At 39.7% G+C, this 279580-nt stretch overlaps 2 protein-coding genes across 2 annotated transcripts; one reads left to right on the top strand and one right to left on the bottom strand.

The window, feature by feature from the left end:
* Positions 1 to 45143: 45143 nt before the first annotated feature.
* On the bottom strand, positions 45144 to 165777 carry LOC124595227 (RAD50-interacting protein 1). Its single transcript, XM_047133882.1, has 12 exons — positions 165415 to 165777; positions 126437 to 126678; positions 111980 to 112153; positions 110020 to 110151; positions 103425 to 103686; positions 92248 to 92473; positions 85909 to 86074; positions 77111 to 77279; positions 68122 to 68315; positions 51546 to 51711; positions 51321 to 51454; positions 45144 to 45490 (listed from the first exon to the last, which is right to left on the bottom strand). Exons 1-12 carry the CDS (start codon positions 165559 to 165561, stop codon positions 45280 to 45282), a joined length of 2223 nt encoding a protein of 740 aa, XP_046989838.1. The 5' UTR covers positions 165562 to 165777; the 3' UTR covers positions 45144 to 45279.
* Positions 165778 to 201597: 35820 nt separating this feature from the next.
* LOC124596174 (probable NADH dehydrogenase [ubiquinone] 1 alpha subcomplex subunit 12) lies at positions 201598 to 210310 on the top strand. Its single transcript, XM_047135212.1, has 4 exons — positions 201598 to 201758; positions 201847 to 201929; positions 203399 to 203514; positions 210103 to 210310. The coding sequence occupies exons 1-4, from the start codon at positions 201664 to 201666 to the stop codon at positions 210235 to 210237; spliced, it is 429 nt and encodes a 142-aa protein (XP_046991168.1). The 5' UTR covers positions 201598 to 201663; the 3' UTR covers positions 210238 to 210310.
* Positions 210311 to 279580: the final 69270 nt, after the last annotated feature.

Below are 279580 nucleotides of genomic sequence, written 5' to 3'. Positions count from 1 at the left end.
CAGCCTTATGAAGAAGTGGCTTTACTAATCATGTTTATTATGATACCTCAGAGTTGAGTAACTCACTGCCCAGTATTCAAAGAATTTACAGTAAATTATGAGCATGAATGTGACTGGTAATCTGAGGGAATCGGAAACTGGCAGTCTGAAACTGTCGTCATACTTTGAACTGCGCCCCTCAACTACCTGTAGAAGTATTTTGAAATCTTAGGTATTCATCCCATAGAAATTTATGAATTCTATTAACAAAGATCACGCCCATGTCTCTATGATGTTTAAAAGGTCTAAATGTCTTTCCCACTAGTGGAGATTCATCTACCAGTCGTCTGTATAATTTGAAAGTGTCTAAACAGATACTATTTTTTGCACTACCAGACAGAGATTCTGTTTGCATCTACACTAACAGGAAGAAAAATTTAACACCATGCAAAATCTGTGAGATGTAAACAAAAGTTCGCAGGCATATTTAAGCACCTGAAAGAAGTTGCCAATTCCAATTTCATGCCAGTCGTGTAAGAGTGGCGATAGTAGTGCTACTGGGAGAATGCAAATCAGGTTTTCTTTAAATACACACTATAATGGTCATGAGCATTAGCTACCTTTGAGCTTGGATGTGGAGAATTGATGATAGAAAAGATTGTCTATAAGGTGACAAAGGCACAATAATCAGCACCTCACTAAGTTTTGATGATAATGTGTAATTGGGCTATGAGACACTGGAAATTCTTTCTGTGATATCACAGAGAGACTTGGCAGGAACACAACCACTGTACATGATTACTGGTAACAGTAGTCACAAGAATGTACAATCGCAAGAAGACTAGGTTCCAGATGGCCACATGGCATTATGAAGAGGGAAGACCATCTTGTTTGGCATATGACTCTGGTGCATCATGCATCTGCAGCAGCAATGTAAGCAGCAGTTGGCACCACAGTGACACATCAAACTATTACAAATTGATTAATCAAGAACAGCTCCAACCCAGATGTCCCATAGCATGCATTCACGCATTCCACTAATCCCAAACCACCGCCATTTGTGACTCTAGTGGTGTCAAGTGATAGCTCATTGGAGGGTAAGGTGAATGTGTTTTTTAATAAAAGCAATCAGTAACAAGTTGTAGCATGTGTTCTAAGATGTTTGAGGGAAGACATCAGAAGAAAATGTCCACAGAAGAGGTGTATGAATGACTAGGTACTACAGTATGACAATGCATGACTGCATATATACTACTACATTATTTCAAAACGTTTTAGTGATAGCAAGATGACAGTTCTTCCCCACACCCATACTCGCCAAACATAGCTCCACGCAACTTCTTCCTCTTTCTGAAGGTGAAACTCAAGTTGAAGGGATGACAATTTCAATTCAGTTCAGTTTCTTATCATCCATTTTATTACATACCTGAGAGAGAGAGAGAGAGAGAGAGAGAGAGAGAGAGAGAGAGAGAGAGAGAGAGAGAGAGAGAGAGAGAGCAGGAGGGGGGGGGGGCGGGGGGCTAGCAATTCATATATCTGACAATTTTCGAGAAAATAACATTATTTTTTAAATACACATCACATATTTGCACTGATTTCTTGTCTTTCATATACATGCAGGTTAAATAACAATAGTTCATAGGAATAAATCAAATGATAAGACTTATCTGTTTTGATGACAGAGAAATTCATCAGCACTATAGTAATTTTTACCTAACAATAATTTGTTTAACTCTTTTTTCAATTTATGTACGTTTTGGAGTTTTTTGATTTCCTTAGGCAAGGAACTGAACATTATTTTTGGAAGATGTGTCACATTATTTTGTTACGGGGCTTTTGAACGAATGTCTCTGTGAAATAATGCCTGTTTCTGGTTTCATAGTTATGTACTTCATTGTTTAGAGTAGAGAATTCTGGGTTTGACTAAACAAAATATACATATTTATAAATGAATAAACCAGGTAGAGTCAAAATTTTTAATTCCTTTAAGAATTCTCTACATGGCTGCCTGTGGGGAAGACTCCTGAGAATTCGATGGCTCTGTTTTGGTGCTTAAAACAGTTTTCTGTAAATGCTGTATTCTCCCAGAATATAATACCATACCTTATAAGGCTATGTATATAATAGCAGTAGGCACACAATTCTGTTTCAAAATTGCAGTATTCTTTAAATTTTTTAATATATAACAGCATTTACTAAGCTTTTTATTCAATAATGCAACATGTTTTTCTCATCTTAAACTGCCATCCGACCATACACCAAAAACTTTGTGAAAGATGTTTGTTCTATTATACAGTTCTCTTTCTCTGCTCATATTTATTTTTTACTTTATTCCTTATATTCCTAAAATTAATCCATGTGTTTTTTTTTATTATTTATAACTAAACAGTTTTTCCTGAACCATTCTGCTGCCTCACTTGCTGTTGCAATTATTTTTTCTTGTATGTCAGCTTCGCTCTGTTCTTTGATAAAAAGGATTGTATCATCTGCATTGAATACTGGTTCAGGTCTTGTTAGATGGTTTGGAAAGTCATTAAAAAAAAGAAAAAAAAAACAAGAAGAAAAGGGGGCCTAAAACAGAACCTTGGAGTACACCACAGTTAACTTTCTAGTACTTTGAATGAAATTTTCTGCCATTATTTCAAAACCTGGTACCTTTCACACAGATATGATTTAAACTAACTGTATGCTTTTCCATGACACCATCGCAGTACACATTCTCTATCAATATGTTATGGTTAATGAGGTCAAATGCATTGGACAGACCTAAAAATATTCCACAGTTTAATTCATCATTATCTACTGCAATTGAAACCTGTTATAGGAAGTGAAAAATGGCTGTATTAGTAGACCTGATTTTGCTGAAACCATTCTGTGCATTGGTAAGAATTTTACATTTTTTCAGGAAACTCAACAGTCTCTCATACGTTATCCTCTCTGTAAATTTAGCAAAACCTGATAGTTGTGACAACTATCAAGTAATTATCAAACAATGGAAAATCCATATAGCGGAGATGCTGAGTTGCAGATAGGTACAATAAAAAGACTGTCACAAATATTGCTTTCGGCCAGTAAGGCCTTTGTCAAAATTAGATGACAGGCACACACATACGCACTCACGCAAATGCAACTCACAACTGAGGCCTCAGTTGTTTGAGACTGCAGTCATGTGTGTGTGAGTTGCATTTATGTTAGTGTGTATGTGTGTGTCTGTTGTCTAATTTTAATGAAGGCCTTACTGGCCAAAAATATATTTGTGACAGTCTTTTTATTGTGCCTATCTGTGACTCATCATCTCCGCTACATGGTGCGTAGCAACTTTTCTTTTCGTAATATTGTGTGTGTCTAATTTTGTTTGTTATATGTACAGCCTTTTTTTATAAAGTGACTTTATTACTGATTTTTTAAAGTGCAGAACGGAATTCACCAGTTTTAAAGGATATATTAATAATATCAGTTAGTTCAGTTATTTTTTTATATGAACTATGATTTGTGACCCTATTGGGAATGCTATCATGTCCACAAAACATTTTATTTTTCAACTTATTAATTGCATTTCTTACTTCTGAACATGTAACTGGGAGCAAAATGGTTGGTCTTTCATTTATGGAAAGTTTTATGTTTGTAACTTTCAAATTTCCCAAGTTCTTGGTGAGATTTTGAGTAATGTTAATATAGGAGTCATGAAAAATATTAGCAACATTTTGAGAGTCTTCAGCAACTTTTCCTTCCTTTTTTATAATGGGATATTTGTTTGTCACTTTGGATTTACCCATGTTATAGTTTATGATCTTCCAAATGGATTTGGTTTTATAGCTGCCTTTTCTGATAATTTTATCATTATTCAGATTTTTTGCTGCATGTATAACCTTTCTGTAGACTTTTCTGTAGCACCTAAGATGTGACTTTAGTGCTGCATTATGGATTGTAAGCCTGCTGAGATTTCTTAATTCCTGCAGTTAGTCATGAATTTGAGTTGATTTTTATTTTTCTAAGGGCAAGGCAATGTCAAAGCAGTATTTATATTCTGTGAAAAATCAATCATATTAAGTATTTACAGTTTTGTTTCAGTCTATGTCCCATTTAACACTTTACAACAGGTTCTGAAAAATCATACAGTTACTTTCTTTAGTACATCTTGTTTTTATGTATTTTACATTGGCACATTTTTTCTAATTATGTTTTTCATTTAAAACTTAATTGCCATGTGGTCTGAGAAGCCAGTATCTGTTGCTTCAGCATCATAACTATAGGTATGTTTGTTAATAAACACCTGAGCAATAGTTGTCTCACACCCGTCTCCATACCTAGTGATACTGGCTACTGTAGCTTCAAGATTATATGAGGTAAAGAGATTTAGCGCAGTGGAGCAGTTTCAAGTTGATTCACAGAGGAGGATCAATACCCTAACAAAGCAAGACTTCCAGAATACATTTTAAAAGTGGCAGAATTATTGGAATTGATGTTTCCAGGACTAATTTGAAGGTGATGATGCAGAATAAACTCTAGGTAAGATACAATGATTTTAACGAATATACTCAGAAATCATTTGGCTACCCTCACATTTATCAGTCATTTTTGTCAATATGTGTAATTTTGGCATTTGTGCAATGATTTAAGGTGAGAACAGTATTCAGTCTTCCACAGCGAAACAATTTTGGATGATGGTAGTAAGTATTTCAACTATCCCTTTGTCATAGGCAATATATCAAAGTCATACGTGGGACTAACAATGTTTATTATTCTAAGGGCACCACTAAAAATGACTGACAAATACAGCTGATGAGAATTTATACTGCTCTCAAAAGCAACAGCTGGAAGTGTTAATACTAAAAATTTGTACTCTTCCTTCTATATGCTTATTATATTACATTGTAAGAACATTTGTTCAGTCACATGATCCCATCATGTCCACCCCTTCTGGACAAGACTGCCAGTTAACATCTGCCCTTCACCTATCAAGTGGGTTGCTGCTACTGTCTGACAGCCAGTATCACAGAAAGTCAAAAGACATTTTTGTCTTCAATATTGTGGTGTGAACAGCATTATCCAAAGGTTAAACATAATCACAAAAATAAGAGAAAGAGGAGTTTAGCAATCACTACATGAACCATCAAGATTTCTGTCCTAAGTGTGTGTGAATCAAGCATTCATTGTTTGGAATAGGAAAAGATAATTGAAATTATTCCATTAGCAACAAGATGTCTCAATTGTGTTTGAACTAAAGTTGTGCACAGAATGTAGTGTCTTGGTGAAGTTTACTGTGTAGTCACAAGACAGAATTCTCAGAGCAGTCAATCAAATTAGTCACAGATTGCCATAATGACAGAACTATATATTCCACAAAGTTTAATTTTAATGCTTTAGTGACAGTTTTTATAGTCCAGTACAAGGCCTAACAGAAGTAAGTGCCCATGCCATGACTGATGTCTAGCTTTAATTGCATGACAAAACCTAACAATGTCTGCAAAATAGGATTTGCAGCTATGTCAGAAGATATAGTTTTCCAACAAATTGTTTGTTAGAGGCTCTGAGCATTGGTGTGTGCATGAGGTGTGCTTTCTTGTGTGACTGAATGTGTGTGTGTGTTTCCTTTGCTGACAAAGTCTGTGGCCAAAAGCTAATGTGTAAGTGACTTTTAATTATGCCTGTCTGCAACTTAACATACCATCTTTTATCCCCTACAGTGTGTTCTCCCCTATCTATATACTGCTACATATGGGCCTCCATTATTCAAAGCAATGCTGTAGCTCATCAGCTGGCACAACACAGCAGTTTTTGTTTTTGCTTTTACCTTTTCTACAGACACACAATGTGTTCCCTTTAAAGTATTCTTCATTTTTTGGGAAAGTTATAAGATACTTGGAGCAAGCTCTGGCAAATATGGAGGATGTTGGAGTGTGATAATGCACTTGCCCACTATAAACTTTGTCACATATAGGGCACTGTGAGTGGATGTGTTGTCCTGGTGGAGCATCCAAAAAATTTTGCCATATATACGGTCAAATCTTCCTTATTTTTTCCCTCTGCTTGATGAGAACTTCTTTGTAGTATTTTAGTATTTCTGATTAATAGTTTCAACCATCAATACCCATTCAAGAAAACACTCTTGGGGATTAGGGGAAGGATGTAATTAGCATTGCCTTCAGTTTTCAATTGCTCATTTGCACTCTTTTCATTCTTGGTGATACGGATGTTTTCCAAGGCATCAACGGATATTTGTTTTCAGTGCCATATTGAATAATCAACTGTGATGACAATTGTGTTTAAGTTTTGTTGATCTGTGAGTGTTTGGTTATGTCAGAGAAAATGTTCTTCCAGTCATCCTTCTGTTGCAAGTGATGATTTTTTTTTGGGACCATTTCTTTTGTATCCACCTGGATGGCGGCACGTGGGTCTGCTCCTGTGATCTGCAAAATAGGCCGAATGAAGGAAGCGAGTAGGAGCAGGTGAGGTAAACCACTTCAGTACTGCATGTAAAGTAAAAGCACATTTAATATAGGCAAAAACAAGTTAATAAGTAGTTACATAACTTTGTGATGATGAGCACGAAGGTGCGAAGCCGTATTCCCATCGTACATAGTACAGAGTCTCAATAGCGAGCCAACACCCTCTAAAGTTGAAGTGATGTATCCAGGCTGTCTGCTCTTGATGAAATGGGCAGAAAGCAGAGTGGTGCTCATTGATCTCCCCAGCATCAGCTGTCGTTGGCGTAGTTCGTCCACTCTTGTAGTGAGTGTGCACCTATGCTGTGGCATCGGAACTATTGATACCACAATTTCTTCCACAAACTTTTGTCATGTTTAATTCATCATGTAAAACTTGACCTACTGGCTCTTTGGTAGTGTTGATTTTGTGGTTACTATCTGAATTTTCAGACATGAATCTTTTTGTTCAGTTTCACTAATTTTCTTAATGCTTCCTTCAGTACTTGCAGTCAAACTTCAACCAAGATGTTTAGAATCTTTTACCTCTTCCCAAGAATCACAAAGCTGTTTATGCCCTTGAAAAACTTATTCATGTGATACAGCTTTATGATCAACCACCTTCTTTAACATTTAACCCATTCCATTGGCAATATTTTCCGTTTCACAAGGGGTTTGAGTTTAATGTGCATCTACACTTTTAAGTCAACCAAGATTGTGGTACTACCATGCAACAATATCCTTCTCAATCAAGACACAAAGGCAAGCTAAAGCAGACAAAAAGATGAAATGAAAGTTGGTAGCTCTGGAAGTACTAAGTGCCATTACATTCCACTACTAACTGGTCCTACTTGGTTGCACAGTAGAAGGTACATAGTCTGCTTATTAAACTGCTACTCTCTATATGTATACAGGTAGAACTTCATAAATGGATATTAAATGGCTGCTGATAATTCTAGCATTTCTGAAACTGTGCTTCAGCATCTGCTTAACTGGATTTACAATATGTGGAGGTCCATCATCTTGTATAAAAATGATCCCATCCACACTGTTGGAGAGCTGGAATGATGTTGTTGCACAAAAGACACTCATAGTACTTACCGGTGATGGTAAGCACCTGTCTATTCGAAAAAATATGGCCCTATGATAAATGATGCCATAAACATGCACCACACAATGACCTTTTTAGGATGAAATGGAATTGGTTGATTTGCGTGTGGATTTTCCATTGCCCACATTTGACAATTCTGTGTATTGACATATCCTGTCAGATGGCAGCTTCATCTGTCCACAAAAATCTTCCAAGGCCAATAACTGTCCACTTCCATGTGAGCAAGAAATTCTAAAGCAAAGGTTTCTCTTGCTGGCAGGTCAACGGTAAGCAGCTCATGCACATGGGTAATTTTGAATGGTTAGTAAAGAAGGATGTTTCGTAGGATTTTAAGCACCATGCTCACGGGTGTGTCCAATGTTTGGGCAATTCTCTGTGCACTACACTTTTACACACCACTACTCATCTCCTCCTGCATTGCTGTGGCCACTGCTTCCACTGACGTCGAATCAATTTGTTTCCTCCCGCTACCAGGTTGCACACCAAAAGAAACCGTCTTTTCAAATTTCTGAATCATTTTCTCCAGGCCTACGGCAGTCATCGGATCAACACCTTTTTTCAGACCCTTCAGTGTCTGGAACTTCTACAGAGCAACGTGTGCCCAGTCATCATTCTTGTAATACAGCTTTACAAGCAGAGTGCGATCCTGCATTGAGGCAGTCATGGTGAACAATGCAGACGTGAAAGGAGGAAAAGCCGTGTACCCAGCGTGTTTATAGCAACTTCAATGGGTCATGCACATGACAGGTATTTTTGTTTACATATTCTGAGACGTACAGTGCCATCTATTGATCAATTTTCACTATTTTTTTTTCTTATGCCATGTGCTTCCCCCTTTCTCCGATAATTTTCTGTTGCAATTTTACATCTTTTTGACCAATGGTGTTATTTCTACAGCATTTTGAAAGTTTAACTTTAATTATAACCACCCTGTATATAAAGCTCTTGCTTTATGCTTACATTTCCTTACCTATCCAGCAAAGTGTATCCTTTCACTTTCTTCTAGGACTTCTTTAGCAGCTCGCATATGTGGCTTTTTCTTTTGGGGGTCCAGTTTGAACTGTACTGGCTCCCTTTCCTTTTACAAATTGTGCACCTCATCTGGATGAGGTCACAGCCACAGTATAGAGTGCACTGTTCATTTAGGGATTGTAGTGGTGGAGCTGGGACCGGTAGTGCTTGGGCAGCGACATCTCCTCTCTCTCCATGTCAAGGGGGGGGGGGGGGGGGTGTCATGTGGATCGAATTTATGGCGAGGCATACTGACTTTGGGTGTTGGTAAGTTTGTATGTTTGTACAACAGCTTTCTGGGGTCAGGCAATTTCCTAGTGTAGAGGTCATTCAAGTCTTCCTGAACTGATTAATTTGCTGTGTGGCAAACTATTTGCGCATGATAGCTGATTCATTGCCACAGAAATCAAATTCCCTCGTTGCTTGTTTGCCTAGTGTGAATTTTGGCTCTGAGAAACCCACTTCTTATTTGAAAGTGTAGATGAAATTTTTGCAAGTGAACGTGATTGTTCTGGCCTTATAAGAGTCTCAGTGCCCCACCTGTCTCATTCCTAGTACCTTTGTAAATTGGAAAGGAGCTAACTTGAGTTGCAAATTTCTATCTGTTTAGGTTTCTTAGTCAATGCTTGGCAGACTTCTGGAATTATGTTTTATTCTACCATCTTGTTTTGTGATATACACAGTGCATATGTACTATAACATGTTTACTCAGCTTTAGCCATCTCGCTTTGGAGTGTAACTATAGCAGTGTTGCTCATGCAGTGATGGTGGCCCAAACTTCGATGTGCCTTTAGTCTGTTCCAGCATCACAGACAGTGTGGTATGCCAGCTTATAGGACTCTTGGATCACAGTGCCTTTGCAGCTGTGCTTCTACACGCCCTGCTAGCCAGCACCATCTTCACCGAGGAGGTTGCCGCTCGCGAAGTTATGTAATTGTAATCTATTAACTGTTTCATGTAACTACTGTTTCTGTCATCCTAAGGGCCTAAGTGGCCAGTTATTCTATGACAGTTTAGTACCCCTTGTTTTAACAGTGTAATATGTTTTTAAACTTGGCCAAGTTTTTTAATTAGTATGGGAAGCCACTCTCACTGTAAACTGCTCATTTTCTTGCTTTAGTAGCTTGTTTAATGTATCAATCCCCCCTCCCCTGCATTTTAATGCTGAGTGCTGTAATAGCACTGGCCATGGGCACCTTGTGCTTGGTTTTGCCACAGTTGACGGTAGTTTGTTGGTACAGTGCCCAGATGCAAACAGATTGTTCTTAGTTATTCCTTATTTTGTCAGGTCATCGCCCTGTTAGGTTCTGTTTGCTGTGTTTGGTGTTAACAATTAAATCTTGTAAGAGGAAAAGCATATAATTTGCATTGCATGCCATAAATCTTTTGCTTAAGGGATTTATGTCTGCCGAACATTCTGGCTGTTATTGTTCTGGTCTTCAGTCCTGAGACTGGCTTGATGCAGCTCTCCATGCCACTCTATCCTGTGCAAGCTTCATCATCTCCCAGTACCTACTGCAACCTACATCCTTCTGAATTTGCTTAGTGTATTCATCTCTTGGTCTCCCTCTAAAATTTTTACCCTCCACACTGCCCTCCAATACTATAAGGGTGATCCCTTGATGCCTCAGAACATGCCCTACCAACCGATCCCTTCTTCCATTCAAGTCGTGCCACAAACTCCTCCCCAATCCTATTCAATACCTCCTCATTAGTTATGTGATCTACCCATCTAATCTTCAGCATTCTTCTGAAGCACCACATTTCAAAAGCTTCTATTCTCTCCTTGTCCAAACTACTTATCGTCTATGTTTCACTCCCATACATGGCTACACTCCATACAAATACTTTCAGAAACGACTTCCTGACATTTAAATCTATACTCTATGTTAACAAATTCCTCTTCTTCAGAAACGCTTTCCTTGCCATTGCCAGTCTACATTTTATATCCTCTCTACTTCGACCATCATCACTTATTTTGCTCCCCAAATAGCAAAACTCCTTTACTACTTTCAGTGTCTCATTTCCTAATCTAATTCCCTCAGCATCACCCGACTTAATTCGACTACATTCCATTATCCTCATTTTGCTTTTGTTGATGTTCATCTTATATCCTCATTTCAGGACACTGTCCATTCTGTTCAACTGCTCTTCCAAGTCCTTTGCTGTCTCTGACAGAATTACAATGTCATCGGTGAACCTCAAAGTTTTTATTTCTTCTCCATGGATTTTAATATCTACACCAAATTTTTCTTTTGTTTCCTTTACTGCTTGCTCAATATACAGATTGAATAACATCGGGGAGAGGCTGAAACCCTGTCTCACTCCCTTGCCAACCACTGCTTCCCTTTCATGTCCCTCAACTCTTATAACTGCCATCTGGTTTCTGTACAAATCGTAAATAGCCTTTCGCTCCCTGTATTTTACCCCTGCCACCTTTAGAATTTGAAAGAGAATATTCCAGTCAACATTGTCCAAAGCTTTCTCTAAGTCTACAAATGCTAGAAACTCCTTAAATTCCCACCTTTTTGCAGTGTCTTCAGTTTTAGTCTACAGTTCATAACCACTAGATTGTGGTGAGAGTCCACATCTGCCCCTGGAATGTCTTACAATTTAAAACCTGGTTCCTAAATCTCTGTCTTACCATTATGTAATCTATCTGATACCTTCTAGTATCTCCAGGATTCTTCCATGTACACAAACTTCTTTCATGATTCTTGAACCACGTGTTAGCTATGATTAAGTTATGCTCTGTGCAAAATTCTACCAGACGGCTTCCTCTTTCATTTCTTACACCCAATCCATATTCACCTACTATGTTTCCTTCTCTCCCTTTTCCTACTCTCGAATTCCAGTCACCCATGACTATTATATTTTCGTCTCCCTTCCCTACCTGAATAATTTCTTTTATCTCATCATACATTTCATCAATTTCTTCGTCATCTGCAGAGCTAGTTGGCATATAAACTTGTACTACTGTAGTAGGTGTGGGCTTCGTATCTATCTTGGCCACAATAATGCGTTCACTATGCTGTTTGTAGTAGCTTACCCGTACACCTATTTTTTCTTATTCATTATTAAACCTACTCCTGCATTACCCCTATTTGATTTTGTATTTATAACCCTGTACTCACCTGACCAGAAGTCCTGTTCCTCCTGCCACGGAACTTCACTAATTCCCACTATATCTAACTTTAACCTATGCATTTCCCTTTTTAAATTTTCTAACCTACCTGCCCAATTAAGGGATCTGACATTCCACGCTCTGATCCGTAGAACGCCAGTTTTCTTTCTCCTGATAACAACATCCTCCTGAGTAGTCCCCTCCCGGAGATCCGAATGGGAGACTATTTTACCTCCAGAATATTTTACCCAAGAGGATGCCATCATCATTTAACCATACAGTAAAGCTGCATGCCCTCAGGAAAAATTACGGCTGTAGTTTCCCCTGGCTTTCAGCCATTGGCAGTACCAGCACAGCAAGGCCGTTTTGGTTAGTGTTACAAGGCCAGATCAGTCAATCATCCAGACTGTTGCCCCTGCAACTACTGAAAAAGCTGCTGCCCCTCTTCAGGAACCATACGTTTGTCTGGCCACTCAACAGATACCCCTCCGTTGTGGTTGCACCTATGGTCCGGCCATCTGTATCACTGAGGCACGCAAGCCTCCCCAACGGCAAGGTCCGTGGTTCATGGGGGGGGAGGACATTCTGGCCGTGCATTGTTAATTGTTACTAGTCTTGTATGGGGTAGAATTCCTTGATACTGAACTTTATTGATTCTAAAATTCAGGCCATTCTGCCTTAGTTTTATTATTGTTTAAATGTTGAGTCTCACTGCCCCACTTGTCTTGTTCCTGGTACCTTCATAAATTGGAGAACAGCCCAGTTGAGTTGCAAATTTCTGCCTGTTTGGGTTTCTTAGTCCATGCTTGGGAGTACTTCTGGAATTTTTTTTCTGTTCTACCACCTTACTTTGTGATACCTGCATGTGTACAATAACACATTTACTCAGCTTCAGCCATCTTGCTTAGCAGTGTAACTGCAGCATTGTTGAACATGCTGTAAAGGTCTTGTCTTGGCACACCTTTAATCTGGGCCTGCACCATCTTCACCAAAGAAGTCACTGGTCACTAAGTTATGTAATTTTAATATAGTAACTGTTTCATGTAACTGCTGTTTTCCTCATTCTAAAGGCCTAAGTGGTCAGCGGAGGTCGCCATTTGCTAACCTACATAATTGTAATCTAGTAACTCTTTCACTTAACTGCTGTTTATCTCATTTTAAAGGCCTAAGCCACCAGTTATTCTACACCAGTTTGGTATGTTTTTAAACGTGGGCTTTTTTTTTTTTTTTTTTTTTTTTTTTTTTTTTTTTTTTTTTTTTTTTTTTTTTTTTTTTTTTTTATTATTAGCACGGGAAGCTACTCTTGTTGTAAACCACTCATTGCTTGGGTGTAGTAGTTTATTTAATGTGGCAGTTCCCTCTTTTCTTTTAAGGTCGGGGGCTGTAATGGCATTGGCTTTGGGCTCTTCATGCTTGGTTCAGCCACAGTTGACTGTATTTCATAGGTGCCTGGATGCAAACAGGTTGTCTTTAGTTATTCCTTATTTTGTCAGGTCATTGCCCTGTTAGGTTCTATTTATTGTGTTTGATGTTACCCGTCAAATCTTGTAAGAGGAAAAGCATATAATCTGCATCACATGTCCTGAACTTGTGCTTCAGGGATTTACCTGTGCCGAACATTCTGGCCACACATTGTCAGCTGTGACCAGTCTTTTGTGTGGGGCAGAATTCCTTGATAATTGAACTTCTTTGATTCTAAAATTCAGACCATTATGCATTTGTTTCATGGTTATTTAAACGTTGAGTCAGTCTTGTGGGGCAAGTTTGTAACATTATTGTCAAAAGTTATGGAAAACTGTATTTGACTTACTCACATTCATTATTGTTCTCTCATGCTGTGCCATTTGTTAAACTAGATAAAGTCTGTGGTTTAAATGATAATAACATTTGGTTGTAATTTTACATTGGAGATTTCATTTTATGGACTTGTCTATAAAGAGTTATAATTTGATAAAAGGCTCTGTTTCTGTTGCTGTTGCTGGTATTCAAACTGATGTTTCCTCCCTTATTTTTACTTGCTGCTTAATGTATTTGTTGCTGATCTCGGAAATTGTTTCTCTTAGTACATATAGTGTTTTTTTAATGCTTATAAAGTTTGTCAAATGGAAATTGAGGGTAGATTGAAGTTTCCACCAATTATAACAGTATGAGTGGGGTACTTATTTGTAATGAGATTCAAGTTTTCTTTGAACCATTCAGCTATTATATCATCTGAGTCAGGGGTTGGTAGAAGGAGCCAATTATTATTTTGGTACGGCTGTTGAGTACAACCTCTATCCACAGTAATTTGCAGGAACTATCTATTTCAACTTCACTACAAGATAAACTACTACCAACAGATACAAACACACCACCACCCACTTTATTTAATCTATCCTACTTTATTTAATGCACCTCTGTAGAAATTTTGGCAGAATTTATCTCCGGCTTTAGCCAGCTTTCTGTTCCTATAACTATTTCAGCTTCAGTGCTTTCTATCAGCGGTTGAAGCTCTGGTACTTTTCCAACACAGCTACGACAATTTACAATTATGATATTGACTGTTGCTTGCTCGATTCTTGTCGTTTCTTTGCCCTGTACCCTTTGAGACTGGAGCCCTATTTGATCTTTCCCAAGATTGTCTAACCTAAAAAACTGCCCCGTCCATGCCACACAGCCCTTGCTACCCATGTAGCAGCCTCCTGTGTGTAGTGGACACCTGACCTATTTAGCAGAACCCAAAACCCCACCACCCTATGGCGCAAGTCAAGGAATCTGCAGCCTACACGGTTGCAGAACCATCTGAGCCTCTGATTCAGACCCACCACTCTGTACCAAAGGTCCACAATCGGTCCTGTTAACGATGCTGCAGATGGTGAGCTCTGCCTTCAGCTTGCTACCAACAATGGCAGTCTTCACCAACTCAGATAGCCGCCAGAAACCAGAGAGAATCTCCTCCGATCCATAGGGACACATGTCATTAGTGCCAACATGAGCCACCGCCTGCAGTTGGCTGCGCCCTGTACCCTCCATGGCATCCGGAAGGCCCCTTCCCACATCTTGGATGACTCCCCCCGGTTTGCACATGGAGTGCACATTGGCTTTCTTCCCATCCTTAGCTTCAATATCCCTCAGGGGCTCCATTACCATCCTAACATTAGAGCTCCCAATGACAAGCAATCCCACCCTTTGCGCTCTCTGGACCTCTCAGGAAGAGTGGCCACTTCCGCAACAGGCAAGGCCGCCCTTGCTGTCTCAGAAGTTCTGTCAACAGTGGGCAGTACCACAAACCTGTTACAGAGGCATAAGCCTTGCGGGCAGCACCAACTTTCGCCTTCCACCCAGGGATTTGCGTACCCGCCACAGTTCGCCAATCACCGTCAAGCAAGTTTTGACCAGCAGGGATGTCGGAATCCGAGGGTGCAGTGGCATCAGAGATCCCAGGCAATGCTACAGGTTCCAGTGGCACAAAAGCACTCGCCTCAGGTGTGCCAATGTCACTGCGGTCCCGGGCAACAGCCTGGAGCCTATTGACCACTGCCAACACACCTTCCAGCTGTTTACGGATGGTGGCCAATTCCTCTGAATCCATACACAACAGGCGCAGTCCCTGTCTGTCCCTAACAATTTTTTTTCTCTCTTCTTATCTCACATGCCGTTCAAAACAAACGGATGACTGATGACTATGCGAATTTACACTATATGCGTACTAAAATGTGATGCTATGACTCTCAAATACTATAATACGCACAAAATTTGTGAATTAAACTATTCAAGTACCCAAAAACACGCAAAGAAATTAAGAATTACATATATTAGTGTTGGTACTGTAAACCTTAGTCAAAGTTGTGGGTAAGGGGAGCACATATTTTATTTCTAATGGTGCCAGTTTGAGTTTTTTATAATTATGTGAATGCTTTTCAGTTGCAGTTTTATCTCTGCACTTACCAACACAACAAATGCCTATTATTCCACAAGAGAAATGCCATACATCATCTTCTGTTATGGCGAGGCAAATGGGAGCAACTGTCAGGCCCGTGTCCTGTATGCTGGAAAGCTTAGGACCTCTGCTGTCTCATATTTACAAAATAATGTGTTCTTTTCTGTTTACTGCATTCTGTAGTCTATTTGTAATAGCAAAGAGCTTGCAGTAGAAGAGATGTTTTTCACATTAGTGAAGATGAACAAGTGCTCTTAGCTCTTAGGATATAAATTTTTAGAGCCCATTTTTAATGGACCTTTTTTGTTGCTTTTTGTCCATACTACGACCTCTCAAAACATGGAATACTTTTCTTAACATCATGTACATCATTACCATCTGCCATTGTACATCCATTGCTGTACAACAGGCTTTCAGATATGGTTGTGTGTGTGGATGGCAGTTCTCTGCCAAAAATGGATGCTGAAGCAGCAGGAGAAGGTAGTTCATAGTAGGTACAAGTACATCTTTATTACTGTTTCTTTACAATCACTGAACTATGAAGTCACTAGTGTTGATGATGAGGGAGGCTAATACATGCCACAACTTCATCAACCCTGTGTCAGTGTCAAGGGAAGGATCAGATTTCCTGGGCATGATGTACTGGCTCAGTGTAACTGCTCCACTGCCAATAAGTCTGGTCTACTGTGCCCAGGGTTGCAGGGCATTGAAGTCCTCAGTTGATATCTTGGGAAGGGTGGGGATGGCTGGAACCTTGTGTCATAGTTCTGTGAAGGTGGCGAATTGCTGAGCTGTCCGTTCACCTTGATGCTCTGACATCGGACAGAGGTTTGAAACTGGTGATGGCAGAGATTGCCACATCATCGATACAGCTTTGAACAACATGGGCTAGACATCACATAGCTGCCCAGCTGTTTGATGATGACTTTGTGGAAGTATCTGCATTTGTATGTTATGTGTAAATGTTCTGGAACAGAGACAAAAGACTGAGATGGCTGTCATCACATGGAATTCGGTCAAGCTGGAGTGGCTTACATGATGCTAGCCCCAGGAAACCTGTCATGTGGAAGTCTGACAACATGCGACTGGTAACTTCTGCTGGGATACCTCGATGAATAGATGTCTTCAATGTCTGTTTCCTGGTGTGCTGTTCTTGGCTTCAAACTCTACTACAGTCCATTGTGTTACAAATCCTGTCTCCAGATTCCCACTGAAAAACAACTGTAACATAAGCACTGATTTATTTACCAGTATTTACACTTTATGTTCTCTAATTCAATATTACACTTCTTTTCCGACCTCACAAGCAACTGGTTCACATATGGAGTTTTTGTTGACAACTGAGCCTATACTTTGCCAACTATTTCTTGTTGGTGCTGTTACTATTACTTTCAATCAAGGGGTTGAAGATAAGCAGGGATGGATTTTGGGAAATTTTCAACTTGAACTGGTAGTAACAATGCAACTTGAACTGGTAGTAAGCAATGACTGCTGTGGGCAAAATTATGCAGGCAGCACTGGTTGAGGTGCCTAGAATTATGAGCTGACACTGATGTTTGGAACGATATGTTTTTATGTGGTCTAAAAGGTGCTCAACTGATATGTGGCCATTTTGCACAATTAACATCTGATCTTGGGAGGTGAGCAGGTTCAGGTCTACTGTGTTGTTAAAGTAAGCCATGTTTTCAGCAGGTAGGACTTCTATGGGCAAGTCAGCCAGACTAACATGTGGGTGGTATTTAGGGTGGTAATTCCTATGACGATGACGGGAAATCAACAAGTTGGTTTGGAAAAATCACATTGGGTGACACTGATTAATAATGCATGAGCCACTGAGTTTGCCACAGAGTACAACCAATGCAGACCTACTCTTCGGAAGAAATCTCTTTTGCTTTTTTATGTGTGATTATCTCTTTAGGAAACTCCATTGCAGATTTCTGGGAATGGAACATGGTGAACTCACATGACCTGAGGATCGTGTGTACCCATTGCGTAGGGTAGATGGTGACTGGTCCAGCTCGGCAGTGCAGTAATCCCTACCTGGAGAACAGTGCATGTGACTGTCTGTTCAGGGTCACTGGCAGTATTTCATGTACAGTCTTAGACAATAAAACTGACCGCCGGCCGGCCGCCACAGAGACTAAGTCCGAGTCATTCACTTAAGGTGGCCAATAAAACTGACCGCCCCTGACAACTCTAAGTCCGGCCATATGCACAATCAGGCAACACTGTAAGATGTGGAAGTGTTAGGAGGAAGTGTTGTCTACTTCCGAGACGTTGTCGGACTACGTAAGCCCGTGGTCTAGTGGCAAGCGTCGTGCGTTCTAAGCTTATAGTCGCATGTTCGCGTCCAACTGCATTTTTTTTTTTTTTTTTTTTTTTCCTTTTTTTTTTTTTTTACCACAGTCGGTCTAAAGTTATGAGTCTGACTGAACATCGAAGATAATTCGCCTAACATTTTACCCACCAGCAATAACAAGTATTCCAGAAACAATTCCGCAGGACAGCTCGTGGCTGCGTCGCAACAGCTTACGCTCGAGCGTTTCCTCGCGCTGAAGCGGCTACCGGCCACCGGCCAGACGCCACCCGCCGCCTGAAATCCGGCGCTGCCCAGGTGAACGCGGCGCGACGCTGTCAGTGTGTGTATCAACTGTCATTTTCGAATTTGAAGTTCTAGTTATCATCTTGCAGTTAAGCACTGGATTTTGCATACTTGAAAATCATGAACTACAGTTAAGCATTGTAAAATTGAGTCGCAAGTGGAAATAGGTGTAACATCTGCAACACAACGTTTACTTTTGGTATAACAGAGGGGTGAATGCAGAGGAGGCAGCTAGGAAGATTTGAATTGTGTATGGAGCGAGTGCTTTTGGGAAAAATACGCCAGAAAAAGATATTCTTGTTTCAACAAAGATTGTTCTGGCATGAATGATTTTCCACATTAAGGAAGTCTCGACTACTGATATATGTGATAGATTACCATTTTACCATCATGCGACATTTGCATTCAACAGGCAAAGTTCAGAAGTCTGGTGTAGGAGTACTGCATGCTCTAATTCGAAACAACAAAAATCAACGGAGTGACTATTATTGAACGTCATCAGGTCGCTCATTGAGCATTCGTATGCAGTACTGTTACTGGTAACGTGTTATGATGCCTTTATCGTTAACTTCCTAAGAAGAAATGAAAGTCTGAGCCCCTCCAAAAGACATAAACTCGAGCAAAGAGTAGTGTGAACATAATATTTTATCGGGAGGACGACGGTTCAATCCCGTCTCCAACCATCCTGATTTAGGTTTTCCGTGGTTTCCCTAAATCGTTTCAGGCAAATGCCGGGATGGTTCCTTCGAAAGGGCATGGCCTCTTTCCTTCCCAATCCTTCCGTAAACCGGGCTTGCGCTCCGTCTCTAATGGCCTCGTTGTCGACGGGACGTTAAACATTAACCACCACCACCACCACCACCACCACCACCATGATATTTTACATCTGATAGCTCAAAAAGTGTGTTTTGAGCTACGAATTCTGCCCCAAGGGCAGTATGCAACACAGCTGGAAATTGTTGCCATCAACTGAGACACCTTTCGGTCTCAGCGTAAGAAAATCGAGCAACACAACTACATCACATGTGCTACTGCATGATAACGCACTTCTTGATTTGAGAAACAAAACTATCCAGGAGATTGTAATTAAAGTCGTCTCTCAGGCACTTGTAATGATAGAGAAGTCCTCTCTCAAGCACTTGTCCCTCTCGTCATATATTCGTAAAGATTTACCTTTCCCGCTCTTGATCGATCATTTCTAGACGAAAATACTCTTAAAACTACTCTGGTATAATGATATCGTTGGAACCAGTAGGTGTCTACTGGCGTAGAATTTGTAAACAACTTTAGCACTGTCAGATCGTTTTAGATATCGTGAAAGAAAGTTCTTTTGCTGATTAATTTCTCTTTGATGATTACTGTTGCGTTTAGTAAACTAATGGAAAATTCAATTAAAATATTCACTGTACTAATACAAATTAAATTCAGCTTACTACAGAAACATCACGATGGTAGACTATCTTAATAAAGCATTAAGTATCTGTAAGACGATTGAGACTATTTTAATACGAATTAGTAGGACATTACCGACTTTTGACTTCGAAAAGATCCGTATTTACTTCATTTCCTGTATCATCCGCAATTATTACGAAAAGTGGCATTTCATAGATATAATTATGTATTCACAACAACAAAAAATATGTCGTCATTATGAATTTGGCAGTACCGTAAGGTTTTCGCTCTGACACTAAGGGTTACTGAAAGTAGCAAGGCGCGTTGTCCTACGATTCCCTTATTGCGTTTGTATCTGCCTGCTTGTAGCTCTGCTACAAAAGAAATAAAAATCTGGCTTTCAGCGAGTCTCGAAAGGCGAACGAAAGCAGCTTGCTCCTGGTAGCCAACCATGTTTCTTGGGAACAGGCTACTTCCGAAAGTGTGAAGACATTCTTTTGTGGTTGAATTGTTGGCAAATGTCAGTCAGACGTGTGCCGTTGGTCTAAGCGTTTCGGTGTGTTGAATTTGCACCAATGATTTTTCTACAGGTTTTTTCTGTCCCAAATAGAGAGTTGAAGTCTCCCATTAGTATTTTCACGTCATCTCGGTGAATTTTGCTCATAGTATTTTCGAGTGTGTTCCACAATTTTTCGACATTTTCGGTGCTTTCCTTATTTTCGATGTTGGTGGGGCATGTGCATTTATGAGTGTATATTTCTTATAGGGGCTCTGAATGAGCATAGTCATTACTCGATTGTTGATGGGTGTGATTTCTTCGACAGAGTTGTTGATAGATCTGTGTTCGAGAAATGCAATGCCGAAGATTGGTGCGAGTTTCCCTACCTTTTGTTGTATTTTGAAGATGCCGTGGTTTCCGTAATGAAAGTTTTAATTGCCAATTAATCGTGGTTCTTGAAGAGCAAGGATGAGAACTTTTTGGCGGACGATTTCTTTTGTGAGATTATTTAGGTTTCTTGTTTAGATCAATGTATCGATGTTTAGTTTTCAAATGAATGTTTTCTGCTTGTAGGGAAATTTGCCAGAGATCTTCGATATTCTCTGCCGTGCTAACCTGGACTGCCCAGAGTGCGAAAATCCAACTGCCGCCTATCGGTTGCCAAGTTGTGTACCACCTGGGGTAAAGTTAGCTTTGCTTGCATAGTTCATGTTTTCTTGTGTTTCATTGGTTTGGCCTGGGTGATACCAGGACCGGACAGGACCAGAGGGTGTTGAAGCCTTTGGAAGCAAATATTTTCAGCCAAGCTCATTGAGCTAACAGACGGTGACCAGAGTAGCGGTGATTTTCACTCAGATGTGTCTGGATTTTGGGTTCAACGGATTGAGTAGCCGTTCAGGACTGTGTTAGTATTTGGTTCACCACAAGTATTTGATTTCCTCAGTACCACCCATATGGGGGAGGGTTTCCCCTATCGGCCGTATGGGATTTTTATTATTATTATTATTGTCATTATGTCATCAGCAAATCCGATATGGTGTATCTTCCCTCCACTGAAATAGATGTGTATTGTTCGATTCAGTATTTCCATCACATAAATATGGGTTATAATCACGTTACATTGCTGCTAGTAGACATATTTCTCACTTTTTCTTAGACAGTTGCTAGCTGTTACTCCCTCATAGGAATTTATGTGCGTGGCATTGTTGCAATACAGACGTTCAAATTATCCGATTTCTGTAATTTCATTTCGACACAAGATCGTCCTAATCGGATTCAGCCAGTCAGTCTTAATGTGGCTATCCGACTACGACTCTCATCATATGATGGACTGGGTAAAGCACATTCTTAATCGGACTGTTGAATCCAGATCACTTATCTATGACAGGGAATAAATTCTTAAACACTGTGGAAAATAATAATCCAATGTGCTTATTACAAATACGTTATTTAAATATAAATATATGAACTAACGACATAAAATTGTATTTATAGGAGCGGAGACCCATCCATCATAGTAGAGCAGTGCGAGATTGGTTTCAGGGCCAAGAGAGGATAAAGCTGTTGCCGTTTGTTCCACGATCACCGAACATCGACCAGATAGAGAATATGTGGGCAGAGGTAACAAGGTCATTGCCATGTGTCCCTACAAATGCAAACGACCTTTGGACGAATATAGAATACGTATGGTGGGAAGTAAACCATCACACTACACTGTCGACGACTTAATGAAATCAATTCCCCTACGCCCTCGAGAAATCTTACGTAATAATCGTGGGTGGGTTGGTTACTGAAAGTATACTCGTCCACAAAGCCCCTGTGGACAATTATCTGATAATCGGTCAACCATTGCTTTGCCGCAGCTCTTTACCACACATCAAGTCCATTTACTTTCAGTCCCCTCCTTACAATTCTTGCAGTGCAAAGTAATTGAAAAATCTCATCCACTCGACGCCAACTGAAGAACTGACTGGTGCATGTGTTGTTCAACACACAGTAGTTGTCACCCTCACTGGAATCAATGACTGTTTGTGTGTGAGTGTGTGTGTTTTCGTGTTAACGCACGATGTGAATCAATACTATTAACATTAGAGAGACAACGAACAATAAATATTGCATCAAATATGACTGTAAAGTATTTTAATGCGATGGGAAGCTACAAACTGAATTTTTACCCATCCCACGTCCTGCGTATTACGTTAAGTAAGATGTATTAACTCCATAGTATCGTTAGCAGAGACAGTGCGCTCTTGTTGTCGAGGCTCGCGACAAGTGCAGCGATTAGCAGTGCCCAATGCCGCCGCGATTTGTTTATGTTGGCTGAGCGTGGACACTGCAGCAGACGCTTCGCCCTAAACAGAAAGAAATCACCTTGGCTCTGACTGCAGTGAGCGGATATCACTGCCTGCGTGTTCATATAGTAACTAACGTGAGACTCTACTCACAGGTGCCATGGAGCAATTGCAACGGTATCATGTCATTAGTCATCAGAATATTAACCAGTGATGAAACGTCTACTCTATTTGAATCCCAAGACAATAGGAACCTTCTCACAAAGGAATGTGAGGTGATATCAAAATTTATCCAACATACAAAAATTAACTGCAGGGCTTTCATGTATGCAGTAATAGCACACAAGGAAATATTATGTCTTGGAAGCGTATAATTCATTTCCTCTTCTCATATTAACGCCCTTGTTTTAATATGAAGTGAGAAAATAAACACGAAAAACTAAAGTTCCTGAGAAGCATATAAGTCATTTCCTCTTCTCATATCACAACTTTTGTTTTAGTATGAAGTAAAAAAATAAACAGTTTAGAGTTCTGAAGCATAATATGACACCAGATTCTTATCGTAGGCGCTATCGGAAACGCCAAAAGCAGGGAGCTGTCCGTTCTTTTGTCCAAAAGTCTGTTTCCTTTCATGTATTTATTACTCCCGCTAGGAGATTCTTATTTAAGGACTTGTGGGCATCAAGTTCTTCAGCAGAACAAGCCTTATGTTATTGTGCTAATTACGGTATGGAAAAAATGCAACAAAGACGAGTTCCGCTAGAGCAGTGAGGATATTTGCTCATGTGTGTATTCAGCAATGACTGCCAGCTGCCACAACACTTCACAGAATCCTTGCGGCAGGCAACACAACTGTGCGTGCACTTCAGACTTCATTCAGTGAGACGTCAGGAGATGGATGAAAACGTCAAATTAACGTCGCTTTCCGAGTCGTATTCAATCCAGAGTGAGGTGTTATTAAGGTAGTTGAGCGTTCTAGCAATTCCACTTTTATGATTCCCATATGAGTATTTCGATAGCCAAAAGAACCTGTTAGTGTGAAACTATCGGGAACTGCATTATATCAAACTGCAAGAACTTGAGACAATACGTGGACTCTTCTCTTCGCTGGGTGACCTATTACTGTTATTTAGCATTCTCTCCGTCCTAGTTGTAATGCAAATGGAACTTCAGAGGCGCTTTCCGCTATTCTTGACAAACATCAGTAACCTGTAATCACTGAGAGTCACAACTGCGTGATGATAATGGTTCAGGTTGTCAGTAGTTGTGGTGGTGTTATGCTGTCAAACTGCTTATAGTAACGTTAATGGTGGCGCACATAATTTAGCGCTGACTACCTACTTATGTGAAGATAGTGTTGTGGCGTCATCGCTTGTCTTTATTTGGCCTCAGCTTGAGTAATCCGATTCAACGAACATAGTACTCCAATCGCATGCTTCTAATACAGTATGACTGCAGAGATTATCGTGCGGGTATTACATTAATTCTGCAATGAAATGCGTAACAAATCTTACCCTCAGCTATGCAACTGGAATGACTCATACACAGGTACTCCATGTTGCGCTGGTTAAGTGATCAGTTTGCTGCAATCCTGCTTGTACTGTGCGTAAATACTCGTATACTTCAGAAATGGTTCAAATGGCTCTGAGCGCTATGGGACTTAACTTCTGAGGTTATCAGTCCCATAGACTTAGAACTTCTTAAACCTAACTAACCTAAGGACACCAGACACATCCATGCCCGAGACAGGATTCGAACCTGCGACCGTAGCGGTCCCGCGGTTCCAGACTGTAGCGCCTGGAACCGCTCGGTCACCCCGGCCTGCATACTTGTATACTGATCATTCGTTATTTGACTAAATATGAACTACAATCTAATTCGCATGTATATGTCATGGGTTAACGCCGGCACAAAGGTATGACTAAGGGTTGGATGCCGTTGAAGTCCTGTTACATTAATGGCAAGAGAATTGCCTCAAAAAACAATTGCATCTTAAATATCGAAGGACCGACGACTGCACTGTCACAGCGCGTTGAAATACAGCAACGACGGCAGATGAAAATTTGTGATCGACTGGGCTTCGAACCCAGACCTCCTGCTTTCTAGACAGACGTTCTGATCACTGGACTATTTTTTTTTTTTTAAATGTTTGAGAAGACTTTCAGCACCAGGTAGGCGGAGGCAAAGAGGGCAGGGGTCGAAGATCCGGTCCTGTCATGGTCCTTCAACAAGGTTCGTATGACATTCCGCTCCCAGTTGTTAGTGGCCATGCGCTTGGGATTCGCCCTTAACCTCAGTCGGAGTTGGAGACTCTCTTCAGTTACATCTAACTAGTGCGCACCTATTGCACTATTGTAAGAACCGAGATGCAGTATTTTGGTATTAAAATTTTGTAAATTTGTGGTAAGAACTTATGAGACCAAGCTGCTTAAGTCATCGGTCCCTAAGCTTACACATTACTTAATCTAACTTAAACTAACTTACGCTATGGACAACACACACACGCATGCCGGAGGGAGGATTCGAACCTCCGACGGTGGACACTATGATGAGACAGCAGTCAACGTCTCTGCAGCACCTATCTACACACGCTCCTCGTCAGACGCGAATTTCCATTTTTGTCGCATACCACATTCGCGGTAACCCCCGGTCATTGTTCCACTAGCTTGCGTCCACACTGTATTCCCGCGAAGGTCGGACGATGTCGTACGTCTAGCACTGAAAACTTTCGATGACCCGTGGAGACCCAAATAATTATACAGGATGTTGCAGGAGGAATAGTAAATATTCTAGGAGATGGTAGTGTAGACAAATTGTTGAAATAATGACATATAACATGCGTCCAATTTATATTGAACATACAGATAGCTGGGTTCAATGCATTTTCGTTTCGTATGTTGGCCCTTACAGGACCCAGTTGTCTACACTTCCTTGAAAATGAGCTTCCAGCGTCACTGGAAGAGGTTCATTTGGCTACAAGAATGCGTATGTTCCTCCAGCATGATGGGGCTCCTGCACATTCCAGTCGTCAGGTGACACATTATCCAAACCTAACATTTCCTGCAAGATGGATCAGTAGATATGGGCACTTTTCTTGGCCTTCATGGTCCCCAGACCTTCTCTCTTTCGATTTTTGCCTGCGGGGATGGTTAAAGGCGAAGTATACAAAGACAAAGTAAACCCAAGAACCAATCTGATCGTTCAGATTATGAATAGTGCAGCCCTGATAAAAGAACGCAAAGACGACCTACACGTGGTGTTATCAAGAGAAGTCAAATGTGCATTGAAGTTGGTGAGGGAATTTTTGAAAATCAACTTTGAATGTCCTCGTTGCCTTTGCTTTGAGTTTGTTAGGGTTACGTACTAACAGCTGTATCTCTGTACACAATAAAAAGTGGACGCATTTATATGGAATTTTTTTATGCAATTCGTCTGTACTCCCACCTGCTAAAATATCTAATATTCCTCCTGAAACACTCTGTATATGGATATATGTGTGGTGTCTGTTCTTTCGGCCATGTCCGAAAGAAAATGCTTCATGGCATTCTGCAACGACCTTCGGCCGCAGGGGCTGATAGATTTCAGAGCTGCTTTGCTGTCTGAATAAAAGTAGATGCTACGATTTTTGTAGGGTCTACTCTAATTCTCCTCCGTGCACATGCTGATAAAAGATGTCATGTAATACTGTGGCCATCTTCCCTAAAGAGATTCTAGGTAGTACACCAGACCCGGTACTTTCATCTGTTTTCGACCTGTCAGTAAACCACTATATTATGTCTCCTGAACGGTGTAGTGTTTCGTTCTTTCACTGCTCCCTGCTTCCAACTGTTACATGGCAAGGTTTATTGAAACAGCTAGAGGTTATTGTATAGTTAGTCGGCATTTTCCCAGCCATCGCCATACTGATTTGGGATTCCGTATATTCTAACTATATCCAGTTATTTACAATTTTTAGCCTTTATGTCCCTGCTGCAGCCTCCATTTTAAGCCACAGGTGTAAGGCGGGCATGTCTAGCCTAATATCCATCCCAAGAGTGGATGTCCTGATAATTCCGTCTGTTTGTGAAAGCAGGCCAGTCTCTGCACATTGCCAGACTTCCTAGCAGCCACCTTCTGTTCGACTTGGTTCATATTATATGACAATAAATTATCATTGGTATTTTTGCAGTACGTACTGGGTTTAGACCCCAGTTTACCCTACAGCAGCTTCTAGTGCTTATAAGATTATCTTTCGTAGTGGAATATATTCTTTATGTGAGGTGTTCATAATAGTTTTCCATCCAGTGCTACCTCTAGATACACTACAGCCATCTCTAAAGTTTCATCGAGAAACATAATTTTTCAGTATATGTGCTGGACATGCTTCCCCATAAATAATACTACACCAATTTTCGTGCGGCTTGTCTTTAAATACTTTTTCACAATGTTCAGTGCACATAGATTTAACAATACTATCAAATTTTCTAAGTCTTACTGTGAATAAATCGTCTACTTATTCTTTTCAAGAGTAGTCTCTCGCATTCAGCTCATCTATGAGTTCATTCACCACTAGGTTCTTCATCTCTAACCATTTACTCGAAGGTCGTATTACTAGAACCCCCTCGACATCCAGGAAGATACAGACAGCATCCAGAAAGGGTATTGCTTTTTCCACCTTCCCAAGTTGGTGAAGTGTTACCTCACATGATTTGCTTCGTAAGTATTATGAAAATGTGGCAGTTCATAGATAAAATTACGTATTCACAACAACAAAAAAGTAAGTCGGCAGAAAATAAAAGTGGCATTATGGATTTGGCAGTACCGTAAGGTTTTTCGCTTTGACCCTAAGGGTTACTAAAAGTAGCAAGACGAATTTTGCTAGAGCGTTGTCTTACCATTCCCTCATTGAATTTGTATCTGCCTGCTTGTAGTTCTGCTACAAAAGAATTAAAAATCTTGCATTCAGCGAGTCTCGAAAGGCGAACAAAGACAGCGTGCACCTGACAGGCAAGCACGTTACCTACGAGCTAGCGAACAGGTTGGGGGTCTTTGACGTACTTACTGGCTCAGAAGACGCTATGGCAAATAAATCGCAACATAAGAGATGAGAGTAGTTGTATTTCCCGTGAGGAACCACTTTCGTTGACTCAAAAGCATTACTGATATCCTTATGTCACGTCTCAAGAGAAAATCACTTACGGTATTCAATTGAAATGACACGATAATATCATGTGAATTTAGCAGGATAGTTCTGTGCCATCAAGGTAGTAACTCATCGGTCACAGAGTTGCCAAACATATTCTGCGCTGTTGCCAAGTTTCAATTATAGTGCCAGGAAGGATACCAGCTGATATGTTCTGTGAGTGACTTCGGAAGTGACTATAGCTTCATCTCAAAGTTGCGGGTGGCAAGGGCCGCAAGATCCTCATTATATACCCATGAGTCTTATTCGCATTTCTGTAACCAGGTTTAGAGGCTAGAGTGCAATTACTTGTAATACATCGGTGCAATGAATGCAAACTAAATGTCATATATTAATAACTGCGACAATTATTTGTGTTTTACTGTCTTAATCGGATCGAAACCTCGAAAGCATATTCACCAGACGCGGTTCACACTAGGACAGAGAGAATGCTAGATAACAGTAATAGGTCACCCAGCGAAGAGAAGAGTCCACGTATTGTCTCAAGTTCTTGCAGTTTGATATAATGCAGTTCCCGATAGTTTCACACTAACGGGTTCTTTTGGCTATCAAAATACTCATATGGGAATCATAAAAGTGGAATTGCTAGAACGCTCAACTACCTTAATAACATCTCATTCTGGATTGAATACGACTCGAAAAGCGACGTTAATTTGACGTTTTCATCCATCTCCTGACGTCTCACTGAATGAAGTCTGAAGTGCACGCACAGTTGTGTTGCCTGCCGCAAGGATTCTGTGAAGTGTTGTGGCAGCTGGCAGTCATTGCTGAATACACACATGAGCAAATATCCTCACTGCTCTAGCGGAACTCGTCTTTGTTGCATTTTTTCCATACCATAATTAGCACAATAACATAAGGCTTGTTCTGCTGAAGAACTTGATGCCCACAAGTCCTTAAATAAGAATCTCCTAGCGGGAGTAATAAATACATGAAAGGAAACAGACTTTTGGACAAAAGAACGGACAGCTCCCTGCTTTTGGCGTTTCCGATAGCGCCTACGATAAGAATCTGGTGTCATATTATGCTTCAGAACTCTAAACTGTTTATTTTTTTACTTCATACTAAAACAAAAGTTGTGATATGAGAAGAGGAAATGACTTATATGCTTCTCAGGAACTTTAGTTTTTCGTGTTTATTTTCTCACTTCATATTAAAACAAGGGCGTTAATATGAGAAGAGGAAATGAATTATACGCTTCCAAGACATAATATTTCCTTGTGTGCTATTACTGCATACATGAAAGCCCTGCAGTTAATTTTTGTATGTTGGATAAATTTTGATATCACCTCACATTCCTTTGTGAGAAGGTTCCTATTGTCTTGGGATTCAAATAGAGTAGACGTTTCATCACTGGTTAATATTCTGATGACTAATGACATGATACCGTTGCAATTGCTCCATGGCACCTGTGAGTAGAGTCTCACGTTAGTTACTATATGAACACGCAGGCAGTGATATCCGCTCACTGCAGTCAGAGCCAAGGTGATTTCTTTCTGTTTAGGGCGAAGCGTCTGCTGCAGTGTCCACGCTCAGCCAACATAAACAAATCGCGGCGGCATTGGGCACTGCTAATCGCTGCACTTGTCGCGAGCCTCGACAACAAGAGCGCACTGTCTCTGCTAACGATACTATGGAGTTAATACATCTTACTTAACGTAATACGCAGGACGTGGGATGGGTAAAAATTCAGTTTGTAGCTTCCCATCGCATTAAAATACTTTACAGTCATATTTGATGCAATATTTATTGTTCGTTGTCTCTCTAATGTTAATAGTATTGATTCACATCGTGCATTAACACGAAAACACACACACTCACACACAAACAGTCATTGATTCCAGTGAGGGTGACAACTACTGTGTGTTGAACAACACATGCACCAGTCAGTTCTTCAGTTGGCGTCGAGTGGATGAGATTTTTCAATTACCTTGCACTGCAAGAATTGTAAGGAGGGGACTGAAAGTAAATGGAGTTAATGTATGCTAAAGAGCTGCGGCAAAGCAAAGCTTGACCGATTATCAGATAATTGTCCACAGGGGCTTTGTGGACGAGTATACTTTCAGTAACCAACCCACCCACGATTATTACGCAAGATTTCTCGAGGGCGTAGGGGAATTGATTTCATTAAGTCGTCGACAGTGTAGTGTGATGGTTTACTTCCCACCATACGTATTCTATATTCGTCCAAAGGTCGTTTGCATTTGTAGGGACACATGGCAATGACCTTGTTACCTCTGCCCACATATTCTCTATCTGGTCGATGTTCGGTGATCGTGGAACAAACGGCAACAGCTTTATCCTCTCTTGGCCCTGAAACCAATCTTGCACTGCTCTACTATGATGGATGGGTCTCCGCTCCTGTAAATACATTTTTATGTCGTTAGTTCATATATTTATATTTAAATAACGTATTTGTAATACGCACATTGGATTATTATTTTCCACAGTGTTTAAGAATTCATTCCCTGTCATAGATAAGTGATCTGGATTCAACAGTCCGATTAAGAATGTGCTTTACCCAGTCCATCATATGATGAGAGTCGTAGTCGGATAGCCACATTAAGACTGACTGGCTGAATCCGATTAGGACGATCTTGTGTCGAAATGAAATTACAGAAATCGGATAATTTGAACGTCTGTATTGCAACAATGCCACGCACATAAATTCCTATGAGGGAGTAACAGCTAGCAACTGTCTAAGAAAAAGTGAGAAATATGTCTACTAGCAGCAATGTAACGTGATTATAACCCATATTTATGTGATGGAAATACTGAATCGAACAATACACATCTATTTCAGTGGAGGGAAGATACACCATATTGGATTTGCTGATGACATAATGACAATAATAATAATAATAAAAATCCCATACGGCCGATAGGGGAAACCCTCCCCCATATGGGTGGTACTGAGGAAATCAAATACTTGTGGTGAACCAAATACTAACACAGTCCTGAACGGCTACTCAATCCGTTGAACCCAAAATCCAGACACATCTGAGTGAAAATCACCGCTACTCTGGTCACCGTCTGTTAGCTCAATGAGCTTGGCTGAAAATATTTGCTTCCAAAGGCTTCAACACCCTCTGGTCCTGTCCGGTCCTGGTATCACCCAGGCCAAACCAATGAAACACAAGAAAACATGAACTATGCAAGCAAAGCTAACTTTACCCCAGGTGGTACACAACTTGGCAACCGATAGGCGGCAGTTGGATTTTCGCACTCTGGGCAGTCCAGGTTAGCACGGCAGAGAATATCGAAGATCTCTGGCAAATTTCCCTACAAGCAGAAAACATTCATTTGAAAACTAAACATCGATACATTGATCTAAACAAGAAACCTAAATAATCTCACAAAAGAAATCGTCCGCCAAAAAGTTCTCATCCTTGCTCTTCAAGAACCACGATTAATTGGCAATTAAAACTTTCATTACAGAAACCACGGCATCTTCAAAATACAACAAAAGGTAGGGAAACTCGCACCAATCTTCGGCATTGCATTTCTCGAACACAGATCTATCAACAACTCTGTCGAAGAAATCACACCCATCAACAATCGAGTAATGACTATGCTCATTCAGAGCCCCTATAAGAAATATACACTCATAAATGCACATGCCCCACCAACATCGAAAATAAGGAAAGCACCGAAAATGTCGAAAAATTGTGGAACACACTCGAAAATACTATGAGCAAAATTCACCGAGATGACGTGAAAATACTAATGGGAGACTTCACTCTCTATTTGGGACAGAAAAAACCTGTAGAAAAATCATTGGTACAAATTCAACACACCGAAACACTTAGACCAACGGCACACGTCTGACTGACATTTGCCAACAATTCAACCACAAAAGAATGTCTTCACACTTTAGGAAGTAGCCTGTTCCCAAGAAACATGGTTGGCTACCAGGAGCAAGCTGCTTTCGTTCGCCTTTCAAGACTCGCTGAAAGCCAGATTTTTATTTCTTTTGTAGCAGAGCTACAAGCAGGCAGATACAAACGCAATAAGGGAATCGTAGGACAACGCGCCTTGCTACTTTCAGTAACCCTTAGTGTCAGAGCGAAAACCTTACGGTACTGCCAAATTCATAATGACGACATATTTTTTGTTGTTGTGAATACATAATTATATCTATGAAATGCCACTTTTCATAATAATTGCGGATGATACAGGAAATGAAGTAAATACGGATCTTTTCGAAGTCAAAAGTCGGTAATGTCCTACTAATTCGTATTAAAATAGTCTCAATCGTCTTACAGATACTTAATGCTTTATTAAGATAGTCTACCATCGTGATGTTTCTGTAGTAAGCTGAATTTAATTTGTATTAGTACAGTGAATATTTTAATTGAATTTTCCATTAGTTTACTAAACGCAACAGTAATCATCAAAGAGAAATTAATCAGCAAAAGAATTTTCTTTCACGATATCTAAAACGATCTGACAGTGCTAAAGTTGTTTACAAATTCTACGCCAGTAGACACCTACTGGTTCCAACGATATCATTATACCAGAGTAGTTTTAAGAGTATTTTCGTCTAGAAATGATCGATCAAGAGCGGGAAAGGTAAATCTTTACGAATATATGACGAGAGGGACAAGTGCTTGAGAGAGGACTTCTCTATCATTACAAGTGCCTGAGAGACGACTTTAATTACAATCTCCTGGATAGTTTTGTTTCTCAAATCAAGAAGTGCGTTATCATGCAGTAGCACATGTGATGTAGTTGTGTTGCTCGATTTTCTTACGCTGAGACCGAAAGGTGTCTCAGTTGATGGCAACAATTTCCAGCTGTGTTGCATACTGCCCTTGGGGCAGAATTCGTAGCTCAAAACACACTTTTTGAGCTATCAGATGTAAAATATTATGGTGGTGGTGGTGGTGGTGGTGGTTAATGTTTAACGTCCCGTCGACAACGAGGCCATTAGAGACGGAGCGCAAGCCCGGTTTACGGAAGGATTGGGAAGGAAAGAGGCCATGCCCTTTCGAAGGAACCATCCCGGCATTTGCCTGAAACGATTTAGGGAAACCACGGAAAACCTAAATCAGGATGGTTGGAGACGGGATTGAACCGTCGTCCTCCCGATAAAATATTATGTTCATACTACTCTTTGCTCGAGTTTATGTCTTTTGGAGGGGCTCAGACTTTCATTTCTTCTTAGGAAGTTAACGATAAAGGCATCATAACACGTTACCAGTAACAGTACTGCATACGAATGCTCAATGAGCGACCTGATGACGTTCAATAATAGTCACTCCGTTGATTTTTGTTGTTTCGAATTAGAGCATGCAGTACTCCTACACCAGACTTCTGAACTTTGCCTGTTGAATGCAAATGTCGCATGATGGTAAAATGGTAATCTATCACATATATCAGTAGTCGAGACTTCCTTAATGTGGAAAATCATTCATGCCAGAACAATCTTTGTTGAAACAAGAATATCTTTTTCTGGCGTATTTTTCCCAAAAGCACTCGCTCCATACACAATTCAAATCTTCCTAGCTGCCTCCTCTGCATTCACCCCTCTGTTATACCAAAAGTAAACGTTGTCAGGGGCGGTCAGTTTTATTGGCCACCTTAAGTGAATGACTCGGACGTAGTCTCTGTGGCGGCCAGCCGGCGGTCAGTTTTATTGTCTAAGACTGTACTTTTAGATGCACAAACTTTTGTACACTTCCCCAGGCAACTGGGTAAGTATGATGCATGTAACACTCAAATCTGCAGTATCTGCAAGTTAATGATATTCATATATGAATTTTCACCTGCATACTCATGACAGTAAACTTGAGGTGGTACACCGATAAAAATTATTCCCACACTGCTGTTAGTAACTCAAATGATGCAGGTAATTATGACTGAATGTTATGTAACCCTTCCAGGAATTGGTCCTGAGGTAGTAGTATCAGTGTTAAACCAATGGAAACAGTGTGTAATAGAGCTTCCTGTAGATTGATGGTTTCAACATATGGGTTCAGTAATACTATCAGCAAGAGTGTGGAATAGCTTTGCAATTATTACTTGGGTATCTACATTACCCAAACATTCCCTAAGTATGTCCAAGCCACAATTACTGGTGCCTGCTGATGCCCAAATGTGGGACATTAGCATTGCAGCCAAGGAGTGTAGCTGTCCATTATTGTTTACTATGTCCTTTTCTAGACCGGTGAGTTGCATAATGTCTAGCTACACTGTTCCCTAGTAGTCTTCTACATTTGCCTGTACTTGTTGTAAGGCCTTACTGATCTTTTCTAGGTCCATGGCATTGACAGTACCAAAACCAATTTTCAGGATTCAACTGCCCCAGTGTAGCCACCTCCTTGTATGTCGGACTTGCAGAACTAACTCTGTAGTTTGGGATAGTTGCCTCTTTAATCATGTAATAGCAGTCTATAACAAATTATATTCTCCCTGTGTATTGTTGAATCCTGTCTGCTTTTCCGTCATGAGTTGTAATATGCTGAAAGTGTCCTGTACCGTTCGTAACCTCAAGGTCCATTGATGATGTGACATTGTTACGGCCAGTTGTTGGGTAAGCAATATGCTACTTGTTAGAGGATGTACCTGGAGTGTTTTGGTCACCCTGCTTCAGCATAGTAGACCTATTACAGCAAGTCCTTGCGATTTCTTTTTCCAGTGCCTGGTACTGGAACTGCCCTCTTCTGTCCTGAAGAAGAATCACATAGTGTGAATCACATAGTGCCCTAAAGGTACAGGAAACCCTGTTGTTGGTTTATTATTGCTGTTCATGGCCTAACTGCATATTGATGTGTCAGAATAACTGCAGATAATCCTGCTTTTCTAGCCTAAATTTATTCTTTCCATCTTTCCCACGCACTAGCATGTTTCACACCCAGGAGGATTCCCTCTTTTATGAAATGAATAATTAATCTAATCTAATCTACCCTCCTTCCATATGAAGGTGCTGCCAGAAGTAGAGGCAGGTCCTCTGGGCTTCCTTTAAAAGGGTGGACATGACTTACATGAACTATTTTGGTGTGAGTTGGAAGTTGTCACTTAACAATAAGAACTAATGTCATTTATGCTACTTGATAGCATCCTTGCTAATGTGTAACAAATCATCTAGTCTTTTCCTTTGGTGTACAGGTGTTGGTTAGCATCACTCACTGTCCAGCACGGTGCTTTGGTGCTACTGCTTTTTATTATGAGTACTTTCCTGTTATTCCTAGACCTTTGTGTTCATCTTTTTAACCTGGCACCAAATATATTTTAATCTTTTTGAGAAATTTTTTACTGATAAAATATCTTTTCCTGGAGGAGTCCTGTATAGTTCAAAAGGAGATGGCATCCTCTGACAGAAAACAACCTCACAGGAGGATAACCCCATATTCACATTGATTTTTGAATTGTGTGACTGTGACTACATATGGGAGTGAGGTGTCCCAATCATAGTGACAACTGTTAATGTGTTAATTCAACGTTTTCTCTGCCATATGATGTACCCTCTCAATACATTCGTTTGCCTGGGGGTGAAATGCACTAGTTCTAAATTTCTTAATGTGTAATAACTGGCACAATTGCTTCATTAAACTGGACATAAATTTGTTCCTTGGACCGTTACCACTAGAGCTCCAATTTTAATGATGTCATATTTTTTTTCTGACCTTTAGGGTGAATTTTACAAACAATTTACGCACAAATCCAAGTATTGTAGGTTAGAAAAATCAACTTTTATTCTGCATATAAAGTGATATTTATGTAATTTTTAGTAAAATGCCATATTTCAGCCAATTTATGTCAATAATACAAATAATTGTCATTATCTTTAAGGACAAAAGAAAAAAAAAAAACATGAAAAAATTTCGCATACTACGATGTTTGAAGGCATATTGTCAAAAATAAACACAATTCCGACAAAGATTTATTTATCACAACTATAGTAAACAAGCAATGTAACACACTAATCGGTTCACTGATGTAAGACATTGTCGCACAGTGTTGATAAAGTGCTCTCAAAGACAACAATGGCAGCTTCTGACATAATAAAGTTCACACACTAGACACACTATTCCGTTTGAATACAAACTCAGTTTGGTTCAACATGCCAAAAGTAAAGTGCTCCAACAGCATGAAGTTGCATGTTTTATTTGCAGTTCTGGAGAGAAATTTATCAGCACTGATGGGGAAATATTACTTTGCAATATTTGTAATGTGGAGTTTAGGTTAGTGCTGAAATTCATTTTAATGTTCAACAACACTGTAATACAGCCAAACACAGTAACTGTGTGAAGAGAAGTGTTGAAAATGACAGGAGACAAATGCTGTTATTTGAGCAGGCAGATCTCTCTTCAACTGTGCAATCATTCTTCAAGGACTTGTACGAGATCATGATGTCTTGCAAAATCCGATTGGTGAAACTGAAGAATCCATGCTTCAGACAGTTTTTAGGGGAGAATGCAACATGTTTAGTTCAAGATGAATCTGCACTGTAAAAGAACTAATTATCCATTTGCTATGAGGAGGGGCTCAACAAAATGTGAGTTAGTATCACTAACCAAAATGTCTGGGTGTCCATAGATGAAACCACGGATGTGGGTAGGCATTATTTTCCAAATGTTATTGTTAGTGTTCAAAGAGTTTACAGGCCTGGAGAAATGTTCCTCGTGTGGGTAGTCATTATGTTGCAAATGTTATTGTTAGCATTCTAAGAGATGACAGGGCGGGAGAAATGTTCCTCCTAACACGTGAAGCTCTTGAAAGAGGAAACAACTTGACAACTGTCATTTTATTTGACAACTCTATGAAGCTATTGTGGCTAGATGGTGTGAACAAAGACAATGCTTTGATGCTAATAATAGATGGCACTTCATACATGGCTAAAGCAGCAAAAGGGCTTCAGATTCTCTACCCCAGTATTGTATATGTCACTTGCTGTGCACATGTGTTACAGAGTTGCAGAAGAGGTGCTACTCCCAGATGAAGACAAATGTAATTTCCTGTGACAAGAAAATGTGAAAGCTCCACTACAGGTATAGAAATTCGAGGAACACACCTTCACTGCTCCTTCACCCTCAGCCTGTTCTTATGCAATGGGGTTCTTGGCTTAATGCTGGTGCATATTACTCACTAACAACACCACAATGAAGATAATCTATAGTCAGCTCGATAGTGATAAATCGAGTGCTGTCAAAACTGTAAAAGAGGTCTTTGTGGATGCCTCGTCTGGAAACTTTGCACACAATCAATGCCAACTTTTCAGTGGTAACCAAAGGCATCACACGACTGGAAGCTGCTGGTACTTAACTGTATGACACCCTGGATATTGTACAAGATGATCATAGTGTGTTGGATCAAGGTCATGATCATGTGGCTGACAAAGTGAACAACAGACTGCAAAGTGTTATCCAGCAGAGTCTTGGATAGTCTCCAGTGTACAAAATTAGTGACAGTCTTGCTGAGAATGCCACAACATACAAAGACAATGAACCAAAGCTGGCCCACAGTGACCTCACCAACTTCAGATATGCTCCTGCGGAATCCTATGATGCGGAGAGGAGCTTTTATAGGTACAAAACTATCCTCAGTAACAATAGCAGATTTTTGAAAATTGAAAACCTGAAAATGCACATTCTGCTGAAACTGACAGGATGTGTTAACTAATTTGGAACACTTTAAATGAGTTGTGTGCAATAGTAAAAACATTGTTATATTGTTTGGATCAGTGTTATTGTTTGCACTGTACTTCATGTTTTTTCCGACACATGCAGACATTTCAAAAATAAGTGCTAGTTAGATTCAAGCACTGCAAAATGTAAGCATCACACTCACAGTTTGTTCAGAAGTGAATTTTATATTACATGGTATACAACAAATCAACAAGAATGTTTTTAAAAAAACTTATACTAAGTCATATTTTATTTTTTTGTCGTAAATTTTTGCATACTTTGCTGTTTTTTTAGGTCATTACCATTGTCTCAGGTGTTTCAAATTTCAGTATCCATTAGTTAAGCATTGTTTGTGGCACTATTTCTGCCTAGTGGTTAGATACTGCTATCATGGACAGGAAATGTGAAAAATGATCAATTAGCATTAGCACATAATGGTTTCCTGCTTGTGTTTGAGCAAATGATCTGAGTATATCCATGCAAATCTAATGAAATAGTTTATCATGACTGAGTTCTGTCCTTTATAGGTCAAGGGACAAAATATTTCATGTAACGACCAACATCTCCCCCCCCCCCCCCCAATCTCTCTCTCTCTCTCTCTCTCTCTCTCTCTCTCTCTCTCTCTCTCTCTCTCTCTCTGTGTGTGTGTGTGTGTGTGTGTGTGTGTGTGTAATCCACCAATAATCAGTAATTTTGCCCAGTTCTGCATTCTGTGGCTCTATGACCACTGTGTCTGTATGGAATTGAATCATGAGTCAGCCTCAACACCTCGTTTCAAAATTTTGCTGGTACCACAATGTGTAACACACATTTTGTCTTCCTTTACAGCACTCCACCTTCTATGTTGAACTGGGGCTGCCTAGCAAGCTGCTGACAGTCCGGGTCAGTGCTTTGTGTTTTTCTCCATTCTTCCATGTCTACCCTGATACATTCCGAGGTACACTGTCGGCTTTCTGTGTGATTTGCGTGGTTGATGTACTACTGCAAAATCGAATGCACTCAGTTGTAATGCCCATCTAGTTAAAGAACTCATTGAATATTTAAGTCTTAATAACCATTTCAATGTCACATGATCAGTTATTACTTTGAAGTGTTGCCCACACAAATAAGTTATTCCATATATTGGTGTTAGCAGTTCTTTCTCAGTAGTCAAATAATTTGTTTCTGCTTTACTACGTTGTCTCGATGCACATGCTATTGAATGTTCTTGTCTGTCTACTTGCTGGCTTAAAATGCACCCAAAGGCAACGCTGCTAGCATCACATGACAGTATAAATTGCTTCTGTTGACAACTGGACTAGAGATCAATAAATCTTTTAGTTTTACAAATGCTGTTTTGAATTCTTGAAACAATTGGAACTTTATCCTTTTTCCAGTAATTGAGTGAGGGTTCTTGCTATTTCAGCAAATTTTGGAATGCTTTTTCTATAAAAATTAGCTAGGTTTATATGACTGCAATTCCTTTTCTATTGTGGGTGTTGGAAAATTTTTGATGGCATCACAAGTCAGTGCATACACTGTTCTGGCTGATAATATGGCCTAATTAACAGACTTCTTGCAAAATGAAATGACATTTTTCCAGCTGAGTGTTAGCCGTGTTGCACATAAATGGACAAGACTTCACATAAGTGCATTATATGTTCCTACATATCCTTGGAGAACACAATAACATGCATAGGCCATAAATTGTTTTGGTTTTAATCATGCCAATACGCAATCAAACAGGCATTTGCAAGCTTCTGGCAGATTTATGAGTCCAAAAGGCACATGATGATATTGATATTGACCACACAGAGGTGAGAATGCTGTTTTCGGACAATCTTTAGGTGCAGTCTCTAACTGATGGTACCCCCTTCATAGATACACAGTAATAACAGTTCTAGCCTAGATTATCTAATGCCTCTGTTAATAGGTAGAGGGCAAGCATCTGTGATAGATTTCTGGTTTAAATAATGATAGAACAAAAACTAAATGTTTTACTGCCATCTGATGATGTCTTTCGTACCATGACAATGACTGCAGACCAGAGCTATTACTCTTTTCTTGAATTTGTTGATCTATAAACTCACCAGGAGGATCAAATAACTCAGCATCATCTTCTAATAGTCTCTCCATGTTCTTCTTATCCTGTAACTTTAGATGTGATACTTTCCTCCTCAGTGCAGTTAAACTTACAGACTGCCTGGGCATTGCGGAGATGGGCATGAAATGCCTATGTAATTCATCTTCATCCAGTAGTTCTAAGCTGGCTACCACAGTACCTTATGATAGCTTCACCTCTTCAGAACTAAAGTTATCAGTGCTGACAGGCAAAACCCAGCTACCATCAATTTCCCATACTTAGGACAAACTACACCGTATAAAACATTGTGCTTTATCTAATTCTCCATTCCCAAGTAAAAGCTACTTAATTCTCCATTCCCAAGCAAAAGCTCAACCATACACAAAGAGTTAACTGGCAGATCAGCTCCTGCATCAACTCAGATTAATTTTCCAGTACAATACCCTCAAGTTGACTTTAAGGGAACTTGGACGCAGTTTAGGTGGCAAGCAGTGGCCAAGGGTCGATCCTTGTAACATTAATGGTTTTCTGATTGTAAAACAGTTCTACTATATGCTTTTCCAAGTCACCTGTTGCATAATGTGCAAACAGGAAATCTAAAGGGTATATGACATTTTAGCCACTGCCAACTATAGGGAGAACTTTTCCATTATCTCAGAAGTTACTTTAACCCATTCGGAATTGTATCAGCAACAGTTTCTTTAATGACGATACTTGTTGGCCATATGCTTACAATGCAGCCAAATTGCCTTCTTCTGACATCAATTTTCTACAGAAAATATTCATGGGACAAAATTTGTTACAGATATTTTGTAATGTTAAAGTGTAGGGAATTGTGCTGCGGTGTCTAAGTGCATGAATTCTGGTTAATCACAGGCACTGTCAGATGCTTTGGAACACCTCTTTCTTTCATTACACACCATAGCTTTTTGCTGTCCATTGAGTCAAAAGCCTTTCAGACTAAATAAAAGCTAAACAAGTCTCCAAGTTGAGCTCCCTCTGTCTTTTTAGAGTATGTTTCAGTTTAATGTTTTCTGCAAAGGATTGCCAATTTGAACAACCATTATTTTGTCTGATAAAATTATGTAAGCTATTAACTTAAGTTTCTTATCAACATTCTTGACGTAAAATTTATACACTTCATTAATTAGGTTTGTTCCTCTTCGCTTTTCACACTAACTTTGATCTTCCTTTTTGAGCAAATATATTGCTTAGACAGTTTCTCATTCTTCTGGGATTATATCTTTAGTAACATTCATTATAGAGTTGCAGAAGTCACAAGTGGTAGCTTTTCTGCACTTCAGATGGTTTAAAATTTGTGACAGTTCTTCCATAATTATTGAACATACACATTTAAATCAATGGCACATTGTAATAAACAATATATCAAATAGACCCACGAATAATACCAGCTATAATCATATCACTACAAATGTTTTTCACTTACCTTCTACAATTATTTTCTCAACTTTATCACTGTGGCATACAAGCAGAAAAGTTGATTTCCTGGACTGATAGCTAGCAACCACAGTGAATAAACTGAAATTGCTGTTTCCAGTGTAGAAAAAATCATGAAATACACTTTTCTCCACATCCATTGTTTTCCTGTGTGGGGTTGATGGTCTCCCATCAGGCACCTCCCCAAGTGGCAGAGGGGGAACGTTATCCAGTATGGGGGGTCCAGGGAAATAAAATACCAGGGACAGACCAAAACCAGCAAGTATGAGAGCCAATGGCATGGGAGAAAGGCAGAGGAGCCCCCATCCATCAACTGCTGCCTTGCAGTCAGTAGAGGGCTCTACAGAGGCTAAGAATGTTCCCCTGAAAATGGAGCCAGCTACCTGGCAAGTTGTAAGGGGCAACCCTTCAAATGGTTGAGCAGAAGATTAACAATCTGCCCCTGTAAAAATCACTTGTTGTAACAAAGGAATAAGCTCAACAGATATTTTGATGATGATCCCAGCAAACAAAAAACAGATAAAAGGTATGTACATAGAAACATGGAATGTGCGGAGCCTATACCAAGCTGGAGCCCTACGCCAGCTGCTAATGCAAGTAAACAGCTATGGTATTGGCTCTTGGCTCTCCAGGAAATTACATGGAAGGGAAGTGATATAGTGGACTAAGGAAATTTCACTATCTTCTATAGTGGCAGGAGGGCAAATACATTCGGTAAAGCTTTTGTGGTCGCTAAAAGACTGAAACATGCTATGATGCGCTTCGAACCAATCAATGAACGGATGTCCACATTAAGATTCAGAGGAAAAATTTTCAACCAAACAATTATAAATGTACATGCACTCACAGAGTAGGCAGATGAACAACAGAAGGATGAGTTTTATAGCAAGGTAGAGCAGTTGTATGAACAAGCTCCCAAACATGACATTAAGATCTTAACAGGAGACTTGAATGCAAAAATATGAAAAGAGGAGGCTTATCAGTCAACAATAGGAAAACACAGTTTCCATGAAACATCAAATCATCTGACATGTTCTACATCCTGGAGGACCTCCTCACTATGGATCAATTTGAATGAAAGTAAATCTAATCTAAACAAATGACAGTGAAATTTTGCTATAAGTAAAAACGTGACTGTCGACAGTACACATTTTCCAAGCAAAAAGGATACACACAGAAACATGGCTGTCATCAGATGGGCAAACTAGAAATCAGATAAACCATATATTGATTGATTGGAGGCATGGATTGGATATAATGGATGTTAGGAGCCAACGTAGAGCTGACTGCAATTCAGACCATCATCTAGTGAGAATTAAGGACAGGCAAAGGATCTCACTATTGAGTAAACAAAAAGGCCACAAACAGCAGAATTTTGACATTAAGAAAATTAAGTTAGAAGAAGTACGGAGAGAATATGAGATGAAAATAGAAGAAGGGATTAAGAACGATACTGAAATATCAAATGAACATATAGAAATAATATGGAAACAATGCAAAATTGCAATACTCAAGGCAGCTGCAGAGGTTTTGGGACATGTATGGGCTCAAAGGAAGGCAGATTGGTTTCATGAAGAATGTATGAGAAGAACTGAGAAGTGTAACATAGCATGAATGAAATTATTTCAGAGAGCAACTAGAGCAAATCTGAATGAATATAATGAGAAGCACCGTGTAGCTAAGAGGGTTTGCAGACAGAAGAAGAGAGCACTAGAAAAGGAAAAAAAATGTAAGAAATTGAACAGCTAGGAGAAGAGAAGCAAGTAAGTGAAATGTCCCAAAAGATTAAAGAAGGAAAAGGCCGGGTTTCAGGCCAGAACAAATATATGTAAAAGTAAACAAGGGGATTTGATGGTGTTGAGTAATAAAATACATGACAGATGGGCAGAATACTTCCAGGTTTTACTGAAACCTGAAGTAGAAGGATTAGAATTAGAAGAACTGGTGGAAATAGCTTGTTATGGACCAGAGGTCTTAACACCAGAACCCACACTGGAGGAAGTGATACAAGCCATTAAGACTTTAAGAAATAATAAGGCACCTGGAGAAGTTCAGGTTCAGGCAGAACTTCTCAAAAGTGGTGGAGAAGCACTATGGACTGCAATACATAATGTAATACTGACCATCTGGCTGGAGGAGAGCATGCCAAGGGAGTGGAAACTAGCTATTATGTGCTCCATACATAAAAAAAGGAGATAACTTAAACTGCCAGAATTACTTGGGAATCTACCTGCTAAATACTACATATAAAGTGTTCCCCAAGATCCTAACTATGAGGCTTACAGATGTGGAAGAGAGATTTGGACGCTATCAGAGTGGCTTTAGAAGAAATAGGTCAACAACTGACCAAATATTCACATTACACATACTACTTGAAAAATGTTGTGAACATCAAATAAACATATTGATTTTAAACAAGCCTATGATAGCATCTCAAGAGTGGGATTGCGAAATGTGATGGAAGAGGCTGTAATACCTAAGAAGCTTGTTAAACTTACTATGAAGACCATTAGTGAAACCAACTGTAAAGTAAAAATACAGGGTGAAATCTCCAGAGAAGTGGAAGTGAAGAAAGGACTGAGACAGAGTGTCAATATCCCCTCACTGCTATTCAACCTCTGTCTAGAAAAAGTCATAAGTCAGATAGAGGAGGAACCATTTTTAATTGTTCACTGCAGTAGCTGGGCTATGCAGACAATGTGGCATTACTTGCATGAAACACTGCTGTGCTGTCTGATGCCCATCAATAACTGGAGAGAGGTACAAGGCAACTTGGCCTGGTAGTCAATGTCAAACAGATCAAGTATATGGCAATGACTAACCACTGAAACCATCAAATCTCAGGATAGCCAACAAGGAGTTTGAAAGGGTGAGAGACTTCAAGTACATCAGATCAACTATCACAGAGACATCAGCAGCGAGGTGAAAGCTAGAATAGCAGCAGGCAATGGATGCTACTTAGCCACAATACCCACGCTTAGGAGTACACCTCTGTTACAAAAATCTAAAATCCTCATTTACAAAACAATTATAAGAGCAGTTATTATGTATGGTGCCAAGACATGGACCATGAGTGTAAATGAGGAAAGGATCCTTAGCATTTGGGAGAGAGAGGTTTTGCGTAAGACGTACAGCCCAATATAAGATCAAGAAGGTTGGCGCATCTGTGCGAATGCAGAATTATAACAACTTTTTGAAGTATCTGACATTGTCTTTACCATTAAAATAAGAAGACTGCAGTGGGCAGGACATGTAGTCAGAATGGAGGAAGATAAAACATGTATGACGAATTTTGATGGCAAGGCTGGAGGCAGACGACGGAAGGGACATCCCACAAAGAGATGGGTGGACGGAAATGAAAAAGACATGACAAAGCATTGAAGAAGACTTAACAAAGCTGGGTGTCAGAGGATGGAGATGGAAAGCTATGGACCAGATAGAATGGCAAGATATTGTGATATGCAGGGCAAGGCTCCTCAAGAGCTGTAGAGCCGAGGAATAAGTAAATAAGTAAAATTCATTATAAAGGTGCAGAAGTCACATGTGGTAAATTTTCTGCACTTTATATGCTTTAAAACTTGTGACAGTTCTTCCATAATTATTGAATATACACTTTGTAATAGACAATATATCAAATAGATCCACATATAATACCAGTTATAATCATAACACTACGAATGTTTTTCACTTGCTTTCCATAATTATTTTCTCAACTTTCTCCCTGTGGCATACAATTAGAAAAGTCAGTTTCCTGGGCTGATAGGAACCACAGTGACTAAACGGTAATAGCTCTTTCCAGTGTAGAATGGAATGAAATGAAATGAAACAAGTGTATGGCATCATTGTTCGGGAGACCCCATCCGAGGAAGTTCAGCCGCAAAGTGCAAGTCTTATTTCAGTTGATGCCACATTGGGCAACATGTATGCTGGTGATGAGGATGAAATGATGATGAAGACAGCACAACACCCAGTCCCTGAGCAGAGAAAATCTCCAACTTGGCTAGGAATCGAACATGGACCCTCTTGCATGGGAGGTGAGCACATTACCACCCAGCTAAGTAGGCGGTCAGTGTAGAAAAATATCATGAAATACACTTTTCTCCATATGCATTTTTTCTTCTCATGTATAATCATTTTTTAAAAATTTATTACTGATATCTGAGAAACTGTTGATCATGTATAACACTTTATATGGTATCTGCTTGTGACAGAAAAAAAAACCTTTTTTCAGTTTCAATTTGTGGTGTTCACTCTAAAAGTTTGGTTGTAAAGCTGATGATGTCAAATTCAAAAATTATTGCCTAGTCACTAAAAGAGACTCTACTCTTAAGTTTGTAGATATAAGTAAGGACAATAAATGACAAAGGGATAGAAATGGAGGAATCGAGGCAGGGGGGAGGGGGTGGGGGGAAGAGAAAGGGATACCAAATTGTTCTTCGCAGATAATGACAAGATAATATTATGATTTTTCTTTCCTTTTTTTCAGCAAAATTATTAGCAGACATTATAAATACATGGTACCACTGTTATTGTCTTAAGACTACAAGTGGCAGAAGGGTACCATTTTCATATTTGTTTAAAGTGAGAGTCTCACATTAAGGCAGTTGGCGGACATCAATGCGTAAACTCAAAACCTGTAAAGCTCTTTCAGGTGTTAAGTGCTGGATACCAGCCTCCAGCAGTGATTGTGATCGTCCACCTACAAAGTCTTCATGATCAACATCCTCACACACCTTTGCCAATATGCTATGGAGCTGATGTGCAGATGCTCTGGGTAGATTCAGCAGAAGGCACGCTTCCTTTACTCTATAACAATAGTAATTATGTTAAAGTTGAATTACTGATGAAGAGATACAATACATTCTAACATAATTTCATTTTAAAGAACAACTATTCAGAATGCATATACATCAATCCACAGATCTTCAGTCAATATGAGACACTGTAAGATTCTAATGAAAAGAGAGACTCCTTAAATTTAGCTTTTGACAATAACACAGGATGAAGTTGAAAAAAATGAGAAGGACATGATATTATAATTTTTGTTAAAAACGAGATTTTCTCAAATGCTTTTACTTAATTCACAATTTATCTCTAAAAACTCAAATTCTCAATAAAAGCAATAAGTCAAATCTTGTTTTTATGTGGTAATGAAATGAAAATTCTCTCTTTCACATAAAAACTCTGTACTGCCACCATGCTTCATTTAGTCATTCTGTAACTCTTTTGTGCAATCACTTTTTGAAAGTGAGAGAATACATATTTGCACAAGTTAATTTTTGGCACTTATTCCAAATAGATGTCACCACACAATACAGTAATAATGGAAGTAAACTGTTTCTAAAATGATTATTTCTGAGCTCTGTATTCTTTTACAACATGTATCTCCTACTTTTTTAATTTGATATAAATTTTGTATAGGAAAAGTTATATAACACATCAAGGCTCCGTTTTGAGTCCACTGCTTTTCCTCATCTTTATTAATGATCTTCCTCTTTGTTCTGAGACAAACAGCAAATTTACCCTGTTTGCTGATGATACCACAATTCAATTGACGATTTGATAGATCATGATCTTGAACAAACTACAAGTACTGTTTTTAATGACATCTTAAATTGGTTCTCCTCAAATGGTCTCTCACTCAATGCAGATAAAACTCATTATACGAGGTTCCATACACCACAAAGTAATCTCGATGAAATTAACATAAAATGCATAAAATGTAGAGATCAACCAATACAGAAAGTTGAAGATACAAAATTCCTGGGTGCTTACATAGACAGCAAATGTAATTGGTCAGTTCACCTTCTTCATCTATGTAAAAAACTTAGCTCGGCAACATTTGCATTATGGGTAATTTCTTCAGTGGCTGAAGTTGACACCATTAAGGTTGCCTACTTTGACTACTTCCACTCATTGATGTCATATGCTATCATATTCTGGGGGAACCAACCACTTGCAAAAAAAATTTTCACCATCCAAAAACAAAGCAATCAGAATAATGTGTGGGATCCATCAAAGACATTCTTGCAGGCACTTGTTTCGGATGATAGGTATCCTAACAACTGCCTCACAGTATATTTTTTCCTTGCTGACCTTTGTGTGCAAAAATTATTCTATCTATCACGACAACAGTAAATTCCATGGCTGTAACACCAGAAACAAAAACAATCTACATTTCGAAATGAAACGTCTCACTCTGGTACAAAAAGGAGTTTAATACTTCAGCATTAAGCTGTTCAATGCTCTACCACTACATATCAAATGTGTTCATACAGAACTGCCAAAATTTAAGCAAGTTCTCAAAGATTACCTGACAGAGAAATCTTTTTATACTGTGGATGAATATCTGAAAGAAAATGTATACCATCACTAAACTTAATGTGTCTAGAAGTAGTTCAATTGATTTTATTGTGCATTTGAGCATTAGCATACTTTTTGTAACAGCAAATTGGCTGTACCTGTATTTACTCTTGTAGGTCTAATATCTGATTTAACTTTGTGCTCTTATCTTTAACCTTTATTTGTTTTCTGTTAAATGCTTGTTATGTTATCTAGCTGACATTGTATCTATTACTGTATTTATAGTATGTCTTATGTAAACTATGTACAATTTGACATTGAATTGCCCTTGTATTTATTGTAAGTTTAAATTGAAACCAGTACAATTTGACACGTTCCATATCTTTGTGATTGAGTCACAAACTGGATCTACGGAACATGAAATAAATAAATAAATAAAATAAATAGATGGATCCTGGACTGGATTTCCCAAATCAAGTCTTCTCCTTGTGAATGCCATCAACTAATTGTCTTTGACTACATTATTTCTATATAACATCAATGGAAATTTTTGGAAGGGAAAATATGTAAAATAAGGGAAAGGAAACAAATCATCTGTAGTGGACTGATGCATGGTGCACAGAAACATGTAATAGAAAAGTGAACACATACTAGCTTTCGAGCTTTTGCTCTTTTTCTAGTAGAAGTACACACATTCACGCACACAATCGCACAGACAACAAATATACACTCCTGTGGGATGGCGAGATTGATTATTTAAAGCACTTGCATGGGAGGATGGAGATGGGGAGGGGTATGGAAGGAGGCACGACACAATTAGAAGGTTGTGGGGGTAATGGTAGGCAGGTCTTTTGACAGATGACTCAGCTGCTACCCAATATGAAAGGAGTTCACAGTGTAGAGCATATGAGAGAGACGAGGAGGGGAGGGGAGAAAGGAGAGGAATGTGGTGATACTGAAGGAGACAGGGAGGGAAGAGAGAAAGGGAGAGGAGTGGAAAAATAGGAAGGGAGGAGGAAAAAGGGAGGAGGAAAAAGAGAGAGAGAGGAGGGAAAAGAGGGACAGAGCAGGAAAAAGGGGGGAGGGAGGGGGAAGGGGATAGAAAGGAGGAAAAGGGAGAGAGAGGGGGGAGGATGCCCACATGAGGACAAAGGAGGGAGGAAGATTGATGGGAGAAGGCTGCACAGGACCTGAATGCAGGAGTGGTATAGACAGAAGAGAGAAGGAAAAAGATAATGTGAGGCAGTGGGGAACAGGTTAGCAGAGGTTTAGGTCAGGGGAATTGCGAGAGTGCAGCACATGCTCTAGAGACAATTCCCACTTGTGTTGTTCAGAGGAAGTAGTGCTGGAAGGTACACTGAAGAGCCAAAGAAACTGGTACACCTGTCTAATATTGTGTATGGCCCCTGCGAGCATGCGGAAGTGCCGCAACATGATGTGGCATGGACTCGACTAATGTCTGAAGTAGTGCTGGAGGTAACTGACACCATGAATCCTGCAGGTCTGTCCATAAATCCATGAGAGTACAAGGATGTTGATACCTCTTGTGAACAGCATGTTGCAAGGCATCCCAGATATGCTCAATAATGTTCATGTTGGTGGCCAGCGGAAGTGTTTAAACTCAGAAGAGTGTTCCTGGAGCCACTCTGTAGCAATTCTGGACATGTAGGGTGTTGCATTGTCATGCTCGAATGTCCCAAGTCCATTGGAATGTACAATGGACATGAATGGATGCAGGTGATCAGACAGGTTGCTTAGTGTCCCCTGTCAGAGTCACATCTAGACGTATCAGGGGTCCCTTATCACTCCAACTGCACATGGCCCACACTATTACAGAGCAACTACCAGCTTGAGCATACCCTGCTGACATGCAGGGTCAGTGGATTCATGAGGCTGTCTCCATACCCGTACACATCCATCCGCTTGATACAACATGAAACAAGATTCATCTGACAGGACAACACAGTTCCAGTCATCAGCAGTTGAATGTCAGTGTTGACGGACCCAGGCAAGGCATAAAGCTTTGTGTCGTGCAGTAATCAAGAGTACACAACTGGGCCTTCAGATCCAAAGTCCCATATCAATGATGTTTCGTTGATTGGTTCACATGCTGACACTCGTTGGTGGCCCTGCATTGAAATCTGCAGCAGTTTGCGGAAGAGTTGCACTTATGTCATGTCGAATGTTTCTCTTCAGTTGTCATTGGTCCTGTTCTTGCAGGATCTTTTTCCGGCTGCAGTGATGCCAGAGCGTCAGAGAGTTGATGTTTTATCAGATTCCTGATATTCATGGTACACTCGTGAAACGGTCATATGAGAAAATCCCCACTTCATCCCTACCTCAGAGGTGCTGTGTCCCATCGCTCATGTGCAGACTATAACAATACATTCGAACTCTCTTAAATCCAACAACTGTGCCAGACACTTCTTATCTTATGTAGGCATTGCCGACCACAGTGCTGTATTCTGCATGTTTACATGTCTCTGTATTTGCATATGCATGCCTATACCAGTTTCTCTGGCACTTCAGTGTAGTATCTAAATGGCCCATGTACAGAAGCAGCTGTTGAAGTCATTAGTTCAGCAACTGGATGGTCAAGATTGCAGTTTGCCACAGTTTTGCAGTGGCCATTTTATTTACCTGTATGTATGTTATGTGCACTGCTGAGAGAGAAAGTATATGAAGTGTTTGCTCACTATAATCAGGGATAATTTCATTTCTGGTGCTTAACAGTTTTCACTTAACTGTTTAAAGTAATTTCTCAATATTTTACACATTACCTTGTCATCACCTTATTACATGTCCCTTTATTTTGACTAAATACAACGTGGCAGAGGATTGTTCACTTTGCTTCAGTGCCATGAGGCTGTAACCTCTCTATTGTACTCCATATTTTTGGACACGCTGGAGCTCAGTGTGAAGGCAAGGGGAAAATGAATATTCTTTTCATAATGTAAATACAAGAATATGTGATTAAAAAAATACATAAATTAAAGAAAAATGTTGTGGCCAATGAATCTGAAACAAGTTACTGTTTTTCAATAGCAAATTACATCTATACACTGACTGGTTCATTCATCATTATTTATCTGTACTTCATTTATTCTTTGTTACTCACTCTACTGCATTGCTCTCAATGGGTTCACATGACACTTATTACACTCTTTAAGGGCTACAGGTTTTGTAAATTCACAATCAGTATGAAGAGGTAGTCTGTGTGAGGGTGGGGGGAAGGGATTTTGAGTCTGAGATTATATGCCCTTACAAGAAATGTATAAGTTATGTGAGCTGAAGGATAAAATGTTTCTTGTGTTTTTGACTGTTTGTGATATTACTGCAGTTATTCTGAAACATTCACTGGGGCATTGTGTACAGCTGGCTGCTGGGAGATAGACGGCCCAGGAAACAAGGAACTAAAATGATGACTACAGTGTTGAGAAACTTTGAGGGAACACACTATATTAGTTCTTAACATGAATTATTTTAATTTTTGTTTGGTTGGGCACAAAAATTAGACGAGTTGGTAATAAGTTCTTTAATTTCACATGTGTGTTTATAAATGGTTCTGACAACTGAAAGGGCACTGGTCCTAAACAGACAGAAAAATTTGATTTAATATGAAATTAGAGAATACTTAAGGAAGAAAATACAATTTTCTTTGAAATTTTCTGCAGGTTGTTTGGAGTTTCCTAGTTACATGAGATACATTAACTAGAAAAAGAAGACATCCAGCTAAATCATAGAGAAAAGCCACCACAGTTTAAGAAGTACAGGCACCAGTCATCATCATAAAGAAAATTGTAACTAACTAAATAGTAGTTTGTTAGTTTTATTATGAAACAGTTAGGAATACAAAACTATCAACCTTTACTTAGTACGAGCGACACATCAACCTCTTGAGTACTCATTATTTGTGCCTGGAGCACTAAAACTGCCTGTTCTCACTTCTTACACAATACATTTCATTAATTGTATATGCAATGAAATGAATAAGGTGAGAAATGAGGTAAATCAAATAAAAATTGTTGTTATTTTTTAGTGCTTTCAGTAGGGCCATTCCAATATGCTAATCAAGGTTTGTATGTCTCTTTAGTCTGTGTGTTGTGGGTAACTCTTCTAATTCATTATTTAAACGTATCAATTTTAAGTTAATTTCACATTTCAGCCACGTTTTAAACCATTTACGTTATCATTATTTCTTTTCAAATCCACATGAAAGTGTTTATGGTTCTGCATGAAAAATGCCAAGTACATCTGTTCAGAACAGCTTTTACATTCTTAAACTCCATGCATTCTTTGAAACCAGATACTTTATAGAGACTTAGATACTCACATTGCAAAATGTGCCTCTGGTTTACTAGTATATTGTGCAAACAGTGGGAAAAGGTTTTGAGTCATGTCAAACTGCAACTGGATTGCACCACCCTCATTAAACCTGTTCATCAGAATTACTTCTTCATATATGAACTGCAAAATATAATGCAAAATATAAGCATAAGCAGGACAGAAATAAGTCACTGATAACAATACTAATATACCATTAAGTGAATTGAGGAACCTGATTTAATTCTGAAGCTATAGCCTCCCAGGTCTCGGTGAACAGTGGCACTGACAGTAAGTTCTGCAACTGGTGCAGTCTTGTGGCAAGCACTTGGAACATTGGGCAGGCACTTGGTGTAACAGATGGTGACACAAGTTCTCGTGGTGACGGCATGGCATACCACCTAAATAAATGATGGAATACATAATTACATAGTAAAGATGGTAGGAATCAGGAAAAGTGTGTAAGTTATAAAAATGGGTGTTAACTAATGGAGAAAATAAATCAATGAATGACATTCAAAAATGATTTATAAATTATGTTAGCCAAATGATTAAATGTAGATGTATGTGTTATATACGGTACACATCTGAGTAATGGTAATAGAGAAGTTTATAACTGAATCAAATCTTTGTTTTACGTTATTGCTAACTCACTCGCTCTTCACAGTTCAGAATGAAATTGGAAATTTTTTTATAGGAGGTCAAGGAGGGATGTTTAAAATTAGCCAAAGCTAGAACACACAGCCAGAATACCAAGAAGGAAAGGGAAAGTTCTCCTTCTACATGACTATTCTGCAGTTCACTACTAAGTGCCTGGCAGAGGGTTCATCAAACCATCTTCCAGCTATTTTGCTACTGTTCTCTTCTCAAACAGTTGTGGGAAAAACAAACATTTAAATCTTTCTGTGCAAGCTCTGATTTCTCTAGTTTTCTTACAGTGATCATTTCTTCCTTTGTAAGTGGACAGCAACAAAGTATTTTGGCATTTGGAGGACAAAGTTGGTAATTGAAATTTCATGAGAAGATCCTGCCCCCAACAAAAAAAGGCCTTTGTTTGAAAGATTGAGATTGCCACTCCAATTCACATATAATATCTGTGGTTCTCTCTCACCTTTTACAAGATAATACAAAAGAAGCTGCCCTTCTTTGAACTTTTCTGATGTCCTCTGTCAATCCTATTTGATGTGGATCCCACACTGTGCAGCAATACTACAGAAGAGGACAGACAAGTGTAGTGTTGCTGCTCTCTTTAGTACACTTGTTACATCTTCTGAGTGCTCTGCCAGTAAATCACAGTCTTCGGTTCACTTTTTCCACAACAATATCTGTGTGACTTTTCCAATCTACAATGAAGAACCAAAGAAATTTGTGGACCTGTCCCTGTGAGTACACAGAAGGGCAGAAACACGACATGGCATGGACTTGACTAATGTCTGAAGTAGTGCTGGAGGGAATTGACACTGTGACTCCTGCAGGGCTGTCCATAAATACATAAGAGTATGAGTGGGTGGAGATCTCTTGTGAACAGCACATTGCAAGGCATCCCAGATATGCTCAATAATGTTCATGTCTTGGTAATTTGGTGGCCAGTGGAAGTGTTTAAGCACAGAAGAGTGTTCCTGGAGCAACTCTGTAGGAATTATGGATATGTGCAGTGTCACATTGCCCTGATGGAATTTCCCAAGACCGCTGGAATGCACAATGGACATGAATGGATGCAGGTGATCAAACAGGATGCTTATGTATGTGTCACCTGTTCAAATCATATCTAGACATATCAGGAGTCTAGTATCACTCCAACTGCACATGATCCACATCATTACAAAGACTCCACCAGCTTGAACAGTCCCCTGCTGACATGCAGGATCATGGATTCATGATGTTATCTCCATACCCGTACACATCCATCACTTGATACAATCTGAAATGGGACTTATCCAATCAGGCAACATGTTTCCAGTCATCAACAGTCCAATGTCAGCGTCAACGGGCCCAGGCAAGGCATAAAGCTTTGTGTTGTGCACTCATCAGTGGTACATGAGTGGGCCTTTGGCTCGAAAAGCCCATATCACTGATGCTTCATTGAATGGTCTACATGCTGACACTTGTTGATGGCTCAGCAATGAAATTTGCGGCAATTTACAGAAGGGTTGAATTATGTCATGTTGAATGATTCTATTCTGTCACCATAGGTCCCATTCTTTCAGAATATTTTTCTGGCCATAGGCAATGTTGAGATCTGACGTTTTACCTGATTCCTGATATTCACGATACACTCGTGAAATGGTCGTATGGGAAAATCCCCAATTCATTGCTACCTCAGAGATGCTGTGTCCCATCACTCATGTGCCAGCTCTAACACCACATTCAGACTCACTTAAATCTTGATAACCTGCCATTGTAGCAGCAGTAACTAACAGCTGCACCAGACACTTGTCGTCTTATATATGGGCTGCCGACTGCAGCGCCATATTCTGCCTCTTAACATATCTCTGTATTTGAATATGCATACCGATACCAGTTTCTTTGGCACTTGAGTGTAAGTTATTTGTAACTGTAGTCCCTAAACATTTAGTTAAATCCACAGTCTTTAGATTTGTGTGATTTATCATGTAAGCAAAATTTAGCAGACTCTTTTTAGTGCGCATGTAGATGACTTCAAGCTTTTCGTTATTTGGATTGTCTGCCCCAATAGCTGAGTGGTCAGTGTGACGGACTGCCATCCTACAGGGCCAGGTTCAATTCCTGGCTGGGTCGGAGATTTTCTCCGCTCAGGGACTGGGTGTTGTGTTGTCTTCATCATCATTTCATCCCCCATCTGGCGCACAGGTCGCTCAGACCTGCACCAAGGTGGCCGGACCGGCCCCGCAAGGGGCCTCCCAGCCAACGATGCCAAATGCTCATTTCCATTTTCCATTATTTGGATTCAGTTGTCACTTTTTACACCATGCTGATATCTTGTCAAAATCATTTTTCAACCAGTTTTGATCATCTGATTACCTTAGAAAATGGTAAATGACAGCTTACCTTAGAAAATGGTAAATGGGAGCATCATCTGTAAACAATCTTAGAGGGGTGCTCACGCTGTCTCCTAAATTGTTTTTATACATCACGAATAGAAAAGGGCCTATAACACTTCTTTGGGGAATGTCAGATACCACTTCTGCTTTACTTTATGATTTTATGTCAGTTACTATGAACTGTGACCTTTCTGACAGGAAATCATGAGTCCAGTCGCACAACTGAGCCAATACTCCATAGCTTCACAATTTGATTAGAAATAGTTTGTGAGGAATGGTGTCAGAAGCCTTCTGGAAATCTAAAACTGAAATCCATTTGACATCCGTTGTTAATAGCACTCACTACTTTGTGTGAATAAAGAGCTAGTTGTGTTTGACAGGAATGACATTTTCTGAATCTGTGTTGACTATTTGTTAATAAATCTTTATCTTCAAGATAATTCATAATGTTTCAACACAGTATATGATCCAAAATCCTACTGCAAATCAATGTTAGTGGTGTGGGACTGTAATTGAGCGGATTACTCCTGCTTCCTTTCTTTAGTATTGGTGTGTCCTCTACAACATTCCAGTCTTTAAGTATGGATCTTTTGACAAGGGAATGGTTGTGTATGATTGGTAAGTATGGAGCTATTGCTTCAGCATACTCTGAAAGGAACCTAACTGGTATATAATCTGGACTGCAGGCCTTGCCTTTATTAAGTGATTTAAGCTGTTTCACTACTCTAGGGCTACCTGATCTAAGTTATTAAGTATGGATGTTGGCAGTTGTTCTTATTAAAATTCTGGAATATTAACTTCGTCTTCTTTGGTGAAGGAAATTGGGGAAAGCATGTTCAGTAATTCTGCTTTAGTGGCACTGTCATCAGAAACATTACCATTGCTACAGTGCAGTGGAAATATTGATTGTGTCTTGCCACTGGTGTACTTTCCATATGACTAGAACCTCTTTTGATTTTCTGCTAGATTTTGAGACAGAGTTTTATTGTGGAAACCATTAAAAGCATCTCACACTGAATCCATGCTAAGTTTTGAGCTTCAGTAAAACATCACCAATCTTGGAGATTCTGCATTCTTTTAATTTTGCATGTTTTTTTCATCACTTCCACAACTGTGTTCTGACTTGTTTTGTGTACCATGGGAGATCAGAATAATTTCTTGTTAATTTATTTGGTGTATACCTCTCAATTGCTGTCAATACTGTGTCTTTTAATTAAAACATAATCTGGTCTACACTTACATAGTCAGAATGGAACAAGATGAAATCCTCTTTTAGGGAGGCATCATGTGAATTTTTCTCTTTCAAATGGACACACTTTGCATTTATTTTTGGTGGCTTTGGATGTTATGGCAATCACACACACTACAATGATCCTATGATCACTAATCCCTCTATCCATCATAATGCTCCATATTCGCTCAGGATTATTTGTTGTTAGGAGGTCAAGTATGTTTTCACAATCAACTGCACTATGAGTGGGCTCCTGCACTAAGTGCTCTAACAATTTTTTGGAAAAAGCATACAGTATGATTTTGGACAATGCTTTATGCCTACCATCAACTTTACACATGTATTTTTTCCAACATATCAAGGGTATTCTAGAATGAACTTTCACTCTACAGCAGAGTATGCGCTGATATGAAACTTCCTGGCAGATTAAAACTGTGTGCTGGACCGAGACTCGAACTCGGGACCTTTGCCTTTCGTGGGCAAGTGCTCTACCAACTGAGCTACCCAAGCACGACTCATGTCCCATCCTCACAGCTTTAATTCCGCCTGTACCTCGTCTCCTACCTTCTAAACTTCACAGAAGCTCTCCTGCGAACCTTGCAGAACTAGCATTCCTGGAAGAAAGGATATTGCGGAGACATGGCTTAGCCACAGCCTGGGGGATGTTTCTAGAATGAAATTTCCACTCTACAGCAGAGTGTGCGCTGATATGAAACTTCCTGGCAGATTAAAACTGTGTTCCGGACCGAGACATCATTCTAGAAACATCCCCCAGGCTGTGGCTAAGCCTTGTCTCCGCAATATCCTTTCTTCCAGGAATGCTAGTTCTTCAAGGTTTGCAGGAGAGCTTCTGTGAAGTTTGGAAGGTAGGAGACGAGGTACTGGCAGAATTAAAGCTGTGAGGATGGGGCATGAGTCGTGCTTGGGTAGCTCAGTTGGTAGAGCACTTGCCCGCGAAAGGCAAAGGTCCCGAGTTCGAGTCTCAGTCCGGCACACAGTTTTAATCTGCCAGGAAGTTTCATATCAAGGGTAGACTGAAGTCACCACCAACTGTATGAGTCTTTACCTATTCAAAATGAGACTCAAGTTTTCTTTGAACTGTTCAGCAAGTATATCATCTGAGTGAGGGAGGGAGGGAGGGGGAGGGGGTGGTCAATAAAAGGAATCAATTATTAATTTACTCTGGTTGTTAAGTATAATCTGTACCCATACTAAAATATTTAATTACATTGTACCACTCCAACACAGCTAAATACAAGAATAACATATGAAGTGCTTGGTCTCAGAGAGCAAGCTCATATATATAAGATTATGAAGCAGATGAAGGTTTTTTTCCTTTCTCAATATTAATATAGAGGGGGAGGAAATTAGAAAAGAGGGGGAAGACATGAGAAAATAAATGCTTTGTGACAACGGTTATAATGACAGTAATTAAGCAATCATAAAAATAAAGATTGCTGAGGGAGATCACATCCAGCCAAGCCTGTGTTGTATGTTGCAGTCTCCCTCACTTATTAACTAAATAACAGCCATGGAGCTCAGAAAGATTCAGCATGTATAAATTAACAATCACAAATATACTGTCATTTACGCAGACCAGAAAATGGTTAAAAATAAATAAATAAATAGCAACTAAACAAGTGCACATAGGATTTACACTCTGAGGGAACTGTGCAAACTTAATTACGTCATTGTCGTGTTCGTTTCTCCTTTATCTCCAGCATCAGGCCAAATTGAGCAATTTATGGTACTTCTCCACTTTCCCCTGTCTTTGAGTATTCTTCTTCTATAACTGTTTTGTTCCAGTCCTGATTCTGTGTTCTTAAACTTGTATTTATTGAATAAATCCATACTGCTCTAGATATCCCTCTTGTCCTCAAACTTGGCCTCCATCATTCATTTTAGCATTCTTCCATTCTCTTCACATGTCCAAACCATTTTAATCTGTTATTCTCAATTCTGTCATTCAGATTTTCTGCTCTAATTTCATTCCTAACATCTTCATTTCTCATTCTCTCTCTCTCTTTAATCAAGACAGTCAGTGGTTTTGAAAGCAGAAAAGAATACTAAAGTCTCAATAGTAGAAAAAGTGGAGGAACTTTAATATTATATAACCTGTAGTGTATGTATTCCACAGGAGCAGCAACAAAAGGCATCTTTTCTCTGCATTAGCTGTGGCTTAAGCCTATGCTGGTGGTAGCTCTAAAATGTCTTTGGGAGTCTCATCATAATAATAGCCTGTATATGGAATGGTAATTAAAAACCAGCTTCGGATAAAGTTGGGGCATAGCTTGCAAGCAGCACACAGTTCATTGGGTGGTGGGGAAACTGTGAGAAGTGGACAACTAGTCACAGACTCATTGAATGTGGGCATCATTAATGTGATGACCCTGACTGGGAAGGCAGAAGAGCTGATAAACTTCATGGAGACAGAAAATGTAGAAATGCTGGAGGTTACTGAAGCTAGGTGGAAGGAAAGAGGAAGGAGGAAAATGAGGAAAGGATATGCACTTTACTGGAGCAACAGACAAGGGGCCAAAAATGGAGTGGGTATAATAGTAAAACCAACCCTACAAGAATAGGTGGAAGCAGTAGAATACACAAGTGACGGGATGATGAAGTTTTGGCTGAGGACAAATAATGGAGTGAAGGATTTTATTCAAGCATATGCACCACAGACAGGAGATATAAAGAGGAGAACATTGATGAATACCAAGAAAAATATGGGAATGAAATTACAAATATGGAAGTGATAGTGATGAGTGACTTGAGTGCACGTGTGGGAGGGAAAGGCTAGGGATGGAAGGATTAATTGGTCCATATGGATATGAGGACAAAATGAGGAAGGAGAGAAACTGATTGATTTTTGTACAAGAAATGGTTGATTGTGGGCAACATGTGGTGCAAGGAGAAAAAAAGCCAAAAAATAAATCCTAGGAGAAGCTTAAGATGGAGACCATCGAAGAGTTGTGACAAAGATGAGGATGGGTAATATGGACAGAATAAAGGCAGATAGGGAGAAGAAAATAGAAGTGGGGAAACTTAGGGAGTTACTTAAGCTTAATATCCCAAGCACTGATTGTGGACATGTGGAAGAGGAACTGGGTTAAGTTCAAAGATGTGTTTGTAAGCTCCGCAGAAAACACCTATGGCAGAATGCGTGGAAGTGCAAAGGATAAGGAGACACCATGGTGGAATCAGAAGGTGAAGGAAGCAGTAAAAAGAAAGAAGAAAGCATGCACAAATAGAACACAGGTAAAAAAGGAAGAAAGTAAAAAGCAAATACCAGAAGAGTAAAAAGAATTGTAAGACTGTGATAGCGCAGAAGACAAGAGGAAAAGCTGGAAGGAATTCACACGCAAGTTGGAAAATGATGTTACTGGGGGTTAAATGATGCTGCATGAAATTACAAGGAGTAATAGGAAGAAAAACAGTTATACAAAGCTGGTGAAAGGGGAAAATGGAGAGTTAATAACAAAACCAGAGGAAATACAGAAATATGGAGGAAGTACTCTGACAATCTACTAAATGTGACAAACAGTTCTGAAATGGGTACAGAAGTATGGCATGGGGGCCTGAGCCTGGAAGAAGAGAAAGACATTACAATGTTAGAAGCAGAACTAGCACTGAGAAGAATTAAAACAGGAAAGTCACTGGGGATAGATGAAATGGTGGTGGTGGTGGTGATAAAGGCAGCTGTACCTATTGGGATACATAGGTTTTATAGATTGCTAAGATGCACATGGACTCAGAAATGTGTGCCTAAAGAATAGGAAAACGGAATACTAATTCTAGTGTTCAATACTAGAGACAGAAAAGTATGTGATAGCACCAAGGGATCACTCTGATAACACAAGCAGCAAAAATAATGGAGAAGATACTGGCAAGAAGATTGTGAGAAAAAGAGGGATGTCAGTTAGGAGAGCAGCAGTATGGGTTTCAATATGGTAGCTCAACAGTGGATCCAGTCTTTAGTATGAGACAGTTGATGGGAAGGTGTTGAGAGTACTAGAAAGATCTGGTGATGACATCTCTTGACTTAGTAAATGCTCATATATATGGAAAACAAACAATTGAAAATTTTCAAGCAATGTACGACAAAAGCTTCAGCTGTGCCCAGGTACAAATAGGAAGAATTGATTGGTTCAGCAATGCTACATTGTTGAACAATGAAGTGTGGTGTCACTATTATTATTTATACTGGTGATGTTTGAAATTGTGAAAGAGTCAAAAGAAGCTCATAGAGAAAGAAACATGGAGTTATTGCTGTTGGTTGAAGATATTTTGATGTGGGGGAACCAACAGTTAAGGAGGTACTCTTATGAGAACAAATAGAGATATTAAAAAACTGAGAGATATGGAATGAAACGCACTAATGCACCATGAAGGAAAGCAAGACTATTACGGTGCACTTAATTATGTATGTGGATAATAATAATAATAATAATAATAATAATAAAGAATAGGCCTCCGGTATGTTCTGCCAGTCGTAAAAGGCGACGAAAAGAACAAACCACTAATAGGGCTCACCCCCCTTTTAGTGTGATTAGTTGGTTCAGGACAGAACTAAAGAAGCCTCGGACAAGCGCCGTCATGGTCGGGGACGACGCTTGAACCCTATGCCCGCCCACAATGGTAACGACACTGCTAGCCAACTGGAAAATGATTTAAATCGAAATAGAGGTGTTCTGCAGGATATGCTTCCTGCAACCACCCTAGAAGGAAAACAAAGACAGAGGATGAGATGGTCAGATGAAGTTAATCGACACCTCATGTTCTGTTATTACCAAGCAACAAACCTAGGATCCAACACAACTGGATACAGATCACAAGTATACACAACATTTATTACCAGATACCCAGAATTAAAATTTTTAACAGAACAACGACTAGCTGATCAGATCCGTGTAATAATAAAAAATAACAGGATACCCCAGTCAGAATTAGAAAACATCAAACAACAAGTACAACAAATACTGGAACAAAATAATGTGCAATCAGAAGAAGAAGAAAATACAGTAATGGACTCAAACATCCCAGAGCAAACAAACAAAGAACAACACGCACCAATTAAACAATCAGAGGAAAACGAAATCTTAAGACAGCCACCAGAACAAGCGCAAATAGAACACGAAGTGACACAGATGTTAGATATAGAAGAAAAATTTCAGCTAACATATATAGAATACAAAGACACAAATACAGACATTAGACCATTCTTGCATAGACCACCAAATAACCCACAAGTCGAAACAACAATAAAAACTATCAACACAATCATACACAACAAAATAAATGAAAACACGACTATGGAAGAGTTACAACTACTGGTTTATATAGGAGCACTCACTACACTAAATATACATGCTAGGCAGAGATCGGAACCAACCAACACACAGAAGAAACCCACAAAACCAGCATGGCAACACAGGCTACAGATCAAAATAGAAAAACTGAGAAAAGACATCGGACAGCTAACACAATTTATAAGAAATGAAATCTCGGAAAAAAAACGAAAAAGGTTAGGTAAAATCTCACAACAAGAAGCGACAGAGCAATTAGTGAGTTTATGAGCACAAAAGCATATGACATAAATGGCAAATTCTTCTGATTGCACTGAATGCGAAGCTCAAACTTTTCACGTGGCCAAAGGATCATAGACTTTAGTATGTGACTTAAATTTTACCTTCAATCCTCCACCTGTTCCTGAGAAAAAGGGGTCTTAACAGTCGGACAGACAGATGGATGGACAATAAAGTGATTCCGTAAGGCTTCTATTTTTACTGATTGCGATACAGTATCCTAAAAGGTAAACAATCACAAAGAATATGCCAGAGGAAGAAGCTCATTGTGTTTTCCCCCCTTCACTTATAATTGTTTTTCTTTTTTCTTAAAATTTCCTTCACTTACATTTAGTCTTTTTTCCAAGGGGCAACTCACTTCAGAAAAAACAGCATGTGCAGTACTAACAAGTTTAAAATTAGTTAGAAGTTATACTGATAAATTACTTTACTACTTCCCACCCTGACACTCTGGGCATAAGGGTTCCAGTTAAGGTGTGGCTTGTAATCATTAGATTTTGTCGAAAGCCACAGAAGGTGGACATGTGCAGTTCACGAGTAATGTGCTCTACTCTGAAATGGGTATCCTGCTTAAACACTGAGTTACAGCTGAAGACATCGTGTCACTTGAGTGTGGGGCTTAAAGGCCTTCCTGTTACAAACAAAGAGACCTGGCGTTAAGCCTTCACAGACCTTTCTCAAGAAAATCTGGTGTGCACACCATGAGGGAAAACTTACTGTGGTGAGTGACAGGCACTGAGACTTGAGGCATTCTAAACAGATCTGTCGAGAAAGATGGTCATTTGAAGGGAGACTTTGTCAGGAGATTTTCATGCAAGGTCATTTAACCTTCAAGTGGGCGCACTGCATTTCATAACATGAGTGGGCACGCGGTATACTTTATACGCACGTAAAGGATAGTTGACTTTATGTTACCAAGGAAAACATGTATGAGCAAAATCACAGTTTGATTAGTTTAATTAAACAGTGATATAATAAACTTATATTATATGAACTAAATCACAGTTTAATTGAACAATAATAAAATAAACTTTCAAGTGTTACTGCTCAGTAATGACCCACTCAGAGCATTAAACAGCACAGTTGCATCAGATCCCTATCAAACACTTATTACCTCATAGGCAACTGCCTCATTAGGGGGTTGTGCTCCTAACTTGGAATATGAGTCATTTTCTTGCATGGATCGTAATTTTTGTTCTCACCTGGCTTGCTGCTTATTTTATATTACTGCTGTTCACTTGGGCATACAACAACACAGATTATCACTGTGTTAGCTGAAGCAATAATGAAGGAATAGATGTGGGCTCACATCTGTAAAACAACAATGGAACAGTACAAAACAATGTTATTTGTGGTTACCACAATTTATACATAGGCAAACCCCCTTGAGGGTTAAATGATTCACATGATGTTTCATATAAAGGGTTCTGACTTTGCAGTTTAGAGGCATGTCAGCCAGTTTTCCACTTAGTTTTCAGAGTGTGAACCTGATATCTGCATTCACACTGATGATTACTGTCACCTTGTGACACCTCTGCTTTCATTTCATGTTGTGTTGTATTTCTTTTGGTCTGATGTTTGATGTAGTCACTTTGAGAAAATAACTTTACTGGTCCTCCAGATTCGAGTTCGGGCACTGGCTAACAATTTGTCCCATCAAAAGGAACTTGTTATGAAACATCAAGAATGTGGTGTGGATGAAAATGGAAACAAGAAATATCAAAAACAGTTTATGAAGAAGGACTTACAATGTGGAGTATAGAACTTTAGAACTTTGCATCACTTGAGGTACTCCATATTCTGTCAGAAGAAATTGGTAGATATGAAATGGATTTAACACTGCTACAAGAAATTAGATGCCCAGAAAAAGGGAAGCTGGAAACATACCAACACATATATACTACAGAGGATCCCGGGAGATGGAAATTTAAACAACGATGTAGGCTTCACATTTGGTAAAAGAATAGCAGTGGCAGTAATTGATTTTCACCCAGTTGATAACAGAATAGTTGTTAGGAAACTAAGTAGTAGATTCACAAATATAATAACACTTATGCTACACGCTCCAACTGAGGTAGCAAAGGATGAAAAGAAAGAATGTTTCTATGATAAACATGAAGAGGGAATTAATAAGACAACAGGATATGATATGAAGCTCACTGTTGGAGACGCCAGTGCTAAAGTCATAAGGGAGATCATTTGGAAAGGAACAGCAGGGATAGAAAGCTTACAAACTGGAGGTAATAATGTAACCCATGGATAAATGGCATTAAAGACATAAAAAATTAAAATACAGTTTCAGAAAGAGCAACAGATATGGAAATTTTGATGGAATATTTTGAGAACTTTTTAAATGTTGAATATGGAAGTATAGAAATGGAGGTACAACACAAATATCAGAATGAAGATAACTCAGCTGCACCACCAACACTGACAGAGACAGTAGTCGCAATCCAAAACAAACAAAAACACCAACAACAAAGCTGCAGGGAGAGAGAGAATAGAAGTTGAACTACTTAAAAAGAGAGAAGATACAACTGTGAAACAAATACACTGACGCATGGCCAACATTTGGAATGAAGAAAGAGTGCCAGCTGATTAGGCAGATGTGATCATAGAACTGACCCATAAAAAGCACTTTACAGAGACAAAAAGGGTGGTCAGAAATTACCTTAAGGTGGCAAATTTCTGATGCCACTCAAAGTCACTTTTAAAAGTGCAGACAACTATTCCTGGAATTAGAAAGTGCTAGTTTCTTCCTCAAGGAGGAAGGAGGAACAGTGTAGGGAATATTACAAAGATGGAGCAAGACGAGGAGCACTCACATGTTGTGAAGGGGGAGGGAGGGAGAGAGAGAGAGAGAGAGAGAGAGAGAGAGAGAGAGAGAGAGAGGGGGGGGGGGGGGAGGGGGGTTCAAAGACAGTTCAGTGTAAATATAAAATAAATAATGTATCAGAGTAGCACAAGAGAATTTCTTGGAGTACATTTATTGAAACTGATAAAAAATAAGTCTCCTGATTAATTCATGTACTATAGTTGTTAGTGTGGCCAGGTGACTTAGAGGGTAAGTGCCAGAGTACAAAGCTAAATGTCCAGGGTCTAATCTCCAATCGATTCTAAGATTTTTCCTGACACTTTTTGCTTCTTTCATAGTCTGACAGTTACCTGTTAGCGTGAAAAATGCCAGGATTCACCTTGATTTGGAGTCCATATTAAACTGTAGTTTCTCTATGGGCAGCTGGGTAAGTCAGAGGAATGCTTCCTCACACTAGCAGGCAGGCAATGATGAAATGAAATTGTCAATTCCCTTTTGTCAGTACACTGTATGTGATTGCATACTATCAGACAATGACTCTTCCTGTGGCAATGGAGGTATGGATTTCACATATTTTTAAAACTAAACAATTGCACCACTGTGGTAGAGTAGATTATCAATCTTTACAATTCACTGTCTAAGAAATAGTGAGAACATTTATTTTCTGGGCCAAGAACCATGTACCAGAAAATATTTTATGAATGCCTGAGTTTGCAGAGATAAAATTGCCTCAAGCTTCTAGCCGTGTCAAGTGGTTTAAAATTCATAAGCTTTCAGCTCAGTACTCTTCATCCATTGTCAAGTGGTGGCTATTTTTTGGTTGCTGATACTGTCCTTATACAGCTGTGCTGTCTTTTGTGACATTACACTGCTTGCTCCAAAGGTAATGTTTCCATTGTGTGCCCATTTCGACCTTCTGATAGAGATCCCAAGTCGTGCTTAGCTGCAGGCCACTGTCTTTATTTGGGGGTGTTGTCACAAATTTTTATTTCAATCACTTCTTTTATGATGGTATCCCAGCATCTGTTAGTCCCTGTAGTAACAGATGTCTTGTCAAATGCAATACAATATCTGTTTTCTAGATCATGCTCAGGGTACTGAAGATGAAAACAACTACTGTGTTCTACACATCGCTGTTCAATGGTACACAAAGTCTGTCCGACATAAAACTGTACACATCCACAAGGCATTTTACATACTCGTGGCATTCTGAGGCATATCTTGTCTTTCACAGGCCTCATGAGTTGTCAGATCTTTTCTGGAGTCCTGATGACTGAATCAATTTTATGCCTCTTTAGGAGTTAGCTAATCTTTACTGTTACTGTGCCACACAACAGCAAAAATGCAAGCTTCCTCAGGGTCCTTCAGTTTATGTGTTTTCAGAAAGATGGCTTGCGAAATCTGGCAGTAGGTGTAGCTGTTTTTCTTGAATACATTCTGTGGTGCAGCTGAAAACATTTAGGGAAGCTGTGTCTTATGGAGGCTAATTTATTAAGCTCTCTAGCCTTCCTCTGCCATGCCATGAAGAGAAGACAATTCTACTTTTGCTTTTGTAAGCCACCATGTCAACATTGCTGCGGCCAATAGAACATTTTGTCTTGCCATTTTTGCCCTGCTGCAAGACCACTAAACAGTTGGATACAAACGGCCATGAGCTAATGACTATCTACCTGTGGCTGACAGAGTCACTCTCAGCTTTGGATTGGGAATTGATTGATGCAGCCACAGTAGTATGACAAATGTCATCAGGGAGGACAACCATGGAAATGCAGAAAGGGAAATTGAGCAGGCTTTCACAGCAATGGCATGGGGCAGGATGGACAACAATAGAATGCACTGTAAACAATATGATGATGACGAGAAACATTGACGCAAGTGCCAAGTTGACTGTTAAGAAGGGACTTAGTTTTGCACCATCACCTTTTGCTGACATATTGTGGAACAAGTTGTTCGCAAGATGCCCAGTGAAACTGTAGAAGAAATTCATCGACAAATGGGCTCCATTCTCTCAAAATCCAAGCTGCCAACCTCAAACATCACAAAAGCGTACAGCACTCAGGAAAAATCCTCTCCTCGTAGTCCTGCCACATGAGAAGGTTCGGTTGATGCTGCAGGAGGAGACATGTCAAAAATTATCAAGAGATGTATCATCCGGAATAATGACGAAGACATCGTAGCTTGTCAAGAGGTTTTCACTGGAAGAGAAAGTCATTAAAAATCTCCTCCCTTGGGCACCACGACCACCTACATTGTATAGCCTACTGAAGGTTCACTAGAAGAATGTGCCTCTATGTCCCACTGTGAGCACCATGGGATCACTGACTTACAGACTGCCAGCCGGGGCGGCCGAGCGGTTTCTAGGTGCTACAGTCTGGAACCACGTGGCCGCTACGGTCGCAGGTTCGAATCCTGCCTCGGGCATGGATGTGTGTGATGTCCTTAGGTTATTTAGGTTTAAGTAGTTCTAAGTTTTAGGGGACTGATGACCTCAGAATTTAAGTCCCATAGTGCTCAGAGCCATTTGACTTACAGACTCATGAAACATTTGGCCTGACTCTGCACATTGGTCATTTTGTGCACCACATCAAGAATAAGACCAACTTCATGAATCAAATTAAATGCTTGTGTCTTAGAGACGGAGATGTTATGATCAGCTTTGATGTGCTGTCATTTTTCACACGTGTTCCCAATTATTTGATGATGCCATAGAGGACTTATTTAAGAACACTCTAATCTCATTGAATTTTTGGTATGCTGGAGAATATTTTAATGAGGTTGCCTGTTCTGATGAACATGAAAAGCTGGGAGAATTTTTGGGCCACATCAACAATGTCCATGACAACATCAACTTCATGATGGTGGAAGAGAATGGTGCCTTGCTGTTCCTTGACATCCTTCTCCACTGTAAAGCAAATGTGTTTATCAGCCACAGTGTTGACTGAGAACCCAACCACACAGATCAATATCTGCACACTAGCAATTATCACCATCTGATGCAGAATTGTTGTTCTAAGGACCTGGTGCGTAACGCAAAAGCTGTCTCAGATGCTAAAAACCCGCTGAGGGAACTGAGCCACTTACAGAAAGTATTCAAGGAAAATCACTGCAATACCTGCTAGATTTCACAAGCCATCTTTCTGAAAATATTTAAGTGAGAGAGCATGAGGAAGTTTGCATTTTTATCATTCCGTGGTTCAGTAACAGGGAAGATTAGCCACTCCTTAAAGAGGCATAAAATCAATTTGGTCTTTGAGGCTCAAACGAAAATTTGATAACTCAAGAAGTCTGTGAAAGAAAATGTACACCTCACAACTCTAGGAGTATATGAAATAATGTGTGGACAGCCACACAGACTGTGTGTTCTGCTGAACAGTGCTGTGTGGAACACTAGAGGCGTTTTTGTCTTTGGCATCCTGAGGAATCAGCAGTGGAAGATTTTGCTCTAGAACACGGACATCATATTGAATTTGATGAGACATTTATTATTACATGGACTAATAGTTTCTGGGATAACATCATAAAAGAAGTGACTGAAATAAAAATTTGTGACAACACAGTCAATAAAAATGGCGGTCTACAACTGAGCACTGCCTAGGACCTAGCCATCAGAAGGCTAAAGCACGAAGCATAATGAAAATAGCATCTTATACAATGTTGGAACGAGCACCAGTGACATCACAGAAGGCAGCATGGCTATGTACGGGTGATATCAGCAACCAAAAGACAGTCTCCACTTGACAATGGCAAAGCAGTACTCAGCCAAAAGCTTGTGGATTTTGAACTGTTTGACATGGATGGAAGCTTGAGAGAATTTTATCAAGAAAATATTTTAACTGAAATTCAGCCACTCATCTGCAACTGCCAATTTTCTACATGCTTAAATAGCCATTTCTGGACAATTTTGAAAACTTTCCCGGGTTGGCACCTGTTTCTGACGCAGAAATTTATCGGCAATTGTTTTTCTGACTTTTCACTTAACTATCTAAGATACTATTATACTTACAAGAAACCCTTCTTATGAAATCATTTATGGGAGAAGTACTGTACCAATACATTGCATTTTTGCTAATCGATGTGTACTATTATCCAACATTACTCCAACTTTAGTACATATAAGACAAATATTCACAAGTTGTGTATTTACACTGCTAAATCAAACTGACCTGTCTTTACGATACTCCCGGCTTCGAGCTTTGATATCCATTATTACAGCATAACACAAGGCAGTCACAAGTTCTGTCTTTGTACGCAGTAGCAGTTCTACAGGTTCATCAAACACAGTGCCTTCTAAGCTTTCTATACTGTTCTCATTGCTGCCTTGAAGTTGAGATTTATAAAAATATAACTGTAAAAAATGCTGAAATACACAAAAAAACCACTTTAAGTTTGCAACAAATAAATATGGACACACATATACAATAGGGGATCCAAAATGGTTTCTCTAAAGGTGATAACTTGAAATGCAGTATCCCATGATAAATTACAAACCACTAGCAATTAAGCAAACCAAAGTTCCCACTCAGACAAACACTGTCATGACATGTTAGCATACAACACTGCAATATGGGGACTGCACATTTATTCAACACTGGTTTGAACCCTGCAGCTCCTTACAACTTGAAGCAAGTTTACATGACATAGTATGTGGCAGTATGCAATAAGTAATGGAAAAGGTAAGGATCATAGTAAACATCTTTGGGCATCCACAGAAATTTAACCAGGAAAGGGTATGATGCTAAAAGCCATTTTTTATACAAATGCTTAAGTGCTAAAGAAACTGGTATAGGCATGCATATTCAAATACAGAGATATGTAAACAGGCAAAATACAGCACTGTAGTCGGCAGCACCTATGTACGACAACAACTGTCTCGTGCAGTTGTATATTGGTTACTGCTGCTACAATGGCAGGTTATCAAGATTTAAGTGAGTTTGAAAGTGGTGCTACAGGCAGAGTACGAGCAATGAGATACGGAATCTCCGAGGTAGGGATGAAGTGGGGATTTTCCCTTATGATAATTTCATGGGTGTACCGTGAATATCAGGAATCCAGTACAACATCAAATCTCCAACCTTGCTGTAGCCAGAAAAAGATCCTGCAAGAACAAGACCAATGACAGCTGACGAGAATTGTTCAACATGACAGAAGTGCAACACTTCCATACACTGCTGCAGATTCCAATACTGGGCCATCAACAGGTGTCAGTTGCGAACCATTCAATGAAACATTATCAACAAGGGCTTTCGGAGCCAAAGACCCACTCGTATACCCTTGATGACTGCATGACACAAAGCTTTATGCCTTGCCTGGGACCATCAACAAAGACATTGAACTGTTGATGACTGGAAACATGTTGCCTGGTCGGAAGAGTCTCATTTCAAATCACATTGAGTGGATGGACGTGTATGGGTATGGAGAAAACCTCATGAATCCATGGACCCTGCATGTCATCAGGGGACTGTTCAAGCTGGCTCTGTAATGGTGTGGGGCATGTGCAGTTGGAGTGATACATCTAGAAACGACTCTAACAGGTGACACATACGTAAGCATCCTATCTGATCACCTGCATCAATTCATGTCCATTGTGCATTGTGGCAGACTTGGGCAATTCCAGCAGGACAAAGTGACACCTCACACATCCAGAACTGCTACAGAGTGGCTCCAGGAACACTTTTCTGAGTTTAAACACTTCCGCTGGCCACCTAATTTGCCATACATTATTGAGCACATCTGGGATGCCTTGCAATGAGCTGCTGAGAAGAGACCTCCACCCCCTTGTCCTCTTACAGACTTATGGACAGCTCTGGAGGATTCATGGTGTCAATTCCCTCCAGCGCTACTCCAAATATTAGTTGAGTCCATGCCATGTCATGTTGTGGCACTTCTGTGTGCTCGTGTGGGCCCTACACAATATTAGGCAGGTGTACCAGTTGCTTTGGCTCTGCAGTGTAAGTTGGTCAGTTTTGAGATGTGTCATGCCACAAGACCTAAACATTATAGGAAACACAAAAAATTTATTACTGTATGTTAAATACTTATTATATTAATTCATAGTTATCCAAGATGTATGATATTTCTGTAACGAATAAAATTTCTGTACCCCAGATTTCAGGAGGGGTGGGGGAGGGTGAGTTTGGGAGGGGGGGAGGAAGCAAGTATTCCCTCCTTGTAATTGCCTATGGTAAGCACTCATCCTTAATATTAACACAGAAACAACATTTATTAGGTGGGAAGTAAAAGGCAGTTGCCTGAAAGTTAGGCAACCCACAGTATACTCACATATTTCAAGTGAACCAATATCCTAAGGCAAACCATACCATCATTGAGCTGAATACAACCTGGTTCAGTTTTGGTCCAAATAGCTCATAGTGAAAACATGATCTGACACTTCCAGTTTGTTACATTACCTGTTCAATTTCCACCTAAACACATGATTACTGTATTAATGCTGATAATTACTGATTACTAAGACTATGTCCTTCTTTATTTCTGTCTCTCAAACTCTCATAGTACACTGTGTTAACTTGCTTCCAGTCTAGTTCTACAAAGCTCCAAGCAATTTCAGTGTTGTACTCCTGTTCAATGCATGAAGGGATGCATTCTCTGCAAAGCCATGATGTGTGGTAACTGTCAAGCCAAAGTTTGCATATATATTCCACAGCAAGTAGTTTCCAGTTTATGCTAATGAAACTACAAGTGCTGCCAATGACAGAGATGCTTTAATCCACAAGGGCAAAACTCCATCTGCAGCAGCAGTAGGGAAGAAATTTTGAGTGAAACACAGAATCCTGTTCAGATGTCAAATGGCTCCAATGAGTCCTCCTTAAATGTAACAAGACCTGATGTAAATATGGCAGCCTATCAAGACAAATCAAATTTCACAAGCCTGGAAAACAACCAGAACACATCTTTTAAACAGTTTAGAAAGTCGCCTAAATGATTGTAGAAAACCAAATAGTGTCTTTTAAAAACAAAACCTCATTTGGGTGGGATGAAATACCCACTTCTATAATCAAGACTGCATGTAATATAATTTCACTACCACTGCGAGTTATTATAAACCAATTTTTTGAGCAGGAATGCACTGAAATGTGCTGAGATAAAATAATTATTCAAAAATGGATCAGTGGGTACATGGGAGAACTAATGACCTATCTCTCTTCTGCTGGTTTTCTCTAGTGTTTAAAAAGATTGCAGCAAAACAAATTCAAAAATTTCTTACTATAGATAACATAATTTTTAAAACCAATTGCAGTACCAACAGGGATAAAGGACTGTAAATGCCATCAATGAGTTTACTCAAAAAATATGCTCGATGTAAGCTAAGGGTAAAAACGTCACAGGAATATTTTGTGATCTGACAAAAGCATTTGATTCAGTGTACCACTCCTTACTTCTCCACAAACTACAGATATAAGGAAATAGGGACACTGCTTTACAATGGTTCAACTCTTACTTAAAAGACAAGAAACAAAGAGTAATTGTAACTTCAAATTCATGCAATTACTTCAACTGGAAAAAAATTTCCCAAGGAGTCCCAAAAGGTTTGATATTGAGTCCCCAGCTGTTCCTTTTCTATATAAACAGCCTACCACTTGCTATTGATATTCATTCAGTTTTGTTGTATCCTGCTACTAGTGCATGTGAGTGTGTCGAGTATTGGTTGCCGTGTGTGCGCACTCAAATCACCCCCCAACTGTATCAGCACAGGCCGGCCACTGGAGGTGTCCAGTAGGAAGTGTGCACATGGCACGGCCTCTGCTGTGCCATCCACCAGTAGCCCATGCTCAAATATGGACAATGCAGTGCTGACTGAGTCTCTTGTGTGTCCTGCCAGGGTACTGTTTACATCAGTGTACTGTATCTTGTTACGTGGGGATCCATGAGAGTCTGTTTTCCGTTACTGTTCAGTGCTTCATGAATACAGCCATATTTGTGTTACTTGGACTGGTCTCATGTATTACTTGGTTACTACAGTTTTATTTGCTGATGATACATCAGTTATAATTGAAAATGAGATGCCTGAAAGAATTCTAGAAAGTGTCAGAAATACCTTAGAAAAACTTGAATCTTTGTTCCATTCACTTGGACCACTCTCCCATGAGCAGTTCCCAAATCAACAGTTAATTTGAACTTGCAAATCATGTTCTTCAATTCTTGCGCAGATAGATGACCTCTCTGTGTTCCTTTAATGCATTGATACTCCCAAAGAGCAGCAGCACTATTGCTGTTGTTTAGCTACAACAGCTTTATGAGTAAAGCCCTGCTCACTTTGTGCACACCCCATGTTGACAGTCTGCAAACTGTAATGCACACTGATGTTTGTGTTTCATCCCTACAAAGCCTTACCAGTACTGGATCCTAATGGATGGCAAGTTATGACACTAACACTACTAAAAATGCAAATCCTACATTGCACAGTCTGAACCCACAGGATAAATAGTTTTCTGTCTACACTGACTAAAGTACAGAAAATTTAATTATAACCACCCACTACATTAGGTGGTATTATTCTTACATAAAAATCAGCATATACTAACCTCTTTCTGGTTTAGTCATAACTGCAAAGTTTTTAATTCCCGACACACCATTTAAGATTCTATGCCCAAACACCAGGGCATATGGAGTTAAATATTTACTATAAAATAAGTGGCAATAATATATTTAGCATGGAGCTATATCACTGAAAAGATTACTCTTTACTCTTCTGATGGAAATGTATTATTATTCTATTGAAGAATTCATTGAGGACAGCTTCACAGTTTGAACAAGGTAGTTATACACCTTATTTCCATATACTGGAAAGTGTAGTATGTGTTTTTGGAGCAGTATCTCAGAAACATATACAAAATAATATAAATAACTGCATTTCACTTAATTTTTTTTTGACATGTCTCCTAGACATCAAATCAAACTAACTGAAAATTCTAAAAACAAAGATGATGTGACTTACCAAATGAAAGTGCTGGCAGGTCGACAGACACACAAACAAACACAAACATACACACAAAATTCAAGCTTTCGCAACAAACTGTTGCCTCATCAGGAGAGAGGGAAGGAGAGGGAAAGACGAAAGGATGTGGGTTTTAAGGGAGAGGGTAAGGAGTCATTCCAATCCCGGGAGTGGAAAGACTTACCTTAGGGGGTAAAAAGGACGGGTATACACTCGCACACACACACATATCCATCCACTAGTGTCTGTATATGTGTGGATGGATATGTGTGTGTGTGCGAGTGTATACCCGTCCTTTTTACCCCCTAAGGTAAGTCTTTCCGCTCCCAGGATTGGAATGACTCCTTACCCTCTCCCTTAAAACCCACATCCTTTCGTCTTTCCCTCTCCTTCCCTCTTTCCTGATGAGGCAACAGTTTGTTGCGAAAGCTTGAATTTTGTGTGTATGTTTGTGTTTGTTTGTGTGTCTGTCGACCTACCAGCACTTTCATTTGGTAAGTCACATCATCTTTGTTTTTAGATATATATTTCCTACGTGGAATGTTTCCCTCTATTATAACTGAAAATTCTATGTTACAAGATGAATAAACCACATTTCAAATTCCACTCATCAGTATAACTCAAGTTGCCAATTTTAGATGTGGTTAGGTCCCTCAACAATTGTTTTACACCCCACATTGTAGATGTGTTTCCTATTTACTCATTCTCAGAAATCTGTTCATGGCAAGTTGGCATATAATAAAGAAACATTCATTAGAACGACAACATAACAGCAATGATGGGAGCTATGTATGAGAATAAGGGTCTCAGTAACTGAATATAGTATTTTGGACACTTAATGAATTTCAGATATGACATTCCACCATGTCATTCTATGGCTTCCCATTGTCCCACTTAATTCAACCTGAAGTTTAATTCAGCTGTCGCAGAGATGTGTACTGAGTTTTCTATATTCTTGCAACAAACTCGCTGAACAGGCTGGCACCGATGCTTTTAACTCTCGCTCTAACCATAAGAGCGGTGGTGGTAGTCTAGTGGGTAGAGTATTAGATTCGAGTCCTGAAGGTCCTAGGTTCAATCCCAGTGTCGGTATTTTTCCTCATTTCAGTCTGTCCAGGATGGACACATGTCTACTCAGCCTATCACAAAAGAGAATACCGGGCACCTTTCATGTGGGTAAAAGGCAGCCGGGACAATGTGCTTACCACCCTTCCTATCCTAGTGTCATGATGAATGAAAGACTGCAGCAAGCCTGGAAACCCATTCCTGAGTTGAGTGACATAGACTGTACTTGACTTTTACTAACCATAAGTTGAGATGGTTCATTGCTCAGGGGTATTTTCAAACAACTGAAATTGAGTCTGCAACAAAAGCTTACACTGACATTTATATAAACTTACTCTGTTAGTAAACTTCCCTTAATTTATTTCATGTAAAACACTAAACATACACTATGTGATCAAAAATATCGAGACCCCCCCCCCCCCCCCCCAAAAAAAAAAAAAAAAAAAAAAAAAAAACACGTTTTTCATGTTAGGTGCATTGTGCAGCCACCTACTGCCAGGTACTCCATATCAGGAACCTCATTAGTCATCAGACGTTGTGAGAGAGCAAAACGGTGTGCTCCGTGGAACTCACGAACTTCAAACGTTGTCAGGTAATTGGGTGTCACTTGTGTCATACGTCTGTTCGCGAGATTTCCACACTCCTGAACATCCCTAGGTCCACTTTTTTCGATGTGATATTGAAATGGAAATGTGAAGGGACACGTACAGCACAAAAGCAGACAGGCTGACCTTGTCTGTTGACTGACAGAGACCCCCGACAGTTGAAGAGGGTCGCAATGTGTAATAGGCAGACATCTATCCAGGCCATCAGAAAAGAACTCCAAACTGCATCAGGATCCCCTGCAAGTACTATGACAGTTAGGCGGCAAGTGAGAAAACTTGGATTTCATGGTCGAGCGACTGCTCATAAGCCACACATCACATCGGTAAATGACACAGGACACCTCGCTTGGTGTAAGGAGCATAAACATTGGATGATTGAACAGTGGAAAAACATGGTGTGGAGTGACGAATCACAGTACACAATGTGTCAATCTGAGCAGGGTGTGGGTATGGCAAATACCTGGTGAATGTCACCTGCCAGCGTGTGTAGTGCCAACAGTAAAATTCGGAGGCGTTGGTGTTATGGTGTGGTCATGTTTTTCATCGAGGGGGGCTTGCACCCCTTGTTATTTTGCATGGAACTATCACAGCATGGGCTTACACTGATATTATTCCTTCCCACTGTTGAAGAGCAATGGGCTGGCCTGATTGCTGTAGAACACCTTTGAGATGTTTTGGAACGCTGTCTTCGTGCCAGGCCTCACCGACTGACTTTGATACCTCTCCTCAGTGCAGCACTCTGTGAAGAATGGGCTGCCATTCCCCAAGAAACCTTCCAGCACCTGATTGAACGTAAGCCTGTGAGAGTGGAAGCTGTCATCAAGGCTAAGGGTGGGACAACACCCTATCGAATTCCAGTATTACCAATGGAGGGCGCCATGAACTTGTACGTCATTTTCAGCCAGGTGTCCGGATACTTTTGATCACATAGTGTACCTGCTGAAACATTTTTACTATTTTCACTGCTATTTGTTGGCTGTTCGATACACACCACAAAGATGATTATTTCTGTGCAATGTTCGATCTTCCTCCAGAATGAATATATTATTCTGTGGCAAACCATAAAACTGGTTGACACAGTAAAATTGGGTGTATCAAAAAGGGACCTGACCCTGTTAAAGACTCACAGACTGTGGCTAAGGTGTTTCCCGTGTTATCCTCACTTCTTGGGGCCCTACCTTGACAAGATAGGCTGGAGAGCTTCTGAGTAGTCTGGAAAGTAGAAGTGAAACTGAATGACATCAAAACTGGCCACCTTGAAGAATTGTACTGATTCCTTCAGCACATTCATAGCCATTTTTCTTTATCTTATTGCTTTTATATTTTTTTCAGCTGAACAAAAACAGCAGTTTTGGTTGACTATGTGATTTAAATTTAAATTATTTATTAAAAGCAGTTAATTATGGGCATGAGCTGTTTCACTCCTTGCATGAAGTGTATGTGACTGATATGACATAAAATCAGTGTCGTAAAAGTGTACCAGCTTCTCAAGATCTTGATAATAATCACACCAGAAGTAACTAAATCAAAAAAATCTTATACTTCCCTAAAAATGCTGAATGCGAGTTTCTGTGATGTAAAATACAGTTTTCATTTAGTTACATAACTTATACTGAAGTTGATTTTTTTAATGCCTAAAGTAACTTTTATTAATGAAATGGAAGAAAGACAAGACACAAAGGAGCGAGCCGTATTTTAAATATTGAAAACTGTTGGTAGTTGCAGTAAGGATCATTCCCATTTTACAGCTGTGTGGGAATTAGTTAATTAATTTTCACAACATTAAGTCTCCATTTGTACTTACAACATGAATGTAATATCAAAAAGGAAAATTGCATAACGCATCAATTAACTTTCCGGCTGTGGGGGACAAGCACATGGGTGTTCAGCTCTTTTCTTATGATTCCATGGGGCACACTCTTATCTCATCGGATGTATTTTCTGGTGTATTTGTATTGAGAATCACATCTTATTTGTTCTCAAGTCCTGCCCACACACTTACACATACTTTCTCATGCCAGCAATTCTGTAATCATTGTCAGAGGTTCTGGTTCAAGCCTCTGTTGAGCTCACAACTTCAACCATTACGAAGTCCTATAACACTGCACACTCCACCACAGAGTGATACACTCATTCCAAAAGTTAACTATTTACTCCATATACTGCTCTAGGTGAATTGTACTATGCAGAATAAGTACATACTTCAGCAAAATAACCCCATAACATCAGCAGAGAGAGTGAAACCTCTACTGCAATGCAAAAATGCTAGTGACAGGCTAATTTATGGCAGTCCACCTATCTTTTTAATGTTGTGCTGTATGCTGACCAATCTAATCAATAAACAACAAATCTTTTAAATATTTTCAATGAGGATGTTGTAAGAAAAGGTACTCCACACAGAGTGGAATTCAAACTTTCTAAGAAGAGAGTTTGTGGGAATCCTTGAAACCATAAATCACACAGCATTATTACAAAAATACTATTCTCAGTATATTTAGTATCATGTCTAGCATAATAATATATACAAACTGTTAGCTGAGACCATTCCTGAAGTACAGAACAAATGTAGGCAATAGTATTCAGAATAGTAGGTAAACGAGAGGTGAGTGGATCTTCAAGTCGTTCTTCATTAAGTAACTGAAGCAATCTGACACGGAAGTCATCCAGCAACTCCAACTGCAGCTCCAGAAATTGTAACCTGAAATGTGTGAACAAAACATAATTCATAAAATGTACCCTTTCATTTAGCCTTCACCAATATTAATAATTATAAAGGGTGACAATACAATAACATTATTTCTACAACATACTAACATTTTTTAGTTTGGCATAGCTGAAGAGGTAGGTACAATTATTTCAGTGTATTGGACAGTGTGCTGTCTATGAAATTACTAGTGAACTTAATCTAGCCCAACTGACTGGATTGTCCTAATTCCACTGGAGTAATTTGTTTGCACTTTAGCAGCTGCAGCTACAGAAAATACTTTTGCTTTCTACGAGGTATGTCCACAAAGTAAGTTCCATTTGGTTATACAAAACAAACATGTACAGATACAGAAAAAATATTTATTGTACAAAAATCTAGAACTGTTAAACTACTTTTCTACATAGCTTCCAGAATTTTGTAGGCATTTGTCATAACGTGGCATAAGTTTTTGTATGCCTTCTTCATAGAAGGTTGCCACCTGTGTATTCAATCATGTGGTAACATGTTCTTTCAGCTCATCATCATTGTAGCATATGAATTAAAACTTTACGACACACATAGTTACATATGTACAGTACACTGTACGCATGTACAACACTTTAAAATTAACATGAAAATGGTGGGTTCACTACAGTATGGATGTTACTACACAACCAACTACAGTACATAATAGTTTTACCTGTATTGTACATAGAAAATCAAAAGAATGTTCAAAATGTAACACATTCAAAAGTATGTAAAATGGCAAAGCAGAAAATGCATGGAAACAGGTTTTCACTCTAGATTACTTAAAACCAGCTCAAATTACATGCCCGAAATGCAGGGGCTCGAATTACCAGGGCTGTACTATATTGCATTTTGGATACATTGTTACTTGTTAAAAAGTATAAAACAGAAAAATACATGACAAAGGGTCAAGCGGACTATATGAGTCACAATCATGACAAACAGAGGGAGAAGAAAACTGGAAGTCAGTGAAAGAAGTTGCCAATGTCGTGCCTACACAATATGCCATCCCAGGCCTTCCACCTATAGATGTGTCAGCACAGCAAACTGCTGGAGCCTGTTGCAGCTACAGACTTCACCATTACCCAGCAAAAAACTGCTTTTGCACTCATATTTCATACTGATCATACTTCCCGTAATTTCTCGATAGTCTAGGACTGAGAGCCAGAAGTGCATGCAGATGCACTCCACCTTAGGCTATAATTCCCGTGATTTTATTTTTTCATGGAATTATCTGAATCCACATGGCAGTGAATCAATAAGATTCATTCTCTTCTTTTTTACCAGCGGTGGCATGACCTCTCATTTCAGTAATCTTTGTACCAGACTTGACTGCCTGTAACTCATTGTGATGATCTCTGTTAGGCTGATACAGAGCCACAACTGAACAGATAATGAAAAAAACATGGATAATAGACATTTTCTACCTCAAACTGCTATTTATTGTGTTTACAAAACAAGCTTCATGTCACATTTAACAGCCCAAGCGTTACTTACAATTTACTTGTCAGAACTTACCATTTATTTACAAAAGTACATTACTTGCTTTCAGTTAACTTTTGGGAAATGATCACCTGACTTCCCCCTTCTGTTTTCCATTAACTTTTTTTTCTGATCCAGTTCTCATTTGAAAGACAGACAAAACACCAGTACAGTCAAACAAAATTTGTGACACATTTTGTTCACTACATCTGCATAATTTAGTTGTTCAAATCCCAGTTCATTAGCATCACTATTTAAATATTTGCAGATATTTTGGTCAGCTATGTCTTCACAACAAAAAATGGGTATTCTAAATGTAAATATTCCTTCTAACTATAAAATAATATTTGAGGCTTCATTTTTTAAATTTGTTTTTCAAAAACTGCCGAACTATGCACAAATAATCCCCAAGTGGGTAACCTGCACCCTAACAGTAAGAAGGTTACTGTATCTACAAGGTGATTATAGTTCCAATTAGAAACACTCTAAAATGAACCACTGCATAAAGACATCAAATTTGGATGGAATTTTATCAGAGGATGGGGGTACATTATGGAACCAAAAAAACTTAACAAAAATTTTACCACTAGATGGTGCTGTGAGTGGCCGAATATGCAAAATAGAAGATTGAGTACACAGCTGTTCTTCAGTTTGCATGTGACACACTCGGCATGACTGCCTCAATGCAGGCTCGTGTACTGCTGTTAACACTCTTTCACATGAATGGTGACTGTGAACCAGTAGCTCTGCAGAAGTTCCAGACAATCAAGCACCTGAAAAAGGGTGTAGGTCCAACATCTGCCAAGGGCCTGGAGAAAGAGTTATCAAATTCAAAAAGGCTGGTTCTTTTGAAGTGCAGCATGGCAGAGGGAGGAAAACAACTGATCCTATGCCAGTGGAAGAACCACAACATTGTAGGAGGAGCAAGCGATGGCGTGCAAACATGCACTGCAATGATGGCATGCAAACATGCACTGCACTGGGAATTGACCAAACTTTGGGCACACCTGTATGCACAGTGCATAAACTTCTATGAAACATCCTGCATTGATATCTGTACAAAATTACCTGTGTTCAGGAGTTGCTTCATGCTTGCTGGCTAGTAAAACAAACATTTCCTCTAGAATTTCCTGCTTGCACAGAAGTGGACAGGAATGACCATGGAACATTTTCTGGTGAGGTGAATCCTTTTTCTATTTCTTCCTGCTTGCACAGAAGTGGACAGGAATGACCATGGAACATTTTATGGTGAGGTGAATCCTTTTTCTATTTCCAAGGGCATGTCAACATACAGAATTGGAGGACCAGTCTCATATCAACTGGTGTCACTTCATTCTGCAGTCTGCCCTTATAGCAGAGTGGTTAGTGTGACGAACTGCCGTCCTATGGGCCCGGGTTCGATTCCCGGCTGGGTCGGGGATTTTCTCCGTTCAGGGATTGGGTGTTGTGCTGTCTTCATCATCATTTCATCCCCACCTGGGGTGCAGGTCACCCAATGTGGCGTTGAATGTAATAAGACCTGCACCGAGGTGGCTGGACCTACCCCCAGATGCCAAATGCTCATTTCCATTTTAGCTTCATTCTGCAAAGGTAACTGTGTGATGTGGGTTGCCAGCATCATTTATTGCAGGGCCATATTTTTTCGAGGAGATGAGTCCTGTGGGGTCTGTTACCTGTACTGTCACTGGTAAACACTGTTAGTCTCACTTACACAGCAACCAAATCATTCCAACCCTTCAGCAGTGTGGATGTGTGGGTAGGATCACTTTCATGCAAGATGGCAGTCCTCTTCACAATGCACAGCCAGTGAAGAACTGCTGCAGAGGCATTTTGGAAATGCTAGAATTATCGGTGGTCACTTCCCTACATCCTGGTCACCCAGACAACCTGATCTTAATCCCTGTGGCCTCCAGCTGTGCATTTATCTGAGAGATGCTGTGTCCAGTGCTCCGATTATAAACATAGCTGGACTGAAGGCATGCATTGCACAATGCATTCGGAATGTGACCCCCCAGACACTCCGATATTTTGTGGGTTATGCTGTTTCTCGATTCAACTTGTGGCAGAAAATGGTGGGCAGCATATTGAAAGGCTTACACCAGTGTCATGACAATTAAAAACTGATTTCACTGTTGCTTTTTATGTGGTTTTTTGGACTCTGGACAATTAAAAACCGATTTTTTCCACCTGGTGTGATACGACCTAGCCATAGTGGATGGGCTTACCTAACTAACAGTGCCACAAATGTTGAATGCCAGACTTGTGCAGTAATGCAAATTGCACAATATGGTCGGTTTAATATGTAACTCATGCCATAGCTGTCACATTTTGATTCATCTGTCATTTGTAGCTGAATCCATCTAGCAGGAAAACTTTCTTTAAATTTTTTTATTTCAATAACATTTTCCACCTCCTTTGATAATATTCCATTCAAATTTGATGTTGTTCTGAGCAGCAGTTCTACTTTTACAGCATTTTGAAACTCAAACTTTAATTATAGCCACCCTGTACTTTGGCTAATTTTAAGTACTAGGACATGCAACCACAGCTACTATATTCTTCTGGTGCATGGTAAGTCCAGAACAGTAAGACAGGAGCAGTGTCAATAGGCAGTAAAATGTAACACTGCATTTCTTCCAGCTACTGATAATAGAACCAGCCTTACAACCAGGGTTGGTAACCAGTCAAATACTTTCTTCCTTGTTTTGTGGCTTATCATTCAGTAGTAACTTTGGTGTTCTAATTTCTTGCATTATTGTTATAGATGCTTTCTGGTAGATCCTGTACTTCACTACAACTCCAATTAGTTTAAATATGTTTAATTCTGTCTTGAAATCTTTATTTCTCTACCTCTTAGATAACTGTGACTATCTACTGCATTCAGAGATCTCATCTCTACACTTTATACCCTTCTGATGTGGTGTTTAGTAAGTGTCCAACTTTCACATCCATGTAACAATGTTGGTACTGATATGACTTTGTACAGTTACAATGCATCTCTTTTGCTACTTTTAATATACCATCCGATTGTTCCACATACATACTGTACTGTCTGTAGTTTTCTACTCACTTTATCATTTGATAGATAAGTAATATCACATTCAAGATAAACTATTTTGTAAGCCTGCTCTATTGCTTTATTATTAATGACTATTTTAGTCCTAACTGGTTTATATTCCCTAATCAGTACTTACTTAGTATACAGTTGTACAGTATACTTTTCTACCTACAGCACATTGTATGAACCATATTGTATACTCTATTTTTATCCTTTTCTGAATAGCGGACACTTCTTAAAAGTGAACATTTTTATTTTCCCCAGGGATATCTGTTATTTCAATGTTTTACTGTATTTGCCAAATGTTATATAAGTCTTCTTTTCTCAAGTATTCACAGTCTTTATTATTGATTTTGAACAGTGATGGATTATTTGCATTAAATTTCATAAGAAACAGGTGCATTGTGAACAAGTAGCAAAAATATCTAATTCTTTCAAGAGGTGCTGACAATATGATTATAAACAAACACCATGTATTATACAGGGTGAATCACCTAAAACTTAACACTGCAAATATTGCAAAAATGAAAAGTGCTATTGATGTGCGGTTTTCACAGACTGGATTGGTAGTCAAGAGCTCGTATTGTTAGACAATAAACAGATTGTAATAATAGTTAGAAAGTGTATCTTTCATGCAGACATACACTTCTTCATGTGGAGAATGCCTATTGACATTAACAAATTAAAAGTAGGGAAAATTAGAATGTCAGTGGTGTTTGTTTCAGGTATCTAGTGTGAGGCATTTACGAGATATCATATTTTGAAAATTTCCCATTTCAACACTAGTGCGATACCTGGAGACTGCAGGAAGAATGCAGTTCATTCATGTATGGTGTATGCGTCACGATATTCCAATAGATGTCAACCATCTCAGCAGTAATTTATTAACCTGTTCAACTAGTTACATGAAAGCAGTAGCGTAACACCTTGACAACGTAACAGAAGGAAACAAGAGATGACAGAATAGGATGAAATTAATGTTTTTGCTATTGTTGAAGTTGATCCGTAGCTTAGCTTCCACGAGAAAGGGGCACGAGTCAGGCAAAATACTGAACACTGAACATGCACAAGTATCCAGCCTCCTGACAGGCCATCTTCTATGGATGCTGTAAGATGTAACTCTGCAGACCAGGGGGAACTCGTGGTACCAACATGATGGCTGTCCAGTCTATAGTGCACAAAATACTACAGCATGTCTCCACAAATTGTTTACAAATTGTTGCACTGGGCACAAAGAACCTGTACCTTGGCCAGCTTGTTCCCTGGATTTGATGCTTTCAGACTTTTTCTGTAGGGAAAGCCAGAAAGCTGAAAGACGCTGTCTACCAGGACATACAAACTATGCCTGATGAACATATCAACTTTTTTTGCATTGGTAAATTCCATCGTCCACTCAAGAACTAATGCTTGAACTGTCACACACTAACTGACTAGCAAGTCGCAATGCACTTAAGGAACATGTAAGCACACTGTAAGCAAACATAACAACATCATACCTAGCAATTACACAAACAAGTGTTGGTGTGGAAAGTTTTCAAAATACAATATCCCATAAACAACTCAGACTAGAATCCTGCAACAAAAACTACTGACATTCTAATTTATCTTACTTTTAGTTTGTTAATGCCAATAGCCATTGTTCCATTTTAAAAAAGTGTATGTTTGCACAAAAAACACACTTTCTAAGTATTATTACAATCCATTTATTGGCAAACAATATGAGTCCTTGACCTCTGATCCAGTCTGCAAAAACGGCATATCAATAGCACTTTCCATTTCTGCAATATCTGTGGTGCGAGTTTTTGGTATACCTGTTGGCTTATATTTTATGGTTTATACCCTGTTTAAACACTTAAACTGCATCAACTGTATCAAAATCAAAGGCAAACTCTTTTCAAGGAACACCATCTGTATCCTGATGAGCTGGACATCAGGTGCCAACCCACAACTACTGTCAATGTTAGACATGACATTGCTTGTAACTGTTTACAACTACTTTGCTCTAGATAGCAGTGCTGCTACACTTGGAAAGAAGGCTGAAACTAGAGAAATGTGTCACTGTGTGTTGTGATGAGATGCTTGGAGCTACCTCCAGTGCAGAACTTCTAAGCTCTCTGTGGCACTGTATTATCTCACTAGAGACACAGCATTGTGTCAGACATGGAGAGGATGAAGATGGAGCCCTGCACAAAATACGTGGAATATGGTTTGCAGGAAAAGTCTATGATCTAGGAAAAGTTTCTTGCAAAGGACACAGTTGCTAGTGGATGCCCTCCAGAGGCATTGCCTGAAGAGATGGAAGAGAAAAATGGAATCTGCCAAAAATAAGAGCTTGTTTTTGGTAGTGACTCCCCCTGCGGTATGTGATGCATACTAAAGAGGGAAACAGGGACTGAGCAAGATGGCACAGAGGTTAACACACTGGACTTGCATTCAGGAGAACGACAGTTCAAACCTGGATCCAACTATTCTGATTTAGGTTTTCCGTGATTTCCCTAAATCACTTCAAGCAAATGCTGGGATGGTTCCTTTGAAAGGAACTTCCTTCCCTAATCTGATGACCTTGCTGTTTGGTCCCCTCCCCCAAATCAATCAACCAACTGAACAGGGTGCGAGTGTGAGTGCAGCACTGAAAGGTCAATATGCTGAAGTGTGACCTTCCCCTGACCACAATGCATATTATCTACATCTGCAGCCAACTGCAAGACCCTGGTCATATGCTGCAAGGCTGGTGGATGAAATTTATGTTCAAGCTCATCTTTCTACAGTTAACAACAGGCCACTTCAGCTTCAAACTTTTGGAAACAGCTTGTTTGTATGTACAGGGAAAATAAATAAAGACTAAATATTATTTATAAATAGCAGCCGCCAGTCCTATGGATATTTGGTACATAGTCTACTACACCAAAATAAATATGATTCACTTAAAACTTCCGGGCCGTGGTCGATGTATAAAACTCTCCCCTGATGTTTCGTCTCCAAGTGCTGGAGACATCCTCCGAGGTAAAGCGGCGAATATTACCCCACATAACATTAGTAAACGAAAACAGTCAAAATATGCTAATTTATTGATAAGTTTGTCTTTGACTTCTTCTAATGATTCAGAATGTAAATACTGCTGAATCTGAAAGTGTAGAAAGTGTTGCATCTGGTTAAGATGATTCTCCCCTCCCACTTCCTAGCTCATGACTGTATATTGCATTTTTTTTTTTCAAAGGTAAGAAAGAGACTATTTGCAGAAAAGGACTTAATAATTACTTGAAAGGCATTGGTTGTAATTTACTGTTTTGTTAATCATCATGCAAACCAATTATTTACCAAATCATTAATTCAATTAAAACTATCCAAGCATGAGTCACCCACCCTCTCCTCCTCCTACGGCCATTCGGCTATTGCTAAGCCATTCCCTGTCACAGCCTTTTTCTCAGGAGTTTTAATCCAGTAATGACTGCGGGGAAGTCTCTGTGGAGTCTGGAGGGCAGAAGAGAAACAGTGGAAGACTGAAGTTCCAAGCCAATACACAACCCACACCAGATTAGCTCAATCAATACAGTGCATTCACTGTCTGCTAATAACAAGAGTTCATGTTTGACTCCTGGTCCACCACACAGATTTAAAATTTCATTATGGTATACACTCCACTGTCGAGTCAAGGTTTTTCCCCCCTGAAAACTTAAGAGAATGTACACGCAAAAGTACAGTATTCACATATCACATTATGCTCTTAATACCTCTTCCTCTTCTTCTACTACTACTACTACTACTACTACTACTACAGTGGTTAGCACTGGAGATTGATACCAATTACTTAGTTGGTTCAAAATGTAATAAATACTGGAATCACGCAAAGTTATTCTTATGCGTATAGCACAGAAGCATTACCTCCTCAAACATGAGTCATTGTTTAAAATATTATCTCCCCAGTGCTCTCCATAAATCCTATGAGACTACGAGGAATTCAGAAACATGCTGACATTTATTTCTACACTCAACATAAAAGACAGGTGACTGCTTTCAAGAAACAGAGAGAATTATGCAGTACAGAAAAATTAGTATACAGTTTATGCAACATACCTGTGTCCAGGCTGGGGAAGACAGCTATATCGTTCTGTAATGGTGAGTAGCAGTGTCAAGAAGCTTTCACCAACTTCAGTAATACGCAATTCATCAACATCTGCTGTTGTTAACGGCTGCCAAGCAGTTTCCGAGCTCAGCATAGCATCCATCTTTTCTACTGCATCTGTTAAATTTTTCATAATATCTGTGTTATTAAAACAAACAACTCTTCACAGAGCCAAAGTAAACTGTAAAATACAAGCATGTCTATCAAAATGAAATGCATAATTTAATGCTCAAGGCATAATGCAGTGGTTCACAATCTCAATAAATTTTTTTAAAAAAGAAACTGATTCTATCTATAGATCATAAATTTCTTGGGACTGAAAACTGAATAAGATTGGACAAAAACTGCTGAAATTGAAAGTTAGAATATGCCACAATAGCACCATACACCCCCCCCCCCTCCCCCATGAACCATGGACCTTGCCGTTGGTGGGGAGGCTTGCGTGCCTCAGCGATACAGATAGCCGTACCGTAGGTGCAACCACAACGGAGGGGTATCTGTTGAGAGGCCAGACAAACGTGTGGTTCCTGAAGAGGGGCAGCAGCCTTTTCAGTAGTTGCAAGGGCAACAGTCTGGATGATAGACTGATCTGGCCTTGTAACACTAACCAAAAGGGCCTTGCTGTGCTGGTACTGCGAACGGCTGAAAGCAAGGGGAAACTACAGCCGTAATTTTTCCCAAGGGCACGCAGCTTTACTGTATGGTTAAATGATGATGGTGTCCTCTTGGGTAAAATATTCCAGAGATAAAATAGTCCCCCATTTGAATCTCCGGGCGGGGACTACTCAAGAGAATGTCGTTATCAGGAGAAAGAAAACTGGCCTTCTACAGATTGGAGCATGGAATGTCAGATCCCTTAATTGGGCAGGTAGGATAGAAAATTTAAAAAGGGAAATGGATAGGTTAAGGTTAGATATAGTGGGAATTAGTGAAGTTCGGTGGAAGGAGGAACAAGACTTCTGGTCAGGTGACTACAGGGTTATAAACACAAAATCAAATAGGGGTAATGCAGGAGTAGGTTTAATAATGAATTAAAAAAAAATAGGAGTGCGGGTAAGCTACTACAAACAGCTTAGTGAATGCATTATTGTGGACAAGATAGACACGAAGCCCATGCCTACTACAGTAAAAGTTTATATGCCAACTAGCTCTGCAGATGATGATGAAATTGATGAAATGTATGATGAGATAAAAGAAATTATTCAGGTAGGGAAGGGAGACGAATAATAGTCATGGGTGACTGGAATTCGAGAGTAGGAAAAGGGAGAGAAGGAAACATAGTAGGTGAGTATGGATTGGGTGTAAGAAATAAAAGAGGAAGCCGTCTGGTAGAATATTGCACAGAGCATAACTTAATCATAGCTAACACTTGGTTCAAGAATCATGAAAGAAGGTTGTATACATAGAAGAATCCTGGAGATATTAGAAGGTTTCAGATAGATTATATAATGGTAAGACAGAGATTTAGGAACCAGGTTTTAAATTGTAAGACATTTCCAGGGGCAGATGTGGACTCTGACCACACACTATTAGTTATGACCTGTAGATTAAAACTGAAGAAACTGCAAAAAGGTGGGAATTTAAGGAGATGGGACCTGGATAAACTGACTAAACCAGAGGTTATACAGAGTTTCAGGGAGAGCATAAGGGAACAATTGACAGGAATGGGGGAAAGAAATACAGTAGAAGAAGAATGGGTAGCTTTGAGGGATGAAGTAGTGAAGGCAGCTGATGATCAAGTAGGTAAAAAGACGAGGGCTAGTAGAAATCCTTGGGTGACAGAAGAAATACTGAATTTAATTGATGGAACGAGAAAATATAAAAATGCAGTAAATGAAGCAGGCAAAAAGGAATACAAATGTCTCAAAAATGAGATCGACAGGAAGTGCAAAATGGCTAAGCAGGGATGGCTAGAGGACAAATGTAAGGATGTAGAGGCTTATTTCACTAGGGGTAAGATAGATACAGCCTACAGGAAAATTAAAGAGACCTTCAGAGAAAAGAGAACCACTTGTATGAATATCAAAAGCTCAGACGGAAATCCAGTTCTAAGCAAAGAAGGGAAACCAGAAAGGTGGAAGGAGTATATAGAGGGTCTATACAAGGGTGATGTACCTGAGGACAATATTATGGAAATGGAAGAGGATGTTGATGAAGATGAAATGGGAGACATAATACTGTGTGAAGAGTTTGACAGAGCACTGAAAGACCTGAGTCGAAACAAGGCCCCGGGAGTAGACAACATTCCATTAGAACTACTGACAGCCTTGGGAGACCAGTCCTGACGAAACTCTACCATCTGGTGAGCAAGATGTATGAAACAGGCGAAATACCCTCAGACTTCAAGAAGAGTATAATAATTCCAATCCCAAAGAAAGCAGGTGTTGACAAATGTGAAAATTACCGAACTATCAGTTTAATAAGTCACGGCTGCAAAATACTAATGCGGATTCTTTACGGACGAATGGAAAAACCAGTAGAAGCCGACCACGGGGAAGATCAGTTCGGATTCCGTAGAAATATTGGAACACGTGAGGCAATACTGACCCTACGACTTATCTTAGAAGCTAGATTAAGAAAAGACAAACCTACGTTTCTAGCATTTGTAGACTTAGAGACAGCTTTTGACAATGTTGACTGGAATACGCTCTTTCAAATTCTGAAGGTGGCAGGGGTAAAGTACAGGGAGCGAAAGGCTATTTACAATTTGTACAGAAACCAGATGGTAGTAATAAGAGTTGAGGGACATGAAAGGGAAGCAGTGGTTGGCAAGGGAGTGAGACAGGGTTGTAGCCTCTTCCCGATGTTATTCAATCTGTATCTTGAGCAAGCAGTGAAGGAAACAAAAGAAAAATTCGGAGTAGGTATTAAAATCCATGGCGAAGAAATAAAAACTTTGAGGTTCGCCGATGACAATGTCATTTTGTCAGAGACAGCAAATGACTTGGAAGAGCAGTTGAATAGAATGGATAGTGTCTTGAAAGGAGGGTATAAGATGAACATCAAGAAAAGCAAAACGAAGATAATGGAATGTAGTCTAATTAAGTCGGATGATGCTGAGGGAATTACATTAGGAAATGAAACACTTAAAGTAGTAAAGGAGTTTTGCTATTTGGGGAGCAAAATAACTGATGATGGTCGAAGTAAAGAGGATATAAAATGTGGACTGGCAATGGCAAGGAAAGCGTTTCTGAAGAAGAGAAATTTGTTGACATCGAGTATAGATTTAAGTGTCAGGAAGTCATTTCTGAAAGTATTTGTATGGAGTGTAGCCACGTATGGAAGTGAAACATGGACGACAAATAGTTTGGACAAGAAGAGAATAGAAGCTTTTGAAATGTGGTGTTACAGAAGAATGCTGAAGATTCGATGGGTGGATCATGTAACTAATGAGGAGGTATTGAATAGTATTGGGGAGAAGAGAAGTTTGTGGCACAACTTGACTAGAAGAAGGGATCGGTTGGTAGGACATGTGTTGAGGCATCAAGGGATCACAAATTAAGTATTGGAGGGCAGCGTGGAGGGTAAAAATCGTAGAGGGAGACCAAGAGATGAATACACTAAGCAGATTCAGAAGGATGTAGGTTGCAGTAGGTACTGGGAGATGAGGAAGCTTGCACAGGATAGAGTAGCTTGGAGAGCAGCATCAAACCAGTCTCAGGACTGAAGACCACAACAACAACAACAACAACAACAGCACCATACGGATATTGCATCATAAATAAAAAGGAGATATTTTTTTATTACAACAGGGCTTCACTTATATGTACTTTTTGTCACTATAGTTACCAATTATACAGTACTCAAAAAAACTAAACATATCCTGTATGTTGGCTAAGATAAACTGAAGACTGTCTATAAAGAAACAAAAATTTTATGAGTGTTGCTTTTGGGTATTTGCTTTTGATGATAACTCTGGTAGGAGATTCTGTTAAACTAGGGACAAACTAATAGTATGTTGCTAGACCCATGATTACCCTATATGCTCCACAAGATCTGTTGGTGTACAAAGTCAAGTCACAGATATTTTCTAGTCTTGACACATTCTTGGCTATATGTTTGATTGCATTATTTTATTATTTCATATGTAGTGTACTGTTTGCCTGACTAATACCAGTAAAGTTTTATTCTGAGGAAAAGGTTAGGAGCCATGGTGGCACTTGAAAAAGAAAAGAAAGGTGACAAAATATTTGAAAAAGGTGATTAAAAAGTGACAAATTACTTCGATAAACAGAAATGTTACTAAGTTTTCATGTTTGATAATGCCCAACCAAAAAGATTGGCTAAGACCATATTAAATTTCTCTGTTACTATTCTGGATAGGGTATGGCAATTTTTTCCTTCATACAGATTTATTAATACAGGGTGTACCATAATTAACGGCATAAATGCACACAGTTGAAAGTACATGACAATAGAAGCAAAAATTTAAGTAAACATGGGCTCTAAAATGCATGCCTGAAGAGCTATGGGGACTACTACATCTTTGATACTGTGAAACAAATCTCTTCTACTGCAAGCTCTTTTATTCCATATTTTGCAAGGTAGTAGTATGGATCAAAACACGAACAGATAGTGTAGTAAAAGTGGGCTTTAAAATGTCTATCTTACGAGCTATGCACACTTATTCAGTAGGAGAGATGTGTTTCACAATCGAAGATTTACATTATCTGATCAAAAGTATCTGGACACCTATTAGTGGATATCAATACAGAGTGTATCCACCTTTCAGCTTCATGATGGCTTGAACTCTGCTGGGTACATTTCCAGTGAAGTCTCCGAATGTCTGTGGAGGAATAGCGGAAACAAGAGAGAGCAGTGATTGTTGGATGCTGGGGTCAGGAGTGAAGTTGATATTCTAACTCGTCTTAAACATGTTCCACTGGGTTCAGGTCAAGAGATCAATCCATTTCAAGAATGTTATTGCCCATAAACCATTGCCTCACATATGCTGCTTTATGACAGGGTGAATTGTCTTGCTGATATAAATAATCACAAACTCCAAACTGTTCTTGAACTGTGTGCAGTACATGATACTGTAAAATGTGCTCATCTAATGTATTTGTTTAGCAACAAATTTTTTGAACACTTTTGAAAATACTGAAGAAGAATCAAAATTAAGTTACATAGCTGATGAAATGTTGGTTGGCACCACAGTTTGGCTAATGAACTTAAGTTGTCTGAAGGCACTGTCTTGTTATTTTAATTGGGAATCAAGTGTAAGTTTAAAGGCTCTAATTATCTTATCTGATGAGAAGGAAAGTTTGCTACAGGAGCTACATCAGTTGTCTAGTTACTGAAAGTCAGAAGTCTGCTGGCCTTAATCAAGCACACAAGTCAAAGGTTTGCAGAAGAGAGATTTATCTGAACATACACAGTAGTTGCTATCTCACAGCCTCGTCATTTCCTCATATTTTTAATACATTTCCGTTAGCTGTTTGCTACCTCTTCTAATTGTTAACAGTGATCTAATCTCGAACTACATTACCACATAGTTACATTATCTGAAACAAAAAATGTGGAAGATTTTCCGATGCAAAAATACACAAAACTACTATCCAATAAATATACTTGACACCATTTTTTGGAAAATCTTAGAACATATTCCAAGCTCAAAACATTGAAAGATTCTCAAACAGAATGACATCCTCCATGCTAATCAGCATGGATTCCTAAAACATAGTATCGTATGACTATAGTATCAACAAGTTACAGTTGGAATTAGTTAACTCACAAATACTTGGATGTGATGCTTTCAAGGGATATGAAATGGAACAATAGCATAGGTTCAGTCATAATGTAAAGCGTGGAGCAGATTTCGGTTTATTGGCAGGACACTAGGGAAATGTAATCAGTCTGCAAAGGAGATTGCTTACTTATCACTTGTATAACCTATCATAGAATACTGTTCAAGTGCGTGGGACCCATACCAAATAGGACTACGGATACAGAATGTATACAGAGAAGGGCAGCATAAGAGGTCACAGGTTTGTCTGGCCTATGGGAGAGTGCCACAGAGATGTTGAAGAAACTGAACTAGTGGACGCTTGAAGATAGATACAAACTAACCCAAGAAATATTACTTACAAAGTTTCAAGAACTGGCTTCAAATCATTGCTAGCAATATACAACACCCTATCTATCACTGCTGTTGGGATCACGAGCACAAGATTAGAATTAAGTTTTAAAACATTAATTATCTATAAATGTAGGCTTAGTGTACAAATGAAAACTGATATTTTCCTGAAAATTACTTATTTAAACAGTAGATATGTGAGACAATGTCTTACATTTCTTTTCCATGTTAATCCAATTAACAAACACTTGGGCTTGTGTCAGAACACGTATGACACCAGGCTGCTTTGGTGGGTAATTGAAACTATCCCGTAGTTCTCTATCAAAACCTAGTGCTTCATCTACCAAGTGAGAGAAAAGAGCATCATCTTGTTGGAGAGAAGGCAGCTCATTGTGCAGTTTCTCAACAGCCAGCTGTACTAGACCCCGAATCAGTTCAGTCTGAAATTTAAACAGGCCTAAAAAGAATGTTTTTGGATGAATTTCTAGGAAATAAATACATAAATTACTTATAGAGTAGGAACCACTGTGCATCCCTAAAGCTCTCTCTTTTCTCTCTCTCTCTCTCTCTCTCTCTCTCTCTCTCTCTCTCTCTCTCTCACACACACACACACACACACACACACACACACACACACACACACACACACAGATTAAATGTTGATAATTTCACCAGGTGTATTTGATGCTTTGTATAGAATTTAAAGATACTCCTCTTTGTACTATTGTAAATTTGTGTATAACACACAAGACGAAACATTAAAGAACTATCTTTGGTACATGTCACGCATTGCATAAACACAGTATTCACATATTTATAAGCTCAACCATAGCAAAAATTGACAGAAGCATAGCTTATGACAAAGTGAAGGTGATGACAGTATGATGCTGGAAGTAGACAGAGGTTACTGTAGCTATGGTGGAATCGAATACATTAGTTAGTTTCATCAGATTAAAAGTGCTGGAAGTGACACTGGAGCATAAGTGGCACATGCGAGGGTAAGTCAATTATAATCTGCAATTTAGTTATATTTTTGTTTATTTTGGTAGTACTGTTGTTCAACGTTGATGACGCATGCTTTGTTTATTTGTTATTATATCTTTGCAATTTTCAAGTTGCTAGGTTAGTTTCGTTATCGCTGCCATGCTGTTAATCATGGCTGCTCCACTGTCTATTTGCACCAAAAAAGAGCAACGTTCAGTGATCCATTTTTTGCGGGCGGAAAGTGTATCAGGGGCCAAAATTCATCGAAGACTTTCGGTACAGTACGGGAACAGTGTTTTTCCACAACAGAGTGTCTATGAATGTATTGAAAAATTCCGAAATGGTTCCACAAGTGTTATGCATGGTGAAGGAGCCGGACGACCGTTTGCCGCCACAAATGAAGAAACCATTGACCGTTCACATGAAATGATTCTCTTAGCCAGACGATTAACTATTGACGAAGTGGCACATTGTCTGCAAATTAGTCATGGTTCTGCCTACGAAATCATCCGCAACAGACTTGGTTTCATAAAGTTTGTGCAAGATGGGTCCTAAAACAACTCACACAGCTGCATAAACAAATGCACTTGGACATCTGCAAAAAACATTTGAATCACTATGGTAATGAAGGGGACGACTTCTTAGACAGGATCATTACTGGTGATGAAACATGGATCCATCATTACGATCTGGAGAGTAAACGACAGGGTATGAAATGGAAACATCCAAATTCACCATGCAAGAAAAAGTTCAAGACCCAGCTGTCTGCAGCAAAACTGATGCTTACAGTTTTTTGGGACGCACAAGGTCCAGTACTGGAACATTATGGGTAAAGGGGCACAACAATAAACAGTCATGTTACAGTGAGATGCTTTCTGCCAGGCTAAAGCCTGCAATTTGAAGCAAATGCTAAGGATTGCTGTCAAAAGGTGTTGTGTTGTTGCACGACAATGCCTGTCCGCATACTGCTGCCCACGCTGCTGAAACACTCCAGAATATCAAATTTGAAGTACAGGATCATCCTCCATATAGTCCCAATCTTGCCCCTTCTGACTATCACTTATTTGGTCCACTCAAACGGGCATTAAGGTGCTGCTGATTTGCCTCAAATGAAGCAGTGAAAGAAGTGGTGCATTTCTGGCTCACAGCTCAACCAAGAATCTTCTTTTATGAGGGCATCAGGAAGCTTGTACAATGATGGACCAAGTGCGGTGAAACGCAAGGAGACTATGTTGAAAAATTATGTTCTTGTAAGTTTCCTATTTGATAACAATAAAATTTTATAACTACTTTGCAGATAATAATTGACTTACCCTCACACAGTTAGACAAGAATCACTTTGTATGTTGTAAAAAGTATAACACTTCTTTGTAAACATTGTTCTTTCCAATTTTAGAGGGTGGCATCAAAATAGCCAGACTGTGTGATGAGGATATACAAATCTACTCCGGTGAATGTGAATGTTCATTTGATTGTGAAGTACACTTTGAAACGAAACTATGGTCCATTGAAATTAAATGGGAGATCACTGGAGATCAACAGAACACTGTTCACCCTTGAGCAGATCCTGTTAAAATAGTAGTCTGGACTATATTGCAATGTAAAACTAGAACTCGCTCCCAAGTGCCATTACAGGGTGTTCATGGGTTTAATGTTCCCATTTTTCATCAACATCACAGTAGTGCCCACCCAAAGTATTAGCTTCAAATTATGATCCTATGATGTGAGAAGCCCAGTGGCTTTGGTGTTGTGACATCTTCTAAAGACAATTTTAAGTTCCAGCATGGATCACGATCCAATGTGCATAGCAAATGACACTCTAAAATCCTAATTGGATAGGTGATGTCCCACATTTGTGCATTTAGAGAAAAATTCTTAATTGGTGCTTACACTATATCCGGAAAGTACACCGTAAATTTCGTGTTTCTAGGGCCAATGGTTTAGCCTGGGCATGTCTATATCAAAAAGTCCTTTTGTTTATATACATTTTTGGAAATATTTTAGGACAGTTTATTTATTATCAATCTTCATTCTTTGTGTAGTTTCCTTGTACTGATGGTGCCCTTTCACATTGTCACATAAAGTAAACTCTCAAAAGAAGCCTATGCTAATTGAATAAGATGGTGTAGTTATGTGCACTACATTCATAATCATAAAAAGATGGGCCTAAATACCAGTCTGCAACAATGAACTAATATTTCCACAGGTTTTCTGTCTAACACACTAAACTCTTAGATGATTTACACAAGAAAACTACACCCACGTTCTTGCTCCATTTGTTGTCTAAATGAGTTAGTGCTCCTAGTCCAATAACCCATTTCCCTCCACTGAGGAAATATGAAAGGTTAACCTTTTTTCTATGAATGACAAAAATAATCATTTAAATAAGTAAGAGCACAATAAATTTAAATTGGCTACATTTTAATGGTGATAACTTTGACAAGTTATTTCTCTTTCCTCTATTTCTCTCACACCAGATTCGCTCTAAATGTTGCACAGAACATTATGAAATACAAACACAACTGCTGATTAGTGCTGACTTTAGAAGACAAATAAATGTATGTGTTCTTACACTAAAGGGACATGTTGTACAACTCACTGACAGTTCATTGATTACCTTCTTCCTCCTTTTCCTTCCCGAATTATTTAAAGTACCAATTTTGATTTATTTCCCACATCAATTTTCATTTCTTCAAGTTACAAGAAGTCATTGTTCATTTTTAGTAAAAGAAATAAACCCACTTCAAATTGCACCCTTGTATACATCATATATCATACTGAGAGAACATAAACAAAAGTCATTTAAGATGGACGCCATACTGAATCACTGGTGATTAGAGACAAGAAAGAGGGGGTTGTGGGAAGGGGGAGGGGGGGGGGCACACAACACGGAAGGAGCCAAATAAAAGAACAGCACTTGGACATCCAATCTTTCCACTTCGGAAGCACAAATGAAAAATTTTGTTTACTTCTGAATTGATAAATAAAAATCAATTATGAATATAGAATCAACTAATAACTTCAATTCATTTGCTCAGTCTGTCAATCCCCAGTGATATTATATTCATATCATAAATTCTGATTGTAAAAGAATGGAAAAAGAGGGATGGGGCTGCTGAGAATAAATTATAATTCAATTATGAGTGGGTGTGATCTAATAAATCCAGAGCTATAATGCTGGCCTATCTTTTCTTGCTCATCACTCTGTGTAGTTGTAGTTAGTAATTCTTACTGTATTATCCCCTGACAAAAATTTTGTTTTTGTTTGTTGGTTTCCATATACCTTCAGCTGGTGCATATCTATGTCTGCAGTTTTTAGGTAGACGTACATGAAATTTGCAAAGGTTCTGGAGAAACACAAAGAGGTACAAATGGCTACAGAAGTTTTAAAACATCATCATACTACTTGTGGACGTTTCTGATGAAAAAATTGCATTGCAGAATTGCAAGCAGATTTCCTCTGTTCAATTGCACTCAATGAAAAAAATGTGGTTCATTGTTTTCACAAAACTTTTATGAAAAATGATTTCAAGTTGTTTGCAGTTCCTCCTATTGGGCAAGATTCATCAACAGCTCTTCTAAATGACATTCTGCAAGTCCAGTTGTCAGATGGACACTAAATGGGTCCCAATCTATGGAACTGGAAGCTGTCAATGCACAGGCTATTCCCCATCACAACAGCCAAACAACCTATGCAGAAACTTTTCAACACAAACTCTATTGTTTCAAAGATTGTAATGCTGTGTGTGCTTGTAGGAAACAGAGAATTAAGAATTGCTCATAGTGCTCCATCTGCAAGGTTGCATCAAATATCAACATCCTAATACATGATATTAGTTGAAGAAGGCCTTAATTGAAGTATGACATGATTGTTGATAGAAGAGATGACAAAGAAACTGATGATGGTAGAGAAATGGTGGCATTCTTGCCACAAGGCTCATCATGGAGGCAAGCTAGATAACAATAATATGATAATCATTATTCTACTAATGCATAACCTGAATGGTCATGCAGTGCCAGCAGAGAGGGAACCTCCAGTACGCAACAGAACAGACAGTAAAGGCAAACCAAACCATGAAGAACCACTGCTTTGTGCAGGATAGCAACCCCCCTCCCCCCCCTTTGCAGAAAAGATCAGTACTTCATACTGCAGATACACCTGAAAAACTAGAGACAGTCAATCAGATGGATAAATGCTTAATGAAAAAAGGCAGTAGGAAAAGGAAATATGTTTATTAAGAGTTTGGAACCTAAAATCTACAAGGAATTATAATAAACAGAAGAGTTAGAATATGAACCGGAAAAGTACCAATTACACCTGACAGTTATTTCAGAGACAGCCAGAATAAACAGTGCACAGGTGAGATTTTTGCACCCCCTAAACAGTACAGACAAAGTGAAGAGTGAAACTATAACAAAAGAAAGGCGTTAGATGAAAAGTATATGATGTACAGACATACCAATCTGTATGGCATGGTACAAGCTTGTTATCTGGATGCTGCAGAAGACAGAGCCACATAAAGCGTTCCAATGTAAATTCAATGGAAAGAGAAATTTAGCAAGATCATATCACCAATGGACCGATCTGTAGGTGTAGTAACAGAATGAGAGCATACTCCTAATGTTAATAAATGGCAATGAAGATGTTTTATTCAGATCATCCAACCTATCTAGCACAATATAACTTCTAAAACAATCAATTATTGATACAATTATTTAATAGGACAGATAAAAAAATCTGCTCACCAAGTGACAGCAGAACACACACATAAAAGAGTGTTATGATTGGCAAGCTTTTGGAGTCAGTGGCACCTTCTTCAGGCAGAAGTGTTGATGGAGAAGGAAGAAGGGTGAAGGAAAATGACTGGAGAGGTCTAGGAAAAAGGGTAGATTTTGGGAAAGTCACCCAGAACCACGGGTCAAGGGAGACTTACCATAGGGGATGAGAAGGAAATTCTGATTGTTGGGGACTGCATCAGACAAGATTTGAAAACCTGAGAGCTTAAAGGTGGAAGACAGGGTAATATACAAGACAGAGATTACTACTAAAACATCGCGCACTAGTTAATAAAAGTGAGAAGCTACGTGCATTGTACATAAATGGCTCTGAGCACTATGCGACTCAACTTCTGAGGTCATCAGTCGCCTAGAACTTAGAAATAATTAAACCTAAGGGCATCACACACATCCATGCCCGAGGCAGGATTTGAACCTGCGACCGTAGCGGTCGCGCGGTTCCAGACTGAAGCGCCTTTAACCGCACGGCCACACCGACCGGCGCATTGTACATAACAGAGGTGTGATGAGGCAGTGAAAACTCGATGGAAAAGACACTGAAAGATGTAGGAAATTAAAACAGAGTGAAGCTAAGAGTAGTTACAGTGAAGAAAAGCTGAGACGGAAGAAATTAACGTAAATTAAGGCCAGGTGGGTGGCGAGAACCAAGGACATGTTGTAGTGCTAGTTCCCACCTGTGGAGTTCTGAGAAACTGGTGTCTGGGAGAGGAATCCAGATGGTGCGCGTAGTGAAACAGGTGCCAAGGTCATGAATGTCATGTTGTAGAGCATGCTCTGCAACAGGACATTGCGAGTTGCCAGCATATACCCTGTGCCTCTGCCCATTCATCGTAATTGATAATTACGAACAGCATTTACATAATAGCTGGTATATGATATGTGTCATTTCCTTTGATAGTATATGTTTTGCCACTTACAGGGCTATTTTAGGTAATGGTAGGAAGGTACATAGGGCAAGTCTTACAGCGGGGAAAGTCACAGGGGTAGGAGCTATATGGTTCGTCCACATTAAACCTACCAACAAACAGCAGTACTCACATTTTGACAGTTGTCATCCTTTTCATGTCAAATGTTCCCTCCCATACAGCCTTGGCATCTGAGGCAAACATATTTGTTTGGATGCAGACTCTTTACAGCAATACATCACCATTCTCACCTCAGCCTTCACTGCAGGTAATCACCCCACCAGTCTAGTTCAAAAGCAGATTTCCCAGGCTATCACATCCAATCCTGGTACTGCTGATCCCTCCACAAAACAGCTTTGGAGCACACCATTGGTAACCCAGTATTATCCTGGTCTGGAATGTGTTAATCAGCTACTTCAACAGGGCCATGGTTTCCTAAAATCATGCCCTGAAATGAGATCCATTCTGCCTGAGATTTTGCTCACCACATCTACAATAGCCTTCTGTTGCCCTCTCAATCCCTGCAATATTCTTGTCAGACCCTATGCTCCCTCTGCACCCATCTCCCTACACTATGGCTCCTACTCCTGTGACCATCCCAACTACAAGACTTGCCCCATGCACCCTCCTACCACCACTTGTAATAGCCCTGTAATTGGCAAAACATATACTGTCAAAGGGAAATGATACATGTCATATACCAGCTATTAAGGAAACACTGGTCAGCCTTCTACATTGGCATGACTATTACCAAATTATCCATTAGGCAGAATTGGCATAGGCAGAGGGTATACACTGGCAACTCACAATATCCGGTTCAGAGCATGCTCTACAACATGACATTCGTGACCTCGGTGCCTGTTTCCCCACATGTGCCATCTGGATTCTTTCACCAGACACCAGTTTTTCAGAACTCTGCAGGTGGAACCAGCACTACAACATGTCCTTGGTTCTCGCCACCCATCTGGCCTTAATTTACATTAATTTCTTCTGTCTCAGCTTTTCTTCATTGTAATTATGCTTTGCCTCACTCTGTTTTAATTTCCTACATCTTTAATTGTCTTTTCCATCTATTTTTCACTGCCCCCTCCCACCTCTGTTACATACAATGCACTTAGCTTCTCATTCTTATTACCTCCTGCACAATGCTTTAGTAGTAATCTCTGTCTTGCGTATCACCCTGTCTTCACCTTTAAGCCCTCAGGTTTTCAAATTTTGTCCAATGCAGTCCGCAAAAAACAGTATTTCCTTCTCAAATGGTTCAAATGGCTCTAAGAACTATGGGACTTAACATCTCAGGTCATCAGTCCCCTAGGCTTAGAACTGGCTCCAAAAGCTTGCCAATCACAACAGTCTTTAATGTGTGTGTTCTGCCACTGCTTGGTCAGTAGATTTTTTTATCTGTCCAGTTAAATAACAATGTAATTTCTGTAGCACCTTCTTCCACTGAGTAAAATATTATTCATGACTGGTTTACACTGACTAAACTCCTATTCCAACTTTGTAAGACTTCAGACTTCATTAACAAGTAGTTATTTTCTGCTCAAAGGAAGAAAAAATGAATGAATAAAAGAAAAAGAGAAACAAAGGCAGAGAGAGGGAGGGAGGGAGGGAGGGAGGGGGGAGGGGGGAGGGGGGGAGGGGGGGAGGGAGGGAGGGAGGGAGGAGAGAGAGAGAGAGAGAGAGAGAGAGAGAGAGAGAGAGAGAGAAGAGAGAGAGAGATTTAATTGATTGTGGAGCTTAACTGTACTCATGATTTCCACATGAACTGAGTGACCAAATGTACTTTAACATGTGAAACTCCTCTTCTGTGAATTTTCATAATATTTATGAGGTGGTGGTTCCTTCTACATGACATCTACAGGGTGACACAGAATAACGGGAATGTTTGACATGAGTAGTGGCAGCCTTGGGCAGGTGGCAGTGCTGCGGGTTCATGACAGTTAGCGAGTAAACAGTCTGCCATTTCAGCAGGACAACAGCGTGTGTTAGCCACAAAAATGTTTTATAAAAACAATGATAGTTTGGTAGAGGTGCAGAGGGAGTTTCGATGCTTTTAGAATTTAGGACATCATGATGCCATTCTGTCGAAACAAGTGATAAAATGTTGGATTAATACCTTTGAAGAGACTGAATCTGCCCTCAAGGAGAAACCAACAGGACGACCAAGAAGTGTGCATTCTCGAGTAAACATTGATGATGTACACAAATCTGTCTTACAGAGCCCACGGCATTCACTTCGTAAGCAAGCAGCAGTGGTTGGAATGTCTCTGGAGAGTGTTCGCAAAATTTTTCATCTCGTTTTAAAATTTCATCCGTACAAACTACAGATGGTGCAACAATTGAAGGACAACAATTACTGGTTACGATTAGGATTCTGTCAACAAATGATAACAAAAATAAATAATGATGATTAATTTCTAAACCAGTTGTGGATGTCAGATGAGGCACATTTTCATCTCACAGGTTATGAGAATAAACAGAACTACTGTTACTGGGCAAACACAAATACTAATGACATTCATGAGTGCCCTTTGCAAGCTAGCAAAGTGACAGTATGATGTGGTGTTTCATCACATGGGATTATCGGATCATATTTTTTTGCAAATGAACAGGGAAACACAATAATTGTAAATATCAATCGTTACGTGGAGATGTTACGAACTTTTGTTACATCTGCATTGAACAACTTTCCATATGTTCAAGAAGCCTGAGGAACGACATTGCACACTGCATGGCAATCATTGGCATATGTGTGAGAATTGTTTGGCAACCGTGTGATCTCACGATTTGGTAACAGTCCCTGGCCCCCTAGATTGCCAGATTTATCCGTTTGTGATTTTTCCTTGTAGGGCTACATCAAGAGCGAAGTCTACATGACTCAACCAAGAAACCTGGATGAGTTAAAACAGTATCCCAGCTGGAACGCTGCAGTGGTCAACGAGGAATCACAACAGCGGATTTCACGAATGTATTCATACAGGAGGATGCCATCTAAACGACATAATTTAAAAAAAAAAAAAGATAAATGCCATCAATGTTTCATAAGTGGCAAAGTTGTAACGTTTCAATTACTATGAATGCAATTTCTTCCCTTCATTGCTTCTAGTTTTATTGGACTGTGGAAATGATCCTGTTTTTCTGTGTCACCCTGCATATGTCCAAACCCAACTTTCAAAGGTGATTTTATTACTGTACTACTGTTTCCAAGTTTTCTCAATTCATTAACAGAACATGGAAGGAAAAGACTGTGTACATTTTTCGAAGTGTGATAATGGCTTATTTTTGTGAACAGTCTGTGGTCAAACATATAGTTTTTGTTTGCATTTAGTAACTGGTTCCTAACTTCTTAAAAGCAGTCATGCACTACATGCATGTTTAGAGCAAGATGACTGTTGGAACATATTTTACAACCACTCAGATGTGGGTACAAATGCATGTAATTTATGTTTATGAGAGTTTAGGCTGTGCCATTAAATTCTATAATGTCTTTCCTCACATTTGCAGCTTCTTCTGCAAGATTTTTCCCTAAAAAGGCAATGACTGTGTCAAAAAATCCATGAAGTTTGTTGAATATTAAGGATGCAGTGAATAGTTGGAATGCCTGATTCTCATCATCCTGTTTTCATATTCCAAAATATGAATGTTAACACTACTCACAGCTGGCTTTCTCTGCCCATTTTATGCTCATAAACTTGAGGTCTTATAACACTATAGATTATTGTTCCAAAGGAAATCACATTGTACAGCAATGTCAAGCAAATATGAGCACCCACAGATATTGTTATGACTGGATGCTGTCTTCTAATAAATCCTCGGACAGTTCTGTTATTTCTAACTAATCTCATTCTCCACGCTGTTGCTTAACAGGGTGCACCACATGGTAGTAAAAAATAAGACCAATTTCAATGAATATTTTTTGTATCTGCTAATTTGACTTAATAATTAACAAATATTTTGTATAAATAGAAAGAATAAGCAACTAACAATGTAGTCCTGTAATATTAATGAAAAGAACCACAGTTGTCAACACAAATTTATTGTGTAACAACTGGATTTGTTCCTTTAGAACATCATCAGGTTGCGGAGTTGTGCCAATGTCATGATATACAAGGTCTGATTGTTGTAGACAATATCACAAACAAAATCCAGAAATGATGTTCGCATAAACATTCTGCCAACTGCCTTGCAGAAATATGGTGAGCAATAAGTGCATGTGACTGTCTGGACAGGCTACAGTGCACAGCATGCCACGTAGCATCCACTTACTATTCACCATGCTTCCACCAGACAGTAGGCAGAGTATTTATGTTATCAATGTTTCTGAATTTTGTCTTTTTACATTCAGGTATTGGCACAACTCAGCAACCTGATACTGTTCTAAAGGAACGAAACCGGTCATGATACAATAAATGTGGGTTAATACAACTGTGGTGGTTTTCAGTAATCATAAATGTAAGTGTCAATCAGCAGTGGAGCTTGGCATGATTGAGATTATTTCAATGTAGTTCATCTTTGTATCTTTTCTCATTATGGGCCAGCCAATGAAGCAATGAAATATGGTTTTTCAGTTAAATGTGAAGCACATTGCCAAACGATTGAATCAGTTTCCTCAAAATTAAATGCAGCATGGAATAAATGTTATTAAAAGTGTATGGTTACTGGCGAGTCAAATTTCTAACAGTTGGAAGTTCTCAATACTCACCTTTGCTGAAATGTGAGATAATCCATTACTGTTGTACACTGGTTGTACCCACTGATTTACAAACTTCTCATGGTCTCGAATCCATGTCAATATTTGGGAGAAAAACCACTCAGGTTTATCAGGTCTATTGGTTTGCCTTGTGCCATAGAAATGAAACATGAATCGTTTTCTCAGAGGTCGTAACAAAAGGGAGAGAGGGAGTGAGAGAGGTTCAAAGTCAATAGCAACTGAAGATGTGACTTTGTGTGTTTTCATATTTGTTCTGGACAGACATTAAGGAAAAACAAATTATTCAGGCATTATACTAATGCTATGTGAAACATTGTTTGTTATCCACAATACTAAAGCTGGAGCTGATTATACCACAAGTAATGAAAACTGAATACTGTTTACAGTCCATTGAGAAGTTTTAACTGCCACTAAACATAAATGAGTAGCATCACATAATTTAAATTTAGCTTCAAGTGCAGTATATACATAAAAAGAATGTAATGTGCAAATGAGTCAAACTATACTTAAGAAGGGAATAGAAGAAAAGGTATGGGCAAAGGGGAAAATAATAACACTTCACACATAAAGAACAAAAGGAGAGGAAAAAATAATGATTAAATTAAAGCAACTTTGTTTGGTTCTGTTATGAAAAAAATTGCAATCAAATGCAGTAAAATATGCCAAAACTGAAAGTAACAAACAGTTACAGATAAATTCAAAGGAAGGATGTTTGTATACAATGCAAAAGATTCCATAGCTTTAACAAGACGTGAGTGACCACAAATACTACACATGTATTCACAAACATCTTTGAAACATATGAGGAAGTAATTAAAACTGTGATATGGGTGCATAAATTGGTGTTATAATGTTGTTGATCATCGACAGAATATTTAAGGGTTTTCTGTCATCTCTTGGAAGAAGTCTGGACACAAATACAGATCCACGTTCTTCATGTACCTAAGTGTGTCATCTCCAGGATGTATCACAGGCTCAAATCAACAGTCAGTCATAACTCATACTGTGTAATACAAGTGTCACAACCCCTCAGAGGGGCCACTGTCCCCCTCTAAAACCAAGATGTGATTGTCAATACATTTTCCCAGCAACTTGCACTGAACACTGCAACAGCATCAATCACCATGATTCAAGGCAAATTGCCTACTGAGAGCTGCAGACAACTAACATACATGTCATGCAACCAAAAAGTACACCATGATCCCCACACATTATAACCACTACCCACTGCACAACTGAATACCTGATGACACAGTGAAATGCTGATGTAGGCACAGGTGTTTCAGAGCATAAAGTTCAGCACGCACTATTGAACATGGGATTCCACAGCAGATGATCCCTACATGTTCCCACTTTGACCCAACAACACAGTCAGTTGCAACTACAGTGGGCATGGGATCAAAGATATTGGATCCTGGATCAATAGAAATACACTGCTGAAGAAAAAAAAATTGTACACCTTAAAAGATGAGATTGATTTTGATCCAATGGTGGCATTTGCCACTTGGAGGAAAGTAGAAGTACTGATACTGATTTCAACATCGTCCGACAACAGATAGCATATTGACGTAGCTATGGGAGTGCCATTTGTGTCTATCCTTTAATAGGGAATGCTCACAGCTAGAAGGCTCAGTGCAGTACAAATGTGTGAAGCAAGCAGGCAACCATGAGCTGGAAATGCACTCTTGCTTCCTCCAGCCAATTCAGCAAGTTTTAAAGGGGTGAAATTGTGGCCTTCCCAGTGGCAGGAAGATCATTTCAGAGAATGGCCACACAAGTTGGGCATACTGCATTAGTTACGCAACAGCCCTGGTATCAGTGGTCACGTGAACATTCTCACGCAGTAGATGAAGTTCTGGACGTCCATGCAGCACATACGCCCACCATGATTGTTGTATTGTAAGTGTAGCAGTGGCAAGCTGTACAGCTACTACAGCACAGATAAGAGAGATTCTGAGCCTAGACATGTTGCAAGCCAGTTATTAGCAGTGGGACAGTGCTGTCTCGTAGAGGGCATTTGTCCAAGACACACTGACATGCCCCCCCCCCCCTCCTCCACAGGCCCTGTTATCTGGAGTGCAATAAGCTACAACTCTCGTTCACCTTCACCTTTGATGTTTCTGGAGGAGATGCTAACAACCATTTTCTACATGCAGAAGGCTATGAGACCATTTTTTGCTGTTCTTGCAACAGGAAAGAGATGTGTTGTCCTAACAGGGCAATGCTCATCCACACACTGCCTCTGAAACTCAATGTGATTTGCACGATGTGCAGCAACTACCTGGCCAGCAAAATCTGTGGACCTGTCTCCAATCGAGCAAGTGTGGGATATGAAGGGACGAGGAGTGACTCTTGCAACTCATCAACCAACAACTCTTATAGAACTATGTGAGCAGTTTGAGTTGGCATACCATAATATATTCCAGTCAGTATTCGCCATCTGTAAGATTGACTGGATGCCGGAGTCAGCGTCTGCATTGCTGCATAGGGACTACACCACATACTAATATGGGTGTTTCAGCACGGTACCTCAGAACTGCCTGTGCTATTCATCTGTAAATGTAATGGTTTCATGTACTCCATATGCACTGTTGCAACAATGAATCTTGAGCAAATGGAAACCTCTAAAAGGGTGAACTATTTTTTTCTGGCAGTTTGTGTTGCCTGGACAAATGAGTCATCTTTCTTGTTACAACAGGTTAGTGGTCAAGTCCAGATGTGCTGCCATCCAGGTGAATGATTACTCAAAACAAGCACTGTGCCATGACCACAGGCCAGTGGGAGCAGTATTATGCTACTGGTGACATTCATCTGGACTTCCATGGAACCTATGGTAGTAATCGAAGCCACCATGACAGTTGTGGACTATGTGAACATTATTGCAGACCACCTGCACCCCTTCATGCTTGATTTATTCCCCAACATGAGTGCATCTTGCAGGTGGATAGCTGTTCAACAAACCACCAAACTATAATTTACAGGAATCACGTGATCGTGTTGTGATGTCAAACACAGTACTAAAACAAAATCATGTCGACAGAATGTACATGATCTAAGAGTTAGCTAACATGAGCTAAATGTGCCAAGTGAAAAGCCAGAGGGAATCAAATCAGATGTGCACAGATACCTGGTGCTACATACCTCCACAAAAAAACTAAGGACTTGTTGAATCCATGCCATGCAGGATGACTGCTGTATTGTTCAAAAGGATGACCCACATACTATTAAGCAGGCAGTCATAATGTGTTGGCTCATCAGTGTATGTAATGAACAATGACACACCTTTTTAAGGTGCCATGAATCACTGATGTAATGCACCCATTTCCAAGCCACAATCAGATTACAGACTGATCTGAAAGTACACTGGCCACAAGGAACTCACTACATTCTGTACATACTTTTAACTGCTGAAATATAGAAGGTGGTGGTGGAGTAATGGTGTGGGAACATCACTATACAACTTGTGAAGCTGTGAGAGATAACAATATGCAATATTGATGATGGACTCTCCTTGTACGCATAAGCAGTTCTCACTGAGAGAGGCATTTTACATTAAGCTCTCCGCCCTTACCCTATAGTAATATTCCCTTCCCCCTTTATCTTTTACAGGGTGACCAGTGAAGCAGTCCCTGATTTCAAAATTAAATATCTAGAAAATTAAGATAGACGAGTGCAACAAAAGGTGTATATATCGTGAAAGCTGTAAGAATTTTATACAGCAGTTTCAAAATAGTTTGAAAAGTTGCTAACTGATGGTTTTGTGTGCTGTGCAGCTTGTACAGTATCAACACACATAATTAAACTGATCTCTGCAAGCAGTCTTTGCAATCAAACAATATTTTCAAAATGTCCACCACTTGCAGTACAGATATGTGCAAATGAACAAAGAAACTTGCCATTACGTCCTGTAGTGTCTCAATGAAAATGGATTCAGATACCACCTGGACTGGAACTTCAAGCTCGTTCAGCATGGTGGGATGGTTCCGGCAGACAGTATCTTTCAATGTGCCCCACAAAAAGTAGTCATACAGAAGCTAATTGGGTGAATATGGAGGCCAATCCATCCCTGCACCAGTAAATTTGCAATAATTCAACACAATGACTCTATTCCCTCTGTGTTCATAAAAGCAAAACACCTTTTCACTGTGATGAGGTGTGTCCCCATCTTGCACAAACTACTTGGTCCCTGGCCGATTGTCCAATGTGTGGTGACAGATTATTCAAAAATTGCAATGAAACAGCCCTAGTGATTGTTTCTCGCATGATAAAAATAATGATAATGCCTCTACTGCATATCACAGCCCAAACAGAAACTCTGGGAGTATTCACTGGTTTCACTTCACACAAACAGAGATTTATGGAACACCAAAATAGCTAGTTTTGTTCATTCATGACTCCGTTCAAGTGGAAGTGTACTTCATCTGTGAACCGGATTCAGCCAACATCAAATTCTTCATTATCAATCATTATGAGAGTCTGTTTCGCAAAGTTAGCCCTCTGACATGCAGCTGGTACAGATATAGCTTAATGCCTTTGGATTTTGAATGGAAACAGTTATAGGATCTGTCTGTATTTTCTGGCTCAATTGCTTCAAACCTGTCTCTGCTGCAATTCTTTGGATGGATTTCCTTGGATTTTTCTGAATAATTGCAGAAACTGTGGTGGCATTTTCAGGAGTAACTACAGTTTAGCTGGAGCCAACATTCCCTGGCAGATCACTAACCATGCTGCCTGTCTGTCGCAATTTTGCAAAGACCTTGTGAATAGTTTTCCTTTTTGGAACACTAAATCATGTATGAAAACTGCACCTTGTTGCTGCAAGACTTTGTTCTAACACGTGGTATTCCTGTACCAGAAAAACATGTTGTTGAATTAAATACATGATTTCAATCTCTTCCTTTGGTATGTTAGCCTGATTTCACATTTCAGTGGTGAACTGATCACTCTGGGCAGTGAAGCATTATTTATAGGCCCTACACATTGCGATTACAATGCCATCTATTAACAACTTTTTGAACTATTTCGAAATTTCTGTGTGGCATCTTTGATTGTGCCATACTAACATCAGATCAGGGTGATCTTAGGTTCTGTTGTTTATTATATTATTATTATTATTATTATTATTATCATTATAATAGAAGGAAACATTCCACGTGGGAAAAATTATATATAAAAACAAAGATGATGTGACTTACCAAATGAAAGTGCTGGCAGGTTGACAGACACACAAACAAACACAAACATACACACAAAATTCAAGCTTTCGCAACAAACTGTTGCCTCATCAGGAAAGAGGGAAGGAGAGGGAAAGACGAAAGGAAGTGGGTTTTAAGGGAGAGGGTAAGGAGTCATTCCAATCCCGGGAGCGGAAAGACTTACCTTATGGGGAAAAAAGGACAGGTATACACTCACACACACACACATATCCATCCACACATACAGATACAAGCAGACGTCTCCCCCCCCCCCCCCCCCGGCCGAGGCAACAGTTTGTTGCGAAAGCCCGAACCCCGTGTGCATGTTTGTGCGTCCATCGACCCGCCAGCGCCCCCGCTCGGCAAGTCACCCCATCCCTGTTCCCACACATAATCCTTCCCACGTGGAATGTTTCCCCCCATCTCATATATATACCTTTCGCAACAAACCGCCGCCCCACCAGAATGTATATGATCTACGAGTGAGATAACATGAACTAAATGTGCCAAGTGAAAAGTCAGAGGGAATCAAATCAGATTTACTCAATTATTACCTTGGCCCTGAATGAATGACACACACAGTCCTCCCCTCGAACACGTCCTGATGCAAACATAACTGCTGGTGCAACAATCATTCCAGGAGTTTCCTAACAAGTCTTTTGAAATAAACTGTCAACCACCTTATTTAATCTCTTAAATAACTGAAAGTGAGGTGACAACTACACAAAAACTTGAGAGTACTTCTTCAGTTCCTCTGAAGCTTATGATATGGCTAGTTGAATTCTGATCATTCAATTGCAACCAAATTAGCCTATCAGTTTATATGGATTATTAACTAAGCACCAAATCACAATTTTAGTACAAGTGATGTGCTCTGCATTCATTCCTCAGTCACTCCTTTCAAACGTTAATTTCTATTCATGTTTAGTTTTCAACATTTCTCAGAGAAACGGGCTGTACAAACTTAATGCTAATGGGGCACAGCAGATGCCCAAGAAGCTGCTCATTGATGACTATCATCACAGTAACCAAATATGATGATCATTTAGGAATGGTGGGGTTTTCATGCATGTTCCCGGTTTCTGCAATCTATTCCCAGTATTATTGCTATTTATCTATCAGGACAAGCTGCAGAATATTTATCTAATCATATACATACAGGTCCATGGGTAATTAATGTAATTACTAATTTTTTGCAAATAAAAGCTTGTTCCTTTTTTTAAGCCACCAAAGAGCTCCAACAGCAATATGTATTTATTTATTTCAAAAATTTTGAGTATTTAGTGAAAATCATTGAACATCTTCCAATTCCTACTGTTTTCATACTTACATTTTAGTGACAGTTCACATTTAAATTACAGAACTAGCACTGTTGAATTCCTGAAGGATACGGTAACTGCAAATGCAACAGGTACTCAGTCAACTGCTGGAACTTCTGTGTTACTTCTGGAGGTGGAGTTGCAACTAGCAAACTGGTGTTTATAAAGGGCCATTTTAGTGACTGCAACACCTCATCGAATTCACTGAAAAATTACAAGGCATGAGCATGGTACATTTAAAAATATCAGTAACGATGATTACAATAAAATGAATAAAGATATCAAATAAAGGTTAAGTGGACATGGGGCTCAAAAGCTACTGACATGTTGTCTGCCTCACCTACTGTATTTTACTTAGATTCCCCTTTTCTTTTAAGTATATCACTTTCCAAGTATCTGCAATAATATTAATTATAACCCCTCTGACATACTACTGCCACGGGCATTATCTCAACAATTTTATTCTTGAGCAGTAACTGTTCACTCCTCTTTAATGTTATTTACATACAACAATTTGTTTACATCAGATGAAAAAAGCTATTTTTTTCTGTTCTTGGATTTTTGGACTGTGTGCTCATCATGTTGTGTACAAAGCTGGGCTGGGGCAAAATGAGTGTGTTTATGAGAACTCAATGTGTCAAGATGCTATGTGTAAAACTATTCAACAGGTGGATTTGAATTGGTTTCAGCATCTCTCTGAGAGTCCAGATAGCAAGAGTTCCAGCTGCATGTACCAAGGGAATACAATGATCTTTTTTTTTTTTTTCAGTTTTCAACATTTTGTTGACAGGGAACCAGCAACTTCATTAAATTTCTTACAGTGTTTGTTAATGATTCTGTCAACAGTTCCAGTATTTATATTAGTTTCAAACCTTACAGATTCATTTTCAACCCCTGTGCACTGAGGCTGCATTGACAGTGCCTGATCTTAATAATAAACATCAAAGTGGTTCTTTACAAATTTTTACAGAAGAGTGTCACAAGCCACATGTGCCTCTTACCATGTCAAAATCTTTTAGCCTGCAGAAACTGGTTTGCATAAAACACTCATATTAACAATCTGAATTACATTTCATATCATTTTTCATCAGAACATTGGAAAGTATTAGGGCATTTTCTCTAACAATTTCTGTTGATCTTGTTGAAAACTAAGTAAATGTTTGACTTCAGTTAGTTAGGCAGCAATGGAACACGTAACACAAACATACTTATTTTTTACACTATTTTGCTACATGAGATACAATATGAGCTTCTGTCCACAGAGATTCAATAGGATTTATGGATTCCATAGGGATAGCTTGCTGCACTCCAAGTCACTGGTTCAATGGTGACAACTGCTGCAGGAGACTTTAATATCGATCACTGAATGTTCATATACCATAAGCATATTCAACTAACAGCACGTCTTATACATGGGAAGGCTGAAAAAAGCAAGTACTATGAAGAAACTTTAAACATCCTGATCAATAAGTTATTGAGGCCTGTAATTCTAGGCACTTGAAGGGCTCTACATTGTTTCTGAGAAGCAACTACTGTTGAGAGTATTATCTACATCTACTGCCCATGACAGATGATGGTAACTGAAGGCATCTTATATTATTATACATGCTACTAGCCCAGTACTAATTTTCAGATATGTGGAATGGCATCACAGGCTGAACACGAATGTTATGAAGAATGGGGAGGGGCTGGAGAAAACACTGAAGCCTGGTGTAGGGTAGCTCTTTCAGTACAAATCAATTTAAAACATCCCAATTAAGTACACAATGGCATCAATATTTGTAAAAAGTTAGCATCACCATTCATTACTGTGCTGCCTGTCCACCTCTAATGGGGCTACCTGAATTGCTTGTTTTCCTTTCTTTTTTGACAACCTCTCTGCTCATATTAATGACAAAAAAGTTCACCTTCATTTAATTATATGTATTATGACTAGTCATGCAAACAACTTAATTACATTCCTTTGCATTACTTACACTGTACAAAAACTCACAGCATAATTTCTGACATTCACATGTTCAAGTATACTCACACAGAAAACTTGTCTTTCAATAAATTGTGCCAAAAGTTGATTGTCTCATGCAGATATGACAGTAGGTGACTGCATTTTGATGAATTAATTTGGTCACTAAGCTCACAGAGTGAACGGAAGAGCTGTATGCTTCTATGGTCATCCTTCTCTGTCACAGAACTTTCTAGATTGCAACTGTAACAAAAATATTTATTACTCGTTATTATACATGTATCATCAAAACTGCATTTTGTACATTGAGAAAACTATGTTGATTGTTAAAGTATCAATACATCTTCAAAAATACTATTTACAAACTTCTGAATGTTATCATTTAGGAAATCAGAGGTGGCTGTGAACACTGTTCCAACTAAAATATGCTGCTTTCATGCATAAGAAGTGCTCCACATTACACTGAAAAGAGACTGTTATCAGGCGGCACAGTGCAATCACAACTTAGGACAAGAAAATATTACTCACTGCTGCTGTTAATCATGTAAGGGTATTGAGCAACCAATATGATCCTTCAAGTATCAAACAATGCCCAGCCAAATGCGTACATATGTTCATTAGGATCTCTGATTTTGCTAAAGCCCCTTCCTTATTGTAACAAACACAAATACGTTTTCAAAGCTTGGAGCTTTTAGCTTCTAACTCTCCAAAGCAGTTTTACTGTTACCAGTACTGTGAAAGATAACATTGTTTCTTTCCACTCTTCGTTTGGTATTCTGTTTACGAACACCAGTGTCATGTCCATACATATGACACTACTGTTGTTGTTGTGGTCTTCAGTCCTGAGACTGGTTTGATGCAGCTCTCCATGCTACTCTATCCTGTGCAAGCTTCTTCATCTCCCAGTACCTACTGCAACCTACATCCTTCTGAATCTGCTTAGTGTATTCATCTCTTGGTCTCCCTCTACGATTTTTACCCTCCACGGTGCCCTCCAATGCAAAATTTGTGATCCCTCGATGCCTCAAAACATGTCCTACCAACCGATCCCTTCTTCTAGTCAAGTTGTGCCACAAACTTCTCTTCTCCCCAACCCTATTCAATACCTCCTCATTAGTTACATGATCTACCCACCTTATCTTCAGCATTCTTCTGTAGCACCACATTTCGAAAGCTTCTATTCTCTTCTTGTCCAAACTAGTTATCGTCCCTGTTTCACTTCCATACATGGCTACACTCCATACAAATACTTTCAGAAACGACTTCCTGACACTTAAATCTATACTCGATTTTAACAAATTCCTCTTCTTCAGAAACGCTTTCCTTGCCATTGCCAGTCTACATTTTATATCCTCTCTACTTCGACCATCATCAGTTATTTTACTCCCTAAATAGCAAAACTCCTTTACTACTTTAAGTGTCTCATTTCCTAATCTAATTCCCTCAGCATCACCCGACTTAATTTGACTACATTCCATTATCCTCGTTTTGCTTTTGTTGATGTTCATCTTATATCCTCCTTTCAAGACACTGTCCATTCCGTTCAACTGCTCTTCCAAGTTCTTTGCTGTCTCTGACAGAATTACAATGTCATCGGCGAACCTCAAAGTTTTTATTTCTTCTCCATGAATTTTAATACCTACTCCGAATTTTTCTTTTGTTTCCTTTACTGCTTGCTCAATATACAGATTGAATAACATCGGGGAGAGGCTACAACCCTGTCTCACTCCTTTCCCAACCACTGCTTCCCTTTCATGCCCCTCGACTCTTATAACTGCCATCTGGTTTCTGTACAAATTGTAAATAGCCTTTCGCTCCCTGTATTTTACCCCTGCCACCTTCAGAATTTGAAAGAGAGTATTCCAGTCAACATTGTCAAAAGCTTTCTCTAAGTCTACAAATGCTAGAAACGTAGGTTTGCCTTTTCTTAATCTTTCTTCTAAGATAAGTCGTAAGGTCAGTATTGCCTCACGTGTTCCAACATTTCTACGGAATCCAAACTGATCTTCCCCGAGGTCAGCTTCTACCAGTTTTTCCATTCGTCTGTAAAGAATTCACGTTAGTATTTTGCAGCTGTGACTTATTAAACTAATAGTTCGGTAATTTTCACATCTGTCAACACCTGCTTTCTTTGGGATTGGAATTATTATATTCTTCTTGAAGTCTGAGGGTATTTCGCCTGTCTCACATATCGTGCTCACCAGATGGTAGAGTTTTGTCATGACTGGCTCTCCCGAGGCCATCAGTAGTTCTAATGGAATGTTGTCTACTCCAGGGGCCTTGTTTCGACTCAGGTCTTTCAGTGCTCTGTCAAACTCTTCACGCAGTATCTTATCTCCCATTTCGTCTTCATCTACATCCTCTTCCATTTCCATAATATTGTCCTCAACATGACACTACTAACACATCTATAAGCTCTTTATTGAAATTTCTGAGGGTAACATAAACTGAACTGGGCACCTCATGAAGAAAGAAAACACGTCACTCACACATAATAACAATTTTCCCTTATTTGTAAAGTCATTATGAAATAAATGGGGCATTCTCTTATCCTAACATTGTTCATATCACACATAGTGATATATTTTTGTGTACAACATTCCCTCTATGTTGTTTCAACACTGATAATGACAGATCCATGGTGATGACAATCCAGCTCCAACAAATATCCTCAGTTGTACATAATTATTCAGTACTATGATGCCTCTGCCAAGAAACCAAATCTTGAAAATTTTCTTAGAGACAATATCAAACTTCCAACACACATAAGACCTAAAAACTACAAGAAACATACACACTTCAAAAAAAGTTTTGCATCACCTTGATTCTGAGAGTTCCAGAACCTGCACAGAAAATTGGAATAGAGATCAACATAAACATCATTTCCGCCCTTTTTATTGCTAATGAAAACCACACATTGCATGTTGTATGACCATACAGCGAGACCTTCAGAGATGGTGATCCAGATTGCTGTACACACCAGTACCTCTTAATATCCAGTAGCACGTCTTCTTGCAATGATGCATGCCTGTATTCATCGTGGCATCCTATCCACAAGTTCATCAAGGCACTGTTGGTCCAGATTGTCCCACTCCTCAACGGCGATTCGGCATAGATCCCTCAGAGTGGTTGGTGGGTCAGATCATCCATAAACTGCCCTTTTCAATCCATCCCAGGCATGTACGAAAGGGTTCATGCCTGGAGAACATGCTGACCATTCTAGTTGAGCGATGCCGTTATCCAGAAGGAAGTCATTCACAAGATGTGCATGATGGGGAGCGCAAATTGTTGTCCATGAAGATGAATGCCTCGCCAATATGCTGCCAATATGGCTGCACTACCAGTTGGAGGATGGCATTCACGTGTTGTACAGTCGTTACGGAGTCTTCCATGATCACCAGTGGTGTACGTCGGCCCCACATAATGCCACCCCAAAACAGCAGGGACTCTCCACCTTGCTGCACTCACTGGACACTGTGTCTAAGGCATTCAACCTGACCGTGTTGTCTCCAAACACGTCTCCGACGATTGTCTGGTTGAAGGCATATGCGACACTCATCAGTGAAGAGAACTTGATACCAATCCTGAGCAGTCCATTCAGCATGTTGCTGGGCCCATCTGTACCACACTGCATGGTGTCATGGTTGCAAAGACGACCTTTCCATGGATGTCGGGGGTGAAGTTGTGCATCATGCAGCCTATGCACAGTTTGAGTCGTAACATGACATCCTGTGGCTGCATGAAAAGCATTATTCAACATAGTGGTGTTGCTGTCAGGGTTCCTCCGAGCCATAATCCATAGGTAGCGGTCATCTACTGCAGTAATAGCCCTTGAGCACCCTGAGCAAGGCATGTCATCGACAGTTCCTGTCTCTCTCTGTATCTCCTACATGTCTGAACAACATCGCTTTGGTTCATTCTGAGATGCCTGGACACTTCCCTTGTCGAGAGCCCTTCCTGACACAAAGTAACAATGCGGACGCAATCGAACTGTGGTATTTACCATCTAGGCATGGTTGAAATACAGACAACATGAGCTGTGAACCTCCTTCCCGGTGGAATGACTGGAACTGATCAGCTGCCAGTCCCCCTTTGTCTAACAGGCACTGCTCATTCATGGTTGTTTACATCTTTGGGCAGGTTTAGTGACATCTCTGAACAGTCAACGGGACTGTGTCTGTGATACAATATCCACAGTCAACATCTGTCTTCAAGAGTTCTCGGAACCGGGGTGATGCAAAACTTCTTTTTTTATGTGTGTATTTATCCACAAATTTCTACTTGACACAGATCACAAAAGAAATCATACTCTACACTTTGCAGCAGTAAATTGCGTGTTTAACTCCCTGGTCCATCACACTTGCACAATTAATCAGCACTGCATACACTTCGTAAGGGCAGAAAAAAATAATGTAATCTCTGTATAGTGATGGGGATACTGAGAATCCACAGCACCCAATATAATGATTCTCCCAATATTGCTGGTCCTGTAGTGTCATTGAAAAGCCTTTGTTATGTTGTAAAATAATGTTATTAAGCCTGTGGGGAGTTAAAGATTTGAGGTGGACTATGACATGTGCAGTTGTTAGTGTATTGCCTCAAAAGCAGGTATCTGAATTCATATCCTGGTACAGCAAGTAACTTTAGATAACTACATATAACCAATGCATTGAAAATTCTACAAATGAGTAAAATAACATCACATCCATAAGGCGGGTCTATGAGATGCTCACACAATGTTCAAATATCATACTACCTTGCCACAAGATTAAAAAGGGTAAACTACCATATGATTCAAATTTCTAAATTGGACTGCATTTCTGGCATGATGAATATTACCAGCATAAGTCTGAGCATTGTATTGTATTGTATTTTAACCAAGCTCCTTGTCTACAAAAGCAGCTTATTATGCATAAGACACTGGACAAATCAGTTTGTATGTGCATAGTTGAAAGTGATTTCTGCACAAATGTGTATGAAATTACACGCAATACACTTCATACTTTTAAATATTTACCTAATGGACTTCATATATTCAAATATTGTTCAATGGAGTAAAAGCAGTGATGCTGTAAATATGAAAATAAAAATTTTCTAAGAATTTTGACCTCAGTATTTGTTTTCATGCTTTTAAAAAGTTTATTATAAAGTTTAACCCCCATGTTGCCACTTTAGCACATGGATATGATGCCAGGACTACATGTAAGTTTTTGTTTTGTCCTGTAAAATGATTATGAATATTAAACAATATAATGTCCTTACATATTACATTTATTTTAAAGAATATAAGGGTTTACATACTGTAGATACACAGTAAAGTAGGAATGCCACAGATCTCAAATGGAGCTTTACATGCGTCTCAAGGTTCACATAAAAAATAATTATAATGGCTCTTCTTTTACAGTTGGAATGTGCTGGCAGCTGTTTTAGAGTTTCCTCAAAATGTGATCCTATATTTAAGATGTGAATGAAAGTAGGCATGATGTGCATTCTTTGCTGTTTTCTCTCTACAGCAGGATTTTAGTGAGCGAAGAAGGTAGAATGTCTTGTTCAGTTTTGCATTATGATATTCTATATGCTTATTCCACTTTACATTGATTTGCAGCCATAATTCCAAGAATTTGGCTTCTGTACTGTTACCAACTGGTTCATCATTCATAAAGAAAAATAGGATGTACATATTCTTACTCAGAGCATTGTGAAATTTTTGTATGACAGTAAAAAAATTAATTATTAAAAGTTGATTATTCTGTGCCCCGTTACTAAATAATTTTGTGATGTTGTTTACTGATTGTTGTAATTCTTCCTTACTTTCCCCTTTCAATAGATCTGATCCCATTACTTATCCTTCAGATACACCATATTTAAATAGATTATACTCTGATAAGTGTTCAGAAATAGTATGAAGGTTGACATTAGTGTGGCTGACGCTCACTGTTTTCTTATGATTGCTCAGGAAGAAAATGATCCAATTGTTGGACAGACCTCAAATATCATCCTTTTCAAGATTTGACAGAATAACATGTCTTGACATTTACTGTGGATGAAACATGGCACAATCAGTGACACTATTCTCAAATATTTGTATAAGTTCATTAACAATGTTGGTGTCAATGTGGAACTTTAATCTTTTATACAAACTATCTCATCATGATAACGGTGTACTTTATTAATGTATATAACTTAAAAGTTAACATATAATTTATTGCAGAAAGTGATTTTCTGTTAGTGCCGTTACTTGCATAAAATGTGGATAATGTTAGAAACAGAGCTTTACTGTAAGAACATAACATATAATAGTAGCAAGTAAAATGAGTCTCAAAAAGATCACTCACCATTTTTATTTCTATGGGACTACACCAAATTCAAAAGCCAATTATTATTTACATAAAAAAGGTTAAAGCAGGTAAAATGGTAATTAAACAATGTAATACAATATAAAGAACAATAGAAATAATACCCTACACTCCCAAAATATTCAGATAGCTAAATCATGCATAATTCCTGCTAAATTTTATCATGCTCACAGTATGAAACATTTTTAAGAGTCTATGAGTATTCTATAATGAAGAGCATACTCATCTGATGCAAAATAACACCATGCAAAATACTGGGTGATCAAAAAGTCAGTACAAATTTGAAAACTGAATAAATCATGGAATAATGTAGATAGAGAGGTACAAATTGACATACATGCTTGGAATGACATGGGGTTTTATTAGAACCAAAAAAATACAAAAGTTCAAAAAATGTCAGACAGATGGCACTTCATCTGATCAGAAGAGGAATAATTAGCATAACAAAGTAAGAAAAGGCAAAGATGATGTTCTTTACAGGAAATGCTCAATATGTCCACCATCATTCCTCAACAATTGCTATAGTCGAGCAATAATGTTGTGAAAAGCATTGTAAAGCATGTCCGGAGTTATGGTGAGGCATTGGCGTCGGATGTTGTCTTTTGGCATCCCTAGAGATGTCGGTCGATCACGATACACTTGCGACTTCAGGTAACCCCAAAGCCAATAATCGCACGGACTGAGGTAAACCCCACGTCATTCCAAGTACGTGTGTCAATTCTTACCTCTCTATCTACATTATTCCGTGGTTTATTAAGTTTTCAAATTTATACTGACTTTTTGATCACCCAGTACAACTGTAACCACACATTCTCTGATTATCAAGCACATCAAGTCAATAAACATATATGTAAATGACAACTATACCAAAACAACAATCTTCGGCCATTGTGCATACAAAGAACTTGTCCATAAGACTTCTGATGTCTGTCACACAAAGCCCATAAACCATTCTGAATTTCAGAAGTATGAACATCAAGTCACATGTAAACCTACATAAGTATGATGTGGTTGTTGTGGTTTTCAGTCCAGAGACTGGTTTGTTGCAGCTCTCCATGCTACTCTATCCTGTACGAGCTTCTTCACTTCTGTGTAACTACTGCAGCCTACTTCCTTCTGTATCTACTTAGTGTATGCATCTCTTGGTCTCACTCGACGATTTTTACCCTGCGCGCTTCCCTCCATTACAAAATTGGTGATCCCTTGATGCCTCAGAATGTGTCCTACCAACCAATCCCTTCTTCTAGTCAAGTTGTGCCACAAATTCCTCTTATCCCCAATTCTGCTCAGTACCTCCTCATTAGTTATGTGATCTACCCGTCTAATCTTCAGCATTCTTCTGTAGCACCACATTTCAAAAGCTTCTATTCTCTTCTTGTCTAAAACATTTGTCATCCATGTTTCACTCCTGTACAAATACCATCACAACAGTCTTCGTGACAATTAAATCTATACTCGATGTTAAATTTCTCTTTTTCAGAAATGCCTTCCTTGCCATAGCCAGTCTACATTTTACATCCTCTCTTCTTCGACCATCATCAGTTATTTTGTTCCCCAAATAGCAAAACTTATCCACTACTCTAAGTGTCTCATTTCTTAATCTAATTCCCTCAGGATCGTCTGAGATTCTGATTTAATTCAACTACATTCCATTATCCTCATTTTAATTTTGTTGATGTTCATCTTACATCCTGCTTTCAAGACACTGTCCATTCCATTCACTGCTCTTCCAAGCCCTTTGCTGTCTTTGATAGAATTACAATGTCATCGGCGAAACTCAAAGTTTTTATTTCTTCTCCGTGGATTTTTATTCCTACTCCAAATCTTTCTTTTGTTTCCTTTACTGCTTGCTCAATATACAGATTGAATAACATTGGAGATAGGCTACAACCCTGTTTCACTCCCTTCCCAACCACTGCTTCCCTTTCATGCCCCTCGACTCTCACAACTGCCATCTGGTTTCTGTACAAATTGTAAATAGCCTTTCACTCCCTATATTTTACTGCTCCCACCTTCAGAATTTGAAAGAGAGTATTCCAGTCAACATTGTCAAAAGTTTTCTCTAAATCTACAAATGCTAGAAATGTAGGTTTGCCTTTCCTTAAAAGATAAGCCGTAGGATCACTATTGCCTCACATGTACCAACATTTCTACAGAATCCAAACTGATCTTCCCCAAGGTCAGCATCTACCAGTTGTTTCATTCATCTGTAAAGAAGTCATGTTAATATTTTGCAGCTGTGACTTATTAAACAGTTAGTTCGGTAATTTTCAGACCTGTCAACACCTGCTTTCTTTGGGATTGGAATTATTATATTTTTCTTGGAGTCTGATGGTATTTTGCCTGTCTCATACATCTTGATCACCAGATGGTAGAGTTTTGTTATGGCTGGCTCTCCCAAGGCTATCAGTAGTTCTAGCGGAATGTTGTCTTCTCCCTGGGACTTGTTTCGACTTTCAGTGCTCTGTCAAATTCTTCATGCAGTATCATATCTGCCATTTCATTTTCATCTACATCCTCTTCAATTTCCATGATATTGCCCTCAGGTACATTGCCCTTGTATAGATCCTCTATATACTCCTACCACCTTTCTGCTTTCCCTTCTTTGCTCGGGACTGGTTTTTCATCTGAGCTCTTGATATTCATACAAGTGGTTCTCTTTTCTCCAAAGATCTCTTCAAGTTTCCTACAGGTAGTACCTATCTTACTCCTAGTGATATATGCCTCTACATCCTTGCATTTGTCCTCTAGCCATCCCTGATTAGCCATTTTGCACTTCCTGTCAATCTCAGTTTTGAGATGTTTGTATCACTTCTCACCTGCTTCATTTACTGCATTTTTATATTTTCTCCTCTCATTAAGTAAATTTAATTTCTCTTCTGTTATCCAAGGATTTCTACTAGCTCTCATCTTTTTACCTACTATTTCATTTTTCAAAGCTACCCATTCTTCTTCTACTGTATTTCTTTCCCCTGTTGTTGTAATTCGTTACCTAATGCTCTCTCTGAAACTCTCTACAACCTCTGGTTCTTTCAATTTATTCAGATCCCATCTCCTTAAATTGTCACCGGCCTTGCCACAGTGGTAACACCAGTTCCTGTCATATCACTGAAATTAAGTGCCATCGGGCTGGGCTATCACTTTGACGGGTGACCATCCGGTCTGCCAAGTGCTATTGGGAAGCAGGGTGCACTCAGCCCTTGTGAGGCAAACTAAGGAGCTACCTGACTGAGAAGTAGCGGCTCCAGTCTCATAAACTGACATACCGCCGGGAGAGCAGTGTGCTGACCACATGCCCCTCCATATCTGCATCCAGTGATGCCTGTGGGCTGAGGATGACACAGTGGCTGGTCAGTACCACTGGGCCTTCCAATGCCAGTTTGGCCGGAGTTAAGCTATCTCCTTAAATTACTACCTTTTTACAGTATCTTCAGTTTTAATCTACAGTTCATAATCAATAAATTGTGGTCAGAGTCCACATCTGCCCCTGGAAATGTCTTACAATTTAAAACCTGATTCCTAAATCTCTGTCTTACTATTATGTAATCTATCTGAAAACTTCCAGTGTCTCCAGACCTCTTCCATGTATACAACATCCTTTCATGATTCTTAAACCAAGTGTTAGCTATGGTTAGGTTGTGCTCTGTGCAAAATTCTACCATGCAGCTTCCTCTTTCATTCCTTACCCCTGGTCCATATTCACCTACTACTTATCCTTCTCTTCCTTTTCCTACTATCAAATTCCAGTCCCCCACGACTATCAAAATTTTGTCTCCCTTAACTATCTGAATAATTTCTTTTATCGCATCATACATTTCTTCATTCTCTTCATCATCTGCGGAGCTAGTTGGCATATAAACTTGTACTACTGTGGTAGGCATGGGCTTCATGTCTGTCTTGGTTACAATAATGTGTTCACTATGCTGTTCGTAGTAGCTTATCCACGCTCCTATTTTTTTATTCATTATCAAACCAACTTCTGTGTCACCCTTAATTGATTTTTTATTTATAACCCTGTATTCACCTGACCAGAAGTCTTGTTCCTCCTTCCACCGAACTTCACTAATTCTCACTATATCTAACTTTAACCTATCCATTTCCCTTTTTAAATTTTCTAACCTACCTGCCCAATTAAGGGATCTGACATTCCACGCTCCGATCTGTAGAAGGCCAGTTTTCATTCTCCTGATAACGACATTCTCTTGAGTAGTCCCCGCCCGGAGATCCGAACGGGGGACTATTTTACCTCCGGAATATTTTACCCAAGAGGACACCATCATCATTTAACCATACAGTAAAGCTGCATGCCCTTGGGAAAAATTACAACTCTAGTACGTATGTACGTATGATATTCAATTTCCCGACAATGGTAGCAGTAAGACAAATGATATGAAATTCAAATGCTTGGCTAGTAAATTCAATAAATCCTTCCTAACAGTAGCTGAAAACATGGTTCACTAAAAGCAGTTCTGTCAAACTAACTTAAGACTAGAAATGCATACTCCACAACTAGATATAAATTTTGCCAAATAGTCTGGTAGAGACATCACAAAAATCATTAGGTCACTAAAAGCAGTAATTCTCCTGGCTATGATGGAATCTCAATCACAAAAACTAAAATATTGAGCTTTGAAATACCCTTGTAACTAGTGAATGAGTCAAGGTTTATTTCCTGAAAGACCAATGTAGGTAATAGCAACACCTATTTATAATGGTAGTTATAAGCAAGTGACTTCTAATTACTGACCCAGCTCCCTCTTTCCATTGTTCTCAAAATTTTCTAAGAGGGTAGTTTTAAGAGATTATTTTGGATTCCATAAAGGCTTCTCTACTGAGAAAGCAATGTATGATTTCATATGTAGAACTAAGCAATAAAAATTGTGCAGGCATTTACAGTGATCTTGTCAACAAATCATCTTGTGTAAAACAAAATTCTGCAAGGGAAAATAAACTGGTACAGCATTAGTTGCTTTCCCTTGCATGAATAGTGTCTTGCCAATACAAAACAGAGGGTCACATTAGCAAATGATATGATGGGAATAAGACTAGATTTAAAGGGTAAAACATTAAATATGGTGTGCCACAAGGTTCAGTGCTTGGCTCACTTGTTTTCATGGCCCACATAAAAGATTTACTTGGGACATCTGAGGATTCTTCTTGCTGATAACAAGTAAACTGACAAAGGGCCCAAACACATCCATTCCAGACACAGCCAACATAACCATAATAAGTAAACTGATAAGGGCCCAAATATATCCATTCCAGACACGGCCAAGAGAAACATGGAACAGGATTACAACTGGTTCACAGCCAACAGCTTAATCCTAAATCTTAAAATACTCATATTATGCATTTCTAAACAAATCAAAGTGACTTACAGGAACCAGAAGTAGAGATCAGTGTGCACACACTTGATGATATTCCATGTATGAAGTTCCTAAGCATAACTGGGAAGGCACAAAACTGTGGATAAGTTAATCAAAAAGTTCTATTTTGCCTGCTTTGCACTTAGAAATTGCTCTCACTGTGTTGACTTGTAGAGAGGATTGTGAAAATACCTTCACTAAATATTGCCCTATGTCACGGTCTGCCATGTCAATGTAGCTAAGGTGAAAAAAGTATATGTTCTGCAAAAGCCTGCAATAAAAATATTGTGTGAAGCTGATCACCAAACTTCTGGAAGCTTCTTTGGGAATCTAAGTGTTCTTAAATTTACAGGCCGATACACATACCAGTACTTCCTGATGGTTTTTATGGTTAATAACTAAAGTGAATTTAGTACAAACTCCAAAATCCATGACTACAATACTGGTACTAGAAGTAAAAATAATTGTCATGTAGACTATGCCATCTTCTCTGCAATTCACAATGGAGTTAAATATTCTGATGCAAAAGTCTATACAAGTGGCCCTCAGATAGGGAACATAAAATTCCAAAACATTCAAAAACAAAGTAAAATAATAACTCACTAGCCAATCCTACAATGTACCAGAATGTTCCACATAATGGATGAATGAATGTGCAAGACAGGCCATGGGCATAAAAAAAAAAAAAAAGGAATTGTGCATTCCTTACATTTAATGAGCCAGCTATAGGTGAAACAAATTGACTCCCAAAGATAAAAGTAAACTCTACTGTCAAAAAAGTAGCAACTTTAGCAGTACAGCACACAGTGTTCCAGCACATATGTATTCTAAATAGTGAATGTGAACGGTGTTACCCTGGAAAGATAGCATGCACTGCAGGACAGAAGAGTATAGATAAAAGAGGTAAGATATGATGATGAACTTTGGTAACACTATGGAGAAGCTGCCATTTTGTGTGTGTCCCATGCAAAAGTTACTATTTTGCATATAGCAATGGTCCCCTGCCATGAGGAGTGTTTCAAAAACACAAAAAGAAGGAATATTTGTCCCATTGATGACGGCATCATGTGAAATGCCACACAAATAAGGATACGAATAGGGTGAGGAAGAAAATTCACTATGTCCTTTCCAAAGGAATCATCACAGCATTAGTGCTTAAATAACATAGGGAAGCCATGAAAAATCTAAACATGGAAGGCTGGATAGATATTTCATTCTGAATGCAAATTCCATGACTTAATCACAGTGCCACCTCACTCAGTGTTTTAAAAATACAAATACTTATCAAGAATAATGGTCGAAGACATGTATTTACATAAGCAACAAACACAACTGTTATTATTATTGTGAGGATTTTCTCTGTCCCTTTCCTCTTCCCCTCCCTTCCCAAAATCCTGCATTTTTCTCTTTATCGTGCATTTGCACTTAATTTTCTGGACGATTCCCACAAGTTTCCATTGATGTTATGATTATGCCAACAAGTTTCCATTGGTGCATAGTGTCCATGTTTTTACAATCTGTTTCAAGATCTATGTGTAACCTGGGATAATACCACCAATATTGCTATTAGATTCAAATCTGTTAACAATACACTTTTGGGTGGAATACATATTAGCAATAAATGGGACATTTCCTTGGTTCCTCTACATATGCTTGTACATGCAGCTGTACTCAGTGCCAAGTGATCTAATAATCAGAGAAAGATATCTATACACTCGTGGTGAAAGACGTAATATGGTTTTTACTTGGAGCAAAGACGTGAACTTCTGGGAGCCACGATATAGCAACTGATGCAACAGAAACAAAGCAACCCATCTACCATCTAGAGGGGCTAGATGAAAGTGGGGGGGGGGGGGGGGGGCAAAGAAAATATGGAAATAGACTCCTCAACGAAATATGACACCCACTCAAAAACATGTCTCTGAGGTGGCAATGATGACCAAAGGCCACCAGAAAGAAAACTAGATGAAGAAAAAAAAGAGGTGAATGATGGATCTGACAGTCATGACAGATGTACACAATAGTTATTATATGATGATAATGGTGAAGGCAGCTTAGGATTCTGTGGAAAAAATTATGGCTACATAATGACTTGATCAAACTATTAACCTGAGAAAGTTTCCTCACTGTCACGCATCACCCACATTTTATTCTATGAAATGTTATTGGTGGCAAAACAGAGTAGAAAATTCAACAATATTATGAAAAGGAAAGCGCTATTCATCGTATAGCAGAGATGATCATTCGCAGATAGGCACAACAAACACATTGTCGCAAATAATCTTTCAGCCAATGAAGCCTTTGTCTAAAATAGACGACACATACAGACACGCAGTCATGCAAATGCAACTCTCACACACACATATGACTGCAGTCTCTGCCAGCTGAAGCCACACACTGGCTTTAGCTGCCAGAGACTGCAGTCATGTGTACGTGAGTTGCATTTGTGTGTGTGTGTGTGTGTGTGTGTGTGTGTGTGTGTGAGAGAGAGAGAGAGAGAGAGAGAGAGAGAGAGAGAGAGAGAGAGAGCATGCGCATGTGTACATGTTGTCTATTTTTGATAAAAGCCTCATTGGCCGAAAGCGTATTCATGACAGTCTTTTTGTTGTGCCTACCTGTGACTCAACATCTCTACTATATGGTGAGTGGCAACTTTCCTTTTCATAATACTGTTATGTTCCATACTGGATTTTCCAGAGAAGAAATTTCCATGCATATGATCTTTAATGTTATTAATCTTAAAAAATCAGTACATGACTAGTTTTGATAACAATATATACATATATACCAAACATATTGGTTACCTAATATTTTCTATCTCTCTTACACATATTAGATATGCTTTGCACCTCTCCAGGTAATCAATTTTTTCGATATATTCCTTCAACTCCTTATTTACTGGTTCACTTTTTGATAACTGAACTGAAACAGTTTTTTTCCAACTTTTGTATTCTGATGTAAGTTCACCGATCTCTCTAGATGCCCCCTCTGCTTCTTTCACAGCAGCACTGACTTTGGTTGGAACTTCACTGCTTGCAAGAGAAAGCTGAGGGCACAGAAAGTAAATTATGTTTAAATACATCTGTATGAAAACTATACAATTTTTCAGCTATAATGACACACATATTATAGTCAAAAACATCGGTCATTATTTTCAAGCCTAATAAGAAATGCAGTCTATAATTTTGCCACATGTTTTAACTTTGTTTTACATTGGAAATGAAATAACAGTGGGACTGGTCACATTGCATAGCAAATTAGGTACACTGAATGAAAATTTGACCACTTTATGTATGTTTTTAGAATAACCATTTGTTCAACTGTTTTTATAAGGATAAATGTATACCTGATTGCATGGAACATATGCCTTACCATCTCACAAAACAACTCTTCAATGTATGTGGTCTCCTTTAGAAGTAAAGTAATAGTGGTTGTAATTTCCTCATTAAACGACAATGATTATTCAAATCATACAAGCAGACAGAATGACCATCCTCTACATAAATTTGCTACTCAACATAGTCTTCAGGGAAACTAATCCACTTGCACCACTATTGAACCCAGCTCTCAAACTCTGTTACATTGAAAATAAATCCATAAATACATAAACAAATGAAAATAAAAACAGTCTATCATTGAATGAAAAAAGTAGAATCAGATTCAGGCAGTATGATAAATAGGGGACCCCGGATTTTGGATTTGCAGGTCTAAAGAGACCAAACTGCAACTTTTCAGCAGTTTTAAAGTGGTGGGAAAAGTACAATTATTAAAGTAGATATATTTATAAATTACAATGAAATGAACACCCTTAGCTGCTTACAGGTGTTGAAAATGTGTGCTCTGACCGGGACTCGAACCTGGGATCTCCTGCTTACATGGCAGACGCTCTATCCATCTGAGCCACCGAGGACACAGAGGATAGCGTGACTGCAGGGATTTATCTCTGGCACGCCTCCCGTGAAACCCACATTTTCATCTGTCCCCGTTGATGTATGTCAACGCATGTAAGCAGCTAAGGGTGTTCATTTAATTGCAATTTCATTCTAATGAGCTGCATTGGTCACAGATGGTGACCATCTTAGTATATAATATACAGATATATTTATCTTGCAGCAGAAGAAAAAAGAAAGAGGGAGAGGGGAAGATGGAAATGGACCCATATGCAGCCTCTCTCTAGTGGGATGCCCATATTCCACATCAGACCAACAGTTATCTCAGTAACCATAAATCACTTGCAGTATGCTCATAACAACTGAATGGACATAAAAGGCGAAAAGCATACAATTATTAAACTCTATGGGAACTATGAAAACACAAAATGTTTGGGAAAAGACAAGTGCCTGTAAAGCTGGTTAAGAGGTTGGGGACAACTGTAGGTCATCTGTGGCTGAACACACAACAGGCGACATGGAGGTGGGCATCCCTTCCACCCCTGCCCAGCTGTTGATAAGATAGCAGTAACAACTTCAAATAAGGGTATACAAACCTCTCTCTCTCAAACAAAATGTGAGATCAGATCTGCTGTTTGGGCATCATTAACCAATACCAGCCAGTGTCCACCACAAGGCAGTGAAATTGAGGCACTCTAACAAGATATGGGCCACTGACAGAGATGGGTCCTTTCAGTTGTTGCTGTAGCTGTGACTCAGCCAGGTGTGGCCAACAGAAAGTCAACAAAGGGTGGCAAATGGTCTTCCATAGGTTGTAGACAACTTTATTGTCTGTAGTTTATTGAAACAAGCCTCAGCATGCCATTCCTTGTTCCAGGCCTCCAAAATTGTAAAACAAAGTGTCACCTATACACCTAGTACTGATATCCTCATCTCCAACGTTTCCCTCTTGGCAGTCTCCTTAGTTAAACAAAACCTGGATACAACTATGCATCTGGAGGAACACCCAGGGACATGGAGATCAGAAGGAAGGTCATGGAGACTTGAAAACAACAGCTACAGAGAACAGCACTGGTCTATGGTTCACTCAAAGAATCACTACATGATAAGAAATTCTTATATGCAGAGGATTTAGATGGTCAATTATGCCATAAAAATACTGCAACTGCTTGGTAATGAGTGTTGTTACTGACACTCAGCATGTGCGAAGACTGAGCCGCTTTGATCTGATCCGGTTTGATCATCTACTTTGGGACATGAAAAGCCTCATTTATACAGTGTGGCAAAAAATGTGTGAATGCAGTACATCATGAGCCTTTTTTAAATAAAAAGGGCAGCAAGAATGTACTGATGTCAGGCAGAAGCCATCAGTATAGAGGACACTAGACAAATTAAATGGTATGTTGTAGACTGGTCCCATCAAAAGCCACAATGGGAGTTAGGCAAAAGAGTCCTCACTTTGAAAGACCAGTAAAAACAACTATTCACGATTACTCAAGTAACTGATGAAGTGCCTGTATGCTTGCTGAAGGACCATATAGACAATATCAAAGACCCTTTAGTGCACATCATAAATAAATAATTCACCACAGGATTATTCCCAGAGAAACTAAGACATGCGAAGATCCTGCCTCTATATAAGAAAGGCGACCCCGAATATACAAAAAATTATAGGTGTATCTCTTTTTGTCATCATTTTTAAAATTAATAGAAAACATAATGAGAATTAGACTCATGAGATACCTAACAAAGTACAATCTTCTGTATAAATAGCAATTTGGTTTCAGGGCTTGTAAAAACACACAGTCAGCTATAGCTCAATTTACAAATATTGTTCTGGTAGCACTAGACAAAGCAGGTCACATAACAGGCATCTTCCTTCACTTTAACAAAGCCTTTGATACAGTGGACCACACAATTCCATTAAATAAGATGGATGCTCCAAGGTATAAGGGGGGTTGCAAATAATTCAGTTCATTCATAACTGACAACCAGTGTGCAATGGGTACAGGCCTCTCAACGAACTCCATTAATATCACAAAACTCCTTTCTCACCTAGAGTACATTAATATTGGAGTCCCACAAGTAAGTGTGCTTGGCCCAATACTATTCTTGATGTACATCAAGATTTTCCCTAGAGCGTTGAGCACAGTGAAACAGTACTGCTTGCTGATGACAGTAACATTCCAATCAGTGATGCATCACCAAGAGTACTAAATGACAAAGCTGAAGAAACACATGTGCAGATGAGTAGACAACAACAAATTAACCATATATGTAAAAAAACAAAGCCAACAGCATTGGTTTCCACAGAAAAAAAGAAAAAAAATAGTCCTTTATTAGTGAAAGATGAGCATACAGAATGTATACTGAAAACAAAACTTCTAGGGATGCATGATTACACACAACTATATTGGACTGAATGTATTACTGCCCGTGGCAAGAGAATAGCTTCAGCACACTTTGCACTTAGAATAATAAGTCCTGTGTTTAGCAGGTCAATCACCAGAACAACTGCTTCTAGGGCACAAATACACTGTATAACAAGCAATTTTTAAGCTAGAAAAAGGGCTGTGTGTCTACAACAAAAAGTAGAAAAAGAACTCCCTGCACTGAGTTGTTTAAATCTATGCGAATCTTGACTGTCCTATATGAATACATTTTGTAAACAGTGATCCACATGAAAAAAGACATTCTTTGGTACCCAATGAACAGCTCTCTACACAAATTGTATCCAGCCACAACCTACATCTCAGTAGGAAAAACAAAACAAAAACCCAAAACAGTGTGTTTTATAATGCAACTAAACTGTACAATAAACTTCCACAAGAGATCAAAGACAAAAGTGAAATACATTCCTTCAGGAATACCCTAAAAATTATCTGTTAAAAAAAGTGTTTTTATTCTTTAAAAGATTACATATAATAATATGTAAATTATGTTGACAATTATGCTAATGATTAATTACTGCAATTAAGAGGCATTTTACATGTTCAATAGAATAAGAAAATGTTATGTACAACACGTAAAACAGTAACACAAAAATGTATGTATTTATTTGTGTGTTAAATTGTAAATGTTTATTTATCTTTGAGTCTGTATTGTATACATTTATGTGTTAATAGCATCAACACAATTTGTAATGTCTGTGGATGAATGTATTAATAAGTAAAACTCACACGGTTTTGTCTGCCTTACATGGATTTTTGTTTTCACAATATGTGCCTGTTGTGCTATCCCAACACTGAGCTGGGTATTTACCCTCACACCCGATACAGTTAAATACTGTAAGAATGTGGCATGGGGAGGCCATGGATAAATGCTGTAGCAATTTCCTGTGGACTAGATTGGTTCGCAGTGCCATGCTGCAGTACACAGCTGCCACTAATGAGTTCCCACTCACTGAAAGGAGCATTATATAGTTCCAGACCATTTGTGGTGAAGGACAGGTTGTAATTCTCCCATGCTGATTGTACAGTCAGAAGATGGGAGCATAACTGTCCAACACAGATTCTAGAATGAAGTGCACCATAAAAGGTAATGAGGTTAGACATTTACAGGCAAAGTTGGAACACCCACCTGCAATCTTTAACAACTTCAGTTATTTCCTGTGTTTGACAGCAAGCCCCAAGAAAAGAGAAGTCACAATTTTGTTGCATCGCAGTCATGTCAGGCAGGATGTCAACTTCGTTGTTCGGCAGGAATAAATGTTGAGAGTGGCATTGACAATGATTCCGTCACCTCTCTTGAGAACCCATCAGGGTTGATACTCTGTTGGGTATTACAGTGGGAGTGACTCAACAAAGAGAAAGTGATCACGACCACAGAGATCAACATCTCCCCTACATTGGACTGAAGGGGCTACAAACTAGAGATCAATTGTTGAATATGTTCCCTGCACTACATGATTAAAGTGTGTGGGGATCACCATGATTCAGTAAACATAGATAAAAAAAACTGAGATCACTTCTCAAGTTGCCTTGTCTGGATGTCTTAATATGGGCCAACTTAGGAGTTATGACTACTGAAATTATCCAGTATGAGTAGCTGCCAGACCAAGGTAACTGTCTCATGGTATTTTGTCTCCCAATCTGGAGGAAAATAGATGTTGCAGAGGCTAAACTCCAAAATCAACCACCGTTCACTGAAGACATCACCAAGTAACAACAAACAGACTCTCTGGGGTAAATATGATTTTTAAAACAAGCATAATAATTGCAGAGTGTATGGGGTATGAGTTTCAGGGAAGCAATTTTCCTGAACAACAATAAATACTATTGACTGAGAGCTGGTATTGCAATGCAAATGAGGTACATTCTGTTATACACATGACTGCTGACAAAAGAACAAAAACTATGGCAAAGGTGAGTGCAACAGATTAAGGAAACTGGATGGCTAAATGCTAAACTTGGAGACGAGGCTCTTGAAATGCTGGCTAAGTTTTGTTAAATCAGAAACAGAATAGATAAAGGAGTAAGATGCAAGAAAGACACAGTATCAAGATTTGCACAAGACAAATAAACTGCTGCTAACATCCAAAAATATAACCTTGAGACCATAATGAAAAGCTGCATTTGGAGTCAGCCTGGGACCTTTGATTACTACATACCTCAAGAGATATTCCTTTTGCCTGTAGGTATGCTGTGGGTCTTCCTCAATTCTTCATATTGTTGTGTTTAGTTTGTAAAATGGATCATGTTGTTGTTTTGGTCCTCAAACCTAAGGTTAATTTGAAGCAGTTCTCCATTCCTTTACATGAAATAAGGGAAAGACAATCACTCAATCACAGCAAATCATTGTTTGGAGCACAGTAATACATACCAGAAAACATGGAAGAATATGTTTGGGTGTCTGTGTTCTTGTGTGGGTGAATGTGTGTACCACTGTTGCAAAAATAGCAGTGTTCGAAAGCTAGTGTGAATGCTGTAGTGTGTTGCTATGCGCCACACATCGATCCACTACAGGTGTATGGTTGCCTGCCCCTTATCTTACGCATTGCTCCATACAGGAATTTCCAGTGATTTAGCTTGCTAACTACTATCTTCAATTCAGAGCAGTTGCTGCACTGCAAATTATCAGTGATCCACCTTACACGCTCATACCTACACCTGTCCCTGCAATTCTTTCCTTTTATTATCCTAAAATTTTCAGCAAGTGCCAAACCATTCTGCCTCTGACTCATTACATTCTTAATTACAAATTTTTTTCTTGTTCATTTGTTGAGTGAAATTTTTATTCATATTTAGTCAATAAATCTGATCTCCAACAGTCTCCTGTAACAAGACCTTCAATTAATTATTTTCTGTCTCATTATCCACATTTAAAAACTCACACACTGCTATTCTCCAAAGCCAGTTTTTCACCATTGTCTCAAGATTATATTTCTGGATATTAACAGCAGTTTATTTTTCCTTGTGCAATCCTTGCTATTGCTTCTTTCTTGCGTCTTACTTCTTTATCTATTCTATTTCTGAACTAACTAAACTTTGCCAGTTCTTCATGAGCCTCATCTCCAAGTTTAGAATTTAGCCATTCATATGTTTCATCTGCTGTACTCAACTTTGCCATTGTTTTTTTTAGTTTGTTTATGTGCTTGTTAAAGTCATAATCATCAAGCACCTGACTCATTTCTTGTTCACTTTCACTGGCCCCTACTACATCACCAGTGAACCGCATCACACTGCTTTTCTGTTTGTTGCTCATAGTCTCTTCTACATCAAAATTAAATATCTGCAGTGAAAATGAGGAACCCTACCTTAAACCCATGGTGATTTTGGACTCTTTTTTTTATTATTCCATCAAGGCTGAATACTCCAATGTATACTGCATACGGACAATGGATTGGCCTACTCCAAATCCACTTTCAATTTCTTTGCCTTCCCTTCCTTGAATAATGCACACTTGTTTGTTTTTCCACTAATGGAACTTCTCCAGTTTCAGAAATTTTATTCTCAAGCTTCTGTAATTTTCCCTCTGCTGATCATCTGATGTTCATAAGAGTTCCACTGGTTTTGCAACAATATTCGGCCATTTGTTGCTTCTGGGTTTGAGCAGAGCGGTTTGAAACTGAACTCCCCTATCACCCTGCATTACACTCTCATTTTCAAGTGGTGAAATTTAATCTGAACAATTATAAAGCTTTGATATGCATTGTTTCAAAATATCATTTTATTTTCTACTTCCACTACCCAATGATGTTTTTCAATTCAAGAACCTATGCTCCCTACCCAAAATGATTGATTATTAGTCTATGTGCAACACCTATGTTACCTTGTTCCAATTTGTTTCCTGTCTTATGACATACACCCATTCTTCTCTAGCTCTTCTACACTTCCAATTTATTAAAGTGAAGTATATTGTTTAATTGTCAACATTTTTTTCATTTTCATTGTTTATTAATTTCAATATCTCATCTGTTATCCATGACTGCCAGTTTTCTGTCATGATCGAACCGAAATCTTTTACTGCTGCACGAACTACTTTTCCGCACCAGTAACAGATTCAGTCAACATCACTGCTTTTGCCATATGGAATTCCAGAGCAGTCTGTGATTCTGGTTTCCACATCATATCTATTAACCATTTCATAATGATTGACCTCTGACTTTCAGCTAATCTTCTGGTCACATCGTATGACGAATATCGATGTGTATTCCTTTCTGGAATCGTGGAAACGCCTACTTTTATTTGGTGTATGAATATTACATTTTAGTTGAAAAGGGGGCGGCATACGCGGTAATATTTAAGAGAGAGGGTGTTTTTGGACCATTTTTGGCGAGTGTCAAATTTGAGGAGTCAAAGAAGTGAGATTAGGAGAAAAATTTCCTTTCCACCGTAGGAAGATACAACCACACTCAACTTACAGACGAACTGCAGTTGCTTTCCAATTAGTCTTGTGTCCTAATAACGGCGGGCGTACATTGCTAGAATGGTGATACATAATAACAAGACGAAAAGTGTAAATGCAAGCTCTGTTGTTGCCTTTCACAACTATTATGTTTTTATGCACGTAAATCTATATAAAACGCTAATATCGCATCTTTAATTTATTTGCTTTTGTCCTATGCGCCGAGCGCTCGCGTGTTCATGTTGCCGGACCTCTGAACATTATTTCCACTTCATTGTTGCAGTGTTTACTTCTCGGGTTCAAGTCAGTTAAGAAACAATAGTGCTCCCTTTCGTTGTTGTATATTTGTGTGAGACAGTGCTCGAATCATAATTTGTTGCTTTGTACTTGTGTGAAACCTTGCATCATTTACGCAGTTGTGAAAAGTCTATGGTGATCAGGGCGCCTGCTTAAAGGCTGAAAAAGAACAGGGCGCGAGCAGTTCCGTACCACAGCCAGTAAAGAGAACATCTGAATGTCTCTGTATTACTGTAAGTACAGTTAAGCGAATTTCCAGAGAATATAGAGAAACTTCATGTCTTGTATCACCAAATATGAGTTCTGGCAGGCCACAGACGTTTGTATTGGACGAGTTCACGCAGGGGTCATAAGAAGAAAAATCCACTTCTCTGTGGAAAAGCAATTTGCAACAGTGGCAGCCGTTTTAAGTAGCAGGAAAGAGAAACGAGTTCTTGCGGGAAATTAGACACTGACGCAGCACTGTGTGGACTATTTGTTACACTGATGAGAATTGGCGAGGTGCTCCGCTCTGGAAAGTGTTCCCCAAAGTGTCTGGAGGGATTCAGTAAGTCATGTAGGCCTACACAAACTTGAAAACAGTTATGCTCAAAGAGCCCACTGTTTTGACACAGCAATAGAACCGTTACTGATCTAAGTAGACCACTGCAATAGACAGCAAGAAAACAAGGGTAGGTTTTATTTCAGTCATCATTATTTACTGCAAAATTTATTCGAGCTAATCGATTTTTCCATTTTCTGTTTAAATGTGCTACAGTATAGAAATGATCATTTTTTTGTGAGCTGCTTGCACATCGATCACTGTACTGGAATGCGATTACGAAGTTGTTGTTCTTTGCCGATGAACAGGCGCTGATGGCGCATTACAACAGTGGCGTCGAGCTGGTATGACAACCACGCTCTACTACAGCCTCGCTTGTGTTACAGCTACTACACAATTGCTTTAGAAACTCTTTGCTGACTAACACGAAGAGTATTCAATAGTATAGATATATGATGTAACCACCAAAAGTTCAAGCTTAATAGCAGTGCCTTCTTCGCAGTAGCTACAACGGTCAGCTCAGTCGCAGCGTGTTGCGTTTGACGTTATAGCGATGAAATGAGTGATCAGAAAATAGGGCAATGCAAATGAAGTGGTCCGATAAAAATTGAGTTGGTTGCTTGAACATTCTTAAATATTTTAATTTTTGTAAATGTGATTACCCTATAATTGAGAAGTTCAAAACAATTTTTTTTTTAATTTGCCTTTCACCGTTACTGAATGGCGGCAATTTTCGTTTGTAAGCGCGCAAAGATGTTTCAGTTTAGAGACGTTAGCAAAAATATGAATATCTCTTCACTGGGTTAAGTTACATCATCTTAGTAGACATTATTGTTTTTAGAAAAGTGCCCTCTACAACATTGTCTATTACACAAAATACCCTAAATTCAAAAATAACCAGGCAAAATGGCCTCCAAAGTTCGGTATCCAATTTTTAAAAATCCCCTTTTTAGGCCCAAAAATAACAAACAGGAGTGATTTATGAGAGTCAATTTTTTCCTTTAGTTAGATATCATACACTACCAACCACACTTCGAGTAGGTACACTTACAAATGATTCCTTAATTTTTTTATGAATTTTTGAAATTTGAAAATTTGCATTCTTGGTAAAGTTTTTTGGGGTTAGTTATCCCAGGTGAGACTCAATATAAAAATATGATTTTTGCACAGTTTATACACCTGTATGATAGCAACGTACTGTAAAAATTTCAACATAGATATCTGACTGTGACCAATGATATGAATTTTTGCAAAAGAGGAGATAATTGACATTACTCTACAACTGATCTTATGGCTGTTGCCTATTCATGTGTGATATTGGCGGGATATAATCAATTATTATTGAAGTAAGGTACTGAATTATAGACAAAAAGTGGAAATATCAGTGAAATTAACATTTATATTATTTTGACATACTGAAAATAAATATTTTCAATTAACATCCGTTGAGATGCAACTGTACCCAAACCTGGTGGTGAATGTTAAGCATACTTGTTTCTTCAGACAGCTTCTGTGATATAGAATAAGACCTCCCAGTTGCTGTGGTGAGTTCAAACACTGAAAGTTTCCTTAAAACATTTTTCATTGGTATCCAAACTTTGTGACTAGTAGATTTCTTGAATGATGTTCTTGGGCCAGCAGGGGGGTAATAATGTACAAAAACATCATTGTTTGCCAAACTTATTCTTTCAACCTCTGCAAGCCCCCACTGTCCAACATACACACATGCCACTATGTCATTCAACGTTAAAGACAGATGTAATTTTACTGACACAATGATCCTTATACATTTCGGTTTCTGATGTTACATAGCAATGAACTAAGTTTTCTGCAATGCCAAGGAATTTGTGGAAATGCCTTGTTCCTTTTATTGTTATACAATTTTCAAATCTGGTCTGGAGTGCTGTTTTCATATGCAGAACCACTTCTTCTTTCTTGATCAGAAAATAGGTAATGCCTTTAATATTATCATTGCAAAAGACATATGTCCTGTACTGTGAGAATTGGTCTGTGGTTGGTCTTTGTAGTCTGGCTTTACTTACTTTACGTTTTGTTGTACCTCCTACTCCATCACATGCATTTTTACCATGGCAAGAAGCAAATAAAGTGCCATTCAGTCTCCAACCCAAAGTCTACTTTGTGGCTGCACAGATTTGAAAAATTCTTTTTGGTCTTAATACTGACTACCACTTCCATCTGAAAAGTATATAAGCTTCTCAACCTTTGGAAAATTCTCTTTTATGTAATTTATTACATACTTTTGAAACACATCTACAGCCAAAGTGTTGTGCTCCAAGTAGTCGCTTAGAATGCAAATTGAAGAACTGCAGACTTCTTCTTTCTCATTTTTAAAGTAGAGAATAAATGGGTGGACTGTTGCCTGGTCATTGACCCTGTGGTAACCTTGTATTGCATCCTGAATCACAAATGTAAAATTTTCTGCAAAATCAGCTAGCACTATGCATTCAGTTTCATGAAGTTGTGCTTTTTTTCCCTTCAAAAACTTACATGGATTTTAGAAACATAGTGGTGACTTTTGAGTTTTTGTAAGTTATCAATTAAAGATTCCAAGTACTCTTCCTGAGATTTAACCATTGTTTTCATTTCTGCCCTGTCAGTTGTGACCCACTTTTTGAAGGTAATACTGTCTGGCATTTACTCATCATATTCGTGAAACAATTCAATAATGGTTTCCTTACCAGGGCACTTATTACACAAACTCATCATGCAGTCATAACTGTTAGTGTGGCAGACCATTAAATCTAGTAACTCTTTGTAGTTAAGATCACTGAGTTTTGGAAATGCAGTCATCAGTTTGACATTTTGATGATATAAACAAACACATACAGAGTGTGTCCTTGAGGTTCCAGCCAAAATACACCACTTAGGGTGGAGGTCACAAAATTTTGACCTTCCCATTTTGCATTCAGGATGAGAATTTTTGAAAGCTACATAAAGTTCATTTAATTTTGACAGCACTTGTCATTTCTGCTTTGTTACTTTAACTCCAGTTATAACAACCCTTTTGCTATCTTTGCAACCTCGGCACATTCTACTGTTTTCATCATTATAAAAAAACTACTGGATCTTTTTATTTGTTTCTTTACTTATACGTACTCCTTTCTTCTTTTGTAAAACTGGAAGAATGCCGTGCTCTTTCACTAGTTTTCGAGTTAGTTTAACCAAATGATGAGAAATGTTGAAATCATGAACTATTTTTTTCTCCTCTTTTTCCTCTTTAGATGTCACTGAGCATTTAGTTTTTAATTTCTCTATTAAGCTAAAATATTCAGTGTCAGATGATGTTGATGGTAGGTTTCCTCCTTCTTTAGAAATAATGTTTGTATCTGTACTATTAAAGCACAATTCCAAGTCTTTTCTAATTTTATCTGAAATTTGTTGTACCTTATTTTCAATAGCTGCTTTTCTTTTTCTGCTACTTAATTTTATTATTTTCGAAGCAGGAGATACATCTGACTTAGAACAAGCAAAATCTTATATGCTAACAGCTTTCTCATTAGGAATATAAATTTCATTAACAAGGTTACATGATTCTGGTTCTGGATTCACAGCAAATATTTTTGAGTAACAATTTGGGCACAGGGAATTTCCAGGGATCACATTATGTTTCATTTGGGAAGCTGTTTCACACTCACATAAAAATGACAAATGTTCAAGTTTTATTTCCCTCAAACCTTTAGTAATTGGTTTTTTATTAACTTTAAGTGGATCGCACAACTTTCTTCCAAAAATGTGGTTGTACTTCAGAATATATCTCTTCTCATCACACACTGGTGTTACAGAAGAACTTACTCAAATTTTAAACAGAGTTTGTCTAACTTCAGCAAGTTTTTTGAAACTGAACCATAAACTGTCTTGTGACACACTTCACTTGCTATCTGTCCAACAGAGCACTGTTCATCCATGTTATTACATTCCAGTTAATCCCTCAAAATTAATTACAAATTACACATAGAACAAAGAACATAACACATTCTACACTCTCGATGAAGTATGTACATACACTCTAACAGAGGTTTCAGAACAGACTGACTACAATAATGCCACACTCAGCAATAATGTACTTCTACAATTCCACACCCAGCAATAATGTACTTCTTTATTGACAATAAACCTAAACGTAGATGAGCATTTTTATTACCATAGAACAAAAGCGAAAGCTCCTATTGTTTAATATTGCGTTATTAAAAATAAATAAACTAAATGAATATTGGGTGATAGTGTTAACTAAATATATGTCACAATTAAATTTTATCACACTGAAACAATAAACCATCTAAATAGGCAACAGCCATAAGATCAGTTGTAGAGTAATGTGAATTATTTCCTCATTTTCAAAAATTCATATCTTTGTTCACAGTCAGATTTCAATGTTGAAATTTTTTAGTGCATTGCTATCATATAGGTGTACAACTGTGCGAAAATCATATTTTTATATTCAATCCCACCTGAGATAACTAACACCAATCTTCACAAAAAATGAAAATTTTCAAATTTCAAAAATTCATAAAAAATTAAGGAAACTTTTGTAAGTGTTCTCACTCTATATGAGGCTAGTAGTGTATGATATCCAACTATAGGAAAAAAATATACTCTCATAAATCACTCCTTGTTTGTTATTTTTAGGTCTAAAAAGTTGATCTTTGAAAATTTCGATACCAAACTTTGGAGGTCATTTTGCCTGGTTATTTTTGTATTTAGGGTATTCTGTGTAATAGACAATTTGCAGAGGACACTTTTCTAAAAACAATCACATCAATTGCAATGTTGTAACTTAACCCAGTGCAGAGATATTCAAATTTTTGATAATGTCTCCAGATTGAAAAATCGTCGCGTGCCTACAAATAAAAATGGCTGCCATCCAGTAAAGATGTAAGATAAATTATTTAAAAAAAAATGGATTGAACTTCTCAAATATAAGGCAATCACATATAAAAGAATTAAAACAGTTAAAAATGGTCAAGCAACCATCACTGGACCACTGCATGTGGATTGACCCAATAACAAAAATCCGCCAGCAAATAGAACAACGTTGAGTCTTTCAACTGTGGAAAAAGAATTTTTCTCCTAGTTACAGTCTGATTTTTAATTTCAACTGATATTTCATTAGTACAAAGTTGCAGTCGCTATCAATTCTTTACTGCAGTTTCTGCTGTCTCCTGCAACAGAAGAACGATTAGGAGTCAGTAGAAATGGTATCAGACCCCATGGTCTAGGGGTAGCATCTCTGATTAGTAATCATAATGTCCTCAGTCCCTGAACGTGCCACCGCTTAGATTTTGAAGAAGAAAAAAAAAATCAGCATTGGCCTAATAAATCAACCTTATTCTACCAATGTCCTTGTCAAAGAGGGCAGAGGTTCAGGGCACTCTCTTGCCCTTGGGCTTGTAAACTGACCCTAAAGACAGAAGAATCAGCAATGATCAACGGCATGAGGATGGGGGGAGGTGACCATGAGAAAAGTAATGAATAACCAATGAAAGGATAATGTTCTGCAAGTCAGAAGTTTGAAGTGGTACAGAAGCTAAAAAATCTGAAAAGGGAAACGCAAATGCTCAATCTAGATTTAGTGGGGGTCAGAGGAGTGAAATTGAAAGAAGAGAAGGATTTCTGGTCAAATGAGTATAGCGTGATAGCAGCAGCAGCAGAAAATGGTATAATGGAAGTGGGACTCATAATGACTACACATTATGAATAGGAAGGTAGAGCAGAGGGTGAGTTACCATGAACAGTTCAGTGAATGGGTTGTTCTCATCAGAATCGACAGCAAACCAACACTTGACAATGATAGTTCAGGTAAACGTGCAAACATCGCAAATTGAAGATGAAGAGACGAGAAAGTACATGACAATATTGAAATGGTTATTCAGTATGTAAATGGAGATGAAAATATAATTGTCATGGGGGTCTGGAAAGCGGTTGAAGGGGAAGGAGTAGGGGAAAGGATTACGGGGCAGTATGGGCTTAGTACTAGGAATGAAAGATGAGAAAGACTAATTGAGTTCTGCAATAAATTTCAACTAGTAATAGTGAATATTGTGCACGAGAATCGCAAGGGGAGGAGGTATACTTCGAAAAGGCTGAGAGATATGCGAAGGTGTCGCTTAGATTACATCATGGTCAGACATAGAATCCAAAATCAGATACTGGATTGTAAGGCATATTCAGGAACAGATTTAGACTCACATCACAATTTAATAGTGATGAAGAGTAGGTTGAAATTTAAGAGATTAGTCAGGAAGAATCAAAACGGAAAGAAGTGGGGTACAGAATGAAGAGATATGATTTAAGTTCTCTAAGGCTGTAGACACTGCAATAAGCAATAGCTCAGTAGGCAATTCAATTGAAAAAGAATGGACAATTCTAAAATGGGTCAAAGTTGTAAAGCAAAACATAGGTACAAATAAAGTAACTGTGAAGAAACCATGGGTAACACAAGAAATACTTCAGCTGATTGATGAAAAAAGGAAGTACAAAAAGTTTCAGGAAAATTCAGGAATACAGAAATACAAGTTGCTGAGGAATGAAATAAAAGGAAGTTTAGGAAAGTTAGGATGAAGTGGCTGCATGAAACATATGAAGAAGTCAAAAAAGACTGTTGTAAGGACTGATTCAGCATACAGAAAAGTCAAAACAATCTTTGGTGAAATTAAAAGCATAGGCAGTAACATCAGAGTGCAATGGGAATTCCATTGTTAAACGCAGAGGAAATAGCAGGTAGGTGGAAAGAGTACACTGAAGGCCTCCATGAGGGAGAAGATTTGTCTGGTGTGATAGAAGAAGAAACAGGAGTTGATAAAGAAGAGAGAGGGGATCCAGTATTAGAATCAGAATTTAAAAGAGCTTTGGAAGACTTAAGATCAGATAAGGCAGAAGAGATGGATAATATTCCATCAAAATTTATAAAATAACAGGGGAAGTGGCAACAAAATGACTATTCATGTTGGTGTGTAAAGTGTATGAGACCGCCAATATACCATCTGACTTTCAGAAAAACAACATCCACACAATTCCGAACACTGCAAGAGCTGACAAGTGCGAGAATTATCGCCACAATCAGCTTAACATTTCACGCATTCAAATCACTGACAAGAATAATATATTTACATCTACAGCCATACTCCGCAAGCCACCTGATGGTGTGTGCGGAGGGATATACATAAGAATGGAAAAGAAAATTGAGAATGTGTTGGATGGCGGTCAGTTTGGCTCTAGGAAAGATAAAGGCACCATGGAGGCAGTCTGATGTTGCAGTTGAAAATGGAAGCATTGAAGACATGTTCATAGGATCTGTCACCCTGGAAAAAGTGTTTGACAATCTAAAATGGTGCAAGATGCTCAAAATTCTGAGGAAAATAGGGGTAAGCTATAGGGAGAGATGGGTAATATACAAATTGTACAAAAGCCAAGATGGGATAATAAGATTGGAAGATCAAGAACGAAGAGCTCAGATTAAGAGGATGTAAGACAGGGATGTAGTCTTTCACCCCTTCTGTTCAATCTATACATTGAAAAACAGTGATGGATTGAGAAAGCAGTGATGGAAACAAAAGAAGGGTTCGAGACTGGAGTTAATGTTGTTGTTGTTATTGTTGTGGTCTTCAGACCTGAGACTGGTTTGATGCAGCTCTCCATGCTACTCTATCCTGTGCAAGCTTCCTCATCTCCCAGTACCTACTGCAACCTACATCCTTCTGAATCTGCTTCGTGTATTCATCTCTTGGTCTCCCTCTTCGATTTTTACCCTCCACGCTGCCCTCTAATACTAAATTGGCAATCCCTTGATGCCTCAGAACATGTCCTACCAACCGATCCCTTCTTCTAGTCAAGTTGTGCCACAAACGTCTCTTCTCCTCAATCCTATTCAATACCTCCTCATTAGTTATTTGATCTACCCATCTAATCTTCAGCATTCTTCTGCAAGCTTCTATTCTCTTCTTGTTTAAACTATTTATCGTCCATGTTTCACTTCCATACATGGCTACACTCCATACAAATACTTTCAGAAACAACTTCCTGACACTCAAATCTATACTCGATGTTAACAAATTTCTCTTCTTCAGAAACACTTTCCTTGCCATTGCCAGTCTACATTTTATATCCTCTCTACTTCGACCATCATCAGCTATTTTGCTCCCCAAATAACAAAACTCCTTTACTACTTTAAGTGTTTCATTTCCTAATGTAATTGTCTCGGCATCACCCGATTTAATTCAACTACATTCCATTATCCTCGTTTTGCTTTTGTTGATGTTCATCTTATATCCTCCTTTCAAGACACTATCCATTCCATTCAACTGTTCTTCCATGTCCTTGAGAAACAGTGATGGATTGAGGAAGCAGTGATGGAAACAAAAGAAAGGTTCGAGACTGGAGTTAATATTCAAGGTGAAAGGATATCAAGATCTGCTGATGACATTGCTATCCTCAGTAAAGTGAAGAAGAATTACAGGTTCTGTTGAAAGGAACGAACAGTATAATGAGTATGGAATCGGGATTGAGAGTAAATCGAAGAAAGACGAAAGTAATGATAAGTAGCAGAAATAAGAACAGTGAGAAACTTAACACCCTAACTGGGACCACAAAATAGATGAAGCAATTCTGCTATCTAGGCAGCAAAATAACCCATGACAGATGGAGCAGGAGGGCATCAAAAGCAGACTAGCAGTGGCAAAAATGGCAATGCTGGCCAAGAGAAATCTACTAGTGTCAATCATGGACCGTAATTTAAAATTAGGTGGACTGATAAGGAATGAGGAGATCCTCTGGAGAATCATCAAGGCAAGGAATATGTGGAAAACACTGACAAGAAGAAGGGGACAGGATGGTAGGACATCTATTAAGACGTCAGGGAATAACTTCTGTGGTACTAGAGAGAGCTGTAGAGGGTAAAATGGGGGGGGGGGGGGGGGGGGGGGGGGGGGGGGGGGGGGGGAAGAGAGGGTGGTGAAACAGGATGAAAGATCTTTTGTGTTGAGCTTAAATTTTGTTTGGACCAGTCCATTGCAACAGTGCATCAAGGCTCCTGAGTGCTCCGAAGACTAAATTCACAGTGAGTCTTCCACACAAAAACATCAGTATCTGAAACAGGACAATTTTTGGAGTGAAAACTTGAATCTGGTAAAGGTAGACAGAAGGTATACCTGCTAATGTGGCAGCATCTCCAATTAACAAAGAAATGGGTAATAACTTTTATGAATAAGATATTTCTGAGTTTGCAGCTTTGTCGAGCAGTGGTACATCAGTGAGCTTTCAGCCGAATGCACATTGACCATTGTTAGGTGGTAATTTACTCCAATGTAGTTGCTGGCCACGTTCTAATACAGCCGTGGAACAGGCACTGATGTCGCTGGTGCTAAGTTCATTGCCGTGTAAGGCAATGTTTGTATCCCACTACTGCTGCACCAATTTCACACACTGCTCAATTGCAAGTCACTGTCTTTATCAGCAGTGTTATTAGGTATTTTAGTCTCTGCGGCTTCTTTCATTATGCTATCCCATAAATCATTAGTTCTCACATGATGACATAAATGTCATCTAATGCAATTTTATGCCAGTTTCCCAAACTTGTGAGGTGTAACTGTTGCTTCAAATGTGGGTTGCTGCCAGATGTGTGTAACAGTAGTTTGGTCATGTACTTCCCACACTGATCTTCTGGACTCCTCACCAGAGCTGTAATCACTACTTATATACTATTTTTTCTACACTACATTTCAGGGATGAACTTTCCACACCAATTGTAAGTTAAAATGCAATATGTTTTCGTATCCTTCAAATACATAACAACTTATACTCCAATGGTATGTTAATGCCACAGATTACTAGACCATATTTTTCCTCAAAAGTTCATCTAGCTTCCTTTACAACATTTCAGTATTCTTAAAATAAAACTTATTCTGTAGTCTGTCCACCTCCTGAGCTGGACAGCGATCTCTCGCTAAGCCACCACTACAGTCGTCCCATGCTGAAGATGTGTCTCATCCTTCACTAATTCTTTCCATATGTACAATAAAATAAAATCAATACACAATATCTGGATATTTATATTTTATATAATATTTTACGCTATTATTTTCTTACAATATAAATTACTTTTGTTGCATCTATTGTTGGTAAGAAAATGTAGAGATATGCCTCATTATCCTGGAGTGATATGTGTCACTACATGTGTTCAGATATTGCTGATTTTTCTGGGTAGTACATTTGCAGAAACCTCTCATGTTCAATCCAATGACAATCTATCGTGCACCCATTCTGCCTCACAAAATACTGTCTGCATTCACATGGTATTTGGTTAACACTGGAAATTCTAAGGCCTACATTATGTTTCACAGCCCTCATGAGTTGGCATATGTTAGCTAATGACCTGAGGACTAAGTTAATGTTATACCTCTCCAGGAGCTGGTTAATCTTCTGTAATTGGACCACATCATGGCAAAAAACGCAACATTTTTACTCTTCTCCTTTATGGTGGCACGCTTGCATGTACCACCTGCAGTTGCATGTAATATTTGTTGTAACCAGTTACACTGAAGTCTTTCCAGCATCAGAGACACCTTCTTCTTCATAATCCAAGATCTTAAAAGAAATGTGCCAATTTGGTCCAGGGTGCAGATACCGTTTCTATATGATCAAGATTTCCATATGCTGTAGCTCTGACACCCACTGGGTTTTTGGCAAACTAGGATGGCAAGGAAGGGCAGGGCACTGACTTACCCTAAACTATGGAGCTGTTTTCAAGAACTCTCCTCATTTTTCATGTCTGTGTCGTCTGACAACAAATTTATCATTGACATAATGGTAAAATTATCATGCTTGATGGTTGGTTAGCGATATTGGGAGCTAAAAAGATTCCTGTCACAACATTGTTCATCTGATCAAAATACTCTCTGCCATAGAATAAATAAGATGACATGGATGTGCTTGAACAGTCTGCCACAGTGCTATCAAAGAATTCCTAAATTTCATGCTTTCAGTAATTGGGGGTACCTATGAAGGAAAAGTGAACACAGTTAAGTGGGAAAGTCACTCAGAATCCCACATCAAAAAAAATCATAAAGTGATAGTTTGAAGATAGTTGGCAAAGAAATACAGAACATAATATTTTTTTAAAAAATCCTGGTTATTGGGGTCGAGTGACTAGGTGCCAATAAAACTCAGAATTCTGAGTCCAGCCATCTGCATGATCTGGCAATGCGCAAGATGTGGAAGTTTCTAGGAGGGAGGGTTGTCTTTTGCTCAGGCTGTTATGGTACTGTATGTGCTCATGGTCTAGTGGTAAACATTTCGCACTTTATGCAGAGTTGTGAATTTGAGTCTTCTCTTTCCTTTATTTTTTTTTAAGTGTATTTTGGGTGTCTGCTAAATTATCAATACATGCAACCTCAAAGATAGTTTGCTACACTTTCTAACCAATTAGTAACAGCAGATCCTTCCAGATACCACCTGACATCTGCACATCTATCCAGTTGATTTAGACATGGCACACCTTGTGCACATTTCTGCACTTGCATTGGCAAGCATGAAATTATTTCTTGTTTCAGTCTGATTTTCTGCACCAAATAATTTTGATAAACCAAGTGAAAAAGTGCCAAAACATAAACATGTAGTTGCTATGAGTGTAATTTATTGAGTTCTGATATTTGACTTCTGCATCTATATCTACATCAACACTCTGCAATCCACCTTATGGTTGGTTGGTTGGTTTTTGGGGGAAGAGACCAAACAGCGAGGTCATCGGTCTCATCGGATTAGGGAAGGAAGTCGGCTGTGCCCTTTCAGAGGAACCATACCGGCAAATTCACCTTATGGCATATGGCATAGAGTACCCCGTACCATTACTAGCCATTTCCTTTCCTGATCCACTTGCAAATAACACAAGAGAAAAACGACTATCTATATGTCTCTGTATGACTCCTAATTTCTCGTATCTTATCTTTATGGGCCTTACATTCATTGTGTGTTGGAGGCAGTAGAATCAATTTGCAGTCAGTTCACAACGCCAGTTCTCTAAATTTTCTCAATAGTGTTACTCGAAAAGAATGTTGCCTACCCTCCAGCATTTCCCATTTGAGTTCCTGAAGCATCTCTGTAACACTTGTATGTTGTTCAAACCTACTAGTAACAAATCTAACAACCTGCCTCAGAATTGTTTCAGTGTCTTCTTTTAATCTGACCCGGTACAGATCGTGAACACTCGAGCAGTACTCAAAAATAAGTTGCACTAGTGTCCTATATGCAGCCTCCTTTACAGGTGAACCACACTTTCCTAGAATTCCCCCAATAAACTGAAGTGACCATTCGCTTTTCCTACCATAATGTCCACATGCTCATTCCATGTCATACTGCTCTGTAATATTACACCCAGATATTTAAATGATGTGACTGGTTAAGCAGGACATTACTAATGCTGTATCCGGGTATTAAGGGTTTGTTTTTCCTGCTCATCCAGATTAACTTAATTTTTTCTACATTTAGAGTGAGCTGACATTCGTCACACCAACTAGAAATTTTGTCTAACATATCTTGTATCCTCCTGTAGTCACTTAACTTTGACAGTTTACTGTACACAACAGCACCATCAGCAAACAGCCACAGATTTCTGCCCACACTGTCCGCCAAATCATTTATATATGTAGAGAATAATAGCAATCCTAGTTGTTAGCCGCATTATAGCCAAGATTTAATTTCCACCTGTGAAAGAGATTCTCAACACTGTGTGAACAGCACCAGACTCCTGAACCCCGCACACAGTACAGACTCATTATACGCCAATTAACTGCAGCAAAGTATCCTGTGTTTGCGGCTTTCTACTGACAATTTCCATTGATTCCACACCAGACTGCCAAATTGTTGTGGACCCAATAAACATGTGTTACATTCTCATACATCATTATGCCCTCCCCTCCCCGCGCCCTCCCCTGGTGGAAAGCAGCACGTGCTGAAGGCTACTTAGGGATGTGAATTGGGAGGGAGTGACAGGATGGAGGAAGGAAAAACACACTGAGTGTGGGGTGCGGGGACAGTGGGTTAGGTGATATTGAGGCCAAGACAATTGCAGGAGTGGAGGATGTGTTTTAAAGATAACTTCCACCCACGTAGTTTGGAGAAGTTGCTGGTGGAGGGGTGGTTTCAGATGGCTTGGGTTGTGAAGCAGCCATTGAAATTCAGCACGTTTTGCTCAGCTGCTTATTGTGCCACCAGGTAGTCAACTTTGTTCTTGACAACAGTTTGGCAGTGGCTATTCATCCTGGTGGACAGCTGGTCGGTAGTCATACCAACATAAAAGGCTGTGCAGTGTTTGCAGCGAGTTGGTATATGATATGGCTACTTTTATAGGATCCCCGGTATCTAATAGTATTGGAAAAGTGTGTGACAGGACTAAAGTACATGATGCTGGTTGGGTGGATTTGGCAGGTCTTGCATCTTTGTTGTGTGATCTCTGTGGCAAGGGGCTGGTACAGGTATCTTATCCCTGTGGCAGACTAAGGTGCCCAATCCACCCACCCGCCACCTCCTACTCCAGTCCTGATAAAGGTTTATCCTACCCTATCAGAGGCCAGGCCACTTGTGAAAGCAGCCACGTTATACACCAACTCTGCTGAAACCACTGCACAGCCTTTTATTTTGGTATGACTGCCAACCAGCTGTCCAACAGGATGAATGGCGCTGCCAGACTGTTGTCAAGAGCAAAGTTGACTATAAGTTCAATTTCTATGGCTGCTTCACTACCCAAGCCATCTGGATCCTTCCTTCCACCATCAGCTTCTTCAAACTATGAAGATGGGAGTTAACCTTACACCACATCCTCCGCTCTCATAATTGTTCTGGCCTGTCTCAAGTAACCCACTGTCCCTGCAACCTCCACCAAAAGGTTTCCCCTTCCTTCGTTTTGTCACCCCCTCCCAATGATGCTTCCCACCAGCCTCTACAATTATACCTGCTGCCCCTCCCTTCCACATTCCTAGCCAGCACACTAACATCCCTCTGAGCCACTAGCCACCCTCTCCATTCCCTCTTCTTACCTCTCCCTCTAATCACCCCACCCAACACTACTCCCACCCCAACCAGCCCACCTGCCACACCACAAAATAGCACTGGCACTATCAGTCTAGCCATCACCCTGGAGGGGCCTCTCTCTCTCTCTCTCTCTCTCTCTCTCTCTCTCTCTCTCTGTCTGTCTGTGTCTGTGTGTGTGTGTGTGTGTGTGTGTGTGTGTGTGTGTGTGTGTGTGTGTACTCTGCTTGAAAGCTCCAAAAGTTAGCAAGTATTCTTTCTTTTGTGTGTGCCTATCAATGACTCAATGCTTATGGTTTTCAGAAGTGGTCTCCTTTAATCCTAAAGTATTTACATTCTACAAGACCTTTTCTGCAACATTTATATGTTTATCTGCATAATTCTGTAATCTACAGCTATATTATATAAAGAAGCATAGTTGATTCAAAAAATCTCAAAAAGTTATTGAGCGATTTACTTCAAATTTTTATATGATTCTCTAATAAACATTTGGACAGACTGAGGCTGTATACTTTTTTTGAACATTATATAAATTTTCTTTTAAAACTGTCTGTGAGAAAAAAAAATACTGTGCTGTCCTATGAAAATGTGTGGTTTTATTTTATTTCTCATACTTGGTTTTAATTATGATAACAAGGCAGTTAACCATTAGACAAATTGTTTCTCCCATATGTATTGTTTATCCATTTATATAATTTATAAAAAATTGTGGACACTACAATGTTTTATTTTGTTTTCTTCCTCACAGTTGGGTTTAACAGAAAACTTGTATATTGTCAAAGTTGTATTTATGGCTTATCAGATGATGATAACATTACCAAGCAATCTGAATCATCCAAAACTTTGTAATGCTGCCCATTTGCAGATTAAAACTGTGAAAAATAATCTAGCAGCTGGAGAGACCCCACTCATACCTAACCAACAGATAGGACATTCAACTACAATGGAATTGATTTACTATCAGTATGTGTTTACCATGGTCAAGTGTATCTGCCCTTTTGCTAACACTTACCATACAATGTACCAGGATCTAAAACTATACTCGATACTAATAGGGGATAGGCTATATATGTTTTAAGCAATAATTATATAAACAAATGTGCTGTTTTGTTTTCTTCCTTAGAGCTGGTTTTAGCTGTGATAGAAGAAGCCAACGGCATTGCGAAGCTCTGTTGGGCTTGGCTAGCACTTGGATAGGTGGCCATCCAGTATGCTGAGTGCTGTTGGCAAGCAGGGTGAACTCAGCCCTTGTGAGGCAAAGGGAGGAACTACTTGATTGAGAAGTGGCGGCCCCACTGGCCAGGAGAGTGGTGTGCTGAGCACACGCCCCTCCATACCCGCATCCAGTGACGTCTGTAGGCTGTGGATAACATGGCAGTTGGTCAGTACCGTTAGAGTTTTCCGACACCTGTTCAGACAGAGTTCGGCTCAGAAGGCCTTTAAAAAATTAGACAAATTTTTCGCATGGTCAGTTGTACGGTATCCTTTAACAAACTGGTAGTTCAGAAGATCTGTCCATACCCTTACCATATGGTATCCAAAAAATGAAAAGTTTGTATCTTCTGATGATGTTTCATAATTGTATTGTGTACAAATAATTTAATGAAAAACCTTAAAAACAATAAAAATAAAAATGGAAACAAAGGAGTCTTTTTCATTCATATTCTTTATGCTTTGTTGTAATTTCAAGTTCCATACCTTCAAAGTGGGCAGTCACAATGAGAAGCCAAAATTTTGAGCCCTGACACAATTCCCAGGGTTTCCCAGATTAGAACGTATATCCAATTCCCACACATATTTGTTAATTGTGAGGCATTGCTGGATTCCATAGTGAAGGTGTAATTGTGTCATGAAGTTTGTCGAAGATGGAAGCTCTTATCCAAATGTTTTATAGAAATAAATTTACTGAAAGTGAATTGTCAGCTATATTAGGTACAGATGTTCTTTGTGTTGGTGACACGTGAAAATTTGTGCTGGACTGGGACTCGAACCTGGATTTCCAGCTTACTGTGAATGGTTGCCTTACCATTAGGTTGTCTGTGCAGCCTTATTCTCACTAATATGGGAATACTGAGCATTCAGTGATGAAAGTAAGAAACTGTAGCATAGGGATGTAGACCGTGCAATATATGGGGTCTGGGTGAGCGGGAAATCTGGGTTTGAGTCCCAATCCGGCACAAATTTTCACATGTCACCAACAGGCAAGACATCCACACTTAATACAGCTGACAAAAAGTTATTCACATTAAGTGAATTTACTTCAGTTTAATTTTGAACATCTGTCAGTTATAGTCAATGCAAATAAAATTTTTATAAAGAACCATTCAGGTACTAATGAGAGTTTAGGCGCTTGTTTAGTATTATCAGACACCGCTGATGGTCAAAATCTCTGCTTTCAGTAGTTGTTATAAGGTTTTGCTAAGAGGTTGGTTGGTTGGTTGGGGGATTAAAGGGACCAGACTTTGCTAAGAGGCTTTGTGTGAAGAAAAGCTAGTGGTTCACAAGTAAGCCACAGGGCGGAACAAGTCTGCAAAATTGTATTATATTGTTAGAGAAGTTCATGGAGTGTCAGCTACAATATTTCATATGATAAGTTTAATTACTAGTTGGCTAAGCTTTATAACTTTGCACTGAAGTTTACACAAACAAAGTTTTAATTCTACACCAACCCTCCTGTTATCTTACAATAACCTGCACCCATTTTTTTTGAATATACGTTACCTTGAACTTTTTGTGTCATCTTCCTCAGATTTACTCACACTCGAACATTTTGCATTCTTTTAGCAAAATTGCTGTTTTTACCTAAGGTAGAGATTAGCTTTTAAGAAGTTTTTGTTGACATCAGTGATTCTTAAGCTATTGCTGCATCAGTTCTTTGGACTTTAGCGACTATGAAGTTACCATCATACAATAAATGATTATTTTATTAATCTTCTTATGCATTTTTCCTGTTGTCTCATGTGTTGCTCACGAGGCATGCAAACAAACCTAAATCTACATAATGATTGAGAAGTTCAATTTTTATATTGTTTTTGTATTTTGCACTGCATCTCTGAACCATTCACATTTTGTTTTTCTCCTTTGGTCTCCCTTTCGAAAGCCACATTCACGGGTCTCACTGGGTGAATAGATTGTTTTTTCAGTGCTTGACTTAGGAGGGGGAGGGGGGGAGTCCCATTAGGGAATTTTAAAATGTAATCAATTCCTCTGAATAAATATTGTGATTTGGGGAAGTAGTTAGTTGTTACTTCTTAATTTTCACGTTTTATGTCTTCAGGCCATTAACCATTGTTGAATGCCCCATCATAGCTGCGGTTTCCTCAGGTTAATGGCAACAGTTTGCCTAAATCACTACTCATTCTTCTTGTGTCTAGCTAGAGAAGTACTGATGGACTGGTGAGAATTTCTTATACCGAAAGTTATCTGATCACAGGACTCCTATCTACAATGAAATGCTTAAATTATGAAGGGTATGATTCACACCTGAATAAGGCATTTCCAACCCTCAGCAACAAGACACATATTGTGCACTGAGGTTAACAAAGCACAATTAGTATCAATAGAAGAGTGTTCCTTATGAGAAAATGAAACAAAAACAAACTGAGAAGCAACAAATTTAGTGATTGAATCATTCAGTTTCATGAATTTCAAACTCTTCTTATGTAACTGCTGTCACCTCTTTTCCTTTTATAAAGTGCACTGAACCAATCTCTCATAAAATCAATTAATTGTTATTTTATCACTATAAAGTTATTATGGGCAATAACGATTAATAAGAAAATGAAGCTATGTACCCACAGCACACTATGCAGTTGTAAACATAACCAAAACAAACTGATGTAGCCGAGTGGGGTAGCGTAGTGGCTAGCACATTGGACTTTGGGAGGATGAGGGTATAAATCCATGTCTGGCCATCCTGACTTAGGTTTTCCGTAAGCAAACACCAGGATGGTTCCTTTGAGAGGGAACATCCAATTTCATTCTCCATCCTTCCCTAATACAATGACCACATTGTCGACAGAGCGTTAAACACCAATCTCATCCTCCTCCTCCTTCTCCTCAAATTAACATGAAACTATGTGATTCCCATGGCACATAGGTTGGAAGTCACTTTTGTATCAGCAGAACAGCACTTGCCATTTATTCTGGTAGCCAATATGCAGTTACTGGTGGTGAGTGCTGTACTGCTGGCCACGGGACAGTTTTTTCACCAGTGCAGTCAAACATTTCAAACAAACAGTCTCTTTGGTCTCAGAGTAGAGTCACTTCTTTTAATGACACATATAGGGAGAGAAATATTTTTCACTTTTGATACTCTTTGACATTCCAAAAATATTGACAGCATATTTTCCCTTTGGCAAATAGTCACCATAGCTTCATAAAATAATAAACAGTGTGTTATTGTAACCCATATTTATTATTCACATATGGGCCTAGTACGGCCACGCAAGGTACAATCAATCAATATCACTTTTGGTGGTTGGCGTTCCTTTGTGTCCACATTCATTTCATCCATTCAGAATGAAGTCTCTTTCTTTCATCAGGCCACAGTGTTCCAGTCCATTTTCTAATTTCCCTCTGACCAACTTTCCAATCAAATATCTTTTGTCTGAACATTTTTCCATCTGTAACGTCTGCCTGAGTTATACCAGCTACTTTAAGATCCTCCTTAAGCACAGTGATCCATTTAATTGGCTCAGTTTTGGCCTTACTTCTGTTTTCATGGCATTCGGCTTATTGTTTTGCCTTGAAACATAATGGGTGCCATTCTTTTAATATGCCCATAAAATGCATGCCTTCGTTTTCTCATGTCACCATGTATGTCTAAGTTGTATTCTTCTATTTCCTTATTATTTCTCAGCTTATAAGTTTCTCCATCAGTAATTTTGGGGCCTAATCTTTTCCCAACGTTTCTGTGCCATAAAGACATTCAAGTTTGACTACAGTGCTGTAATGCCTAAGTTCACTGAATTAAGAAAGTGATTTTTATTATAAATATTTTGTGTTAATCTGAATGCAGTTGCCATTTTTTGACAGTGAACTTCATTTACAGCTTTCTTGTATGATTTCCCCCGAGTATTTAAATTGAGAAAGTTTTTATTTTTCCAATATTATGAGAAGGAAAGTTGGTACTCACGATTCAGCAGAGATGCTGAGTCGCAGATAGGCACAACAAAAAGATTTTCACACTTAAAGCTTTCGGCCAATGGCCTTTTGTCAATAGACACACATATATGTGCACACACACACACACACACACACACACACACACACTCATGCACTCATGCAAACACAACTCACACACACGACAGCATTCTCAGGCAACTGAAACCACACTGCCTCAGTTGCCTAAGACTGCAGTCGTGTGTGTGTGAGTTGCGTTTGTGTGAGTGTGCGTATGTGTCTATTATTGACAAAAGGCCATTGGCCGAAAGCTTTAAGTGTGAAAATCTTTTTGTTGTGCCTATCTGCGACTCAGTGTCTCCACTATATGGTGAGTAGCAACTTTCCTTCTCATAATATTGTTACATTCCATCCTGGATTTTACATTGTTTTTCATTTTTCCATATTTCGTGTTCAAAAACTTTGGTGCTTGCTTGTTGTGTGGCATATATTCAGTTTCTTTGAATTATATTTGTTGTCCCACTTTTTCCTCAACTTATTTAAGGATTTCAATTTGTTTCCGAACTGTGGTAATATCCTTAGATAAAACTGCCAGATCATCTGCAGAGACGAGGCAATCTACTCTAATATTACTTCTACCTAACTTGATTCACTGATCTATACTTTGACTCGACTTTTGTTCTTGCCATTCTGTAATTACCTTTTCCAAAACATAGTTAAACAGTAATGGGGGCAAGACTATATCCCTGTCTACACCAGTCTTTAAATCAAATGGCTCAGAAATTTCTCCCATGAATTTAATTTTAGAGCTGGTGTCAGTTAACATTTGTGTAATCAGTGTTAAAGAGTTTTATTATCTAGCTCTTTTTCCTTTAAAATTTGGAAAAGAGATTCACGGTCAACTGAGTCATTGGACTTCTTAATGTCCACAAATGTACATACAATATTGTTACTAGAAATCCTTTGGTGCCTAAGGATTAGTTTTAAATTAAGAATTTGTTCCAGACAGGTTCTGTTTGGTCCACCTTATTTATTGTAACCTTATTCACTACTGAGACACAGGAATCAAAATAATTTTCTTCAAATGAAACTATGTGCTTTCTTGTTTAAGTAACAGTATTTCAGGAGGATGTGTTCTGCTGTTTATACATTCTCCATAATTTAGTACATTGTCAGCTATTTCTTTATTGTGACTTTTCACTTTCCCAATGGATCTGTTGCAAATACACTTCTCAGGTTTGCCACCAGAAAATATTGTGAAAATCCCACAATATTACAGTGATACACTGAGAAACAAGAACCTCTAATTCATGACGGGCACAGTGCGAATTACGGGATGCAGTGCATTGCGGAGATTCAATACGGCTTTCAGCAGCACAGCCATTGCCCCCAGCACGCATGCAGAAGGCCTCTCATTGGCTCCTGGCAGGGGCACTATGAGTGCAGCTTTCATCCAACTGTGGGCTCATCCCCACACATACGTATTTTCTGCTCCTGGTTTGATAGATTTTAATGCCACCACATGACTATCATCAATCATATTTTGCAGCAGTGCCAGCAACTACCATCATCTGATGTACTGAGAAACTGTATGGATGAAATATTGTGGGATTTGCACATTAATATCTGGTGGCAAACCCAAGAAGAATATTTACAATTCCTCATTACTAAAAATCATTGTAGACTTACAAAACATTTGCATATTAATAAAATTACAACACTACATATTGTATGAGCAGCATGAATTAAATGAACTGCGGCATATATCAGAATATGCCTGATCTAAGCAAATTTACTTTTACTTCATTCACGTCTTCAGAAAGGAAATACGCAGTCATTTAAGTTTCTCTCATCTAGGTGAAGCATTTTATTATCCAGATAGGCATGAAATTCCCCACATGAATATCAAGACAACCCTATTTTAAAATCATTTGTACTACATGTCTACAAATATGACCATTTCTCAGTTTGGCTTTCATTAAGGTTTTTACAGACAAAGCAATACAAGACTTCACAAACAATGTGCTAGCAGAAATAAACAAAATTAATTGTTCTGTTTGTTTATGTTGTAACCTTGCCAAGGCATCCGATTGTAGGGATCACAAAATCCTACTTGGCAAACTAAAATGTTATGACATTAATTACATTCCTCTTCCATGGACGGAGTCTTACATTCATAGCAGAAAGCAGAAGGGTGTTATTGACATAGTGTGCCATAGAAAGGGGGAATACAACGTGGGGCCCCACCAGGCTTGGTACTGGGCTCATTCTTGTTCTTAACCTACATAAATTATCTTCCAATGACTTAAAGTGTTTTCAAAAATTGTAATGTTGGTTCACTACACAAAGACACTAATTGACAGTCTAAACTTAACATTAGGAGACACAGTTCAGATCATAGGTGACCAGGCCTACAAGTGATTCAGTTCAAGTGTCAATCTCACAAAGACTCATATTATGAGGTTTAAAACAAACAGCACTGACCTGAAGCTACAGAAGTAGATATTAACATTCACACACTAAATGAAACACAGTGTGTAAAATTCTATTCCATGATGCCCAGACAGATAAAAAGTTAAAATGGAATCGACACACAAACTACTTAAGCAGCTCTGTTCAGCAAGTTTTACCCTCAGAAGCCCCTCTCACTGTGTTGATCAATTTTTAGTGGCTTCAGCATAAATAACACTAAGCAATGTAGTCATAGCTTATTGTTGCCCAGATGAAGTTTCTATCATTTCATGGTCTTTTATTAACGTATATCTTGACTCAATGCACATTGAAGATTCTCCTATCTAAAATGTATATTTCTTTTCTGTTTAAAAATATAATAATATTCTCAGATAAAGCACTTTTGCATGAAGAATCCTTGAATTTGTATGAAATTCAACATGCCTACTTACCCATAGGACACATAATGTAGGCCTACGTTAGATTTCGCAGTGTCAAAGTCTGTATGCTGTCTTTCATCAAAGAAATGCCTCATCTGTTTCCTCCTGTGCCAGCACTGTAGATAACCCAAGGAAGTGCACTAGACAGAAGCTTTGATTTGCATGCCCTTTAATTGGATCCAGTAACTAACTATACTTTGGTCAAATTATTGTGCCCTCATTTGTTCCAGCCAGGCTCCAATTGCTTGTTGGATCCTATGGGAATACTGGAGGGGACACGCAGTTAAGAACTCTGAGTGACTTGTTGCTTGACCGGATCAGCTGACCAGCTCTAACAAATAGTGCATCAGTATGATTTTCTATTGATATAGCTACATGCAAGACCAGATTTCCCTAATGCTCTTGTCACAATCATTTCATGGCCTGTGATACAAATAGTAACGTTTTACTTATTTTGGAGGGTACACTTTTTGAATTTAAGTAATAAGTATTTTATATCACCAGGAATTTTCTCTCTTTTCCATCAATCAAACTTTTTACTAGTCTCACAATGGTATACAACATTCAAAATTGGACTGACCAGAACTCTGTGTAGAATCCCTATGTGGATGAATCACACTTTCCTGGAGTGTTATTAACTTGGTGAACCATGTATTAATCTGTATGGTTATCCCTAGATATTACACAGTTCATAATGTTTTCAGTGATTGGTTTGTGACTAAATGATATTTGCTTATACTGATAGTAAACTGCCATTTTCTGTAACCTTCTTAGACATACATAGTCATGCATATATTAAGCAGAACTGTGAACTATACTGAAAGCTTTCTAAAAATCAGGAAATATTCCATCAACTTTGAACCCATTATTTTGTGCTTTTTGAGTCTAATGATGATAAAGAACACACATCATTTCTCATAACAGATGTTTGTAGGATCCATATTGACATTTAAAGAGTAATAGAATGTTTCATGGGATCTACACTGTGCAGGGTTTGAAACAACAACTCAGGCTGAGCATGATATGCTCAGAGGCATGCACTGCCATGTGGTGACTCATCAAGATGGAAGATGGTTGGCACACAGAAAAGACTTGTCATAGCTGATGTGGGCTGCATATATGACGTGGCTGTTTCCACTAGTAACTCTAACGCTGATAGTGTTGGATATTTCAGCAACATGAATGGAAAATAATGTGCTGAGTGATATGTGAGAAGTCTCACCCTTGTGTCTTTCACATGCATATGACCCAAGGGACAAGGCTTTGGAGCAGAAAAGGCACGAAGACAGATCAGGCTGTTTCATAAATAGGGTAGACAGTGGAAAACAACTTTGGGTGAGATAAGGTGGAATTTAGACAGAATATTTGTCATTTCATGGGATGAAAATAGGTACTTGCAGTTCTGCGGACGTCATGTTTCAGCTGTTCTAATCGACAGTGATATTAACAAATAGAGATGTTGACATTTTCTGCTCTAACAGAAAATGGAATGAAAATCCAAGAATATTTATAACAAATTACAATTGATTGCCCAGCAAGGACTCAAACTCAGCGTACAAGACATCTCGGCAGTTTGGATTATCAGGAGTAATTCGTTAATAATTTATTGTCAATCTAACATCATCTTTCACACACTTGGTAGCTGCTGGTGATCTCTGGGACCAATTCCCTTCGCACTGATCATTGTAACTTGTCTTACTGTTTGCTTAAATATTTGCATTACTATTTGGATTATTTGCTGTGGTTGTTCCATGCATGCATATATAACTGTTCCCTTACAAATACAGATGGTTGGAGAATGGATGCAAGTCCAAAACTAATCACCATCAATAAATCTAGGTGACTTCTTTATGCAACTTACGATGGCACTCCGACCATTTATTTCATTTCTTCACATCTGAAGCTGTGACCCACATCCAGCATAAGCTCCTTCAGAGCATGGCATCAGCATCGCACCACCACCTCCTGTTTTCTGTTGAATAAATCAATTATAAACATGTCTGTAGGTGGCCAATAGGAGGCTCGAGAAAGGGATGATGTGATGTTGCTGGCCACATCTTGGAAAGCAGAGTGCAGTTGAGTTTCTCTCTTGGTTTCCAGCTTTCACATACAGCAGCTGGCTCTGCACTGCATGACCAGCCGCCAGTGAAACTTGATGTGAACCACGTTCACTCCATCGTCCTACTGCTTATCTCACATCTGACATCAATTTATACAGTGTAGTGGATTATGGTCAGGATGATACAGGATGGCTATCAGAAGGCAGTTGTTTCAAAATGAAAGGCCACAAAGATTTATTAACTCATCAACTATTTATCATCATTTGTTTTATAGTATGACAATGATGAACAAATGACTGGATGGATGAATTTGAGCTGATGACTTGCTCGACAAAGAAAAAATTAAGAGAACTTTTATGATGAAAAAATACAGAATTAGAGGTACAATTCAGTTACTAATAAAACATTCAGTCATTTAGAAGGAATCTCGCACTCTGAAGTGCATTGTGTACAGATTTGTAGCTTCCTGACAGATTAAAACCATGTGCCATACCTGGCCTTGAATTGGAACTTGTCTTTGGTTGGCAATGGTCCTACTAGCTGGCCCATCTGTGCATGATTTGTGACCCTCTCCTCCCTCGCAGCTTCATTTCTGTCAGTACCTCTCTCCTGCTTCCCAAACTTCACAATTGCTTTCTCACATAATTCCCTGAATTAGTACTCCTTTCTTCCAGGAATGCCTTTGTGAAGTCTGGAAAGTAGGACAGAGGTACTGACAGAAATGAAGCTGAGAGGACAGATCACAACTCATGCTCTGATAGGGCATACAGTAAGAGTATTAACACCTCCAAAATATAAATTTTGTAGGTCTTAAGTCAAAATGTGAGTACAAGTCATCACCTGTAAACCTAACAACACAAATAAAACGTCTAACAGGGAACAGAGCTATATTTCAAATTCAAATTAAAGTTATTTCTCCATAACAAATAACCCTATACCACACTGTAATTCATAGTCATAAATTAGAAAGGTTTGTATCACCAGGATACAGTCATAGTCGTATTCACGGTCCTCACATTTAGTGTGCCCACTGCCTATGTTGGGTGTTAATGTGTAATAACCACTCACAGACAGCAGATGGCAGCACTAGCAACGGATGATGTTTAAAGCATGTTGGGGAACACAGAAAACAGTGCAGTCATTGATTTAATGTGGAAACAGAGTGATTTATCTGACATCCATAGAGGCATGATTATTGGCTTTTGGGCCAAGGGTGGAAGCATTTCCAAAATGGCTAAGTTTGTAAACTGTTCTAACGCCGCCATGATTAAAGTATACCATGCAAGGCAAAATGGTGCAATCCAAAACCGGCACTGAGGCATCATCAGTCACATATGGCAGAGGTGAACAACAACTGCAAAGATATGTACGGGCAAACAGGAGTGCTACTGTTGAGAGCAACTGACCACCCAGATGAACCAAGGGGCTACCAGCGGTGTCTCCTCAATGATTATTTAGTCCCTTTACCCTACACAGCAACCAATGAATTCTCAATGACCATTCAGTGAACATTGCTGCATGTGTGCATCTGCAGCAGGCACCTGGTTCATGCCCCCATGCTAAGTGCTGTTCATTGGTGATAAGGCTGGAATTTGCTCGCCTGCTTTTCAACTGGTCATCCACTGAGTGGCGACAGTGGCCTTTTCAGACGAATCAAATTTTATGCTCCATCAGACATATGGCCGTTGGCATGTAAGACCCTATAACATCGGCGGACAGATCCAGGCTGGAGGAGAGAGCATTATGTTCTGGGAAATGTTTTGTGGCGTTCCCTGGATGATCTCATCATTCTGGAAGGCACTGTTCATCAACACAAGTATGCACATCTATCCTTGGGGACGATGTTCACTCCACATACAGTTTGTTTTTTCCTTGACATGATGACATCTACCAACAGGAGATTGCAATCTGTCAGACAGTTCACAGCATACATATGTGGTTCAAAGAACACCAGGATGAGCTTACTGTACTCGCTTCACCACAAATTTCCCCAGATTTAAAAACAATCGAGTCCCAAACAAGAAAAGAAATTCTAGTAAACAAGGGCTCTATATTGCATACCTTAAGAGTTATGACCACTTGTTCATTATTGCTACAGTAAAACACATCTCTTCTTCCGAAGGTCATTGCATTTCAGAGCCCATGTTTCCTGAAAACTTTTTCTTGTTTTGGACAGCACTCCCTCCTCCAAAAATAAGGAAAGCAAAGAACTTGCAGCAGAAGAAATTTGTTTCACAGTCCTGCTGTTGAGGTTTGCAATTTAGAGCCCATGTTTATCAGACTATTTTGCTTTGAATGATCATTCCTATCACATCTCTCAATATTGGCCATTCTTCCTTGGACACCTTGCATAAACATGGCAAAGAAATATTTTAGTTAGGTTTTTTTCCTGGTAAATAAGTTAATACAGAAGTTTTGACACTACTTTGCACCTTATAGCAAATTTACAAGTATATATCAACAAGATAATAGATTTCTTCTGAAGTAATTTTTATGTCAGACTAACTGGCAATGAGCATACATACCAACAGATTTTAAAAATGAAAATATGAGAGATTAGAACAATTTTTAATGTGCATTTCTTCATTGTTTATATAGACAATCTGGGAAACAACTTTGTTTCATAAATATTCAACTTATTATGAAAATAAAAAAAGACAGATTCCTAACAAGGAACACAAAACCAGGATGAGAACTTTAAACAGAAGTTTGCTACCTTTTGGGGATCATTTGGATTGGCTGTCAAAACCTTTAAAAAGAAAACCAAGAATCATAAATTCATAAGTAACAGCGGGTAAATGAAGAGGAAGAAAGATTGGGTTTAAGGTCCCATTGACATCAACTGAGCACAAGCTCAGACCATTTCAAGGATGAGGAAGAAATTTGGCAGTGTCCTTTCATAGAAACCATCCCAGCTGTTGTCTGGAGGAATTAAGGGAAATCACAGAAAACCTAAATCTGTATGGCCCGATGCACATTTGAACTGTCATCCTCCTGAATGAGAGTGCAGTTGGTTAAATGAAGAGACTGCACCTTTTTATTAAAATAAATAAATAAATAAATAAAGACTACAGAAGGTGCTTTTCTAAGAAAGAAATTACAAGAATAAGCTTACATTAATGACGTATATTAGTGAATATGAAACAAAAATATTAGAATGTTATACTGAAATAGAAACAACTAATCAGACAGAATAAAATCAGCAAGTGAAGTGTTGCTAAATATACAATTCCAGAAATTGGTTAGTGATTCGAAACCAAAAACAAGTATTGAACTAGAATACATTACAAGGACCTTGCAACATACCAGTATTTACTTGTACAGCTTTCAGGGGCACGTAGCTAACTGTTGCTAGCTAACTGTTGAAGGTGATATATCCATTGCAATTTTGTAACTGGGTCTTTCAGTAGCACTACATATGTTTTATATTGGAATGGTGGTGCCCATGATTTTATCATAAGCAAAAACTAACAACTGTATTGAAAAGGAACAACAGAAAGATATGAAACCAAACATAAGAGCAGCCCCAAAGCAGTTCTTTGTGAGAATAGGAGTCACTCAAATACGGTATTTAATCTAGGAGCTAGAATCGCTATGTGTAAGACAAATAGTAAACAAGTTGTTCTAGTCTTACCTGGAAAACAGTATGCAAAACTTAGAGATAATTCACACATAAGATGATGATAAATTTTTATTAGAACAATTGTCAGGCGAGGACATAAACATAGGAGTTCTTCAGGGTAATATATTGCGTCCAATTCTGTTCTTCATATTAATGACGTCCCAGACATTATGAGACATAAAGGGAAAGTGCTCTTTGCTAATAACTGTGACATCATAGTCACTGACAAACACTAGAGCTATTAAAGACAGCAAATGAAACCCTCAGGGATGTTTACGATTAAGCATTATGTAATAAGAACATAAAGAAAAAGCAAAGTATGCACTTGAGAATAATTAAGAAAAACAACTCTTTCGCATTAAGTGTAGATGATATTCTATAGATTGTCAGTTAACATGGAATGAACACACAAAGATATTTCCAAAAGAATGTCATCAGCATGTCATGCTCTAAGTAGTGTTTGATAATCGATTTGTAGCAACCAAGGTCTTGCGCTGGCATACTATTTCTAGATATACTCAGTTCTTCGCTATGGTATTCTTTTCTAGGGATTGAAAGTGAAACAAGGACACAGTTTTCAAACTGTAGAAGAGAGCCACAAAAATAATAACAAGGGGCGGTAGTTGTGCGCATTGTAAAGAGCTATTTAAAAAAAACCTGGGCACTATTATTGAAACGTGTGAGTAGGTACATCAACCAATCTATGGTGCATATCAGGAAATTTTGTGTTTTGTTCATATTCAGCAACTGTATTTAATGGTTTGAAATAATCAGCAACCATTTGCACAAAATAAATTTTATTTCCCTGACTGGTTTCAGGCACCTACTGCCCTACTGAAGGTTATAACTATTACATGATTTTCTTACAGCACTATGAACCACATGACCACAGCAATATGCTGCATGCATCTTATTTTTGACACTCACAGGTAATGTGATTTGTTACAACCTTCTAAAGAAGAGCAGCAGATGCCTAAAACCACTTAAGGAAGTAAAATTCCTTTTGTGCAACTAGTAGCTAATTATTTCAATAAACAGAATGGAAAACTTTACTATGGATTGCACTGACAGTTCTATCCATGATCAAGGAACATGGACCAGTTTGGACTTACATTTACCAAGAGAAAACAAATAAAATCTCAAAACAGTTTTTTCTATTAGAGAATAAAGTTGTATACTGTAACCAAGGGCATGAAAGGCTACTAAAATACCTCTGTTCAAAATGGCAGCTAAAACATTCTTCAGCTAATTAATGTATACTACACAGTTAAAGATATTTAAGAGAGCTCAGAGTGGTGGCTAATTATGAAAGGGGGTCACTACGACACCATCTCACATTATGCCATCACAGTATAACGTTTTTACGAGAAAATCGTGTGTCAAGATCTAAAGCGCATGATAATGTCTTGACATTCTCCTGGGCTCAACATCTCACTAGCGATGGGGGGATTCTGACTCAGGTTTTCGCGTTGACAGATGGAAGTTAAGGAAGAATTACATGAAGCATAATTGAATGTTAAGCAGGCTGGAGTTGGTTTTCCAAACAGACTGCAGTTAGTGCAAGAGGCACAGAGGTGTCTATAGGGACTTCACTCTAGCAGGACATGATTGAATGACTGCATCAATATACATGATGTATAATCCCAGAACAAAGAACAGTAATGTTCACTATATCTTTAGTGTTTAAGCAGTCTGCTACTTGACTGTTGTGTACAGAGATGTGTTTGTGTCGTTTCACTTAAGAGCAATAAAGTAGTATTCACAGTGTATACCCCATTAGCACTTTATTCTGCACGACTCCTACTACGTATTACCTACACCTCTTTATGGTCCAGAAGTCAGCAGCAGATGTCCTCAGTGTGTGCTGCAAAGAGGAGCAAAACTATATTTTCTGTTATAAGGTATCCGAATCAAAATGTGCGTAAATCAAAGAGTGTTGTACAGTATGGACAAACCGAATAAGATGGTGTAGCCGTTGTGACACTGACTTAATATTCGGGAGGATGGAGTTCACTCTGTACAGCCACCCCGACTTAGGTTTTCCATGATATTCCTAAATCACTTCAGCCAACTTTCCTACCATCATAAACCTTACTTAGCTTTTTTGTGTGTCAATGTTTTAAGCAACAGATTTTCATTATATTACCATGTCAACTCCCAAATCATGGTGAGACAATCCTTGAATGTATAAAAATAGGTAACTAAATCTGACATGTGACTAGAGCATAAAATATTCTTATGTACGCAATTCCTGCAAAACGCGCAAACGATCCAGAATTATGATGGGTATCTCTGCAGTCACATTTTAGATTGGACGCACAGATAAAGGTCACTGGTGTTGTTATATTTCAGCTTTATGGCGAAGCAGTCAACACTTCAAAAACATGATAAATAAGCTATTTTGCCGTACAATGCACCGCATCTGTTATAATGACTTGCAGAAAGGACTGAATATCAGTATATTTTAGGCTTACCGAATTCTCTATAGCTTCTTTTTCTTCCATTAATTTATTCCGTAATTCGTGACATTTATAGAGATTATTTGTATCGCTTCCGAATTCAAGATTAAGTTTAGAAATAACTTTTTGACGCAAATCTGTTTCCATTCTTCCAATATACATCCACGTATCGGCACTTCGCTCTTAGAACACAAATCGATCTTCTTGCAAGAAGGTTCGGAAATCGTACATTACCGTTTTGAAGGAGAGGGAGGCTAATTGATTTAAAAACAAAATCACGAGGAATAATTACTTTCCTTATACCATATGCCAGAATGCCACGTTTATTTGTTTTGATACTTCACTAGTAGTATACAATTCGAAACTATATACTTTGAAGATTGACAAGTTGTCCTCAAGTCAGAGAGATCGTTTATTTCCCTTCGCTTAAAGGCCAACTCAGACTGGCCGGCACTTTTCGTCAAAGCAGACACGGGGGTGAAACATTACAGGGATTTGGGGTAACATGCTCTTTGTTAGCTTCGAGCGCTTCAAGTTTATCAATCCATCGACTGGCATTCTTATTATTTATGGTCTCCCCAATTTTGTAATAAAAAGAATAGCAGATGTAATAGTGCATCCACTCTGTTCTCTTATGAACCGTATGTTTGTCAGTGGCTATTTCCCTTCATCCTTAAAAATGGCAGTCGTTACTCCACTGCACAAGAAAGGTGACAAGTCTTGTCCTAATAATTACCGTCCAATCTCCCTTGTAGCCATCATATCAAAAGTAGTGAAATATTGCATACAGCTCCAAATTAGTCAACATCTGTCTGTCAATAATATTCTTAGTGACTCTCAGTATGGTTTCAGGTCCGGCCTGTCAACGGCAAAAGCAGTTGAAGATGTTGTTTCATATATATTGTCATCATTCGAATCAGTTAATGCCACTCTTGTGGACCTCCTGTCAGTCACAGGATACTACTAGAAAAACTGCACTGCTATGGTATTAGAGGCTCAGACCTATCTCTGACCAGATCCTATCTGTGCGACAGAAAATAAATTGTGCATTATAACAATATGAGGTCAAATGCCTTGGATATCATGCATGGTGTACCACAAGGCTCTGTGTTTGGACCTTTACTTTTTATAATATATGTAAATGACTTGCCCAGCACCATACTTTGTAAATCCACACTCTGTGCAAATGATACAACTTTTGTTACAGCAGGGAAAGATTTAGGAAAATTAAACGAGAAAAGTGAGGCTCATCTCAGAGCAGCCATCAAGTGGTTCTAGTTCAATGACTGCATATAAATCATGATAAAACTGTAATAGTCTCTTTAGCTTGTGTGTTAAGAGTGATAAGATTGATTGTGTCTCAGCTGAACTACTTGGGATCCATCTTGACTCAAAATTAACGTGGAAGAGTCATACCGATTATATTTGTACTAAGTTAGCACGTGTGACATATTTGTTAGGTAAACTATGGTCATGTGTTAGTGGTAAGTTATTACTCAATGCATACTATGCCTTTTTCCACACCCATTTAACATATGCCACTTTGTTGTGGGGAAACTCACCCGGAGCAAAACAAGTTTTCATTTGGCAAAAGAAGGCAGTCAGGTGCGTCCATGGAGCCAGAAATAACGAGTCTTGTAGACCATATTTCAAATATCTAAAAATACTAACAGTTGCAGCCCTCTTTATACTAAGTTGTCTGATATGCACAAAAGAAAACCAACACAGTCACAAACTATGACAATCTATCCATCACCATGACACATGTATAAAACAGCAAATTGACATCCCAGTTGCTAGACTAAAGAAAACTCAAGATAGTTACAGGTACATGGGAGTAAAACTATTTAACATGTTGCCAATAGAGGCACATAATGTGTCACTGAATGAGTTAAAAGTATCACAAAGAAATGTCTTAGAGAAAAAGCTTTTTATGCAATAGAAGAGTTTATAATGTGCACTAAAGATGATCTTAAGTACCGGTACTAATATAGTTTCACTTAGATTAAACTTATAGATGCAAATATAATGCAAATACCTTGTGGGGCATCAAGGACAAATTTTTGTGTCTTATTAGACAATAATGATCTACAAAATATTACACCATTTCTGTTAGTCATGTAAACTGTGTATGTACACAAATGACGACATCAATTGCATTTTAATGCCTAAAGATGGATAATAAAAATAAATAAATTATTGCCTGATTTTTAGTCTTCCACATTTGTTTTCGTTTCGTAGTTAACACGACTCCAACAGCTTGCATCACAGTTCGGGAAATCTCGTGTTCTGTTCTATCTTTTGATCAGCCTGCGGTCTATTGACTTTTATTGGGACTAGGATTTTTAACCCTTTAACTGCTCTGGGCGTGTTAATGCGCGCGCCTTTGTACCTGTCTCTGTGTGCTCTGAACGTGTGTTCAGAGTATAAGGTAGAAGGACTGGTGGGGCGCGTAAACACGTCCAGAGCACACAGGGACAGGTAGAAAGGCGCGTGCGTTAATACTTCCAGAACAGTTAAAGGATTAATACATTATGGATTTTAACGGTAAAAATAGCTGTGAAACACGCACTGAAATATCTTCTAGGATGCAGGTCGCGCGTAACAACGGAAACTAATAAACAAATAAAAGGTTGTAATCATGATTCTGTGTAGTTCCCGAGATCGCGATCGTCCCGGGATGTGGTCAGTTCTGATGGCATTACCTCAAAAACGAGTCATTCCGTTGTCTTTTACCCTCACGACAAAAGTTATAGTACTTTATTGTGACGCAATTCGTTATTTAATTCTTGATTAGTTTCTTGATTCTTTCATCTGAAATTTTCCGTCTTGTTCTCAAACTGATTAAAATCACGTAACGTTTTTATCCGTTTCTCAAATATGTGAACAGGGATTGAATTGCCCATTTGTAACTTACTTTGTAAACCATTACCTCCTCTCTTAATCAAGCATTATACTGGGTTCAGACAAAATTTTTTGGAGGACAACATTTTTCGTCTTTGTCTGTTACTTTTTCTTAAAAATTAATATATACGTTTCTTATATCCATACATATATGCATACATATTCTATGAGACCGCGTATTTTAAATTTGTTCAAACGCAGCATCAGTTTGTGCAGCGTAGGATTTTGCACTGCCGTAGCTTATTGTTGTGGCTAGTTCGTAGTTTCGTGCACATCCCTTGCAATCGCGCTGCACGTGATTGTTCGATCATGCTCTATATTGTTTCGAACGCTGCGAAGAATCGGGAAATCTCAACCCGTTCGAACACGAATATCGTTTGCCCAGCTCTAGTTAACAGAATTTGATTTCATCACAGTGTACTGGTGATTACTACTTCCCGTGTGAATTGAACTATTCGAGTATCATTGTAAATATGTTACTCCTATCTTGATTGCGTTCTTCTCGCATCCGTAATATTGGGCGGGGTTTCCAAATTAGTTTTTGTTTCACATAAAAACAAGAGCTGCTTGGTAGCCTGCGGATTGTTATTGCATACGAATCTGCTCGATTTAAATCAATTATAAGTATACTGCTAGTATTCTACGTTATTTTTGTTTGCATCCGTTTTCCGTACTTTTTCGCATTTAATGGAAAACTAAATCACTCATTTACATTAACATCACACTTCGTAAGGCACCTAATGGTGTGTGGCGGAGGGTGTTTTCGCTACCACTATCTGATCCCTCCAGTCCTGTTCCATTCGCGAATAGTGTGTGGGAAGAATGATTGTCAGTAAGCCCTTGTATTGGCTCTCTAATTTCTCGAATTTTCTCCACGTGGTCAATATGTGAGATGTATTTGAGGGGAAGTAATATATAGTCTGACTCCTGAAAAGTGCTGTTCCAAAATTTCAATAGGAAATCTTTCCGTTATGCATAACGCCTCTCTTGTAACGTCAGCCAGTGGAGTTTGTTTAGTGTCTCCGTAACGCCCTCTCGCCAGCTAAGCGATCCCGTGATGGCACGCCTCCCTTCGTTGGATCTTCTCTATCTCCTCTATCAATCCTAACTGATAGGGATCCCAGATAAGGCCACTTCTTTCGTGGATGAGTTACATTTCTTTAAGATTCTTCCGATGAATCTGAGCGTGGTGTCTGCTTTTCCCACTATCTGTTTTATATGGTGATTCCACTTAAGCTAGCTCTGAATAGTTACGCCTATATATGTTATGGCAGATGCTGTCTCCAGCTGTTTATCATCAATAGAGTAACTGTACAGTACTGGATATCTTTTCCTATGTATGCTCAATATGTTACATTTATTTACTTTTAGGGTCAACTGCCAGAGACTGCACCATTCATCAATTCTCTGCAGGTCGTTCTGCAAATTCTTACTATCTTCTGGCATTGCTACTTTCGTATAAACAACTGCATCATCTGGGAATAGCCTTAAATAGTATCCAACACTTTCTACTAGATCATTTATTTATATATTGTAAACAGCAACGGTTCTGTCACACTTCCCTATGCCACTCCGAATATTACCTTTACATTTGTCGATTTTGTTCCGTTAAGAGCGACGTGTTGAGTTCTGTCTGCAAGAAAATCTTGAAGCCAACCGCAATTCTGCTCTGTATTTTTTTTTCATTAAACGCAAATGCTGGACAGTGTCAAATGCCTTACTGAAATCAAGGAACAGGGCACCAACCTGAGCGCCGTTGTCCACTGTGCTGTGGATCTCATGGAGGAACAGAACGAGCTGAGTTTCGCAGGATCTCAGTTTGCGAAATCCATGTTGATTTTTTTTTTAGAGGAGATTTTCATTTCCCAGAAAGTCGTAATTCTTGTGCATAAAACATGTTCCACAATTCTACAACAGATTGACGGCAACATGTAGGCCTTTCTTGAAAACGGGAATGATTTGCACTTTTTTCCAGTCGTTAGGTACCTTTCGTTGGTCAAGCGATCTACAATAAATTGCTCCTAGAAGGGGAGCAAGCTTTTCTCATAATCTTTACAGAATCTTATAGGTATCTCATCTGGTCCTGAAGCCTTTCCACTAATAAGCTAGGGTGATGTCCTTAGGTTAGTTAGGTTTAAGTAGTTCTAAGTTCTAGGGGACTGATGACCGTAGATGTTAAGTCCCATAGTGCTCAGAGCCATTTGAACCGTTTTTGAACTAATAAGCTATAATAGCTGCTTTTCAATTCCGCGGTCGGTTATCTCAATATCTGCCATTTCGACGTTCGTATGACGATTGAAAGGAGGGACAGTGTTACCATCTTCCACAGTGATACAACTTCGGAAGACTGAATTCAGTATTTCGGCCTTCTCTCTGTTATCTTCCTTTTCGGTGCTGGTGTGATCGCTGAGAGAATGAATAGATGTTTTTGACCCACCTACTGATTTTACATATGACCAAAACCTCTTAGGGTTTTTACTCAGGTCGGTTGGCAAAGTCTTACTTTCAAAATCATTGAATGCTTCTCTCATTGCTCTCCTTACACTCATTTTGTTTCGTTCAGCTTTTGTTTGTCAGCTGTGTTTTTACTTCTCTTGACTCTCAGATGAAGTGCTCTTTGTTTACGTAGCATTTTTCTAACATGGCTAAAATGGCTCTAGGCACTATGGGAATTAACATTTGAGGTCATCAGTCCCCTAGACTTAGAACTACTTAAGCCTAACTAACCTAAGGACATCACACACATCCATGCCCGAGGCAGGATTCGAACCTGCGCCCAGAACCGCTCGGTCACAGCGGCCTGCATAGCAGAGCTATTAAACCATGGTGGGTTTTTCCCATCGCTTAAAACCTTACTCGGGACCTACTTGTCTAGGGCATATTGAACAATGCCTTTGATTTTTTTCCATTTGCTCTCCACATTTTCGTCCTCATCACCTAATATTTGATGCTGACCGCTGAGATATTCTGAAATTTGTATCCCGTCACCCTTGCTGAGTAGATATAGCTTCCTACCTTTCTGAACATTCCTTGTAGCACCCATCGTCATAGATGCTGTCGCAGCCTTATGATCACTGATACCTTCTTCTGCATTAACTGATTCAATAAGTTCAGGTCTGTTTGTTGCCAGGAGGTCTAAGACGTTACCCTCACGAGTTGGTTCTCTAACTATCTGCTTACGGTAATTTTCGGACAAGACATCCAGAACCATGCCACATGTTTCCTTGCCTCTGACACCAGTTTTGATGGCATAACACTCCCAATCTATACCTGGCAATTTTAAGTCAACCCCTATTACAACGGCATGATCAGGAAAATTACTAATGATATTCTTCACGTTCTGTCTTAAGCGCTCTACAACTACATATCCTGGCCCAGATGGTCTATAAAAGCATCCGATCACCATTTTTGACCGTTCTGTGATGTTCAGTTTCACCCAGTCTAAATCACATTCAGTATCCGTGATAACCTCACTTGATTTTGTCGGATTTTCAACTGCAATAAACATGCCACCACCACTGGCGACTAACCTATCCTTACGATAAACATTCCAATCTGAACTTAGAATTTCGTTTTCATTGACGTCTGGTTTCAGTCAGCTTTCTGTTCCCAATACTATCTGTGCATTATAGCCTTCAGTAAGCGATACTAATTCTGGGACCTTTCCTTGGATGCTCCTGCAGTTTACTAAAATCGTATTAATCTTTTCTATCTCTGCAAGGACCGAGATTCTCTGAGGTCACTGTGGCTGATTTAACAGGAAAATCCTCATTGGTCACAAGGGAGGGGTTCTCTGACCTAAAAAGCCCCATGTGCAGGCCACACATACTCCGCTACCCTAGTAGCCACTTCCTACGTGTAGTGCACACATTGCCTATTAAGGGGAACCCTACAATTCTGCACCCAAAAGCAGAGGCCTGAGCCACTTCCTGCGCGTAGTGCACAACTGGCCTATTGAGGGGAACCCTACTACACCCAAAAGCAGATGTCTGAGCCACTTCCTGTGTGTAGTGCACACCTGGCCTATTAAGGGGAACCCTACAATTCTGCACCCAAAAGCTGAGGTCTGAGCCTCTGTTTTAGACCTTCCACTCTGCTCCAAACCAGAGAACCGTGATCGACCCTGGATATAATGCTACAAATAGACAGCTTAGCCTGCACCCCACGTGCGTTACTAGTTGCCTTCACCAAATCAGCCAGCTGGCAAAAGGAGCCGAGGATGGCCTCAGAACACAAGTGGCAGGTGTAATTCGCGCCAACATGTGCCACTACATGCAGCCGGTTGCACCCAGTGTGTTCGATATCCACTGGCAGGGCCTCCTCCACATCCTGGGTGAGACCTCCAGGCAGACATGGCTAATGCACACTGGAATTCTTTGCTGCCTTGAATGCTATCTCTGTGAGGGGCTCCATCACCCGCCTAACGTTGGAGCTCCCACTGACAATCATACCCACCCTCTGTACTTGTCCGGACTGGGCAGGAAAATCGATTGCTGGCTTAACAGGATACCTATCCCATGCTGGCTCGGAGTTATCATCAACACTGTGTAGCATCTCGAACCTGTTGCTGAGGCCTAGGGAGCCAGCTGCACAGCCTGACCCCTCTCTTGCCTTCCGCCCAGTGACATGTGAACCCACAGTGTCTGCCACCCACTCTGGAGTGAGGACGGAGCGGTCAGATGTTGCGTATCAGAAGCCACAGTGATGTCTGGCTCACCAGGGATCACAGTAGCACCAAAGGCATTGCAGCTCTCGTCACTGGCGCCCCGACATCACTACAACTTTGAGCATTAGCTAGAAGCCAATGCAGCTTCCAGCTGTTTACAGACAGCAGCCAACTTTCCTTGTGTCTGCACACAGCAAACACAGTCCCTAACTACATCATACTGTGTATAAGATAAATATAAGGTCTGAAATTGTGCTACTGAGTTTGAAATGTATACAAAATATATCAAAGGAGATAGTAACACTACAAATTGCTGTGCAGATTTATCGCTGTACTTTGAGACCGCAAGCTATTACACAGAAATAAATTTCTCTACTGAAGTTGATGTATTTACAGACATCTGTTATTAGATACCCTGTTTACCAAATAGTTACTGCACGTGATTAATATTCAAAATAGACTGCACTTATCAAAACTGTACTAACACAAAATTAAAACTTCGTGGCGTGACGGAGTTTCTGGCGATGGGAAAATTTGCACTAGGAAACTGCCCCACACAAGGATATCGCCAAGACTTACGTAAGAACAAAAACTATGATTAATTTTCTAACCACTAGTCTACGCAGTAAAATACACATGTATAGTTCACTTCTTTGCAGAAGCACATGAAAAGAACAAAGACTAAAATAATTTACTTTTTTCAGACAACTGCTGATGCTTCCGTCAGCGCTGCTGCGCGTCCTCTCGGCTCGGCAGCTGCAGCTACTCTGAGAATGGAGCCTGTCGTCAATGGCCACTTATTCAACTGACTCACGCGATAGGTGATGTGGCTGTCTCGCAGTGGTAAAATTTACACCATTTACATGGGACTCGCAAAACCAGATTTCTTTAAACGTTAAATGAAACTTGAAGCCAGTATTGCTCCTGAATTATTGAAGCCCCAAGAGGTAGGGCAAACTAAACCCAGGACTGACTCCCTAGCCCACGCCTTCCCTGAACACCAGTCAGTGGGCAGTCATTTGTTCAAAGAGGCCAAGACCCACATGTTTCTAGTTAACACCCTTGTTGGGACGACGCTCAGCTCGAGAGTCACCGTCAAGAACTCGATGCTGTGAGCTGGCGGCCAGAAAGCACCTATCGCGCACCTGGGCGACAGGACGTCGTATTTTGCTGCCTTCTGTCGGCGATCTCAGTCGGTGTCGTGGTGGTCGCCGACGATCTGCGCGTTCATGTTGTGCACCATTCTGTCCTTCGCCCCCATAATGTCAGGTTTGCGGACTCCCTCTGGTGTGCAGAGGTGGGGCTCGACGGAGACGTCAAACCCCCATTGAGTCAGCCTGTGTATGGTGTGCTTCACGACAGCGTCATGACGCGGCATACTGGCTCTGCTGGTAAGCCCCCAACCCTGGACAAAGTGGTTCGCAGTCTCGATGGCGTAACACATTGCTTGGCACTTCCTCTCCCTGTCACAGGTGGGACTCCTATGGGCTCTCAATGGCAATGCATTGAGCACGCAGATGCACGCCATGTAGTCAAGGCCCAACAGGAAGCGACTGGTGTCCACGATCCAGCGGTCTCAGACTGGTGTCTTGGCCAACGACAGCAAGGCAGCCCTGTTGAAGGTGTATGCAAGTGCGTGGCCCACATCTCCGTGACCTGTTCAGACATTTTCAGCAGTTGGCCCTCCCACATTAGATGCCATTTCAGAGCTGTCACCTCATGCTGCCCCTCCCCCAGGGCTGCATCGGTGGCAAGGGCCCAAGCTGCAGCAAGACAAGAAATCTGTTCCACCTCAGAGTTAGCTCCACCCAGCGGGCAGACAAGATGCTGAGCCCCCCTAAGCTATAGGAGCATGGAAAAAACACAGTGGAGTGTCCACTGGGGTTAGAACCATCTCTCACTGCAGCCCAAACACAGATGTCCTTGTCCTTGAGGGCTCCGATACTGGTGCGACTCAAGGCGAGGCCATGGCACAGGCCCAGGAGAAGTATGTCCCAAAGTGCATAGAGCTGCTGAGGCTTCAGCAGTGCTCACGTGATGACACCCAGTTCCTTCGCAATGTGGCGCCTCGGATGGAAGAGAACTGTAATCCCATGTAGCAGAAGGTCTCATCCACAGGCAGTGCCAGCATGGTGATGTCGCTGGCAGTGAATGTGATGTCAGAATCAGCCTTCACCTTCTTGTCATGGCCAGACACCATTAGTGCGAGAGTGAAACACTTCCACGGTTTCACACCCAGCCCCAGTTAGCTGAGGGCTACTACTGCAGTGTGAATCAGGGACTGCACACTCTCTTCATCATGGTGAAGAGTGGAAGTGCTGAAGGGCGCTCTGGTCATGTGTCGGGCCAGCGTATGCATGGGGGCAGTTGCCTCATGACCGGTGGCTGTGGTGGATGACCGAAAAACCTTGCAGGAAATATTTAGTGCTGTAAGGACTGTATATGGTGCATGTGCTTATTTTTATTTATTTTTGGGATCTGTGTGTTTTCACAGTATATATACAAGTGCCTGGTGTCGAAAGCTATATGCAGGGGGTAGAAGTGATGAATTTGTATGGTGCAGGATACAAATTGTGTTTACTACATTGGTATTGTATGTGCTGATATAGCCAAGTTGGAGATCAGTTTCACACTGAAAAATTCAAGCTTTCCTTGACAGTAACAGAGCAGTGTGATTGAGGAAGTGTCCTCCTGTATTTCATGATCTGCAGACCACTTATGTAAGGTTTAACTGTCATTGCAACATGGCGATCTGTACAAAATAGTTTTGTCGCTGAAAGTCTCGTCTGCAGAAAATGGTGGACAGTGCTCCCACACCAGCAGCAACGGTCTTTTGGCTGGTAAATTCAGTAGGAGATAATCAGAATGCTCCATTTATGTACAAGATATCTTTTGTGCAGGGCGTAGGTGCCTCTACAGAGTGGTTTGAACAAGATGAGGGCAAGGTATCCATGGAAAGTTTTGATAGCAACAGGATATCTTCTCTGTTCGAGTGTTCAAAGACAAGTTCAAGCAGACCATCCATCTCTGGTGGGATGCTGTCGCTCATCCGCCATTGTGGCTTTAGAGCATCTCCAGACCAGCAACTGTAGGACACCAAAAATTCCAGCAGTTTTTCTCGTCTGTTGGACAGTGCTTCGAATTCTGTTTGTGTAATTGTTCTGATTTTCCCGTATGTTCTTAGACAGTGCTTCGAGAAGTCAGGTCTCCAGCAGCAGCAAATATAATCTAAGGCCACACACCGTTTCAGAAAACCGATGAACGGCACAGCAACTGTAGAAATCAGGAAGTTTTCTCTCTCTCTCTCTCTCTGTCAGTGCCTTCAAACAAGTAGCTAAAATTCGAAAAGTGGCGAGCGTCCTCTTTTTAGAGTTATAGAGATATTTATTTCGACTTTCCATTATCGTCATTTTGATGTGTAAAATGAGATATTGCAGCTGATATAAGTTTCGGTATCTGTTTACCACAAAAGCGTGTGAAGTGTCTACAGGTAATTCCACAAGTGTGCCGCGATCTTTTAGAGTCCATATTCGAGTGTGCCAGTGTACATCGCAAAACTGAAGCAAACTACTGTGCAGTGATCTTTTGGAAAGTGTGTTTAGATACATATTCAGTTGGATTTAGTAACTCCTGAAGCAAGTCCTGCTCAAAGACAAGTGTATTTCCCACAAAAGCGCGAAAAGCATCTCTGGTTTGGTTTCACAAGTGTGCCGCTATCCATGTTCCAAGTGTGACGGCGGCGGTATTCCTCGTAATAAAATGTGTAATTATTTAAATATTCTCGGGTCATCTGCAAGGCTCTCTCTCTCTTTCTTTGTGCAGTGGTACGTTTAGTTCCTGTGATATCTTCAAGTTATGTATGTGAGAATATTCCGCAACACCAGATGTAATAATTTCTGAAGCAGTTCGTGTTCAACATCAAAGGGTACCCATACACCTTTGATAGGAAGGGGGCAGGCTGCGGATATTTCCAACATGACAGAAAGTGCTTAGCTGCTACCACGTGACTGTCCGTAAGCCAGGGCGGAGACTTGGGGCAGGTAGCCCAGAGCATTGCCTGCCTGAGTCTCTGGGCCTGGCAACTCAAACTGTTTAAATAAGCAGTGCATACAAAATAAAGACTTGCATCTGCCCCATACAGCAGCCGAGCACAGATTAAGTCTTTTCCCACCAATTTCCTGATGGGGGAGGGGAAGGGAGCAGTGCATACAAAATAAAGACTTAGATCCATCCTATACAGCAGGTCAGCACAGACTGAGTCCTTTTGCCACCCGTTTCCAGATGGGGGAGGGGAGGACCCAACTGATCTATTTCCCACCAAAATTTGAACTTCTCACCATGACGTCACTGCAACGTTGCCACATCTATGGCCGCTATCTTGGATCAGCCATCTCGAATAAATCTTACAATGATGCAACGTGGGGTGATGTGCACTTTATGCTATTACTGGTGGTGGAGAGTGGTTCCATCATAAAGAGGTCATGTCAGAAGCTCAACAGCCCAAGGGATGTTCAATGGTGGCTGCAGCAGGGTGAATCTAGGAGGCCATGCATGCAATGCACATGGTTCCTCGTAAAGGCATCCTAGCAAATTGTGTATTCCAACTGGCAGCAGTTCCGCCTCGAAAGCAAAGGACCACCACCTAGCAGCCGCTCAGCTGGTGGGCGTGGCGCCTTTGTCTTCTTCTGCCTTCTCTCCGCAGAGCCGACGGTGAGGATGGCCACAGGAAGCCTGAATGCCACCACTGACGATGGCGTCCAAGGCCGAGAACCACGCTGCGGAGCGCGGTAGCCCACTGAGGTGTCTCCAGATCGCCTCATCGACTGCAGGTATTGGCAGTGGATGCTCCAGCCCTGGCAGAGATTGGGGCTCATCTGGCAGAAACTTAATGGTGCGTGGGCAACGCTGCTCGCAGTGTGTCGATTGCTCATGCACGAGGGCTGCCACATACTCCTGCACCATAGCCCTGTGTGCTGTCGTCCTCCTTCCCCACTTGATGGCGTCCAGGATATGATGTGGGAATAGAGGCAACAGTTCTTGGTTGGTAAATAAGAGCTTTGAGTCGCTGGCACAGAGGAACTTGCCTCCACCAGAACAAACTCCAGAGGCTCCTCCTCTGCCCACCATGCTCTCTTCCTCTCGATGATGATTTCCATGTTCGCTGCCTCCGGGTGCGCCTTGCAACTATGTTGACCATTGCCATTCTTGTCCGGAAGAGATGCCTGGCAGAAAAGAGGCCATAACAGGGTTAATGGCGATAAATAAGAGGGCAACGTGGAGGACAGAACATTGAGACACATCATTTTCCTCGATAAAGTTGTCTGACAAAGCAGAACCTACTCAGTCTTACAAAAATTCCTGAAGGAAATGGGGCATTTGGCCACGGAAGCACCACATGTAGAAGTATGGGGGATACCACATCTCCAGCAGGTGTTGTAGGCTTTTTCAAATCGAAAACACTGTCACAGTCTGGTATTTCCACAGAAAACCATTCATGACGTGAGTTGACGAAGTGACGAGATGGTCAATTGTGAAACAGCGTGCTCTAAATTCACTGTGCAGGGTTAGTAAATTGCGAGACATGAGCCACCATACCAGCTAGGCATGAATCGTATGTTCCATCACCTTACAAACATGGGTGGTGAGAGAAATGTGGCGATAACTAGAAGGAAGGTGTTTGTCCTTATTGGGCTTAAGTATGGGTATGATAGTGGCTTCACACAAGTGTTTGGGAAACATGGCCTCTGCTCAGATGCGATTGTATGTATGAAGGAGCCAGTGCTTGCCCACAAGAGAATGGTTCTGCAACATCTGAATGTGAACGTAGCACGGCCCTGAGGCGGAGGATTGGGATGTAGTGTGAGTATGATCTGGCTCCCTCATAGTACAGCAGCTTTGTAGCACTCACGATTCTGAGATGAGAAAGGGATCACCTGACCATCCTCCACTCGTTTCCGATGGAGAAAAACAAAGTGATGGTGGGTGGAGCTCGAAATCTCCGCAAAATGGCGGCCCAAGGTATTGGAGATAGCAGTAGGGTCCACTACGACGTCATCTGTTACTGTCAGGCTGGAAATTGCGGAACTGACCTCGGTCCTAGAAAGCTGTCAGAGGTCGGCCAATGCGACAGAAGGATTGAACTGTTACAAGAACTATTTATTTATTTATTTCAATAACAGTACAGGGTAACCCACCACCTTGAAATGCATGGTGGATCGGATGCTTCTGAATCTAACAGCAAAGACTTCTCATTGTTACAATCTTCTTAGTATACCGTTGTTAATGCTTTTTTAAAGAAATAATAATAATATAAAGAACATAATATATGAAGACTTCTCTGAGGTTACAGAGAAATGAATGCTTAACAATTGTTAAAATGATTCCATATAATTTGTTACTGTATAATTGATGAGAATATAATTTATATAATGCAAATGTCAAAGAAAAATTAAAAAGCAACAAAATGGAAATGTAATACAAGTGTGGTGAAAATAATTTGCAGTATGTAGAGGGAGGTGATATGCTGTATTTGGATGTATAATATAGTCTAAGTAGCATATTGGTTGATAATGGCCTATTTCTACCTATTTCAGATGAGAAGGTCTCGGTACAACCTCGAGCTACTCTCATCTGAAATGGTTTGTGCTAATGTACGTTTACACAGATTACACAGGTTAAATACTGATTGAGCACTTCATACATGGAATACATGAATTTAGCTATACATGAGAAATACACTTATGTTTGTAATTTGTTAGTAGAAATAGGGTATAGTTCATTGCTACTGGAATGCATTATTCCTTAAGTAACTTAATACATTACTGATATATAAAATTCATTGACTGTAGCTTTGAATAGAGATGAGCAATACATTACTGCTTGTGTGCAGTATACTTTAAACACTATGCAGTATGTGATTGGGGAGGAGGAGTCTCAGAATAAAAGCTCTTTGAGCCTTCTCCTCCCAAGTGACATTACCTCATTACTACAGTCTTAGTATGTGGTGCTGGTGTTTATTCGTTTTTATGATTGTTGTGTTGTTTGTGACTGTTGTGGTATGCAGTGTCATGCATTGTTGGTTTTGGTCCTTCTGAGTCATGTTCATTTAGTGTTCCTTCCTTGGTTTCGGAATCTGGTCGTGTTTGTGTCCCCACATGTGGTTTGTTGTGTTGTTTGTGCTTGTCTACACCTCCTTCCATGTGAGTTTTGGCGCTTGTATTCTTCATGCAAGGTGTTTGATACAATATCGGCTATGCTATTTATTGTGTTCCAGTCATCGGGATTACGTATTATCATGGTGATGTCATTGTCGTTCTGTATAGGTCTCACTTGTGCTAGTGTGTTGCAGAGCAGTGTGACATGTTCTGGTGTCCCAGTTTCTCTGCATACACATACTTCATCGTTAGTTAGTCCCATACAGTTTAAATGTACCAGATATGGCCCATGGCCTATCAGGAAATTGACCATCCCCTGGCTTAGGTCGACATGTTTCAGTTGTAGTCTTTCGCAAAAATCAGGAAAGAAAGAGTGTACTCAGTGACCCTTGTTGGATGCATCTCACCCTCTCTGCCATGTTTCAATCCACTATTGTTTCATTTGTGTTTTGTTCATAATGTTGGTTCCTGTAATTTAGGTGATTTTATCGAGCCTATCCCTCTTAAGCCAGTAAAGTGCAGCTCTATAACGTATTGTTATGTCTATAGGGCAGGTCCCCATCACAACGCAAAGGGCCTCTAGTAATGTGGTGTTGAAAGCTCCACTCATTCTCAGGAGTACACTATGTTGACCTCATCTTGCTATTGTCTTGTTAGTCTTTATGTTCAGTCTGTGAGCCCAAGCACTTGCAGTAAAGCAAGTGATAGATTCAAATATCGCAATGTGATAGGCCCTTATCGTCTTAGTAGGTAATTTGTACTGAATTGTGTTTATTCTTGCTAGTTTGTGCATAATTTTGGAGGCTTTGTCAGTTATCTATTTTATATGATGGTTGAAAGTCCGTTTTTCGTCAAGATGCAGTCCTAGATAACGTGTGGTTTGCTTCCGCTGAATGCTTGTATTGCCTAATTTTAGAATTGGATTCCTCTGTAGTGTCCCTCTGAGTAATAAGTATACAGTTTTGTTGGGAACTTTTTTTAATTTATTTTCTTTGCACCATCCGTTAATTTTCTGAAGCAGTTGCGTGCCTTTTGTCTCTAGTGCTGCTCTGGAGTTGACTGACACCACTACAAGTAGGTCATCTGTGTAAGCCACCACACCTTGTACCCTGTCGTCACTGTCCAGGGTGGTCAGCAAGGGATCGATTGCGATATCCCAGAATATTGGTCCGCAGATCGAGCCCTGTGGACATCTCTTTGTTATTCTCTTGACAACCTTCTGTGTACCAGCCCTCCACTTTGCCTGTGCAGCAGTCGAGGAGGCTATTGTAGAGGGAAGCTGATAGCCTCATTTCCCTTAACCTGGTGAAGAGGGATGGCCACAACAAGTTGTCAAAAGCTCCGGCTATGTCGATTAATATGGCGTTGTTGCTGATGCTATTTGTAACTGCCAGTGCTTGGTTGACCGCGTCTTCTATTGATCTACCTTCCCTGAAGCCGAATTGATGGGGCGTTAGGCCGAGAAGGCGTCTGTGCGATTGTAAACGGTCACACAGGAGCCTTTCCTGTACCTTGCCGAGAGTATTTAAGAGACAGATCGGTCGGTACGTTTTGGGGTCTGTTGGCTCCTTGTCTTGTGATTTCCTGATTATTACTACATTATCAGTTTTCCAGAGGTTTGGAATTCTGCCTGTTAGTAGTGCATCATTGAACATATTAATAAGAAAAGGTGTGATTTGTGTTACTGTTTGTTTTATTGTTTCTGAAAGTATTTTGTCTGGGCCGGGTGCTTTTCGGTTTTTAAGCCTGCTGATTCCCGTCACGACTTCTTCTTGCACAAATGGCATGGTTACACTGTCACTGATGTATGATTTCCTCATGCTCTCTCTTAGGTCAGTGTGGTGTCGCTCGTCTTGAGTGGGTTCGTCATCTGGGAGGAGCATTTTCAGAAGATAGTCTGCTGTGCTTCTCCATCTTCAGCTACATTACTCTTTTGTTTTTCGTAGTGACTGTGTGTGCTACCCCCGTAGACAAAACGAACTGGTGTAATATAGGGTCTACATTTGGTTGTATCATACTCTACTTGTTGTGCGGGTACTGTGCAATTGTCTTTGTTTGTGTTTGCCAGTGGTGTTGGATTTCTTGTGAGCTCAGTGACATCCTCATTCTCAGGATGTTCAAGGATTTCGTTATATTTCTCTGTACTATCTCGCAGTATTTCGTCTTCCAGTTCGTCAACTCGTAAAAGGAGACCAGCCTGGAAGATGGCCCAATCAAACGTGTGATATTTTAGGTGCCTGGCACCGTCATATTCAGTTGCACCCTGCATGCACATATCGTCTATACTGTCGGTAATGCTGAAGTACCTACACTGTACTGTCTCCCAGAACTGAGGCATTACATTAGTATTGGTATCTGCATTTGGGGGGTTGCAATATCGCCATGTGTTGCAGCCAGGCAATGGCTCGCCGCCAGCCTCTCATCCTAGTCGACGGCGATTTGTACCTTGGCTTGTTTGTGTTATTTGTTATTTCTGTTCCTGCGTGTGTTAGAGAGGTGAGTTTCTGACAGTTATGGTAGCACTCCTTATTAATGGACGTTGTCCAGAACATAGTATTCGGTGCGCTCTATTTGTCTTTTGTAGAGCTGTTTATATGTAGGACAGTCTGGCCGTCCCTGCCTTATCGCATGTTTTGTTTCTGTGTTTACATGGTATACAGCCTACAGGATTGTCCTGCCTGCACTCTGACCTTTTGTGTCCTGGTTTTGCACATCTCCCGGTACTGGGTCTTTGTCGCAACGCTTCTATGGGTGACTGAAGCCCCAACAGTTAAAACATTTTTGTACAGCAACAAAGTCGTTGATATACAAAGATTCAAATTGAATAAAAACCCTTTCTTTTTGAAACAGCATTAATCGTACTCTTGACGAGACTTCTAGAATATTGTTTACTGCCCTTTTATCCTTTGGTCCTGTTTTAAATTTTATTTTAATCTCGTTACCGAACTCGTTTTTAGTCATGTGTTCGCTCAGGTTTATTTCGTAGAGCTCTTCTAAGAATTCCTGGTCGGTTAAATATGTTGAGACCTGGTGCACTGCCAGCAGGGGTCTGAACTTCTTGGGCTCTTCACACGTAATGTCCTTAAGCTGTGCTGTTTTTTCTATTATCTTTTTCTTGTATACTTGTTATTCTGCTTCAATTATTACTGTGTTTGCTGTTGACCTGATTGATTTTATTTTTAATTTGTCTTGCTTGGGGTTAATTGTTTTAGTGATGGTTCCTCTAATGGTTCAAACATCTTGGTTGGCTTCTGATTTAAAGAAAAGTGTGCTGGACTGTTTAGCTTTTCTTTGTTGAATGCGTTCCTGTACTTTACTTTTAGGTTTTGCAATCGGACTGGCAGTCGCAACCGCTGCAAATGAGAGTGAGAGGGGTTTATTTTGTGACTTTAGTCTCTGATTTTCGGATTTGAGTTCCGCTATTTCTTGTTCCAGGCGCTGAAAGCATTACTGGGCATCTGGTTCGTTTGCAACCGCTAGTTTTTTTTTTTTCTGAGTCTGGCGTTTTCAGTTCTCAGTTCTTCATTTTGTCCATAACGCCTTGCTTGACCTAGTGAGAGTGCCCAAATTTTATCTTTAATTGCAATGTAATTGTGGTTGACGCCCTTTTTTGTTTTAGTTCATTCTGGAACTCCGCTAAGATCTCAGCTATAGCACTTATCATTTTGGTTTCCATTTTTTTTCTTTTGGGAATTAACTATTCACTGGATATCACTCATCTTATTGCCCCCGTGCTCCTGCCCATCGGAGTCGCGTCACAGTTTCGTCGTCCTGCAACTGATGTGTAGCTCACATTGATTCTGGGAGCACATTCAGCATTTTCGAAAGTAGCAGCGGCTGCCGCCAGCGTGGAACAGGTTGTATGCTCCAGTGTCTGCATATACTCGCGGACGTGGAGCTTAACTTAGTCTAAAGGCGATGCACACGTCCCAAATGCTTCACAGAGTGAGGCAAAGAGAGTGTGCACCGGACGAAATTTCCTGTATGGCAGCCGATTCCCAAATTCAGCATCTGTTACGCATGTAGTTCGTCTCTGAACCGAGAGCAGCCAGTTCCGTTAAGCGCAGTACGCTCTGTGATTTGTTCCACAGTTTGCCGCGCTGTTACTCAGTAACACCATAAAATAAGAGCCACACGCCAGTTAACAGCACCAACAGCCAGCTTTCCGCAGACGGCGTCCGCTGAGTCGGCCACTGCTGTCTGGGACGCCTGATACAACGAACGGCTGTGGCTCGCGCAGTCAGCCCGCCGCAGTCTGAGCTGTCAGCAACTTCAGTGTCCGACCGTTCCGCCGACGAAATTTGCCACACGGCACGCAAGAATACATTCACTATCACGGAAAAAAGACCTCTCATGGTCAAACTACGGTCTCCAAACTAGTCTTAAATGCGTAACGTGACAGATTAAGCCTTTAGCTATCCACGCTGAAACTTTCACTGCACTCTGACTACTTTTTCCCACCACAAACGTGAAAACAAGCGGAGCGCTCGCCGATCACGTCCGCACGCCACGCCACTCGCTGTTAAAAGAACTAGTAAAGGAAGTCCAGCTAGTTTTTTTGCTATCCTGAAGAACGCAACAACACTGTGCATGCAACTGTTTATAACGAATGCAGTTTGCCATCGCAAGATGGTGGTTAAAATGCGGAGAGCACGTCTCCGCACGTGAATTGCGTCGCAGCACGCCTCAGTCCACCAAGGGACCGGGACAAGGCGCGGTAAAGAGGAAGTGCAAGGAATGGAATGTTGTGTGGCTGTAAGGATAACGTTTGTAACATATTCTACCTGGTCATCACAACTGGGAAAATCTTGTGCCATTTGTGTGTGCACATGGATGGGGTAGGCGTCAGCAAATGGACAGCACATGGGAAATGGTCGCTTGAGTACATGTCAGAGAGAACGGACCACTCCAGGTAGTGGGGAAGCTGGGCAGTGCAGAAGGAGAGGTGAAATGGGAATAGGTGTGGGTGGTGTCTGAAAGGAACGTGCGTCTTCCTGTGTTAAGGCAGATGAGGTTAGGTTGACTTAGAAGGTCAGCCAAGAGGGAACCTCTCTGGCATCTGGCAGAGCCGCAAAGAGGATGGTGCGTATTAAAGTCACTGAGCAGCAGAAAGGGGTGAGGGAGTTGCCCAATAAGCTGGAGGAAGTCTGCAATGGTGACACGAAATGGTGGAGGGATGTAAACAGTACAAAGGGAAAAGGTATTGTGTGGAAGGAAAAGGTGGACTGCAACAGTTTGAAGCTGGGTATTCAGGGAGATGGGTTGACAATGTACATCATCCCGGAAGAGCAGCATGACTTCCCCATGAGATGGAATACTGTCCTCAAGGGGAACATCAAAGCAGACTGGGAAGAAATGCGAGAGCTCAAAACGGTCGTGAGGACGCAATTTTGTTTCCTGGAGGCAGATAACAAGTGGAAACTGTGATTCCAAGAGCAGCTGTAAGTATTCTTTGTTGGATCAAAGGCCACAAACATTCCATTGGAGGAGAGTCATGAAGAAAAAAGGGGTGGAGAGAAGAAATGAAGGGTACCACCTTGGTGGCTGGCGAGTGTCAGCCTTCGAATACTCACTGCTATGGGGCACAGAGGCTGGAGGATCATGCTCCATGAGATCTACAGAGGCATCGGCATTTTCCTTCTGTCGGTCTGTGGAGTCCAAGCAGAAGAACGGGTGCCAGTGCTCGATGGCGACATGGAGGTTGGCTGGATGAGGGTATCATGTTGCGACACGGTTGAAGAGGATCTCTGAGTCAGTGATGGAGAAGGCCATTTGTCTTTGTCTGATTTCTTGGAGCCTCTCTGGCTGGCAGAGGAAAGCTCAGATGTTTGTTGGCTGGAGGGACATAAGAAGTCTTTGCAGGAGTGTTCCTTCTGTCCTGACTTTGCCTTGTGAAGCGAAAATTTGGTGGATTGTTGCACAGCTGGAGGAGGAGACAGAGAATGCTACCATGACACTGGGCGATTTTACAACTCTGGTGCTGAATTTGAGGTCGCATGCCTACATAGCCATGTCCTTGTTGAGTGAGGTGTAGCATGAACAGTACTGCAAGTCCTGGATGGTAGAACACAGGATTTCCAATAGCCAACAACTTGCAAACGACCAGGTAAGGCACTTTTTCCTTCACCTGATCTCCCGGACAGCCACCTCATCGAGATACATAGAACAATCTCGGGAGGAGGCAGCATGGTCGCAATTGTGGTTGATACAGTGGAGAGGAGGAGACAGACAATTGTCTTTGTAAACACTCCTACCACAGGTTACAAATTTGGCTGGGTGTCGACCGGTCATTTGAGTGTAATTTTAATGATGACACTGGTAGCAGCACATCAGGTTTGGAATGTATGGTCGGACTGTGATAACTTCATAGCCTGATTTGATCTTTGACAGAAGCACCACTCTATCAAAAGTGAGAAAAAGAGTGCATGTGGGTGCTAAGGATGCATCTATCTTTTTCATCACCCAATGGACTGCAATAACACCCTGATGAGAGAGGTAAGTTTGGATTTCTGCCTCAGTCAGACCATCGAGCAGCTTAGTGTAAATAACACCATGGGAAGAAATCAGCATTCAGTGGGCCTTGACATTAACAGAATAGCTATGCAGTAGCGAAGTTGTAAGCAGTTGTGCTTGAGAATCAGTAGTAGTCTCCAAAAGCAAAGTGCCATTGCGTAAAATAGAGCAGGACTTCATAGGGCTAGCAATTGCTTCAAAACCTTTCTGAATAATAAACGTATTTACCATAGCAAAGCACTGACCATCTTCAGTATGTGAAGCCATGACGAACTGTCGTGCAGCTGAGAGGGTCTTTGAACCATTGGTCTCATTCTGTTTACGTTTAGTAGACGTTGACTGTGAAGAAGATGATTGCGAGAAGATCCCCCAAGATTGCCAGCATCTCCAATGGCATGCTCCTTAGAACTCTGACAGGGCAGGGGGGGGGGGGGGGGGGGGAGGGGGACACCCACCTTAGGTGATTGTTCACACCTCAGGTCACACCTCCTGAACGCCTGACAGAGGAACCAGCCGGTAATTTGGAAAGGTAGCAGCCCAGTCACCCCACCCCCCACCCCACCCCCTGGACTTGGCCTGTACCAGGGGCAGTGGCGGATTTAAAAAAATTTTGCGCTTCTAGCCACACCATATTATATGCGCCTCCCCCCCCCCCCCCCCAGAAAAAAGCATGTTTAAATAATAACTATTACCCGATCACTTCACAATTGACGTTTTGAATGAGAGCGCTGAGAGCAGTTCCCGTACTCTGCTGTTCATTGTTCTGAAGGACGTGTCAGCAGTCTAGTCACGCTCAATCAAAATGAAATATGGTTCCTGAACTGTACTTGGCGTATGGGAGCGGATAAAACAGGCTTAAAACTGCATTGTGTTAACACATTCTTCTGTCAAAAGACAACAGAACCGAACACAAGAAAATGGCCTAAAATTCCAGCAGAGTGTGTAGGAGACAATGTGTTTTTGTTATAAATTCACTTTTAATATGTGCCATTGCAAGTCTACATTTTATATCCTCTCTACTTCGACCATCGTCAGTTATTTTGCTCCCCAAATAGCAAAACTCCTTTACTACTTTAAGTGTCTCATTTCCTAATCTAATTCCCTCAGTGTCACCCGATTTAATTTGGCTACACTCCATTATCCGCATTTTGCTTTTGTTGATGTTCATCTTATATCCTCCTTTCAAGACACTTTCCATTCCGTTCAACTGCTCTTCCAAGGCTTTTGCTGTCTCTGACAGAATTACATTATAATCTTAAATTTTTAAAACTAATACGAATAAATAAACAAACTCACCAGTCAGCAAAGTTTGCGTCTGGCTTTGACGGCAACTCGTTTATCATATCTTCATAGTTCAGATGGTTATCAGTTAGGAGGTCGGCTTCGATGTGAAGAATGGACAAGGCATTAATCTCTCGTCGGACAACATAGAACACAGATACGATTTCAGTCTCTTAAGAGCCGAAAACGGGCGTTCTACTGAACAATTTGTAAGCGCCATACATAGAAATATTCAAAGAGCAATGTTAACATTCGGAAACGCGGACTGTAACCTCTCTTTTCGTAAAAATTTACTCATTTAGACTGGTATATCACTAATCTCAGAAGATTTCAAAAGTTCTGAGAAATTTATACATTCACTTAGGAAGGAAGGCTCTAAATCTGCGTCATATGACGCTTGCAGTTCTGCTGCACGTTCAGCTATATCGTCAGGCGAACTGTTCTTAAGGTTGCGGAAACCTGTGACGGAATTCAACAGTGTTCTCACTAATTCGCTGTACAAGTTGTTGAGTACTGGGAGCACGGTGTATACGACCTGGGAGATCCGGCACAAACCCGGGAATTGTTTCGTCCGGGAGAAAACCGGGAAAAACCCGGGAATTTTTTTGAATTGCGTGAATTTTTCATTGTTTTAGTTACCAGTTAAATTTTTGTGATTTTGACTGGTAAGAACCAATACTCTAACGAAGGATATTACTGTATCCCGCTTCTGCAGAATAATACTGCAGCAACAAAACATGAACGAGAGAAAAAAAAACGAGAAATAAAACTTAAATCGCAAAGGAGATGCGCCATATACAACAACAAAACACAGTACTCATACAAGCGTCTGCCAACCAAGGTGCGTCAAAGGCTTTAGGAAGAATATGCAGTGCTTCCTAACAACAAATTGCCTCCGATGAGCGTGACGTGATAACTGTTTACATTAGATTCAATTGACCAATTGCAGGCGGGCTCTTGTGCATGCGCAGTTGAGTTGTGTATAAGTAGTACCTTCTCCCGCTTCTGGCTGCAGATGTGTGGCTGGGCGCCACTATCTAATATTGCCCTGGTTCGGAAATATCGCAGATCCGGGGCTGATGCACAGAGCAGTCTGAGATGTAGTGGGGAGGTGGGTAGTCTCCACGTGACTTGTGTTTCCGTTTAGTGACTTTGCTGTTTCCTCTTCGATTATTGCTCTCACATTAAATGAAAACAAAACGGATTCCTGTGGCTGGGAGCTATCAAATGAATTAAAATACGTTCGAATAATTACGGAAGGCTAAAATATGTTCTTAGTTTCAGGTTTTATTTCCACCTTTCTGGCAGTCAAGCATTAACCGCCTTGCAGGACGATGAAGTTATTTTTGTCGGTTTGCTAAAGAGATTTGGTTTTTATTTACCTTTAGCGCTGAGCCAGTCAATTTATTTGAAACGAAGTGTTTAATTTCACACTGTTGGCTAGTTTCAACTGTTCGCTGCATTTCAAGTGTACCTTTTCCATCTTCTAGTTCGTATGGCATTATGCCATAATAAAGAATCAAATATGAAATACAGTACCGGTACTCAAGAAAATTTACATACGGATCTGGACATAGGATTGTGCACTTTAAGCCAAATTATGCATTTTAGTATGGTTAACGATATTCCGATGCTCCTGAAGTATCCTTTAATGTCTTGTCTCTTTTATGACATAATACAAGATCTTTTAATGTTTTACATGTACGAACTTGCTGACTGCCTGCGACATCATAGCTGCGCAGGTGCAGTGACGCCTGTTATCTGGCGGTCTCTGGCAACTGCTGCAACGATCCAATTTCTAACAGGTCACGGGAAAATATTGCGAATGTGGTTTGAAAAATCGTACTTTCAAAGTAAATTTCCATTGACACAAGATGAACCACATGTGAGAATTTATGATGAATTTCTTAAACCACAGAGCGTTTGACTCTCATTTAAAAATCAACTCTTTGAAGACGACCATCTAGAAGAATTTCGAGCCCAGAAGATCAGACATTTACGTCGTTATTAAACATTTTACTGGCACATTTGTGTGACGTATCTTAAAGTGTAACACGCGCAAAAAGATCAGCATTATATGTGGAAGCTTAGCTTCTCTTGCAGCTTATTAATCTTCGAGACCAATATTATTTGTGAAAGCTTTCTTGTAGAAACACTATGTATATTAATTTAAACCATTAACTTTTATTTTTTGTACATTCGCGCTACTTAAGAGTAATATTGCTATTGGTTGATGACACCACGTGTCCTATGCTGTCATCAACTGGCGAGATCACGTGATATGAGCTATGACTGGCTTACAAAAGTATGTCGCAATCTCGACTTCATTGCTTCGGAAAGTAACATGCGGTGTTTGGTGAAATTCGAATTTATACCTCCGTAACACGAAAAAATGCAGCGTACATGTTGCTGCACAATCTGTTCCTCCCCCCTCCCCTCCCCCCCCCCCCCGCCCCCCGGGTTTCGTTTCTTAAGTGTCAGCAAATTCTACGTCTGTGTAGAAAACCATAATACTAAGGACTGATAAGTTTCACAGCGCCGAAGAAAAAGTGTATTTTCACCCGGGAGAAAGTGTATTTTCAAACGGGAATTCCGGGAATTTGTTTTCCTTGTCTATGTATATACCTTGTGGGAGAAATATTTCGACTCTAAATTTTTCCCTTCCAGTCACAAAAACTTCTTCAGAGTCCGCTTCTTCATCATCATGAAGTTTTCGTTTTCGTAATATTTTATAGATGGATTCATAAACTATATCACTCACAATCTCCTTGGATTTATTTTCATAATAGTCGAACATGCCATGAATAGATGAAAGTGATCCATTAAATTCATGCACTATTTTAGTATCAATATTTACACTTTGTAATTTCAGATTTACACTAGTAAATCATGAATACTGTTTCTTGTCTGCTGAATTGACTCAATAAAGCTGAAGCCTCATTTTGCACAAGTGGTTTTTCAAACGTATTATTGGCAATATGTATGAGGGCATTGATAATGCCCTCCCAGTTTTCATATAGACATATACAAACTTCCTCTCTTGCTGACCAATGTGTTTTTGATAAACTTTTATTTCTTGGTTTCATGAAAGAAAAGACGTTCATTCTAGCGCTGTGTAGAACCAGAGAAAAAATTATAAAGGTTCTGCACTACAATGAAAAACGTACATGATCCCGGCAAAAGCTTGCAGCACTAGTGCCGACTAAATTCAAAGAATGTGCTGCACAAGGCACATCATGCGCTTTCGAATTTCGTTCTTTAATGTGTGCCTGCAAACCAGTGTAGTAGGTTCCTGACATATTGCTTGCGTTGTCTTATGACTGACCTCTACAGTCAGAAATATCAATGGAATTTGCAGACAGGACTTTTAATACAACCTCAGCTAAATTTCCAGCTTGTGTCCTGGATTTGGTAAAAACAGAAGGAAAATTTCATCAGGTTCACCATTCTCAATCACATATCTTAATAAAAAAGACAACTGATCAATATGTGAAATGTCCACAGTAGAATCTATTATTATAGAAGAGTGTTAGACCCGTTTCATTTCACTTCTGATAATTCTTTTAATCGTTCAGAAAGTAATTCTATTATTTCATTACAGATTGTTGAAGAGAGATAAATTGTATGTCCCTGACCTGGATTTCATACTGTTCAAAGTGGTCTTCGAGAAAAGGATCAAATTCGGCTGTAAGTTCAAGAGACACCATAATTCGACCACTATGGAATGAATGTAATCTTTCAACATATCCACGTAGGGGAAGTCCACGACTTGTTAGATTCTTCACTACTGCAAACATCCTTTTCAACACACTGAGCCAGTACATTTTTTTGTTTCTCAACATATGACTCAAAATGGTTATGCATTGTTCCAAGTGACTTTTTCCTTGTTAAGAGGGATAACCCAGAATTTTTGTGTTCAAGTGAATTCTCATGATGAGGTAAAATATTAGAAACATTTTTCCAGTCTGCAATACCATTAGTAGCAATTATGCCTTCACCTCTGAACAATTTACATGGTGCACAAAGAACAGCACTGTTGCTACAGAAGTATACTAGAAAATCACGAAAATTTGATTCACCACTTAAAAGTTTACAGTAAAATACATTTTTGTTCAAATATCTGGATTTATGGACTATTGATCTTCTTGAATTAGAAAAATCACTGTTACAATTTTGAGTAACGCCATGTTGTAAGAGAATGTTGATTGTTGATTCATTGACACATCATTCTACGTGATCATCACTAGCAAGGTTATTTCTTTTTGTAATGTCTGACTCCACACTTAGTTTTTCGTGAAACTCGAAATCAGTAACAATTTGCTTTTCTCCATTTTTAACTTTTGTTTCGTCTGTACTTGCTTCTTTTACATCAGCTGCAGGGCCAGAAATGTCATCCATACTACTAGAACTCGACGTCGAACCAGCAACATTTTTTGCGAAATATTTATCTACTCTGCCAAGCGTTTTTAGGACACTGGATTCTCGTTCTCGTCTTTCCTTCTATAATTTTCAAAATGCCATAGCACTTAATTTTGAATGTTTGCTTTTTTCACTGTTATTCATGTTAAGGCACTTGCCAATTAACAGTTAAAACAAAAGAAAGAAAATTGTAAAAGGAAAGAAAGAGAGACTGTATCCAGTACCAATCATAATACGCTGCACTTGAGCACAAAGCCTTTTCCTTTAAACATGGCACACAAGCACAAAGATTTTTCCTTTAAACATGGAATGTTGAACTGACCAACTCAGATTACTCAATGTAACTGTGCTATGAAAGAACGACAATGCAGAATAATTTAATTTCATTGTCGCCTGTTTCTCTGTTGTAAGTGAACAGTAGAAGCACACCTGCCAGCTGGAATTCGTCTTGTAAAGAAAACAGTACAGTCCCTTTTTTGGCTTCTATTTCCTGCATTGCTACAATTTTAGCTGGGACGCAAATATGTTCTGAATATTCTTGACACTGTCTTTCTAATTTAAAAAGTAATTTTTTTTGCAGTTTCTTGAAGTGAGGTGTGCTGGATCAACCCTTATCCCACTTATTCTTATTATATTTTAGCGGTTTCTGTGGGCAGAGAAGACAGACTACATAGTTTAAGTAGTCTTGTTGGCCGTTGGTGTGGTGTGTAGTAATTTGTGTGAAAACTGCTCTTATGTCTACATGCAAATGCAGTTTGCTCCAACATAAAAGAAAAATAACCTTTCCTCGAAGCAAAAAAGCTTGATTAAGAAGTTTAATATAAAATTTGCAATGCCACGTACTATTCGGTTGCACAGAGTGGGAACTTTGATATCGTGCAGCACAATAAATAAGACAAAGGAAAATTAGTTTCTTCTTCTTTTTTTCGCCAAAAAAGGTAACTATGTGAATAAATAAATAAAATTTTTAAACTGTTTTGAAGTGTATTTCACATATTATTAGATATTCTGTTTATGTTCTTTTTGTTTAAACATGTGTTTAAAAATGTAAAACATTCCCAGTATGAACATGTTTTGTTAAATGGGTTTCATTAAATCAAAGCTCAGATATTGAAGACCACAGAGGTTTCACATTAATTACAGTAATGGAGGGTTGACTTGATACTTCCCCTTAATTTCTACAAGAAATTTAAGTAGAGTTGGGTTTTACATACTGACGTCCACACGTCACAGCATTTAAGGAACTAATGATTAGTTTATCACAGCTTTTCAGGGGTCCCGATATTTTAATGGGTAAAGTATGGTAGGGTTAAGTAGACGCTGACAACATTCTCAGAATAATGTTTCAAACACTGTATCTTAGATTGCCATCCTGACAGCTTACTTCAAAATATTTTGAACAATCAGGAAGATGATACCAGACAGAAATCCAGTGTTCAATTCCCATTCAGTCACCAAGTAAACTTTGGATATTTCCAAGCTTGTATTGTCGAATTTCGTTCTTAAGGCTTATTTAAACTAACAAGTTGTTTAACAACATTAAAAACTTTTGTCGTTTGTAAGCACAGTTATTTTAATGCGTAAAAGTTTAAAATTAGTACAGAGCAGAAAATTGCGCTCCCCCTTCAGGTGCCACCCATAGGCCTGGGACTAGTGGGCCTATATGTAAATCCGCCACTGCTTCCAAGTAGCATTAAGTGTTTACAAGGTAATAATGTACTATTTAAAAGTAAGATAAAGGAGTTCTTGCTTGAAAAAAGATTCTATTCTCTAGAAGAATTCTATAGCAGAGGTAGCTGAGGGTATTTACCATGTATTATTGTGTATTCCTGATCCAGTATATCTTTCTGCTTTAGTTAGGGTAATTGGTGATCTGTAATGGTTACTTTTGCTCTGTAAAAAATTGTTTAGTTAAGTTCTGAAAATTGTATCTTAACATCTGTGGGTGTAATTAGAACTTACTAATTGTATTACTTTATTATTATTTTCAATTTGTAGTCTTAATCTTTGTTTATTGTCTGGACAGAAGCAAATGCAATAATGAATTCAATATTTTGACTCATTCCACATCGATGCATTACCACGGAAAAAAATGAATCTGGGGAATATATGTTGCAATAACTAAATAAACTAAATGTAGAATTGAAGTGTACCTACCATTTTCAGATGTTCTGTGAACATATCTTCACCAAGAATGAGCTTTAGCAGATATGTTAGTGGCATTATGACTGCAAACGCTAAGTATTTAATAATACTGTTACTAACTCCATAGTAATCATCCATTTTTCAGCTTTTAAGTTTCTTTATAGCTTTAGTGATATTACTTGAGATGATTTTTGGCCAAGATAATTTTTTGTTTGCTAGTTTTGTTGCATAAGCAGAGACACTGCCACTGAATAGTTAATAGAATTATTTGTAGTAAATGAAGAATGGGAGCTGGCACAGTTTCTAATTATTCATTATGGGTATTGCAATCGTTTGGGTCTGTGGTTTGCCCTTTGCCCACATTGATCTCACTCTTCATAATATTCCAAGCTGCTTGACAATTTTTTTTAGAGACTGTGATATATTCATCGTTAACTTTACATTTAACTGATTTTTTTTCATATTTTTACAACATCTTAAGGGTCAGTTGTGTTGCCTGGCTTCCTCACTTTACCACTCTTATTTTTGTGCATAATTGGCATTATCTTTATTTGGTCAAGTTTTGGAGCCACGTGTTAGAGTGCTAAGGTTTCTGTCTTTTGCTGGGGGGGAGAGAGCATTTTTTTGTGAAAAGCGAGCAGTGCCTATCTATTGCATTTTTAATAATACACAAAAACGTAGAGAAACATTCATCAAGATTTTTTTATATTATGCAGTATATTAGGCCAGTCTTCTACCTTTAGTTCATGTTTCAATTGCTCACTATTGCTCTCAATTAATATTCTGTCTGTGACTAACTGTTTAGTACTTTCAGACTTCATACTGGTTGTTCTGACCTATATCCAATAGTGATCAGATAAGTCCAACTTAATCACACCATACCCCAGTGCTTTTAGACAGTTAAACATGTTACTTACATTTTTTAGACTTTCTCTTATGTCTGTGCAAAAAAATTTTTTGCATTTTTGTGTTTAGTGAAATGTTTGATTAATGCATTCAGTTTATATATAAGAATTTCCTCATCCCATGCTGGTGTACAGTGAAAAGAAGCAATAATAATTTGCTGTGTGCCTTGCTCCTCACTTTGCACAAAATTTTGTAACTCCTATGCATTTCAGTAAATTTGGTAATGAAATCTTTAGAGCATGTATGAGTATCAGCCATTTTAGAATCCAGTGTGCACACAAATTCAAGAAACACTAGACTTGAAATAACAGGTGACTAAAGCATATTCCACACACCATATCTTAGGCAATTTGGAACCCACACACTACACTTTGTCTGCATAAAGTTTATTTGCCGCCATAGTTTGACAAACTTGCAGTTTCCTGGTTTGCACACAACTTACCCCTGTACAGTTTTTCTGGTCCACACATTACGATTGAGGCCAATTTACACTGGTCATCACAGCACTGACACGGCACTATCACCTCAAGCTGTATTCACACTGTCACATCAAATCACGTGATCTCAAGTCACATGGTTGTCCTCAGCTATTTTTTTCCGAGGATATTGCGATCTTCAGAAGATGACTTTCAACTCTTTTTTATATGTAAAATACACATACACAATGCGATATCTTATATATATGGATGCTGGAGTCAACATTTGTACGAAAATGACATCTGTTGGACTCAAGTTGTTTGCAGGTTGCTGGGATGTTTTGTGTATTAGAGAAGGAAGAGAGAAGTGCAAAACAATGAGAAAAATGTGGTGTGGGTCAGAAAAATGTCATTGCGTGATACAGAAGAGAAAATTCACACACTATACAATAATCTTCAGGAAGAGGAATCTGCATTTTTTAATCAAATTGAAGCACCAGTTATTCACTTGTTGCATAAAACCACATGCAGGATTACTAAAAGAAACACTGTATTATAATCAGCATTCACATCCCATGAAAAATATATTTGTTTAAGATTGAATCTAGCTGCCAGTCCAGTGCAACCTTTTGTGCAATAGTCATATCTCCCTCAACACCTTTCTCTTCAAGATTTATAGGTTTTCATCACAACTTGTCTTTGGCTTTTAATAGTTCAGGTGCCTTTTTTGTACTGGGGTTAGCTACTGAAACAACATAAATATTGACCACTGATGCTTGCAAAATGTTTCACATGCAATCCAGAGAGCTGCCAGTATATATCTTTCACACACATATATTTAAGTAGACAATCTAATACATTACCTGATGTATACTTCACAAAAAAAAGAAAACACATTTTGCCACTGTTGCAGTGTCTGAAGGTTTCAACCCATTTCTTTATGAAACGTTACAAATGTCTGACAAATTAAATAATTAAGACTGCACCAGTTAGTGATAAATCATGAATGACTGAGTTACAGGCTTTCCTGAAACATCGAATATAATGGACAAAATTAAATTGCACTTACTAATCAATCTGATTCTACCCACAGCACTTTTTCACTTCAAGTTGTACCCATATTGCAGTCCATTCAATAATTGTAAGATATTGAATGTTGTACAGGTATGTATAAAAATTCACTTTATAAATAGAGTAGATGGCAAGTTACTTAGTATACCCATGTCATACAATTCAGACTGTTACCTCACCACTTCAATTAATCTTTTGTCTTTTAGTATAAAATCATAGATTTTAGCAATATAAATAAAGAAACATAACACTTTATAACAAATAACAAAAATAATGAACAACAAACAAAGCGATCAGCAACGAAAACCATCATGAAACGAAATAAGGAGATTTGTGCCTGGCCATGTATCAGGAGGAAATGAGTAGGGCTGGGCAAATGTTTCTCACATTCAAACAGGTTCATGATTTCCTGATATGCTGCATATTCAATACAGTATCTGGCTTGTTTGAACAATCATGTGATGTTTCACTTACGTGGTGCAAGTGAAAGGGATATGTGAGAATCTATGATCTAGCCATAACAGTAAGTAATGTCTTTGCTTGTTGTTGTTGTGGTCTTCAGTCTTGAGACTGGTTTGATGCAGCTCTCCATGCTAGTCTATCCTGTGCAAGCTTCTTCATCTCCCAGTACCTACTGCAACCTTGCTTAAAATTTAAAATTTCACAATTTTGTAATCACTGGAGGAAATAGTATCAATTCCTACAACTGTACAGACTCCTATTGTGTTTGAACAAATACACAATACCATTTCTCATGTAGTCGCGGTTTGTGTTACTATATAAACGTTTATGGTGATTTTATATACAAAGGCGACAAATAAAGACGAAAATGGCCTCCAAAAATATTACCTTTCTGAACCCAGTACAATATTTTGTTTGTTTATGAGAGACTGCAATCATTTACCAACTAGGCTACAAATGAACAACTGAGTCTCAGGATAACAGGTAAAAACGTTATTAAATTTTAATCAGTTTGAAAACAAGACCGTAAACATGAAACATATCATAATAAAGTGACTAATTGCCTTATAGTAGCAAGACTCGTCTGGGAAATAATACTATCAGACTTCACTAGAGCACGGCCCAGTGGGATTACTGAAGAATGGGATACAACCCATTGGCAATTTCCAGTGACATCAGAAGTTATCAGAGATGATGTATTACACAGATTTAGTAGCAAAGACGAGTGTTGAGAGACAAAGGTTGTAGGACAGAGAATACTGATGGTAGACAATATCACATACATGCATTCATATTTCGAACATAATGTTAAGTATATCTTTCAGTCCTAGTATCCTATTCTTCAATTGATCTATATAGCTCAATTGATGACTGGGATACTAGAGCAAAAAAGAAACAAAAAAGGAACAGAAGTAACATTAGCGTAGAATACATCAGTTGACATAAATGAGTTGTGTCTCGAACTTCGGTTGGTCTATAAAAAAAAATCACGCATGTAATGTTGGAATTTTGTACCTTAGTTGAACTATGCTAAGGCGAAAAAAAGCTACATACATAAAATTTGTATCCCATACTGCCTATATAGGTCAATTGAAGTATTGGATACAAATTTTTTGTTCATCTTCGATACTAATTGTATCAACTGAAAATTACCATAGTAGTACTAGCGGCGGCGAAAAACCTAAAACAGCAAAATTTGTGTCCCTTACTTCAGCTGACCTGTGTAGATCAGCTGAAGAATACGATATTAGTGTTCGCGGAGGCGAAAAACCCAACATAGAAAAAATTTGTATCCCGCACTTCAGTTGACCTGCATAGGTTCAGAAGCACGGGATACAAATTTTTCCATGTCTGTGTTGTCGCCTTCGACAGTGCTAGTATCGACTGAAAAATATTGTAGTATACTAGTGCAAGAGAAGGAGAAAAAGAATGACATCTTTAAAATTTCTATAGTGTGGTTGATGAATCCTGCTTGAAATTTTCCATATTCATAGGAATAGATAAATCCATACCTACAAACGAAAATCAAAAAGTAAAAATTTCCAGAATAAAGAAACAATTCTTCCAAAATATCTCAAACTAACTAAGAATGAAAATAAGTACCAAATGTGTTGGAACGAATAAATGACTTAAATTAATACAAGCAACAAAAATCGTACTCAATGTCTAGCTCTGTCTTTTAACAACACAGTCATTTATTTCAATTTACAACGATGACGCCTCGCCATAGAAGGTAAGAGATTTATTATCTATGGCTCGAAAATAAAGACATTAATATCTATGAGTTAGCTGTGACGTCATTGGTAAAAGCATACTGGTTGTATTCCGTTCTTCAGTTGAACTGGGCTTTCTGATAGCACCAACAAAAACCACTGGGTTGCAGGCTAATCAAAAGATCAAACAGAACTCAAGATTCCCCGAACGATGATCTGAACTGTTTGAACAGTTCGAGTCGTGTTCAAACACAGCACTAGAAATGAGCTGTGAGATCATGTGATCAACAATGGAAGGATGGCGTCAGCTGTCAAAACTTTCTCTAATTCCTTCTGTTTGAACAGTTCGAGTCGTGTTCAAACACAGCACTAGAAATGAGCTGTGAGATCATGTGATCAACAATGGAAGGATGGCGTCAGCCGTCAAAACTTTCTACCCTACAAATCTTGAAGGTGCAGTGACGTGACTTAACGGAAAGGGACGACGAGTGTGGATGCCGCCATTTGAATTTCACTGCAGAATGTTTTGAAGGGACATGACGGCAGTCTGAATTGGTCGTTACACTGAGCTGATTCTTAGCAGGATCTATATCTGCAGGCCAGTAATCTCTGGATTTGCGCATAGTCACAGACCAATATTACCGCGTTCTCTTAGAGTAAATATCTATGCGGGTTCTCATAGAGTAAATATGTGTGGAGTGAGCATTCACATGCACAGAACAAATTTTGTGCTGTCAACATACATTGCCGGCCTGCTCACGTGTTCTCGGGACGGCGTGTGTTTGTCCTTATAGCGCCCTGTATATTTCGAATGTCACTAAATCCCTAGTACAGACCGATTCTTTTCCTACGTGTCGTGGGGGACTGATGACCTTAGCTGTTTAGTCCCCCTTAAACATCCCAACAACCACCACCACCACCACCACTGTACGTGTCGTGGATTATTTATATATGTTGCGCAGACATTTTAACAGTATTCATTTGACACCGGGAATAAACCAGCTATGTAACTTTTAAGAGCAAGTGATATTGCATTCTGCTTCTTTGCGATAGGTGTTACAGATCAGATGCACTTAGTTTTTGGCAGTTTTCGGTATGATACGGCACTTTATAGTATTACAGAGCCTGACGTACATTTTTACAGTGGTAGTCTTGCAAAACGACTTGACAGTGCGCTAGTACTTTTGCAAGTGTCCGAAAAACACTGAATTTGCCACACATTAGCGATTATATCCCTGCTAATTCGTCCTTTTTTTATGCTATCTCTGCCAATTTATTTTCTCGTTTTTGCGACCTAAAGCACAATTTTTCTTACTGGTGACACTTTGAAGTGTTTATTTAACGCATTTTACGTACTTGCTCCCAGTTTATTAAATAAATTGTAGACTGAGTAAGAAGGGGGAAAAAAGGCGATCGGAGAATAAATGTACTGTAAAGCAAATACAGTTTGTCATGTAACAGTCAACCCATCTCACCATTAAGGGAAGTGGAAAGTGACACAAATGAAAGAGTTTGGGGACATGTTTACGAATATTTTGCGCTTCTTAATCAAATGGTGAAGAAAATAAACTGAAGGCAAAATACACCAAAGAAGATGAATGTGTACTTTGATTAGCTACACTATTGTGTTTTTTTATTTGATTTGTCCAGAAAATATATTTAGGCTGAATGCAGAAATTGGTAATAAGTGCTGTGGAAAATTAAAAATAGATGGTATAGCATCTACCTTCAGCCACACATATCCAAATTTTTCTCTGTCTAAACATTCCTCTTCAAAGTGTTTTGAACATACTTCGGAATATTTTGTGGGGACAAAATTACTCCTCCTTATTTTCTGGAGTCACATCTTTTCTCGTTATTCATCCTTCGTGAAACTAAAATATAAATCACACATAATCATTCTCCATGTCCTAGACACACTTAACATGGTCTCCAACTGTAACTTTATAGTAAACAAAATGGTTTGGACACACATATTATACGAAGACAATTACAGACTCCCATTCTATTGAATTTAACTGTCTCTCGTCTTTCAAATCTATATACATAATCGACAAGTCACTGAAAAATGCATGAGGGATAGTATTTGCTGAAACAACTAACCATTCCCTTTCCAGATCCACTAGCAAATTTACGAGAGGAAGCGATTGTTTGTGAGCTTTTGTACTAGCCATAATATCTATTATATAGTCATAAAATCGTAGAAAAATAGGTCTACAGAATCAAGCGTTAATTATAATGCGTCTCGAAATTTTTAAAAATAGTACCCGTGAAAAGTTACTATTCCCCCTTTCACATATTTTTCTTTGCATCCATAGCAACAACAATAATTCACCATGGCTATTACACTATCAACAAACGGTGAAAACACTCTTGATATTATAAACTTCAAACTCTGCAGAAAGCACACACGCACAGCGAAGTCCCGAAAACACGTGACTATCCTGGTTTAATGTTAAGAACATGCGCAGAATGCAATGCTCACTCCAGAGAAATTTACTCTAAGCGGGTTCTCAGCGATGTTGGCGTGTACTGACCCTTGTAGTTATTCAGCTATTTGAAGATCTTTGGTCGTAAATCACTAATGTTTTTGTGAGGAGAGAGGAGGTGCGAAAATGCAGAAGTATTTGGCACTTGATAAAATTGCGAGACTTTTTGAAATAATAAAAGTAAATGGGGGAATACGAGGCACTTTATACAAACTATATAGGTGAGAGGGCATAGAGACATAAATTGTATTGAACAACCACTGATAATTATGAAAATTTTCTTAAATTTACGTCAATATTATGTTCTAGGATGGATGATGCGAAAGTTGGCACTTTGATAGGAGAAGACAAGTATGGTAACAAATATTATGAGAACAAGATGTACTTCTATGGTTAGTATTTTTCACTTTGGACCTTATTTTCTTATGTTGTAGTTCAACTGTAGCTCGTCACCGGGTAGTAACAATATATAACCGTTTGTTGTTAAAGTAGCTTGATGGGACACCGCTAAGAATACCACAGGAATCAGGAAAAACGAAAGCAAGAATCAACGTTAAACAACAGTGTAAAAGTATACAGTTCCATTGTTTCATTAGGGGTAAGAAAAGTATGTCAATTAAGGTTAATATTGAAGTTGATTTGTTGCCAGTTTTTAAAAAGGTGAATAATTCCGATTTAGGTTGGATAACTGTAATCATTTTTTCCGAGTCTGTTAAACAACCTTCTCTGAGCTGTGATGTGCGAATGAGTAATGGTATGACATAATTTTACAAAAATTACACGAATTTTACGGTGGAATGACACACTTTTACAAAAATTCCTTGAATTTTACATTAGAGTGCGTTGAAGACTCAAGAGTACGTAAAGAAGAACCCATGTGATTTCATGGCACCACTCAGTAATTATACTAAAGTGAAGAAATAGCATTAGTGGAGAAAAAGCTGCTTGTACCAAGGTGATCATTTGCAAGTGTTACTGCTAATGGAACGTATCCCATCTGTTTATGTTTAACATGTTCAATGTACTCCTTGCATTAGACTGTACACTACCTTCTATGTCAGTGACTAGAGTAATTAGAATGTAAATTTTCATACTGGAAAAACTTACGTCAGTCACGTGTTCTCTGCATATGTTTTTAAGTTACTCCTAACCATGGACAATGCCTTCATCTGTAGGAAAACAAACGCGTGTTACTAAATCTGTATCACACTGGACGTTTATTTTGTACATTTCACTTGTTATTGTTCCATGCTTTTTGTTGGTGATTGCTTCTGCCGTCTCCCTCCAGAACCTCCTTCCCTTCCCCTTTTGAATTCACCCCATGAATTGTCAACAACTTAAGTCAGCAGTCATATTTTATCAAAGTCTGTAACCTATACTGTTTTCCACAATACTTGTCTGCAAACCCAAAAATCTGTAAATTTTATTTTGTATCAAGCCAAGAACAAGGCAGATCATTTCGTTGTTTCAAATTATGCAAAGTGCTTGCTAAAGACAGCTGTCTACTCTGCTGTTCTTGTCCTTGCACAGAAAAGTAAATTGGATATTTAGTGAATAGTTTTGTAAATCAAAGGAATGAGCTTGCTACTCCTGTATCTCAGTTGAAGCTCTCTGTTGTTAAACTGATTCTGCAGTTTTTGCTTGTTTTAATTTTCTTTATTTCTTTGTATTCTTTGTACATGATACATATGAATATTTTTCTCTAACAACCCAACAGAATATTACTCACCAGTAAACTATTGTGTGACACTTACTAAATTGATTTGATATTTTGTGTATGTGTGAAATAAAATATGCATCACTTACTGCTTTTATGTTTGGTGTTTTTGTTTGAATCAATATGAAGAATGTTTGTTTGTAGGTCGGAATAGGTGGGTTGAATATGCTGATAATGTGGGTGTAGATTATGATGGAAGTCAAGTTCCAGCTGAATGGTTTGGATGGTTGCACTACAAAACTGACTTCCCTCCTTCAAGAGTAAGTATATACTTTTTAATGTTACAGTGGAGTTTAAGGAATAAATGTTTTGTTCATTCAGTCACTCATTGTACCCCTCTGATTCCATCATGATTTTGCCTGTAATTTAATTCTGTTTCATAGTCTGTATTTACAGTTCGTTGTTGTAAGCGCCATATTCTATGTCTGGTTACACATTCAAAATATTAAATTGTCAAAATAGCAGCAACATAATAGGGGGGGGAAAAAAACCAGGGGTTACTCCTGCCTTAGTTGTATTCGGTAACTCTTGTGTTTCTTATTCTTTCTTAATATTTACTGGACTACAAGGATAATATTTAAAGAATAATAGTTACCTGCATGCTGTCAGTAGAGGCTCACCTCCTGTGGACATTATTCTTTGTTACACAGTTAGCAGGTATCTTCAAATCCATTAATCTGGGTAAGCAGATGCTTTGTAGAAAAAATAGCTAAGAAGATAAGTTGATATAATTTTCTTTTTAATGTCAACAGATTTTGTGTTTATTACATTGTGTGTGTGTGTGTGTGTGTGTGTGTGTGTGTGTGTGTGTGTGCCAACTGCATGCATGCACTAGAATTCCAAACACTAATCAAGAGAGGGATCTTATCATGCTTCCACCAGACATAAGGCATGAAATTGGGGGATCACTGGAAATACAAAAGAAAAAAAAAACAATATTTAAACACTCTTTGTGCAAAAGGAGGCATTATCTTCAGTGGGAGTGACTAAGTTTTGAAAACGGCCACTAGTCACAATTTGTATATTTTATTTAACGGTTTTGCTCTTCAAATGAACAAGAGTGTCAACAGAGTATACAGTTCAAACTTGGTTGACAGCTCTGTACATTAACCCTTTAACTGCTCTGGGTGCATTAATGTGCACACCTTTGTACCTGTCCCTGTGTGCTCTGAACATGTTTAGGCACGCCACCTATCCTTCTACCTGGTACTCTGAATGTGTCATGTCGGTCTGAACACAGATTATCTAAGAATTTAAATGTTGAACAGACCTGTTCAGAGTACTAGGTAGAAGGACTGGTGGCGCGTGTTAACACATCCTGAGCACACATGGACAGGTACAAAGGCGCGCTCATTAACACGTTCAGAACAGTTAAAGGGTTAAACTGTCTGTACTGTAGTACTTTAATTAATAGTACTGTAGTACAGCTAGTTTTATGTATAGAGCTGTCAGCCAACTTTAAACACAATCTTTAATGCTGTCAGCCAACTGTAAATTGTATGTTCCAATGATGCTCTTGTTCATTTGAAGAGCGAAACCAGTAAATAAGGAAATACAAGGTACAACTTGTGGCTATTTTCAAAAACTTAATCTTTCTGCAGATTATCTGATTATCTAGTTTAGAAGATTTGAAAATCTCTGCTAGTTGGACAATTAGTAACAGTATCAATTATAAAGCCTTTTAATTAAAAAAAGCCTCAATGCATAAGCATGTAGACACTTGCTATCGTAGCCATTACCAGTGTAGACAATTAAATACACTGTCCGATGAAAAAATTCTGAGACTGATTTCATTTATGGAGGATAAAAGTTGTGTGCACAGTAACTACGTTGGCAGCTTGAACTGACAAATGTAAACAACAGATGTGCATTCGATCAGTGAGTTGTGAGCAGGCAGTGCAAAGTTGTGGGTGTGTCCATTCTGTGTCAACATTGTGTTGCAAATTGCAATGGAGCAACATCTTTACAGTAAAGTGTTAAAGACATTGTCCATAATGTTTTGAAGAAGAGAAAAGTACTCATACGTGCAAAGTTTGACCTGTACACATTGACTCCCGAACAAAAGCAAAGATGCATGGACACCTGCTATGATTTGATTGAAATTCAAGATGCGGACAATTCTTTTGTCAAAAAAATCATCATGGATCATGAGACTTAACATTATCATTATGAACCTTCCACAAAAAGTACATGAAGGGTCAATGCTATGATGACATAACCGACATTCAAGCCAATGTAAAATCAAGGATGGAATAATGACTTATGAAAAGGACAATAGCTCCCATCATATGGTGGAGATGCTGAGTCAGAGATTGGTGAAGCACACTGTATTTACCATCTTGGCCATGCACAACATATGGCTACTAGACACAACTGATTGTTGGTGCAGCATCTCATGTCCCACATTACTCCTGCCGGTATCATTAATCTTAGACGTTCAAATTAAACTTGGCTGACAGTCTTTTTGTTGTGCCTATCTGCGACTCAGCATCTCCGCTATATGGTGAGTAGCAACTATCCTTCTCATAATTCCATGCAACATGATGTGCAAGTTGAACAACATCACAAAGAAGGGCTTTCTGACTGTTCTACATGGTTGTATGAATGTTCTTTGCATTGTACTGAAATGGAGGAGACTACACAAAACACGTAAGGCATTAAAACTACAATCCTGGTTTTTCTCTGTTTTTTATTAATTCAGTCGCAAAGCTTTTTGGTCTGATGGGGTGTGACGCAATGATAGATAAACATCCAGAATAAGGCATAAGCAGGAAACCAACAGGCTTCTTTTAAAGTGAGATGCACTTTGTTAACTGTACTATGTTACTTTATAAGAGTGTTGCAGATTAATGATGAGTAACGTCTAACTTTCCTCACTCTGTTAATCTTTATTTTGGCTTGTTTCATATCCACTAAAGGGATCTACAGAATATGTTGAATGCTGCCTTTGATGTTTTTTATTTTGTATTGAAACTTTTATTCTGCTGCTAATTTGTTCTATCACAATAACATGATGGTGCTTGTTGCTGACTAATGTCTGTAAGTAGTAGAACTAATTTGCTCTCCAAAGTTCTTATTGATTCTCTTATAACAATTTCATCAGGTATATTCAAGTTTTTAATTTTTATATTATTTGCTGAAGAATAACCCTTTATTTGGAGGTACCTAATTATCTGACATTAGAATAATGGAAATCTCAGGATGGAAACAACAACTAAAACTGAGGAAAACCAACCAATAACTTGCATATTGTTTAGCAGCATCAGTACCACCTCCTCCTCTCCTGTCCCCACCTCTGAAAGAGCCCCAGGTGGCTCGCCACTCTTTGGCTGGTTCGTGCTTGGGCTTTGCAGCATTTTTCCCTTCCGTGCTGCATGTCTATCCTCTTGCTATTCTTTTTCCCCTTCCTTGGGGAACATTTCTGGGGATTTATTGGGAATGTTCTGCATTCTGTCACTGATGCACGAATAGTCTCACCTTTATTTTTGGCTCACTTTTCCTTTCTTTGTTTCCCTTCTCCTCTCATTCCTCCACTTCGGTGTTGGAGGATCCTCTTTTTTTTCTTCTTCCACCCTGTGTGCTCCTGGAGGTCGGCCCATGCATCTCACGAGTAACGCATAATTCCCAGCCCTGGGTCGCCAGGTAAGGTCCGCATGTACCCCCTGGTACAGGCCAGGCCCAGGGAGGGGTGATTGCCTGAGCTGCAACTTTCCCAAATTGCCAATTGGTCCCTCTGTCAGATGTTTGGGAGGTGTGAACAATCACCTAAGATGGGTGTGCTCCATTGTGAAGGAAGCCCCCAGTTGGAAGGAGCACGCCATCGGAGACGTTGGCAATCATGGAGGATTTTCTTGCAATGAGTCACTCATCTTCCCAATTGACTTCTACAAAATGTAAACATAATGATGCCTGTCGCTGCGCCACGGTTCCTTGTGGTCTCACATACTGAAGATAAGTCCTTTGCCACAGTCAGTCCATATATTATTCAGAAAGGTGTTGATGCAGTTGCTATTCCTATGAAATTCTGCACTTGTTTACGGAATGGCACTTTGATTTTGGAGATGGCTTCTGATTCTCAAACACAACACCTGCTTGCTGCCCCACTTTTCCATGGCTACCCTGTTCATTTCGAGGCCCACAGAACATTGAATTCTTCCCATGGTGTAATTTACACCAAGCTGCTTGATGATCTAACCAAGGCTGAAAAATAACCTTACCTCTCTTATCAGAGTGCCATTGCCGTTCATCATGTAATGAAAAAGGTAGATTCCTCCTTAGTGCCCACCCGCACTCTTTTCCTCACCTTTGATAGGGTGGTGCTGCCGTCCAAGCTCAAAGCAGGCTTTGAAATTATCACAGTCCGGCCGTACATTCCAAACCTGATGCGCTGCTACAAATGTCATAGTTTTAACCACACTAGAACATCTTGTCGACACCCAGCCAAATGTGTAACCTGTGGCAAGGATGCACATGAGGGCGATTGTCTGCCTCCTCATCCCCACTGTGTCAATTGCAACGACGGCCATGCCGCCTCCTCTCGGGATTGTCCCATGTATCTAGATGAGCGGGCTGTCCGAGAGATTCGGGTAAAGGAAAAAGTGCCTTACCCAGTAGCTCGCAAGTTACTGGCTAGTTGCAAACCCTCTGTTCTCTCGTCTGGCACCTATAGTTCTTTTTTTGTTACCCCTGGCTCCATGAAGGATATGGTCATGCAGACATGTGACTTCAAATTTGGCTTGGAGGTTGTGAAATTGCCCAGTGTCAAGGTAGCATCGCCATCCCCCCTCCCGTCATGCAACAAGCCATCAAACTCTCACCTCAAGAGGTGAAGCCACTGACTACAGAACCAGTTGGCAGGAAAGGACAGAAGGAGTACTCCCATGAAGACTTCCTCCGTCCCTCCAGCCAAACAACACCCGAGTCTTCCTGCGTGGAGCCAGTGTCCTGTTTCTGTGGGTCCCTGGTCATGTCGGTCTGCCAGAAACTGAGGCTGCTGACACAGCTGCCAAGGCTGCAGTCCTCGTACCTCAGCCCACAAGTACCTATATTCCCTCCGATGATCTCTGCGGTGCTGTCTGTCAAGAGGTGGTCCCCCTTTGACATTGCCAATGGTCCTCTCTTCACGGGAATAAGCTTCGCCTCATAAAGCTTCTCCTGGTGCCTTGGACGGCCTCCTCTTGGCCCTCCAGCTGGGGGGAGATTATTTTAACTCGGCTGCGTATTAGGCACTGCCTTTTTAACCATTTAGTCATTTGCTAAGTGATGCTACTGCACATTGTGCCCAAATTTTAACTTTCTGCCACTTCTTGCTGGAATGTCCTTTTTTTAACAATTTACATTCCAGCTTCGGTTTGCCGTCTGATTTATAAGCCGTTTTAGCAAATGACACATGGGCTGTCAACCACGTTTTACTTTTTATCTGCCAAAGCAATATGACAAGGCCATTTAATTTTTAGTTTTGGACCTCCATTTCTGCATGTTTTTTTTAGCCCTTTTTCCACGTGCATGTTTTTAGCTATCTCCTATTCTGTCCATTGGGACTGACGTATAGTCGCTTAACTCCTCTCTGTGTTCGTGTTCTATAGTTTTGACTTGGGCTCGGGCTCGTATGACCCCAGTTGTTTTTTGCGCCCTAAAGCAAAACAAAACAATTGGATATATTCCAGCACATGTCTTGTCTGTCAGTTATTACTCACCTCAGCTCCCGCTAGCACAGTGGAAGCTTTTCTCTGATGTCTTAGCATATGTCATTTTGTCCCTCTTTTCAGTGTTTTTGACGTTCCTTTTCTTGCTGTGTCTGTGTAGAACCACCTCATTTCGTACCAGTTCACCAAATTTTAAATATCCTTATACAGCACATCATCTTCATAGGTTTTATTCCTTTCTTTTGTAGCCCCCCCCCCCCCCACCCTCCTCCTGCAGTCCATGATTCAGCTTCGTACAATACCATGTACATGCTCAGAAGTGTCTTTCTGAAATTAAGGCCAATGGTGTGTACTAGTGGAAGTCTTTTAGTGAGGAATACCCTCATTGCCTGTGACAGTGTCCTGCTTATATAATCTTTGCTTTGTCAGCCAAGAACTATTTTGCTTCCAAGGTAGTATTCTGTGCTCTGTAGACTGCTCATTCCAGTCCATTTAAAAGGCTCTGTAATTTTACCCCACTTTCTCTGAAGATGCATCAGCAGCACATCTTATTGTGAATATTTTTTCACCCTGAATTTTAGCCCCACTCCTGAAGTTATCTTTCTTTTCTGTCATTGCTTCTTTGATATCCAGATTTAACAGTAGGGGAGAAAGACTGCATCCGTGTCTTACACCCATTTCTATCTGAGCGCTTTGTTTTTGGTGTTACATTCTTATTGTAGCTTCGTGCTTCAAATGTCATTCCTAGTGCCAAACTGATTCTCTTAAACTGACCATTTATATTCATAGACAGCTAGTTACTTGTAATACTCACATAGACTGCTGCACAGTAATTGCAGGACTGATGGCATATGCCTCAACAGCTTTCACATATGACCCTATCGTTAAATAGGAAATGCCTGTTGCTGTATTAAAGAATGATATGTTGAGTCAGTGATGATTAGTTTTGTATGTGTTTGCTACACTCGTCAGTCGTAAGCTAGTGAATGTTTGTCTTTCATCACTTTTATTTCTACATGCATAAAAGTACTTTACATGGTACTGATAGTGTCGCTTCAGTCTGATATTAAATTTTTGAGTGAGTGTAGCTGAAATCAAGTAACTAGTTATTTGTTGTATATGACACCACCATACAGAAAAACTTCCAGCCTTTTGATATCATTTTTAAGTAAGTAGTTATGTAATTATTTGCTTTTGTTTCAGGATCCTCACAGGCCCAAGTATCCTTGGATGCTTGACCATACAGAAAATAAATCTGGCACTGAAGGTGCATATATGCCTTACAGCACAACAGTACCAAAAATTCAGGCATGGGTTCCACCGAAGCCTAGTCGCTAACTACTGTGTGCACTCAGAGACGATAATTAGTGTAAATATTTTTATGTTAATTAAATCAAATTTGAAAACATAATTTAAATTATTGTTTGCCTCTACATGTACAGAATTTGTTAGTTTGTGGTTAGCAACTATAAAGTCGAGCACAGAAAAAATTGCTATTGGAATAGTGATATTTATATTCATATCAGTTTTACAGGATGAGATTTTCTGGGCTATAATCCATGGCAGCATCAGGAATGTACTTGACAGTGTTTCAATACTGCTGCCACTGCCATAGGAAGGTACCGTACTACTCACATTGATGAGAGACAAGTGTTTTCTCCTCCATATTGGGAGAAAACAGCTTATTTCCATTGTGGACTGCTGTCATTAGTATACAAATTCTTCCTATTGGGTTCTTAATGATGATTGCAAGTTTTTTGTTGAGGCAGTTGTAGCCAACTTGTGGCAAATTTTAAACATCTGGTCACTGGAGCTTCTTTTTCACTTCCTCCAAAGTGCGTAAATCTTTGTCTCAAAAACTCTGACTCTCTCCAGGAACCTGATTCTGTTAAAAGATATCACGCATACTACAAAATCACCCCAAAAGGCAGAAAAGTGGAAAATAGCCAACTGTATACAGCAGCAAATTCAAAGCCATCAGCAATGAAATAAAGAAAAAAAAAAAACAAGAGACCCATGAAAAATAGTCCAAAGCCACCTGACAACATAACTAGTATTTTCGTGTGATGCTGAAGATTCCAAGGAAACTAGGAAGTATAACGCCTGCCTGAAAGAACTAGCAAGATCTACTAGTCACTTACTGCACTTCACAGGTTCTTAATGAAAAAAAGAAGACACTGATGTCCCTGTGCTATGTAGTGTGTAAGTATCGTGGTTCAAATCATAAAACATTTTGTACATGGCTGGAGCAGCATCTGAAGGACGAAATCTTTTAGAAATAATAATCAGCCAATCAGTTGCAAAATTGAACATTTATTAAACCCCTTTCAACATTTATAAAAACACCTTCTTCAGAAGGAAACATTGACAACTGGGTCACATGTTGTGGCTATATTTTAAAGTACAACAAATAACCCATTCGTCATATTTCCTTCTGAAGAAGATGGTTTTATGTGTTGAAACCGTGGCTAAGGGATTTTTGATAAGCCTTGCATTTTAGGAAGCTGCTGGCCTTGGTGCAAGCATGTCACAAGGCACACCACTTTAGATATCTGACACAAGCTGGAGACGCGCTTGTGATATTGGATGTGTGCTGAAGTGATTGCTGTGATAGAACCTGATAATTGATGGAGGTCAACCAGTGTGTTAGGTCCACAATTCATACAGTAGTGTTAAAAGACAGAGAGAAATACATTGTGAGTGTAAAATTAAATAGGGCATGGAGGAGAAGAAGAAAGAGTACATCTGGTCATATACACACATCAAAAAAAGTTTTCCATTACCTCAGTTCCGAGAGTTCCAGAACCTGTACAAAAAATTGAAATAGAGAGCAACATAAACATCATTTCCACCTTTTTTATTGCTCATGAAAACCACACATTGCATGTTGTACCACCATTTAGCGAGACCTTCAGAGGCGGTGGTCCAGATTGCTGTACACACCGGTACCTCTAATACCCAGTAGCACGTCCTCTTGCAGTGATGCATGCCTGTATTTGTCGTGGAATACTATCCACAACTTCATCAAGGCACCGTTGCTCCACATTGTCCCACTCCTTAACGGCGATTTGATGTAGATCCCTCAGACTGGTTGGCGGGTCACGTTGTCCGTAAACAGCCCTTTCCAATCTACTCCCAGACATGTTCGATAGGGTTCATGTCTGGAGAACATGCTGGCTACTCTAGTCAAGCGATGTAATTATCCTGAAGGAAGTCATTCATGAGATGTGCGTGGTGGGGGTGCGAATTGTCATCCATGAAGATGAATGCCTCGCCAATATGCTGCCGATAATGGTTGCACTGTTGGTCAGAGGTTGGTCACGTATCATACAGCCGTTACGGCGCCTTCCGTGACCAACAGCAGCGTACGTCAGCCCCACATAATACCACCCCAAAACAGCAGGAAACCTCCATCTTGCTGCACTTGCTGGTGGACAGTATGTCTAAGGCGTTCAGCCTGACCGGGCTGCTTCCAAACATGTGTCCGACAATTGTTTGGCTGAAGGCATACGCGACACTCGGCGGTGAAGAGAATGTGATGCCAATCCTGAGCGGTCTATTTGGCATGTTGTTGGACACATCTTTACTGCGCTGCATGTTGTCGTGGTTGCAAAGATGGACCTCGCCATGAACGTCGGGAGTGAAGTTGCCCTTCATGCAGCCTATTGTGCACAGTTTGAGTCATAATACAACATCCTGTGGCTGCACGAAAAGCATTATTCAAGATGGTGGCTTTGCTGTCAGTGTTCCTCCAAGCCATGATCCATAGGTAGGTGATGCAAAACTTTTTTTGATGGATATATTAAAGGATTGGAATGTTTCTATGTACATAGAGGCTCACATATGTCCCTGGCCACCGGAAGCAATAGAAGATTTACCGCTTTCAGTATCGTATAGAAGAGGCGTCAAAAATTATAACTCCAACCCACAACAAACTGCATAGGCTGTGTGAGATGAGTACTTATCTGAATAAAAAACTTCTTTAAGGAATAAAGAAGAAGCTGAATAAATAAATACAGTTTTAAAAGACAGTATGATTTCTCAATTTAAAAATATTTGTACATTGTCTGAAGCACAGTTATTGTTATCATCAACACACACTTGCTTGAGTTTTTGAATTGATGGGCAGCTGTATCCTTAGAGATTTCAGATTGATGCACCCTTGAATATGTCGTGCAACCACAACACATCTCATGTCCTTTTACATAAACTATACTGTCTGTATTATCATGGTTTTGGTGTGATGCTGCCATATTTTCATATGGTGTTCCCTCCTCGTTCCAGCATTTTCCATGATGAAAGCAAGTTAGCCATGCAGCATTTCTATGAGACTTTGCTCACTGTACTGTACTAAACAGTTTGGGGGAAGCAGCAATTATGGATGACCCCATTAATACTTGTCCAGTATTTGAGCATATAATAAGTACAACATTCTGAAACAAAAATTGTGCACTCTTGTGAAAAGCACCTATTCCGCGTGATGTTTGCACTTTGAGGTGTCATTGTGAAATATCTTTCATGTAATGCAATTTATCTACATTTATTCTAAATGTATGATATCTGTGAGAGGTGAATAGTGTTAAAGATGGTCATGTAGCAATAATGTGTGTGTTCCATTGCTTGGAGGTAGGCTTTGTGATGATTCAAATTCAGTGTGTATGTCAACAGTCCCAGATTTCATGGCCTCATTTTGCTGTGAACCACCTGTCACCACTATGGGTGCTACTTGCTTAAACTTCTGTAGACTGAATGTGCACCTGAATATATCAGTCTCATGGTAAGCCTATGGGCTACACACATTTTTACCCCAGTCAGGCTGCAAGCTGTCGTATGGAAAAGAACTCAGGAGTTGGGTAAATTTTAACATGGATTAGTTTACAAGTCTCAAATATGCTTGAATCCTTTTTCAGATTTCTCTTCGTGTCAGTCCACAGTGCTAGTATTAAGAATTGAACTGATGTCTTGATCACCCACATCTGCCCGATTGCCCTCAGTAGAACTGGATATTCAAACAGCTTCCATGAATGAAAAGTTAATGACAATTGAACTCTGGAATTCACGCTCTTCATATGATACAGATATACGAGACACTTTCCACATTGATTGATCCAACACAATTATGTATGTAATGAGATTGGCTAGATATAGTTTTTATCACATGAAATTACATCAGATATGCGATACAAACAACAATTTTGCAGTTTTGTTAATTGCATAATAAATAAGTTAGGTACTGCATTCCTATCATGTTTTCAACATTTAATTAAGCAGACATTTTATCAAGTTTAACAGAAGTTCTGACATTTAAATAGAAATTAAATTTTAACCACTTGTTTATGGTTTTTGATTGACAATAATTCACAAAATTTCATTGCAATTCAGAAAAATTGTGAATATCAGCAGATACATAGATCACACGGATGAATAGTAGCTGTACACAAGATAAATTAAACCTTTCTGAAGTATTTTGACAGCACACTGAAACCCGATTTCACTACCTGTTAATTTCAACAGAATTTGACAATTTTTAGGTGTTCCTGCCAATTAATATTTCTTGATTTTCTGTTTCAAGATAACATACATCACATAACGTTGACAAGGTAGGAATTACTGGTCCAAACATAGTATTTACATTATAATTATACTGTTAATTGGAATGTGGGTAATAACATGTCCTAAATGATGTAAGAGTTGTTGTATTGACCAGTGCAATAAATCACCTAAAATGGGTCTGTTACATATCAATATCCACTGGTTGAGCCCACTCATAAATTTTCTCAGTATTATTTTCCAAAACTGGGCTCCTGGAGGTATCTAATATTGATCCTGTTACTGCCTTTTCTGCTGTTTTTATCTCTGTTTTAAATGTATCTATGTTCACAAACAACTCAAAGCCCTGTACAGATTGCTTTATATGTGTATTTATATGATCAATATCATATGAGTTGAGGATATTTCCACAAGTTAGTTATAGTGTACAACATATATAAACTTAAAGTGGTGCAGTAATGTGCAAGCTGGTTGTTTTTATGCAATCTTCAGTAGAAACTTACACAGAAATGCCCACAGAGATGTGAATCGAAGTCTTTGTAGTATTGAAAATTGTGGAATACCTGTTGCTTGTTGGTAAAGTAATGACACAGTTCTTGTGGCTGGCATAAATCCCTGTACAAGTCAAAATAGAACATGTTACACTGTCTTCTTCCTCTTTCTTTTTCTCCAAAAGCAGTTCAGTGGGTTCCAGATCCTCCTGCAACACCTAAATTCACAATCCCACATTCTTTGAATTTCCACATTGTCTTTGGTAATTTACTGCACATAAACACTCCATAAAATTGTGGGATTTTTAGTTTCCCCCTCCTTACTCGTTCCTCCTCCAAGGCACTTTTATTCAGTGCCACTTCCGATTGGATGCAATTTTTTTAAATGTCCTACACCCATTTTTCTTCTGCTTCTTTAGTTTATGAAAAATTGTGTTTATAATTTGTCAGAAGCTTATTCTGGTTCACATTGCTTTATCAACTACGAATGCTGCAGAATGTTGCCCTATGCCTATATCCTTTATCTGCTGTATTTGCTTGGCTTTATGAGCTAAAATTCGATCTGCAACGTCATGTTCTGCCAAACCAGGATTTGCAGTGTACATTAAATCGTGCTCCTTGCACACATCATCTAGCAGTTCAGTCTCCCTAGCACTATGAGGTAGATGCTTTTTCAGCTTTGTTCCAGATCCACAGCAGTAGTATCCAGGGATATGCAATTCATTGTTTAGCTTACTGAGAACACAACCAGCACCTCTGACGTGCTCTCTAGCATTCATGCCGCACTACTATACACAGTTAGAGGTTTTTGTGCCCTGTTTGATACCAAAGTGCAAGTGTTAACCCAATTGTTTTGTTATAATGGAAAGCTGAACCACTTAAGCCTTGTTCCCTCAACACCTTATGACATTATCTATGAGAAACTTGTCTGGTTCAGAGTTTTCCTGTAATTCCTCTTGTTTAAAACTTCCAGCAATTTGTTGATCTTTGTTTTCCTTTAAGATGTAAGTTCTCAGATTTATATGCTTTCCGGTTTGTGCAGGTACTTCTCAAATGCACTTTTCCATTTCAACCAAATCACACACTGAATTTCTGCATGCATGGATTCACCATGTTAATATGATTGTAAACTGTATTGAGAAGCTCATTATCACAAACATCAGTTGGCCTCAATTTTAAGCTTATGATACTTAGTTCAATTATACTCCCCAATAATTTGTGGTAGAAAGTCTAGCCATTTGCATGATCCTCAAAGATTAATTCTCATATACATCTAGTTTTTATCGTCTTTTTAAATTGTTCCACGATACTTGCTTTCCTGTCACAGAAGGTCAAGCAGTGGTTTATTCTGTATGATTATATTATATTAATAGCAACCCGTGCACTTTCAAATCCATAGAAAATGTGGGAAATACACCAAGATAACATGGTGGGAGATATAGTGCACAGATTTAAAGCTGCTACTGCTACAGACAATAATTTTATCCCCCCGAAACCTCTCGTGAAGGTGGAAAACCACGTAAGAATGATAACTGGAAAATATTGGTGACGTTGAAGTGAGTAGACCAGTTAGATCTGAGGAGTGATCTACTATGAGGTAATTAAAAGTAAGCAAACTATCGCAGGAGGGATGGTCGTATTATTGGCTGGCGATTTTAGACAGATTCTGCATGTAAAACCTAAAGGCACACTGGCAGGTGAAGTAAATAAACGTTTAAAGGTGTCAGTCTTATGGAAACATGTCAAAAAATTTGGTTTAACAACAAATATGTATGTACCACTGCACAATGATGCAAAATCAGTACAATATGTGGATGCTTTTATGAAAATAGGCAGAGATTGTACAGATACAGATGCTAATGGCATGATTACAGTTCATCATGAATCCTGTAATTTTGTAGGAGAGATAAATGGAAAAAAAATTGACAAATAGGAGATAGTACTGACACTAAAAGAGTACCAAGCAAGGTGGCGCAGTGGTTAGCACACTGGACTTGCATTCGGGAGGCTGACGATTCAAACCAGTGTCCGGCTATCCGGATTTAGGCTTTCCGCAATTTTCCTAAATCACTTTAGGCAAATGCCGGGATGGTTCCTTTGACAGGGCATGGCCGACTTCCGTTTCTAGTTCGATGGGACTGATGAGCTTGCTGTGTGGTCCCCTCCTCCAAATCAACCAACTAAACAAGTAACCTCATACCGTACAGTGTTTCTTAACTCTTTGGAAATGGTATGAGTGCCTTTTCATAAACTACGGTTAATGGTTGGTGTTCTGGTCCTTTTAATGCAAAATCTTGATGTGGCTAAAAAGTATAACGGTACAAGCCTACGAATTACACATTTGGGCCAAAATATTACTAGCGCACTTTATAATTAGTGGCTCAGCTAAATAAGAAAGTGTTTTGATATTCCATGAGTCCTAATTATACTGATGGACTTGATTTTCTGTTTAAAACATTGCAATTCCATCTAATAGTTGCTTTTGGAATGACCATAAATAAAGCCCAATGGCAAATGCTCAAAGCTGCTGGTATAAATTCAGTGAAAATGTGTTTTTCTCTGGCCAACTCTATTTGGTATGCTCACGTATATCCAACTGACAAAATCTGTGTCCTTGCAAATGAAGGAAAGACCAAAGACGTTCATAAAAACTGTGAGTGTCGTTAAGTTCTTGCAATAAATAACTGATAAGAAAACAAAATTTTAATCTCAGCCACTTGAAATGTAATCAGCCAACCATTCTACTTTTAAACTGTAAATTCCAGAGTTTCTGTTGATGCTCTTGTTAAAGATCAAAACTGGTCAATAAAACTGAGTGCGACTTGTGGTTGCCCTGAAAAAGTTACTTCGTAGTTTTTAATATTTTTAAATAAGAGTCAACATATGACAAAAGAGATGGACACATTCGTGATGTACGAGGGCTATGCCGAAAGTTTTTAGCAGAATTTGTGAAAAAAAAATATTTGCAAAAAAACGTTTACAACTTTTCAAAATACTCTCCATTAGCAGGTAAACATTTTTCCACTCTCTGAAACCACTTAGAAAATGTCAGTCCAAGCTGCTTTTCGGATGTCACTTAGTGCTGCACTCTCGTATGCTGCACTGGCCTCTTCATCTGATGAAAACCGCTGCCCTCTAATTTTTTTCCTTAGTCTTAGGGAACAGAAAGAAGTAACAGGGGGCCAGGTCAGGTGAATAGGGGAATGGGGTAACACTCGCACTTTTTCCTTCTCCAGAAAGTCCATCGCTCTGGCAGCCCTGTGTGCAGATGCATTGTCGTGATGCAGCAGAAGGTGCCCACTCTTGGACTTTGGATGCTGTGACTTCCATGTGGCGATGACTTTTGGAAGACAATCTTTCACGTACCATTCAGCATTGACTGTACGACGTGTCCAAGGTCACAGAGGTGAGATGCCCGATCTTTGTGAAAAAAGTTGCGACCATCTTTTTTCCAGAGCTCCGACTTCGTCGAACTTTTGTGGGTGGTGGTTCCTCCCCTGGAAAGCACCACACTGAAGACTATCTCTTCGTTTCAGGGTCAGAATGGTAGACCCACGTTTCATCACCTGTGACGATATTGCAGGTGTCTTGGGACGTCCCTCCACTGACTTTTTCGAGCATGAAACTACACCAGTCCACTCTCGCCTCCTTTTGGCTTTCTGTCAGGGAATGTGGCATCCAACGGGCACATCTCTTAGTAAGGCCTAAGTGACTATGAACGATGGTCTGTGCTGCTGTTGATCCAATATTTAGGGTCCCTTCAATGTCGCAAAATGTAAGATTTGGATTTTCTTTGATCATTTTCCTCACAGCATTAATGTTTGCAGGAGTCACAGCTGTTGCTGGCCGATCGGGACGAGGTTCATCTTCAATTGACTGCCGACCCCTCGAAAACTCGAGAAACCAATTTCCAACTGTGGCCCTAGAACGGGAAGCGCGCTAAAGTCGCGGCGCGACAGCTCCATCCTACACCGTCTCTGACTCAGCACTGCCTGACGCCTGTGCTTTCTTACAGCGCTGTGGGCGAATCACCGCGAGCCAGGGGCTGCGCGCGCACGTCCCAAGGTCGAAAAACATCGCTCTTTCGAATGAAAACAACCCCATTGTCCTCCGCCTTACGGTTTACGGGCTGCTAAAAACTTTCGGCATAGCCCTCGTATCTATATACCAGCTCCACAAATATTTCATCATACACTCACAAGTATATACACAACTATATACCTAGATCAGTAAAAACTACAAACTTACTTCACCATCACTCATCTAGAAAACATATGTGAGCGCAATCATGGGTAGCAGCTATTACATATAATAATTACCTCCAACTGTTCTACTCGCACTCCAGAGCACATGCTCTATGCAGAGAAGTTGCCTATTATGTTGTGTACCTGCTCATGTTGCTGTGCATCACTGCCAACATGTCTAGTTTCGTGATCAACAGTTTACTATCTTTCAGATAGCTTTGGCATTAGGTTCTAAAGAAGCTAGCCAGTCTGAGTTCCCTGCACATTAAATATGTTGTGAACATCCTCCTTTGAATATTTTTGGCTTGCATAGTTAAAACTGAATTTTTATCTCTCCATGGCTTATCCATTGCCACATCGCTCATTGTTGTTTGATTTCTGGAATTAATTAAAGAGCAACGAGAACATGGGCATTCAGGAGTCTTTCTACTGTAGTGAACAATCTTTGTACATCGGTACTGAGTGCTGCAACCAGTAAAACACTGAATCATATAGATCAGATGTTGATTCGGAGACATGCACAACAAAAAGACTGCTGTACATTTGAGCTTTCTTCTAAAGTTGGACTCTCTCTCTCTCTCTCTCTCTCTCTCTTTCTCTCCCCTTTTCGTAATATTGTCGTTAAACTATCCTGGATTTTCCATTGTTTGAAAACACTGACTCACTCACAATGCTTGTGACATTCTTTAATAAAATGTGGTAATGATCAACGACCTACTTATTGCTTCCAGGGTATGTAGGAAAGGGCGTGGCCAAGGTTCAAATATCAAGCTGTTGTATCGTTATAAAGGAAGACGGTTTTACCACACTAAGAACATGCACTTTATGAGGAACACGGAATTGGAAAAACTTCTGCACGTCTTTAGATGGAACACGTCGCACAAACTCCCTAATTTTATTGCTTTTTCGAACCGGGCACCTGTAGACTATTTGCCGATATAGGGTTGCCAACTTTAACTGGAGCCAAAACCTGACAACAAAAATGTATTTATTATTATTATTACTATTGTTATTATATTTATGTTGAAATAATCTGTTTCATTATGTTCATTTTAGGGAACTCATGAAGATTTTACTGAGAGCTAAGCATGTAAAATAAATATTCACTGAATTCAAACAACCGTTCTAGATATTCCAGAATATAGTATAGTAAGATAGTATAGACTTGCTGAGCTTCTCAGACAAATTTTGCGTGCTCATATTGCGGACATTTTTTTCAGCTCTTGAAATACTTTGGCTCCGAAGAAATTATTTCTTTGCCTATTTATTTCTGTACGCAACTTCAGGAATACAGAATATATTTCAGCTATCTGGATATATTCACATTCCACATGTTTTATGGTTGTATTAAATAAATGCTAACATTGTGGTGAATATAAATGTAAATCTCTGGGAGTGTTACTTCATCGTCCACTTCATGGGCTACGAACGTTCAAATGAGTTTGGCAGTATTATCTTCACCCTGGCTTATAAAACAGTATTTCAACAATGGCCAGTTTTGGAGCTGCCGGACTATACAGTGTGGTGTACTCTGACTGTAGGAACTCAGCTCTTCAGCTCACTCACCTTCTTTGCGCTTGAAGAAAACCTTAACCAATAACAATTCAACATTGTATGACAGTAGTTTTAGTCCATACATCGCAGTATCGTGCAATAGACGCATGTGACAATGTCCTGCAATAATATGTGGTACTTCAAACATTTTTTTCAACTCCACGAAGACAGGTTGATTTTTCCTGTAATTGACGGAACCCTTCACCATAAGCAACTAGTTGCGATCCTGAAAGACCAGTTTAATGATGCACCTTTTAAGCATCTTGGCTATAGATGATGATGATGATGATGATTCGTCTGCGTCTTTGTAAAAATCAATAACAACTAAAGTAGTTCCCATTTCTTGGTCGAAGTACCGGATAGCAACTGGAAATAATTTCATAATTTCCTTTACTTGAAGCATCACATGCAGCCGAGAATGGAGTTGTAGCAACATTTTGCAGAATTTGTTGCAGAGAACGTGGAGCCATATATTCCCTACTATAGCTTCAGCTTTAGTCCGTCTACAGTGAATTTTGGATGATACTTCGAATCTGGAAACAACAAGTGAGCTAGGAGAGCATTTTCAGTCTTGTGAAAGGTGTCGGTGATGATGTTTTACTCCATTATATGTTAGTTCCGCTGTTGACACTTCATCTTTCTGACTAGTTCCCACTGGCACTAAATACATTTGAACAGTGGAGTTTTTTTAGCACATTCTGCACCTTATCAATATGATACTTGATACTGGCATGATGATTTACCGCCTTCACTGGGTCGTATTTCACTGTAAAACTTACACGACATGTTTTACAGTACCCGGTACATCATCTTGTTTCGAAAGCCACCGCGAGAAGTCTGTTTCTTGTAGCCATTTGTCATTGAAATGACACTCACGGCGCTGTTTTTTAAACTGCTGCATTTGAGACGCTCACTATAATACGATGTTGCCGTTCTTAAACAGTTCAATTTTAAATTAAACGCATGCCGTGTGCGGTTCACCTAATACAGCCACGACAAAATACTTCACTACATCAATCAGGCGCGCGCAACAGTGGGTACACTTGGTGCATTCATTTGCTCGACAGTGGTATTTCTTTTAAAATTAGTAGATCTTTATTGCAAGCACCGATAATAAAATGAAAATGCGACATTGTCACTGATCGTTTTGTTTGTTGTTTTTTGCCACTTCATAACTGTGCAAAAATAAAAACACTCATATTGTAACTCTGCTTTATTGTCCACGTGGAAGTGAGGAAGTTGACATGTAGCTGTCATAAGAAAATACTAGCAATTATTGGCCTGTCTTTTCCAGTTCGCTTTTACTGGAGCTGTCTTCAAATGACTTGATAATGGACACCGGCGGTGTAATAAAAATACGAAGCCTCTTTGACAGGGCTTGTTCAATTGGAATTCTAAGCGACAAATCCACAATGCACCCAAATTGTGACACAACCTGATACAAAAATATTGAAACCAAAACAGTCAAACCGAAAAGTTTAACTGACCCCATTTTCATTCTTTGGCTTTTGTAAAAAAAAAAAATTAAAAAATGAAATTAATAAATATGAATTTAATCTAATTTAATGGGGGCCGACAACGTGACTTTTGACGTCCGATCGGGACGTTCGACTGGACTGCCCAGCCTAAAACCGGACAGTTGGTAACCCTGCACTTATAACAGATTGTGTCAGGAAAAGAAGTGGTTCTAAGTTCATCATAGCATTTTGTTATACTCTTGATTTATTGTTGCGTTGTTGCATGTAGAAACAGCATACGCTGGAAAATGTTCTCCATTGACGTCGTAGCCAGCTAGATTCCTGATTCGGTTTTCAAACTAGAAATGAAATCACGGACATTGTTCTCTAGTGCAAACATTTCTGCAGCGATCTACATTAAGTGAGGTTTTTGGAAGGAGGCATTTGAGAAATGCAGGACCAAAATCCGATTAGTAGCTGTGATGATACACATCAGTAACATAGTCTGTAGTTGCTGTTTTGATGTGGTTTCTTCCCCAGTATGTGATGTATGACCATGACACCTGTCATTTCCGTTAATTATGTTTCATTACTTCTGATTGATCAGTTTAAGGGAAGAAAGATGATATCATTAGAGATGGAGCATAAGCTTGGGCTGGGGAAGGAAACTGATCGTGTCCTTTTCACGGAACTATCTCAACATTTGCTTTAAGTAATTTATGGAAATAATAGAAAATCTGTACTGGATGGATAGACGGAGGTTTGAACCGTCTCCTCTCCGTACGTGCCGCCAGGATCTTGACAACTGCGTCACCTCGCTCGGTCTGTTCGCTGTGATGCTATTAGGGTGGGCTCCACACTGGGTACCACCTCCATGGGGATGACAAAACTTGGTAGGTTCTGTGGCACAAGTCGTCGAAATATTTTGTACGTCGTCGTTTCACTCCTGACAGGGGAATGGGCCTGACCCGATGTAGCACGCATTTTACCGCTAAAACTGTAAATAAACAACACAGTGTATTTTCTTTTACTGTTTGTATACTATTTGGAACAGTGAGATCAGAGTAACTGTTGGCATTAAACTGCAGTTACTATGCTCCTGGCTTGAAACGAATGTTGACATTTTTATATTATCGTGCGGGATCGTATGCGAATGAGTGTTTTCGTCTGCAAGATGTAGCTTACAGAAGATCGAATAAAGTATTTATTCATTTTTATGTAAATAAGCGGAATTATTTATGAATATTTTATGTATATCATTGCCGGCCGCGGTGGCCGTGCGGTTCTGGCACTGCAGTCCGGAACCACGGGACTGCTACGGTCGCAGGTTCGAATCCTGCCTCGTGCATGGGTGTGTGTGATGTCCTTAGGTTAGTTAGGTTTAAGTAGTTCTAAGTTCTAGGGGACTTATGACCTAAGATGTTGAGTCCCATAGTGCTCAGAGCCATTTTGTATATCATTTTTTCTTCTATTAGTCGAAGGAAGTTGACAAGAAGTTTTTTTTTCTTGATGCAAGATGCCGAAAAATCCTCGGCGAATCACTTTGCCGTGATGATGATGATGATGATGATGACGACGACGACGACATATCAGTGAGGTATTTCTCTGAGCTTAAACATGATAGGGTTTAAAAACATAAGGTTTAAACAAAGTAAATATGATAGCCTACTTATTCAGATTCTAGTGCCTCTTACAGTGCTGAAACGGTGACTGAATAATGGTTCTTTTTTTTATGTGATTTGAACAGTAAAACCAAATCAAAGAATCAGCCATTTAGCCAAAGGAGCCCTGCTAAAAAGCTGGATATTATCACACGTTTCCTGGATCAGGGTTGACCAAGTGCTCAGATGTGCAAAAGCAGGCCCTCCCATAATTATTCAACCACAAAACCAGAAATGTTTCCCGGCAGAGCTCCCAATATGGTATAGTGTAACATTTTTTTAAGACTTTAAAATTGCAAGAAAATTCAATGTGGGTTCATTATTTAATACAAGTGTGACGTCAAATAGTGCTGTCTCTTGGTATTTACAAATTAGTAAGTGATTATGAAATGAAGGAACCCACCAACTTTTTGCTGTTCGTGAATTTCTGACCTGCGTAGGAAAAAAAAGTACACGAAAACATTTTCTCCCACAGAATATATGACGGTTGATGAGTAAACAAATCCATATCGGCAGCGTTGCTCGTTCAAACAATATTTGCTTTAAAATTCGAATTAAGGGTGGCTGCTATAGTAGTACATAGATTTTTCTATTTGCACACATTTGAGGTGAATGCAGGAATGCAGTTTGATGTTTTTTTTTTCAGGCAGTCTAATCGTCTTTTAGATGTTCTTAAACTTCTTGTTCTTCACATAAAAGACTCCGGACAAGCATAACCATTTATAAATGGCATATCAGTGTACCACTTGCCAGAACCTTGACGGACTTGAAGCTGACTTTATTGGGAGTATTACCTAAAAATAACCGTGAGATTCCTGCTGAGATTCTGCCCAATAAACACCGACATGTTGAGTTCAAGTTTGCTTGGTTCTTCACTGTTTAGTTCTAATATAAGCAATACAAGGTGATGACACATACATGAAGACAAAAGTACCTGCAAGAAAATACTACTTTCTACGGCTGCCCTAATGAGATATTGGCTACGAGCGAAGATCTCTGCAGCAAGTTTAGTATCGTGCACAAAACAAATACATGGCCTCTTGCTGTGTTCTAATTTTCAGCAGCAGTAGATTGAGCAAGACTGCAGAAAATGAAAAGGCTCACGTCTGCCGGAGCACAAACGTTAACTAGCACTCAGCACAAATCGCTACTTGCAAGCGAAGTATGTGTAAAATGTTTCCCTGTGCTGTATGCACAACATTTTTGGCGATCGGAAGTATATCATCGTTGCAAAACGTTTTGTACTGTAATTCTGAGATACTGTGTACTAAGTTAGATTTCCTTTATTTTGCGCGAAATAATTTCAATGTCATTAAGTGCTGAGAAGTAAATGCTCTTTGTACTTAAGGATTTAATAGTATTCCGTTATCAATGTGCAGTTGTTCTTATTGACTAAAGTAAATAAATTTTCAGATAAAATTTATTACTTACAAACACGAAACGACATCGTCCAATTAGGACTCAGCAAAGAAAAAAGCAGAGCTCCAAAATTTTGGAAGATCAATCGCTGGTCAAGGCTGAAATTTGTTAAACCTTGTACATCAGCATCAAGAATTCAAAAGGCACCAGACCAAATTGACATGGAAGATGATGTCATAAAATTATCTCAATCTTAGAGTGAATTTGTATATAAAGAAGAAACTGACAGAAGTACGAAACTGAAGAAGCAGTTAGAATATTTATGAACAATCTGAAGAGCAAACAGGAAACGTGGAAACAGTCCGAAAGTTTACAACCATGAAACCTCAGAGAAACATCGAGCTTGTTTTGAAAATTGGAAAGGATTCAGACCCATTGAAATTGCCAGTAGAACAACTGACCGTGTTAGAGGAGACCTGGCTATTCGCGCCACACCGGGTTATCCCGCCATCTCACATAATATAACGCATGTCTTTGGAGCGAGATCCCCGTGACAGGTGCTGAAACGTATCGGGCAACCCCCAAAATGCTGTCAATGGCCTTCATGATTGTGTGAGAAGTGGTTTAGTGTGAGGAACAATTTTTCGTTTTTCTTGAAGATTTCGTCTAATTCTTTACTTTCAGACTGTTGAGATACGTAAATTTTACTCCGAAAATACAAACTTAACGTTAGTGTATGCTTATAGTGTATTTATTTAGGCACATTTCAAAGACATTCGCTTCGTTTTTTCTGTCCCCTTTTCGATATAGGTTACGTATGTGCGCCGTGTTAGCAAGTCGGTAATGACGACACCATATGGTGGGGCTATGCTACTATCTTACAAAGGTTGCAGTATTACCCCAAGTTGATGCGTCAGTATGTTTATGCGAATTTCATACAATTTCACATGCCTTGTGTTCCAATAAGAACTACAGAGAAGGCACAATGGACCCAAGACGAGCAACAGGCTGCCATCCAACAGGTTGCTGAGGGGAAGATCACTTAAAAGGGTTGCATTGGCATTTATACCTTGGTCTAGGTCTGCGCTTTGAGATAGACAGAAATATATATTAAAAAACGTCGAACCCCAATATGGGTAGACCTCCAGTTTTTAGCAAGTAACAGGAAGCTGTCATTGGTCTAGCAAACCTTTTTTATGGAATTACTATTGCAGATTTGAGACGATTGGCAGAGGAACTTCAAATGAAGCATAGCTACAATCGAGATAGTAAAATGGCCGGGGAAGATTGGATGTCAGGTTTTCAAGCCGTCTGCAACAAGTATTTGCTGAGTGAGTGGGTTCAACGAAAAGGAGGTTGAACTATTTTACAAAAATCTAAATTCAATTATGGATGAATGTAAATTTGAGCCATCCAGAATATTCAACATGTACAAGACTGGTATTTCTTCAGTGCAGAACCTGTGTCATATTTTAGGGCCAAAATTTCAAAAACAAGTAGGAACAGCTGGAAAAGAGGACACTATATTACAGCTGTGTGCTCTATAAGCGCTTCTGGACAGTATGTGCCGCCAAAGTTCACTTTTCCCAGAAAAATGATGACTCCCTTACTCGAGAGAGGAAGACCAGCAGGCGCCCTTTACAAATGCTCACACAATGAAGACCTTTTCCTTAATTGGCTTAAACACTTCAATAAATTCACTAAGTCATTGACAGAGGAGCCAATTCTGTTCTTACTCGATAAGCACGGAAGTCACATACCACTGGATTCGTTTGAGTTTTGTTGGCAAAGCCATATTTATATGTTATCAATTCCTCTGCGTACATCCCACAAAGCCGGCCGCGGTGGTCGAGCGGTTCTAGGCGCTTCAGTCCGGAACCGCGTGACTGCTACGGTCGCAGGTTCGAATCCTACCTTGGGCATGGATGTGTGTGATGTCCTTAGGTTGGTTAGGTTTAAGTAGTTCTAAGTTCTAGGGAACTGATGACCTCAGATGTTAAGTCCCATAGTGCTCAGAGCCATTTGAATGTCCCACAAAATACAACCACTTCATGTTACATATTTCGGTCCGCTGAAAATTGCTTTCAAAAAGAAATGTGACGAATTCATGAGATAAAATTTATACAGAAAGATAAGACTATATGACATTGCTAATATCTTCAGTGTTGTGTATATGAATGTGGCAACAATTGAGAAAAGCGTTTTGAGTTTGAAAGCACTGGAAATTTCCCCAGTATATGCAGATAAGTTTAAAGAAGAGGACTTCACACCATCTCAGTCTGTATTCCCTTTCGTGGTAGATGATCAAGAAGATGAAGAGGCCAACCATTTTAAAACTAACTACTAATCTGTAGAGCTTCGTCCAAACATAAGTAGACCTAAATCACAACAGAGAACCTACCCTCAAGAGAGACAGAACATTCGTTTGGAAGCTGAAGGGCTTTGTGTGTTCACATTTGGTGGTTTGCTCTGAGTTCTTGGGTGCTCTGGAACGTCATCAGGAAGTAAAGCTGGGAAAATGTTTTCTAAGATGTTGGGTAAGCTATCACCAGTTCCCAAACTGGCAGTGGGTAATGTTAAGGGAGATGCAAAGCGAAAAAATCACTGTGTTATTCTAACGTTCACCCCTATGTATTTATTTCTTGGAGATAGCGAATGTAAAAGAAAGAACAAAATTATCAAGAAAGAATTACCTCCAAGAAAGCAGTAACAAACCTTTTGAAATGAAACATAAAAACTATGACAAAGAGGTGTTCTATTAAAAAGAAGAATGTCCCATTCCAGGAAACCAAAGCACTATCTTCCTGATGTAAAATTAAATTTGAGCAATTGTCAAGTGAAGACAACATGGATTTAGATGAAAAAGCCTTATGAAGTGAAGATGAAACGATGTTTTTGACATAAGATTAGATAATCTTGAGCTGTGCCTAGTTTGTGGAGAGTACAGCTTCAACGAGCTTTGCTTCACATGCAAACAGTGTGGACTATGGGCACACTCAGAGTCTAGTGATGCTGATTCTCCAGACAATTACATTTCTGACTTTTTTTCAGGCACCTTAAAACTTAACTTTAATCTTTTTCATATCTATCAATGGTTGTAAACATTAACTGAATAAAAATATTATACCATTACTTAATACATTTTTCATTAAATTATTTGATTTATTGAATTTTCCATTATGTTCTTAGCTTTACAACAGATAGTATAATTATCCCATGGGTATGCCGGAATTACCTGGGTATCTGAGAAAACCCCAACACTGTGCAGACATTAAATTTAAAAATTTTAAAATATGGTTAGAGTGAAGGTAGAAGAAACAAAGATTTTTGTGGATAACCAAATAATTGTAGAGTCATATTATATTATGTTTATGTAATTATAATCAATTTTTATGTAAGTTAAAAATCGCTTTGCCTGAAGGCTGTGGTATCCCCTACCCAGATCCATCTGCAACAGAAAAAAGGAAACGCAGAAATATTTTAAAAAAACTGCTAGACGTTACCATGCCTTTGGCTGAACAATATCGTCTGTTACGTGGCTCCAGAGAACATTCCTGGCAGAAATTAAAGGAAATTTTCTGCAGCTAATTAGACTATCATTTAAATATGACGCTGTAGAGGAAGTTGGAGTAAAGTGGCCTCTGTAAGTGAAACTGAATTTTCATGAAATCATAGCTATTAACTGAAGCATGTGGTATATACATCTCAAATCTACATACTGTAAGATATTACACCAAGTATTTATAGCTAAGGTAAGAGTATATTTTATAGGATATACTGTATAAACGTTTTTCTGAATGCAAGTTCTACACCTGCTGTGATTGGTGCTGAGTCGTTTGCTCTGCTGAAATTTTTTCTGTTCAGGAAGTTCTTCCACTCGACAACTTCAAAACTGTAGAAGATCTCTCTATGAACTACACCAGTCTTCTTGTTTCTGCTTTTCGTGAAAGCGATTTTTTTTTTTTTTTTTTTTTTTTTTTTTTTTTTTTTTTTTTTTGAATCTGGAAATTCCAGTTACCAGTAACTTTCACTGAGCCTTCCGCATATTTTTTCCAATCTTGAACAGGACATTCATTTTGTTCTAGATTCAATACTGTTGCAAATGTATGAATGTGCTGAACGTATTGGTTTTTAACTGTACTCAACTTGAGAAGTTGTCTTTCAATGTTACCAAAACCCTGTCAAGTGGAATAAATGAGTGGCCCACTATTGGGAACCACAGTTCTATTTCTACTAGACTGTCAGGAGCTTCGAGAAGAAACAAGTTACATAAAAAGCTGACCATCATCCTGTTTTCATTCTTACCCCCACATCCGTCGGAAAATACCTGAACTGTTTTCAGGTGAGTTAGTCGGTTGTGAACCATCTACTCTATTTGATTTGATCCTTTGGCATATTCATGTTCCAGCCAAATGAATGAAAACACAGTGTCGGTGTTGTGGCGGACTCCAAGGAGCTCTGATGGACTGTAAAATTGTAAAGGTACATTTGACGGGGATAATAGGGTCTGGCACCTTTGATAGTACTAGATTCTGTTGTTAGTCATAATTGAGAGTTATTTCATCCTCGTTATTTTCTTTCAGTTTTGTGCAGAACACACCAACAATCATTTTGTGGACTTTGAGCTTGGTTTTCTGGCTCTCCATGTCCGGCACTTCGTTTTTCCGCTTCAATACGATTTTCCAGCGATGAGCATGGCGAGTAGATATCAACAATGGGGCACCGAAGCCGGTACTGGAATCGTGGGAAAAAAATGCTCCTGTAGTAATCGTTTATGACGACATTTGCAGGATTCTCTTCACAATGTATGGTTCACATCTTCGTTATGCTCAGTTCACTACTTAAATAGACTCTTTGGGTGTTGGTTCCTCGCGAGTAGCGAAGTTCTGAGGGATGGACTACTTAATATGATTTTTCACACACTTTTTTCCTCGCTTCATGGAAAAGGATTTTTCTGTCGCTTCCTCTCGGTGGGACAACCCTGTAACCCTATCTTTGTAAGTAAGTAAAACTGATAAAAAACAGCTTTGCAAACAGCAACAGTTTCGACCTCTTCACTGCTCTTTTTCGGTAAAGAAAAATGAGTCGTGATGGTGTTTTTTTTTCCTTTCGTCCTCGCCGGATCTTAATTTAGTGATGTGGTAGGGACATGTTGAGCTACATAGTTGCCCTGCCACTCTCGGGCTCTTTTCTGGTAAAACAGTTGGTGAATTTTTCTTGCATCTTGCATGGTAAGTTCGTTACATCTTAGTATTCTGAACAGATGTTTACAATCAGGTGTCTTTGGGATGGTCTTAGGTATGTATTTGAAACATGAAGGGATGTTTACAATCAGGCAGCTTTGGGATGGCCTTGGGTATGTATGTGAAACAAAGTCCCATGCTCAAGTACACTTTTGGGGTGTTCCAACTTTGGCGACACTAGCTGCATGAGTTTTGAGGTTATGTGGGTTCGTAGAGTGCAGACAAACTGAAATATGCAGTGAGGAACGGAGAATAATGTCTGATTTTGGGATAGCTATGCATTGCATAGGTGTTTGTGGGATTTCAGTGATGTTTATTACAAAAATAAGCAATGTATTGCTGCTTCTGAGACCTTCACGTGCGATCATAACACAGAAAATTTGACAATGTCTGAGCTTCAGAGCAAAATTTATTGAATTAGAAGCACATATACAACTGAATTAAGGAAAATACAAGCAAATGTAATTCTAGCTGTGGAAACACTCTCATCTACAAGATTAAAAATCCCACCGTTCGAGTTGGCCGACTCCTTTTTTTAAGGGATATTGTTGACAGGAGGGAAGGCTACACAAATCAAGAAGCTGCATTCTTAATTCAATATTCATCTATTTAAAACGTCGCAGCAGTGCTCCCCACTCACACAACCATTCGCTTCTTAATGCAGCCTGTTCGAATTACTGATGTTAATGTTAATAATTACTACGGTTAATGTTAATAATTATTGGTGTTAATGAAAAGGTGTCATCACCAACTAAATCAGCATCTTATAGCATGCCGAGTGTTCTCGATTGTAATGCATGCATTGTGATACGTAATTTTAGTTGTGGCGAAGTGCTTCATGCATTCAGTATCTTTATTCTTTATCGCACAATTAACTCTATTTAGAAGAAACTTGGACAGTTCTGGTGGTATTCTAAGATAATTAAAAGAACTTCTTGGGTCTTCCATTACAAATTATTTCAGCAAGAATGCTGAGCAACCGAGTTGACGTATCTTCATCATCCAGTCACGAATCGTTAACACGTTTCTTATTTTTTTCTTATGCAGCGATTCCACGCAACAGGCTTTAACTCCATCACAACTCGTGCGACATACAGCTGCCAAAACTTTCATTTCAGACACGACTCAGGAACCCACAAAATGACGTAACTGAAGTGTATACTGGTTTCGCCGTGTCGACAGTCAAATATGAAACCATTTGCGTGCAACTCAATGTCGTCGAGTAAACTATGCTTAAGTGTAGTGCATAGCACAACTACACGCGATCGCTCGCACTCCTGCGAGATCTGCTGAATTTAACACAAGTTTTCTTCAGTTTTACTACGCACTACACACTTACTTTTTGCCAGTTTCAATTTTGCAGGAATTGTACATTTAATCGGTAAAAATGGAAATGTCGTGTGGCTAGGGCCTCCCGTCGGGTAGACCGTTCGCCTAGTGCAGGTCTTTCGATTTGACGCCACTTCGGCGACCTGCGCGTCGATGGGGATGATATGATGATGATTAGGACAACACAACACCCAGTCCCAGAGCGGAGAAAATCTCCGACCCAGCCGGGAATCGAACCCGGGCCCTTAGGATTGACAGTCTGTCACGCTGACCACTCAGCTACCAGGGCGGACATTTAATCGGTCAGACTACGCCATTGTGTAGAGGAGAGCACAGATCATACCGTGAATTTGTTGAGGTTACGTCACCAATTAATGTCAATACAGTTTTCATTGCGTTAAAATTGCTTTAAAAATACTTTTCATGTTTTTACCTTTCTGTTTTGGAAACATTTCTCTTCCACTGAGCAGGACGCCTATTCCTTTTCGGGGAGAGACGTCGCCCCCGGTCTCGTTCGTTATTTGTAGCTACTACGACGGGTTCGACTTCTTGCGGAATTCCTACTATTTCGATTACTCCCACTTTGTTTGTACCATCTTCTGCATTTAAACCGTCCACAAAATCACTCATTTTCTTCAAAACACTCACGCAATTACGTTAACCAACACCCTGCTAAGAATCTAAACTGTGCTTACCGGCGTATATTTCGACAGTGCAGGGGCAGCGGGAGTTTCACTACGTATGCGTTCGCTACGGCGCAGCCAACCTAACTCTGAATAAGAAAAATATCCCCTGTAATCGTAACAAACTGAAAGGTAGCTTTGAGCATCTAGACCGGTAAGTCTGATGTCAGTTGGCGTGCTTTCCATCGGGACATGGCAGTGCGACCGCCATTCCTTGGCGGATTTCGCGGACGTTGGACATTTAGCGGACTTTGCACCGGAAGACAATGTGCAGTTAGCTGCATTTGCAACCGAACATAATTTTCTACAGACATTTTCAACGGTTTATAGCGGGTTTTGCACCCTGAAACCTGTTCCATCGTGTAGGCGCTGAAAAGATCTATACGTCAGTGTGCCCAATTCAAAATCGACAAAAAAATCATTTAGTGTTTTTTTTTCATCTGGGCTACTCATTTGTTCTGCTTCATTAATCATCAGTTAAACTGTATTATTTATAAAATTGAGTTTTACCTATAATTTTCATTTCATTATTAACATTATGTTTTGCTTACTTCAACAATTATGCAAAAAAAAAACTACCCCCTCTTCCCCGAAAAATTTATTTGATGGTTTTGTTGGCTTGATGGGAATGTGGCTGTGGATGAGGAGGAGGAGGGGGGAGGGAGGGCGTGACTAGTTAAAAGACCGCACCAGGCGCCAAACTACCTAGCAACGCCACACCACTTGCTATGGGTACGACATTAGGTTTGCATTCAGCGGGAGAGGGGCATATTCCGCTCTGGCCAAGCTCACTGTGTTTACCGTGGTTTCCATGTATAGACGAATTTGTAGATGGTTCCGTAAAAAAGGCTTCGGACAACTACTTGCTATACCGAGCGAGGTGGCGCAGTGGTTAGACACTGGACTCGCATTCGGGAGGACGACGGTTCAATCCCGCGTCCGGCCATCCTGATTTAGGTTTTCCGTGATTTCCCTAAATCGCTCCAGGCAAATGCCGGGATGGTTCCTTTCAAAGGGCACGGCCGACTTCCTTCCCCGTCTTTCCCTAATCCGATGAGACCGATGACCTCGCTGTCTGGTCTCCTTCCCCAAACCAACCAACCAACCAACCAACTACTTGCTCGATTCTGTTCTTACTTCACTACAGCTATCGACCTTGCTATCGAACTTGCTGTGGACGAAAGATTGATCTTTCAACTTCCTTATTTAACGGCCGAGTGAAATGACACAGTGCTTGAGACAGTGGACTCATGTTGCGTAGAAACATGTTTCATGTCCCTCATCGAAGAATCTTCTACAGGTTTTCCATGATTTTCTTAAATCGCTTAAAGAGAATGCTGGAGCGGTTCGTGACACTTTCCTTTCTCGTAATTGTTCAGTTCGAACGAAACTGATGAGGATTAGGCATCCTGTCGACAGTGAGCTGAATAGATGTGGATCCAGTTCGAGCTGTTGCCCCGACTCTAACGACAACGACGCTGACAGAACATTGGACACTAACATTCTTTGCTTAATTTAAGCAACGTTTCGAAAAGTATCTTATTTTACCTTTAGTTAACACGTTACAGGTGCCACAGAACTTTTACGACGCTTCTACGTGGTTCCATGTATCGCTGTTTCGAAGGTTACAATCGTCCGTCGGTCGTGGTTTCTTCCTGTGAACATTGTGTGGGTTCTAAAAAAGAAGTTTCTTTTGTGATAGCCTGCTAGCGCTACCGTTTTAACGGCTCGTGCGCATGTAATGAGATCTCACTTGATCTTCGGACGTCTTCAGTTTTATTGCGCTCACAAGTATGGGGTGCTCCGAATTCATTTGTTGGGTGTTGTGGTCCTCAAGGAATTGCTTTGAATCAAGACACATCGTTATCAGATGCTCATTTACTTCTTCTTTACAACCGATGCCTCAACCCCGTCCATCCGAATAGCTCAGAGGCTAGTTGTAAAGGCCGACAGCGCGGGCGTTAGGGATTTCTCGGCAGGTAACGACGCTGACTTAATTTCTTTTACGTTCACTTGGTGACCGTTAACAAGGTAGGCTACATTCAGTGAACTCCCGTAGTTAACATACCGAAGAAACGGAAAAGTTCCGGTGGAGGGTTGTACTGGACTTAGTACAGTGGCAAGATACATTTTTCTGCAAACAAGATAAAGCCGATACTGGAGCAGTATCGGCTGAAGTGTGAACGCCATGTTTAGGGCAGTTTGAATGTCGAATCTCAGTCTTCATTTTCTTTAACTGTTTTTTCACAGTATGGCCATGTGAGTTAGATTAGTTACTACGAGAAAGCAGATTATGTTTTTAAGTGTAGTATCACCCCATCGAATGGGTGACAACAATGCGTAGAGCTTAGCTGCATTGTAACTGAGGAAATCAGTGTAACACGCGCCTAAAAGAGCGCAGGAAAACCATCGAAACTCCTGCCCCGCTGTGTCGCCCTTACGAGCCTCGGCTGTGACCCTGATTAGGAACTACAAGTCAACGTGTCTGGCCTCAACAAATCTGAGGACCAACTTCGTTCTATATTCCCCGGCAGTGGGACAGGGGGAGGGGAGGCGAAGGCTCTGCCGTTTACACCAGCTGTCGCGAGATTGGTTCGAACACTGTCTGACGTCGCGTTATATGGATCAGGCAAAATCATTGAGGTATGATACAGGGAGTTGTCAGAGCAAAATGTATTACTCGCACCACGAGATGTCCCCGATCAAAGGGGCAAGGTAAAAGAGCCCTACAAACGAGCGATTTCATTTTTCATAGTAGAATTTCTTTACACCGTGGCCTTCGAAATTCTGTTTGTTTGGTAAACCGCTAGCGAATGACTGTCTCGCCAACGATATTGCCTGCAATCAGTCGCTCGCTTAGGCATAACCATTCGCGAGCAGTTAACCAAACAAAATCAAACAGAATTTCGAAGGCCACTGTGTAGTGAAATTCCACTATGAAAAATGAAGTGCAGGAGAGCTGGCAGTTGGTAGACTCTCGACTATTCGGCCTAATGTGGCGGCAGGCCAAGCAGCATAAAAAAAACAGATAGACTTGAGCTCAGACCCCAGTTATATCATTCCAAACGCCCTTTTTTTTTAGAGCAAAGGACAATTTTATTAGATATTTCTGGCCTCTTAAGTAATACAACCTACTTATAAGTGTTTGTTATGAACGTACTGCACCCTTCAAACATTAATACAGGAGACATAAAAGGATCTGCGTTTTAAAATTTGTATGTATGATTAGAAATATGTGAAAATCCAGGCCTAGCAAAAAAGATGAAACTTACCATTCCTCAAAGCTACCCATTCTTCTTTTACTGTATTTCTTTCCCCCATTCCTGTCAATTGTTCCCTTACGCTCTCCCTGAAACTCTGTACAACCTCTGGTTCTTTCAGTTTATCCAGGTCCCATCTCCTTAAATTCCCACCTTTTTGCAGTTTCTTCAGTTTTAATCTATAGTTCATAACCAATAGATTGTGGTCAGAGTCCACATCTGCCCCTGGAAATGTCTTACAATTTAAAACCTGGTTCCTAAATCTCTGCATTACCATTATATAATCTATCTGAAACCTTCTAATATCTCCAGGGTTCTTCCATGTATACAACCTTCTTTCATGATTCTTGAATCAAGTGTTCGCTATGATTAAGTTATGCTCTGTGCAAAATTCTACCAGGCGGCTTCCTCTTTCATTTCTTAGCCCCAATCCATATTCACCTACTACGTTTCCTTCTCTTCCTTTTCCTACTGTCGAATTCCAGTCACCCATGACTATTAAATTTTCGTCTCCCTTCACTACTTGAATAATTTCTTTTATCTCATCATACATTTCATCAATTTCTTCATCATCCGCAGAGCTAGTTGGCACATAAACTTGTATTATTGTGGTAGGCGTGGGCTTCGTGTCTATCTTGGCCACAATAATGCGTTCACTATGCTGTTTGTAGTAGCTTACCCGCACTCCTATTTTTTTAAATTCTTTATTAAACCTATTCCTGCATTACCCCTATTTGATTTTGTATTTATAAACGTGTATTCACCTGACCAAAAGTCTTATTCCTCCTGCCACCGAACTTCACTAATTCCCACTATATCTAACTTTAACATATCCATTTCCCTTTTTAAATTTTCTAACCTACCTGCCCAATTAAGGGATCTGACATTCCACGCTCTGATCCGTAGAACGCCAGTTTTCTTTCTCCTGATAACGACGTCCTCCTGAGTAGTCCCCGCCCGGAGATCCGAATGGGGGACTATTTTACCTCCGGAATATTTTACCCAAGAGGACGCCATCATCATTTAATCATACAGTAAAGCTGCTTGCCCTCGGGAAAAATTACAGCTGTAGTTTCCCCTTGCTTTCAGCCGTTCGAAGTACCACAACAGCAAGACCGTTTTGGTTAGTGTTACAGGGCCATATCAGTCAATCATCCAGACTGTTGCCCCTGCAACTACTGAAAAGGCTGCTGCCCCTTTTCAGGAACCACACGTTTGTCTGGCCTCTCGACAGATACCCCTCCATTGTGGTTACACCTACGGTGGCCGGCCGAAGTGGCCGTGCGGTTAAAGGCGCTGCAGTCTGGAACCGCAAGACCGCTACGGTCGCAGGTTCGAATCCTGCCTCGGGCATGGATGTTTGTGATGTCCTTAGGTTAGTTAGGTTTAACTAGTTCTAAGTTCTAGGGGACTAATGACCTCAGCAGTTGAGTCCCATAGTGCTCAGAGCCATTTGCCATACACCTACGGTACGGCTATCTGTGTCGTTGAGGCACGCAAGCCTCCCCACCAACGGCAAAGTCCATGGTTCATGGAGGGGCGGCGGGGGGCTAACGACCGTAAATTGCGGTTAATGTTACTGAATCACACACGCGACGATAACGCCCGATATCCAGCCGCGTTTCTTAAACTCCTCGCCGATATTTGAGAATTCGCGCTCGATTTGTTTGCACCAAAGTCGGGTCGTGGTTACCCAGACTAATTTTTAAATCAACTGCGGGTAGAAAATTAACAATTCTCTGCCCATTCATGAAAGTTACGGCAGATCAGCACTTGACGACTACTTGATCGCGCACTCGAGCAACACTGAGGTTTTTTTTCCCTTACAAAGAGAAAACATATCATGCATAACGCAACAAGGTGATTTGCTATGTAAAACATATTTATATCTATCTCATTAAAACTTATTACCTATTAAATGTTGTGCATAATTAAATTCTTTACTGGACGGCCGCGGTGGCCGAGCGGTTCTAGGCGCTCAGTCCGGAACCACGTGACTGCTACGGTCGCAGGTTCGAATCCTGCCTCGGGCATGGATGTGTGTGATATCCTTAGGTTAGTTAGGTTTAAGTAGTTCTAAGTTCTAGGGGACTGATGACCACAGATGCTAAGTCCCATAGTGCTCAGAGTCATTTGAACCAAATTCTTTACTCTGTAAATAATCAATAAAATTTATAAATGAATGACATGTATAAAAAAAATCTCAAGTTGATATGACGTCATGGGTCACTACTGGTTTCGACCCCCCTACACTCACGTGACGCAAAGTAGATCCGACTATCTAGGACATGCTCATATAATGTTACAACGTCCCCCAAACCTTAATATCTTTGAAAGGTCACAGATATTAGAGGTTTCTCTGAACGAGAGCAATATGGTGTTGTGTACTGTTGTTTTTGAACCAGTTATTCACACACTCATACGACAAGTTATGAACATCATATATTGATTAAATATGGGGCCTAACAGTATTTGCCCATTAAATAAACCACAAACGTCATAATATTTGTCCAAACTTTTTAAGCACTTTATCACACAAATATTACAGTTTCACTTCACTGCACTAACTTCACAACTCTGTTAGTTGAGAAGTCCTTTTTTAACTGACTGCACAAAGCAGGGATTGCAGCCAGATCCGATGGAAAAACGACCAAGTAGCGGCTGCCACCGAGCTGTTGAGGCCCCTAAAGACAGCTCGATCATCTTCTTCGGCTCTTCGTCGTTCGACGATCCCGGTACTGCTGCTCGTCGATCGGCGATTCCAGGTTTTAAACAGGCCGCTCCGCTAATAGGGTCGTCTCTGTTTCTCAACAGTGCGTCTATCGATTTTCTTTGGTGTCAGCATTGTATCCTTGACATTTCCTGTTCATCAACACGTTGCATGTGTGAACGTAATCTGTTCCAGCTTTCATCTACAATTATGTGGCGAATGATTTCCAACTTTAATTTAATAAGAGATATTATCATTTTTAATACATCTCAGCACTGGTGCGCGTTTACTATACTCCATTTGTTCATTGTTCAATACAGACTTCACTATCGTGAGATACATTCTACAAATCTGTTGTGAGTTCAAAAATGGCTCTGAGCACTATGCGACTTAACTTCTGAGGTCATCAGTCGCCTAGAACTTAGAACTAATTAAACCTAACTAACTTAAGGACATCACACACATCCATGCCCGAGGCAGGATTCGAACCTGCGACGGTAGCAGTCCCGCGGTTCCGGACTGAGCGCCTAGAACCGCTAGACCACCGCGGCCGGCTTGTTGTGAGTTCTCTTTAATGTTGAATTGGTTTATCCTTCATAGATACAGTGAGTATATTTATTATGTTTTTGCTTGCAAGTCACTTTTACATTGTGTTATAATTCTCTTTCATTTTATATTAAAATCCTTTCCTATCTGCAGTTGTTTCTAAGTTACTTCAGTGAACCATTCCAGTGTTTCCACCATTTTCGTGTTTACATGATGTTCGTTCTCCATTTCGTACCGCACTGATGATTATTTTGCAATAATAGTCATAAAATTATTTTAATGTATCTCGTGTCCAGATTCATTCTAATTGACAATGAATCCTCTGACGTGATTTGTTGCAGGTCTTCTTGAATTCTGGGCCAATTCCCTAACTAATCTTGAAATTCGTTTCTTCAACGCATTATCAGGTTCGGTGAATATCCAGTAGAACCATGTGGTAGCTCGTTGTAGATCCTCTCTAATTCTGGAAACCAATCAATCCATTGGTATTGTCGCTGTGGTGTATGTGCCCGTAGAAATCGGTTTAATTCCCGAAATAGTCTCTCTATTGGATTACCACAAGGATAAAAACGGGATATGTATATATGTTTGATGTTATGTTCCTTCATAGTCCTTTTCCACAATCCACTAGTAAAATATGCTGCATTGTCAGTCAGAATTATTTTCGGTTTCCCATAATCAGTAATGTAACTGATGATAAATCTCCTTGGTCGGGCATGTAGACTCCGTAACGGATTTAATTTGACATATTTTGAAAAAAAAAATGTGGTAACAAGCCAGTATATACTTAAATCTTCCTCGTGCAGTCGGACACGGACCCCACACATCGCAAGCCATTAGTGTTAAAGGTTGATGAGGAATTATAGGACGTAGTTCGATTCTTGGACAATAATTTATGGGTTTGGTCTGTTGGCGTATTTTGCATTTCTTCAGAATATTATTCGCTAGTCGTTCTAGGTTCGGATAATAGCAATATTCACCCAACTTGGCTTTACATTTAGAAGGCCCAAAAGTCCCCACTTCAAGTGAATATACCAAAGTAATAGCTCTATATAACCCTGTGGGACACAAACTTTCCAGTTGGTATTGGTAGATTATTTCCTGAATAATACCTCAGATTTTACAGTATATAGGTATTTAGTATTTTCGTGCTTAATCTTGTCCCTAACAGGCTTCCAAAGCAGGTCTTCTTCTTGCAACTGTGGCAGCTTTTGACACAGCTCTGAAACTTGTTCTTCATGATAATTTACTGATATGTCCATTACTTTAAAATTTAAAGATAGTTCATCATCCTCTTCATTCGTTCTCCATTTTGGTAATCGAGATAAAGCATCAGAAATTACGTTGTCTTTTCCCCTTAGGTATTGCACCGAAATGTTGTATTCTTGTAACAACAGGGCCCATCGGGTTAACCGTGAATGAAACACACGACCTGTCAAGATAAATGATAAACCTTATGATCACAGTATATCGTAGTCCTCTTGCCATAAACAAAATACCTGAACTTCTTGAGTGCCCAAATGACAGCTAAAACCTCTAATTCAACGGTACAATATGCTCTCTCGCATTTAGACAATGTTGTTCTTGCAAACCCTACAATTTTGATGGTGTTCAGGTCACGCGGATCATCTATTTGAAACAATGTGGCACCTAAACCTGTTTCTGAAGCATCCGTTGCAATACAAAAGTCTTGTTCAAGATTCGGATGGTGCAGAAGTTGTGCAGTAATCAGAGCATGCCGGATTTTATCAAATGCTTGGCTGCATTCCTGGGTCCATTTCCGAGTAATGCTCTTTCGCAATAGTTGTAGTAAACAGTCTTGGCTAAAAATGTGGTCAGGTAGAAACCGACGTAAGAATGAAGCAAACCCCAAAAAAGACTTTAATTCTTTTTTACTTCGAGGATACGGGCACTTTTTGATAAATTCATCTTCTTGGGTTCGGCCATAATTCCGTTCGGTGTAATTATGTGTCCGAGAAACTTTAATTCATTCTTGGCGAATTTTGACTTCTTCAGATTACTGTCACTCCGTACTCTGAGAATTTCATTAATACTTTCTCTAACAAATCGTGATGCTTTTCCCACGTCGTAGTCGCGATCAAAAGGTCGTCTACATACAAAGTAACTTTGTCAAGGAGATCTCGTCCTAGTACGGTATCTAATGCGGGAATAAACACTCCTCCGCTGATGTTTAAGCCGAGTGGCATAACCGTGAATTGATAGCTTCTCGAAAGAAAGATAAAAACAGTTTACTTCCGTGATTCAGGTGATATTCTCGTCTGCCAATAGGAACTCCTCATATCCAGGGATGTCAAAAAGCGAGCACCATTAAACTTCTGAATAAGTTCTTCTAAATTCTCGGGTCTCATTTGTACTGGAATAATAGTTTTGTTAACTTCCCTAGCGTCAAGAACTAGTCTTACATCACCATTCGATTTTATGAGAGCCAAGAGAGGGCTTGAATATTGAGAATTAGAGGGTTCTGTTATTCCCCACTCTAACATCTTAGTGATTTATTTTTTCACTGCCTCTCTCTTAGACCACGGAATCGAGTATGAAGTGCGACAAAAGGTTTCATGAGGATAGGTTTGAATATTAAACCCGAACTCTTTGATGATTCCTGGACGTTTACTAAATACTGGTGCATAATTAGTTAACAAGTATAGTCTTCCCTCTGATCTGACGTCAGATATTCAGATTCAAAAACTTTGTCTCGTATTGTGCCTTGATCTATCTCTTCTTCAGAAGATTCGATAAAATAAATTTCATTTGCTGAATCGGACTTAACACCAATATAGCTAACCATTAGCTTTATACAACGTTGCTCTGGGACTACCTGGCCCTTCATCATAGGAATTGTCATAATCTCGCTTCCGGAGTCCAAAGTACACGTCCCTTCTTTCAAATTAATTACCGCTCCGGCTCTACACAAAAAATCAAGACCCCAAACACACGGTACGGCCATTTTCGAAACAATCAGGAACGTACTATCTATAGTAGCCCCCCGCATTATAATGTCAACTCGTACCTGTTTTCAGATTCTCTGTGTTTTCGCTCCAAATGCGCCAGATACAGGGCATCCAGTAACAGGAAACGTTAATACTCTCCCTCCTCTGCTGATCTGTTTATAACAATCTTGCGTCATTACGCTAATGTTTGCACCTGTGTCGATCAAGATCTCAATATCGATACCATTTGCTACTGCTTGCACCACAGCTTGTAAGATTCGTCCACCTTTATTGGAAATATTCGGCACTTCTTCACTCAACTCTTCCCTTAAGTCCAAATCATTATTATGTCTCAATACATCTACTGATAAATGATGCCTGCCCTCCTTTACATCCCCGGTCATCCTAGAAAGGCTTTAGGAGACCGTTTTTAGTTTGATCTTTCGGTGGATGTCTTCATCGGTGGTTTATGAACTTCCACTATATGAATATTGTGTTCAGGGTTCGTTATTGGTGTGTCATTCAGTGGTATCGGTCCTTGCAGTTGTGGTTCTGGAACATTACCTTGCGGATAATCTACCCACGGTTGTATCCTATCAGGGTCTTCTTCCGGATACCTATCATGTCTGCGTTTACGATTAGGCTTTCCCGTGCTGACATAATTTTCGCGATTACCATTATTCCCATAGGTTTTCTTAGTGTAACAAGTATCGCGTTTATATTAATCTCTTTCATTGTTAGTTTTATGATAGTCATAGTGCGTCGTTTGTTTCCCTTCTGTTAGTGTAGGTTTAACATTCCTATTTCTGTTGTCGTCATTACAGTCACCACCACGATTATTAATACCCGCATCATTACGCTGTGTAATAGACCATTGATTATTATTCCAAATTCTGGCATCTTCCATAATCCGATCAACAGAATCAACTACAGACAAAAACTGTTCCACATCACAATCAGGTACATTTATCAGTTTTTCGCGAATATGAATTGGCAGTCTTCCCTTAAGAATGCGTTTTACTTCTCGATGTGAAATGGGCTCGCTCCAGTATCTCGTTTTGTTAATGTATTTTTCGAAATACTGCCGCAGTGAACTTCGCTTGCTGTTATAATATTCAGGTTGGTACACTTCCTTACGCAACCGTTCCTGTTTGCTCTTAGACCAGTATTTTGACAGAAAAAGCTGCTCAAATTCTGCACAAGTACTACAGTTCTCGCTTGCTTCTGCAGCCCACAGTGCTTCTTCACCTGTAATGTTCGATACGATGAACTGAAGCTTATGTTGTTCCTACCAACTATGTGGAATAATATGCTTGAAGTTATTTATGTAAATTTTGGGATGGATGTTGTCCTTCTCTGACGAAAATGTCGGAAATTGCCTGCTTTTAAATATGCTAATTTCAACTTTTAAAGACGATAGATACCCTCTCTGTACAAACGGATCATGTTCATTCTCGTAACGTTAATAAGATTTATCAGGTACCGTGATACCGCTGTTACATTTACGCTCACTACAATGTCTACTGTTTTTCGATTTGTCCATTGAATGATTATCGTCAGTCAAAACATTTTGTGATGACCTCCGACCTAAATCAGACATTTTAAAATTCGTGTCCCTTTGCCCCTTCGGTAGTTCTTCAATTATCCTCTCTTTAATTGCCTGAAATTCATCAGTAAACAATTTGACAAGTTCGTCGTGTTCCGACTGTTTCCTTTCGATGAGTTCGGATCGTTTCACTTCGAGAGCGTTACTAAATTTCTCCTCAACCTCCTTATTCTTTACCTTAATCCATTCGTTAAGATCTTCCTCCAATTTTGAAGTTTGTTCTTTTAAATACTTATCAGTACACTTACATGTATCCTTTTCGAAATCTGTCATTTTTGCGGACAGATCTTCGATCTGCACACCGGTTTTCAGACAACTACTTTCGCAACTACTGATTCTGTTTGATAAATCAGTATGCCCTTGTGAAATAATATCTCATTTACTGTTTACTTCCAAATTCTTCAAACTTAGTATTTAATTGTTCTTCCTAGTTAAGATGTAATTTCTCTAATTTCTCATTTAGGAAACCCATTTCCGTTTTCAATGAACGTACGTCTGTGTTCAGTGAATACATGTCTGTTTTCAATGAACTCATATCTGTATTCAGTGAATGCATGTCTGTTTTCAATGAACTCATATCTGTGTTCAGTGAACGCACGTTTGTGTTTAATTCCACCAACAAATCCAATATCTTGGCGTCCCTGTCTGTTATCACGCTAGTGGACATCTCTACCTCACGCGGGCCACTGGCTGTGGCACCTGTCTCCCTATCTGTTTCAGTATCATGCACATCACTTTCACTCAAACCTGATGTTTGTGATTCTATCTCTTTCACCTGTGACATTTCATGGCTCTTCTCCCTTAGCCCATGCAATGTCTGTCGCACATTTAATTCCTGAAACGCCTCACCCTGAGGCTCAGATTCTGTTTCCTTTCACTACTCCCTGCGTCCTTATTTTTCACACTTTTATTAAAATCTCGTTTTCTTCGAGTATGAATTTTCACAAATTAAATCTCCCTACACACTGCTGCTACTTACGTCGTTACGACACACACAAAAGAATACAATAACAACTTTCGATTCACTAGTCTACTCATACCAGCGAGTCTCGCATCTCAATAGCGAGTACTTATTCAGTCGGTCCGTGCGAAGTTAGACGTTGCTGCCAGATGTCTCCTTTGCTGCAACGTACTCAGGACGACTCGGTGTGCGCCAAATGTGACCTCCACCTCTCTCTTTGCTCCGTTTCTTTCGCTGATATTTCCTCTTCTTTCTTCCTTCTTCGTACCGCGGCTATATCTCAGGGTTTCCAACGCAGAAATGTAGTAAGAAGGGGGCACATGTGTGTGGTGGTTCACGATATCGTAGTGCTGTGAGGGAGCGTCACTCGTGCCTCTGGTTTGAGAAGACTTGCGACTGAAGTACGAACATTTCTCAAAAGAAAAACAGGTATGTGCTCTCTTTTCTTTTAAAACTGTAAATAGTAGCGTGGCTAGTACTATCTATCGTTCTACTAAACTGAATGTGCGCGACACCATTGATGAAGTTTCAACCTCGAAAGAAGTTTATTAATACCAATAAGCTGAAATATATAAAAAAAACTCATCCAATCCAGAAGTCACTCACAGTTAGAGAAATTAGTTTCTGATCTGTGTGTGTGTAGTGGTCATTAATACTTAGAAGATCGTTTCAATAATTCTATCACTGTCCGTTTACGAGTTGCTAAGCAACGTACCAACAAGCTGACTATGCAATGATAAATATTTGTGGTATCCCGACAGTAAATCTCTTCTCGCTTGCTTTAAGTATCAAGACGATTACTATGACTTTCATATAAATCTTTGATAGTTATTATCAAGCTAATGTCCGTAAATTGCGGTTAATGCTACTGAATCACACACGCGACGATAACGCCCGATATCTAGCCGCCAATATTTGAGGATTCGCCCTTGATTTGTTTGCACCAAAGTCGGGCCGCGGTTCCCTAGAATAATTTTTAAATCAACTGCGGATTGTAAATTAACAATTCTATGCCCATTCATGAAAGTTACAGCAGGTCCGCACTCGACGACTACTTGATCGCGCACTCGAGCAACATGGAAGTAAAAAAAGAAAACATATCTTGCATAATGCAACAAGGTGATTTGCTATGTCAAAACATATTTATATCTATTTCATTAAAACTCATTACCTATTAAATGCTATACATAATTAAATTCTTTACTCTGTAAATAATCAATAAATGTTAGAAATGAATTACATGTAGAAAAAAATCTCAAGTTGGTATGACGTCATGGATCACTAATGGTTTCGACCCCCCTACACTCACGTGACGCAAAGTAGATCCGACTATGTAGGACGTACTCATGTAATGTTACAAAGCCTCTTTGTCAGCGGATAAAGCCTCTCCGCTAATGGTAATCTGGCGAATACCGAACTGTTTTTTTCCAACAATCCAGACACCCATCTAGAACTGAAAACTAAACTCCGTTTAACGCTACCGACGGGCCGCCGTGTCATGTTCATCCGATAGGCGTCACTGGATGCGAATATGGAGGGATTATGTGGTCAGCACACTGCTCTCCCGGCTGTTGTCAGTTTTCGTGACCGGAGCCGCTACTTCTCAATCAAGTAGCTCCTCAATAGGCGTCACAAGGGCTGTGTGTACAATTCCAACCACCCATCACTGGCAGACTCTTATCCTTCAATTTGCCGCTGAAACTGCAATGATTTTTCCTGCAATATCGCCCCAGTAACGGCCAAACCTTTTTCTCTTAAATGTTCATGTCAAAAAAAAAAAAAAAAAAAGAAGTAAATACTTCCTCAAGTTCTTTTAATATTACCCTTCAACATTGTAAGTAGCCATAAAAAGTTCCAGTTCCAACCCTGTTAAAAATGTGCGTAATACCGACTTTCAAACAATTTTCTTGAAAGAAAAACACATGACTATGCTATATTTTTTCCTTTCCCTGAGAGCCCTCGGGCATTGACGCCCCTGTTGGGAAGCACATCACATTTCAAGTCCTGCTCGGTTTTTCTTCCGGTTTCCAACAGTGCTGTTTCCTAGTCAGCATTCCATAGTAATAATACTGATTGCTACTCTAGAATCCAGTCGCATTAGTGCCCTTAGTTTATGATCCATAGTCATTACAAGTGTTTTTCTTTTATCATCCACTTCGGGCTATTTACTTAAAATCCAAGGGACCGCGCAAAACGAACAATTTAAAAGCCACCCACTTTGGATTTGAATAAACAAGGAACACGGGGTTGCCAACAGAGCTGCTCTCCACATATGTTCATTGTTGTTTGTGAGCGCTTGTTGAGAGCTTCTAAGTATTTTTTGTTAAAGAGTGGTTATGGTTCAAATGTTCAAATGTGTGTGAATTCCTAAGGGACCAAACTGCTGAGGTCATCGATCCCTAGACTTACACACCACTTAAACTAACTTATGCTAAGAACAACACACACACACACATGCTCGAGGTAGGACTCGAACCTACGGAGGGAGGGGCCGCGCAATCCGTGACATGCCGCCTCGAACCGCGCGGTCACTCCGCCCGGTAGTGGTAATGGTAATTAATTCAATATTGACAATACAGCATGTACCTTTTAATTGTGACTCCAGATGTGCTAAAAGCACAAAAGACACGTAAAACATTTTGAAATGCGACGCAGCATTGCAGCCAGCGCCCGCCTGCTAAAGCGTTGGAAAAGTAACCAGACGGCAGTTATAAGGGTCGAAGGGCATCAAAGGGAAACAGTGGTTGAGAGGGGAGTGAGACGAGGTTATAGCCTATCCCCAATCTTATACAGTCTGTACGTTGAGCAAGCAGATAAAGGTAGAGAAGAAACTTCAGGGAGAATAAAATAAACCTGGAGCTTTTGCGGATAACACTGTAATTGTGTCAGAGACATAAAAAGACTTGGAAGCGCTGTTGAACGGAAGGAACAGTGTTTTGAAAAGTGGATATAAGACGAAGAACATTAACAAATGGTTCAAATGGCTCTAAGCACTATGGGACTTAACATCTGAGGTCATCAGTCCCCTAGACTTAGAACTACTTAAACCTAAGTAACCTAAGGACGTCACACACATCCATGCCCGAGGCAGGATTCGAACCTCCGACCGTAGCAGCCGCGTGGTTCCGGATTGAAGCTCTTAGAACCACTAGGCCACAGCGGCCGGCAACATTAACAACAGCAAAACAGATGTAATGAAACATAGTCGAATTAAATCACGCGACGTTGCGGGAATAAGATTAGGAAATCAGAAGCTAAAAGTAATAGATGAGTTTTTCTATTTGGTCAGTAAAATAACTGATGATGGCCAAAGCAGGAAAGATATAAAATGACGACTGTCAGTCTCAAGAAAAGTGTTTCTGACGAAGAGAAATTTGTTAATAAAGAAAATAAATTTAGGTGTTAGCAAGTCTTTTCTGAAGGTAATTCTCTGTAGTGTAGCCTTGTACAGAAGTGAAACGTGGGCGATAAATAGTTCAGAGAAGAAGAGGAGAGAAGCTTTTGAAAGGTGGTGCTGCATAAATGCTGAAGACAAATGACTAGACCACGCAACTAATGAGAGTGTGCTGAATATAACTGGGAAGAAAAGAAATGTCTGGTATAACTTGATTAAAACAACATTCTGAGGCATCCAGGAAATGTCAGTCCAGTACTGGGGAGAAATATGGGGGGACGGGGATTTCAGATGGAGACGAAGGGACGAGTACAATACACAGGGCCAAATGGATGTGGGCTGCAGTTGATAGTTGTCAAAAGAGCCTTGCGCAGGATGAAGTAGCGTGGAGAGTTGCTTCAAGCCAGTCTACGGATTAGAGACTACAATTAAGCCGAAACTTAATAGAATCGTCCTGAAAAACCAGTGGGAATCTGAAATACTGAGGAACGATGAAGTACTGTTGATGTTCTTCGGCTGTAGATACAGCGATAATGAATACCATAGTAGGCAATTCATCTGAAGACGAGTGGACATCAATAAAAACGGCAGTCACATGAGTTGGACAGACAAATATAGATACACTACTGGCCATTAAAATTACTACACCAAGAAGAAATGCAGATGATAAACGGGTATTCATTGGACAAATATATTATACTAGAACTGACATGTGATTACATTTTTACGCAATTTAGATGCATAGATCCTAAGAAATCAGTACCCAGAACAACCACCTCTGGCTGTAATAACGGCCTTGATACGCTTGGGCATTGAGCCAAACAGAGCTTGGATGGCGTGTACAGGTACAGCTGCTCATGCAACTTCAACGCTTCCAATGTGCGTTCACCGCGATGTCGCCAAACACGGAATCGACCATCATGATGCTGTAAACAGAACCTGGATTCATCTGAAAAAATGACGTTTTGCCATTCATCCACCCAGGTTCGTCGTCGAGTACACCATCGCAGGCGCTCCTGTCTGTGATGCAGCGTCAAGGGAAAGCGCAGCCACGGTCTCCGATCTGGTGGTCCATGCTGCTGCAAATGTCGTCGAACTGTTCGTGCAGATGGTTGTTGTCTTGCAAACGTCCCCATCTGTTGACTCAGGGATCGAGACGTGACTGCACGATCCGTTACAGCCATGCGGATAAGATGCCTGTCATCTCGACTGCTAGTGATACGAGGCCGTTGGGATCCAGCACGGCGTTCCGTATTACCCTCCTGAACCCACCGATTCCATATTCTGCTAACAGTAACTGGATCTCGACTAACGCGAGCAGCAATGTCGCGATACGATAAACCCTAATCGCGATAGTCTACAATCCGACCTTTATCAAATTCGGAAACGTGATGGTACGCATTTCTCCTCCTTACACGTGGCATCACAACAACGTTTCACCAGGCAACGCCGGTCAGCCGCTGTTTGTGTATCATAAATCGCTTGGAAACGTTCCTCATGTCAGCACGTTGTAGGTGTCGCCACCGGTGCCAACCTTGTGTGAATGCTCTGAAAAGCTAATCATTTGCATATCACAGCATCTTTTTCCTGTCGGTTAAATTTCGCGTCTGTAGCACGTCATCTTCGTGGTCTAGCAATTTTAATGGCTAGTAGTGTAGAAGGAAGGTAACTGCGAAGAAATCTTGGGTACCAGAAGAAATACTTTAATTGACCGATGAAAGAATGACGAACAGTCCCTCTCTTTAAAAACCAAAGGATTAAAAAAACAAATTTTAAACCTTAAACCTGATATATACATATACAATGATCAGCCAGAACTTTATGGGCACCTACCTAACAGCCGATGTGTCCACCTTTGGCACGGATAACAGCGGCGACGCGTCGTGGCGTGGAAGCAACGAGGCCTTGGTAGGTCGCTGGAGGGAGCTGGCACCACATCTGCGCACACAAGTCACCTAATTTCCGTAAATTCCGTGTAGGGCAGTCCATGAGCTCTGACGTCATGTCCAATCACATCCCAGATGCATTCGATCCTTGTCTGTACTATTCATCGACCAAGTTTCACCTTCCAGAGAACTAGTGTCTTACTGTCTTATTTCCTAATACAAATACCGCCTGATTTAATTGATTGCATTCCACTAGCCTCGTTTTACTTTTGTTAATGTTCATCTTATAACTTCCTTTAAAAACATTAACTGTTCAGTTCAACTGATCTTCCAGGTCCTTTGCCGTCTCTAACTGAATTCCCATCTGTCCACAAAGAAAAGTTAAATTTTATATTTCTTGCCCTTTATCTTTAAGCCTTTTCCAGATTTTCCTTGGTTTTCTTAACTGCTTGTTCTATTTAGAGACTGAATAACACTGGAAGGGGGAGGAGGAGGATGATAAAACGCAGTCTTCTCTCACTCCATTTTCTGTCCTTCAACTCTTATAACTGCACGCTGATTTCTGTACAACTTGTGGATAGCCTTCAGCTTTTGATAACTTGAAAATTTCAAAGAGGGTATCACAGGACGAGATGAAAATTGCTTATCTGTGACTCTAAAACGTGTGCGTACACATTTTAATACATGTTATATGTTGCTTTTTTAAGTGAGAGAGAAAGATCTGACTATGAATCATCTAAAGTTCATAAAGAAGAGATCCCATTCCGCCCCTTTGTAAGCAACATGGATGCACCAGCATATGAGCTGTCAGGAATGCTAACCCCCTTCGTTGGCAAATGTGAACATCACATTCGAAATTTCGTGCTTTTCGTTCAGCAGCTTCATAACTCCCGAATAGACCAGCACGACCTCTTGGTTAGCTTCTATGTAGTTTCCCTCTTCACTAATGAACTCTAATTTCGTAGGAGAAATGCTCCGATTCTTACTAACGAAACTCTCTGAATTCGTTCCCACATCTACCAACTTCCTCTTTAATGGTAATATTATGAACAGACCAATGGAGTGTCGATACGTTCCCGCTGTCACGAGTACTGGCCAGTATCTTTATGGAGATATCTGAAGAAGATGTCTTTAACTAAGAAACACGCAAACCATGTCGTTTCTTCAGATGTGTGGATGATGTCTGTAATCTGACAACACGGACCACAGCATCTACATGTGAACTCACTGCACCAAATCGTCAGATTCATGATGAAAATAAAAGAAAAAACCACTTTCCGTTTAGAAGCAGAGTTGCAGACAGTTTACCGGGAGACTGGTCACAACCACCCCCAGACCCAGCACACCATAAAACCGAAGGAGCCTAGGCCACAAAGTGCAAAGGAAGAAAGGTAACTTATTACGACAGTGTATATCCCGTTCGTTGGTAACATATTGGTGAAAATTGGGACTAAAATCCGGAAATCTAACTCTGTTTACTTCGCCCGCTGCTAAAGAAGAAATCTTTGTTGGGATCAGTTAAGGACAACCTTCGACTCTGAAAACCAGGAGTCTACCACATCCCGAGCCAATGCGGGAACATTTGAACAGGCCAGACGATGCAGACTGTGAAGGAAAGATGCACGGAGTATGAGCGGCAAACGCTCGCAGCCAAAGAAACAACCGACGAAGTCAGCTCTCACAGAGTACGGTATCCCGGACGGTCATAGCGTGAGTTATTATTGCACGAAGTTGTTAAATCAGGCCAACAGATTCTGAGAACACCTTTTAAATGAACCTGTAGTGATCCGATTACATGATTAATAAATAAAGACGGCGGTTTCCACCCAAGTAAGGCCTGAGTCCCAGCCTCCAGCGTGCTCAAAACACTACTGCAGTCTGTGAGAAGACTCAAATAACCACTGATTGCTCACAAAACATCTTAACCACTAATATATACACAAACAAGTACTAACATTGGGTGTTAGAAAAGTAGTGATCACTTTTAAATAATCTATTCATTTAATACACAGCAAAGAGAACAAGAGCCTCTTTTTTTCCTTTTTTAGACTTCTGCTAGTTTTGCATTACTGCGCTTCTTTATCTTTAGTACGCATCTACATCTATATGGATACTCTGAAAATCACAGTTAAATGAATGGCAGAGGGTTCATCGAACCACCTTCACAACAATTCTCTGTTATTCCACTCTCGAACAGCGCACGGAAAAAACGAACACATATACCTTTCCGTGCGAGCTCTGATTTCCCTCATTTTATTATTATGGCCGTTTCTCACTATGTAGGACGGCGTCAACAAAATATTTTCGCATTCAGAGGAGAAAGTTAGTGATTGAAATTTCGTGAGAAGATCCCGCAGCATCGGAAGACGCTTTTTTTATAACGATTTCCACCAGAAGTACTGTATCATGTCCGTGACACTCTCTCCCATGTTTCTCGATAATACAAAACGTGTCGCCCTTCTTTGAATTTTCTCAATGTATTTCTTTAATCCTATCTGGTAAGAATACCACATCGCGCATCAGTACTCCAAAAGACGACGGACCTGCGTAGTGTAGGCAGCCTCTTTAGTAGATCTGTTTCATCTTCTAAGTGCTCTGGCAATAAAACGTACTCTTTGGTTCGCCTTCCAGACAACATTTCCTGTGTGTTCTTTCCAATTTAAGTTGTTCGTAATTCTAGTTCCTAAGTATTTAGTTGAATTCATGACCTTTAGAATTGCTTTTTCTCTAGAATTCGAAATGATCTTCCCCGACGCCTGCTTCTGTCAGTTTTTCCATTCCTCTGAAAATAATTTGTGTCAATATTTCGTATCCATGACTTATTAAAACAGTCAGCGACTGATTTCCTTGAAACTGGAATTATTACATTATTCATGAAGTCTGAAGGCACTTCCCTTATCATATATGATACACACCAGGTGGAACAGTGTTGTCATGTCTGACTTTCCCAAGGATATCAGCAATTTTGAGGGAATGTCGGCTACTCCAGGAGCCTTGTTTCGACATAGGTCCCTCAGTAATCTGTCAAATTCTTCTTGCAGTATCATGTCTCCCATCTCATTTTCACCTGCTTCTCTTCCCTTTCTGTAATGCTGCGTTCGAGTTCATTTCCCGTGTATAGTCCCTCTTTTATTCATCCACCTTTCAGCTTTCCCTTCTTTTCTTACTACCGGTCTACCGTCTGAGTTCTTCATATTCATACAACTGCTTCTCTTTCCTCCAAAGGCCTATTTAATTTTCCTATAGGCGGTATCTATCTATCCCCTAGTTATACATGCTTCCATAGGCTTGCATTTTCCCTCTAGCAGTTGCTGTTTAGCCATTTCGCACTTTCTGTCAATCTAATTTTTTAGACGTCTGCATTCCCTTCCGCCTGCTTCATTCGCTACATTTTTATATTTTATTCTTACGTCAGCTACATTCAATATGTCCAGTGATATCCATGGGTTTCTACTAGGCCTTGTCTTTTTACTTATTTGATTTTCTGCTGCTTTCACTACTTCATCTCTCTTCTACTGTATTCCTTCATCCGTTTCAGTCAATTGTTGCCTAATACTCCCTTTGATACTCTCAGCAACCTCTGGTTCTTTCAACTTAACCAGTTTCCATCTCCGTAATTTCTTACCTTTCTACTCGTCATCTATACATATGCGCCCTCCGCCACACACAGTCAGGTGGCTTGCGGAGTATGGATGTAGATGTAGATAAATTAAAGTGTGCCTCACCCTCCCCGCCACCCCTCCGAGCACATTTTTCTGTCTGTATGTGAAGCCTAATCTCAGGAAATTGTGTAGGGATTTTGATACGGTTTTCACTAATAGACTAATTCACAAGGAAGGTTTCTGTACTTTTTTTTGCTATCATCGGTCTTCTGATTGGTTTGATACGGCACACCACGAATTCCTCTCCTGTGCCAACCTCTTCATCTCAGAGTAGCATTTGCAACCTATGTCTTCAGTTATTTGCTAGATGTACTCCAATCTCTGTTTTCCCCTACAATTTTTGACTTCTCCAGCTCCCTCTCGTACCATGGAATTCATTCCCTGGTGTATTAACAGATGTCCTATCATCCTACTCCTACTCCTTGTCGGTGTTTTCCACATATTCCTTTTCTCTCCGACACTGCGCAGTACCTCCTCATTCCTTACCTTATCAGTCTATTTAATTTTCAACGTTTGTATGTAGCACCACATCTCAAATGCTTCGATTCTCTTCTGTTCCAGTTTTCCCACAGTCTATGTTTCACTATCATACAATGCAGTGCTCCAGACGTACATTCTCAGAAATTTCTTCCTCAAATTAAGGCCTATGATAGATAATACTAGACATCTCTTGGCCAGGAATGCCACTTTTTGCAGTGCAAGTCTGCTTTTGATGTCCTCCTTGTTCCGTCCGTCATTGGTTATTTTGCTGCCGAGGTAGCAGAATTCCTTAACTTCATCTACTTCATGACCATCAATCCTGATGTTAAGTTTCTCGATGTTCTCATTCCTGCTACTTCGTATTACTTTCATTTTTATTCGATTTACTCTCAGTCCATATTCTGCACTCATTGGACTGTTCATTCCATTCAGAAGATCATGTAAGTCTTCTTCACTTTCACACAGGATAGTAATGTCATCAGCGAATGGTATAACTGATATTCTTTCACCTTGAATTTTAATTCCACTTCTGAACCATATATTTATTTCCATCATTGCTTCTTCGATATACAGATTGAACAGTAGGGGCGAAAGACTACATCCCTGTTATACGCCCTTTTTAATCCAAGCATTCTCTCCATTCTTATTATTTCCTCTTGGCTCTTGTACATATTGTATATTGTTCTCCCTATACCTTACTCTTATTTTTATCAGAATTTTGAACATCTAGCACCATTTTACATTGACTAACCCTTTTTCCAGGTCAAAAAATCCTGTGAAAGTGTCATGATTTTTCTTTACTCTTGCTTCCATTACCAACTACAACGTCAGAATTCCCTCTCTGTCGCCTATACCTTCCCTAAAGCCAGACTGATCTTCATCTAGCACATCCTCAATTTTCTTTTCCATTCTTACGTATATTATTCTTGTCAGTGACTTGAATGCATGAGATGTTAAGCTGATGGCGCGATAATTATCGCACTTCTCAGCTCTTTTATTCTTTGGAATTGTGTGGATGATGTTTCTCCGAAAGTCAGATGGCATGTCCCCAACGTGAAAAGTCGTTTTGTTGCCACTTCTGCCTTAGTTGATCTTAAGTCCTCCAAAGCTCTCTTAAATTCTGATGCTAATACTAGATCCCCTATCTCTTCTAAATTGACTCCTGTTTCTTCTTCTAGTACATCAGACAAATCTTTCCCCTCATACAGGCCTTCAGTGTACTCTAACCACCTGTCCGTTCTCCCCTCTGTATTTAACAGTGAAATTCCCGTTGCATCGTGAATGTTACCATCCTTCCTTTTAATTTCACCGAAGGTTGTTTTGACTTTCCTATATGCTGAGTCAGTCCTTCCAACAATAATTTCTTTTTCGATTTCTTCACATTTTTCATTTACCAATTTCGTCTTAGCTTCCCGCACTTCCTATTTTTTCATTCCTCAGTGACTTGTGTTTTTGTATTCCTGAATTTCCCTGAACTTTTTTGTACATCCTTCTTTCATCGATCGACTGAAGTATTTCCTATGTTACCCATGGTTTATTCGCAGTTAACTTCTTTGTACCTATGTTTTTCCTTCCAACTTCTGTGATTGCCCTTTTTAGAGATGTCCATTTCTCTTCAACTGTACTACTTACTGAGCTATTCCTTATTGCTGAATCTATAGCTTTGTAAAACTTCAAGCATATCTCTTCATCCCTTAGTACTTCCGTATCCCCTTCTTTGCGTATTGGTTCTTACAGACTAATCTCTTAAACTTCTGCCTACTCTTCACCACTACTACATTGTGATCTGAGTCTCTAAATGCGTCTGGGTACGCATTACAATCCAGTATCTGATTTCGGAATCTCTGTCTGACCATGACGTAATCTAACTGAAATCTTCCCGTGTCTCCCAGTCTTTTCGAAGTATACCTCCTAAGCTTATGATTCTTGAACAGAATGTGATTTTAGAACAGTACATTCGCTGTTACATGCTAAAATTTTGCAGAACCTACTACCAGCCCCATACTAACCTGTAAATCTGTTTTCTGTTCTATCCCCAACTAACATTTTCGAATCCCCGGTGAGCATCAGATTAAAATCACCCATCATACTGAATTACTCGTTCATTACCCACATATGTTATCTCTCTCTCTCTCTCTTACCATGTTCTGCTTGTGACATCAGTACGTATACCTGAACTATTGGTTAATAATAATCAGGTATGAAGATAATAAAAAATTTACGCTTTTGCAACTGAATGTTTTATTTGTGTCTACCAAACATATTTCGCCTATTCATGTTAGGCATCGTCAGTGGCCTATTATATAAAGAATTAGTTGTTTACCATTTTGCGTAATTTTTGGTCGTATATATATATATATATATATATATATATATATATATATATATATATATATGTATATTCGTTACAGCCATTCGGATAAGATGCCTGTCATCCCGACTGCTAGTGATACGAGGCCGTTGGGATCCAGCACGGCGTTCCGTATTACCCTCCTGAACCCATCGATTCCATATTCTGCTAACAGTCATTGGATCTCGACCAACACGAGCAGAAATGTCACGATACGATAAACCGCAGTCGCGATAGGCTACAATCCGACCTTTATCAAAGTTGGAAACGTGATGGTACGTATATCTCCTCCTTACACGAGGCATCACAACAACGTTTCACCAGGCAACGCCGGTCAACTGCTGTTTGTGTATGAGAAATCGGTTGGAAACGTTCCTTATGTCAGCACGTTAGAGGTGTCGCCATCGGCGTCAACCTTGTGTGAATGCTCTGAAAAGCTAATCATTTGCATATCACAGCATCTTCTTCCTGTCGGTCAAATTTCGCGTCTGTAGCACGTCATCTTCGTGGTGTAGCAATTTTAATGGCCAGTAGTCTTTTTCAACCTATTGCTTTGAAATACTTGTCCTTGTATTTTATGTTGTATTTAAGAACTGATTACTGATATAAGCGCTACCTGTGACTTGCCATTTACAGCCTTCCTTATTTAAATTAATAATGACTTTATATTGTACTGTGACTCTTCATCCTGTCTGTTTCTTTTTTTTTTTCTGTGTTCCATATAGACTTAAGCTGGATGTCGGCATTACTGATTGCTCACATGATATTCATGTTTCTTGATATATATATATATATATATATATATACTACTGGCCATTAAAAAAATTGCTACACCAAGAAGAAATGCAGATGATAAACGGGTATTCATTGAACAAATATATTATACTAGAACTGACATTTGATTACATTTACACGCAATTTGGATGCATACGTCCTGAGAAATCAGTACCCAGAACAAACACCTCTGGCCGTAATAACGGCCTTGATGCTCCTGGGCATTGAGTCAAACAGAGCTTGGATGGCATAGTGTACAGGTACAGCTGCTCATGCAGCTTCAACACGATACCGCAGTTCATCAAGAGTAGTGATTGGCGTATTGTGACGAGGCAGTTGCTCGGCCACCATTGACCAGACGTTTTCAATTGGTGAGACATCTGGAGAATGTGCTGGCCAGGGCAGCAGTCGAACATTTTCTGTATCCAGAAAGGCCCGTACAGGACCTGCAACATGCGATCGAGCATTATCCTGCTGAAATGTAGGGTTTTGCAGGGATCGAATGAAGGGTAGAGCCACGGGTCGTAACACATCTGAAATGCAACGTCCACTGTTCAAAGTGCCGTCAATGCGAACAAGAGCTGACCGAGACGTGTAACCAATGGCACCCCATACCATCACGCCGGGTGATACGCCAGTATGGCGACGACGAATACACGCTTCCAATGTGCGTTCACCGCGATGTCGCCAAACACGGATACGACCATCATGATGCTGTAAACAGAACCTGGATTCATCCGAAAAAATGTTTTGCCATTCGTGCACCCAGGTTCGTCATTGAGTACACCATCGCAGGCGCTCCTGTCTGTGATGCAGTGTCAAAGGTAAACGCAGCCATGGTTTCCGGGCTGATAGTCCATGCTGCTGCAAACGTCGTCGAACTGTTCGTGCAGATGGTTGTCGTCTTGCAAACGTCCCCATCTGTTGACTCAGGGATCGAGACGTGGCTGCACGATTCGTTACAGCCATGCGGATAAGATGCCTGTCATCTCGACTGCTAGTGATACTAGGCCGTTGGGATCCAGTACGGCGTTCCGTATTACTCTCCTGAACCCATAGATTCCATATGCTGCTAACAGTCATTGGATCTCGACCAACGCGAGCAGAAATGTCGCGATACGATAAACCGCAATCGCAATAGGCTACAATCCGACCTTTATCAAAGTTGGAAACGTGATGGTACGTATATCTCCTCCTTACACGAGGCATCACAACAACGTTTCACCAGGCTACGCCGGTCAACTGATGTTTGTGTATGAGAAATCGGTTGGAAACGTTCCTCATGTCAACACGTTGGAGGTCTCGCCACCGGCGCCAACCTTGTGTGAATGCTCTGAAAAGCTAATCATTTGACTATCACAGCATCTTCTTCCTGTCGGTTAAATTTCGTGTCTGTAGCACGTCATCTTCGTGGTGTAGCAATTTTAATGGCCAGTAGTCTTTTTCAACCTATTGCTTTGAAATACTTGTTTGTATTTTATGTTGTATTTAAGAACTGATTACTGATATAAGCGCTACCTGTGACTTGCCATTTACAGCCTTCCTTATTTAAATCAATAATGACTTTATATTGTTCTGTGACTCTTCATCCTGTCTGTTTCTTTTTTTTTTCTGTGTTCCATATAGACTTAGCTGGATGTCGGCGTTACTGATTACTCACATGATATTCATGTTTCTTGATTTTTAATTACTCTTCTTCTTAATTTTGAATAGTTTTTGTAGTATGCAACTTCTACAGGGTCTTGATTTATTCTTGCCAACAGACACGTTTCCCGCTTCTTTTCACGAGATACTTTAACCCCTCTGGAAATCCACGTTTTTTAGATGTCTGTTTTTGATTAGTTTATGGATCGTCTCTTGCACATTATTCCTAAAAACAATTGTCCTGAAGTCATTAATTATTCTGATTTCCAATGAAGGGAATCTGTACTGTAAGAAATTATCTTATTTATCATAACTAACTGTACATGATAATCAGTGAGAGCATTTATTACTCAGTATGCAGGTATTTCCTTGCTTGCCGCTACATGAAAGAAAACATTATCTATGAAAGTTCTACTGTCTATATTCAATCGTGTTGGAAAGTTCATTAGTGAGATCAAATTGCAGGATGCTATCAGAATACTGTGGAAAATCTACATTGAAATGATCACAGACTGTTAACTGCTTGTTGTTGTCTCACAGATAGCAAGTAAAGAATTCATAACCCTTATAAAAAGTTCAAAATTTCACAGTGACAATTGAAAATAAACTATTCCTCAGTATCAGTTCACAAGCACAAAATTCCATGTGCCAATATTTACAATAGATACTTATTCCAATGTTTGAACCCTGAAACAGTTCAGCACCACACATGGCCAGACGGTTTGTAGCTGCGCGTGTTCGATCAGGTCAGCCTTTTTGAACTTCACACTATATTTCATAGAATTTGTCTGGTAGACGTGTAATTGTTAACCCTTTTAGGTGAATAAGTTTCGTACTCAGAACCGCAGGAACATTCACAAACTTCTAGTTTCTTTCAGTAACCTGCTTCTGCTTTTTAAATCTCAAATGTACGTCCACAATCTTGACAAGCGACCTCCTGCCTCCGGAGCTGGGTCAGCGAGTCTACTGCCATGTATTGAAAAATTATAAAATACCTTTTTCTCAGAAATTTTAACTGATAGGTAGGAAAATATTTTTTTATGACAGTCCAAAATGGGTATGCATTTTTTGATCCACCCTGTATTTTCCTTTCAGTTTTACTTTTAGTAATGCGTCTACAATAAATATCAAAAATCGTTCCCTTGTTCTGTTAATGGAATATTGCTCTGTGTCTTTCTTTTTTCATTTTGGACTGCTAAAGTTCATATGTCGTAGTCTAGATTTCTTGATTACATTTTGTGATTTTTAAGTTTTCTCCGCAACCTATCAAATTACAGCACAGCTGAAAACTCACTGAGAACTGAAGCTTCTTTTGGTCATAGCACTTTGTATGCTTTTTCAAACTGTACTTGATAGTTGCTCGGTCAACTTCTTCTTCTGTTAACTCTTTTCTTTCGTTCGGGAGTATTTAATTAATATTGACATCCTAGGCCTCCAAACATTCTGTCCATCTATCTAACATTTAATTTTTCGCATTTTGTTGTGACATATGATTTTATTCCGAAGTAGAGCTCAAATCTCTTAACGAGGTAGTATAGGATTTCGTGTTATTCTTCACATGAGAAACGTTTCATCGTGTACACGTTTGTGATCCATCATCTCTTCTGATTGCCATAATTTTCTTTATTTTGATGTCACTGATGTTCTATTGTACAGGGTGATTCAAAATGAGTACCACAACTTTAAAAATGTGTATTTAATGAAATAAACATAATATAACCTTCTGTTATACATCATTACAAAGAGTATTTAAAAAGGTTTTTTTTTCACTCAAAAACAAGTTCAGAGATGTTCAATACGGCCCCCTCCAGACACACGAGCAATATCAACCCGATACTCCAACTCGTTCCACACTCTCTGTAGCATATCAGGCGCAATAGTTTGGATAGCTGCTGTTATTTCTCGTTTCAAATCATCAATGGTGGCTGGGAGAGGTGGCCGAAACACCATATCCTTAACATACCCCCATAAGAAAAAATCGCAGGGGGTAAGATCAGGGCTTCTTGGAGGCCAGTGATGACGTGCTCTGTCACGGGCTGCCTGGCGGCCGACCCATCGCCTCGGGTAGTTGACGTTCAGGTAGTTACGGACAGATAAGTGCCAATGTGGTGGCGCTCCATCCTGCTGAAATATGAATTGTTGTGCTTCTTGTTCGAGCTGAGGGAACAGCCAATTCTCTAACATCTCCAGATACTGTAGTCCAGTTACAGTAGCACCTTCGAAGAAAAAGGGACCAAAAACTTTATTGGCTGAAATGGCGAACAAATGTACAACTAAATGAAACTTTATAGCTCCCTTAATTCGCCGCAGATAGTGCTTAGCTCTGCCTTTTGTCGTTGCAGAGTTTTAAATTCCTAAAGTTGTGGTATTCTTTTTGAATCACCCTGTATTTGTACGGTGCAACTTATTACCATCACAGTATAATGAATTTCGACGCGCCCGTATCCTTTGGCCCGCGAGTACCTATAAATACGCCAACTCTTCGGTCCAGCTATTAGAATTTCTGCACTTTGTCAATCGCGTTGAAAAGTAGTATGGCAGTGTCAAACGTTAAACATAATCAGGAAACGAGAGTTTATTTTCTGAACAGAGTATATGAGAGGTTACAGACTGGGGCAAAGCTTAATTAAAAGACATTTGGCACACCAGCAGTGTCGAAAACACGTAATTAAACGAAGTCTGAAAACTATAATAAGATATACATTTCAAAAGAAGCTAAAACAACAAAACAGACAATAAAGAATTTGGTTACTTCTTGCATATACGGTCGTTCGAAGCCTTAATGTGTTTTGAGAAAAAGTTTTTAATTTTTAGTCGATTTCGTAACTAAAACGACTTTTTTTTGCAAAATATTGCTACCTTTAGCTGCCACACTATTTTGTGACGGAGTAGTACTTTGCCTAGGGGGCTCTAGATGCCATGCAAGAGAAGAAACTGTGTGGGATTCTTGGAATAGTCCTTGATGGCTTATGTCCACACTTTCATCGGAGGCACGCAGACCCGCGATCCCTCGCTGGCCAGTTCATGCTGAGGATATTTTTCGCCTGCGCGAAATTTGTCCACCTGAGCAGCTCGATGTTGATGAGCTTGAAGGGGGAGTCTGAACAGATTAGCCCCCTGAAAAGTCACGCATGTAGTTGCAGTACCTCGTCTCTATACCTCTGGAAATCAACAATATTGTTCCGATCGTCAAACAATCTACGGTCACTCATCAACATGACAACTCCCCACTGTAGCAACTGTGTACTTTGGCATCATAAACTCGGGTAACTTGTCATCGAGGAAGAAGGTTTTTCTTGCACTGAAGAATATAGAAAGGGTCATATGTAATATCCTCTCAAGATCTCTTGTGAACAGCTCTTCAGACGCTTACTGCCAGATTAAAACTGTGTGCCATATCGCAAATCGAACCTGCGACTTATGCCTTTCGCAGATAAGTTTTCTACCGACTGACTATCCAAGTACAACACACGACCCGCTCACAAAGTTTTATTGCTGCAAATACCTCATCTCCTACAATCCAAAGTTCGCCCTCGAAAGGCAAAGTTCCCAGGTTCGAGTGTCTATCTGGAACACAGTTTTAATCTGTCAGAAAGTTTGAAATCAGCGCACACTCTGCTGCAGAATGAAAATTTATTCTGGAAGCTCTTTAAAAAGTTGAGCATGCAGAAAAAAGTACGTTTAACCATTTATGGAGTGTAGTATCAATGACCACAGTTCGGAAGCAACAGTAATGTTCACAAATAGCATACTAGAAAGAGAAGTAACTAAATATAATGAATACGTTATCTCTATCTCAGACTTAGTGCAGCTCAGAAAGGAATGATCTATTCAGTCACAAAACCGTTGACCATCTACACACTGATGTAAATAATTAAAAATATGATAAATTAACTTCAAATATTAATTGAAATCAGTTCTGTTTGGTATCTACTTTACTCTATAAAATAATTTTTTAAATTTGCTGGCATTTTGCTATACATTCTACTTAAACCGGATGCCGTAATATGTAACTGACTCGTTCCACAACATAGCCAGATGTCCGAATTATGACCTGTGCAACATGCAACCAACTAAACACAGTTGTCATGTGTTTCACCTAGAACACATCAACTTATGGCCCTGCAGAACAACCGTGATGTAAGTACTCCAGGAATCAAAGCAGTTTTTTGATCACTGGGCTACAGTTTCACCTCTTTATCACACTGTCTGCGTTTCACGTCCTTACTGCAGCACTGGCAGGCCTAGACTGCAGTCTGAGCAGGGTTGAATGGACAACGAAGTGCCATTTCTAGACGTTAGGTAGCGGTTAGCTAGCGGTGCCATTAGTGGCTCAAGTGACCCACCTGGCATTCAGTCGTATGGATCCCGTTAACCAACGGCAGCTAATGGCGCCACTGAGCTGCCAGTGGCGAAACCGTAACCGGGCATTGCAGAAAATGGAACCTCTTAGGCGTGGGCGACTAGTGGCGCCACTAATGACGACACAAGTAGCGCCCTTACCTGGGCTAGTCAGGCTTCCGGACCACGTGAGATGTTTGTTATAAGTCATTAGAAGCCGATCAAGAGTAACTGTATCACAACAAGACCGACATCTAGGATTAGTTCAAAAACGATATCCACAAACAGTTGAATGCAACTATCAGCATAGCTTAGAAGCTATAGCGAATTACAAAAAAATGAAAATTGGGCTTCAGCGTCCTGTCGGGAACTACGTCATCAGAGCAGAGCACGTGCTGGGACTGGAGACGGACAGGGAATCAGCTGTAAACTTTTGAAAGGAACCATCCCGGCCTCTGAGTTAACCACGGAAAACCTAAACTTGGGAATTCGAACCACTTTCTCCGGAGAACGAGTTCACTGTCTTACTAGATAATAAATGCAACACATATTTTAAATTCACAATGAATTTATTGAAGAGATTTTGTCAGTAACAGAATTAACGGAATATATGAGGTTTTGGTCCTCAACACAACTTCTCAGATATCGATATTAAACTGAGAACAGATACCCTTATTTCCTGCTCTATGTTAATTTTTGTACGATATTTAATATTACAGCGACCGCTGAAATCCCAGCCTTGCACAGGTAATATGCTGCAGAAGAAATTTATGTTCGTTAAGCTATATGAGCAGTAGGTATTCATCTTTTACTGTTATTCAAAAACTACCTAGTTCCAAGCTGTCAAGTTCTGTCCCAGGACTGCTCAAGAATATCTTATTCTAAAAACACAAATTCAAATGGAGCCTGACTCCAAATGGGTCTTGAATCCTTGAGGATTTATCGGTATTTTCTGCTTGAAACTATATTTCTATGTAGGGGGCCTACTTGATAAGCTGACAGATTTAGTATAGCCAGACAGATTAACTTCATTGGAGATAACAAAACGGTACAACAGGAGAAAACAACTATTTAAGCAACGATTTATTTTTCATAGATGTAATTTTCTTCTATAAGCTGAAATCTTCTCAACTACTTTTGAAATGCGCATTTTCGTGAGAGAGAGATTCAATCAATTTAATTTTTCAGAGATATCACGTAAGTATTGTGGTTTAAATAAAAAAATACACGTTTTTTTTCTTCTTCACCAAAGGTGTACATTTCTTTTCGTTTTTGGAACGTGCGAGAAAATACAGTGCCACAAGAGAGGCATCGAATATGACATCAGTACAGCACAGTTGTGTTTTCGTCTCTTATATCCTCACACCTTTTTTTTTAGAGTTCCGTTCCTCAATCGGTAAAAACGGAACCCTTGTAGTATCACTTTGTTATCCGTCCGTGTCTGTCTATCTGTTTGTCCGACTGCTAAAAACCCTTTTCCTTATAAATGGCTACACGTACCAAGTTAAAATTTACGTTGCATACTAAGGTCTATACTCACTTGGGGGTGTAAAAACTTGAAGCTGCTATGTTAATGCAGTCAAAAGAGACGGCCATTTATGTAATATATTTAGACACTCGAAAACTCAATCATCAAAACCTGTACGGTACTTCTCGTTGACCTAGAATCACGAAATTTGGAAAGAAGCAAGGGTTCACAGTAAAACCAAAGGAAAAATCCAAAAGTTGTTAATTTTTAAGAATGTCAGACGAAAAAAACTTTTTGTCATTTGTTATCAGTCTGTCTTCCCATCCTTCTGCTAAGAACCCTTTTTCTCAGGAGCGGGTAGGCATATCAAGATGAAATTTATACCACATACTATGGTTTATGGTTCCTTGGCGGTACAATAAAAGTTAGCTTCTGAGTTAATGCAATCAAACGATAGGGTCATTTACGTAACATATTTAGTTTCTCATCAAAACGTATAGTGTACTTCCCGTCGGTTTAGAATCATGAAATTTGGCAGTAAGCACGGTTACACTGTACAAGTAACGGAAAGAATCCGGAAACTGTGAATTTGTAATTATATCACACGGAAAAAGTTTTGTCATTTGTTATCAGACTGTCTGTCTGTCCCTGCGTCTGTAAAGATCCCTTTTTCTCAGGAACGGGTAGACATATCAATTTGAAATTTAGTCATATAAAAAGGTCTCTGGTCCCTTGGTGATATATTAAAGTTAGCTTCTAACGCAATGGAAGCAAAAGATACCGTCTTATGTCATATATTGTGATACTCTTAAATCACTTATTAAAACCTATAGGGTACTTACCATTGACGTAGATCATGAAATTTGGTGAGAAGCAGGGTCTCATAGTAGAAGTAAAGGTAAAAAAAAAAAAAATCAGAAAACTGTTAATTTGTAATTATATCACACGAAAAAATACTTCTTTTGCTATTTGTCATCCAACTTCAAACTTGAAATTAAAGCATCCTCTTGGAATCTCTAGAACCGCTATATTACCAGTATCAACAGCAATAACACACAAAAATCATTGGAATTCTTGGTTCTTGGAATGGATGAACTGTCTGTCAACATAATTAAGTTTGTACGAAACCGTCAGTGCGAGAGTCCTATTCGCAGCAGGCCAATTTTTTTTTTGAAAAACCTTGATTTCACTGGCCGAATTTTTATGTGGTTTACTATATTCATGACACATTCTATGCCTAGGTTCAATGGAGGACTCAGATACCTAGATGTGAGTGCTTCTCTCTGAATAATCGAATGCGTCCACAATGAACCCGGAACTTTGTTCCGAATAAGAACCATCAGTCCTCCATGACAGCGAAAGATTTAACTATCATCATTGGTACAAACCTGATCTAAGTCATCCTATTTCCAGTTATACTTTTACGAAAGAACAGTCCTTCAGAATGTAGTTAACATCTAAGAATAACAAGTGTGCATCTTTATTATTGTCTGTGGCCTCATCGAACTTCTGCCCAAAGTCATTTTATTTAGATTTTTAAATTAATTCTGTATTAAGAAACTCCATTATGTGCTTTCTGTTCACCCAATGTACACTGAGATGACAAAAGTCAACGGATAGCGATACGCCGGCCGGAGTGGCCTAGCTGTTCTAGGCGCTTCAGTCTGGAACCGCGCGACCGCTACGGTCGCAGGTTCGAATCCTGCCTCGGGCATGGATGTGTGTGCTGTCCTTAGGTTAGTTAGGTTTAAGTAGTTCTAAGTTCTAGAGGACTGATGACCTCAGATGTTAATTCCCATAGTGCTCAGAGCCATTTGAATCATTTGATAGCGATATGCGCATATACAGACGGCGGTAGTATCGCGTGTACAAGGTGTAAAAGGGCAAGACATTCGAGGAGCTGTCATTTGTAGTCAGGTTTCCGAAGTGTTTAAGGCCTCACGTGGGGAATTAACAAACTTTGAACGCGGATTGATAGTTGGAGCTAGACGCTTTTGTCATTCCATTTCCGAAATCGTAAGGGAATTTAATATTCGTAGATCCTGAAACGTCCCCTTAGAAAACTTAATGAATTTCTGTGCTGATAAACCTCTTACATTATTTGCTTTTCAAACATCTGAGCAGAACTGAACGTACTCAGACATTTCGCTCTTTCCCTATTCTGATCAACACTGAACTGACACACAATATTTTTAGCGCAACGCAATCTGACTTTAAATAATCCCTACAAAAGAATGGACCTGACTAACAATAACCTATTTTTGTTGTTGTTGTAGTCTTCAGTCCTGAGACTGGTTTGATGCAGCTCTCCATGCTATCCTATCCTGTGCAAGTTTCTTCATCTCCCAGTACCTACTGCAACCTGCATCCTTCTGAATCCGCTTAGTGTATTCATCTCTTGGTCTCCCTCTACGATTTTTACCCTCCACGCTGCCCTCCAATGCTAAATTTGTGATCCCTTGATGCCTCAGAACATGTCCTACCAACCGACCTTTCGCAAATCACTTACCTCACAAAAATCTTCGTTACTCAAACTACTGAAATACAGCGATCGCCAATACTGTCAGCTAAATAAAAGATTCAAACTACTGAAGGCACTAACTACTGATAGGCATAGTTAGCAAATGAAAGATTTTGATAGAGAATAAACAATGTATTTACCTTAATAGTGTTCAAAAGTCATAATATATATATGAGTTCATGACATCCAGTCTTACAAATTTACTGTCTCTGATGGACACACGTCCAGATCATCCGCTCTCAAAATTCCGCCATCTCTCTCCCCACATCCACCGCTGCTGGGGGCTCACCTCCAACTGCGCAACGCTACGCGCTGTTAACAGCCAACTGCCCAACACTACAATAGCAAATTCCAACAATGCCACCCAGCCACAGACTGCACACAGCACAGCCAGTGATTTTCATACAGAGCGCTAGGTGGCGGTGGCGTTACCAATATAAGAGCCTAAACAGCCTACTTACAATCCAAAGTGTCAGGTGTGTTCTGAGAGTACCAAATTTCAGGCATTAAGTCACACCATTGACAACGTGGTGGCCTACAGCCTTCACTTAACGGCCGAGAGCAGTGGCGTTTGTGTAGATCTGTCAGCGCTAACAGACAAGAACACTGCGTGAAATAACCGTAGAAATCAATGTGTTACTTACGTCGAACATATCCGTTAGCACAGTACGGTGAAATGTGGAGTTAATGCGCCATGGCAGCAGATGACCGATGCGAGTACCATTGCTAATAGCACGACGTCGCCTGCGACGTCTTCCCTGGGCTAGTGACCGTATCAGTTGGACTCTAAACGACTGGAAAACCGTGCCCTGATCAGATGAGTCCCGATTCTAGTTGGTGAGAGCTGATGGTAGGGTTCGAATGCGGAGCAGACCCCACGAAGCTATGCATCCAGGTTGTCGGTAGACAATGCGCTAGCCGATGGTGACTTCGTAAAGTGTGGGCTGTGTTTACAAGGAATGGGCTGGGTCCTTGTTAAGTTCGGCTGCTTGGAGACCATTTGCAACCATTCATGGACGCCGTGTTCCCAGACAACGAGGTAATTTTTATGGATGACAATTCGCCATGTCACAGGGCTAGAATTGTTCGCGATTGGTCTGAAGAAGATTGCGGACAATTGGAGCGAATGTTTTGGCTAACCAGATCTCCCGACATGAAACCCTTCGAACGTTTATGGGACAGAATCGAGAGGTTAGGTCGTGCACAAAATCCTGCACTGGCAACACTTACGCAATGGTGGACGGCTATAGATGTAGCGTGGTTCAATATCTGTGTAGGGGTCTTTCAGCGACTTGCTGAGTCCATGCCACGTCGAATTGCCGGGCAATAAGAGGTCTGACATGATATTAAGAGGTATCGCGTCACTTTTGTCACCTCAGTGTATATAAATTTTTCGTAAGAGCATCAAAATACAGACGAGTTCTTTAAAAGGCAGTTGCGTCATTTCGTAGCTTGAAGACTATACAGCACTACTACTGCCCCCGACCCTCTGCAAATGGAAACGAAGCCCCACGGCGAAGGTTAGTGTCACTGCATAGCGAGTCCACAGCACCAAGAAAGTGCGAGAATGCGACCGTAAGAAACTAGACACGGTAAACGCTCATTAACAGCATCAAGGTGTCAAATTGTTAGTGAAGTTGTTGGTTCAGTTACAACACACAAGCAGAGAATTTTCATACTTCACCCCCTATCGTATATACGGAAAAATAATTGTGGCCCACCAGACGCCAGGTCACGATTCTGCGCTACCACAGTGCCGGATATCCGCGTTCTGACTCGATACACGATACCGTACTGTCCACACTGCTGAGTCCCCAGCCTGCTGTGGTCATTCTCATTGTGAGCGTGCGTCTGAAACCGGCCCGCCTCATCGGTGGGACCACCCAGAGCCGTGGTGCCATGTTAATTCTGGTCGAGCTTACAAGGCGGCGTTGTTGCTGTGATGCGACGACGCCCACGGGTGCAGAGGCCTGCACTGCCGGCAGGCACACGCTCTGCTGGTGCGGCACGTGTATCGGGGCGAGAGGCGCGCCCTGTGTGCGCAGGAGAGAGCCGGAGGGCCGGGGCGCGTGGGCGCTAGGCGTGGCGTGGCGTGGCCCAGCGTGGCCATCTGCAGCTGCCTCTGCGGCCGCTCCTCCGAGTCTGCTCTATCCCTCATCTCATCCCAGCTCTGGCCACCTGGACGTAGCCGTAACAAATCAAATGCATCACACACTCAAATTGTTCAAGTTAAAAAAAAAAAAAAGAAGGGCGGTTCACTCACTAACTGCCCCTTCGATATGTACATTTTCTTGTGGAATGGTAACTGGCCGGTCAAGTACCCAAAACAAACACAGTTATCATGCGTCCACTTGACATACTAACTTTCACCCCTGTGGAGATCAATTTCGCTAATTATCTTTCTACAAAAGGAAAAAAATAATACTAAGAGACTTTCTGCAAGACTAAAACTGTCAGTCACGTTAAAACTCGTACACGGAACTTTTACCTTTCGTGCGCAGGAGCTCTACCATCATTTCTTTTTCTTTTACAGTACCGGCTACGAGATTCGATCCAGAGACTTTATACACTACTGGCCATTATAATTGCTACACCAAGAAGAAATACAGATGATAAACGGGTATTCATTGGAAAAATGTATTATACTAGAACTAACATGTGATTACATTTTCACACAATTTGGGTGCATAGATCCTGAGAAATTAGTACCCAGAACAATCACCTCTGGCCGTAATAACGGCCTTAATACGCCTGGGCATTGAATCCAACAGAGCTTGGATGGCGTGTACAGGTACAGCTGCCCATGCAACTTCAATTCGATACCACAGTTCATCAAGAGTAGTGACTGGCGTATTGTGACAAGCCAGTTGCTCGGCCACCATTGACCAGACGTTTTCAATTGGTGAGAGATCTGGAGAATGTGCTGGCCAAGGCAGCAGTTGAACATTTTCTGTATCCAGAAAAGCCAATCCAGGACCTGCAATATGCGGTCGTGCATTATCCTGCTGAAATGTAGGGATTCGCAGGGATCGAATGAAGGGTGGAGCCACGGGTCGTAACACATCTGAAATGTAACGTCCACTGTTCGAAGTGCCGCAATGCTAACAAGAGGTGAGCGAGACGTGTAACCAATGGCACTCCATACCATCACGCCGGGTGATACGCCAGTATGGCGATGACGAATACACGCTTCCAATGTGCGTTCACCGCGATGTCGCCAAACACGGAATCGGCCATCATGATGCTGTAATCAGAACCTGGATTCATCCCAAAAAATGACGTTTTGCCATTCGTGCAACCAGGTTCCTCGTTGAGTACACCATCGCAGGCGCTTCTGACTGTGATGCAACGTCAAAGGGTAATCGCAGCCATTGTCCCGGAGCTGATAGTCCATGCTGCTGCAAACGTCATCGAACTGTTTGTGCAGAAGGTTGTTGTCCTGCAAACGTCCACCTCTGTTGACTCAGGGATCGAGACGTGGCTGCACGATCCGTTACAGCGATGCGGATAAGATGCTTGTCATCTCGACTGCTAGTGATACGAGGCAGGCAACATTGTCAACTGCTGTTTGTGTATGAGAAATTACTTGGAAACTTTTCTCATGTCAGCACGTTGTAGGTGTCGCCCCGGCACCAACCTTGTGTGAATGCTCTGAAAAGTTAATCATTTGCATATCACAGCGTCTTCTTGCTGTCGGTTAAATTGGCCGGCCGCGGTGGTCTCGCGGTTCTAGGCGCGCAGTCCGGAACCGTGCGACTACTACGGTCGCAGGTTCGAATCCTGCCTCGAGCATGGATGTGTGTGATGTCCTTAGGTTAGTTAGGTTTAAGTAGTTCCAAGTTCTAGGGGACTGATGACCACAGCTGTTAAGTCCCATAGTGCTCAGAGCCATTTTTCGGTTAAATTTCGCGCCTGTAGCACGTCATCTTCGTGGTGTAGCAAAAAAAAAAAAAAAAAAAAAAAAAATGGTTCAAATCGCTCGGAGCACTATGGGACTTAACATCTATGGTCATCAGTCGCCTATAACTTAGAACTACTTAAACCTAACTAACCTAAGGACATCACACAACACCCAGCCATGACGAGGCAGAGAAAATCCCTGACCCCGCCGGGAATCGAACCCAGGAACCCGGGCGTGGGAAGCGAGAACGCTACCGCACGACCACGAGATGCGGGCTGGTGTAGCAATTTTAATGGCCAGTCGTGCATGTAACTAAGCTCTTATTCAATTTAATTTGAAAAACAATTTTGTGTAGGGGGTCATGAGAGGGACGGCAGGGGGGGCGGGGGGGTTGGTGCCGAAGCAGGCCGTGGTCGCATGTAGAGGCCTGGCTGCGACGTCTGCCTCCCTGAGGTGCCTCCAGCCCCCCCCCCCCCCCCGACCCACGCCCCCTCCTGCCACCACCACCAAGACGGATGCGACGGAAAACAAATTAGACAAAGGCAATTGACGAAAATGTTTTTTTCGTACACTGACGGAAAAACATCGCAACACCAGAAAATAATTAATGAAGAGCAATGAAATTTTGCGAATGCATTTGTCGAGGCAACATATTTTAGCGGCTAACATCGTAAGATCACAAATTAATGTACGCGCGAGCTAAATAATTGCAAATGTGAAATGCTGGTACAGTCTTACACACAAAAAAAAAAAAAAAATTGATTCCGGTGGCCGCCGCAGAGGCTAAGTCCGAGTCGTTCACTTAAGGTGGCAACTAAAGCCGATCGCCCCTCAGATTTTTAAGTCCGACGGTATGCACGATCTGGTAACACTTTAGAATGCGCAAGTGTCCTTTCCTCGAGAAGACGCAGCGCTGTAACTGATCGTGCTCTAGTGGTTAAAGTCGCGCGACATCGAATCCACTCTAGTCTGTCTCTTTTTTAATCGAATTTCGGTTGCGTGCGAAAATAGTCAGTGTGATGAAGCTCCAAATTAATTCCCTTCGCTTTCTAACCCACCTATGATACCAGAAATCTCCACAACAATTCCGCCACACAGGTCGCGGCTGTGTCAAGACGAAGTCCACGCTCAGGAGTTTCATCGCCTTACAGCGGCCCCGGCAGCCGGCTACCGGCCACACGCCACTCGCCAAGACACTATGTTTATCAACTGTCATTTTCTGATTTGAAGTTGCATACTGGATTTTGCGCGCTCGAAACTTGTGACCGTTGTTCAGGAGCTGTGGAACGGAGTCGAAAGTGGAAAAATTCTAATATTCCAAAATAGTGTTTGCTCTGGGTTTAACAGAGATGTGAAAGCAGCAACGCAGCTCGGAACACTAGGACTGTGTGTCGAGCGAGTTCATTCTGTCATGACTCATTTTCTACATTCAGGAAGTCTCGATAGCTGGCATACGTGATGAACCGCCACTGTTTAACCATAGTAGGTCATCTGTATTCGATAGACAAGGTTCCTACATTTTAGTTTGATCGTCATTATTTCGTTCGTTGAGAATTCCTATGCAGTATTGTGCTGTTGTCTAGTTATGACGTCTTTATGTTAACTTCTAAAAAAAAATAGATGGTTGAGCCGTAAGAAACAAAAGGCAGTGCGAAAGTAATATTTTACAGCTGGTGGCTCAATAAAGATAATTTGCACTACGAAATCCTCTATCGCAGGTGATATTTATTGCCAACATCTGCGAACTGTAGTGCAGCTTACCATGCTGGCCTTACGATGAGAGCCTGTGACGAAAGTCTATTTTAATGATACAGAAAGTACTGTAACACGAGTGTGCCTATAACAGCCCGATATTAATCTTTCTGGACTTCGGAACGGACTGTGTTTATTTGCTGTCTTATGTCAAACTGAAACACTATGCAAATTTGGTATTTCATAGCTGTAATTTATTGATTGATTTTGGACGTGACTGTCTGTAGCTCCGTAAGGGAACGGCTAAGAAATCTGGCCTCCAGCGAGACTTGAACCGTGGCCCAAAGCAGCCTTCGCTTCAGAAGTACACACGTTACCTCAGTGTCACAGAAGCGCTGCTATGATTGTCTTTTTCGTAATGTTCCACTGGTGGATGGAACTGATTAGCTGCAACGTAAAAGACGAGATCAGTTGCAATTTAAGCGTGGAATGACCTGTCTGGATCTAAATCATAAAGCGATACCCCGCTGTCACATCTTTAAAGAAGATGGTCGGCACCGTTGGTTCTTCATGGCCTGTTCGGCCGGAGTTTAGTTTAATTTAAGCTGCCACTACGTTGGATCGTAGCTCAGCGAAGGAACAACCGCAGCTAAACAAGACCAGGTAAACCTCACGTTCTGACGTGCTGAGATGCGCGATGTTTGCGGATGGTGACTGTAAAACGTCCCACGTCAGCGGAAGGAATCACTCGTGAGTAGCACAGTTCTTCCAGCAGTCCACCTATCACACTGACTGAGTAGGGAATTAAAAAGAATAGGGTTAATAGTCGAGCAGTTCCTCATAAGCCAACCATTTCTGTAGCCAATGGTAAACGAAGCCTGACGTGGAGTACAGAGCGGTGCCACTGGCCAGTGGATGACTGGAAACGAGTCATTTGTAGTAACGAAACACGCCATATCCTTGGCAATCCACTGGAACGATATGGCTTTCACCAATTCTGGGCCGGCCGCTATGGACGAGCGGTTCTAGGCGCTTCAATCTGGAACCACGCGGCTGCTACGGTTGCAGGTTCGAATCCTGCCTCGTGCATGGACGTGTGTGATGTCCTTAGGTTAGTTAGGTTTAAGTCTAGGAGACTGATGACCTCAGATGTTAAGTCCCATAGTGCTTGGAGCCATTTGATTTGAACCAATTCTGGTGTATGTTGTCTGCTGTCAAGTGTAGTGACAACAGTGAAGTACGGAAGAGGCAGTGTTACGGTATGGGAGAGTTTTCCGTGGTTACGATGTGGTCCCTTTGTTAAGCTAAAGAAAATCCGGCAAAATGCGTAAAGATATGAGCTCAACTAACAGCATTGTGGATTCCGTACAGCAGAGAAACAGACCGGGGAATATGTTTTTATCAGCAAAAAAATGCACCCTCTTATAAAATAGCATTTGTGAGACGATGGTTTGTGGACAATAACATTCCTAAAATGGACTGGCTGTCCAGAGTCCCAGTCTGAACCCAGTGCAATATGTTTGGGGTGTTAGACGTCGATTTCGCTCCAGACCCTAGCGTTCAAAAACAATACGTTCTGTGGTTTCGGGTCTTGAGGAAGAATGGGCTGCCATTCCTTCAGAGACATTCATACACTTGATTGAAAGTGTCTCCAACAGAGTTCAAGACAGTGTGAAGGCCAAACGTGGACACACCCCATATTAATGTCCACTAATAGGTTTCCTGATACTTTTGACCGGGTAGTATACAGCATTCATACAGCTAATAACATTTTCTTCCGGCACCGATTGTAATCTTAGCAAGGCATGGGATCCTGCCTTAAATTGATAAACAAGAGCCAGACCACAGCAGGAAAATCTGTCAGTAGCACAGGAACTAGAACTGTAAATAGCAAAACAAAAGCAGAAATGCTTAACTCCGTTTTGAAATGTTCCTTTAGGAAAACAAACTCAGGAGTATTGCCTCAACTGAATGAGTGAAATAGATATTAGTGACAGTGGTTGAGAAACAGCTGAAATCACTAAAATTGAACAAAGCACCATTGCCCTAATGAATCTCTGGCAGATTCTATACCGAATTTTCGGCTGAGTTAGCCCTTTTTTTAATCATAAGGGAAGATCACCAGAAAAAAAAGGTATGTCCCGTAGTTGGAACGAAGCACCGGTCACACCTGTCTACAAGAAAAGCTGCAGTAGTGATCCACAAAACTACCGTCCAATATCGTTGCATCCATTTGTTGTAGAATCTTAGAACACATTCTGAGCTCAAACGTAATGAGATTTCTCGAAAAGCATGGCCGTCTCCATACCATTCAGTATGGATTCCGAAAACATCTATCATGCGAAACCCAACTCCTAGTTTCCTCACATGACATCATGAAAGACATGGACCAAGGTAGACAGGTAGATGCAGTATTTCTCGATTTCCGAAAAGCATTTGACTCAGTAGAACCAAACCTGTGCTTATAATTGAAAGTGCGGCGAAAAGGATCGTCAAGCGATATTCGTGACTGGGTTGGGAATTTCTTGGTAGGGAGGACTCAGCATGTTATCTTGGATAGACTGTCACCGACAGATGTGGAAATAATTTCGTGTGTGTCACAGGCGTGTGTGTTGGAACCACTGCTGTTTATGTTGCGCATTAATCACTTTGCAGACAACATTAATAGTAATCTCACAAGGGAGTGGTCCAACCGGACACGTCGAAACTAAAAGTACTTAAGAAATTTTAAAGTTAGTAATTTTTGCCGCACGAAGAACCGCTCGTAACAGTGGCTTGTATAGCCTTTCGTGCTTGGCGTAGGAATCGGCGAATAAGCACATGCAACCATGACAAGAGAAGACAGCACAGAGTAACCAGAAGTCCAAAATACACGTAGTATGCGAATTCGAAGGACTTAAACCATATCGAAAACGTCTCAAATCATTAATTTTTTGAGTAAGATAAGGTCCCCAAATATTACCTTTTTGTTATTATCACATGTAAATCCATCAAATCGCTAGAAGAAACACAAATGAATGTGTCATTATACACCCAACTATGTTTACTATATGAGCAAAAGTCAACTTTTGTGATAACTTTATGAAGAATGTAAAAAATAATAATACAAATAATTAATATTCTTTTACTTATGAGGAAGGTGATCCAAATATGGCCCCTATGCATTAAGGCACACAAAACTTTGACAGTTGACAATAAAATCGCAAAACACATAAGAACTTACAAAAACTAGTTGATAGGCCTACTAGAAAACTCTCGAATATTAACATTTAAGTTTCAAACAAAGAGTGCAAATGAATGCTTACTTGAACTTCGTGCATCGCATTTTCCATGGCCCCACAAAAAGCGCTGTAAGCACCGAATCCAGTTTTGTCGTTTGTTGTCCTGCGAATACGGTTTGTTGTACACTGGGCATTCGGCATCTTCACCGCCGCCACTTTCATCACTAACAACTACTTCATCAGAATTTAAATCAAAATCTTCTTCAGCAAGAGAATCATCACAGGGTTCAGAAGAAGAAACTTTTCTTTTTCCCCTCCAGTTTACAAAACCTGTCTTCTTTCTTGCAGCTGATTCCTTCTCGTCTTGCTTCCTTTGACGTGACTTCACAATAATATTCTTGTGAGGTAAGCAGGTAAGGGTAGCTGAACCTCGTCGGTGGAAATGCTTGCTTCGATGACAGGCATAGGTTGAATATCCTTAGGTGATATGGTACGATTATCAACTTCTGGACCCGGGTCTGGTTGCATAAAATGTGAGTCGAAGATATTTTCATTCGTGGGGAAAATTCCCGCAGTTCTTAACCCACTGATAGCCGTTGACATATTTGTGGTTCTTATGTAAGCACGACCCATCAGAGCATCTACTTATTGTACTGAGAAACAACACTATTTTCGTGATCTTCCAACCACTTTCCAATTTCTTGGGCATATTATGATTTTAATGGGAACATAAAAGAAGCGTCTAATGGTTGCCTGTTATCAGTTCACTGTGGAGGCAGTCAAACTACGGAAACACCGTTATCTCGGCCAAGCTGAATAACGTCGATGTTACGAGCGTGCGTCATGTGACCATCTAAAATCAGGAGCACTGGATCGTTTTCGGATGGTTTGACAATGTTAATGAAGTGCTGGAATCATTTAGTGAACAAGTTCAGCTGTATCCATCCGGAAGGATGAGTTACCCCTATTGTACATGGAGGAGTTCCGTCTAGTAGTTCAGCCTTGAAGTTCTTGCGTGGAAAAATCGTCATAGGCGGAATAAACGGTCCAGATGCGGACATGCACGTTATAAGAGTTGCAAGTGATCCACATTCAGCAGAAGACAATCGGTGAGCTTCACGTTTGACTTATACAGCAACAATTTTTCTACATTTATGCTGAACTATCGTCAAGCCTGTTTCATCAACATAAAGATTTTCCTAGGACTGTGTTTGATTTTCTCCATTTCCGGTTATAGAATCGAAAAAACTTTGTCCACATTCTCCTTTGAGAATCGCTGGATTCTAGTTTAACAGCAGCTGCCGTGTTCTGAAGGAGATATCGGGATGCCGTCCCATAAACAGTTGCAATCATTTCTTGTCTGCGAATCCTTGTCAAGACCTAAAAGGATGCTCAGTATTATTTCTAATGGATAGCTGAAAAGCCATAAATTTAACATCGTATACATGAAACCCATAATAATTATTCTCCATTGTTTTACAGTACTCGACGAGACGCGCCTCTCTCTTGTCCTAGAGCATCATTCAAAACATCTGCAGATTCAGCATTTTGCAACTTTAGATTCTTCGTATACGTCATCAGTGTTGTTCTCGGTATCCCAAGTCACGTACCGCTTGTTTAACAGGCATAGTTTCCTCCTAAACGGTTGTATTTTAAGTTAACATTGCATTTTTGCCATCTGAAAATAGGAAGAGAAACTATTTGACGATATGCTAAGCCATGTACCCAAATATGGCCCCGGGGTCATAATTAGATTTGGCATATTAGGAGAACGGCAACCATTGCAAAGAATGATGACTACTATAAAGACTCCTTTGAAAAAAAAGAAAATTTTTTTTTGTATGTTCACTGTTGAGGGTAAATACATACAGCGTACACAGGGCGATGTGTGAAACTGATAGCGATTACGCGCTTCCGCTGTTGTAGAAATCTGCTCCAGATGCTGCAGATACCGTGTTGAGCTGAAAGTGGTAACCAAAGTACGGAGAAATGTTCTTCGGGGCTCTGCTGCATAGTAATCAGATTGCTTTCAGTTCTGAGAAATGTCCAGGTACTATTGTGGATTTGAATGATCCATGAAGTGACTTCTTTTCCGAAGAAAACATCGAACTATTTCACTAGAACTGAACGCTCCCGTCGGAACTGTTCTCAAGCTGGTGTTTATTAGTAAATCACAATAGAAGTATATCGCTGGGTGTATAATAACACGTACCTTCTTGAAATGAACAATATTTTATTGTTCTATTAACTGATTTCCTTCCATATACATTTATATTTTACAATGTGAATCAAAAACTCGCAATGGCTTCGATTTTTACATCAAAAGAATGGCTCTCCTCTCCTAAATTTTTTTTTACTCTTAAGAAGAACGAAAGTTCTATCTTCTAAGAATAATTATGTGAGCGCTGACCGCCACAGAATAGTAAACAATATCTTTGTCTCTCTCTCGCACTGTCACAGCAAGTTACGCTGCATGATACATCATACCACCTGTGATTAAAAAAGTGCTTTTCTAATATTTGTATTTCACAGTGAAACACATTCTGTAAACAAAAGTAGCAAAATCTTACCTTTGCTCCGAAAAGAAAACACAAGATTCCAGGCTATCACAGAGAACGCTTCTTGTTTCACGCATATTCCATAGCTTACCAGCGGCCTCTGCAGTGCACAGTAATACCGCATGATTGCGGCAGTTGCTTGAGAGTTTAGATAGGATGGACATATTTGGACAAGGGGCCATATTCGGGGACTTTACATTCAACTACAGTTCATATCCCAACTAGTCTCTCCAGATGTAATTGTTACATAATTGACTATCAGAGGAAAGAAAATCAAAGCATTGTATGATGTTACTTTACTGACGATTCCCATAATTCGGGACATAATTTGTTGACATGAAATATTTTATAACAATTTCTGTAGCACAGCTCTTACGATAATTTTTGAATAATTTATGCCGGACATTGTGGCCGAGCGGTTCTAGGCGCTTCTGTCCGGAACCGCGCGATTGCTACGGTCGCAGGTTCGAATCCTGCCTCGGGCATGGATGTGTGTGATGTCCTCAGGTTAGTTAGGTTTAAGTAGTTCTAAGTTCTAGGGGACTGATGACCTCAGATGTTAAGTCCCATAGTCCTCAGAGCCATTTTTGAATAATTTATACTTTAGCAACAATGGACCCGTTCCTTGATTATTTGCAGTAGTCATCACAAAAATTCGAAGTGCCTATTGGATGACGAAAACAAACATTTTCTTTAGACCAGGCGCATATAAACAAAGAAAAAACTAATGCATTTAGCTACGTCATCATAATTAATAGTTTATTTAGACACTTGGGATGCAGTAAGAAATGGTCGTAGCCGTTGTTCTCCATATTGTGCTCCATTACTTCGTCAAATTCGTAAAACCTTGTGGATCAAACTGCAATGAACCACGTGACTGAGGTTTAACAACACTAATCCGTCGACAAACCTGGAATGGCAAACAGCTATCAAAAATTATATTGTCCGACAATATTCTGAAAAATATGGCAAAAAAATTTGTTTATGGGGAGGCTGAATCTTTTCGTCGTCCTCCTAAATACTTATACGATGTTGTGTCAGGCCAAGGGTCCAACAAAACCAATGAATTATTTGCTGACACTGGCAAAAAGATATTTCTGATCTAATGTCCAAAATTATTCGCTTCCATTTTTCCAAATTTTGGTATGTCGATTACAAGATTTTTGCAACTACACAGTCCTTTTCTG

The sequence above is a fragment of the Schistocerca americana genome, chromosome 2 (assembly GCF_021461395.2).
Source record: "Schistocerca americana isolate TAMUIC-IGC-003095 chromosome 2, iqSchAmer2.1, whole genome shotgun sequence".
In the NCBI taxonomy this organism is placed as follows: domain Eukaryota; kingdom Metazoa; phylum Arthropoda; class Insecta; order Orthoptera; family Acrididae; genus Schistocerca; species Schistocerca americana.
This window is presented reverse-complemented; position numbering and strand designations above follow the sequence as displayed.

What these genes read in the sequence shown, in the direction of transcription:
- LOC124595227 (XM_047133882.1), bottom strand. Translation starts at nt 165,561, where the DNA reads ATGTATATTGGAAGAATGGAAACAGATTTGCGTCAAAAAGTTATTTCT. An exon ending in AAGAAGCTATAGAGAATTCG is followed by an intron (nt 126,679 to 165,414) that starts GTAAGCCTAAAA and finishes CTGTGCCCTCAG; the next exon opens with CTTTCTCTTGCAAGCAGTGA. An exon ending in GATTAACATGGAAAAGAAAT is followed by an intron (nt 86,075 to 92,247) that starts GTAAGACATTGT and finishes AAAATTTAACAG; the next exon opens with ATGCAGTAGAAAAGATGGAT.
- LOC124596174 (XM_047135212.1), top strand. Translation starts at nt 201,664, where the DNA reads ATGCAGAAGTATTTGGCACTTGATAAAATTGCGAGACTTTTTGAAATA. An exon ending in ACTTTATACAAACTATATAG is followed by an intron (nt 201,759 to 201,846) that starts GTGAGAGGGCAT and finishes ATTATGTTCTAG; the next exon opens with GATGGATGATGCGAAAGTTG. An exon ending in CTGACTTCCCTCCTTCAAGA is followed by an intron (nt 203,515 to 210,102) that starts GTAAGTATATAC and finishes CTTTTGTTTCAG; the next exon opens with GATCCTCACAGGCCCAAGTA.